A 288358-nucleotide genomic window follows, 5' to 3' on the forward strand; every position below is an offset into this window, starting at 1 on the left:
AACTGTCCAGTTGAAAAGCTGCAAAACAGTCAATCTCCTTTTTATTACAACCACTGACATTTTCATGAAATATTTTTTTTCCCCACAAGATAAGTATTACCGGTTATGTTTTGAAGTCAGATGGACTACACGAAAATCTACAACATCCTGTTCGGATGTAATGTGCTAAATATCAGCTATCCACTGCCAGTATGGAAATGCTTGTGTGTCACTGAATTTTGAAATTCGATTTGAAATGTTTGGTCTAGCCCAACATCAATAAGGTGGCTGGTTGCGTTTTAAACACCGTACATCACGGTGGTTGAAAAAGTGCCTCGTGTGTCCATCTGACACAAAGTACTCATGCATATTCCCTCAATAAGCTATTGTGTTCATTGTAAAGGGAGCCATAACATTCAATACTATACCTTTGGCACAAAGAATTCTCCAAATAACTGCAAGTGAGAAAAGCCCCTTTAAAAGCCCCTAGGTAGAGGCCTAGGATGTCTTTGCATCTGCAAGGGATAAGGTGCATAACCAATTCTGGTAGGCAAGTTCAGATGGTATGCATGACATTGTCAAGATTATTCAAGGACTCGAGTTATCGCTCCATTTCAGAGCCGAAGAGAAAAAGAAAACCCTGGTCATGTGCATGATTTCTCAAGTTTTGAGTGAAACCAAACATTCTGACTAAAAAAAAAACTCAATGTTTATGCTAGAAAGAACTTGTCAAACCTTAATTGAAACTATGTACAATATAAGCAGAATTGGTGCAGTGGTAGAGGGCATGTATTCGAAACCCAACACAGTCATGGTTTTCCACCAAGGGCCATTGCTTAGAATAAAGCCAATTCGGACAGATCACTGACCCCCAGACATGGATAATGTTTTTCGAACGCTCTGTGGAGGCTCCCAGGAATCGCTGTCATCCGTGTCCTCATCATCGTCACCTTCTTCATCTCCCAAGGCAGAAGGTCCCTGCTCCTCAATTGCCGTCTCGTTTTCACCCAGTGACTCGTCCTCTTCCTCATCTTGTTCCTCGTTTCCCGTTTTATCTTCAAATGGGTTGGTACCCATTTCCTCCTTTCGACGAATCTCAGCAAACCACTCTCTCACCTGCTCGTAGCTCATGTTAGACTTGGCGACAAGTTCATCCAAGTCCTGTTCGTTCAGAAACTTGTGCTTCAAATAATATTCCTTCAGAATATCGCGTCCAGACTTAAACCTGATAGGTAAATTCTTCTCCGATCCCGTGGGCTTCTTCACTTTTCGATTACGCGTTCTCCCCCAACCGCGATTCCGAATCCTCCGTTTTCTGTTTTTGTTGCCATTTGTTCCTCCCACATTTCCACTTTGATAGTAAAAATACCACTTCAAGTTGCCGTTCTTCCAGGCGTAGCGTGTATCGCCAAACCAGTTGACGATGTAGGAGCGAGGTAGCCTGCTCTCCTCAGCCAGCTGGTCGTATTCTTCTGCCGAGGGCCACTGGGTCCGAACGAACGCAGTTTTTAGAACATGAAGCTGCTCCGGAGTTTTTTTAGTAACCTTCTCTTTGCTTACCCTCTTCCCACCAGGTGGCGTTTGGCTCCCCTTCTTCTGGGAGGATTCACCTTCTGCTTTTGACTCTGAGGAATCAGGCACAGGGGCTTTTCTCTTTTCTGTGAACCAGGCGTCAATCTCTCGTCTGGTAAGCTTGGTCTCGGCTCTTAGTCGGCTGAGCTCTTCGTCGGTTGGTGTGTCACATTTCTGAAAGCTTTCCTCTAGAACCACCAACTGCTCCGGTGTCTTCTCTTTAAACTTCTGCAGAGTAAAGTCGGGGAAGGGGTTCCAGGTCTTGGCGCGCGTCTCCTTCTCTTTTACGGGCGATGGTGTTGGAGACTGTGGCGTTTCGTCACTGGAGTCGATAACAATGGTGGTGCTACTACTACCCCTGGGATTGTCGTTCTGGAGGGTGGTGTGGCTGTTCTTAGAATTACGCTGGTTGTATCGGGTGTCACTGAACCACTTTTTAATCTCGCCTTTGGTGAGGTTGGTCAACTTCATTAGCCTAGCTATCTCAGCATCAGTAGCAAACTGATTCTTCAGATAGCTTGCTTTCAATTCAGCCAGCTGCTCCTTGGATTTCTTAGGGCGCATGCCAAAGTGATCGGCACTGAGTGCAGAGTTCTCCTGAGGGGTCAGTGATGGCGGCTGAACCGTAGTAGCTCTCTTAGTTTCACTGAGACCTGGGCTTATTTGATTGGTTGCGATCTTGGGAGTCTGGCTTTGATTGGGCATTCCGGCTACTGTCAGCGTTATTGGGGTGCTCACTGGGAGGCTGTTGGCTGTTCCGACCTGTGTCAGAACCAGACCTGGTTGCCCCACAATCTGGCAGGTTTGAAGAATAGACTGCAGGCCATTAGTAGAAGAAAGATGATGGGCTGGGATGACAGTGATGGTCTGGGGAACTGTGTGGACTGTGCCATTAAATTGCTTCCTCCTGGCTTCCTCGACCTCTTCTGGGGTCCAGCTAACGCCGTGCTTCAAGCGCTGAGCTGAAAACCAGATCTTTATCTGCTCCTCGCTGAACTTGGTCTGGGCTGCAAGTCCCATTATCTCAGACACCGACGGGTAGGGGAACTTCTTGTAAATGTTGATCAGGACTGGATTGGAGTCCATGGCAGCATTATAAGTGGGAATACTGCTTACTGGAATTAGAAGTTGAGCTTGAGCGTTCTGCTGGGCCTGCAAGGCAGAAAGCACCTGGGCCAAGCCGGCCGGAAGAACCGTCGCAGAGTTCATAACCAGCTTCTTCTGATCTGCTACCACAGGGTTTGAAATATTGACGAGAACGCTGGGCTTTATGGACTCCGTGAGCAATGGGCTCATGTGTTCTGCTGCCATGGAAGAGCCCATCACTGATGCTTCCAATGGCTCCAGATCCATCTCACTTTCGGCCATCGTCTCGCTTTCACTTGTGCCTTTTAGAGACATAGCTATTCTCTTGGGTTCAGATTTGCTTTTCATTTTCATTATGGGAGTCTTGCTGATTGGGATTCCAGTAACTGAGGGGTCATCACTATCCTCCATCTCTGTCTGCACAAAACCACCTTCAGTGGTAAGGTCAGAAATGGGCTGCTCTAGTGACGTTTGACCTGAGCGTTTTCCTGAAGAATGACAGTCCTCGCTCGAGAAATGGCTCCCCTCATATTCTGTAAGCACAGTGAGGGGATCATTTTGATTAGAGTCAGTATAAGTGTATGACAGGAAAGAACAGATGCTTCACATAATTATAACAGCACTCTTGAATTGTTAAATAAGTTTTTTTTTGTCCTAACCAACAGTGATATGTGCAACAGGAGGTTGCTATATATTTTTTTTGCTTTGTGATAGGTCTCCCCACCCACAGTGTAAATCTCATTGATCCAAAATCACACTCAACATAGCTGTATATTAACCACCAATAAGGTTTTGATTTTGCAGCATTTGAGCTTTCAATATGAACATAAAAATTACTTGCACTTGGTATGGACAGAGCGCTTTGCTGAAAGGACATAAAAAAAAACTGCCTTGAGAAGTGAACTTCACCTGTCTCTGTTTCCATGGGAACCACTGCTCCCTCTGTAGGACCGTCTGCCATACTCTCGGCTCCTTCGTTCCCTTCCAGGGCCTCCATATCTGGATCTTGCTCTACAACATCTGACGGAAGCACCATGCAGGGGGTCGTGGACTTCCTTCTGCTCGACATTGTGCTTGTGAGTGTGAAAAATATGAGCTAGCCAGAACCTCCAGGAGGTTGAATTTATATGCTAAATGTTAGTCCCATTCCAAGATTTGAACTCAGCATCCTGAACGATACAGAGAAACAAAAACATAGACAAGACACTGGTTATAATGTAAACACAGGACAGTTGACAGCATGATCAACATTCAATGATGCATGCATTTACACGCTAGATCAAATTACTGCACAAGTGTTGTATCTTCTGCTGCACCCCACTATTCAAGCCATTTGTATGACTTTACAAAATATTGACAATTTTATTACAAATGCAAAAAAAGATAAATATACAATTCTTTACATGCTAATCCAACACTGCATAATCTACGTACTGTAGAACTTTACAATAAGTATGTTAACACTAGATCAAACATGTAAATGTGAAGTTGTAAACCGTTATCTATTATCTAACATTTTATATCTATCTATAGCCCTTTAGATTTAGTGCCACTGCAGACTATGTAGTAACCTACAGCTGTCTGATATCTTTCTTTTTTGGGGGCTAAATATGAAGCTTACTTTCAGGCCTGGTTTCACAGACAGGGCTTAGATTATGACAAATATTTTTGGTTAATTTATATAACAATAGATTGTTAACATTAAAAGTTGTGTGTGTGTGTATATATTAACATTAGTCGATGCATCAATAACCCATCATTGACTAAAAATTAACAGTACAGTATTCAAAATATTTACTAAGATGAATAACCATTGTTAAAATCTATCCAACATTTAGAGTCACCACTCACCACCAGTATGATAGGCATCATAACTGAGCATGACAAAATTGTGTTTAATCTTCCCTTGCAAACACTGTGGCAGTACCATACCAAGGTACAAGTGCAAATTTCCATGGTAGCATGTTTACCAAATTGCAAATTTTACCAATTAGCAGCACCATAATATATCAAAGTATTATGGTGTTTCCAAATATCAGAACTGTACCATGATTCATTGTATATGCCTGTAACCCAAGGTTATTAAAATTACTATGGTATTACCATATTACAAAGTGTATAAAATCAAGATAATACCATGATACTTTGTTAGTGAGGGAGCTTCAAGGATGTACTGGAACTCACCGGCAGCGGGTTTTAGTGTGATATCGGGGATCTGGGAGCGAGTATGCTTCGGCTCGGCTGCAGGAAGAGCGGAGGCGAGGCGGACCGAGACCCGCCGCGGGTAGAGGGGGAAAACCCTGGATGGACCAGACAGATGCTACGCTGATCGGATGCTTCTCTCCCTGTTTCAGCCCTTCTATTATTTTGCCGGGCACGCTACGAGGGTGTTTTATTGCTCTCTCAGTAAACACAATAATCATCTGCGCTCATTTTAATGGCAGTTTTCAATGATCATCAGGCGTCACTGCTGTCAGTGCTATACGTCGTGACATCATCGCCAGGCGACTCCTCGCCGTCACGTACAATCGTAAATAAAACACGTTTGCACGTAAATTCGGTCAAGACACCCACAAATGACTTTATAGGATCAAATTGCACATTCTTGTTGACTTTAAACCTCTCTATAAACTAAAACCCGAGTACTGACTATAGAAACGTACTATCTCCAAACCGTCCAATCAGAGTTAACGTGCGGTCACGTGGCCCTAATACATATCTTTCCTATTAGCACGATTTTGATTTCATCAGAACCAGAAGAGCAGAAACCACACGAGATTACAACACCCAACTACTTGCAGTACTTCAGGGAAAATAGTAGATCATATATTTGTACCATTATAAAGTCATGTTTGGTATGAAAACTAAAAGCGAGACAATGAGACTTGTGATAAAGGCTTTATTATGCACTCAAAATGCCCAAAAACAAAGTCAAGACTAAAAGAATAAACAAAATATAATTTATAGACCAGTAACTTCTTGTAAGAAATATATTGTGGTTTGTTTATTAAGAAAACTAGGAAAACTCCTCAACTTCTTTTGACATCTCCTGGAAAAGAAAATACATATTAAGTAGGCGTATAAAGTAATAAGAAAAATGTAATCACTCAAATAGTTTTAATCTACTGCATAATCAACAGAATAGTAAATGAATAAGGCTGCAGGATGTGTTTCTGTATTATCACAACATACCTGTATAAGTGCAGTCTTGTCATAATCTTCCCTGTGTCTATAAATGCTCTGACACAACAGAGCATAAAGTTTCTCCAGTTGGTTGACCTCATATCCCTCTGTCATGTCCACGACTCTCTGTAAAAGTTCCTGAATTGGGAACGAAATCAAAACAGAGTCTAAAAACACCCTTCCAATGTAAAAGTCGAGGTAGCATGCACACTACAAGGTCATCGATTACACTTATTGTAATGGTTTCTGCAGTTAGATAAAGATATGTGGCATACTTTCAGTTTGTTGTGGTCCACGATAAGAGGCAGGGTCTTCTGCTCCAGGATCTTCATGGCAGCATCCACACTGATGAGACTCTGCTGTTCAGCCTGGTTCTTAAAACCTCTTGTCATCCGCCTCAGTCTGAACTCTGAAAAACCCATGCAAACTCAATGTTCATACACACACACACACCACAACTGTTAGAATATGCTCAATGGTTTTGTGATTAACTAACCCATTCCACTGCTGTCCTCTACAATTGGCTCTGTCCTCTTAGGTTCAGTGTTCTCTGGTGCTTGGACATCATTTTGCACATTTGTGACATTATTCTGGACCGTCTCAACACTCACAACTTCATCCACTGTAGAGGTTGTATTGTCAATGTCACATCTCTCAGAGATGTTATTCTGCACCACCTCAGTGGATTCTGGGAGTCCATCCGCACGAGCACACTCATCAGCCTCCATTGACTCACATTCAACATCTTTCATCTTCTCTGGATCTTCACTCTCAGGCAGTTTTACATCATCCTCTTCTTCATCCTCCTCTCCATCCCCTGATTCTGCCGTGTTAGGATTGTCTTTTGAGTTCAAATGCGAGCAAGACTTCTTTTTGCGGATGAAGCCGTTTTTCCATCGACCTTTCCTCTTCTTTTTCATCTGTGAAGCTGTGAATAAACACAAAATATTTCACCTGCAGCCTGCATAGAAGAAAGCCTAGCAAGTAGTGGTAAATATTTAAAAAATAAGCTACTGCTAAAAATGTAATTAATAATATCAAACAATATTGACAAGAAAGACAAAACCACTTTCTTGGTCCTTATTACGGGCTCTTTAAATGAATTACTGGACATTTATTTATTTAGTATGCATTTAGTATTGCAATAAGGCATTTAGCATTCAAGTATGCTGTTGAATCATACACTGATTCTGCTGTCTAAATTTCTAACAAGTACATTCACAGTGAACATTCAAATCTGCGTTCAAATCTAACCCAGAGAGCAGCTGTCATATAGGGGACGATAAGACACGATTAACCGGTAGAAATTTGTCAGTATTTGTCGGCAGAGATTTTGGACTATTGTCTCTACCGTGGTTCGTGTTGTCAAAAGTGAAATTTAAAAAATGTGACGATACTAGCATTTCCCCCTGGGATTTTGAGCGCTGTTGAACAGATTCTTAAACACCTCTGATTCACAGAGCACTTACACAGATACACATGGGAGCATTTGAAAGCATGCAGGCTATCAGTGGATATATTAGGAATCTACTAATAGATGCCTGCTTTCATTCAGAATCATGGGAGAATAGTGATCTCTATTTAACAAAAAAAAAAATTTTTTTTTTTAAATTTAACCAGATCAATTGTGCAGCTCTAGATGAGTAATAAGAGACTCTACAGCACTGATGTGAGGAATTAAATCACTGTCAGTCACCTGTATTAATTCCTGTTTGACGTGATGCAATCACTGCTGGTGCTGGCACAGGAGTAGCATCTTTACTGGGTGTTGGATCACTCATCTTCTGCTCGACTGTAGCGGACATCTTTGGCAGCACGTGATAGTAGGCAGGAGTGAACCGTGATGAGGTGGAGCCTAAAAATAAAATATTATAAAATGTAAGTGATGCTAGTCTCACTCCAATCCAAATATGATACCACACTAAAAATCAATGGAGCATCACTGAAACCTCGTTTGATGCGAGACTCCCTGATCTCAAGACAGGTCTTCTCAAAGTCCTCATCTAATTCATCTCTGATTATGGCCTGTACCGTGTCCTTGAGAGCACAGGCACGGTGTCTGATGAGCCGATCTATTACAAACACAAACATCATAGAAATTGCATGCTACAGAAATCACGCAAGTGTCATGCAAATTTGCAAAACAATCTTGGAAAATCATAAAGGATAGTTCCAACTATGAAATTTAATTAGGTATGCTTTTGAAGTATAAGCCAAAGCTGACAATCCCTTGACCACACATTCATTCATTGTGCCAAGCTGAATGGAAATGGTGTTCAACCTACATCCTATTCAGTGGATGTTACCAATGTTCAGTACACATATATACATAGAAAATATAAAAACATTACAATTCCCAGCCTACCTGAGGGGTCTCTGTCTGGATTGTACTCAAGGGCATTCTGCCAAATCAGATCCACATCATGCAGGTAAGCTGCCACCGTTTCATACTTGTGCAGATCAATTTGGGAGAGAACTGTGGACAAGTCCATGGGCTGTTTGATGACTGTAGTGTAATCAGGAACCTTTCCCAAATGAAAACCACATGACTTCAGTGAGGACAACACTGGTTCAGCAATATATCAACAGCTAGAGAGAGTTGATTAAGAAGAACTTCGGGACTGAAAACTATCTTACCTCCTCGATGTCCACAGGCTTTGTAAAAGCCTTGAAGCGTTTGTCCTGAGCCAGTCGGTTGGTGACATCTCGCAGGAAGAGGCGTAGTTCCCTGAGCGTGCTCTCTTCCTGCTCTTCTAACTTCTGCATCTCCTGCTCAGACAGCTGGCGGGGAGGTGGCGGAGGGGCCACCGGTAACACCTCTAGAGCCTGGAGGACTGAGGAGGAGAGAGTTATCAGAGGTGTGCATGAAAACACTCCACTAAGAATGTGAAAAACACCACAAAAAAACTCACCTGCTTCTCGCTTAGATGCTGGGGCTTTAGCAGCTTGATTTAAAATAAGATCCTCAAAAAATGTGTGTCTCTCCTCCCAAGAAGGAAGCGGAACATTGAACACCTCGCCATACTCAACATGAAAAAGGTCCTGCACCTTTAAACAGGTAAACAAGAAAAACTGTCACACAATATCATTACAGAAGATAAAATGTATCACAAATTATATTTCATTTAGTCTTTAGGCCAAACAAGCCCTGATACTGGTTTATTCAGTTCATGTGGTACCTCAGGATAGAGCGCTTGGTGAGGAAAGCTGCATGTGGCGAGAAGGAGGCAGGGGCAGAATGAAGGGATGTCCTGCAGAAGACTGATGAATGTAGCCTTCAACGTAGAGCTCACGGTGTCCCACCATCGCTGGATGTGTGGAATATACAGAATACTGGGTGTGGTTCTCCTCGCCTCACTGAAAACCTAATGTATAATATAAGGTTGATAGTCATTTAAGAAAACAAGTTTATCAGGGTATCTTGAGCTTTTGTATAAATTCAGTGTGTTCACCTGGGCACAAGCCTCCTCTGCGGTGGCTGAACTGACCCCATACAACACAGCAATATCGAGTGTATAAACGGTGAACTTCTCCAGGGCGTGAAGAATAGCAGGAGCCAAGTGTGAAGTCTGACCAGAACCTGATGTCCCACAAAGTAGCAGTCTGGGTCTGAATGAGGTGGGCTGCTGCAGGGCAGTCCTGTAATACAGGTAATGAAAGAAATAAAAACTTAAATTATACCATAGGCTGAATACTATGCAATTACACTGATGACAAGTTAAAATGTAGTTACTAGACATGTTTTGGTGCTCTGTTCAAAATACTTGAGTGACCTCTCAAGACAACATAAGTATTTATATTTTTGACAAGTTGCATCCTGTTTTTAAACAAATCTGTAATTACACAACACTTTATTTTATTTCATAAGGCTTTCCTGTGAACTTTTATCCGTATATAGTGGATGAAACTACATTTAAACAGTTCAGTCAAGAAAAGGGTAATTGTGTACATGACAGACCTCATTTGACTAACATTTATCCCTTAAACTGGATATCAGGAAATTATATATATATATGGGAAGCACAAGAAACATTTTTCTTAATTTCTAACCTGTTCAGATGAAGAGCAGATGGAACAGGCCCAGTGTTCTTCTGGCCTTTATTACTACAGCACACAGAGGACCCCTCATCTTCACTCAGCAGTAGATCCTCTAATATGTCAGACACACCCCCTAAAATAAAAAATATTTACTCGCATTGATGGCATGATTAAGAATTTCAAAATACAAACTGCATTTACATTTTCTGAAGAAAAAAAAAGGGTGAGTGGCATCTGCCCCGTGCAAATGTGACATAATGTAATGTAATTTATAGTTTGAGTTCTACGATGTTATGCAAATACTAAGGTCTTCTTATTGCTTTGTAGAAGGGAGATAAAAATAGCAAGCTACCTTTACCAGCATCTCTTTTCTTCTTGAGGCCCTGCTCTACATGAGGAAAGAGTTTCTGCAGCATCTCCATGGCATTATTGAGAGCAGAGCTCAGCAGAGGTTCAATAATAGGGGTGAGTGCTTTAGCTGGAGATGCCACCGCCCTCTGTGAAGCCGGAACGATCTTCCTCATGGCTGAAAGGAAGTCCCGGCCACTCACACTGATGGACTCCACATCCAGCAGGAGCTTTTGGGAGGAAGCATATATTTGGGGGTAGCGCCTGCGTAGTGCACAAAGAGCTGCTTCTGCGCACACGGCTTTGATGTCTGCACCACAGTAACCTAGGAGCACAGGGAGCCATATTTTTGACTTCTGGTATATAAAAAAAAAATCAAGGATGACAGTGCAGTTCACTCTAATAAAGCACTGCACACTTGGACAGGTCGAGACATTCTGAGGTCTCTCTAAATGCCAGAATGGGCTATATGCACGCATAAATTCCGCATTTGACGCAAGGATGCTCGTCCATTTCCGGTTGTGGAGATTAAAGCGGAGGAAAACCGAGGAAAACGGGATTATGGCAGAGTCTTCAAAATTTACTGTCCTCCTGTCTTTGAAACGAAACATAGATACGTTTAGATGTAATTTTATATATAGTTATGTTTATTTAATATAATTTTAAAAAGAAGCATAAACACAACGAGGGGTGTCTGTTTTATCTGTTTTTGTGACTAACGTTTCTTTATTATAACCATGGAGTATAAAATTCAATATAAATTCTCAGTATTGCATTGGACTCTATGATCGGCGGAAGTTATCGAGCATCCTTAATCCTTCACCGGAAATTAGGGCTGCAACTAACGATTATTTTGATAATCGATTAATCGGACGATTATTTTTTTCGATTAATCGATTAATCGGATAAAAAATTTATTTCATTTTTTTTTTTTTTATAACTAAAAAAAACCCTAAAAACCACACTCTTTTGTGTGTTAAACAATCTTCTTAATACAGACAACTTCATTATATAGAAAAACAAATAAAACAAATATATATGACTATAACCTATGACAAAAAAGCTATTGTAAACTAGATTAGTGGATAACTCACAAAAACTTAGCCTAGAAAAATCACAAGTGCACAATAATTTTATAAAATCTGAACATTTAGTGAAAAAAACATTCCTTAGTGGGGAAAAAATAAGAGACAATAAGTGTAGCACTATCTCTGGTAAAACGTTACACATTGCTCTTTGTATTGTTGTTATACATTCATGAAAAACATCGTAAAAATCAGATGCACAGCTGTTTAGTGAGGAAGCAATATTGACTGTGTATTATACAGTATCTTTGCAATAGTTTATTTAGCCTTTTCTTTTAACAGTTTTAAATTTCATTTAGGCTACTGTGCACGTGAAGAACAATTATAGTGCGCCGAGTCTACTCTAGTGTTGTGATCTAACAGACACTCAGTAGAAAGTGATTAAGTTACAGCAATAAAAGTCTAGCAAGATAGTCATTATATTACGAAACCATAGACCTTTATCTACGGATCAATTATAATAATAACATTGAATCATCTTGGAAAGAGTTTCATCATGTTAACTGTTGTAACGTGACGCGCTGTTTGAAGACCGAATAGAGAATGACTGACAGCCGCAGTGGAGGGAAAAGCTTACGTTAACTTGAATTTAATGACTTAAATATACATTTCTATCTCACATTATACTAGCCTACAGTATGGCTTCATAAAGTATACACGATTAACGTAGGTCACCTATTTTGGTTTCAAAACGGCGAATTTGCCGAAAGGTGAATGATTTTCGTGTATGCTGCATATTGATAGCGGTTTCCTGATGCCCGCAAATTAGTTCAAACTCACGGAATCAAGAATGCGCATGCGAGACAGAAGATAATGTGCTCCAAACCGTCCGTGTTGCGCACAGACCGGCGAGGGAGAGAGACTGCGTGTGTGCCTCATGAAGCGCACGTAAGAAGCGCATGTAAGAAGCGCATGTAGCATGTAAACAATCCCCGTGACGTAATCAGACCAACTAATCGATAATGACATTCGGTGACAACGATTTTCATAATCGATTATAATCGATTTTATCGATTAGTTGTTGCAGCCCTACCGGAAATACCGCCGTGCATAGAGCCCATTGAAAGAACTAAAGAAGAGTGAGAGTACTAGAACACTGCTACCCAAAACCCAAACACAGCAATACCCAGGTCCTGGGGGTGTTGGAAAGCTACAGCATCTGTTTTAGCACTGAGCAAGCTGAGACAAAGGTAAGCTATTATATGAGATGCGCTCAACAGGAGGTTTACAAAGTAAAACATGAGATACTCTTACCAACACACTTGTCAGCCAACTCTTCAAGAAACACATCAGACAGCTGTGGGTCCCACTGCCTGGTATGGATCTTTAAAATATCTTTGCGAGCCTACAAAGAAGCAACAACGTCTCATGGGTTATCCCTAGGGTTGGGTATCGAGAATCGATTGGAACCGGGACTAACTTTTCGTTTTTCCCGGAATTGTTCAAAAGTAAAAATTTCGATTCCTAGTTTCGATATTCACAGTCTGCCGAGCGGAAGAAGAAACCGCTGAACAACACCAACGAAGAAGCGTCTACCGGAAGTGTTGGCATAACCGCGCGAGTCGAACATGAGTAGCTTACGTCGGCGGTCCAAAGTGTGGCTTCACTTTTCTAAGAATAACGAAATCTCGGCAAAATGCAAAATTTGTGACAAAAGGAGTATTTGTGACAGAAGGAGTATTTCCTTCAGAAATTATTATTTTCTTCCGAAAGACCGTTGGTTAGCAAGGTTAGCTAAACTTTTTTGACCCTGCCTCTTAAAAGAATCGGAATTGAGAATCGTTAGGAACCGGAATCGAAACAAGGAATCGGAATCAGAATCGTTCAAATTCAAACGATACCCAACCCTAGTTATCCCAAACAAAACACTCACTGCAGTCGAAAAAAAAAACCACTGAATAAGTTATTGTACAATAGAGCTCCCCACCTCTCTGTCTGGTAGGCTGAAGAGAAACTCTCTGTCGAATCGCCCGGGCCGTCTGAGCGCTGGATCGATGGAGTCCAGGCGGTTAGTGGCTCCAATAACAACCACCTCACCACGGCTGTCCAGCCCGTCCATGAGAGCCAACAGGGTGGACACGATGGAGCTTTAGACAACATAAACACAAAAAAACGTTTCTAAATTTACAAATGAACAGTAAAAAGCACCTTTAAACAAGAAATATACATACACACACGCATACATATATACACACAGAAACGCAGACTAACACACCTGTGTATCTGGTCTTGCCGGCTTGACCGAACAGGTGCGATACCATCAATTTCATCAAAAAAAATAATCGATGGACGCATCTGGTATGCCTGGTAAATAAATGGCAAAGTTCCTTTAAATCATGCAGAGAAAAAATTAGGCATCAATGAATGACCATTTTTTAAAATAAAATGCGGGAAACCTGGTCAAACAGGAGGCGGAGCTGTCTCTCAGACTCGCCCACCCATTTGCTGAGGCAGTCTGCCCCTTTCCTCATGAAGAACGACACCTTCTTCTCGCCTTGACTGCACTCATTTGCCAGGGCTCGAGCAACCAGAGTCTTTCCTGTGCCAGGAGGGCCGTAGAACAGACAGCCTCTGGAAAAATATCAGTCATTCAACATGCGTTCTGCCAAAGGTGATATTCAACATTACCTCTCATTTTTGAAATCTGTTCTTTAGTCATCCAAATAGGCAGTTTAATATGAATATTTGTCAATATCACTTTTCAAACCTTGGAGGCTGAATCTTGAACCTCTCAAAGACTTCAGGGTAGAGTAAAGGAAACACAACCATCTCCTTCAATGCGGAGATGTGTTTGCCCAAACCCCCAATGCTGTCAAAGCGCACCTACACATGAAAACCCAACAGTCATATAAAGGTCTTTACAATTGTTGTAATTCAATTCAAACGGCAAGCACATACCGTTTGATCAATCTGCATTGGGTCAACATCTGCGAGACTCGCTCCAATTTTAATCCTATCCTTATGGATTCCCAACAAATCCTCTTTCCGTAGATTCATAGGGAGGCATCTACAAGCAAAATGTGATTACATGTTTAGTTTAATAATTGCATTAAAATATTTAAAGACTACAAAATCTAAATAATAATAATATCTAAGAAAAAACTCTTACAGAGCAACAACAGATATAGCTTATTTATTGTGTGCACAAGTACAGAGCCGTTTGATTGGTCATGTCTGCTCTGCAAGACTTTGAACCCAGATGTTTTAAGCATAGCACCTCTATAAGCGAGAGCTCTTTACCTGTTTATTGACCTGCTACGACTCTTACTTCTCCGTCTCTCAAATTTCTCTTCATCAGATGATGATGACGATGATGTTGAGTCACTACTGTGTATGGCATGTCTTCTCCTAAGATGAAGACAAAAGAACAGAAAGATTGTATTTTAGACTATCGTAAAACATTCAAATCAACGAAAAGTCTAAACTTGAATAAAATTCTCCACCACCTCCTATACCCAAACACCTCTTTCCGAAACGAACTCATTTAAATGTGCACAGAACATATTTGTAATTTTTATAGCGTGACGTATTGTAAAGTGCTATTTGTTACCTTCACTTTGAAAGCCCCTTAATTAATTAATAAATCCACATGCAGATCTAGTGAGGCTGTATGAATGATTGGCTTACCCATCACCCTCACTCCTGCCTGGACTACAGCACGAGAAACACAAAGATGAGTGGAACTGAAATTACAACATGGACAGCGCAAAGGGGTGTGCATTTTGATAAGACTGTAATACTCCACTACTTGAGATGGGATGTTGGGTGATAAAGCAAGTTCCGTCTGCACTATTTTTCCAATTGTTGTTTTATTAATACAAAGTCTTTGGCAATTGCACTGTGGCTTGCTGTTCCTTCAGCATCTGGCTCACATCTGCCTCGTTTTTTTTAAGACAGGGTGTCAAACATAGCACGTCTTCAAATAAGAATCAAGACCCTGTCAAGCCAAGATAAACTGATAATGTTGAAAAAAAATTGAAGAGAAACTGAGGACTAGTACCGACCTGGTGCTCCTCCTGTTGTTGTACAAGCTCCTGGGACTTGAGGAACTAAATGGATATCTTCGTCTAACTGGCGTGGAGTGACGTTTAAAAAAAATGCTCTGCTTTTTTGGCTCTGCAATAAAAAAAAAATATTTAGAAAAAGGAAAATACTAAAAGGCATGAAAGGCAGAGAAAAAGATGATTTAAATCAGGGATGTGTATATCTGATCTATAGTCAGTGCATGGTCTCTTTAATGAACTATTACACAAACCTTTAAGAGGCGCCTGGTAACGCACAACAGCTTTTCTTTGTCGGAACTCGTAGCGCTTTCCATTCTCTTCTTCGTCTTCATCATCATCATCATCATCACCCTCATCATTTTCTTCTTCCTCTTCCTCACCTTCTCCATCTTCCTCTTGATCACTGTATTCTGGGAAATAAATACAGGTTCAGACCAACCAACATACTAAACAAAAAAACAATAATATTTTGTGGTACATATGCTCTTAATTATACTACACCAAACATTTGTACCTTGATCACATGCCAAATCAACAGGGCAGTGATTAGACTTATTCAACTCCCATAAACCTGTTACACCAGTGTTAAAATTAGCTTCATCATTTGTTAAAAACAAATTGTTGTTGTACGCATCTTCATTTAGACAAGAGAAATATACATATTGTTTTATAATTTGAAACCTAATAAACCTGTGTAACATTTTTCTTGTCTTTCAATCCTTATTTTATAAAAATGTGTGGTAATGAGTGTCCAAATAAATGTTGGAGCTAACGCAAATGTTTTAGTTGTTTCACGCAAAGGTGCATATGATTCATGAATTCCTGATCTACAATCATCACCATTCTCCTGGTTGTCTGAACTCTCCTCCTGTCCTCTGACTGAAGGTTTTGTGACCATCTTCCTCTTTGTTCCAGAGTAAATGATCAAATTCTAAAAAAGGAACACAAAAACAGTGAGTTAAGTCCTGGCTGATCACAGAAGTACAGGAGTCATCAGTGATGAAGATCATGTTGACGCACCTCCTCCTCACTGTCTCTGCTCCTCAATCTCCGACGCATCTTCTGCATGTCATCCATCTTCTGAAGCACAGCCTCTGCAGTGCTAAAACAGACCAAAACAGCCACTGAGACCCAAGAACCACAGAAATATCCACACACAAAGCCAGTTGCACATCTGAGTCTAAATATAAAGGTCCAATGTGAAACTGGTTTGTGTGAATTTACGTTAGACTTCTGATCCTCAAAATGGGAAATTCATAAAATGTTATTTAACTTAGTCATTGTCCTTATAATCCGAAATATAACTGTTTTCTATGTAAGCGCATACTTTGTGATGAGCCTGTCATAGAGGACCGACTGGTTCCTGGTGTCAAGCTTATATCTTGTGATTCTTGAGCTACGCCTCACAGCGCTGTCTTCTTCTCGCCTTTGATTTCGAGCACGCAGGCTTCGAGAAGTAGGAGTTGATTCCACCTCATCTGAAAAAAGTAATGGATTCATATTTAGCAAGCAGCAAACCAAGAGAACTGCACTGCTGTCTGACGTTTATTAAATACTCTGACGTTCCCACCTGTGTGCTCATCTGCCGATCGCTCCCCATCTGCCTGAAATCTTGGAGATTTCCTATGAATAATTAATAAATGAAACAATATACAAGTTAACAAATGGTGTCCAAGTGCATTCAGTATCTAAGATGATTTTTTGATCAAACAATTGAAGAATCAGAAATTAAAACATCACACATACCTTAAATTCCTCACACTTTTCTCATCTTTTGGAGGGGATTTTGGAGGAGATGTGCTGTTTTGTCCATTCATATCAGCAAAGGTGACTACATGTCTTCCTCTTTGAGTTCTGCCCCTCATGCCGTTTTCCTCCTTTACAGACAAAAACCCCTGAAATAAATATATTCAATGTATGTATCATAGCAGTGTCCATCAGAATGACATGCTATATAGAACTATTTTTAAAAGCATTTTCTGTCATCTAACGTTATGTACTGACAGAAGCTCATATTATCATGATTGCATTATATATTTGTAATCGTCAGAAGTGTCACACCACATATAACGTTATTTAGAGGTGATATCATATGTGTAACGTTAAGCTATGGATGTATATTTTTCATTGCGGCAAAACTTCATTGACCAATAAAACGGAATTATGATTTTGACTTGTCAACTAACTTAACGTTACCCCTTCACATTTATCCTCCTGCACCTTGTAAATTATTACTTGTGTAACGTTATATTTGAGGTAACATTGATCATCTGTTTTTGTTTTGGAACTGTTAACAAGTCGCGCGCTCTGCAGTTCATTCAGGCGTCTCGCGCTCAATTTAAGCGCCAACTTTGTTTTGATAGAGCAAGATATTTACTGTAGGTAAACAAACACATTACTGACATATTTGTACTAGTAAAGAATGGTTATTAACTCACATTGGCCGGACTGTCCTCTGCGCTCGTTAAACTGTCATCATGGGCCTTTTTTAGCCGAGCGGACTTTCTCTGAGGCGGGTTCAACGACAGAAACTCCGAGCTCGAGTCCATTTCACCGTTCCTACGTAACATCACCATCTTTAACGAGCCTTAACAGACCCCCAGACCATTCACTGTCAGCTCACTTTAAGCTGTGTTTGTCAAGATTTTAATAGGCCGAGCGCTTTGAACTAGAACACATCGTTTTGAAAAAGCACTAGCAGCTAGTCCTCCTTGATTTCTGGCGCCACAAACGTCACTTACTGTCGAATGACTCTCAACGCAAACACGAATGTGCTAGCGAGACAGAAACTAGGGCTGTTTATGCGAATGACCGCCCAACCAAATCCCTGGTTTCAAATCTAACGCGTTATTCAAATAGATATGATGAAATTATAGGAGAGAAATTGCTGGGCCTTTCGATGATAAAACATTTGAGGGATTTATCTGTTCAAGTAATACGATTTTGCGTAGGAATACTGTTAGGAAGGTGTACCGACTCATTTTTGGCGCGCCATAAGTGACGCAAGGGTTCAAGATTCTGATTGGCTGACGCAAGCCAAACCCCGTCGTAAGCTTGTTTACTAGGCGACAGTCGAGGACGGATAGCAGATACTTGGGGCCATATTCTAACTTTTATTTCATTGCAAAGTTATGATATAAACCAAAGTATATCTTCGGGTTTTTGCCTTTTGCACAAATCTAAAACATTCCACAGTAGTACAAATGGAAACAGACAACAGGATTTCAAAAGACTTGTTTATTTTTTTCCTTCCATGACAAAGAAAGCAAAACTTTCACTTATTTCAATGTTTTAGATTGCTCAAACTAACAAGTAAGTACTAATGAAGTTGGACTGATGAAGACAAGACAATCAGTGCTCAATCTACAGCAACTTGTAAAAGTGATTTTAAACAATGGCAGCCAGGTAGTCTTTCACCTCCGCTGGGGTCAGTCGCCTAAATCCTGCTTCATTGCAGATTCCCACCTCAATGTTGTCTTCTGTCATTTGACCTTCAAAGCTTTCCTGTAACAAAAGTAGTCATAGATAACTTTGATGTTTGACATTTTAGGACATTTAATTTAGGGCATTGGCAAGTAAAGCGTCATGCTATGCGACGTGCAGTTTCAGTCAGTATAGTTTTATTTAATGCCATGTCAGCATCTGTGGCTTTCTTCATGGCAAAAACTGAATTACAAAAATACAAGAGTGACATATACACAATAAAAACAGCAATTAATATTAATTTTTTTAACATCACAAGATTTTTAACATTAACATCACAAGATTTTTAACATTAACATATTATACGAATTCGAAAACCTTTTCTGGTAAAATCTAAACAGGTCCTTTAAAATTCTTTACCTAATATGGTGTTACTGGTCAAAAAATTGAATCCATTATTTGGCAATAATAGCCATATTTTGGCAAAAAAAGACTTTTTTTTGTAAGAAGATTGTTAAAAACTAAAAAGGGTGGAAATAACATACAAAAAAAGGCACAAAAAATATCTTTTTTGGAGGGAGTTATGCCCTCTGTGAGCAAAGTCAATAAGTTTTAGTCTAATGCCAGAACATTAGCATTTTAGAGTAGTTATAAAGTTGAACAGACATAGGTTGGTTGTCAATTATTACCTTAAGAGTCAGAATAGCAGTGTGAATCGCATCTTCCAGTTCCAGATCCTCATTGTATCTGAAAATGAATCAAATGAGAGGCTGTGCTTAGAAAGACTAAAAAGCTCTTAGACTTGAAGCATGCATGTTCATTTTGTACCTTTTTTCAAGGAATGTTTTCCCATTCACATAGTTCTTCCCCATCGCTGTGGCTTTCCATGCAAAGTATGCTCCCTAAAACAGATCAAAGTCCATCTTATTTTGCTAATATACAGTACATAAAGAGCTTACATTTTTAACAGATCATTTATTTCAGTTTAAACTAGATTACAGTAATAGAATAAGTATAATTATAACACCAAAGTGTATAGCATACTGAGGGGTCAGACTGGAAAAGGTATGGGCGGTCTTCATCCCAGCCAGCAATCAGGAGTGACACCCCAAAAGGCCGAACTCCTCTGTGTCGAAACAAAAAAGCTTCAAGTTATGCCATTGTCACTTTGATAAATGCACGTCAAGCATCTTCTCAAAATATTGTTTTACAACACTCAACTTCCAGAATAATTGTAACAGCTCGACTGCATCACACGTACCCTGATTGTGTGTATTCCTGCATAACAGAGGCCACCCTCTGAACAAGCTGGCCTGTAGGAATCGGCTCCTGGTAGACCAGGAAGTACTGCTGAGCCAGCTTTCGTGCCCTTCGCACCATAACCCTGCATATATGATTAAAGTCAGCATGAAATCAAAATGAACATATGGAATATTGCAGCCTTTTTTTTTTAAATAAATGATTAATCAGTGCACATCACTTTTTTCTTCTTGTGACCTCATAATCTTAAATGAAAATAAATTTCCCTTCCTTTTGCAGCAACATCTCTTCTCTGATGTCATGTTTTCTGGAGCCAGGGTGGGACACATGAAAACCACAACAATCCAATCAATTCTGGACATAATCAAGTCCCGCCCTACTTTTTTTCTTGTTTCACTCAGATATGTGTCACAATAGGGAAGAAAAGACTATCGCAACTTCTGTTTCACGCCAACTTAATAAATTTTAACAACAAAAATCTCATTGAGCTTCATGTGCTACCTGTTAGGGATCATTATTATATAGCGTTAGGTCACACAGGCTCCAAATCCATACCTGTAGTCCGGACCCATGCCACTGTAGACCATACCGATGTGTTTGGTTATGGGCTCTACTTTGTGAACACTTTGCTCATCGTACAGTATAGATTTCTGCTTCTTTTCTGTAGCCAGAACAACACCGTTTGAGGCTGTTAAAGAGAAATGAGGATGAAATGAAAGTGAAAATTCAGTGAAAGTGTTTTTCTGTCAAGAAGACAATAATTGATAAGCACATGATGAAACCAAGTTTTCTCCACCTTATTCCTGACGACCTTACTGCGTTTTGAATTATGGGTGGCACTTCTGGTTTCGTTTACTTCCATTAAAAATGGCTAAAACAAATCGTTTCAAATCATAAGGTTGCCCTACAAATAAAGCTGTCAGTTAGACTGGATGAGCTGTCTTAATTTTCCTTCATGATTTATTTTCAGACAACATGAGAATAACGTTATATTTGGTATGTTAACATGACATGTTATAATAAGAATATCTATGGCGAGAGCTCATTTCAGTCGCTGCTTTATTTTCCTCATGATGATTTTTATTTTTTCCTTTGCAATCCGCTGTAAAAGTATGACAACATATACGGCACATTTGTGGTCTGTTCTCCCGAATTTAATTTACGATATTCCATTAAATAATTCACTGGAATGCACAAAGAATCTCTTGTTATTCTCCTCAAATCCTCATATGTCTCTTTCCAGGTTTGTTTTCACAAGTAAATGCAATTTATAATCTGTCAAAATGACGGAAATCACTTTGATATAGTCATGTAATGCTGAAGTTAATGAGCATTTTTGATTAAGGTTTGTTATTACAATACAGACATTTGCCTACTACAGTGATATTTTACCAAAGACTCACGCTTTTGGGGCTATTTTTGGTCTGTTGAAAGGACCTTGTTGACTCTTTTATACTTTTAAATTTCATTTTAATGTTCGATGGTTGAAGGGTGAGTCGATTAATGTCATCTCATTGTGACACTTTTGTAAATGTATTGCGTTCATAGAGCATTGTTTAGAGCTTACTGGAAGAAATTAGCCAAAATTCGCGCAAAGAATCATGGGACGTAGGAATAAGGTGGATAAACAACACAAATTTAATTTTTTTTTTTTTTACCTTTTATTCCAACCGAAGGAGCACCAGCTGCTACAGCTGCCAGAGCATACTCAATCTGGACCAACTTCCCTGAAGGGCTGAAAGCACAAAAATAAGATTGTAAATGGTCAGCAAAATGATAAACTACACTGGACTTTAGGTAAAACATGCAATGATAAAGATGAGGCTGATTGACTAGGATATACTTTTCTTTTTTTTCATATTCCTTTAATCAAAACTAAACTTGTAATGTACACAAATATGATGTTTTTTTTTTTTGTATTGTATTGTTACTAACCAAAATATGGTATGTCAAAATATCCAAATGAGGCACAATTCTTTTAAATATGCAGATTTGCATATTACATACAAATGCTATAGTCCTTATTATATTATAATAACTAAGAAAACCATTAACTGATTTTTGTAAACTGCAGGCTTACTAATGTGCATTAAAAAGGACATATAAATGTATAACAGGGGCAGTTTCCAGTGATACACTGAAAGTGAAAGTAAAATCAGCATGATCTATCACAAAGACAAAACTGAGCCCTAGTCTGTCTTTTAAATACTCCCGAGAGTGTTGTATTTGTTGATCTGGGAAGCATTATTGTGTATAGTTTACTCTATGCATGAACGTTGATGCTCATGAATGAAAGAAGCACCCATCACAAACACAGTGACTCTGCATCAGCGCTTAGATAATGAATTAACACCTTTAATTGACAAAACGCTCTCAATAAACCTCGAGATTTGCGATTCGCTAAAAACACACATTCGTTTAATATGATGAATGCATTGAATATGATAAAATCGCGATTTTAATTACCTGAAAGTGGTGAGGGAGAAACTGTAGCCTCTGTCTGCCATGGCTGTGTGACTGTTGGGGAAGTGACGACACACGCTTACTTGATCTGATTGGTTGAAAAAGGTACAAGGGTATGTTTGTGAATTGTGGGTATTGTAGGCAGCTTAAAGATTAGTTTCAAATATAATTTTGGCCGTCACATTTTGTTTACCACTGAGTAATAATTGAAATATGTATTCGTTTTTAGAACATTTTCCGCTCTCACCCGCTCAGAATGAAGCAGAGTTTTTGTATCGTTGTACTACAAATCCCAGAATGCACGGATGCAGAATAACGCGCAGGCGCAGTGGGTATTTTTTTAGCTTTGACCGTGAGGATGTTTAGTCTGTACATGTTGGGTTAAACTGAAATAAAATACCGAACACAATGTCATTGACCGGTTTACTTCAGTTTGTTGGTCGTTCTCTGCAGCGTCTGGAACTTAGTTTATCACAAGCGGCGGGATTTGACCGCTTCGGTGAGTGCATTTAACGTTACTGTAATGAACGTGTCATGTGTGACACTCTGCTCCTCTCATATCACTGTACATACATGTAACGTTATATACTGAAGCTTAACTTAAGACCATTTAGCAGTTTGTTTTTCTTTTATTGGTGTTGTATCAAGGTCTTAAGGAGACACATGGCACATCTGTTGTGTTTTTAAGGGAAGGATACTACAGATTAATCAGAACATTACTGTGTTTAAAATATACATCTTTTTTCTTAATATATATCGTATTTATTAAAATTATTTTACAAATTAATTAAGCATCTTTATTAAAGAATATATGTATTTCTGTTCATGTTCAGCTTTTTTGTTGTAATGTTTTTTGATAATTTTTTTTCACATATATATTTTTTTATATTTATATCACCTTAAGTCAAATATAAGCCCATATCTTCCTTTTATAAATAATAAATGGACAGACATTTGGGTAAGGTATATTTGAAATGTTACCATACCCAAATCTCTGTCCATTTGTTAAAAATAATGTTAAAAAGCATGTGTTCAAAATAATTTGAGGAACTCCGTTTGTTTATTTTATTAATCTGTCAATCACATCTTCAGGTCCAGCTCTGGCGGTAAATGGTCCCGGGATTCTTCCTCAGTCCCATCACAGCAGTGATGATGAAAACGCCCAGCCCAGTTTCTTGGACAGTATCTTTTGGATGGCCGCCCCTAAAAAGAGACGAACCATTGAAGTAAATCGCTGCAGAAGACGAGATCCAAGGAAACTTATAAAAGTCCAGGTAAGAACTCATTGATTCCCACTAGACTAGAGCATGGTACAAATTAAAAGAGCTTTGTAGTAAACAGATGTCTGTTTAGATAAAAGAGCAACCTATCCTATTTTTTCCTTCTCTCCCAGTACAACATTGAGCCGTGTTCAGAGTGTGGCAACATGAAACTGAAGCATACTCTGTGTGGATTCTGCTATGAAAAGGTCAGGAAGGAGACGGCACTGATACGGAAGCAAATGTCCATCATGGAAGGCGGACCTCTCAACACTCCTGCTGTAGAGTCTGTTGTTTTGTATGAAAATGAAACGCCCTCTGATGCAGATAAAGACAAGAGAATAGTAGAACGCAACAGGAAACGTCCATATTGGTTTAACATGTAAATGAAATGAAATAAATACTTTTGTTAAATAAAGATCACAGTTTCAGTTTCATTTGTGAATGATTTTGTGATTATGCTTAGTTCAATCAATTTTATTCTTCAGCTTATATAGCACATTTAATAGCACTGTTGTTCCCCAAAGTGCTTCACAGTTATAACAAAAATAATGAAACATACACACTTTTTAGATGTACCCTGTACAACTGTATTGTGAGATCAGTGTAAAGAGAAAGAAAACTAAATAAAAAATAACTTATTACTACAATGTACAATATCCTTATCTAAAAGGTAAGTTTTCAACTGGGACTTAAACATTTCTGTTGTTGGAGTTTGCTGGATATGAAGGGAAAGACTGCTCCACAGCTTGGGAGTCACAACTTAAAAAGCTCAGTCACCCTTTGACTTCTTTTTAGAATAAGGGAAAACAAAAATTATTTTCATCAAATCGTATCAAAACAAAACACCATTGTTAATTTCCACAAAAAAAAAAAAAAACGTTTTGTACATGTCCAATCAACTATGTTGCTAACACAAAAATCGTAAGTATTTCTTACATAAATAAAAAAAGCTTTATTACGCATAACAAACTTTCTGCTAAGAGATCTCAGTGTAATAAGGTTTTTGAGTTTTTTGTAGACGAAACTGTTCTGCACATCCCCTGCGCAGTTGCGAACATCTAGAATCTGAAATACGTACCTCTCCGGACTATACCAATATGTTGCTACATTTTAGGGGTGTTCAAAATCCAATTCAGTTGTATTTCTGTATTTTTTGTAAATAAAGATGGACCTATGAACATTTTATAATACATATACAATTAATTAATTATTTTAAAGATGACTTATTTTGTATACTATGCGTTTAATATGTATATTTTAATAATAAACGTATTCAACTCCCTTATGAAATAATACATGTATGTTTGATGTTTTTAATGGACTATTGCATAATCGTTTAGGCTGCCTAGATCTGGAAGCACTTTATGAAAAAAAAACTTTAGATTGTTTAAGGTAAGCAAAGGAAACATGTTCACGAGAGTAAAATGTGAACATATCTATTGTGCAATCTGTTGTTAACTGCCGGAGAAATGCACGCATAATCTTTTTTTCAGGGTTGCAGCTTTAGCAGTGTTGTGTTGTTTACTCTTTATTAGTAACATAATTTGATGTATGCAGTGCAGTAGTTTGATTGATGTGTGGCAGATACACGAAACTGTGACAAAGCACCTTACTTTACTACTTTCTGATCAGAGTTTCTCCATGAACGACCTGAACGATCCTCCTAGATGGAATATTAGACCAGAGCCAGCCGGAAATGACGGGGGCAGGTGGAATTATGCCCTCCTCGTGCCCATGATCGGGCTGGCAGCATTTCGTAAGGGGTCTTTACATACTTTTCAAAGTCATTCACCCTCACAAATGTCTTGAATGTACATTATACTGGATTATCCACTTTATAGGTTGTATCTGTAATGAAATCTGGGGTTTTGAGTGGGTTGTAAAAGAAATCCATTAAGTAAATTCTACAGCTTTTCACGTATTACCTTTTTAGTGTATCATGTAATAATTATATTGTATCAGGTTTTTAACTAACAATTTAAAATTCACAGTCTTTTTCTTTTTGGAAGCAAACCAAACATTGATGACTCATCTTTCACTTAATGGCATATCACAATTTTCATCCAACTTTCACGTTAATTTTGAATACATTTTATTTACAAACTACTATGTTATAGTATACTATAGCGTTTATTTATTTTCAGTTTTAATAATTTTGTCATGTTTTGTCAGCGTTTAAGTACAAAAATAGCTCAAACTAAAACATAAGGCTAAACAGAAATATATATATATATAGTGTGTGATAATACATTAATATATATATATATATATATATATATATATATATATATATATATATATAATATTATTTAATTTTTTTCGGTTTAGCCTTATAAGTTTTACTTTTGAGCGATTTTTGTACTTAAAACTTATTTTAGTTAGCTGCCATGGCAACATTTCTTATTTTTGAGTTATCAACTCGTATTTATATTTTTTATAATAGCAATAATAATGATGAACATAAAATGACAACTTACCATAACAGTGCTATATAAATAAACTTGCCTTGTCTAAATGAATTATGGTTTAGTAGTAATAAATGTGGTTGAAAATAAGTTGAGAATCAAGCTATTTTATCTCTTTCTACATCATTCATTATATTACTAAAATCAAAGTTTAAAATAAAGGAAATATAGAGTTTCCAAAATATTCTAAAAAAAAAAAACTGATTTTTTCTTTTCTTTTTGATTGATAAACAAAAGGGACATATTATTGATCCACTGTACGATAAATAGCTAGAAATCCCCCCATAAAAAAAGTCTGGTTTACAATTTAAACCTTTTTAATAGTTTCAGTTTACAATAAAACTGATGCATACTGATATATGTCATTTTTGTAGATTTTAGATTTAGAGCATTTTATCATATGGTTGTCAAAAGTCATATTCGGTTTAAATTGTTTTGGTCACAGTATATTAAAATCTCTGTGGGTGTATTTTCAACTAGGTTGGATATGGACTCGAGAATCACAGAGCCAGATCCGAGATGTGAAGAACAAGTACGATTGCGACATGGCAGCCATCAGCAGAGACCTGGAGCTGAAGTACATGGAGACACTGAGGGAAAACCGGCGGACGGCAGCACACCTGGAGGTGGAGCTTGAGAAAGAACGCCACCGTGTGCAGGGCTTCAAGACAGCCCTGATCTCTCAGTCTCAGCAGCTCATGGAGGAACGGAAGCAGCTTCAGCAGGAACGGCGGGATCTGGATGTGGAGAAGAAGCGCCTGCTAGAGTCTGGCGTGGCCGGGGTGGCGCTGCGGACAGCCCTGCAGCGAGAGGAGGACTGGCAGAGCAGGGCTCAGGCTCTGCTACAGGAACTGGAGGTTCAGCTAGTGGAGAGGCAGGACGCTTTCTGCAGCATCCTCACGCCGCGGGAACATCGTCTGGAGATGGAGAAGAACCTGCTGCTGAAGGTGGCTAAAAACCCGGCGGGTGCCGAGCTGAACCTAGAGGACGATCTCAGGGACATTTTTAAGAACGACAGACACTGTGGAGATTTACTGAACATGGATAAGCGCAGGAATGGGAATTTGATGTGGCTGTATCTCAGGTACTGGCAGCTGCAGGTCACCCTGCAGAAACACAAGAGGGCAGAGGAGATGCTCAAAGGAGCATCGCCATCCTCCAGCAGACCTTGATGCAGGACAGTTGATCTTTATGAAAAGAAACAAGTACGATTTTGTTTCCGTAAATGTTTCGTCATGAGTATTTATCAGCTATTTATGCCAAACTTTTTCAGGAAACCCGCTGAGTCCTTGACAATCGTATCATAACATGAATTGTTTTTGTTTTCTCTCTCCTTTTTTGATCAAGTAGAACGCAGAAGAATCAAATAGAATTACTTATGAACTTCAGAGGATTAATTCATTCTCAATCTAAAGATGTTTCATATCTAATATGTACCACAAAAATAAAAAATACCGACAATATATGTTTTCTGAAAATAAATATATTACAGTTTATCGACTCGAGGTTTCTTTTTTTATTGTGAGCCATGCTTTCATAAGCACATATAAACGAAATGTACAGTCAAGAAAGCATGTATTCATTGCATTTATTTCCAAGAACTACTAACTGTTTTGAATAGATGTTGATGTCCATCAGAGATGTCTCTTCCGCAGTTCATTGTAAACCTGCTGAGAAAGAGCAACAGCTCATTCATATAATCATATACAAATTAAATTACATTTCATTTAGACTTGTGAAGTGTTGACATTTTGTTCAGGATCAAGATCTTTAATGTTTTCCCAGTTTGTTTATCCTTTTTTTGCGAAACTATTTAGCATAATCAATTAAACAAATTTAGATGCTTAAGCCACATTTTGAAAATATATAAATGTTACTGCATTACATATCACACATATATTGTACACTTGAAACAAGTAATTTCACAATTAAAAGTTTCAAATGATAAAACTGATATGATTCAATGGCATAATATTCATACATTTTGGGGTGGTTTCACAGACAGGGACTAAACTAGGATTAGGCCTTAATTCAGGTAGGGCATTTGAATAGCTTTTATAAAAATACCCTGAAAAAAAATCATTACTGTAATGAAACGATTAGTCGACATTGTCGACACTAAAAAATGGTCGATAAATATCGTTGTTGTCGAGTAGTCGTTTGATCTAACGTTTGTATTGTAAGGGCGTGCAATATCGCGATTTGACCGCTACGGCGCTGTGGCGCTAGAGCCCTTCACAAATGCATTTGACCCCTTTTCTGATTCAGTTCTAAGAAAAGCAGTGGGCCTATTGAACAATGCTTAGAGAGCATTTGTATGTGATTTGAGTTGGACTGAAATCTGAAAACTTAAAAGAGAATGACCTGTTTAGTTGGCTCACAGTTCATTAAAACAACTATTTCAAAACCTGAACTGATTTTCTTTTTTCAGTTTATAGCAAGAATATATATGACTCAATGTTTTAACTAATTGAAAAAGCTGAATAACCATTTCACACTTACTGATTAGCCGGCTAAATAATCGTTAGATTAATCGATTATCAAAATAATTGTATGTTGCAGCCCTAATCTTGAGACAAAACAATGCCACTGACATTTAATTAGTTGTTTTCACTTCAAACAGCTCAAACAGTCTTGCGCTATCTTAAGCCTTGTCTGTGAAAATGACTTTTTGTGGCCTCTGTATCTTCCTTCCTTAAGGTTTCTCAATATTTGTGAGCATATGGGGTTAAAAGGCTTTGGAGTTAAAGTGTGATTGAGGTCACCCACCATACTTGTCATCGTATCCGTGTCCATGATGGCGGACAGCTTTCATCAGCTCATCACTCTCGTCGCTGGAAGCGAAGAGCGTCTCGTGGTGGAGAGATGAGGCTGGACGCTCTAAAGTCTGGACTCCTGGGTTGGATTACCAGTGGTTTATGTTCGGTAATGAACGAGACCTCTCTCTTCTGAACTCCATTTAAACAAGTCTCAGTGTCCATGGCGGGCAACGGCTCGCGGGTCAAGTCAGGCTGTCTGGCATCTCTGGGCACAAATAGTGGTATTGGGAGAATGTTTCTGTAAGGTAAACGATATTCCAGCATCGGCTCCCCTTCTCTCCCCATGCGAATCCTCTGGTTTGGGTATCGTCGCACCATGAAATGAACCACCTGCTTACTTTCGTAGCTCTCTTTTCTCATCGAGTCCTTCTCAACAAGTGTCATCCTGTGAAGGAGGACTTGTGAAAGTTAATAAGTGCGTGGTAAGTAAATTCTCAACAAACTCAACTCCACACTTTACAATCGTACAAAGTTCCTTTCAACATTCACTTTTGTTAAAAAAAAGTCTTTCGAAGCTGCAATAACATTCTGTGAGGGGAAAATGCAGGCTATGAGAGAATTAAATGAATAACAACCAAATTTTGGTTTGTTATTCACAGAAATCTTTCAATATGTACTGTAGCATGAGTGAATATGACTTTTATGATGATTTTTTATTTATTTTTTTGTCCTGAATGACAGTCCTGGCTACTATTAACTGCTGATAACAGCATGCAGGGTTTGAACAACAAGGGCAATATATAAAGATTTGGAATTTTTGGGTGAAGCATACCTTAAAACACATGTAAAATCTGCAAAGACAATAACACATACTTGTATTCTGGTCTGGTCTCCATCAGTAGGTCTAACCAGGTGGCCTCAAACGATTCTCTGGCAATCACATCAGTCTCCTGGAAATCACTGAAGGAGTTCAGCAGATATGACCTAGGCGTCCGGCTCAGACAATGCATCTCATTCAGTGAGCTGTCAAAACAAACAAGCCAAGATATGAACGGTATCAGTCAAATCTTCTTATGAAGGCTGCTACTTCCCTCCTGAGTGTTTCTGTGTCTTATAAATAGGGGTTGTTACTATTTTTACACCCTGCCATCATGGCCACGGTAGTCTCCTCAGATTGTAGTTTGACGGGGTGGTAAAATGACTAATCCCACGACCATTTAACTGAAATGCAAGACTCATATCTTCACCGGGAGGTCAACAGTGCCAAACGTCCCGTCTGAGCTCAGATTTCCTGTCGTATGTGCGTCAATACATGGTTATTGCTGATTGCAACAAAACTATGGCGGCTGCAAGGTAAAACAAGGAATTGCATGTTGGTGCCAATGGCGCTTTTTTTAAAGTTATATTCTTTTGTATGCAATATTATAAAAGTATCCCTGATATTCTGAAAAAGTAAAAATAGAATAAGGTGCAGATATTTCGGACATTCATCTGATGTCAGAGCGTCCTTGTTGTCTGTCTCGGTTGTCAGCACCTGTGCCAAAGTCGCAAGGCATTATTATGTCACACTGTGGCATTCAGAGCAACATGTCATCCTCACACACCCATCTGCTAGATTCTTGTATTGTAGGTGAGACGTGCAGTCCATCACTCAGCAGTGTGAACAATCATTTCTAGAGTTAGCCTACTGATGAAAGAGGATTTGAGGATTCCTGCGGGACGATGTTAAATCTGGCCTCAACGTGCATCAACCTGTTATATAAATGTTCAGGGCCACCGCCATGAGGGGGCAGATCTGATTTTTGAACCCTCAATTTCTTTTTCAATTAAATCTTTAAATGCCTTTTTCTCAAAATGAGTTTTTTTGGTCATTCTCCAGTACAAATATCTGAGCCTATGTAGCAACTATGTACACCAAACTTTCCAATTATAATAAATAATATATGTTAATGAATACTTCCTGGCCTGATTTATGTGAAATTTTAATCAAAAAATATTTGGACAGAATATTTTGATTTCCTAGGTAATGAAAGCATATATCCTGAAAAAAAAATTTTTTCATCTTGTGTGTAAACAAAATAAAAAAATAATTTTGCATCTGGCTTTATCATATGTTCAGATCTATCTAGCGAAAATATACGCAAAATCGTGCATATTTAATGAGATGATGTCTACTTTGCATAATAATAAATATACAAATTTAAAAAACGAAAAATACATTTTTTTATATACATGTGTAAGTAATCAACTGAGGAAGTTTCATGGTGATATCTATTATTAAAAAAAACGCTATTCACCTGTAGTGTCTTATCAAAGTCTGTTAGAATCATCAACAATTTATTATGTCAGGTATTTATCATCAGTTCAAAGATAATCACTACAAAACATCAAATGTTCTGGAATAAAGAGAAGACGAACCAGTCATTATGGAAATACGAAGCTGAGTGTCTCGCGGACTCCCAGCCTCAAGGGCTCATCTGAAGTAACTTAGACCCCACCTGGTATTAAAATGTAAATGGGGTCTTAGCCTACAGAAAAGGGCCACGAACCCTTTGCTGCAACTTCCTTCACACGAAAACATTATGCTAACAATGGACATTTGCATTTTTTGAGCAGCCCAACAAGACCATTTGCCTGAACGCTTCACACCCCTCTGTGTGCAAGATATTTCTAAACTCTTAAGAATTGTATTACCTTTTGGTTTACTTCTTTGGGAATGTTAATAGGTCATTTGTCCACTCGTCTCGAGGAGTGGTCGTTCCTCAACTAGTTTTTCCAGTTACATCTTGTTTAAGTATAATTCCAAAAGTAGCCACCGGGGGGTGACACCTACATTCTATAGAAATGTTTTATGCGTTCTCCTTTAACAAATTAATAGATTTAGTAGACGCCCCCTACTGGAGAAACTAAAAACGTCCATAAGCACGTACAACTCGTACTACTATCAAACAATATCAAATACACTTAAGTATTACACCAAATCCACATCGATGCCAGGATCTTTATTCCATAACATGTTAAATACATTCCATTATAGTATGTCTCCTAATGTTAAAACTCTAAATATTCTATATAGTCGATATCAATTAATTAAAACACATTAAAATGAACAATTTTATGCATTAAACTTGGCATCTTCTGTGAAATTTCATGTTATTTTATCTTTTAATAGACTACATCTTTAGCCACTACAGTTTTTGGTGATCAGCTGGGCAATGGTGGTATTGGTGTGGTGTGAAGGGAGACGTGTGAACGATGACCTTAAAGGGTTAGTTCACCCAAAAATGAAAATTAAGTAATTAATTACTCACCCCCATGCTGTACCAACCCCGTAAGACCTTCGTTCGTCTTCGGAACACAAATGAAGATATTTTTGATTAAATTTGAGAGCTGTATAACTACCACATTTGCTGGGACTGCCTCTCTTGACGGCCCAGAAAGTCAATGAAGAAAATGTTTAAATATCCCAAGTGACTACCGTGGCTCAACTATATGTTTATCAAGCGACGCGAATACTTTTTGTGCGAAAAAACAAACAAAAATAACGAGTTTATTCGACTATTTCTTTTCTTCCTTGTAGGCCAGAAACGAGACTTCCTTAGATTTCCACGACGCATGCGCGAGAATTGCGATCTGAAGTAGTGTAAGTTGGTGTAAGCAGATCGCAATTCTCGCGCATGCGTCGTGGAAATCTAAGGAAGTCTCGTTTAGTTGGTAGTTGGTGGTAGGGTTTAGTTGGTACTTGATAATCTGTTGTTTAAAAATAAACAACAGATTATCAAGCTAGCAAATGTTTTCCCTGTGTTATCGTCATCTTTTACTCTGAGTCCTTGGAGTGCAATGTCTTTTAATTTGTTTTCTCATTACTCAGTCTCGGACTCGGTCTCAAGACCATATTTTAATGGTCTCGGTCTTGTCATGGACTCGTGTGCATTTTGACTCGGAATTGACTCATACTCGAACATATTAGGACTCAGACGTATTCCCGAGTCCACTCAAGTCCCATTCAAAATATGTCATGATTATTACTGTATGTTAATATATCTTTAAATTGTTGTTTGATTGAAACGTCCAATGATTGCTGACTTTCTTGTGCGCAACTGCGCATGACTTGAGAGACTATAAAGTTCATGGACCACGGTGCACAGCACAAATGCAACAGGACCCAGGTCAGATGTGATGTGGAGCCTCTAGCTCAACTATGTATCGAAAATGTCTGCCTTATCATCCATTATTCAGTTTGCATATAAGAGCCACACAGAATTTGTGTGCAGTAATTTTATGTGAAAGAGCATTTACTGATTGTAATAATTGTAAGTCATACTTATAATGAAATCATCTTTACACAACTATGGCCTTTTTACCATTACAGTGTACATGATTATATAGGTATATTTGGTTTACTGTTTTAAGTATGGTGCCAATTTTATTGTTACCACCAAATATTTTACATATTCTTGAAGATGTCTTTAAGTCTGGTTTGAGACCCAACCTTAGGCTATCCAACCTCTCTGGTCTCGGTCTCGACTCGGATTCGAGTGAGTTGGTCTCGACTACAACACTGGTTCCAGCCACAGCTTTCCTGGTATCACAGCCCCCCATTTCATCCACCCTGCTGTCGAGATCCATTTTGTTTATTCTGGGTGTCCATCCAGCCAGTAAAAGCAAATCTGTAATATATATATATATATATATATATGAAATTAATGTTTACATTTCATCATTTTGGACACTCTTTAACAGGCAAGTAAATTCGAGAAACAGTAAGTATTTTAATAGAATAGTTTAATACTAAGTGCCTTTTGACTGTACCTCATTGTGATGGAACCATGAGATCTCATACATTAACTTGTTACGATGTAAACCATCGAGAATAGTAAATCGTACATCTAGAAGCCTGCCTTTGCAGTGATCTCTTATTTTTTTCCAGAGCTTTACAGTGTTCAGGTGGTTTAGCTGCTGACATACCACAGCCCACAGGACAAAGAAGAGAGTTTGAATGCGTTTAATTCTCTCTATTCACTAAAATGACTGGTATAGAATAATCCGCATCTAGACCACATTTCTGCTGGTTCCTCCCTGACTTGACAGAGGCATTAGGCAATTACATGCAGGTTTAGAGGACTGCAATGCTGCAAATATCCTTTTAAAGCCTGGAGTGGAATGTTGACAGTTTGCCGAGAAATGCCAGCGATGCATTGAACGCAAGGTGCAGCATCAGATTTCTGTGGCCAGAGCCAAGCCAAAGCACTCGCCTGCCCTGAACGCTAGTTTCCCCTGTAACGGGACCCTGTGGAAACTGCAGCAGCTATACCTGCACATCATGATGGATGAGAAATGCCCCTCAAACACAAAGACACTCACACAGATCATATAGGTTTATATTGAGCTAGAGTATACTGCATCGAAAAGAGCATAGATGAGCAGAGAAAAGTCATGATGGCTCATAATTTTGTGACCTCATTTTATCTTTTAGAACTTGAAGTGGGATCTGAGGGTAAGTATTGGAAATTGAATTGGTTGTAATGGAACATTATTGATATATGAATGCTAAGCCCCATGACCCACGATCCACATTATGCCACAGATGATGTCGAGAGCATGTTTCTTGTTATCAGTCATCTGTTTACTTCACTGAAAGCGTACAAGGAGGAAACAGCTTTCTTATTTCAGAGTTTGAACATGTTGAGGTTGTAGACTAACTGACACCAGAACAGTGTGTCCCCTGGGTAGTCATTTGATTTTGACACAAGAGGATACTGCTGCACATGGTTGTTTATTATGACAGTAAAATTACTACATTAAATTAACAGAATATTAACTGATACAACTTTTAATAGAGATAAAAGGAAAAAATAGCAATATGTGAGGTATATACACACGTCTGCTAAAAAAAACACTAAATGAAAGCAGTGAATGTGTGAGACTCTCCTACTGATATCATATTTTGGTTCTATTGCAAATTCATGAATGGGAACATCATCAACCAGCTTAAACCAACATAAACCAGCTGGACACTAACTAACCATACAAGTCATACACAATAATAAAAGACAGCAAGACATGATACCAAGTGCCATATATACACTAAAATAAAATACAGCAAGACATGATACCAAAAAAACTACAAAGATGCGTTTCATGAATCTATGCCCTATTGTAAAGATGATTGAAGTGAATTTTTACATCCCTGTTTGGTTTCAAATTCACTTTGACAAGAGTAAAGAATGATGATAGAAATGAAACCCCAGCTGCTATACTGTCATAGACATTATTTTCTATTATTTATAGGCAACGATATAGTGTGAATTAATATGATTATAAATGATACTATATACTGTTATATTACTTATATACATTGTTGGGTGTAACTAATTACTAAGTAATTAGTTACTGTAATTTAATTCCATTTCCCTTGAAAATGTAAAGTAAGGGATTACTCTTTATTCATCTGTAATTTAGTTACAGTTACTTCTGATGTAACTGAGGTCAATACTGCGTATAGATCAATCCGATCTCACAGCGATTCGTATGCATTTTGTGAGGTGTAAATCGTAGGCTATATACGACCGCACTTGTACAAATTCGTATGAATTAGCTATTGTAAAATATGTATGAAAAAAGTGTGAAATGTCATGAGATCAGACATAAAACAATAGTGGGTTTAACATCAAAATGTATCGTCTGATGTTTTTATAATGTAACCTTCTCCAATTTGGTCAGTTTAAGGATAATTCATGCAATTGTATAGTATTTATTTGCAAGAATTAAAACAGATCATGTCTATCCTTGTATTATTCAGCTGGTTGAGATTGATATGGGATTTTGAAAGTAATGGCAATTAAAAGTAATTAAATACTTTTTAGAGAGATTAGTACGGTAATCTAATTACACTGTTGAAGAAGTAATTAGTAACTAGTAATTAATTACTTTATTAGAGTAACTTACCCAACACTGCTTATAATACTGTTATATTACTGTTATACTGTAATATTAATTTCTCCAATTAGGCCTATGTATATTAATTATCATACAAATAATGATAACATTTATAAATAACTTGCCGTTGTAATCAAATTGTAAATACAAATATATATTATTTTACTTTTTATAGTCCAAGCTCAATTTAAGGATAGTCCAAGACTCATCTGTGATTGAAAGAGTTAACGTTTGCCAGTGGGAGGAGAAAACAGGAAGTGGCCCCAAACCCTTTAAACCCGTCCAGTAACTTCACACAAACACAAACCCTTGTGGAGAATAACACCGCTTCATAATCGAGGTGAATGAGCTGGGATGTAAACCAGACTGACTGACTGTCCATCACCCAGGAATCTTCAGCATTTTCATCATCAGATGCGCGTGTTATAATCACTGCGGTGGAGGAACCGCAGCACACAGACTCCAGTCATGAGTACAGTAAACAGTGAGGTGAGTTTATTACCGAGTCTCAAAACCTATTGTTCCCCACCCACCTACTGTAGTCGCGTTCCAATTGTGAGGTGTCTGTTATGCCCAAACAAGGGGTCAGTCAGTCAGGCAGCACACTAGGCTTTGAGGCACTACCTGAGCTATGTGTAAGTTTTAAGCTGATTTGTCTTGCAGTGCGTTTGCGTGAAAGTTAAGAATGTTAAAGGTGTCTTATGCTCGACAGTAACCGCTCTAGAGCTACAATAACACTGAATTTATTGACATAATAGTTATGTTTATTATTAACGCGGAAGCCGTTGTGCTGACGTCACAACCGTGTACTGCATAGCCTACTGCGCAGTTTATGCTGCTTATTAAAAAACAACAATACACACAATATGCTACAATAAAGTTTTAATTCTCAGGTTTAGAAAGTAATTTTCTACAGTCAGATATTGTGCTAAAGTTTCCATAATTTATTCATTAAATTAATCAAGAGGATGTTCTGGGTGTTCACAGTCGAAATTCTGGTTTGTCCCATCGTAACGAAGGATGTCTATCATACCCCACCTTCGAATACTCCTAACGTTACTTCTCTAGCTACTAAATAGAAATAAAAACGTAATAAGAAGTAGCCTAGGCTATGTTGAATTTGCAGTAGCACTACTTGTAATAGCCTACTGTAGGGGAAATGTACATAGATTACAATTAATGTTATATCCAATGCACACTTACACGAACTATCCCATAAGGCCAAGGTAGAGGAGAAATAGGCTGCGTCTGAAAGCTTAGGCAGCTGACTTCGCTTGGCTGCACTAGAAAGTTCCTCAGAAAACTAATTTCAGACAGACTTTGGAGGCAGCGTAATGCTTTAATGATCGACTACAAATAAAAGAGAGGGCTTTGGTGATGACTAAGCGAATAATTAATTACTTCAATCAATAGTAATTTCACACTAGAAATGACATCAACAGTGGAAACCGTTGGTCAAAAACATACATTTACACACAAACTGACCTCCAACCACAACTTTCAGATGCCATCTTTATTTTTCAAGCTCAACTGTCACAGAATGGAACGCACGGGATTGTGGGATGTCAAAGGCAGTGAAGGATACATCTATGTTGCCTACAAAAATCAATCAGATGAAGTTATTTCAGGAGACAGAAAGTGAATCTAACACTGAATTTGGGCATCGCACCCGTGAATGACAGTGTTGTAGTAACTGATGCCATAGATCTTATGACAATGACAACATGGATGTAGTAACCTACGTCCAAATTGCATTCATAGTACACACACATGCATACTATATAGAACATACTTCCTAATTAAGTTCCTCTTTAAATGTTGTACCTTCTCAGTATTCATTTTGGGACACCGCTTGTATGAATCCCAGTTAATGGATACAGAAAAGATGCATATTGTGCAGTGTATGTATAAATGCAGTATACAGCATTTCTAGTTTATTGCTGGAATCTTTGGCCTGAGTGTTTCAGTGCTTACATTATTCTGCAAAAATGTTGCAACTATGATAAAAGTTTCTTAACTATGAAACTGTGATAAAAGAGGTATGAACTATGAGAAACTGTGATTAAAGAGAATTAAATAGGGGAATTTAAATAACATGTTCTGTATTACTTCGACTAGTAAGTAAAGTCTAAAAAGAAGAAGAACAACAAAATAAGCATTAAATAGTTATGAGCAGCGCAGTAATATTTTCGGTTCCTCAACTGGCGAGATTTGACTTCATCATGTTTTTAATAATCATTGATGGGAACAGCCATGTGATTCACTTCCCTGTTTTCAAAACCAAAGGATATGTAAATCATTTTCAGTGCTGGGGTAATGCTAGGGATTTACTCAGTGACCCACTTTATGAGGTGTGACCAAGTGTGTTTTTGGGCTGATCAATAGTGATCCAGGACGTTGTCATAATCATATTCTTGCCAAACATTGATTCAGAACATTTCCTAATCATTTCTATTAATTCTTGTTCTGTCACAAGGGGGGTAAAAGTGTAAAAGGTGAAAAACAGTGCAAACTCACTGGTGAAAAGAAAATGACACGGCAGGAAAAAAAATACTGCAAGTGTCAGCGCACGTCACACGTGTCCCGCCGATCAATACCGACTGCAGAGACAGCGGACATTTAGGGCAGTGATGTTATCCTCATTGATCGTGTGACAGAGGAGACATAAATGTAAAGAGCACAAATGTGCCGTGGATAAACGTCACCATTCTTTCCACCTCACGCTTTCCTACTGTTCTCTATTTTTCTGACCTGTCTAGGCAGGCGGGGCCCTCTAATCTAGCTTGATCCTGGATTATGTTGTTATGACTTTTTCCCGTTTGAGATGTGGTCGTCCATGCGGGACGGGAATATTGACTAGAAGAATCCATAAAGCAGTGAGATCATACTGGGTGGAATCTAGATCTCTCCTGCTTCTTCCGGACCAACTTGTTTGGCGTCACACCGACAGGGCAGGTCGAGCAGGTTTTGAGTTGGTTTACACAACACAAATGAGATTAGGCAGTCGGCTAAATAGTCTTTGACTAAGAGTGGGTTTTTAAATGCTTCTGTCTTGCGTTTAATTCTATTGCAAATGATGATTTTTACATTTCACTTTTTCTTTCCATTGTTGCTCAATTGCAGTACGTATTCTGCGTGCAGCGGAAACCGTCTGCCTCAGCTGTGTTTGTTCCTCTCTTGTTTTCTTCAGAAGCATGGAGGATGCCACTTCTGTATTTCTGAAGTTTAAGGGCTAAACAACAACAGAAGGCAGGCATGGAGGCCAAAAGCACCATGATCCACTGCAAACTCTGCCTGACCGACTGCCCTGAACTGGAGACCAGCACACTGCAGTCCTGTAGCTGTGTGTTTTGTGTGCAGGTAAGAGCATTGCTGAATTAATCTAACTTTAAAACTATTTCATGCCACAGAATAGGTAGTTGTCTTTACATACATTACGCAAGTACTAGTTTTATAAGGAAATGATGTATCTCGCAATAAGCGGGAGGTTCTCTCTAGCTGTGTTCTGGGTTATTAGCACAAGGTGGTCGTAAGAGGGATAAATACAATAAACAAAGCACAATAGTGTTCAGTCTCGCAGAGCGGGGGATGTTTTCTTTCACATGCCGTTTAAGATTAGCCAAGACTAGCCTGTTCCTCTGAAACAAATTTTGTGGGTCCAACTTTCAAATCCTTTGACTTTTTGTGGTTTAAAGCTGAAGTGTGCATTTTATTCAGTGTTTTCTCCTAACTTTTCTGCAAATACTGTTAATACTCTATCAAAATTGTTTCATTCTGAACATGGATCATTCTGACCAGGTTTATTATAGTTATAACTAAAACTACAAAAAAAAAACCTTAAAAAAACAAAACAAAAAAAAAAACTTAAAGATGAAATAAAGTAAAATAACTAGTGCTGGGCAACGATTAATTTCACCCAAAAATAAAAGTTTGTGTTTACATAATACATGTGTGTGTGTCCTGCATATAATTACTTTGTATATATAAATATGTATATTTATAGAAAATGTATATTATTTATAAATATTAATATTTTATATAAAAATAACAAATTTTTCTTAAATATATACATGCATGTGTGTGTAATTATATATACAAAATAATCATACGCAGTACACACACACGTATTATGTAAACACAAACTTTTATTTTGGATGCGATTAATCATTTCCCAGCACTAAAAATAACGTATTTTAAAGTCCCCCCGTAGTCAATAATCTTTGACCAAAATGACAAAAAAAAAAAAAATTCCTGTGAAAAATCTGCAAAAAAAAAAAAAAAAATGTCTTCATGCCTTGAAGATTAGCTTCAATGCAACTCTACACCCTTGGTTCATTTAATATACGCAGAACCATGAATATTCTAATTTATTCCCGCCTCCACTCACTTACGCCTGCTCAGAGATTCACTAGAGGTAACCGCTACACAACAGTATCGCTAAACGTCGAACACATAACGGTAATTAATATGATTAGTCTTTTGCTTGACTACTTTATTAAATAGCTAATAATGTGTTGCTAATGTTACACAAACCATGTTCCCATTCGCAATCTCAGAGTCAGACAGCTGCCTTCTAACAATTATTGATATTTGTATTGTTTTATAATTGAATTTTTTGCCATGAAAATAGCTTTGATTGCTGACGTGGCAGTAAATAAACATAATCTGAATCTAACAATTATCAGAAACACTTTGAACAACTCAGAACATCAGTGGAGAAAGGCATATAGCTATATTGCTAAATCTGCCCGGTTTTCATATCAACATAAAAATATACCAAGACAGCCTGGCTTCTCGAGACTCCCCTGCTAGTTCGCTGCTAATGATATTCTTTATCCCGCTAAAAAGCGCGGATGACGTGTGATGTGATGCCTGCTAAAGCCGGACCGGATGCAATGATTGGACAAACATTTTATGGTCCTTTGCCTTCCACAGACTATATATACATATAAATAATACATTTAGTCCACTTAACTTTGTGCTTGCTATCAGGATGTGATGAGACTTTCAGCCAGTATAGCTAGCAAAAAATGCTAGCTAGAAGCAAAAAATGTTTCAGGAACAAATTGCCTACCCTGCCTTTAAAAGAGTAGTTCACTTTTTAAAAAAACTTTTGCTGATAATTTACTCACCCTCATGTCATCCAAAATATCCATGTCTTTCTTTCTTCAGTCAAAAAGAAATTAAGGTTTTTGACGAAAACATTCCAGGATTTTTCTCCATATAATAGACTTCAATGGGAACCAAACGGTTCAAGGTCCAAAACACTTTCAGTGCAAACTGCAAACTGTTCAAAGGGCTTTAAACGATTCCAGACGATGAATAAAGGTCTTATCAAGCAAAACGATCTCTCATTTAAAAAAAAATAAAGTTTAAGTTTTATAAGCTCAAATGGTCGCCTTGCTCTGTTCTGTGATGCGCGTTCGTGACTCTACTGTTCGAACTCATTCATCAAAATGAGCAAATCTTTTTTCGAGTCATTTGGTTCATTCAACAAACGAAATGAACGAATTGACTCAGAAAAATATTTTCCTTGTGCCAGAAATTACTGATTCTGGCACAGAAAAATTGCTAAAATGTTGCGGAACAAGACTATCTGTCCAAATAAAAGATGACACAGGGAGTTTTTGAAAACAATCTGTGTGTATAATATATATTTTTTCTATTTGTTAAATAATATTTGGTGCCACTTATAATAATGTACGTGATTTGTATAATGTATGATAATGACCTCTTAGTAACCATAGAGAAGTCACACTCTCATGTCTTTGCAGTGTTTAAGACAGTATGTCCAGCTGGCTATTCGGGGAGGCGCAGGTAGTGCCATCACCTGCCCTGATCCGGCCTGCAAGAACACTGGATCTCTGCTGGACTCTGAGGTACTTCTATCTGTCTCACTCTCTCCTTCTGTCTCAGTCAACAACAGTTTCCAGTTCTGCAGATCACGCTAAAAATATTGACTGCGCAAATGCTGCTGTTTACACTGACAACAGGAATCTTTCCTCTACCTAGCATCTATTTTAAGCATCACAATAACTATTGTTCATACTTCGGGTGAAGGGTCTGTTCAAATCAAAACCCCCAAGTACTAAACTTCAGGGTAGTTTAAAGTTCAGGGATAGTTATGAATGATTCCTCAACTCATATATTGAGAAGGTGTTCTGTTATATTTCTAAGCAATTTCACAATTTTGGAGGAGAATTTACACTACCATTCAAAAGTTTAAGATTTTAAAAAAAATGCATTTGAAAGTCACTTATTATTTCTTTGATAAAAAAATACATTAAAACAATAAAATTGTAAAATTATTATTATCATTTTATTAAAAATGGTTTCTGGTTATATATTTTAAAATGTAATTAATTCTTGTTTTCTGTTTTTTTTTTGCGAAATTTTTTGAGTGCTGCTCAAGAAACATTTCTTATTTCTTTCGTTGTTGAAAACAGTTATACAGTGCTACTTAATATTTTTTCCTCAGTATATTTAAATGAATAGAAATATACATAGCACGAACAGCATTTATTTGAAATTGAATATAACATAAGTCTATCCTTTTTGATAAATTTAATGCAACCTTGCTGAATAAAAGTAATTTCTTTTACAAAAAAAAATATCTTACAGACCTGAAAAAACTGAAAGGAAATGTAAATGAACTGAGACTAGGGAGTTGGCTCATTTGACTATACCCTAGCAACCACCCAGAACACCCTAGCAACCATATAGCAATCAGTTAACAATGATCGGCAAGACTTTAGCAACTGCATAACAATGCCATTACAACCACCAACAACGTATCTATTAAATTAAAATAGATCAAAAAGTGAAGGAATAAATATGTCTGGGCTTGTTTAGCCTACATTTTCGTTTTGCTTTCGGTAACCACAGCATTAGTCTCAAGAACACAATGGCTTTATTTATCATGTTTCCGCAAATCCCAGTATTATTTTTCTCCTCATGACCCTAACCAATCTGCTCTGTGAACTTAAGCATCATAAATCAAAGTACAGTGAATCAGCAGTGGTCTATCATTAAACTGGCCTCTGGAAAACCTATATATATATTTTTTTTAACTCAAATTAGTATTCCTTTAATTATTTAGTATGTAGAGGTGTGATAAGCAGGATCATGTATCTATGTCTGGTTTTATTGTATATTATCACTTATATAAGACCTGATTTGCAAACATGATGTGCTATTCACATGCAGTTAGCTAGCTCAAACATGACATGTTCCAACATCACCTGAATATAAATGCATACCTTTCTTTGCACAGCTCACCTCTTTTGCCCCCAGCGATCAGGTCGAGCTCTATCGGCGGCTCCAATTTGAAAGAGGTACGTGCTTATGTATGTATGCACGTACAGTATGTGCCTCTTCCCATAATCCCTCTTGAAGGGTAGCGTTACTGTAACCATCACTGGCAGGAACAAGCCGTTCTAGATAAGTGTTAGAGAACGAGAAAGGCATTATAGACATATTATTTATGTCAGTCCGTGGTTATTGCTGGTTTTAGTTTTATTTTGTTTTTATTTTCTACTTTAAAATATAACAAATGAAAATTGACCAAAATTGAGTTATGACCAAATTCAGATCTACCTGTCCTGTGACAACCGGCCTTTGCTCAGATTCAGAGAAGTGAAGGATGCATCTTTGCTGCCTTTCAAAAAATAACCAGATGAAGGCATCTTATGTGAGATATTACATTGAATTCAGACATGACTTGATAGCTTGTTACCTCAGGGTACGTTTACATGACGTTTGTTCTTTTGTTTTTTTTCGCATACAGGTGACAACATTGTCAAATGATCACACGGTGCTGTATTATTCATGCCAGGCCAGTAGCTGGCGATGTCACTAAAGAAACAGTTCTCGCCTATAGACTGAACACGTAATACGCATGCGCTTTTCACAAATTCACGCTTTTGTCGTGAGACGATAACGTTATAGTTTTCAAAAACTTGCACTTCGTACCCCGTTTGCATTTTCAGGCCCCCAAAACACAGCTGTCGAGTAAATTAATGGCCAAAAAGCATATGTTTATTTAGTTTCGTTGAAAACGGTGTCATGTAAACGCCCCTCAGACTCTCCTGTCTGCAAAGGTTTCTTTGGGTTTCGAACACAAAAATGAGCTTATGGTAACTAGTTGTCTATTTTACAAATCAGAAGAGTCACGATTTTCTGTTTTATCATATAGTTCTAGTAAGAGAATGCCACTGCTTCTCTGAGTCTTGGTTCATGTTGCTGGTTTGTGACTGCCAGGCTCCAGATCAGCGTTTATAGAAGATCCGTAAACAATGAGCTTATTCAGACAGCAGTTTCTTCATCTGAACCGCTTCAAACATGCTAGCCATCGTCTAGACAGTCCGTCATGTCGGACAGAATGTGTGAAAGTAAACTGTGACATTAGTATTCGCAGAGACGGCAAGAAAGTAAACCTTAGTAAAAATTATCAATGAGGAAGTGAATTTTGCAAGCAAGTACAATGTCACGTTTTTTCCTCACTCTTTCTTCCGGTCTCTTTCAGGAGTTCAGTTGGACCCCAGTAAGGCTTGGTGCCCCGTGCTGGACTGCCAGGCCGTGTGCAGTGTGACGCCCGGTAGCGAAGGCAAACCGGTTCCTGTGCCCTGCCCCGTGTGCCATGCCGTCTTCTGCTGTGGCTGCAGAAGCCCCTGGACGGACGCTTATTCCTGCTCCCAGGACCAGCCACTGATGACATCATCAGCAGAAAGGTCAGTGGGACCCACACCAACTAACAAGTGCTTATGATTCATAACACGGCCTTGAGTTTGACATAAACATGCTCTGCCTGTGGTCTCTGCAGTGGAGTGAGCAGCGCTGATACTGATGCGATGATTAAACAGTGTCCTGTGTGTGGCGTCTACATAGAGCGCAATCAAGGCTGTGCTCAGATGCTCTGCAAGAGCTGCAAACACACCTTCTGCTGGTACTGCCTACAGAATCTCGACGTAGGTTTACTAATCTTCTGCCATCCATGACAATAGAAATTCCAAAAGTACCATGATTTCTACCATGGTTTATCTATAACAGTGCCACATTAATGTGTGTGTGTTTGTGTATGTATATATATATATATATATATATATATATATATATATATAAAATGGTACCTTGATTATACTTTGATTAATTAGAAACTGTTACTATTGTAAAACTTTTTACTTTTTTTTGCTCATGTTACTATGGTACCTTGTTTTGTTGGACACTAAGATGGTGTATGAAATAATAATAATAATAATAATAATTGTATTATTTTCATTTGAACTATAATCCATTTTTATTAAATATTTTAAAAACCTAATTTAAAATACTAGTAATAATGGTTATTATTATAAAAATATAATACACTTTGTATTATTAAAAAAATACATTATATATATATATATATATATATATATATATATATATATCTCATCATAAAACGATCTATAGTTAATTATAATAATTAAACAATTTCAATTATTGTAGTATTCCTTTTAAATTATAATTATTAATAATAATTATTACTATTATTAAAATTTAATACATTTACTATTATTAAAAGTGAATATAGAAAATAATGATAAAATAAAATTATGTATTGTTAATAATAATAATAATTTTATTATTTGAATTATAAATCAAATATTTTTATAAAATATTTAATTAAATAATTTTTAATATAAAAATAATAATAATAAATTATTTAAATTACATTTTAATGTAATTATTTCAGTAACAATAATAATAAATATTTATTTGTTTCTTTCCTCTTTTTTTGTTCTGTCATGTATCATTTGTAAGCACGTTTGGATAAAAGCATCTGCTGAATGAATTAATATAAAGTCTCTATGGTTACAGGGCGATATATTCCTGAGACATTATGATAAAGGACCGTGCCGAAACAAGCTGGGACACTCCAGAGCTTCCGTCATGTGGAACAGGACACAGGTGAGCTGGAATACCATTAGCATTGATGTTTTTTTCATTATGTCTGACGTTTACCAATTTCCAAATTACTTTGAGTACTAATTTTAGATAGCAACTTTCGGTTGACACGTTTTTATCAGCAAGATCAGACATTACTATTATGTAATTAGATGAGAACTACTCACAAGCGGTAAGACTCTGGCTGAGTTTCCCTTTAGAGTTCATGTTGCTGTGATGTATTCAGGTGGTCGGTATACTGGTGGGCGTCAGCATCATCGTGCTAGTGACGTCACCGCTGCTGCTGCTGGCCTCTCCCTGCATCCTGTGCTGTGTGTGCAAACCCTGCCAGGCCAAGAAGAACACCAAAAAGAAGAAGAGGAGAGATAAGAAGCCATCAGATTCCACTGCATAGGAGAACTCTTCATAACCAATTAACATGTGTAGCATCTTCCACGTGCCAATCCCTAGTCTTTCTAACCAGGTGCACAAGTGCCTCATTCTCAGTGCCTGGTAAATTCAGTGGATTTATTATGCCTTCAGGTGCATTATAACATGTTTATTGAGTGAACAACATCCGCAAAGGAATGACCCTTTCTCCACTAAGCCAAAATATTTGTTCATGTTTGCTATGAGGTTACATTTAAAAAAAAAGTAATGGACTGTAGCATTGGGTTAAACGCTTTGTTTCCATGTAGTGTTCCAGGCCCCGCTGTTTTTCTTCTGTACTATAATATGTAAATACTCTATTTATGAGTCTGGGTACTGTTCTGTGTTCTTTTTATATTTGATTTTTCTGCATCAGATATTTTATAACTTAATTACAATAAACTAAACACCTTAACTGAGCAGTGAAAGTGACCTGTTTATTGTTCATTGGGGTTAGAGAAAACATAACATTTCACATTACACACAGTCATATTAAACAATAGAGGGCTACTTTACTATATTTTTACATTTATTTTAGTACAGTTAAATGATTTTTAGATTCAAAATCAGTAGTCTCAGGGGCTCATGATACTTACATCTGGTTTGCGTGTCTGCTCTAATGAAACTATTTACTGAACATCATGAAAAAGGAAGCATTTCTCACACACAAGTTGGTGTAATATACTGTATTTCATTAGCTGGGGAAATTTACTATACAGTTCCGGCTTGAAAGTGAGTCATAGTCAATGTTCCTGGTTGTTTAAACCAGCAGGCCTACCAGTTTACTAAACTTATTTAAATAAGGAAACATAAAACAAGATGGAAACAAAACCAAAGTACCATGGTAATTTATAGACATAATCCAATGGTAGTTACAAATTCATTATACAAGATGTAAACAACACTGGTCTAGAAACACTTCCTGTTTCAGTTTGTAACTGTTTTCTTTATTTCACATGTAAAGAAAACATCTTAAAGATGTTTGTTTAACTTTTTGATTCAGTTTTATATGTTCTGTTGGTTGTATTTTATCCCAGCTTTTATGTAGTGTTAAAAAACTGAAACAGGAAGTGCTTCTGGACCAGTGTTGTTTACATCTTGAAAAATGGTCTATAGGCCTAAGTGAAATGGAAGTCTTTTAAACTACAAAGAATTATATGTAATATCATGACTGTACCAAGGTATACTGCCACAGTACTTCTTTTTAAAGGTTTTGAAATCTAGTTTAATTTTTCTCTGCGTTAGCTTAAAACAAGAATAGTCGAGGAATTGCGACGAAGACAACAAATCATGAGTCAGAAATGCTACCACAGATTTGGAACATCTGTGCAGAGTTAAGAGAGAGCGACACCGTGTGGTTAAAGCAGGAATTGTGTAATTGCAAATTAGAAACAAACCAATGTCTCCAAAACAACAATTATTCAAAGTATGTGAGTTAGAACCACAGGCTTTAAAGAAGGGCATTCAAAAAAAAAAAAAAAAAAAAAAAAACACGGGTTAAACTAAATAGTACCCAACTACACTTTTAATGAAGCCACATGGTCATTATGAAAAAATAAAGATGCAGTCATCCAAAAACTATCATAATTGACATGGCTATTTTTTAATGTTTTCACTGTCAAAAGCAAAATAGATAGGCTACACAATGAAATGCATCCCTAAAACTGTTCTAATGCACACTTATTATCCAAATAATCAAATGCAGAAAATGTGAGGCTGGTGTGTGTGTGTTTGTGTGAGAAATACAAATAATTTCTGATATGCAGATTCTTTTGAGCAGCTGCTGGCTTCCAATAATTCAGTGTGTCAGTGAATCGTGATTGTGAGAGTATCTTTTTGACTACACACTCGACTGTGAAGAGACCTATTCAAACACATAGACAACACAGCTGTCCAGCTTCTCACATAATTGCAGTTATTAGATGGGGGTGGAACTGTCATGTGGAAGGATTTTCATATAAATACTGTTTACTTAAAGGGATAGTTCACCATAAAATTATATCCTACATATAAACATTGATCAGCGAACATGAAAAGAAGCTCAACCGAATCTGCTTACAACGTGCAAGAATAAACCTCATTGGTTCTTGCGGATGCTCAATCGTGATAAGCAACACGAGAATGAACCTCATTGGTTCTCACATGTCAAGAGAACATGCTTGAGCTTCTGTTTACCACAACTGATGTGTGAGTGGATGAATGTTTATATGTGAATAAAAGCCTAAATTCAATCTGTTCGTCATAAAGCGACCGAGTCTCTTCAGAAAATTTGGACTAAACCGCTCAATTCAAATGGAGTAGGCCTAGTTTTACGATCTCTTTATGAACTTTTTGAAGCGGGAAAGTGTCAGTTGGTTGTCATGGTTGTCAATGGAGGGACAGAAAGCTCTCATATTTCATCAAAAAGATCTTCATTTGTGTTCCGAAGATGAACGAAAGTCTGCGACATCAGTGTGAGGTAAGTAATGAAAGGGAGTAATTAAATTTCACAATGAAAACAGATTTTTTATTTAGGGTGAGCTAACTTAATCCTTTAAGTTTTCATTTCATGAAGAATTATATTTGCCTAAAGAAAATGAAGCCTATATAATTTAAGGCCTATTTATTTATTTTTAATCCCGGGACATTATTTCAAGATAGTTTGTCATCCAACTTTATGCATCCCGTTTTTATGGTGTGAGGACAAGGTTTTTTTGTCATCGTGACATCATAATGACATCATGCCACACTCTCTCAATTTACATATATAGCCTTTATTAGACATCATCATGAGTTCATTTCAGTTGTCTGGTCTCCCTAGCTCAGTGCACGCTATTGAGCAGATTACTTCAAACAAAAGTGTCTATCTGCATTATCTTTATATGTGCATATGCTTGTACTCGCTGCATCAATTTAATGCATTCATTTGAGTTCATCAAGCAAAACAAAGTAACAATGTTTTGAGCCTGAAATTATGAAAGTATTATTTACTTAATGTCATTTCTGAACCAATCAACTTGTGATTGTAAATCTCTGCTATTTAGTTTAATATATATATATATATATATATATATATATATATATATATATATATATATATATCATCAAAATATCATCAATATCATATAAAAATGGCATTGCACTTATTAAGAGGTCTCTCGATTATTTATTCTCCCCAATTTATACAACGGGCAAATTTAGGACTACATTAAATGACGCTCTTTTCTCGTAACATCTGCCAAACACAACCTCTCCGTGACATCACATCATACTTCAGTCCATTCGCCAACCAGCAGCCTGGATTGGCCAATGGCCAGATAGCGTGAGCTCTGCTCACCGAAGACTCGCAGCTGATTGGCTCACTATAAACAGAGGAGGCGGGACGCAGCAGTCTACAAACTGCAAGAGAATCCGCACCCTCATTATCATAAATTATTCAGTATCTCCTAGAAGCTTCGCATCAGCCCGAGTGCACCTGGACATTACACTTAAATTGTTATTTATGATTATTTATAAGAAGAGGGATTTGCTTAAATTAACTTAAATAACTTATTCTGAAAATAGATACTATTTCCCCCCACGTTTTTCGCATGGAATAATAACTCGGAGTCTATTTTCACATGTGCTGTTCTTTTAATACTTCATTGACATTTTTGAACGCCATAAAGCAGTCTTATTATTTTTGTTTCTTATATTTGAAGTGATTTTCGACATGTGGACCTTTCTTGGCATTGCAAGTTTTACTTATATTTATAAGAAATGCGACGCCCTGGTGAGTTACGCGCCCAGAGAGCTGATGGTGGCCGCGGTGCTGTGCGTGTCGGTGGGTCTGATATTCACGTGTCTCGGGCTCCGCGGACAGACACTCAAAGCGCCTCAATTTCTCCAGATACCTTTCAAACTCTTGTCTACATTCTCCCTGACCAGAAAACTCTTCTCCACGTCTAGTACAGACAGCTGTAGTCGAACTTCTAAAAAGGTGAGATATTGTGTTTTTGATCATTACTATACTTTGTGTCTGTTTTCATTGCTCTCAATATCCACTAATAAAGAGATTGTTTCAAAGAATTTAATCGAATTTTGCGATAATAATTTAAATAGTTTATTCGTTCAGGGTTAACGTTAGTTCAGCCAAATTGAAAATTCTGTCTTAATTTTCTCACCCTCAAGTTCCAATCCAAACACATAATAAGATATTCGGATGAATGTCGGTAACCAAATAGTTGATGGAGTAAATGGGGTCCAGTCCAGCAACTGTTTGGTTACCAACATTCTTCGAAATATCTTCTTTTGTGTTCAGAAGAAGAAAGAAACTCATACAGGTTTGGAACAATTTGAGGGTGAGTGAAGCATGACAATATATTGGTATTTTTACAATATGTATAGGTGTATATATATATATATATATATATATATATATATATATATATATATATATATAAATAATATTAAATGAAACAATTAAATATAAATTATTTTTAGAACACTGCGAATGCTACCATGAAAACAATACATACATTATTATATTGAAAATGATATATATATATATATATATATATATATTAGTTAATAAATATATTTAAATAAAATAAATAAATATTGATATTCTTATAATAAAGACTTTTTGTTGCTTGACACTCAACTTAACTAGAGAGATGTAAAGCGAAGGAGAGCGACTGACAGTCAGTGTGATCAGGCAGAGGATCCCGAGGTCATCATAGTGGGTGCTGGTGTTCTGGGATCAGCCATGGCCGCCGTCCTGGCCCGAGATGGCCGGAGGGTCACAGTGGTGGAGAGGGACATGAAAGAACCAGATCGGATAGTGGGAGAACTTCTGCAGCCGGGAGGATATCGGGCACTCAAGGAACTCGACCTGGAGGGTACAGCATCACTGTTAATGTCTTTCTATCAAAAAGCATGCTTGTTTAAATCTCTTTATATTTTTGTTGGTTTTTAAATCTCTAATAAATAGTAGAGAGTAAATAGAAATGATCATGTTTTTATAGGCTAAATATGCAATATACAAATTCACATTTGTAGCTTTGTATTTCATTTAATTAATAATGATTTTCATAAACTCACAGTTTGTTACTTTGTGTTTGTCTTCTCTCAGGTACTGTTGAGGGTCTGGATGCACATGTGGTGAATGGATATGTAATCCACGACCTGGAGAGCAGGACGGAGGTGGAGATCCCATATCCACAGCTAGAGAACAGCATTCAGGGTGGACGGGCCTTCCACCATGGACGCTTTATCATGGGACTGCGTCGAGCTGCCCTCGCTGAGCCCAAGTAAATACCTGATGCCGTTTGTACTATCCATTTATGACTATAATGACTGACACCTGATGGTGCATATCATGCTTATCATTACTTGTCTTATATAGAAGAATTATTCTAATTTGAAAATGTTTTAAAGAGGTGTTTGAAACCAATATACAAAACCACTGTGTGGGAAAACACACATTTGCATAATGTGATTTTTGACTTTAGACCTCATATATGGTGAGATTATACAGTACTTGTCGGTCAGTCAAGGTTCTTTATAGAGTGCAACAGCTCCCACTTGTGGCGTTGGTAATGAAAGTCTTTTTCCATTCATTTATCCCATAGGGATTTCAAAAAATCTTTGTTAAAGCAGTATAAGCCATGAACCAAGCCAATCAACTATGAGGTGAATAAAAACATTACAAACTTTGATTTGAAGCAAAAAAAGTATTGGAACATCAGACAAAAATACAAAGGTACAAGACTGTGAACTTAACGGCTTTAGTGAGGGAAGAACTACAATCCCATGAAGCACTGCGAACAGCAAATTATGCATATACAAATTATGCACATATATTCAAATATTTAGGGATACTGACTCGATTAGACATTTGCAGTGCTTCATGGGAGTAGGTGGAGTTAATGAGGTCTGATTGATGGAATTTTCTGTACAGCTTCATGAGTAATGTAGATTTTCACTACAGATGATGCTGTTAAACACGATTTTTGCAAAGATAAGCTGAAATAACGTGGGACAACGGCTTCAACAGAAGCAAATAACATCGTAGCTGTCTTCAAAGGTTTGACATTGAAAATGAATTTCCCTATGGAGAAATTTAATGGAGTTTTACCTTTGGAACTTGATATGTAAACTCTATTGGCATCTATGGATCTATTAAGAACCTTTAACATCCATATCCATAACATCCATCCCACAAATGGTGCTTTATAGTGGAAAAGGGTTGTTTAGATGATTTAAATGTTCTTCACTTCTTCAGGAGTTGAATTTTGTAAAAAGTCTTAGTAAGGGCTTTTGTTTCTTTTCACCCAATGATTTAGAGACTGATGGGTTTAATATCATGTCATATTTGCATAGTGTGAAGTTCGTGGAGGGAACGGTGACAAGCCTGGAGGAAGATGATGCGTGTGTGACAGGAATTCAGTACAGGGAGAAAGACTCTGGGATGATCAAGGTAATGGCACACTGATACTCGGTTGAAATATTTGTACGTAATATTGATTAATGGATCACAGATATTTAGATTTGCTCTGGCAATCATCCACAGGAGGTCAAATACTTCTGTAAGCCACACTTTTATTCACATGGCCAGTGTTGGGGGTAACGCACTTTAGTAAAAGTAACAGATTACTTTTTTCCAAGTAACGAGCAAAGTAATGCATGACTTTTAAATTTACTACAAAATAATTTATATTTTCAAATTTGCATTTCCTTCAGCCTGAAGCTTATTCTCTTCACTTTTGTAAGGAAGGACTTTCCTAAGACTGAATTTAGAAATTCGAAACTGCAGTAAAACAATGAAAACTCACTAATCTGTAAAAGGGACAGAGGGCACCACACAACTGGCCCAACCCGATATCTTCCCCCCATGTTGTGGTTCTTGACTCTGCACAATATCTTCTCTCCTCCAGCGCTCATTCAGGCATTCAAATCTCACAAACCTCCTGCCTCCAGCTGTGTTATGCAAGGGCAAAATAAATACTTCTGGCGCGAATGGTAAAATTGTTTCATTCCTGCAGCAGCAGAACAGGCAGAACAAGAAAACAACGCCTGTTCTTCTGTTGTGGGAGATGCCCCAATAAAGATTTGGGTGATAGGTGTTTATTGTTCTTTGCTTGCGAATCTAAGGTTTTCCCTTTTTCATGTTTGGTATCATTTTAAGTGTCTCAGTGCGATTGGTAAAATGGTCTTAATTTCATTACAGTTATTGGAAATAGGAGAAAGATTGAGAACTTAGGAGAATCCAGTTCTCCTCCAAGGGTGATGTCTTTTCAAGATATCTCCCCTCTCCCCCGAGACCAGGTGTTACCCCCTGGGGTATAGGAATGGACCCAAAACAAACTCTGAAAGCTATTGGTACAACCCTTTTGTTCTGGTCTGGCTATTTAAGGCTAGGCAACAGAGCAGTCTTCGGGAACCTGTAACCAGGAAAACCCCCATACAGTGCTGTGTCAGTGTTTTCCCAGTGGAAAGCACTCACACACTACTGTGTGTCTCTGTCAGGAATGCATTGCTTACTTTCAGAATCATCTTTGAGTAATTGATGTCATGTATTTACTGTTAATTGCTTGGGTAATTGGCATGATACATTTTTCCTGACAAATAAATGTTACATCTTGATTTACTCTGGAGTATTCTGACGTCATTATTTTAGTAAATTATAGGAGGCTGGTGCTACCGCAAATCTTGCAGGATAGGTCAAACTAAAGGCGCAGATGTAAATGGAGCAGTAGGCACGTCCTTCTGAAGACCTTTTGATTTCTGTCTATCACTGATTTAGCAAGTTGTATGGAAGTGGCTAAAATAAACTACATTCTTTGTACGTGTGAGCAGTAGGCAACCGACTTAAGAAGTATTAGTTAACCCTGCACCCTCTGACTAAATACAGAACTGACAAGGTTTGTGTCTGTGAGAAACACGATCCGGCCGACGTGATCTCTGTGCGGTATCGGGTCCATAATGAACGAATAATTGAAAGTGTAAAAAACACAGACAAATCAAAGATCTAAATTAAATTATAATCAATAGTTATGGTTATTTTCTAATGAGAAACACAATCTAAACTTGATCATAAGTAAAAATTGGAGTCAGATTAAGCGTAGAGCTAAAGCAATATTGAAACTAAATTATAATAAATTAAGTGAACTTCACTGGAGCGCTGAAAAGACATACACGCATTATCCCTTCGCCCAGCCATTGGATTCCGTCTTTGGGCCAATGGGTGGACCTTACACTTTTGCTGGGAAAGAGCCTTTACATTTTCCAAAAATAAAACATTTTTGTAATTAAAAACAAACAAGCAAGCCTAGCCCATTTTTTTTTTCCCCTCACTGCAATCTTACTCTTTCCCTCAGGAGATCCGTGCTCCCCTGACTGTGGTCGCTGACGGCTGTTTCTCCAAGTTCCGTAAGAATCTAATTTCTGGGAAAGTTAAAGTATCGTCTCATTTTGTTGGATGCATAATGAAGGTAAACATAAGGGCGACAGTTGCAGTCTTCTGTTAAAAAATCCCAAGCAACACAATGATTCAGTGTGCGGTTATGTTCTCTTCCAGGACTCACCTCAGTACAAGCCCAATCATGCAGAGCTGGTTCTAGCTGATCCCAGTCCGGTGTTGATCTACCAGATCTCCTCCAATGAGACTCGGGTTCTGGTGGATATCAGAGGAGAGATGCCCCGAGACCTTAAGCAGTACATGACAGAAAAAATCTACCCACAACTACCAGGTATCGGACTTAGACTTTAAAAAATCCTCATTGCTAAAATGAGTACTTTTTATACTGATGGATTTCTAAAATACTTCTTATTTCAGTCGTATTTCTATATACAATTCACAACAATAGCCTGGCTAATGCCAGACCACATGTCATTGAGAATGAGACGTGGTCTGGCAAACCATACAGTCATTTTCTCGTATTTGAGGCGTGGCTTATGAATGCCCAGAGCCGTATTATTGGGTGCTACGAATGTCTATCAAATACGCCTGTACGTAGCTCATAGTCAGTCGGTTCAATGATAACAGGTGACGTATGTAGAGCGACACGAGAAGATGATGGGTCGGAGATTTATGTACACACAAAGGCTGTATCAAAAAGTAACTTCGCGTCCACTGCCAAGATGGATCCATAGATATAAACAAACTGCTTCGGTGTGTCGCATATACGTCATCATCGTCTTGTTGCTCCCTCCCTGTTCTGTGATTGGTTCCCTATCTCAGGCAAAAATTTGGTTCATGGTGTCCAGGCTGCCTAGCGGCATGAATAAAAATCGCGCTTCGGCAAGGCAGCATGGGGAAAGCCAGGCTAGCACAACAACACAATTGAAACATTACGACAAAATGCTAACAAATGTGTGCATTTTGCTTACACAGAGCATTTAAAGGAGCCATTCATGGTGGCATTGCAGAATGATCGTTTGAGAACAATGCCAGCCAGCTTCCTGCCACCCTCACCAGTCAATAAACCAGGTAAGCCATAAGGAATGACTTTCTATCTATAGACCATTTCACAAGATGTAAACAACACTGGTCCAGAAACACTTCCTGTTTCAGTTTGTAACCGTTTTCTTTATTTCACATGTAAAGAAAACATCTTAAAGATGTTTGTTTAACTTTTTGATTCAGTTTTAAATGTTCTGTTGGTTGTATTTTATCCCAGCTTTTATGTAGTGTTAAAAAACTGAAACAGGAAGTGCTTCTGGACCAGTGTTGTTTACTTGTGAAATGGTCTATAATGTATATTAACACACACACACTTCAAATGTTTGGAATAATTAATTACATTCTTTTTTTTTTTTTTTTAAAGAAGTCTATTATGCTCACCAAGGATGCATTTGTATGATCAAAAATACAGTAATATCGTGAAATTATATTGCAATTTAAAATAGCTGTTTTCACTTGAAAATATTATAAAATGTAATTTATACCTATGATGCAAAGTTGAATTTTCAGCAGCAATTACTTGTGTTGCGTGTCATACTGAAATGCATATTTGCTAAAAAACGGTTTCCATAAAAGTATAAAAATGCAGCTTTGGCGAGCATTAAACTGGTAGCGTGTGTCATGAAAACCCTAAAATGTAGATGTTACATTAAACTTCAGTAGGCCTTTTGAATCTTTAATTCAATTCAGGATTGGATTTCATAACAATTTTTGCATCCATAGAGTGAAATTGTGCAGTTTAATGTGTAAAACTGTGTGTTGAGTGATGACCCACCTGTCCTCCATTAGGGGTTCTGCTCTTAGGAGACGCGTATAACATGCGTCATCCTCTGACCGGTGGCGGGATGAGCGTTGTGCTGAATGACGTCCGCATCTGGAGAGACCTGCTAAAGAACATCCCTGATCTCTATGACAATACAGCTGTGCTCCAGGTAACCGCTAACATCAGATCCCTTTCTGGTGCCAGGCATTGCTGCTTGTCACTGCAAATCATATCAAGACAAGAACGTTTAACATCAGCTTTGTTGCGAAACTTAGCGAGTTGACTACATACTGTGAGCTCCAAGATAACTTCTTATTGATTAACCGAATTTACAATTTTACCTGATATGTGTGTCTTTTATGTATTGATGCTAATTGGATTACACTGTAAAAAAAAAAAACAAACAAACTATTTTCATGATACATCACAGCTTTTTTTTTCTTTTGTCAAATCAACTTAGATAATTGAATGTGGTTCAGATAACATAATATTTTTGAGTGATCTCCTTTATTGTATTGACTCAAATTTTTAAGGCAACCAGGTAACTTATTTTAAGTTAAACCAACATTTTTTTGCAGTGTAGGTAATGCCTTTGTAGGCAGGTTTTAGAACAGATGGTATTGGATAAATGCTTAAATGCAGCTGAGATCATGATGGAACTGAGAAATGAGACTGTTTTTGTTGTCAGGCAAAGAAGAAATTTCACTGGGAGCGGAAATCATCTCACTCGTTTGTAGTGAACGTCTTGGCTCAAGCACTGTATGAGCTGTTTGCTGCGACCGACAGTAAGTGACGAAACCAAACACATTCTTAAATCTACATTTTTTCACATTTTCAAAAAACAGTCTCCTTTTAAAGGTAATTCGTTATCGCGTTACTCCCTACAAAACTTAGTTACTTTTTGCGGAAAGTAATGTGTTGCGTTACTTTTTCTCACCTGATTGAGACTCGCTCTTTCCAAGCCTTTCAGGTGTTTTTTTTTTCATTGAAAAGCAACATGTTGACACATTTAGAATAGTATAATATTTTAAGAATAGTCTAATATTTTAAGCATTTAGAATATTTCCTGACCCCTAGAGCTACGTATGACATGCAAAAGATCTCTCAACATTACAGCTTATATTGACTGATGTACAACTCTTTATATTGAAAGTTGAAAGAAATGTGTTTTGTGTACTTTTGGTCAATTCTGGCTCACATGTGAATGGAGAAGAGAGAGAATTTTAATGCAACCTTACAGTAAAACCCTATTCTGGACAAATGTGGGCAAAATAGTTTTGATTTATTTTCAAAAAATACTTCACTTGATCTGAGCGGTACAAGACTTGGCTACTTTTCCTAAGTTTGCCTCCTGAACACACAATTTTTTTTTTGACTCAATTCTACAATGTTAAGTGGGTGAAAAAAAAACCCCTCAAGCTTGTATTTGGGTAAAATATGGGCACCCATAGAAATGAATGGGAAAAACTAATTTAGAGCATTCTAAAATAAGCCAAAATAAGACACCAGGTGACAGCAAAGTTACTTCATCTTCATCTTTAGGTTTTAGCTCTAAGAACTTATTGGAATGATATTTTAATATAGCTAAAATAAATAAATAAATAAAACTACATAGTAATTAATTTACATATAAATTATTTACATAGAAATATGTTACTTTTTGAAGTAAATAAATTCAAAAACACCCCCAAAATAAAAAAAAACACCATAAATGGATAGACAAAACTTTATCGAAGACAGTGATATAACATTTATAATAAATAGGAATTAGGATCACACCTGAGTCCTCCGTGACCACATTTGTCCACAATTACAGGGTTGAGGGCTATAAAGTGAATACGGTTTGAGGGCTACAAAAAATGTTCAAGCTAAGTTAAAACTAAAAAGTAATGTGCATTACTTTGAAAAAAGTAACTAAAATAATGTGTGTGATTGTGTGATAATTTGTAATGTGTAAATTTATAAAGTAATCCATTACTTGTTACATCAAGAAAAGTAATCTGATTACATAATCCAAGTTACTTAATGCATGTAAAACTTCTGTTTATTTTCAGATTCACTGCATCAGTTGAGAAAAGCCTGTTTCCACTATTTCAAACTTGGCGGAGAATGTATCAACGGACCGATCGGCCTTCTGTCAGTGTAAGTATTTACAAAACAATCTGCCCCTGAAAAGCCATCCTGACCACTAAACTGAAAACATCAGTGTGGTCCTCAAATCAGATCTCTTTCACTGGTTCTTGCATGCACATTGTTGTCACACCACTAATCTCTTTCCCCCCCTTAGATTGTCACCGAAACCCTTGACTCTAATCTGTCACTTTTTCGCGGTGGCCCTGTACGCCATTTACTTCAGCTTCAAATCTGAATCCTGGCTAACAATTCCACGAGCGCTGGTCAATAGTGGAGCCATCCTGTACAGAGCCTGTACCGTGATGTTTCCTCTCATTTACTCAGAGTTACAGTACCTGGTTTACTAGGAAGGAACTTTCAAACTGAAAAAGAAACTGATTTTTAATTTCTCCTGCCATTGAAAGGGACACATCTGCCACTGGTGGCTACATCCAAGTGCCTCATTTTCATTTGGAAAAAAAGGGATTCCTGTCAGAAGACTGCAAAAGGAACAAGCCTCAGATGAGGAAATACGCATTGTTAATAGACTTATATTTTCATAATGAAATTTGCCTTGAACCCTGCAATTAAATGTGGAAAAATCCTGTGCTTTATTTTAAAGTCAATATTGCTGAGTGCAAAATTAATTGATTAAACCACTAGGCTACTTGACTTTTAAAACTGTGTAAATGTTTTCCTTGTTTTCAAAATACTAAAGACAATCAATGGGATTGCATCTCATTTGTGGTTAAAGCACCCGTTTTCCTCGATTCAGTGCTTTTTCAGATTTTTTTCACAATTTTGCACGTCTTGATTTTCACATGGTACTCTCATTATCATTTTTGCCTTCCTCTGTTGTATAAAAAGTTTTCAGGTCAACATGTAGTGCTGTCTATCTCTTTAAATTTGCAGTAAATATGGCATTCTATTCAAAGTAAAATCATGTGTATATTTTCTGAAAGAGAACAAGAGCTTTAATGTGAAGATTGAATTAGTTTCTAATGTGAACTACTTCAACCATGAGTGTGTGGTTATGACGGTGTTACATTTGTGTTCATAATATTTCTGGCTTTGTGTATTATAAGACTGGAATACCCAGAGACATTTGTGAACCTGGTTTAAAGGCCTGTTTTTAATATCTCTCATTCTTTTATAATTAGATGGAGGTTTGTGGTATAAATTACCATAGCAACATTAAGCAATTTACAATATATCCACCAGGTGGCTCTCTTGCACCAGCAGGATGAAAAAAACGTCACTCGGACCCTGTAAACAAAATAAAATATACAAAAAAGAAAAGAAACATACAGACTACAGCCGTATATATTCAGAGTTGTCAATAATCCCCAAGCACTTTCATCTCACAGCATTACAGGCCCTGCTGTCATAGTGGTCAGGACACCTGCTCAACATCACGAGTTTGTCATTAGTGTGAACGAAGATGAATATATTTACTGAAACAGCAGCAGACTAGATATAAACAAGCACAGCCAGAACTCCCACCTCAGCAGCTTCACAAAATTACCCTTCCCTACAAGCACCGACTCTTCCTTTTGGACGCCTGTCAATCACCCTGTCATTGTACCTCATAACCAATAACGCTACTTATATCAAGTTTTGTGACGTCGTTTGATTTGAATTCTCGTCGCATTTAGTTTGTGCGGTTCAAAATGTGGCAATAAATTTCGCTATTACCATCTGAAAGCTTTATGGAGCTGCTGTCAAAGTTTAAAAGTGGTAATAAAAACCGCAACAAGAGCAAACAAAAATCAACAACCGTATTGTGACGGTCACACGTAATCATCATCATCATCACTATTATAATCAGCACATTATAATACATTCTTGGTCTAACAAGTCTAAGTATTTTTTCAACATAAATAAAACAAAAATTTAAATAATCTACGAAGAAATATTTTTTTGCTGACGTCATGAATCCCGCATAATTTTTTCAGCCACTCCCCTTAAACCACGACCCACAAATTGCTACTGCTTTTCACGAAGAAATAAGACAGATTACAAAAGTGAAATTATATTTCATGTTGACAGACTTCCCTTCTGAACCAAATTAAGCAGATTTTTGGCTGTATGAACCATGAATTTTCCACTTGCACAAAAATGCTGTGGTGATACTATTGTAAAGATATAATTTTGGATGATAATATCATGGTGCTTTGACATACACCATGAATGATTAACATATCCATATAACAAGACATTAGCACAGAATTACTTTCCAAAAATACAGTGGAAATAGAATAAGTCAGCATTACAAAATATCATGTAATTGCTTATTCAGTGTTGAAGAGCTCAAAGAAAGACCAAAGAAAATAAAAACCATAAAACCAGACCTGATTCTGTCCCAGGTTACAACAATTTATTAGTATTCATTGTTCTTTATACACCACTGTAACATTATATTCCGGTGAAGTAGATGAAGGATTTGCTTGCACTTTGAAAGGACGTTTGTGCTCCTCTCGTTGTGTGCACAGTCAATCTAGACACCGGAAAGAAAAAAAAAAAAAAACCTGACAAAAACCAAACAATAAACTCCAGGACAGGACACGAGAGAAGAAGAGAGTCCGTCAGATTCGACCCTGTGCTCGACCGCTGAGACGCCCGTCCGGGGCTTTTCCTCTCCACAGTAGCAGCAAGCTCTTTATAAACGATTAATTTACTCTATAATCTAAAAGACAAACAAAAATATATACTGTACTGCTACTGCTAATGAGGCCTGAAGAACCTGGCTTGAAACTAGATTAATAAAGTGCGAGAAGCAACCCACCAATCCACACACTGTATATTCATTTATATATATATATTTATATATAGGAACAAATCTACTATTTTAACATTAATTTACAGGGTAATATACATTATATTAGTAACAGCTGAGATATCAGCACAAAAAAAGATCACTGTCACACTTAACAGCAATATATATATCATTATATATATATATATTTATATTATATATATATATTAATTTATGTATATATATAATCATATACATAAATATAGAATTGTCATTATATTCATGAAAAACAATTAAACCACGTCTCAGGCTTTTCAAATGATACCCAGAGAAGCAATTAATCCGTCAAGACGTAAAAGGTCTCTTAGAAAGAGAAACAGGGAAAACAAAAGTGCCCCGTTCGGATTATTTGAGGTCACAGGACAGGAATTTGCATATTCCACAAATCTATTGCGACACATTTCTGCCTACGAACAGTAAAAGTCGGCCCTTCCGAAGCGGAGGGGTCGGTGTTAGCCACACTCACACGTAAAACCCACTGAACAGAACATTACGACTATGGGGTTTCCGATTATGTGCTTCGACAAAGTGTGCTATGATAGTGAACGACAGAAAGACTACGAGTTTCACGACACTTGAATATTTCGCCTCGAAAGAAACTACGGATGTGTTCTCGTCTTCTCGTGGACGCCACCGCGATCCAAAAAAATGCATATTCTTCCTCTGAGAGCAAGAGAATGTGTTTTCAGTTGTTTCCGTAGTTGTCCCTCCCCCCATCGATCCCCGTGTTGCAGTAGTGACATCCTATCGGCTAACATCATCTTTTGAACGTTCTCCGGCCGCTTCAGCTCAGGTAAATTGGACTATGGCAGTTCTCGGGCAGCCCAAACCCGTGCCGCCGCCACCACCATCGTTTTCATCTCCCGTCATCTCCACTCGATGTTAAAGGTGCTCACGGGGGTCCCTTGTCACATCCTCCCGTTCGTTATTGACGCTGCACACGGCTTGAACAAAACACATATACTAAACAGCACAAAGAAGAGCTCTGTATTAAATGCAGGAGTAACATACGACAAGCGCAGTAACAGTAGCGTCCGTTTCGGGCTTCCTGGGAGCCGCGGTGATGTGCAGTAAGGTTTGGGATCTGCCTGGTGTCCAATTCCTCTTTCCAACTAACAACACAAATGTACCTCCCTGTATGCTGCTACTCGAACGACCAGATCTCAATATCCTGCACGAAGAAATCCTCCTTCATGGAGAGCATGGGATTCCCGAAGGTTTTGCATGAATGACTCCTGCCGTGATAAAGATCCCCGTCCAACCAAAGCCCGAACTCACCACTGAAAAAAAAAAAAAAAAAAAACATTCTCAGATAAAACCTTCATGTAAATGGACATGGAGGGAATCATTAAAAAAATAAAAAAATAAAAAAAATAAAAAAATCAAGGACTGTACAAAAACATACTCTACACGAGACAAGTCCTTCTAGCTACGCAAGTTATTATAAAGTGCAGAAGGTAAGGAGTGTGACATTTTTGTTACAACTATAAACTTTGATAACGAAAAATCTATATTATTATTATTTATTATTATAATACTCTGTTTAATGATTTTTAAAAGATTACTGACCTTCCTCCACCAAAGGCTAAAGAGTCCATGTCTCCTTTAATGAAGAACAGATTATCACCAGTCCATTTGTACGCCTGCCAGTGAGAGAAACAGCATTTAGAACAAGAAAACACAGTTGGTCACTCTTGTTCATGAAAATGAATGGATAACCTGAGCACAAACCTCAAACTCTGGATAGAAGGTGAACAGGAAAGTCTCCCCTGTGCCGTAGAAACCCTCGCTGACTTTGAAGGGTTGGGAGGCCAAAGCCCCAAACATCTACAAGAGCACAGAGGCTAGATTAGATTAGGAAACCACTCAACCAAAATCTTTACGATGCTTCTGGTCACATGACATACGAGAACCAATAGGCTTAAAAAATATTATGTTAAGGTCTGAGACTGCCACTTGTGAGAGATAAAGAGAAGAGTCTGACCTGTCCGTCACTGTCTCTGATAACCATTAGCATGGGCGATTCCTGATCCTGCATCGTCCGGTACAGTGTTTTAATGCTCATGCCATGTTTAGATGTGCTGAAGGTCAGATTCCAGTGGTAACCGATGGTTCTGGGTGGGAGATGTTTTGCCAACTGCATGAAAAACAGGAAATAAGATTAAAAAAAATCAACTATTTTAATACATGATGACATGGAGGCAAAGAACCACTGCTGATCAGGGTTATTTTTGTTAACTAAAACTATTTTGTTCATAGAAATAAAGCTGAAATAAAGTAAAAAATAAATACAAGATGAAAAACTTAAGCTAAATGAAAATTTTTTAATAAGATAAGTTGAAGCACTAAATTTACTAACTGGAAATAATAATAAAAAAACTAACACTAAAATAAAATAAATTAAACATAAATAAGTAATAAAAATGACAAGCATTAATAAAAACAATTAGAGTTTATAAATAATAATAAAATAATACTGGACACCAAGCTGTGAATGATTCCGCTTACACGTGGTCATTTGCTAACATGGACAAGTGAAAACATTGATGTTTGCAGAATTTGACAATGGATAAAAGTTAAAACTACTGATTTTTTGTTTTGTTTAGTAAAGTTTGTTTCTACAGGTAATTGGATCTAGAAAAGTAAAATAAAGTACCACGGTAAGATTATATTTATTTGAATAAATAATCAGTTACTTCAAAAACAGCAACGCTACGCCGTTTTTGAGTTTCAGTAGCGAAGGCAGCTATTTTACTGATCAACGGGGCAGCACCGACAACATGTTTCTGTGCTCCTGAATGATCCTGTTCTTTTTTAAATAGTTTCTGCTGTAATCTGTAAGTAAAAATAAAATGATAAAAAAAGAAAAGGTGGAAAACAGGAGAGAACACGAATGGCAAACACAGCAACATCAAGATGTAGAACGAAAAAGAAAAAAAAAATATGTGCAGGATCATAGAAGAACCTGTGAAACATTATGAACCCAATTACAGTAGCACTGACCTTTTCACACCAGTAGACACAGAGAAGCTGAACACCATATTATATAAAAACATATAGAGTCAGATGAAACAAAAAGAGCTTTTTGGTAGTTTAACCTTAATATGGGTTTGGTTTATACTGGGATACGTGGAAAATGAAATACTCTGCTGTATCTTTAATGCTGTGGGCCTAACTTTCTGCCAGAGGTCCTGGACATCTTGTTCAGATACATGGCATCATGGATTCAATCAAATACCAACAGATTAAAAAAAAAATCAGACCTGACAACCTCTGCTAGAAACCTTATAATGGGCCATGTTTGGATCATCTAAGAGGACAGTGATCCGAAAACAATCATCAAAATCAAAACAAAAATGGGTCACTGAGCACAAAACCAAGCATCTACAATGGCCATCCAAGTCCCTGATCTGAACCCTATAGAAAATGAGTGTGATGAACTGAAGAGAGGAACAACATAGATCTGTGAATCTGAAGGATCTGGAGAGATTCGGTATGGAGGAATGGTCTCTGATCTCTTGTCAGGTGTTCTCCGAAAGCAGGCATTATATGAGAAAACTCAGAGCTGTTATCTTGGAAAAACGAGGTTGCAACAAGTATTTACAGTAATAAAAGGGGGCACATAATTGTTCCCAATGTGTTTTGGGGGAACACATTTATTTCATGTGATTTCAATTATTTACTTCAATGAAAGGTTCGATTTTTGCATTTTTTAAAAATAAAATATCAAAAGGATAAACAATGCAGATTTATTTTTTTACAGCCATCTTTGATCATATTTACCAAGGGGGCAAATAATTCTGACCAACACTGTTTATGTGTGTACATAAATATATATATAGAAACACATATATGGTGGGCGCCTGGGTGGCAGGTGTTTCCTCAACACATGTTTGTGTCCAGCTCTGTGTCCTCCGGCGGCTCCAGGCTTTCCCAGAGCTCGGAGAGCATTGAATTACTCTGCGTAATGACACAAGTTTATTTGATTTACCAACAAAATGGTCTACGTCTGAATAATGGGGTCTGTGAGAGGCCACCTCAGGTGATCCATTCACAGAGCGCTGATGCATTTGAAAGTCAGGCAGCCGCAGGGCGCAATGACTTAAACCTCATAACAGAACACAAAACCGCTGAAGCTTCACAACAAAACACATTGTAAATGGCACAGTGAGATCAGATCAAAGGATCAGGCTGTCATGTACGAATATTACCTAAACGTCCCGACAACTTCAACATTTATTAAACAACAGTCAAAAAGTGTCTGAACACAATCATGCTTTATTTCTGGAAGAAAGTTGAACAAGACATGATTGTTGTAACAGCAATAAAAAATGACTTAAATTTTGTTCCGTTTCAGTGTTATTTTTTAATTATTAAAAGTTGTAATTTATACTATTAAAGTATTTATTCATATTTTGAAACAGCTTTTATTTAAATTTTTGTTTAAAGTTTAGCAAATTTGTAATGTGCTACTGTCATTTTATTTTGTTTATAACTATTTCTATACACCTTTAACTTATTTAAACTTAAACTCTTAGTAAGTTGCCAAAGCAAAATCAAATACGTATGGCTTCAGAAAGTCATATGTATAAGGACGGAATCATTTTCTGAACTCACTCAACAATTCATTTCCTTGTTGAATGATTCATTTAAAAAGAACCAACTCGAATCATTTGTCTATGAATCAGACTACACTGTACGCTTCTCTGCATGCATCCAGCAAAAGCATTAAAAAGGCATTATTTTGTGCCACCCATTCTATCTCATCACATACAATTTTGACAGCAAGCAAGAAAAAAATATTTCTTTTGGCACTCTAGCGGCATTAATCTTAAATCATATTTTAAAACAGAATTTTGTCCACATCCGTGGAAGAATACCGAGTACTTTGTCCAAGTATTTGTTTTTAAAAGACCATTTTATGGTGAACCAGTAGTATTATGGACTAGTAATATGTATTATTTCTATGGTGTTTTTAATTTCATTCACTGTCAGAATTTTTTTTTAATCTTCAGCTTAGATACGCTGTAAAGATACGCACTTTGTACATCATCTACCCCCAAAGTCCCATTTACACCGCACCAACAGACGGCAACAGATACTTTGTCGGATTTATCGGATAAGTGTGTTACCCCTGTCGGAGTCTGTTGGAGCTTGTTTCCACCGATTGAACATGGTGAATCAGAATTAAAATGTCTGAGAAGTGACATCATGGCATGCTGTAATCTGGTGACTGTCTGCATTGGTCTAATATTAGTATTAGTAGTTTTTCTTAAATGAAAAATAGTAAGCATGAACATTCTGCTAATTTATTTTTCCTATTCCATGAAAGAAAGAAAATCATTTAGGTTTTAATGACAAGAGTGTGAGTAATCATTTTTGGCTCAAGAACCATCTCCTTCATTTAACCAATCGTTCTTATGCCCTTGGCCATAACATGACAAGTGAATAAAATACATCTGTCTGTTAACATGTCTGAGACCATCCTCCGCTCGAGGATCAATAACCGGTGTACAGCAGGGAGGGACGTCTATTTTCGGACCAGTGGATCGATGAAAAACTGTGCGCTGTGCGCTTACCTTCTCAATCTGGTCAGCATCCAGAAGGTCACTGGGTTCGTTCAGGTTGGGCTTGAAAGTCTCCGGCTCCAGACTGGCGGAGAAGGACGACGTGCCATGTGTGGAGTTCACGTCCTCTTTTGTGGTGATCTAAAGACAGAAGACACCATTGGCAAACCGTCTAGTGCTTAATGCCACATAAATCTGAGACTATAATAAGTCATGACTCTAGATCTTCCCTTAAATTTACCCTCGCGGTAGGGATTTGGTATTCAAAACATGTGTGGACGTAAAGCTGCATAGAATTAACATGCAAATTCAACCTGTGCAGGAGTTGAGTTGACTATCTATGGTGGAATTAACCTAAGGGGACACACTAACCTGAGACAACAAATCTAATCTCACTGGAAAGGTTTTGGCGAGGAAATATGGGATATGGTTTTCATATAAAGCGGTTCTCAACCAGTGGAAATTGTCAATTTCTTTATTCAGCCTGTTATTATAATAAATCAGGCATACTGTTGTGCCTATAGCTGAGCATAAGGAGTCCTAAAGCTCAAACAGTATGCATGGTGCTAGCAACGCAGAGGTCATGGGTTCGATTCCCAGGAAACACATGAACTGATAAAATGTATACTTTAAATGCAAGTACAGTTTACTTCACTTTTATAAGAAATATGTGCACTGTGTTGCATCACCACTTGATATTCAATATAAAATCTGGTTCCTGAAGAATAACCAGTTGAAAAGCTAAAGTCTGCGACTAGTGGTGTTATTTTACAATAGTGCCACAGACAAACAGTTAACATTCCCTCTAGTGGCCTGAACACTCAGGTTACGCCGGCCGTGCTTCAATTACATCAATTGTTTACAACAAATGATTGAGCAGCAGTCAGTGCAGGTCTTGACCCAAACACCCTTCTGAACCTCAGAACATGGACATACGATCCACTTTCTCTAGCACAGCTTCCAGAAAATTCTTCATTTCAACCAGTTTAGGTGTTCTAATGGGATGCAACTGCTTGGTATCTCCAAAAATGGAATGTAGCAGATCAGCAATGACATAAAACCGCTAATTTACGCATCTCATAATTAGCCTAGATAATTCCAAATAATTCAATTTTTTATGTGGCCCTCAAACCGTATTCACTTTATAGCCCTTAATCCTGTAATTGTGGACAAATGTGGGCACAGAGGACTCAGGTGTGATCCTAATTTTTATTTATTATAAATGTTATATCACTGTCTTCTATAAAGTTTTGTCTATCCATTTGTGGTGTTTTTTTTATTTTGGGGGTATTTTTGAATTTATTTACTTCAAAAAGTACCATATTTTCTATGTAAATTATGCTTATTTTTATGTTTTATTTATTTTAACTATATTAAAATATCATTCCAATAAGTTCTTAGAGCTAAAACCTAAAGATGAAGTGACTTTGCTGTCACCTGATGTCTTATTTTGGCTTATTTTAGAATGCTCTAAATTACAGTTTTTCCCATTCATTTCTATGGGTGCCCATTTTTGACCCAAATACAAGATTAAGGAGGTTTTTTTCCCATCCATTGTAGAATTGAGTCAAAAAAAAAAAAAAATGGTGTGTTCAGGAGGCAAACTTAGGAAAAGTTACCAAGTCTTGTAGCACTCAGATCATGAAGTATTTTTTTTTTTAAAATAAATCAAAACTATTTTGCCCACATTTGTCCAGAATACGGTTTTAGGGTTAATTTGTGAGTTCTAAAGGAGAAAACTTTCATTAACCATATTTATTTTATTTTACAGGGACATGAAGATCTAATTTGTGCATTGAAGAAAATCTAACATATAGTGCTTTGGTATATAAAAAAAAAAAACATTTCAGGAAATTTCTGCACAAACATTGTTTTGGTCACAGGCTCAAACTGGCCATCCACAGCAAGACAAGTACAATCTACAAAACCTACAACTACATCTGCAGGGTTCTACTGATTTTGTGCACCTGGAGGCGTTTGCATAGGGAGCGCAGATCTTCACTGTTTAACGCATCGATCCGGCAGTGGTACTCAGTCCATGAGACTACCTGCTCCAGAGACGGGGACACAACCACACCGCTGAGCAGGACAACAGGATGAGGCCAAAATATGGACAAGAATGTGCAGATTGGAACTCTTTTAACACAAGATGTTGACTATTAAAGTTTGAAAACTGCGGTCAAGAATGATCATCTTATATGGTATATGGAAGAGATGAGTGTAAGATTGAAAGTCTATATCATGTCTATATGTTAAACTAAAGCACAAATGTGAGCAGACAACACAGAGAGTGTTTTGCATGATTGTGTGAACTGTTTTGCAAGAAGCTCTGCGCAGTGCGGACAGATATGAAAATCATATTCATAACAGCTAACATAAGCCATAGCAGAGCCACATAGAAATAACAAACACCCAATGTCCCCACTGAAACTAAATAATCTGTCATTATTTAACTCAGCCTCATTCTTAAAGTCAGATGTTGCATACTTGATTAGAAAGCTCTAAAATTACACAGCTTGTTCTATAGACCATACCACTTGAATAAAGACTTGCACGTCTAAGCAAGAATACCACCTTACGGTGACCTTGAAATTTTATGGCATGTGTTATCTTCAATAAATGTCAAATCTGACCTGTCACATAATTTAACATTGTTGGTTGCCACACCTATTAACTATGCGACACATTCAATGACATATACAACATGAAAGAATAGTTCACCAGAAGCAAGGTCAAACCTTTGTCATTTACCAATGCTCAGGTAATTTGAGGAATACCCCAGCCAATATCCTAATCCAGTATTGAGAAAGTGAATGGGGACTGGGGATGTCAAGCTCCAAAATGGTAAAAAAGGCAATACATGTTTTATAAAAGTACTCTAATAAATGGAAAACAATACAAAAGTCTTCTGAAGCCATACTTTTACGCATTTAATTGAAGTAGTTAACTGGAACATCAAATTATTGAGTTGAAAGCGCACAAATCAGACTAATCAGGTTTTTTGTTTTGTGAATTGGAACAACCGATTCATTGAAAAGATCCGACTCACAAGAACGTTTGACTAGACCAGTGGTTCTGAAACCTTTTAGAGCGGTGTACCCCCTTTGGCATTTAACATCCTTCAGCGTACACCCTCTCTTTGACTAACTTAATTATTAATATAATAAATAAAGCAGTAAATTAAACAAAATTAATAATTTAAATCAAATGAAACCATCAACAAAAGCCATCTTTGCACTGCACAGTGGCACAAGCTAATGTATTAACACTGCTTAATCGTGCTCAGAGGTGGATTGAATGCAATTACGATGGCATAAATAATGTTATGAGATATAAAAAATGTTCAAAACAGAAATATGAAATTATGATAAAAATGAAGTGATGCTTTTAAATATTAAACTAAAATCGCCAAGAGGTGGCGGCAAGTCCCCGTCTTGATTAAGTCATTGAGTCAATCGTTCATTCAGTAACTAAAAAGTGGCTGTATTTATGAATGGGTCATTGAATCATTGACAAACGAAACATTGTTGTATATGCTGCTTGAAGACCCAATTTTTTCTGAGGCTTTCGTTGGAACTATTATTTTGTTGCAAAATAAAGCAAACAAATGCTGCATGCATCCTTCGAAGGGCACACTGCTGCGCGACAAAGGCTGTCCCAATTCCCCTTCAAATGTGTCCTCCGTTTCCAGCGAAACGAAGGATGGATACAACAGATGGATGCCTTGCGCGCCATTAACGACAGGATTTATTTGAGAGAAATTGACGAATTACACTTTTAATATTGCTAACGCATACAGAAGCTCAACCGAACAAGAATGACGCGCAAGAACAAACGTCTTCTGTTAACTCGAATGTGCTACGTAACCAACGAGGTTCATTCTTTTATGTTAAAGTACATTTGAGCTTAAATAAATCGGGTCTCTTCAGAAAGTTTACTAAATCACTCAATACATATGAATGTTTTACGATCTCTTTAGCGTCAACGTTTCAGTTGTATATGCTATCTATGGAGGGACAGAAAGCTCTCAGATTTATTAAAAAAAAAATCTTCATTTGTGTTCTGAAGATGAACTAAAGTCTTAAGGGTTTGGAACAACATGAGGGTGAGTAATTAATGAAAGGATTTTTATTTTTGGGTGAATTATCTCTTTAAAGTCCAGTCCATATTCACCTTCCTTATGTAGAAAAGAGCAACGAGGTCGTTCACTTTAAATTCCTCTGTCGTGTTTTACGGAAGTCGTCATACTGGTTTGGAATATGGAATGTCTTGACAGAGAGTAAAGGCAGTTTTTTTTTTTTTTTTTTTTTGGTGAACTATCCCTTTAAAGTCCTGCAACACGCTGACTTGCTGTGATAATCGACAGTAAAAGAGAAATGATCAAGCCAGTAGTCATTCTACTCCAAGACGGTAAATAAAAGTTTTAGCCGATAAGTTGCCACTTTACAAACCTCAATAATGTACAAGGAGGAAGGTAAACTAGAGCATTCATAAAAAATGCATCTCGTCTCAGGTGAGACATTCACTGATTCTCTCTCTCACACATACGCACACACAAGCTCCAGCATCACAGATGAAAGAGCAGTAACAGCAGCAGACAACCACATATCACTTGTAAGTTATACTGTTTGACTTTAAACGCAGCAACACAAACCAATGAAGACAGCCCGCGTCAATCAACTCAGCCAGACATATTAACATATACGCTAATAATTCAACAGACCGCTCACACATTACTCTTCAGTAAACGCATTCACACAACACACTTGTGTTTACATACATAAGTGTACTTCGGAGTCAGTGGTTTTCCTTCCATCACCCGCTTAGAGAACACGGTATCACTATCGGTCACATTCAGCCTTCCTTCGGTCGACGGGCAACTTGCCATATTCAGAAATATACACAACGACAATATAATGACGGACACCTCTGGGAGCCAATGATATCGCGCGAAATGACCAAACTCGGTCTCTGATTGGCTCTGGTAAAATACGTTCCGCCTCGTGTACGGAAGACACGTTAGTGCATTTAAAGGGACAACCGCACCTCCCTAAACGTGACTATTTTAATTTTAATTTTTTTATTTTAAATAATGTTTGAGAAGAGTAAAATGATAAATGATCCAAGGAGAGATCCAAACGGACATTATGGAAAATATTTAGTCAGTCGTTGAGGACTCGTTCAGAGTTAAATCTGTATCTAGACTGTATTTAGCCTGTATTTAGTCCCCTTATCGTTAAACCAATAAACTGCTTTTTGAGCAGAATAACTGCAACACTCCGGCCACGTTTCAAATGTCACTTACCATGAACACTACTGTAAATAACCTAATGAATTGCCGCCAACATAGAAAGCATTTTTTTAAGTGCTTTAATTTAGTAGGCCTACATGATTTAACCTAAGAGTAACCAGGGAAATTGTAAAATGTAAACATTTTACTACTAACCATGCATTAGAAACATGCACGTGTCAAAGATTATAATATTTACACTGAGAAGTAGTACATATGACATGAGAAGTAGGAGGATTACAACCGCCAGCAGCAAATTTAACACTTAAAAATGATACTAATCCACTCGCTATTTATCAAATAAGAGTGCACCTCAAAGTAATAATATAACTGCTTTCTTGAATACTTTTACTATTAAATGATTCTAATTCTTTTAGCTGTAAGGAATAATGTTTAAAGCAAATCATGACTAATAGTCAACGTGCTGGTAATTTTCATGCAGAAAATGTATACAGTATATTGTAGTATGTATATCAGCACATCAGAGTTGGAAAAAGCTGGAAAGTATGCACTTAGAAACAGACACAGCATTTGAGCAGAAATAGATTCCACAAGTACTAGCAAAACCTGATGATCCATGTTATCCCAGATTGATCTTAGTGCATCCTCTGGAAATAATGTACATTATATAATTGAATGCCCCCAACTTGCTAAAGTTTAACTGCTGAACAATGTTTAAACTAACAGTCATCACCATTTTAGACTGCAGAGGAAAATACGGGCCATACAAAATATCTCACAAAAAAAACAAACAACTGTACTTAAAGTGTCATTGATCTAGGTTGTTAAATGTTACAACTGACCCCTGAGTATCCCATCACAATATACGGTTGAGTTCATGACTCACACCACGCCACCCCTGTGGCCATGATCAGAGAAAGTTAATTTTATTTATTCATATCAAAAGATCATGTGGCTTTGCAAAGATCCTCCAGTTCTAGAATAACAGATCAGTCTATTTTGTTCCCTACATCATTAATTTAAAGTCAAATTTAAATGCTGTCGTGGTCATAGTATCGGTTTCTCAGTGCCACCGATTAGTTTCAATATGCCAACCGGAACACAATGACATGCAGGGAAATCTCAGGCGGTAATGTTTCCTATTATTCAATCAGTAAAACATCCAAACTGAGCTGGACCACCACACCACGCATAATACACGAGGAAACAACACTTGCACCTGTAGGCATGATTTGCTTGTATTTCATTCTAGTCAGGTTAAACCATGCCTTTTAATCATGACTGAGGGATTCATGCATGCATAAACTGCATACATGTTCCTCTTTCTTGAAAAATAAAATAAAACAATAATAACAAAACAATTGCACACTCATGCAAAACACTAGCTGCAAGCTCACAGTGAACAATGCATCTTGGTTTCACAAGAAACGTATCGACCAAGGGCAAAACAACCCAGTCTGTGAAACATTCAGCAAGATTGAAAACAGGAGCTCTGACAACAAAGTATGACTGGTGCATGAAGGTGTATTAAGTGCGGTGAACACAATAAAGACACTTCCAGACACCTGGAACATAGAAACAAACAATAAAGGCACAAAGACAGGTGCAAATACAATAAAGAGAATCAAATATAGTGCATATCAACATAAATAACACAGACATAGGCATAAATCACAGATATAATATCAATCCAAACATTGGAGCTGGACGGGCCATACTGTACCTCCCACTCCTTGGTTGAACTTTCTACAGTTTGCTGCTCCTCGTTTGCCTCGGACTCCTCGATTTTCTTTACCACGATGAAGCCAGGATCACGGCTGATGATTCCTAGCCCATCCCCAAAAACATCAGGGCTCCACTGGATGAAGAAAACGTACAGGTGGTCTGACCTAGAGAAAAAACAGCAAATACATTGTTAAAAATGATACTACACGTCACTTATTAATTGTGCCCTGATTTTAGGGAAAAATCAGAGGAATTCTGTGGAATGGATTTAGAAGGTATAAAATATGTTAAAGGTGCAGTAAGTGATTACTGAGAAACGCTGTAGATAACACACTCTTAGAAAAAAGGGTTCATTGGGGTTCTATATGAAGCATAGGGTTCTTTACTCAACTCCAAAGAACCTTGTATGCTAAAAAAGGTTCTATAATGACAAGAAAGAACCATTTTGGCACAAATGCTCTTTATAGGCTATTATTCATTCATATATTACATTATTCTGCAACATTTTGTAGTTGTTATTAAAATATTGTTTATTAAACTGTTAACATATTTTAATCATGCTGATTTTGAGGAGAAAAACTGAAATGGCACTCTTCGTGTGATATTGATTAACTACATAAAATGATATAAATATATAAATTTTCTAACCCCCATATCTTGAATTTTGTGATCATGCACATGCATTCATAAATACATTTTAGGGTCTTGATGTTTGTCAATAATATGAAATATTTAATCCGGAAAGGACAAAACAAATGAAAATGAATGAACCCAAAATGTTCCATTTAGAACCTTTTTCCTGGTTACAAAGAACCTTAAAGGGTTCTTATTATTGAAGCCTTAGAAAGGGTTCAGTATAGAACCTTTTAGGGGTTCCAAATACGTAGCGCTGATAGAACCTTTTAAGGTTCTATATAGAACTTTTTCTTCTAAGAGTGGCACCACTCCCAAAATAACACGTTATGCAACACAGGCAACGGCCAGGTGAATAAATCAGCTGTGATTCGACAACAACATACCTCGCATATCTTGGTTCTGTGAAAAACAGCAGAAACCAACGTTACTCATGTATCAAGCAGAAACAAAGAAAGTTCTGTGTCAGTTTTCATGTCTCTCCAGCACTGTAAAGCTTTTCCAATCTTAACAAGGGTCCTATTGCATGACCATAACCCATCTTCCAATTATATTTCCAATTATAGGTTGGCACACCTGACAACCTGTCGCGGCACAGGCACAGTGGTTGGAAAACACTGATCTAAAAAATATTCACAAAATTAATTGTTTAAGTGCTGATTTACATTTTCAACAGCAGTTTTCTTACAAATCACTTGGTGAACCTTTAAACTACATTCTTACTGGTAGGATACAGAATAATCCAAATATTGAAATGTGTTCCCCTTTTATTTATTAAGGAGTTTCGGGACAAAAATATGTTTTTACAAGATAATAGTGGACATACTGTGAATCTTTATTTCACCCTTCTCTTCATGTATTGCATTAATATATTTGCTAAAATCAGGTATCTATAATAATAATACACTACCATTCAAAAGTTTGTGCTCTTATGTTTAACGATTTAACCAAAAATACTGTAAAAAGTTAAACGTAACAATGTAAAATATTTGTACAATTTAAAATAACTTTTTTACTCCAGTCTTCACTGTCACATGATCCTTCAGAAATCATTCTAATATGATGATTTGCTGCTCAAGGAACATTTCTTATTTCCAGTGTTCTTTTAAGAATAGAAAGTCTAAAAGAACAACATTTATTTGAATAAGAAATCTTTTGTAACATCTTTACTGGCACTTCTGATCAGCGATTCATATGTTTTTATATTTCTTTGCTGAATAAAAGTACTGCTTTCTTTTAAGAAAAACTTTTGAATGGTAGTGCATGTTTGCTTTTGTTTTTTTAAATAGGCAAAGCCGTGGAAAACTCGCTGTGACTTGCATCAGGATGAGGCAGGCGGCTGACAAGTGGCGTGAGCTTCAAAGCCTCGTCTCTCGGCCCCTGCTCTCACACTATTGTCATGATACTTTACACTGATCATCCGGGTCGCCACCCAACTAGGTCACGTAGCCGAGTCCGGCCACAACAACAGAAAGCAGTTTGGCTTTGCAGTGCTTCAGGAGTACAGACCCTGTTCAATACTACACCACACAACATGCAGACTGTCAACGCTAATCTATTCTGACTCTCTCAATCGGATTTAGCCCAGAAAGTGTTTCCTAAAAAATATCTGTGACTCATCAGTGATAAGACAGAATAAGTTCCAGTGGGATGAAGAACACTGAGCGCTTGTGTTGAAATCACACGATAGGAAGAAATGAGACAAAGAGAGTGCTGTTTCAGTACTAGAGAGCTAATCGTATAAAAAGACCGAGTGAAATTTACATCATTTATCATGTAAAATAATAGCGAATTCTTGCAAAATGACTTCAACCGAATTATGCTGTTTTTTAATAGAGAAACATAAACAGGTCACATTTAGGTCACTCATAATAATGATAATAATAGCAGTAAAAATAATGATAACATGAACTAACAATGAACACTTATACAGCATTTATTAATCTTGATAATGTTAATCTTAGATGTATCTGTAAATATTAGTTAATGCTCTGAACAAATGCTGTAAAAACACATTTCTCATTGTTAGGTCATGTTATTTAATGCATTAACTGAGACCTTATTGTAAAGTGTTACCCACAGAAAGAAATATTTAAATGAAAATATTTATCTTTTTTTGCTGTACGATCTAATATAAAAATAAATAAATAAATAAATAAGAATTTGTTGACAGGGTAATTGCAGTCTCTGCAAGAAAAATAGATATCCTTCAGCAAATTTCACATTAAAAATCACAGAAAAAAATCAAACAAAAATTGTTGGTCACTTTACACGTCAGTCAAATGGCTCCTTCTTGTCTAAGTGGGTGTAATATGTTGTGTTGCCACAGTTACTTTGAAAAAGTAACTTAGTTACTTTACAGATTACGTGATTAAAAAAGTAACTTGGTTACTTTACAGATTACTTGATTTTAAACGTAACTTAGTTACTTTACAAGTTACATTCAGAAGCTGCTGAAAACACCCCTTTTTAACAGTAGTCAACAATGTATCTCCTGACATTAAGTTAACTTAAAAATTAATTCCTGAAAAATATATATGTTTTTAGTTTTTATAAAAAAAGAAAAATAATGACAGTCTTTCTTGACCTGACTCGCAATCACTTCAGTAGTGAACGTGCCAGAGAGAAATGCACATTTCATATGGATTACATAAGCAGAGACTTGCCAAGAGTTTTTTTCATAACTTCATCAAAATGAACAAATCTTTTTCCGAGTCATTTGGTTCATTCAACGAACGAAACGAACTAATTGAAAAAAAGATTTGTTCATTTCGATGAACGAGTTCGAACAGGAGAGTCACGAACGCGCTTCACAGAACAGAGCAAGGCGAGCTTTTGAGCTTATAAAATTGTAATTTTATAAAAAAAACTTTGGAATTTATTTTTTAAATGAGCGATCGTTTCGCTTGATAAGACCCTTATTCGTCATCTGGAATCGTTTAAAGCCCTTTGAACAGTTTGCAATGAAACTGTCTTTTGGACCTTGAAACGTTTGGTTCCCACTGAAGTCCATTATATGGAGAAAAACGCTGGAATGTTTTCATCAAAAACCTTAATTTCTTTTCGACTGAAGAAAGAAAGACATGGACATCTCGGATGACATGGGGGTGAGTAAATTATCAGCAAAAGTTTTTTTTAAAAGTTAACTACTCGTTTAAATGCATTTTCTGAGAATTTACATTTCACGTTTTTTACTTCAAATGTCACGTCCACGCTGGAATTGCCCAATTTTAAAGAATTTATCCTCAACTAGATTTCGTGGTGTAGGTCTACGTATTTTATAATGTTAACTTAAAATAATACTAATAGTAATTTAAAGATGTGGTAAGCATTGGATCTGTATGGGAAGGATAACTCTGGGAGTTGGAAGGGGTGTGTCACACACATTTCTGTTTCATATCACATGTCAGATATCATTTCTACTGAAGAAAATGACAAAAATAGTAACGCTCAGTAACTTGGATAAGTAACTTTAATCGGATTACTGGTTTGGAAATAGTAACTGTATCGCATTAAGTAACGCATTACCGGCATCACTGGAAATATGGACCAGATTTTATATACAATAATGGACACAAGCTATGCAGGACTAAAGCTTGAGTCCACATGTCCGACTCACCTCTCTTGGGGAACGGCAAACCAGTACTCATGCTTGCGGTCGCGCTGTGCGTACTGCTGCATTGAGGCGCTGGCGTTGGACACAAACGTCTTCTTCATGGCCTTGCCCACTCGCAGACACAGAAACTTGTGAGACTTCTGCCTCTCCTTGGACAACATGGGGCCTGAAACAGAGAAACAAACATCTACTATAATATAAAGAAATAACTGCAACTGAGAAGCTGCTTGCAAAAACTACTGATACAAGACTTAGTTTAAATGGCAGCCTATAAAATCCACAGTAATACATCAATCATCAAGGACATGAAGCACAGTTTTCAATAGTGACTGAAATAAACACAGTGCCACAAATGAACTAAACCCTGCCAGGGGATCAGATCCAATGCTGAATCAAATCTTTTGTTAATGACTGATTAGAAGGTCAACGCAGCGGGAGATGTAGAAAGGAACACCTTACACCAGTCAAAGCCATTTACACAGCCAATGCAACATTAATCTACTTACACTGCAGCACACAGTGGGAGGGCAATCATTTTCAATGGGCTCATTTGGTGTGTAATTCAGATGACTTTTTTAAAGTCGGACCTGAGCAATAACCCCTTGTGATTTGTCAGAATGGTTCGATGATTCACAAAGGGACATTCGCTGGGACAGGAGTCAAAAAGTTCAATCCCACGCCAATAGGCTGATTAGTATTGCTGTTGAAAAAGCGTAATATTGTTTAAAAAGTATATTTTAGTCTTTTTAAGAAGTTTAAGAGGTCATAATAATTTTGAAGTTCCAGCAGTGTCAGATTGGTTACGACAGATCCAGAGTGACTCTAGGTAGTAACAGAGGACTACTACAAGGAAGTTAACGCTTGTCAATGGAGCGAGGCTAGACTCTCTGTGAAATGTGTGTGGTACCAGGCTAATAAAAAAGTACCCCATGTAGAAAATGAAATACTCTGCTGTATCTTTAATGCTGTGGGCCTAATTTTTGCCAGAGGTCCTGGAAATCTTGTTCAGATACATGGCATCATGGCTTCGATCAAATAGATAAAACCTGACATAAAACCTGACAACCTCTGCTAGAAACCTTATAATGGGCCATTTTTGGATCATCTAAGAGGACAGTGATCCGAAAACAATCATCAAACTCAACACAAAAATGGGTCACTGAGCACAAAACCAAGCATCTGCAATGGCCACCCCATTCCCTGACCTGAACCCTATAGAAAATGAGTGTGTTGAACTGAAGAGGAGAACAACATGGATCTGTGAATCTGAAGGATCTGGAGAGATTCGGTATGGAGGAATGGTCTTTTGTCAGGTGGTCTCCAAAGAGAAGACTCAGAGCTGTTATCTTGGAAAAATGAGGTTGCAAAAAGTATATAATAAAAGGGGGCAAATAATTGTTCCCAATGTGTTTTGGAGAAAAAAAAAAATGTATTTCAAGTGACCTCCCCAAAACATAGTGCACAAGTCATATGGACTACTTTTACAGATTGATAATATATAAAACAGGTCAAATTTAAAAAAAAGTAAAATGTGAAAATTTTCACACATTAATAATATTGCATCTATACACTACTTCATCCGAACTACCTCATGGTTACTGGACTTTCTTAACAACGAATATGCATTGTTGACATGTTCATCTTATTATTGTTAGTCACGTGTTTTTCCGATGTCAGTAAGCCAAGCCATACAGTACGTTTTCAACTTTTTCTATCCCACAAGATAGGAAACGGCTTGATTTGATTTCTCATGATATCACGCCTTTAACACTCCTGAGCTCACTCTAAAAGCCGGATCAGCCGTTAGAGTAGAATAACTATCAGTAGATGACTCATACTCTGGGATGGAAAGCATCCTGGGGTATACAAAGAGCTCAGCACGTCTAGAGCTGAAAAGCATGGATGAATAATGATAAAAATATACAAGTGGGAGTCTAAAAATGAACATTTCATTATCTGCTTTCCATTATAAGACTATGGAGCCTAGTGGACATACTGCTCGGCCCTGAATAATAGCGCTCTGGCATCTCATGTGTATATCATACCATTGTATCAATTGCACCTGTACCACTCTATCCTCTAAATACCACTGAATATGAACATGATAACCATTCACAACCTTGGTATAGGGTTATAAGTTCAGTATAACACAATGCAAATTGTTTTGTTTTCCTATTAAAAAAAAACATCTATGGATATAGTTTACATTAAACAGAATTTCTTGTATTTTTAGTTTAGAGGGGAAAGTTTTCCCTCATTTTGCCTTTTTTTTCCCTTCCTGCATTGTTAATTTATTATTTTCATTTTAAGCATAAAACTTAAAAAAAAAAACAAGTCGTAACATTTTGTTATTTCGCTTTTGCTGTGAACGCATCTTGTTCTAAGCTTTCATTTATCATTTGTTATACACTACCTTTCAAAAGTAAGTAAGGATTTTTTAGAAAGAAATTAATTTAAAAAATGCTGTAGTTTTGACGCTTTCTATTAATTAATTTCCACAAAAATATTAAGCAGCACAACTGTTTTCAACATCAAATCAGCATCAAATCAGCATGATAAAATGATTTCTGAAGGATCATGTGACACTGAAGACTGGAGTAAATTCAGCTTTGCATTACAGGAATAAATTACATTTTAAAATATGTTCACAAAGAAAACAATTATTTTAAATTGTTAAAATATTTCTGTATTTTTCATCAAATAAATGCAGCTATGGTGAGCCTAAGAGACTAATGCATTAAATTAAAAAAGTATATTAAAAAAAGTATATAAATATTTTTAAAAAATCATACACGACCCCAAACTTTTGAATGGTAGTGTATTTTGTTTAGATATATTTAGTCGCCTCAGGCAATAAATAAACAAAAAACTAGTTCTGCCAACATTAATCACATTATTTGTAGATAATACATTAATATTTTCAGCTATCTTTTTAAGGAAAGAACTGCCTGTTGTTTCTGATGCTAGTGTGCACGTGCAGTTGTCAGTTCTGATGGGCTTTAGTTTATCTCGCCGTCAGACAGAGGGCTGCTGGCTCAGTCGTGTCAAGAGATCAAAGCAGCGTGTAAAAGCCGCGGTAAATTGTCCCCGCGCTCCCTCAGGTGATAACAGGTGAGCCACTTTTCATTTCCCAGCACTCTCTCGTCTTGCCATCAACAAAGCCATACAACACAAGGTTATCAGCACTTCCCAGCATGCCCCATCCCAGACACCAAGACAGAAGCTTACATTGATAGTAAAATGTAAGAACGCAGTACTATAATGTCAATACCGCTTACAATGAGACTAAATGTGCACGCTGGCTAGAGAAAGAACTTAGAGAAAATTTTAGGCAATTTTATATATATATATATATGTATATATATATATAAAATGTATCAAAATCATATATATATATATATAATCCTATAATATATATATATATATATATATATATATATTGTATTAAAATAAAGAAAATGCCAAGATACATTAAATAAACTATATATAATTAGAAAAAATATATAATTAAAATATATTGTATATCTTAATTAATTTAAGTAATTTAAAAATAAAAACTAAAAAATGTATGTATTCTATATAAAATTACTTTATATATATTTAATTTATTCAATATTACACACTCTGTCTCATATATATATATATATATATATATATATATGTGTGTGTATTTTTAATAACATATTATTAAATTAATGATTAATTAATTAAGTACCAAAAAAACAACAACATAAAAACAAATTCTTTCACATATTTCATCACAGATTGTTGGCAGAAAGATTGGAGGACATGTTCTCATACCCTCAGCAGAGCTCAGTCTCTGGCTACCCATAGGTTGCTGCACATTCTCTTTCTGGGCCTGCTGGACGTTCTCTCGCTGTTCCTTGGCTTGTTGCATAGTGTGACTCTTCCACATCTTCCTCAGCTCCTCAACGTCCGTCTCTGAATCTCGAGTACCATCTCTGGTCAGTTTAGCCCCATCGGGGCTGCTTTCCTGTCCCGTGGCCTCGTCTGCTTCAGGGGCCGAGCTCTGAGAACCTGAGGAGGTCTGGCAGTGGGGTGGTTGCTGGTGGTCCTTGCTGGTGGGTGCGCTTGGCTGTTTGGAGCTCATTGAGGTGTTGGGCTGGGCAGTGTTGTTGGCTGGTTCTTCCTCCTCTGTATGACTGCGGTCAGCTGTTGGAGGTTCCAGGAGGAGGGTCTGCACGGATTGAGACGAGGCTCCCGATGACTTGTCCTCCTGCTGGAGCTCCTCTGTGGACTGCCGCTCCTCTCGGATGGGTGAGAGCTCTGACTCGGTGAAGACGTCCTCTGAGAAGGAGCCCTCGGTGCTACGGGGGGCAGTGCTGGCGCTGTCGTAACCCTCCCGCAGACGCTGATCCGTTTGATAACAACTTCTAGAAAACATGGCTTCAAGATCCCTGTGGTACAAACAGAAACAATGAGATGCATCTTCTAAAACTAGTATTCTAATTAAACAGTAGTAGTAGGAATTATTGTTTTTCTTAAAGGGATAGTTCACTTTGAAATTAATTTTTGATTCCTAGCTTATCTCAAGGGCATCCAAGATGTGGGTGTCTTAGTTTCCGCAGTATTTTTAATTTTGATATTTTTAGGTCAAACCGTTCTTGTCTGTCAGTCATATAATGGAGGTCTATGGTCACCACCTCAAAGAGTATGCACAGAGAAGTCCAAATTAAACATGATTTAATGACTCGTAAATGCAAGTACACATTGATGGCCTAAGACACGAAACGAGCGGTTTGTGTGAGAAAACGAACAGTATTTATATCATTTTTACCTCTTGTAACCACAGCCACATCCAAATGATCTGAGGGCGCAGGCAAGCGGCAAAAGTGATCTCTCGCACGTGTACGTCACTCATTGTTTACACAGAGATTTCAGATCTAAACATATTAGATGTACAGGAAATAGCAATGGAAGACGATTTTGATATCAACAGACAACGTTGCAAATGCGTGAGAGATCACTTCAGGCGCTTGCGCAGACCAAAGTGCCCAAGCCCTCAGATCACTTGGACGTGGCTGTGGTTACAAGAGGTCAAAACCATATAAATACTGTTCGTTTTCTCACACAAACCACTCGTTTGGGGTCTTAGGCCATCAATGTGTACTTACATTTACGAGTCATTGAATCATGTTTAATTTGGACTTCTCTGTGCATGCTCTTTGAGGTGGTGACCATAGACCTGCATTATATGACTGTCAGACAAGAACGGTTTAACAAAAAAAAAAAAAATCAAAACTGAAAATACTGCGGAAACAAAAGACACCTACATCTTGGATGCCCATGAGGTAAGCTAAAACATACCAAACATGTATTTCAAAGTGAACTAGCCCTTTAATTTTCTTTACATTATTATTATTCAGAATCTTCAAGAATTTGAATTAAAAACGTGTACTATAAAAACTGTTAACTGTGAAAAACTTGATAACATAATACAAAACTCTACTTCTGAACAACACAAGTAGAATTATGATCTTCAGTTGGTTTTGTACTACAGTAAAATATGTGACTAAGGAAACTTTTGATGCTCTTATTCACTGTTTCCAACCACTCGGACGCTTCTATATTAAGTCTAAAACGCACAGACGTCTTATCATGATATGTAATTTTAGATGTGGATTCTGCAGTAAAGCAACAGCCTGAAGCATCTGAAAGACAAGTGCACAATGACGTGTGTCTGTCTGGATGGTGCTTTAGTAAAAAGCACATGGGAGGTGGATGGCACTACATCATCAAAATCATTTGGAGCAATTAATACACGTGAATGCCAGCATAAAAGTGCACAAATGAAAAGTAGGTTTCTCTGTCTGTACATCTGCACGATCAAAGGCGCCTGGGCTTCAGATCCACTACTGAAACCCTGCAGTGAACCTGACTGATGAACCAACGAACACCGCTCTGAGCTGAATAAAACACATCATCATTCATAAACCAACAGAGGATATAAATATCTGGGGGTGGAAACGCTGCTAAAATCATTAACTTCTTATTACAAATCAAAATGGGTGAGTAATTCAGATGTAGGCGACTGAATTCACGCTTCATTAACCTTAGAGTAAAAATCCATTTCCTGTATAATAAAGCTGAACGCTGGATATCTAAAACAATCGTACAGCAGCGTGGTTCCTCAGACAAAATACTGATTTGTCACATGAGAGATCTTTAATCTAGATAAGACATCTGAAGATGAATCCAATTAATAACGAGTAATGCCGCTGCAATTTTCTCTTTTCATAATCTTTCTTAATCAAAACCATGACTCTGGTGGCTCAAGTCATTTTTATAATGTTATTTTTTTGGCCTTTGTGCTACTTATAGAAGAGTAAGGACAAGAACTTGGGCCATGTCCACACTAATACGTTTTCATTTGAAAACTATTTTTCCCTCTGGTTTGGCCTTCCATCCACACTGAGGCTGGATGTTCACACGGAAACGATTCTGAAGGGAAAACGCAAAAGTGGCGTTGCGTTATCACTTTTTGGGTGGGAAATCCGTGTGCATATGGTGACGCAAAAGTGTGTGAAATTCAATGCAGTATGAAAAATGCCTTTTATTTCTAAATTATGACAATTTTTGACGTAAAAATCATACTAACATTATAAGGGCACCCCAGGAAACATTGTAAAGTAATAGAAAAATCCAGTTCATGACGCCTTTAATCTGCTGAGGTGTGTGCCGTGCTGTGACAGTATGAAGTGAGAGGTCTTACGGGGGTACGGAGTCACGGATCTTGCTGTCGGTGATCTCTCTGTAGACGGCAGCAGACTGAACCTCGTCAAGTGGACACATGATCCCGTACTCCTCACAGCCTCTCTCCAGAACCAGAGGGTCCGTCCGGTGAGGGTCAAACATGATGTTGTTGGGTGTCACCAGCAACACCCCACTAACAACTCCCTGTGACAGAGGCAGTTACACATCAACACACATTATATATATATATATATATATATATTATAATGTTTTATATATTTTTGGGGGGGTTATATATGTGATGGAATAGAACTTGTATATATAACCCCCCCAAAAATATTTTTTTATAAAACATAATAATTATAAATAATAAAACGTAAATATATTTGATTATATATACAAAGTATATATATATATTTATTTTATTTATTTTTTTGGTTTTTGTAAAACACAATGTTTTTGAAAGAGGTTTCTTTTGCTCACCAATACTGCATTTATCTGAGCAAAAAGAGTAACAGCAATATTTTGAAAAAAAATTACGATTTCAAATAATGTTTTATTTTTATATATTTGAAAATGTAATCAGAAATCATTCTAATATGCTGATTTGGTGCTAAAGAAACATTTCTTATTATCAATGTTGAAAACAGTGCATAATACATTTATGGAACCCACAATAATTTTTTTTTTGGATAAAAAGAAAGTTCAAATGAATTTATTTGAAATAAAAATATCTTGCAACATTATCAATGTTGTTATGGTCACATCAATTTCATGTGTCCTTGTTTAATAAAAGTTATATATATATATATATATATATATATGTATAAAGAAAGAGAGAGAGATATATAATATATACATATACAGTACACACACATTTTATTAAATAGACGACGTCAGAGTAAGTGAGTTCATTCAGTAACGGATCCATCAGACTGATTTATCAGATCTGGGCTGTGTTTCCCAAATGCATTGTAAGCCTGAGTAGATCGTAGAGTCCTTTGGTGCAGCTGGTTTACAATCAATGTAGGCTCACGATGCTTTTGGGAAATGCAGGCCTGAATTGCTCTTTTTGAATGATTCATGAAAAGAATTGGATCATAAGAGTCCCTTGTTTGTGAACCAGACCACATTGATCACACTGCAGAACAACTGTTTAGTAAATTCAGTCTATAAGTGCTGGGGTGAATGTGAGGACAGGACATTTTTGACAGTCCCGAGGTGATTTTCTCTCACACTAACATCATTACACTCGTCAGACATAAAGATTTGCTAAGGAGAACAGATCAGTGCAGGAGACAGTAGCTCAACTCCTAACTCCATAAGCAAAACTTGGAGTTTTTTGTTTCCCAGAGGACAGAAGAAAAGCAGTGGTCTTATTAATGAATAACCTGAGGCAAAAAAGTTAAGATTGTGCAATCTTGGAGACGTTGCCAATTAGAAAAGTCGAGCGCAGACCCACCTTGCCATCCGTGATGTACTTGCAGTTGATTTTGAGGAACTTCTCAGTCAGCGCCTCTTCTTCCTCCGAGGTGGAGGAAACCACACGGGAGGACCGCAGTGCAGAGAAGGCTGGAGGGGCAGGAGCATCAGAGCGAGGTGGACAATTGGAGTCCTGAGAGACAGAAACGAGACACATTACAGCGAGAGCGAAAAAAAAACAGCAGCCACTCACTCGCATAACAAAAAATGACTGGAAATAGTAACAAATGCCTGTCATGACTCATGAAACTCTAGATGGCGCAGGCTGACCGGTCTGCTTCCAATCACATCAGGCTCTATAGGGCACAGCTGATTGGTTCCTGCCGTATCAGTAGCCAATGAGCTTGCTGTTCAACCTTCAAATACTGGTCAGCCTTTCCTGTAAGAGTTGCAGCGTGCTTTCAGAAACCCTTCCACTTCCCCAGCTCCACCTGTAAAGATCTACTCTGGGTAATTCATGTATGCTATATTGCACAGCATGTCTTATTTGCTCACAGCAGCGTGACGTGTATGTATTGGCAAAAGCAAGTCCGTACGAAGCAGCAATAACAGCAGCAGTAGTGCAGCAGATCTATCCGGCGAAGACCAAACATATCAACGTTGTCATATCCATTTCCATGTCGAAAACTCTATACTGTACTGTATATATGCTAAAATATCAATCATAACAGCTATTGTTACTGCAGTCAAATATAACTTTATATAGGATCAACTAAATTTGACAATAGTGCTGGTTTATGCCACACTTTTATTGTGTAAATATAGTAATTTGGTGGAAACTATGACAGTAGGAAAGAAAAATTCCAAATTCCAGTCTTCCTTAAAGATATAAATTGAAATAAATGCAGAGTAGATCTACTTTTGTCTCCGGTTTCTCGTAATTTTGTCCAAATATGAGAGTAATCTCACATGTCTCCTCAAGAGTTTCAAAGGGGATCTCAATGTCTTAAACTGCCCTCAGATTTTGTAGAGATCTCAATTTGAACTTGAATGTTTCTCATTAAATTCTTCTTAGACCAAATGATCTGGCTCTATTTAACCCTATGTCTGTACTCTTACTTTGTCAAAAATCTTTTTTAAATAAAAAAAAAATATTAAGCAGCACGACTATTTTCAATATAGATAATAATAAGAAATGTTCCTTGAGCATCAAATCAGCATATTAGAATGATTTCTGAAGGATCATGTGACACTGAAGACTGGAGTAATGATGCTGAAAATTCAGCTTTGCATTACAGGAATACATTACTATATAGTCAAAGAGAAAATGGTTGTTTTAAATTGTAATAATATTTTACAATCAAACTGTTACTTCTAGATTTTTGATCAAATAAATCCTGTCTGGGTGAGCGTGAGACCAAACTTTTTTGAACGAATTACGAACTGCAATGCATTAAATCATACTGATCTCAAACTGGTCTCATTCTGGGCTCTTATTGGTCTCATACTGGATTGAACCTAAAACCGGAAGCGTGTGTGTGTGTGTGTGTGTGTGTGAATAGGCATGAATAGTCAGAGCCGACAGCGGGAGCAGAGAGTGGGCGCTGGGTCTCCTGGAAACACAACCTCCTGCCCACAGCTGTCTGCTTTCCTCGGACACACACACACACACACACACACTGACTCTTCATCTCTCCTGCTCTCACTCTCTATAAGGCAGTAAATGTGTTTACAATAGAGATTCTGTCACAGCACAGTATACATTTTGTGTGAAAATCTCACTAAAATCACAGACGCTCACCATTGATGTGCATCTCAATTATAGTAATTCAAGGCAGAGGATACTTGAGTAGAATACCGATATTTTAACACGATAATTAGTGTCCATATCCATAGTGTCTTTTATCCATACTTTAACATCTATCTATCTATCTATCTATCTATCTATCTATCTATCTATCTATCTATCTATCTATCTATCTATCTATCTATCTATCTATCTATCTATCTATCTATCTATCTATCTATCTATCTATCTATCTAAACACATACACACTATTCAAAAGTTTGGGGTCAGTAAGAGTTTTTAAAGAAATACTTTTATTCAGCAAGGTTGCATTAAATTGATCAAAAGAGTAATGTTCATAATTCATTATAATATCACAAAAGATGTCTAATTCAAATAAACATCATTTGAAAATTCTATGCATCAAAGAATCCTAAAAAAAACAACACAACTGTTTTTTTTTTTTTACATAGATTTTTATTTTTTGCAGTTTTTTGTCTTTATTATGAGAGGACAGTTACTTGACAGAAAGCAAAGTTGGAGAGAAAGAGGGGGATGAGTTTAGGAAAGGTCCACGAGCCGGGATTTGAACTCGGTTATATGTCGCGTTATATGTCGGCGTGCTGCCCACAAGGCTAGGCACCGACCGTAGCACTTTTATTACATTGATAATAATAATAAAAAATTCTTGAGCACCAACTCAGCATATTAGATTGATTTCTGAAGGCTCATGTGATTGAAGAAGACTGGAGTAATGATGCTGAAAATTAATTTAAAATTGTAATATTTCACCAAACTGATGTTTTATTGTACCGACCCCAAACTTTTGAATGGAAATGGGCGTAAATTCATCCCTTTCTGCCGCCGCCACTGCTCATAATCAAGCACAATGTCTGCGTCAGAACGCTATGAATAATAAAGACAACATTTTATTCACACATTCAACACATTTGCAATTAATATTTATAATCCAAACCTCTCGTTCTCACACAATCTTCCATGACAAGCACAGCGGCCTCTGTTCCCGCCCTCTGGCCTCAACATCGCACATCCCGCGTGCCGTGACAGTCCGGCCCACCCATCAGATCCCACAATAAGCAACCAGAGTCAAAACATGCCTTCATGAAACCATGTTCACTTTTAACACTCTCCGCCTATGCCAAACACAGTCTCTCCTTTTCTGGCAGCACAGGAAGAAGGCGTTTGTCTCGCTCAGCGCCGGAAGGAAAGATCCACCGGTGTAACGTGCACTGAAACACAAATAGCTTAGTGTATTTCCAGAGCTCTGACGCCGGCTTGCTGTTTATAGATCGGTTCATTATCAAAGCTGTTATTAACCACCGGAATACAAAAGGGCATCTTAATGTTCCCGGGAAAATGTTGATTAGGAACTTAGGAAAAGTTTAAAAGAACAAACAACACCTTCCTGCAGGCTGTAGAGCTTTACTCAGGATTTAAGGAAGGATAAAAAGATCGGTGTCTCTGTGCTAGGGATCTGCAAATCTATTTATATATATATATTTTTAATTGACTATTCGGTCCTAAAAGTTGACGAAATTCACTTCTAGCAAAACATTCTGTCAAGGTGTTTTGGAAAAATATGCATCGTGCCAAGAAATTACAAGTTTACAAATAAAAATTAATAAAATATAAATAAAAAAAGAAAGATACACACATTTTTTACTATACAAACAAAAATGGTTATATTAAAATAAATAAAAAACAGATAAATACAAAAAAAAAAAAATTATATACAAATTAAAAAATGACAAGACTCTACACAAGTCCTTTTTACAAACAAAAAATATTCTAGTAGCTCACACAATTCAGTGTGAAATCAGATTAAACCAAACTGACTTCAAATGATTCAGAGATTGAGATCAATTGCAGGGCAACCAAAAACAGAAGACATTTATAGCACTTATTCGTACCAGTATCGGCCAATAACGTCTTTCAGTCTCAACTGATTGACTCAGGTTGTCAATTCATAAACAACAACATTATTCAGCAATCGATACGACTCAATTACTCTGGCACAAGGACGGCATACAGGCCAACACAGACGGGTTCATGCGCACAGTGACTTTCTGCAAAGACAAAAAATCTAGTCTATGGGTCGAGAAACATGCATTCAGTGCTTCTTGAAGAACATCTCATGAGTTTTACCAAAGCACATCAAAGACACCGTGGGAGAGAGACCAACAGTGTCCTCTGGCTGGGTGACGTTACTATCCGACATAGAGGAGGAAAAAAGTCTGTCTTCATGTCCTCTAGACCATCTGGAGCTTACGCTGGGCTGGTTTCACACGGCCTCAGTGAATCCAGCCTGAGGGAGACCAGTGGCTTGATTTAGAACCTAAGCCTGGAAAAAGGGCACTAACCCTGTTTGCAGGGCTCCGCATGTGGGTGGTTGACATCCATGTGATCATTAGATCACCACCGGACTGATTTCAACTTCACACACACACACATTTCAACAGCTCATGTTAATGACTGTAAAGGCTAACACAGAGAATGCACCACACCAGCTGACTCCAATATTAACGGAGATCAACAACAGCACTTTTAATTAACTGTCATCTGTGGATTTGTTTATATGCAGAGGTTTGACATGAAATATTAGAACAACAACCTGCAGCTCCATCTGGTGACCAGAAACAGGTTCTGCAGGGGAAAAGTCAAAAGCACCTGACAGATATCACTGAAATAGGTGTCTCCATTCCCCTTGGAGCCGTTCACATCCTTAGATTCAGAAACTATTAGTTTCTATGGCAACGCTCAAGATCCCAAAATGGATCCATATGTGGCTTTGTTGTTATTGAAAGCCAAATATTTCATCACTACCTTAATTTGATCTAAACAAAGAAAGTGCACCAAGTTACACTGGATATAGTGAAACGGCAACCAGTAAAATGTCGAGGTACACTCCCATTCAAACGCTTGGGGTTGGAAAGATGTTTTAAACGTTTTGAAAGAAGTCTCTAATGCTCACCAAGACTGTATTTATTTGATCAAAAATATAGAAAATAAATTATGTGAACATTTTTGAAATATTATTACAACTTCAAATATCTGTTTTCTATTTGCATATATTTTAAAGGGGTGGTTGATTATGATTTAACTTTTCTAACTTTAGTTAGTGTGTTACTAAAGTTGCTGTTTGAGCATAAACAACATCTGCAAAGTTACGACGCTCAAAGTTCAAACCAGCAAAGGAAGATATTTTCTTTTACAGAAATCAGGACTACAACAAACGGCTGGTAGAGACTACAAGCAGCTCATTTGCATTTAAAGGGACACACACAGAACACACGTTTTTGCTCACCCTCAAAAAGGGACGATTTTAACATGCTATAATAAATGATCTGTGGGGTATTTTGAGCTAAAACTTCACATACACACTCTGGGGACATCAGAGACTAATTTTACATCTTGTAAAAAAAAATTTTTTTTTTATTATATTTTTTATCATTATACCACCCCTTTAAAATAAATTATATATACACACTGATTCCAAAGTTTTGAATCGTATACATGACTCCACAAAGGTCAAATAAGAGTTTCTTTCATGATAAAGTTTTCTTGTAACTCCAAGATAACATGCAGTGCTAACTTAACATAACCTTGTAATCTCTGTTGATCTGCAGAGTTTCATGCTGTTATTGACCGAAGAAAAGCATCACAGGAGTTTCTGGGCATAAAATCAGACCAGTAACACTGAGACAAAGTGACCTTACCATGTGTCAGCCAACACCACTGGTAATTAACACTGGCCATCTCTATCTCACACACACACACACACACACACACTCGTTTTCTTGTGAAACAGACTAAATTTAGCATACAGCAGGAAGGGAGGGTGAGATCAGGATGATACGAGACAAAAACTCCTCAGAAGCCTCAATTCAAAGTCACCAGATTTAATAGACGGAGTCAGAGCTGCATGTATTGTCAGACTTTTGATTATCGGTACACAGTAGTGTTGGGCGATACGCTTAATTGTATTGTTATTAGTGTCATTAAAATGTTTGTTATTGTATTGTTATTAGTGTCATTAAAATGTTTTGTTAATGTGCTGGCTATGGACAAATTAAAATGCTTATAAGCAACAATGTTTCTTAATTTAAATTAGGGCTGCAACTAACGATTATTTTGATAATCGATTAATCGGACGATTATTTTTTCGATTAATCGATTAATCGGATAAAAATGTATTTAATTTTTTTGTTTATTATAACTAAATAAAACCCTAAAAACCACACTCTTTTGTATGTTAAACAATCTACTTAATACAGACAACTTCATTATAAAGAAAAACAACAAATAAAAAAAATATATATGACCATAACCTATGACAAAAATGCTATTGTAAACTAGATTAGTGGATAACTCAGAAAAACTTAGCCTAGACATATCACAAGTGCACAATAATTTTATAAAATCTGAACATTTAGTGAAAAAAACATTGCTTAGTGGGGAACAAATAAGAGACAATAAGTGTAGCACTAACTATGGTAAAACGTTACACATTGCTCTTTGTATTGTTGTTATACATTCATGAAAAACATCGTAAAAATCAGATGCACAGCTGTTTTAAATGTAAAGCACAGCTGTTTAGTGAGGAAGCAAAATATAATAGATAGGACAGAACAAGAAAGGCTATTAATAAGCTTTCATTGCGCAAAAGTATTATGACATGATCATGAAAGAGCTGCACAAAGTGCTTATGCGCATCGCGAGCGCTGAATGATGAAGCAACACGGAGTCACAGGGCGGCGCGCAGCTCTTCAGTGTTCGCCGCATTAAAGTTAAAAGCACCAAGGAAAGAGAAAGACATATTGACTGTGTATTATACAGTATCTTTGCAATAGTTTATTAAGCCTCTTCTTTTAACAGTTTTAAATTTCAGTTAGGCTACTGTGCACGTGAAGAACAATTATACTGCGCCGACTCTACTAGTGTTGTGATCTAACAGACACTCAGTAGAAAGTGAAAAGTTACAGCAATAAAAGTCTAGCAAGATAGTCATTATATTACGAAACCATAGAGCTTTATCTACGGATCAATTATAATAATAACATTGAATCATCTTGGAAAGAGTTTCATCATGTTAACTGTTGTAACCGAACGCGACGCGCTGTTTGAACACCGAATAGAGAATGACTGACAGCCGCAGTGGAGGGAAAAGCTTAGGTTAACTTTAATTTAATTACTTAAATATACATTTCTATCTCACATTATACTATAGTGTGGTTTCATAAAGTATACACGATTAACGTAGGTCACCTATTTTGGTTTCAAAACGGCGAATTTGCCGAAAGGTGAATGATTTTCGTGTATACTGCATATTGATAGCGGTTTCCTGATGCCCGCAGATTAGTTCAAACTCACGGAATCAAGAGCGCGCATGCGAGACAGAAGATAATGTGCTCCAAACCGTCCGTGTCTGGTCTAGTCTACTCTAGGTGGAATAGATACCAAGTACCAAGACTTTCTACAGCCAATAAATTCACAGACATGCTGCTGCTGCACATGTAACATCCATGAATTAACTTAAACCCCCAATAGCAGATCTATACAGGTGGAGCTGGGGAAGTTGGAGGGTTTCTAGAAGCATGTTGTAGACTGCCAACAGCAACACTACCAGTATTGGAATGTTGAGCCGCAGCTTATTGGCCGCTGGCAGAACAGCAACCAATCAGCTGCTCCATGTGGATAATAATGTGATTGCTATCAGAGAATGTCTAATTGAAGAGAATTGGCACTGGCTGGTTACTTCCGGGTTCTGGACTGGCTGCAGTAACGCGACTCTGTCCATGCGGGGGCGCTCGCGGTCGAGTGCAGAATGAATGGGAGTCAATGGGGTTTCACCCCCAGAAATCCACTTTTCTCAGGATGTAATTTTTTGTCAAGTAATTTGAAAGTTGCATTCAAAAGGGAGGGCTAGGAGAATACACTCAGCTGAAAATTGCATTTTTAAGTTCACTTATCTGCTATAAAAATCCATTCAAAAATGTGATGACGTCACACAATAGCAGAATGCTAGCGTGTTCCGGCCAACAACGGCCTAACCTGTAAGACATCGAAAGGACATAAGTACTCGTTCATTCGACTTTTGGCCTAAAATCTATATTGAACTTGCGGAATCAACAATAAAATCTATGTTGATTTAACGAATAGCAGGTGAAAGAGACACATTTAGCCGTTTAGCCCCATAGACTCCCATTCATTCTGCACTCGCGATCACCTCCAGTGGAATTCTAATGGAACTGCAACCAAGATGATACACAATGGGGCTAATAGGAAGTGCCAAGGCTCTCCGTTGGACGGGCTCTGATGCTATCAAATGAGTTAAGGACCGATCAGCTTCCGCCATATGGTTTCATGCCAGAACTAATTAATATAAACAAATGTGACCACAGTATTTACATATTCATACATTAATTACAATAATTAAAACATAAATACATTTAGTATTCAAATATTCCTCAAACTACCATGGTAGTACCTGGTATTTATTTACTGGTAAATATAACTATTGATTAATGACACACTACAGCAGCAGTAGAGGTGAGAGAATCCATGTACTTCCCCAAGCAAATAAACTGCACCCTGTGGTCAGCGTTCACTATTGCTTTTAATTACACAAACATGCCAGTGCATCCGCTTTATTAATTAATACAAGCTCAGTCTGTAGCACTGCAATAATGGCTTTGTAATGAAAATATTGCTACAGCCTGGGAAAAGAGCCATTTGCTTTACTGAAGTGCTTTCTTTACACTACTGAATCAAACTGCACCTGGCTGACCCTGCTGTGTCTCTGGAGGACTCAGTGTAGTGTGCAGGGAAAAAACTCTATGGCTGAGGAGGACAATGAGCACGGGTGCCTAATTTAACTTACATGCAAGTAGGGGTTGCAATTTTCAGCATTGCCACAAGGGGCGCTCTAGCAAACATTAGCATAAACTGTCTTCTTCTACAGTCAGTTTTCTCTTTCAGGTCACATATGTCAGGGCTAAGCAACAGTTTGAAGACAATCGCTCTGAGCAAAGTAGCTGAAGTCAATTGCTGCGTCCCAATTCGCTTACTTATACTACGCCCTAAAAGTATGTACTCTTTTTGTGAGGAGTGTGTAGCAAAAGAGTAGGCAAGCTTTGGGACATACTATCACGTCATCTTTAACGGACAGCTCTGTCGCGTGCTGCGCTCATCCTGTCACCGTAAACTGCCCTGTCAATCATCTTGTCACAGTTAATCCTCCATTCTATCTAATTTTATTTCCTACCGTTTCGGAGAGCACGTTCATCTGCCAGTTGTGGGTCTTTCATGCTCTCCTCGTGTGTTTGCAATTTGAATATAATGATGCATTTAAAACGTAATGGCTAAACTTGTCTTTACAAAAGTTCACAATGCTGCCTCAAATGCAATATAATGTGGACAACATTGAATAAATTCATTTCGTCAGGTTAGATACTGATAATTAATCACTCAAAGCTGTTTATCTAAACCTCTCTACACAACCGCGGGGACTCGCGTGTCCTCCGTATCGACTACGTGTCTGTAGTTTTTTAACACTTTTTTACTCGTGTTTGTAGTTCTAACCGAATCCTCGTCCGACGCGCAATGGTTTGTGGGCAATATCAGCCGTTAGAGTGTGCATCGATCTACACTTCGGATTCTGACCGGAAAAAGTAGACCATCCGGGTATCTTTGAAACACTAATTTCAACATACTACGATTTGGGACGTACTAATTCTATTTTCGAATACTATTTAGGACGGATAGTATGCGAATTGGGACGCAGGGAATGTGTTTATACTTAGCTACCTGGTTAATTATTAATAACAAATCCGTTTGACATTTGAAGGTAAATCTTTTGCCCACTTGAGTACTCAGCATATAGCATATACTTAATAACAATAATATATATATATATATATATATATATATATATAAACTTTTGAAGCTAGTAATTTTTTATAAATTCAGCATTTTTTTTCTTATAGACTGTAAACATCTTTTTATGTAAAATATCTTATTCAGGCATTTTGCAGATTCCCCAGGCCGCATGTAAACTTTTGACCACAACTTTATACAGTAGTGGCTTAAAAGTGATGTCCCTGGCCTAGAAAAATTAACATCTTTACCTTTTATTCAAATATTAATTAAGAGTTTGTTAAAGATTTTGTAAGCATATTGTGTAGTTGTACTTGGAGTAAAGTATTTTATTTGAATTCTTATTTTATTTTATTGTGAAAACGCAAATGAAACATGCCAAATTTTGCTGATTTAATTTTAGCAAGGCTGTAATAATAAAAATAAATATGAACACATGCAAAAACAAGAGAGAACCAACAAAATATTAATAAATGATTATGTTGTAGTCAATGTACGCTTTTTCCTGTGAGCTTTGTTTTTAAATGCAGTGTTTTTTGCACCGTAACATAAAACACGTAACCTTTTTTTGCCAAAAAAATTAAGTGATTTGTTCATCCCTTATATTTGTATCGTAACCAAAAAATTGATAAGCTCCATTACCCAGTTCTATACATCAAACCAGAAATGGCTTATTTCTCAGGGATTTAGATGAAGTGCTTCTAAGAATGAGGTCAAGTCAACACAGCTCATGGCAGGTATTTGATTACAGAGGGTGTGTAAATATCACGTCTGACGGTGAAAAACCATAGCCTTGAGCCACGTGATCAAAAGCAAATTTACAAAAGCCAATCTATTTGTGTCGTATAAATATTTTATGTATCAATCTGTCCTTCGTTGGTAACTAATATTAGATCGACACTGGCATATTTGGAAATAATTAAAGTTGAAGCATGTAAAAACAGAATTGCAAACATTATGAATGTTTTCAAAAGGTTTTCCTGAACACTTCTTCCATCTGACATTGAGTGTTTTGATAGCATCAGAGAGCCACAATATTTACATTTTTAAAGGATTCATCCTATGAATGTCTTCTAGTTGTCTGCATATTAAACTGGGATACAAGGAAGTATTTTAACAATTACATTCAACATGTTGTTGACATTGAGTTATCGAACATCAATAATTCCAGCTCCTTTTCGTCTTGACAAACACATGGATACCTCGACTACCCAATAGAGAGCTTTTCTGCAAGACTGGCATTCTTCCTATCAGCTGATGAAAAACAAAGCACAGCATTTCCTTACTAACAATAAACAGCAGCATTTCCTGGTGTCACCTCATGATTTCACTGTTCCATTAAGGCCCTCTCACATGATTCCTGTAAACCAGAAAGCTTAAGATAACAAAAGCACACAGAGCTTCAATTCTGAAAAATTGTTCAAAAAATTCCAAGAGAGTCTTCAGTATGAACGCAAGCCATGCTCAGGGTGTGAGGGTCCTTCAACAGCGCAGGACAATGTGAGCGGAGTGGAGCGGCAACAATTTCCCCTCCACGCTCCAAGCATTATATAATCACTCCGCTCCAGCTCCGCTCCGGGTTCACCATTTACCGCTCCCGCTCCACTCCTCGCTCACTGATATCAGAAACACCGCTCCGTGTTCGCTCCCCAAGGAAATTCCAAATAAAGTATTTAAGTATGCTTTAAAATCTCACAAAATGTCTCCTCATCATAATAGATACATAGGCATAGTAAATAAAAAAAAAAAACAACGTTAGGAGAATAGTTGCAATGTTGTTTATTGGATTTGGATAGTGTGCAAACTTTTCCTATGACATATGCTTATTACAGGTTATCAGCATTATAAATTAAATATCATTGCTGCTTTTTGCAGAGCACATTTTGTTTGGAAAGAAGAAAATAACTACGTTTTCATCAGTTATTTATCTACGGGTCGCTACATTTCTCACAGATTCATGCTCATTTAAAATCAAATACTGACAGATAGCCGACTGTATGATTACATTTGTTTGAATGCAATGCATTAGTGAGAAAGCGATTGCGTTGGTGAGTGTTACCTGTTTAAAATGTGCTTTCACCCCACCCGATCCAGCGCCCCATCTCATGAAAGTGCGTAGGCTATCTATATTTTATTTCTCGTGGGCATATACGATACGCACTTAATGGCCAGAACGCACTTCACACCCATACTAACCAAGGGGTTTAGTGTGCGTCATTTGCACGCACAAACAATTTTTTGGCATATAATAGCTAATAGGCACGAGAAATAAAATGTGTGCTATAGATTCGCACTTTCATGAGATCGTGCCCGCTCATATTCAGTACAGGCTTGATAACTATAACCTCCCGCAGCCACTCATGTCCATCGGCGTCATCATAACCCTCACATTTTTTTCTGATTTGAGTGATCCATCTGTATCATGCTAGCGTAATGTGTTGAACACGTGAATCCTTACTAAAAATGCAGTTCTATAATGAGCCGTTGGCATGAATTGTCCTTGTGATAGAGCGGTAGTGGAGCGCGCTCGGAGCGAGGGAAAACCACGACGCTCCGACTTTTAAAAAATCCGCTCCGCGCTCCATTCAAAATCATGCCGCTCCACTCCTCGCTCCGCTCCCACTCCACTCCGCTCACATACTCTGGCGCAGGTTAAATGATGAGGCTTGTGTGGTGTGAAGAAGGAAATGTCACATACCCCGGTCACTTTCTCCAGGTCAGCTTCAGAGGAGGTGGGAGAGAGTGGGCTGCTGGGACTGAAGGAGGGAGAGCTGCCCGCACTGGACGCGTACTCCGGATCAGGAACATACAGGACCTGCAAACACAACCGCAGCGTAACACTTTATAAACACCAGCCAGTGACTGCATGCATGGATGAACAATCAATACGCACATACAGGCTGGTCAACTTATGTAAATGAGGACATACTGTATCATAGAGCTCTAGTGTTTTGTAAGAAGATAATAATAATGTACAACTAACCTGAAAATAAAACCGTTTGCATTTTTATACTTTATTTTTTTTAAAATATGCTACGGTTACATCAGAATAATTGTATGGATGGAAGCTAAATATTGCTACGTTTGTAAAATTTGATTTAAAATTTAAAATTTCATATTAAATAAATGCAATAATGGCATCACCATGGAAGCTGGTCACAGAACAAAAAATAAAAAGGTAATTGCGACTTTTTTCTCTCACAATTGTGTAATATTAAGTCGCAATTGCGAGTTGTAAAGTCAGTGCATTCAGAATTGCATGTTTATATATCGTAATTCGGACTTTATAACACGCAATTTGAAGATATAAAGTCAGAATTGTAAGATATAAACTTGCAATTCTGAGGAAAAACGTCATTCTTTTTTTTTTGCTTAGAATTGGACTTTATATTATACAATTGCGAGTTTATATTTCAGAATTCGGAGAAAAGATGTCAGAATTGTGAGAGAGAAAGTCTCAATTGCGTGATATAAAAGTCAGAATTGCATGTTTATTTCTCGCAATTCTGACTTTATAACACGCAACTGCAAGTTGTTTTGAATACTGTACATCACAAACAGTCTACATTTTGAAATTGACATTTTTTTAAACACTTTCCAAAATATTTAAAAAATATATTTATTTAATATATAAATTATAGAATATAAATATAATTACATTTTATATTATTAAGTTAAGTTCATCCTATCTTAAGTGGTCTCTCTCCTTTATTTTTTAAAATGTATTACGGTTACATCAGAATAATGTTATGCTGATATTGCTACGTTTGTAAAATTTGAAGCTGAAATTTAACAAATCTGTTTGGAATCTGACATATTAAATAAATGCATTAATGGCATCACCATGGAAGCTAGTTTCCACTACAGAAAAAAAATTAAAAAGGTAATTGCGACTTTTTTATCTCACAATTGTGTGACAAAGTTGCAATTGTGAGTTGTAAAGTCAGTGCATTCAGAATTGCATGTTTATATATCGCAATTCGGACTTTATAACACGCAATTTGAAGATTTAAAATCAGAATTGTAAGATATAAACTTGCAATTCTGAGGAAAAACATCATTCTTTTTTGTGTGCATCACAAACAGTGTACATTTTGAAGTTGGAAAAAAATGTATATATCCAAAATATATATAAAAAATATTTATTTAATATATAAATTATAGAATATTTAGAATATAAATATAATTACATTTTATATTATTAGGTTCTTTAAGTTCATCCTATCTTATGGTCTCCCTCCAGGTGCCCCTCAGATTTCTGAACACCAAACAGGACTCCACTCGAGTTAGTTTGGGGGCGGTAGAGTCCGAGTGGAGGGGCTGTTCAGCAGTCCGAAACACCGGGGAGGACTACGCTAATGGAAGGAGCCGCAGAGTTTGGTCACGTGATCCGTGCTGAGAGCCCTCCAGCTGTACTGTGTCAGGCGGCGGTCGCCATCTCCAGCGCCCGAGTCTATCTATTACCCTCTCATTACTGTGCCCAGCACCACGTGAATATCAACCATCAGAGCTTGAGCTTCAGCTCTGCTTAACATGTACTTGAGAGGAGATGATGAAGCAACACTAGTGCTGTTTAGCAAGAGATCTTTCAGAACTGCTCATGCACTGACTGGAAGAGAGAAGTCATTAATCACTGCATCTATCTGAGAGATATCATCTGGTTAAATGTCATATCGGCCAATAATTGATATGCTGTTGCGCTATATTAAACAGTGAAAGATTGATTCTTTGTCTAGCACTAGACAGAGATCTAATGGTAAGAGAGTGAAGCGTTGTAATGAGTGTCTGCAGATGAATTCAGTTAAGAGTGTGTGATTTTTGTGACCTTATAGCCTGTATGTAATAGGATTTACAACCTTTTCTACTTTTGTAATGTGAAATTTCAGAGCAAAACAAGATATTTAAAGAATAAAAGCTAAAAGTTGGGTTTTAACTATAGGGATTACAACATTAGCTTTCCTAAAGAAAATATAAAACCCCATTTTACTGCAGAAAGGCAGGTATTTACATATTTACAAGTGAAATACGATATTAAACATGTTAAAATACATACCTGACCGGGAACCACATTTCTGGAGAAGAGTTTGTTGAGCTGAACAAGTTCATTGGGAGTGGTGTCAAACTTCAGCGAAATGCTGTTTAGAGTGTCCCGCGACTCCACCTGCACAACAAATGTACAAAAACACGTAAAACAAGGAAAAAGGAGAAGAGAAAAACATTTCTTTGGGTTCCTTTAGGTCTACATAAGGTGGATGTCCTACGCTACCGTTCAAACGTTAGGGGTTGGTATTGTCTCTTATGTAAAACAATATTTTCTATTTGAATATATTTAACAAGTGCTGTGATGAAAAGGTGCATTCTTACTCTAGCATAATTACTCTAGTCTTTAGTGTCACATGATCCTGATTTGCTGTATTTATTATTATCAGTTAGAGGTCGACCGATTAATCGGTTTTGCCAATTAATCGGCACCGATAGTTGATTGGTGGAACTATCGTTATCGGCAAAAATCCGCATCCATCATAAACAAACTCCAAACAGCTCCAGGTGGTTAATAAAGGCCTTCTGAAGCAAAACGATGAGTTTGTGTAATATTTAAAACTTTCTAAAGTAAAATAACTGGCTTCTGGCCAAACGAACATATGGATTCCACTTAAGTGTAAAGAGCAACTTATGCGAATAATGTGACATACTGCTGATATTTATGCTACGCCATAACGCACTTCGCTACTTCTGACGTCACAAGTTTCGTAAGTTGCACATTAGGGGCAAGTAGACTGCGTATGGCCGGAAGCTAGAGTTTTACTTGAGAAAGGTTTAAATGTGAATATTTTTCTTACACAATCTCATCGTTTTGCTTCAGAAGGCCTTTATTAACCCCCTGGAGCCGTTTGGAGTTCGTTTATGATGCACGTTTTTCAGCTTTAATCTGTTGGTTGCAATCTACTGCCATATTTTTTTTTTTATAACTACGATTATATAACTGTATTCATCTGAAAGAAGAAAGCCAGTCGCCTCTGTTTGGGAAAAAGACACACGCATGCAGTAAAAGTCATCAAAACGGTCTAGACAAACTCAACATTTCCCAGGCATGGGCAGCACAAGTTTCCTTCTGAGAGGCAGGAACTGTGAATAATCAAATGAAAGTCAAATGCATTCTTGTTTAAAAAAATAGGATGCATTAAAGATATAAATATGAATCAACAATATATCTATATCGTCATATATTTTTTTTATAACTCCGATTATATAACTGTATTCATCTGAAAGAAGAAAGTCATATAGGGGGTGAGAAAATCATGGGCTAATTTTCATTTTTAAAGTGAACAAATCCTTTAAATGCATCTTGGCTGAATTAAAGTATTCATTATCTTTCCTTCAAAACTAAGAAAACATACTGACCGCAAACCTTTGAAGGGTAGTGTGAAACTTTTAGTAATTTCTAGTCCAATTTGATCCGATTCTGAATGATCCAGTTTGGATCACTCCACATTATGCACATGTCCAACCATCAACTATGAGTGAGAGATGATGAATGATAACTTTACTCTAAACACCTACTACTACTATAGAATGTTAGCCAGCAGTCCACTATCCAGTAAAATAATAATACATAAATAAAAATTGAGGTCAAGGTCAGTGAATAGCAAGCAAAAAAAGACAAAGAAAAAATGTTTCCGTTTGACATTGAAACAAAGTGAGAGGACAAAACCATAGCAGCAAGAGAAACACATTCTTCCCCTTTTGCACATATTGTGTAGAACTTCTCAATTCTACAGAGCACTAGCATGCTAAATATCTCTCACTCGCCATATATCCAGATTGCATTCCTCTAAACATCTGAGCTTAGAACAGTCAGATGACCATTACATTGTTGATTATATCTTAATGTATATGACGACTATACATAGTTCTGAGACGGTCTGTCTGCTACAGTATATCAGGCGAGAAGGACAGTGAGATGATTCAGATCAAGGAGACACAACACAACACACTACAGAACGTGTCCTGCAGGGAAATGTATATTGAAGCTATACATTAAAAAAAGAAAAGCCATTCAAGTTTGGAACAACTTGAGGGTGAGCAATGGAAGAATTTGTCGGTAAACTGTCCCTTTAACCACTTCCTAATAAAAAAAGACCATGCACACAATGTTTTGCCTCATATTAAATCACATGCCACATTTTTTCCCAGACTCTTGCAGCATGAGTGCTGTGTTTTTGCGAAACCCCATTAAGTTAAAAGTAGTTCCAACTTTGAAAAACATGCCTCAAGATCCTTTGAATGTGTTCTGTGTGCACAGGCCGTAAGAGGACAATCCAAAAAAGCAAACAAACACAAAACATCAATAAATAAACTTGCATTTTTAGAAGTGAACTGGTTTACGTCATCCCCCAGTCTCCCCCAACATCAAAAACGCCAAAAAGAGTCAGCATATCCAATGGCATTTCTACTCTGAATCAGACTTCCGTGAGTTGTTTTTCTAAGAGAATGAAAGAACCCCCCCACGAATTTGCATAGAAGTTTTCTGGTGGTCTCCAGATGGGAAAGCCAGTAGTCGATATTCCCAATGCCCCAGCGCTAGCGGCGTCCTTTCATCCCGTCTGTCTGGCACAGAACATTGATTCCCTGCAAGAGGCATTTGAGACCGGCTCTTCCGCGGGTTATATATTTGTAGCTCCTGGACGCTTTGTTTCAGAGCAAACACAACCTGCCTTCACTGGACACTAATGCCTCTGTTAGATGGCGAATTTATGATTTGCTCCGAAGTCTAGACGTGCTCTATCCTTCGTGTTTTCTCTTCTCCTAATTCAATAGCAGGGAGTCCCGCTGAGGTCTGGCGTCCTCTTTCTAAATGGCAGCCGTGGATAAAAATATCACTTAATATCCAACACAAGCAGTGCCAGCGGAGATGTCAACCATTGCCAGTCGCCTCTGTTTGGGAAAAAGACACACGCATGCAGTAAAAGTCATCAAAACGGTCTAGACAAACTCAACATTTCCCAGACATGGGCAGCACAAGTTTCCTTCTGAGAGGCAGGAACTGTGAATAGATCAAATGAAAGTCAAATGCATTCTTGTTTAAAAAAAATAGGATGCATTAAAGATATAAATATGAATCAACAATATATCTATATCGTCTGGTGTCGTTTAAAGCCCATTGAAGCTGCACTGAAACTCTCATTTGGACCTTGAACCGTTTGGTTTCCATTGAAGTCCATTATATGGACAAAATCCTGGAATGTTTTCATCAAAAACCTTCATTTCTTTTCGACTGAAGAAAGAAAGACATGGACATCTTGGATGACATGGGGGTGAGTAAATTATCAACAAAAGTTTTTTTTAAAAGTGAACTACTCCCTTAAGACTAGTTATGTCTAGGGTCGGTTCCAGACTACTACACCACCCTACAGCTGGGAGCAACTCCCACAAGTTCTCACACGCGTCTCATCATCAGCAGTCATATTCAAGCCCAAACTCAAAAAACATCATTTGTGTGTATTATTTAATTACTATAGTAATTTATTTTTACGGCATTATTTCTCTCCTAATTTCACTGATTTGTATATCTTCTATTGTAGCTCAGTTTACAACTGTTTAAAATGGCTTTATAACAATAGATAACAGTTGTATATAAATATATTTATGTATGTGTGTGTATGTTTTTTTTTTATGTTTTTCTTTAAAGTAAAAAGAATTTGCATTATGGATTATTTTCATGACAGTTAAGGTCACATCTGTCAGGAGTGAGTGGTGTAGAGACGTGCACAACAGAGTTTATAAAAAAATCTTTTTTCTAATTCCCAGACTAAAACACAGGTGATCATTGGAGATTATAGTTAGCATAACCACTAAACATTGACGACACCAAACAAAGGAACTGAGAAAACTTGATACAGAACAGAAAGACTTAACAAACGAAGAAACTAACTAGGAAATCAGGCAGGAAAAACGGGAACACAAAACCAAAACAGGCTACACGTGACAGCATTTCCAGGTCAAAAATATATTTGTATTATTAATTATTTTGAATAAGTTATTATTATTTTGAATAAGTTATCTTATTGTTATTGTATGCACAAAGTAGTACACATCAACAAAATGGAGTTTGCAGCTCTAAAAAAGACGCATAAAACAATAAGTAATAAGAAATAACTAGTAGAATAAAATAGATTTTTTTAAATATAATATTATAATATATATATATATATATATATATATATATATATATATATATATATATATACACACACACACACGCGTTTCATCGTACAATTTTTTTTTTTTTTTTTGCATTGGGCATTAATTTAATGACAATTAAAGACATATTTCCGGGTCATCGAATTTAAAAACAAAACAAACAAATAAATATGATGTACAACTTCAATACAATTTAAATCATACGTTGATCTTTTTTTTTTTTTTGCATTTTGTTAATAATAAATGACAAAAATAGTTACAATGCAAAACATTTCTATTGGTCCTAAAATCAGCTTTGTTTTCATTCTGCAAAATACAACTTTATTTATATTTGGGATTAAAAAACAAAAACCCATACATGTTTCACAGAACATGCAGCTCATCAAACTGGAAATGACGTTCCAACAAACGGTGCAATCAGGCAGAATGTCAAATCAGACGAGCTCCATAATGCGTAGGACATCACGGCTGCCGTGGCATGAGAGTTGCCATAGTGACGCTGTCATTGCTACCCTCATGGCACACGCTGGCTAACTGCGTCGATGATCACTTAAAGAACTCATTTCATCTCAGCAGTCTTGGCAAGATGTTGACATTCTCCATTTTACAGGAAGTACAAGAGACAGTGCTTGTACATATGATAATCAATAATCATTCAGTACTACAGTAAAAATCAAAAACCCATCTGAAACTACTGTACCAGCTCGAGCTAGGCTATATTTAATATTCCAACAGCCTGTTCTGGAAAAGGTCAGCAGGAGGTCAAGGGGCAACTGGTGAGCCTGGTTACACACACTCCCTGCATGAAGCTCTTCACATTCACCCCAAAACTCTCCAAAGGAGCTTCATGTATAGTCAGTAAGTGTATGGGCTCTATGCACGGCGGTATTTCCAGTGAGGGTTTAAGGATGCTCGACAACTTCCGCCGATTGTAGAGTCCAATGCAATACCGAGAATATATACTGAATTTTATACTCCATGGTTATACTAAAGAAACGTTAGTCACAAAACAGACAAAACAGACACCCCTCGTTGTGTTTATGCTTCTTTTTAAAATTATATTGAATAAACATAACTATATATAAAATTACATCTAAACGTATGAAATAGAGCCCGACCGATAAAGGATTTTGAAGGCCGAATGGGTTTCAAAATCCGATATTCCGATATATCGGCCGATATTTTATTTATTTATTAATTTATTTTTTTAAACTGGACATGAGTCACAAATTTTGTCATGCTTATTTGAGTTAAGAGGATTGATGGGGATGTTCTTTTAATTGCTATTCAAGGAATGTATGTATCGTGACCAACTCAACGAGTGTTGCCAACAGGAACGGTGTAGAGTGCCCTCTGGTGGACAAACTATACAACTCCAACACTCATGACATGGTTCAAGCGTGTTTCGTCCGTTTTTATTTTATTTTTGAAATATTCATTTATCGGCCATTATAACTGCCAATACCGATAGTTTGGAAAATGCCTAATATCGGCCGATAATATCGGTCTGCCGATATATCGGTCGGGCTCTAGTATGAAAGTTTCGTTTCAAAGACGGGAGGACAGTAAATTTTGAAGACACTGCCATAATCCCGTTTTTCTCGGTTTTCCTCCGCTTTAATCTCCCCAACCGGAAACTGTAGTGCATCCTTGCGTCAAATGCGGGACTTATGCGTGCATATAGCCTATTGCTGTGCTCCGCTGATGTTAAATACAAATCAATTCAATTATAAATTTGCACAGAAAATCTATTGATTTTGTGCACTTGTCTCATCATGCATAATGAGACTATAAGCTTTAATCACCAGCGACACAACTTCCGACTGCCGAATCAGACTATAGTAGGAATCAACAGATTTAGGAGAATCAATGCAGATGCTGAATCCTCAGTGTTTTTTCTCCAATGAGATCTCAATGTCTCTCACCCTTTCCTGTCCAGCTGATTTAATTGCCCACAGACCAGACAATGGTCAGGGCTCACTGACCTGCGGTGTGTTATTAGTGACTGAGCAGATGGGCTACAATAGTTTAAACTCTCCTTCAAACCCTCTTGAGGTCAAAACTGCTTCTTGAGAAAACAGCAATGCAGACATTCACCTGTAGCAGGAGGCAAGACTGTCACAATTATGGAGACGGTTTCATTGATCTTACAGGGATAGTTCACCCAAAAATGTAAGTTAAAATCAAAGTAAAAATATGTTTTTGCTTCTTTTTACATTTTTTCCCCCATTCAATGAAAGTCAAGCGGGTTCAAAACACCATTTTATGGCATGTTAACCCCCACCAACAACCACAAACAGCCTCATGACACGCTGTTTATGAACGGTGACAAATTCCCCAATCCCCGCAGTCATCTTGCACACTTTTCATGCTCTGCGGAGGAAAACAAAGGCCCTGCCAATCACTTCTCGGCCGACAAAGACAGATCTTCAGTGTGTGTCGGGGGAGACGGGTGTCAGACACCTGCCCAGATCCAAGGGGAGAAAAGAACTGTCTGGAAACAGAACCGTGTCAGCAGCAGCAGCAGAAACCCTGTCACCGATGAGCAGAGCACGTCAACTACACCAGCATCTGATTCCACGGCTGCCTGATGCCAGATGATGCCCAACTAAATCGGATGCCCATTTTCCACTCATAGGGTGCCGATTAGGGCTGGGCAAAAAAATCGATTTTTCGATTAATCGTTTTTTAAAATGTGGTCGATTCAAAATCGATTCTCAACGGCCACGAATCGATTTTTTTCCATATAAAGGGCTCGTGGACGCAGTGCTGCATCTTCTCGTCTCTCTGCACTAGGCAAGCACTAAGCGCTGCAGCTGTCGATACACACACGCGTTTAGGAGTCGGGACACGACGGAATATTCACTTGCACAATCGGGCCAGCATTGCATCGTGACCTATGATCGTAACTAACATTTATCATTTATTTGCTCAAGCAATGTTAAACCATCCCGTGCTCGCGCACTCTCAGAGATTTCTTTCACTGCGTGCACAGTAACGTTACAGCCTAAATCCGCCTCACAAACAGCTCGCCAGAAACAAAAGTTTTATCCCTGGATTATATCACTTTAACAGTTAAAACACGCAACATTATGTCAAAACTCTGGTCTTGGTGAGTAACCTCGTAAAGACAGTCGGTAATGTCTTAAATTAGCATTAAACGCGTGTGACAGAAAGTTAATGAAACAGTAATGGATTCGCACACTAGTTCTTAAAGTGAACGCAGCCATTTGTGTCAGTCATTAATTCTGTTGTCATAACAACAGAATTTAGTATTAATTGTAAGCAATCAGAATTAATAGCCTTTGTATTTAATTCAGTCTGGACTAAAAAGACTATCCAGTGTTATTTTACATTGGATTACTTTATTCAGTTTCTGTAGTATATCTGACATACCCAAAAAAACTACCCCAAAATGTCTCTTAATTTTTGTCTTTATTCTATTGTATTTATTTGTGCTACTTTTTTCAATTTAATTCAAAGATTGAAATCAAGCATCCATACATAAACTCTTAACAAAAAAAAAAATACATTAACATTTAGGTAAGATCAATGTAAAAAATGTCTAAATATTTATATATTTAGTTATCTTAAACATAAAATAACATGATACTGTTTGATCAAGCTGTGTGACTGTTCTGTGCGACTGTGCGACTCTTTTTTTGCATATTGCATCAAAATCCTGTCTAGTCTTTGTATTTAGTGTACCTTTTATATATAGGTTTATGGCTCTTAATTTTATTGTATTAATTAACCACTAGTAAACTTATGTCCACTGTTCTTTTTTATAAATTATAAATATAGGATTTTTATTACATCTTCATTATAGTTGAATCGAGAATCAAATCAGGAATCGAGAATCGAAAATCGAATCGAGAATCGAAATCGAATCAAACTGAGAGCTTGCGAATCGAAATCGAATCGAAATTGAAATGTGAATCGATACCCAGCCCTAGTGCCGATGCCTGACCAGTCAGTCTAAAACTAATTAATAATATGAACTGGCTTTTTAAATTTTATTATATTGTTGTCTGAGATCAACTTATGACGTTTGCTTGGTTTTTACATTCCAAAACATCAAAATGAATAAGCAATAGGCTATTTTCTACCCTAGTTTTGAGCCTAGCTCAAAAACGCTCGGTTTTTATGGGCATCTCGCACTGAAGACTTGGAAGTAAACAGTTTTGCATATTATAATGAGTTTCAACTCACTCGTCGGTGCACGTGGGGGAAATTGTTTTGAAAACGTCCAATGTTGTAAAATGGCAACCGGAATGATTCGCCCATACATGTTCGACCCAGAGTCCGTGTGTGGCACCATTCCTGTCAGATCCAATATAGACGGCACAGCACCGTTCTTTACTCTTAATCGGTCTGCAAATCCCGTCTTGTTTACAAAACAATCCTCAGTGAAATGAAGCGAACAGACGACGATATTTTACCCTCATCAGCTGGAACGTCATTAAAAATAAAGTTTAATCATGCAGTCCTATTGGAATCCAGAGGAAGCTTATGCCGCGACTGTCTTCTTCCACAACCAGGCGCTGCACAATATTCTGTATTGCTCGGTAGCTCGACCCGGTTTGTCATCACGAGGTAGGCGTATGTTCTTTAGCTATGCCTGTAATGCGTGAATCAGTGGGGGCGGGGCTAAACCGGCCGTGTTGAAGGAGGCGTCAATCTTCTTCTGCGGGGGTGGTGTTTTATCCTCTTTGACGTCATAGTTCCCCACTTTGAAAAACGAGTCGTTTGCTGAGCTGGTGTCAATAAAAGCTTTTATTGGACTAACAAGGACGTTTTCAGTTCTGAAACTTACAGGATATTCTTATAATATGATGACCTCTCAGATGTCAAAAGCTCAGATGTCAAAATATATATATATATATATATATATACTTACTGACCCTTTCTGAATGGTTGTGCATATTTGAATAATATCAAACAATATGTAATAATACATATTATAATTAAATGTAGTTGACAATTAAAATAAATATACAAAAATACGCTTAATTAAATTATTTTGGATTAGGGATGGGTCACACTGCTTCACTATTCTACAGATCATCCAACTACCAACTAATCGAATACTTTACTTTAATGGAATGATCAATCGATTCTTTCCTGTAGCTCAAGTGTTGGCGCTTGCAACGCCAAGGTCATGGGTCCGATTCCCAGGGAACGCAAGAACTGATAAGATTGTAAAAATGTGTACCTTGAAATGCAATGTAAGTCGCTTTGGATAAAAGCATCTGCCAAATGAATGTAAAATGCTAATGAATGGCCAAGTTAAGGGTACCCTGACTAGTTGCCTTAACACATCTTTACTTTGGATGTTAAAATATGTTTTCAAAACTTGTAAACAAAGACAGTAATCAAGTCAATTTGTCTAAGTTAGTGGAAACATGGGTTATTTCTGATCAGAATCCCCGGCCGAGCACCGTTTTTGGTGGAAAAGGGGATATGATTCTGATCTTCTGGCTGAATGACAGCTGTAGCTGCCAGCAGTTTCTTCTCCACTTCCAGGCAGAACTCCAGAGCTCGGCTCAACCCACACGCTCCTCTGTTACTAGGGAGAGAGACGAGAAGCGCTCTGCCCGCAGCTGGAATTTGAGGGTCATTTCAAGAACACAACAATCTGTTAAGATAGACAATCGAAGCTCACACAATCTCTCTCACACAGCGCACGCACACACGCTAAATCAATAGAAATGCAAACGCAGAAAGGAAGGTCATTCACCAATACTCTGCTGGAATGCATGTTGAGGACATTCTCATGCAGACCAGTGAAAATAAACAGGCTGATGTAAACATTGGCACCCTAGTCTCCATACTAAACGCTGATCAAAACACGCTCGGGCTCAGATCATCCCTGTGGACGCGCACAAACTCTCACAGAAATCTCTCCGGCACATGTGGAAAAAATCCTCAGAGTAAACAGAGCTGGGACGAGCTCCGCGAGATACGACCCTACAAAACACAAAAGCACATGCACAGAAATAACGAGGAAAGAGCTTGATGTTCTCACTTACGGAATACTCGATGGTGCCCTTCGGTCTCTGGAACGACATCCGCCTTCCATCCTTCTTCTCCGGCGTCTTCTTCTGCCCGGTATCTGAAAGCAAGCGAGGGAAGGTTCTCATTATGTTCATGTTCCGCTCTCCCCTCAGCTTGACACAAACTGCCGAGCTCTCAGCCTCGACCGACGGCTCATCCGTCAACAGCGAGTGTGATCGAGCGACTCTGGTGAGCCAGAGAACGCAGCGTCTCTCTCTCTCTCTCTCTCTCTCTCTCTCTGTCTACCCCTCCTTTCCCCGCTGTCTCTCTCGCTCACTTTCTCGTTCAGCACAATGACAGCCGATGTGTCTTCACCTTGCAATGCCTCCTGCTGCTGCAAACACCGTAACAGACAGAGACCACCCTGACCTCTATGAGAGAGAGAGGCCACCCGACACTATCACATTTGTGTTGTGCTGTGAATCTGTGAGTCTTTGAAGCGAATTTGAATGCTTATGCACAGCTAATTGAGATCATTTACGTATGGCACTGATTAAATGCAAATCAATACTTTAATTATTTCAATAAATAACTTCAATTAAGCTGGGATTTCAAATGGCACACTCTGGTGAAACTTTTTAGAGTAATAGTTGCGAGAACTATTAGATATGTTGGGAAACTACTTAACACACGTTAACCTATGCACTTCTATTCAAATGTTTGGGATTGGTAAGATGTAATGTTTCTGAAAGTCTCTTCTAAGGCTAACACAGTAATATTCTGAAATGTTATTACAATTTAAAATAACTGTTTTCTAAAATGTCATTTATTGCTGTGATTTAGGGCTCTCAAACGATTAATTGTGATTAATCGCATCCAAAATAAAAGTTTGTGTTTACATAATATATGTGGATGCACTGTGTATAATTATTTTGTATATATATATATATATATATATATATATATATATATAAATAAATATATAAATATACACACATGCTTGAGTATATTTAAGAAATATTTTCATGTATATACTGTATATAGATTTATATATAATTTATATTATATATAAATATCAATATTTTATATATAATATTTTTTTCTTAAATATACACGCATGTGTGTGTATTTATATATATATATATATATATATATATATATATATATATACAAAAAATTATACACAGTGCACCCAAATATATTATGTAAACACAAACTTTTATTTTGGATGCGATTAATCGTTTGACAGCCCTACTGTGATTGCAATCATTACTCCAGTCTTCAGTGTCACATGATCCTTCAGAAATCATTCTAATTTGCTGCTCAAGAAACATTTATTATTATTACCAATATGGATTTTTGTAAACTAATACATTTTTCAGGATTCTTTGCTCAACAGCATTTATTTGAAACAGATTTTTTTTGTATCATTATAAATGTCTTGTCTGGTGATAAATTTAATGCAGCCTTACTAAATAAAATAACTAATTTTCTTAAAACAAATCTTACTGACCCCAAACCTAAGATCACGTTAGCATAGATTAACATACTCTTCCTTCCTTAAAATGAGGATTCAGAGGTCTAGACCTCCTTGATCTAAAGCAACAATTCAAATCATACAACATTTATGTAATAAAAATAAATTATTAATTAGTAAATAATTGTATTCACCAAAACGTATACATAGTTGTATTCCACAGTTTGTTTGTGGCAATGTTACAGTTTTCCACAGTAAAACACGTAACATTCCTCAAATTGCGACTTCTAATAAACAACATCATCTGGACCTTTTCAAAAGCACGATGGGTGACAAGAAAATAATCGCACAGCATTTACTCCAAATTGCAGCTTGCATTCATCCAACAATGGCAACCCTAGTACCCATGTTACTTTAAGAAATAATGGTAACACTTTATTTTAAGGTGACTGCTACAAACTATATAAAAAAGTAATTAATGAATATATATATATATATATATATATATATATATATATATATGTGGAAAAAAAAATATATATATATATGAAAATATGTAGCCAAAACATATATATTATATATATATATATATGTTTTGGCTACATGTTTTTCAGTGTTAGTATGCAGTCTCATGGGTGTGTGTCTCTGTGTGTAGTTTTCAAAGTTAACACAGCAGTGTTGGCAAGTCCCCCACATGTTCACTTTGCTTGAGGCGGTCGGTCCGTCTACAGAATCAGTCGACTAACAGGTTCTGCACTTGTGACAGTGTGACAGAGAGACTCTCGGCTGTGCAGCCATGAATCATAGTCTTCCTGCTATTTCTGTGCTCACACCAAAGAGACGGCAGCGAAAGAAACCAGGCCAGCGCAAGCGCCGATACGAGCGCTGGTCTTTTATCCAGCGCTTTCACGCCTCTGTTTGAGACTATAACCTGACAAACAGTGACAGTGGCTGATCTCTCTTTATTTACAGTATGTCGCCTCATAAATAGAGTTTTTCAGAAACACATAGTCATGAACTCTTGATATCTATAAAGCTGCTCTAAATTGATTCAAATTATTATTTTGAGATTTCCACATGCAAAGACAAACTACTATATAGCAAACACTACTATTATTATTGCCCTTCATTAGGCTATAGGAATTTGGGATGAGATGGGGGAACTGAAATTCTGCTATTTTCTTTCCTGTGTTAAATGGGTCATATAATGGTACATGCACTTTTGTACTGAAATGTGTGTTGGCAGTGCCTGTACACACAACCATCATATAATCCATATCCATATAATCCATCCAGTGTTTTTGTTTTTATATCCTTATATGTTTTTCCGTTTAAAATCGAGCCGTTCGATCGTGTGACATCACACGGTGCAGCAATGAATATAAATGGGAAATAAACCCGGGAAATAAGGGTCTTATCTAACGAAACGATTGGTCATTTTCTAAAAAATAAATAAAAATATTATATACTTTAACCACAAATGCCTGTCTTATACCATCTCTGAGCTTTGAAGCTACATTTCTCGACTGGGATCATGTCGAGCCTTTGAAGCTACATGGAGACTGACATTTGAACCTTCAAACCGTTGGTTGCCATTGAAGTCCATTATATGGAGAAAAATCCTGGAATATTTTCCTCAAAAACCTACTTTCTTTTCGACTGAAGAAAGAAAAACACGGACATCTTGGATGTTATGGGGGTTATTAGTAAATTATCAGGAAATTTTTATTTGAAAAAGGTTAATGCTCGATAAAAACAAAAAATCTTTGTTCATTTAAATCTAAAATATGTACACGAATTCATTCTAGATTTGAGGACCGTTATTAAATGAAGGAATTGGGGTTTAATTAATATCAGAATATTTACTACACCTCCCAATAATAAATAACAAAAATATGCTAATGTCTACAGTATGTATTCCAGAACAACAGCATTGACCAAGGCATGAGTCAGAGACTCAGTGAGCAAACACACAGCAGAGATAAGTTCCATGAAAAGCGGCAAAATTGTATGGAATTGAACCCTCACATGTGTGTATCGCCTGAAACAGGCTTTTCACACGCTGAGATAAGAGCTCCCATCGAAACAAAACAAAGAGTCCAATGTGTGTCTGAAAGAAAGACACCAAATCCATCATCTCTGCGGTTCTGGAACATTCTGTGTGCAGCCAGTGTCCATCCAGCATCAACAATATGACAAATATCTTTAATAAATATTCATTTGTTATCAGTGTTTGACACATTGGGTCGGTTCTAAAACGTAAGCTGCATTGCTGCAGCATCCTAGCACAAATGAAACCTTATAAGTCACTAATTTGGAATTAAATTTGATAAGCATTGATGTTGTCTTGTAATGTTGCATATGTGTTGGCTCACGGATTATCTAGCATTATAACCTGTTAACTGTCACCCCCCCTTTTTTGAATAGACATGAAAATGCACATTTCAAACTTAAATGGTTGTAATTCAAGAATGCTTTGGAATATAGACATATGATTGGTCTCGTTTTAAAGAAGACATTTGGCAGATTTTTGTAGAAGTGAAATAAATTAAGAAAGTGAAACAGAAAAAAAAGTTATAGAAGTTTGAGTTTATGGAAATGTACAATGTAAAAATATTAATTATTCATATTTTACATAAAATATATATTTTCAAAACCTGGTCTACTCTAAAACTGCAGAAAAATCAAAGCCAAAAATCTGAACAAGTTGTGTTTCAAATTTTAGGTTGATATCTCAAAAAATGAGCTTTCAGTGAGATTTTGTTTGGGCGCAGTACCAAACTTTTACACTAGGGCACAATCAGACTCCATTACTGCCCATATAAGGGCGCCTGCATTTCCATTCGTGTTTTGAGTGATATGAACCATTATTTTCACAATTTTCATACAATTTCTGAAGTAGAGATCCTATTCAGAAGTAGCATGGGAAGTTTGGCAGATTTTGATATGAATTGAACCTCTAAGAAACACATACAAAGAACATGCATGTAAGTCATAGCTAGCTGCCACGTCACAAATGGTAAATTTATTATTTTTTTCTTGATATTTCAAACTTTTCAGACCTTTTTTTTCCAAAATAATTGAATGGATTCTATCTTTTGAACTTTTGGCATGAAAAAAAACTGAGGTATCTACCATTTTTTCATGATTTTTCATGTTTACTGCTATTTTAAAATAAAGGTCTGAACACGCCTTATGAGTATGAAAATATTCTTGTTTTATATTGATAAATTATGGCTCCTCTGTAATATATTTTGAAAATCAGTCACCAAATATGGAAACTAGAGATTGTAAGCTTTCAAATGATATATAGTTTGTCAATATTATTTAAGGTATTTACTAAGATATTATTGTTTTAAAAATATAGTGGCAAACGTCCCACCTGTGGGACGGTGACAGTTAAGTGGTAATATAAAGGCCACTGCTAAAAAGAACTAATGTCCAATGGTGGTCACATAACAAAGGTGGGAAATATGTTACAAGGCCACATGCTGTTCGCTTTTTCCTTTCAGTGGAAAAAGAAAATAATATTATTCATCAGATACATTTGTAACATTTTTCTTATTTTTTTCTCATGCACAAAACACACACACGCGTGCGTAAATCAGTCTTGTGATTTTAACAAACAAAGCTCTAATGGTCTGCAGCTGTTATACAATCAGCATTAACCCATGTTGACGATCAGTTATTGACGCATGTAAACTTGTACCATTTAACCATGGAGATGTGATAAAACACAATGGCTACCTAGGACTGATTTTTGTACATGTACAGAAGGCCTTAACATAGAATCACAACATGGCTCATAATGATCTAATTATAATAGTACATTTAATCATTTTGAATTTTATTTTGGTCACACTGTCCAATTCTCACTATTAACTATTAACTATATGACTTTTGCCTCAAACTCATAATTACTGCTTATTAATGGGTAGGATTAAGGGATGTTGGATATGGTCATGCAGAATAAAGCATTAAAGTGCTTTATAAGTATTAATAAACAGCCAATATTCTAGTATCATGCATGCTAATAACTAATAATCAACTAGTTAATAGTAATAATTGTATCCTTACCTTTACTTTAAAAATGTATTTAACAATGTTTAACACAACATAATGCAAATTAAAATATTATTTAAATTAGATTTCATATTTTTGAAAGATGTCAATATTTGTTTCAAAGGAAGCATTAATACACTCTAAAAAATGCTGGGTTGTTTTAACCCAATTTTGGGTCAAATATGGACAAACCTGAAATGTTGGGTTAAAAATGTAATGTAAAAATTTAACCCAACGGCTGGGTTAGTCCATATTTGACCCAAAGTTGGGTTAAAACAACCCAGCATTTTTTAGAGTGTATGCTAAAAAGTGACAATAAAAACTTACAATGTTACAAAACAATTCTCAAATAATTGCTGTTCTTTTGAATTTTCTATTAATCAAAAAATCCTGAAAAAATTTTTTTTATGTCGGTTTACATGAAAATATGAATTCATGTCTGCGAGGTATTAAACGGTGCATGCTGAGTTACGTACCAACATTTAACATAGAGTTATGGATCGTAAGTTTTAATAACCCTACATATGAGTAAAAATAATAATGATAGCATTAGCAAACAGCACTTAAAAAACGAATAAAGCTGCTATAAAACCGACACTGCAATCACAGATACATAAAATGCCCTTTTTATGTATTTGTTGTGTGTTCTTTATTTGAGTATTGTTGTCACACAAGGACGCAGAACGCATGAGACCAACTTCAGCGTGACAGAGAAAACAACCAGGCTTGTGTTAGCGGCAGCTGCAACAGCCCGCCGGATGTTATTCTTAGACCGCTCTCATTTACTGCTCAGAATGGTGCTGGAAACAAGTGCCCCATCATAATAAGCAGGTGGCACACACACATACACACAAAATGTGCTGGAATGAGATGACTATGGCTGTGGGGAGACAATGAACAAACAATCTGATTCACTATTCCAACATCAGTCTTAAAATAATAGTTCACCCAAAAATGGGCAGTCTGCATTCTATTATTTACTCACTGTCATGTCATTACAAATCTATGCAGTTACTTTTTCCAAACAAAAATAAATAAAACGGCACTTTGGAAGGATATGAGGATGCGAGTAAAATGGCAGTATTTGTATTTTTGAGTGATATTCCTTATGCGTCGACAGACTTGTACCAAACAAAGCATCCTTACCGATAAAGAGACAAACAAACATAAACATATAAATAAATACAATGGTGTGACAGCGTTCACTGCAGAGGATGACTCGACTTGACATCCAGATACAGAACGAACACAGATTCTGGAAACTGTCGACTCCAGGCATGAAAGAGCTCTTTTGTGAATAGCTACCGGCAACTGTCACACTGTCCAGCCTATTATAAACTATTTGACATGTTTTTCTGACTGTAAAGTATAGCCTACATCCATAACTAGCATCATGTTTAATGATTTTGCTCATATGACTGTATGTAACTGTCAGTCTCCAAGACGCCCCACGAAGCTCATGCATCTTAATAATATAAGTGTCCGTAACAGTGGCTGTGTCGTGTATTTACACACTCTAAACAATGCTGGGTTGTTTCAACCCAAATTTGGGTCAAATATGGACAAACCCAAATGTTGGGTTAAAAATGTAATTAAAAAATTTACAGTTGAAACTAGTGAAAGTTGAAGATGGGTTCAAATTTTAAATTACATTTTTAACCCAACATTTGGGTTTGTCTATATTTGACCCAAATTTGGGTTAAAACAACCCAGCATCGTTTAAACACACTATATAATCACAGGATTAGTCTAATCTGATTTCTGACTAATGCTAATGAAAACATCTGTGCAGCGTTAAGCAAGAAAATAAACTTTTGTGCAAAGGGACGATACTTTCTCATGACTGTGAGGAAAAGTTGAAATGCTTTTTATGCCATTGCTGTCTTCATTGAACAAATAGATTATTATTTTCTTTCCTTTAAAGGATTCATTCGATTTATTTGCAGGAAAAATAACCACCATTACTGTTAACATTGAGATTCTGTGTGTGCATTATTTGTAATCCTATTCATATTGAATTAATCTTAAAAACTAATGATTATAAAATTAAAAAGTTGATACAAAATGTTTAGGCCTGTATAAAAGGTACATACAATACATTTAATTACGTTTACTATATATATATATATTATATATATATATATATAAAATATTTACATACCTCCCTTTACATGCTACATACATGCTACATTTACATGCTAAATAAACACTGTCTAGTTAGACAATTAACTTCTTTTTTCATGTCTTTTTACCTTAATGTCTCATGTCTTTTTAAAATTTAAAAGTTGATACAAAATGTTTAGGCCTGTATACATACTGTACATTTAATTATGTTTACTAAATAAATAAATAAAGATGCAAAAGCCTCTAAATGCCATTTGAAATTTTCTTCTTTAATGATGATTTTTATCAAATTTGTATATTTAAGTTTAGTAATTTCACTTAAATTACAATTAATAGGTAATTATCATTGCCATTTAAGTGAAATTACTGAACTTAAATATACAAGTTTGATAAAAATCATCATTAAAGAAGAAAATTTCAAATGGCATTTAGAGGCTTTTGCATCTGAACTCTTCATATATATATATACCTCCCCTTACATGCTAAATAAACACTGTCTAATAAGACAATTTCCTTCTTTTTTCATGTCTTTTTACCTAGAGCAAAAAGTACAGAATTTTGGGTGTAATGACTAAATGTAGCTAGCCGGTCATGTGTTCCTGTTAGTTGTGATGTCATAAGATGTTCCTGAATCAGCTGTTATTGCAGATTAGTTTTAATGCTAGAATAAGTTAGTGTCTGTAGGTATCAGGCTGTTTTAGTTCAAAAATACTATAAAAATCCTGTTTCATCATATGACCCCTTTAGCACAGGGAGAAATAACAGCCATGGGAAAAACATGGCAAAGTTGCTCACTGAACCGAACAGCTTAAACACCCCGGCAGTCACGGCCCAGACTGTCACAGTAGCTGGTGTGTGTGTGTTTGCTAGATCTGCAGTTTGAATGCTGTGTCAGGGGAGATGCTGAACTTGGCATGGCCTGCTCCTTTCCCTCATTAACACACACCCCAGGTCAATTAATCAAACCCCGATACTGTCAGTGGCTCTGTGTGTGTCACCCGCACCAGAGCCTCTCATTAGCACTCACTCCAGGGTGACTAATCGCAGCAAGATCCTTCCATCCACTCGGTTATTGCTTTAGTGAGCACTATTTAGTTTGCAAATCAAATAAAGCAGTGGCTAAAGTCTGCCTCTACTCTGTTGTCGCAAGTTCAACTCTGCTCTTAAATATGAGCGTCTGAAGATCACACCACGGTTTGGTAGGTTGAATAATGAATTGAACAACGAGATTAGTTGAGAGAATAATTAAAGTATTCTGTCAAGGAAGATAATACTACAACTTCAGAGAACAGGCAATGGCTTTGGTTGAACCACTTAGCACAGTATAATACAGTATCTACTACATAGTATTTAAAAAATAGTACATAATCAGCATACAATGATGTTCTGCATTGTTTGGCTTCAGTTGAGCTAATGGCATTAAGTTATCTTGTTTTTAATAATAAGTTTGTGTAACATGGAACAAAAAAAGTCATGTGCTTTTTAAATAATTTGTAAATGGATTACTTATTTGTTTATTTATCTTATTTGCACATTAATCAACATTTAAATGTATGTAAATGTACAAGAGCCAAAAGGCAAATTTCACCAGTCCATTTGCAGTTGCAAAAACCTTATAACCTTACAAATAACCTAACCTTAATAGGAAATGTTTTCACACAAATACTGTTTTTATTTGCCAAAAATATTTGGCAGGCTGCAGGAAACGTAACTCTTGTGTAACATTAAATCTGTGGCTAATTTACTAACTTATGTCAGGAAGTCTTTTATCCTCTGGGATAAAAAAAAAATCTGTATACTTCGACACTGGAGAAAAAATTATGGATTTAAATATGTTCACTTCAAATTTCAGTAGAGAGGAGTACTATTTTTCCTATTTTAACCCAAAATACGGTGTTATGTGCATTAATGAGTACACACAATGTAATGTATCTATGCGTCAATGCAGTTGCCTTTGGAAGCTTCAGTTCCCAATTTACTGGTGTAGTCTAAAAGAAAAAAAGTTTTTTTAACGCTATTTGAGTCACTAAGCCAATTGGTTTAATTTCGGTTATATACTATCATAGTACATATAATGTACTATTATCATACTTCCAATTTACAGTGTGCTGAAGAATATATATATAGTTCGCTACACTATAAAATGGTAGTATGGTAGTACATTATTTGAAGCAATCATTGTGTTCCAGATTTTCTTTTGGGAGGTATGATGCATGATTTCTTAGACATGGCCTATATGACACACAAGGCTCAAATTTATCGGCATGACTAAAGAGCGCATTGGGATGAGATGTGACGTCTAGCTCAACACTTCCCTTCAGCAGAGATGCTTTAACCATTCTTCATCTAACGGCATGTGGCAGCCTTAGTGCTAAATCCATATCCACCATCGAGAAAGCAGGACCAATAATGCAGGTCAAGGGAAAAAAGACCCTGGCGTTGAAAGATCAGCTGCTGTGCTGCAGGTAAACAGCTCTCTCTGCCCTTGACGCACACTGGGCCTGGATGCTTAGTCAGAATTTAAAAGGTTATTAAATAGAGGGAAAAGTTTGATACGTTGAGCGTCCACCATCCCTGCTACTTTAGCGTTTAGTCTAGACGAGAGCAAAATAAACACCACTAGGGCCGCAACGCTTTCGAGCAATCAATGAAGTTCATAGAGTCAATGCTAATGTTTCATTTTCCTTTTGATTTGCATGCAAGATCCAAATAATATAAAACATAATAAAAAAAAAGATGTAACTTTCATTTGTTATTGATTCATTATTATTATTAATGTATTATATACAATATATATCAATTATATAATTTATATAATTATAATTAACGTTTATATATATATATATATAAACATTCATTTAAATTTACATAAGTAAATTAAAATATATAAATAAATTGATATGTAATGTATATAATACATTAATAAATACAATGAATGATATATATATAAATAAAATAAACTCAAAATAAAATAAAAAGAGCTTTTTGTGTGCTATGTATATGTATAAGTATATATACTTATACATACATACATACATACATACATATATATATATATATATATATATATATATATATATGGTCTGTTTGAAAGGTCTGTTGATTAACGCACTGCTTTCATACTGTATATGAATAGTATAAAACTATTAAAAATAATTAAAAAAGGCTAAAAGACATCCTACTGACTAGCCTATTCATTAAAAATATATAGCATGATATAAAATACTCATTTCACTCAATACAATTTTGAGAGCACTCTAGCCCTACTGAGGTATTTCGACAGGTAGTTTGACAGATAAAGCGCTTGGCCAGGAGGACATGAACAGTCATGCCATGGTAGCTTCAGTTCTACCTGCTTTGGCATCCAATTATGACCTCTTGGGTTGGCACAGCATATACTGCCTAACGCACCAAGGAATTAGTCTTAACTCAGTAATGAAAACACACCCACACACCCCATTCATCTTTGGGAGTGATCTAGAGAAAAGCAGGACGAGTCTTGTGCCTCCCACGTCCTTCTAAAGCCAGTGCAGATGTATGCTAATGGACTCCCTGTGCTTCCAGCATGGCATCAGTGCGTCCCACTCATCCTTTAGACCAGTTCCTCTCTCGTAATGAGGGGCCAGAGGCGCATCAGAAAACGGTGCCATTATTTCATTGTTTTGGAACTGGAGCCTGAAATTCCAACTCTGAGCATTTGGGGTACTTATCTAATTAAAAATGAAAATATATGCATAAAACCCATATTTGACCCATAGTTGGGTTAAAACAACCCAGCATTTTTAGAGTGCATACAATTTTTAAAAGAAGTCTCGTGCTCATCGTACATGAGGACTATCGTACATTTCATCTCATACAACCCAGAAGCGCTGCGCAGTTACACTACGTGAACTCACTCAGAGGTTTAACAAAATTTACTCATTCAGAGACACAATATAAGGAGTTCCCACAGTTTTTGTCCAAGCATGCCGCACAAGCCCCGAAAAGTGAAGCCAAAACATCTCGATCGCCCCCCCGGTGGCCGGTCCTAGTATAGGTAATAAACTCCGCCTCTCCATGTTATTCAATGGTAGGAGACCGACTAAACAATTAAATTACACTTCAAATATAGTTTTTCCAAATATGGTTTCTATCATTTACAGACGTTTTTATCATTTTTTCGGGATCTTCGGAGAACTGAGGAGATTGGAGCTTTAAATTGAATAGGCCTAAAAAAAAAAAAAGTTTGGTTCCGGTTGGTTGTCAGTTGAGGTCATGGGTCGGTAGGGAATTTTTTTTTTTTTTTTTTTTTTTTTTCAGTGGCAGCAAGGGATGGGTAGGAAATTCAAGGGATAGTTCACAAAATTATTTTTTATATGTTTTAGCTTACCTCAAGGGATATGTAGGTGTTTTTGTTTCTGCAGTATTTTCAATTTTGATATTTTTTGGTCAAAACTAAAAATATCAAAGTGAACTATCCCCTCAAGCCTTTTCACGTGCTTGTCCTCCAGACAAGTAAGTAAATCTGTCAATCACTTGTCTGAGTAAAAAGTTGCTTGTCCGGATTTTTTAAATTTATTTATTTTTTATTCTGAAGCAATATTCTCATCAGTGTTCAATCAGCTTTGATATTTAAAAAGGCATATTGTAATATCTGCACCTTTAAGAGCATCTCCTCCACCAATATTATTAAATGCCCTATAGTGTCTTATTATTCTAAATAATTGAATTTATTGATCAAATTTAGGAATTTAAAATGAAAGATGAAGCATACTGTTACCCTAGGTAGGGCTGATCAAATTAAATCATTTACAATGAAAAATTACAATTTCATAAAATAATGTTATGAAATTGATTTAAATGTGCAAATAAGAAATATTGGAAAGAATTATACTAGGCTACTTATAAACATAACACTAAACTGCCAATAGGTGGCGGCAGGCGGCCGTATTAACGAGTGAGTTATTGATTCATTAATTCAAACGATTCGTTCAAACGGTTGATTCATTCAAGAATAAGACAGATGTTGATCTTTATGAATGGGTCATTGAATCTTTGACTCAACCGATTCGTTCAAAATGCTGAATCATTCAGTAATGAAAACAGGATGAGTTCCTGTGAGATGCGTCGTTGTTCTGCTGTGACTTTTCTTTGGAACTATTTTCGCTGCTGAAATGGAACAAAAACACCCAATATTGCTTATAAACAGTAAGTGACTTAATCTTAACTGTTTATTGAACTGTTGTAGGAAATCAATGTCACTTTTTCAATCGTGATGGTATTCAGGAAAAATAATTGAGGCTGCTTAGTGCTTAACATATGTTAAAATATAAAAACTCCACATTTAGATTTTTTATAGGCAGAGTATGTTGTTAACTGTGTGTGTGTGTGTGTTCCGCTCATGTGTGTAGATTTCTCTGCGCGAGCGTCAACAGCGCAAATTTACCCTCAGTAATACAGTAGCTGCTGCCTGCTACATTTATTATCCACAATCGATCGCAACTTGCAATAAATTTAATAAAATCAGAATCATTCTCTCGGTTTAGTGATTCCCTAGTTATTTTTTGTTTGTTATTGATTATCTAATCAGGCTACTTGTCCGTTGGGGCGAGTAAAATTCTCTTTTACTTGTCCTTCAAAAATCCATTTGTCCCGGAAAAGCGGACAAGTTAGACGGGCTCTAGAGATACGAACCGCGGCAGGTTAGAGTGTTTTGGATTGCATAAAATAATGAAAGAAACGAACAAATACATGGCGAAAGAAGTGATAGACAGCAGAAGATGGAAAAAAATTGTATTTGTGTATTTATTTAATTTTTATTATTTCTTCCCCAAGCTCATAAAATAATTTTGGGTCGCACATAAATTGACAGGGTCGGTCGGAAACCGGAAACAAACAATTTTTTTTTTTACGCCATATCTAAATTTCTATAATAAATATTAAAAAAGTGTAGGAGCGTGTTCATGCGATTTGATTCAGCGAAAGTGAGGGCGGGGCCTTGATTTTGCGCCTTTACTTACTGTTCACAACTACGCATGCCTGGTCCAGAAATCGCTTCTGCGCAGACTCAAGCTCCAAGATGTCAGCGCCATATCGGGACACTGGCGGCTTCACTTTTGACCGATGGAAGAGATCTAAGGGGCGTTGTCCATCTTTTTTTACAGTCTATGTTTTTAAACAAATGGATTTACATTGATGTATCAATTGTATCATGATTATATATATATATATATATATATATATATATATATTTTAAATCAATGAAAATTAATCAATCTTTATGTTTTTTTTCCCAAATACCTTTGTCTTTGATCTGTGAATTTTGGCAATATTTTACAATAAGGTCTCATTTGTTAACGCATAACTAACCTGGCCTAACATTGAGCAATATATTTTTACAGCATGTATTAACCTGTTAATGCAACTGTTGAAAAAAAATTATGTTCATGCAAGTTCAAAGTGAAATAACTAAATGTTAAATACAAATTTTGATGTTGAAAATGTATTAGTAAATTTTAAGATCAACAACAAGGTTAATAAATATGTATTGTTAATTGTTAGTTCATGTTAACTAAGACAAGCATATTCACAAGACAAGACAAATTTAAAATTGGTTTATATGACCAAAGGAGCCCTGAATATATCAGAGTCTGAGCAAACAACACCAGGACAACAATGAAGCAATAAACTTAAAATTACAATAGTAAATGCATCTACGTGTATTGCAAGGTCGGGGACTCTTCCTCGCTAAAGTTCAACAGTCAAATCTAATGCAAAACAGCAGGGCAGCTGACATGTAAAACAGTGCGAGTTACTGCAGCCATGTTGAGCTGTCAATGTTTACAGGCGCACACCAACTGCGTTTCAACCAGTTTGTAAAACTTTTGAGAAGAACACAAAACTAATACCTGCAGAGTGTGTTTCAGGCGCGTTCTCCATTGGCGTTTCGACATCAGAATAGTCTTTAAACTGAACTTCTCTCAGAGCTTCGGTAACAGGCCAGATTTTACCAGCGATTGCGTCTCTGAACGACTGAATATAATCCATATTTAGATATTCTCCAAAACATTTAAAACATTAAAAAAGCGATAAAAACAACGCAATAACGCCGAGCTATCTGCCCAGAGCTGACAGTGAAAACATGAGAGCAGAATGAGGAACTGAAACTGACAGCAGCTGCCTGACTGCTCAACTTTTCGCCGTTATGAGCGCGAGCAACGTGACGCGACGCAACCAGAACGCTCATCCTCCACTGCGAGTGATGGAATGCTGACGTAAACAAAGACTTTGATTGGTCGACCGGCTGCGACGTCAGGGTTTTAAGCGCGATAGACGCGTCGCGTCGGTAGAACGAAACAACATTTATTTGAAAAAAATATCGCACAGTTTTAAGGTAATACCAAATTCGTGGTTTGAGTTTACGACCCCACTCTAAAAAAAAAAAAAAAAAAAAAAAAAAAGGTTAAAAAAAAAATTTGTAAACCCAACGAATATTTTACCCTAACGTCGTGGGATGAAATAAACCAGCATTTTTAGAGTGTTTTGTTTATTGGCTAGTTTTACGAAAATTTTTGTGTTGGATAAATTGGTCCTAAACAACAAACACCTACGGTAAAAACACATTTGGCCTGGTAATAGGCTATTTAATATGGTCTTTAAAGTTACTTGTTGTAGTACCATGTAAAATAAACTGAAAAATAAATCTTATTTGAATAGAAATAATTGAGTATCAAACTACAAAACTAATATATTTTTGTGAGGTTTAAATTTGTATTTATTTAAATTACTTTAAATGGTTTTTTGCAGCAGTAAATTGTGAAAAATGTTGTGTCTTAACCCTACTTAAAACAATTTATTCCCAGTCCCAGATGATCATGGCATGCTGTATGATTTTACAATGCCTCAGGCACACTTTTGACCTGTTACAACGCATGACACTCTGCTATCACATGATCGCCTATATCTCAGCATGCCAAAATAACAGTAAATCTTGAATTCAGAGGGGGTAAATTAGGCAAACATGCTGTAATTATGCAGAGAGTCACAATTATATTTTAACTTAATGAAAACAGCTTGCAGGAAAACGGATTAGTATCTCCACCTCCCCAACAACATCTATGCAGCTCATCTGATGATATGAGAGCCACTGCTAATTGCAAAGATTGTTCAGTGTCTTTTTAATTCATCAAGTTAATTACATCCCAAAGGGTGACAAATGAAATGTGCCTCTCAGGCCAAATTTACACAGATCCCAAAATCCCCCAAAAAAGGACATGAGTGAAACTCCATCTGCTGGTCAGCCATAATGTTGCACACTGCTAGATTTGTGCCACGTTTAGCCCAAATGAGTTAGCAAAGATGACATGCATAAAAAACTCTGCTGCAAAAGACATCATGAGTAACACTGAAGCCAGAAATGTATGACACCAAGCCAAAATAACTGTGATTAGAGGAAACCATCTGACGACTGAAACTTCCTCATCATCCTGACCTGGTGTTTTATCATTCCTCTAAATAATTGGTCAGTTGTGGAGTAATTCACTCTATCAGTGTTATATTAGTACCATGTGTTAAAGGAGTAGTTCACTGTTTAAAAAACTTTTGCTGATAATTTACTCAACCCCTTGTCATCCAAGATGTCCATGTCTTTCTTTCTTCAGTAGAAAAGAAATTAAGGTTTTCGATGAAAACATTCCAGGATGTTCTCCATATAATGGACTTCAATGGGGACCAAATGCTTCAAGGTCCAAATGAGAGTTTCAGTGCAGCTTCAAAGGGCTTTAAACGACACCAGACGATGAATAAGAGTCTTATCTAGCGAAACGATCGAACATTTAATAAATAAATAACAAAGTTTAACTTTTATAAGCACAAATGCTCGCCTTGCTCTGTTCTGTGATGAGCGTTCGTGACTCTCCTGTTCGAACTCGTTCAGCAAAATGAACAAATCTTTTTTCAAGTCATGACTCGAAGGGTCCTAGATAAGACCCTTATTCATCATCTGGTGTCATTTTAAGCCCTTTGAAGCTGCACTGAAACTCTCATTTGGACCTTGAACCGTTTGGTTCCCATTGAAATCCATTATATGGAGAAAATCCTGGAATGTTTTCATCAAAAACATTGATTTCTTTTCGACTGAAGAAAGAATGACATGGACATCTCAACACAGTCTCATGAAGATGCGTATCTATACCACGAGTGTCATTTCTCGTGGCATTTATACGCCAAAAGTGTTTTTTTCGTGTATATGGTACGCACTAAAAAACCCTGGGTTAGGTATAGGGGGGAGGGGGGTGGGGAGTTCGTGCGTATTATACGCAAAAAAGTGCGTATCATATGTACGCGAAAATCGCGTGCCATATACACGCAAAAACTGTTTTTGGCGTATAAATGCCACGAGAAATGACATTCGTGCCATAGATACGAACTTTCATGAGATCGGGCTGGACATCTTGGATGACATGGGGGTGAGTAAATTATCAGCAAACGTTTTTTGAAAAGTGAACAACTCCTTTAGTATTTTAAACTAGCGTTTAATTTTTATATTTTCATTTTAGTTTAGCAATGTGCTTGAGTCATTTTTTTAGTTCAATTTATTTAGATTTTAGTTTTAGCCATGTTAGTACTTCAGCTTCAACTTAGTTACCAAAGCAAAGGCCATTTTATTTCAATTACTGAAAAAAGGTTAACAGTTTTAGTGAACAATAACACTTCCCAAAATGAAAATTCTCTATTTACTCAACCTTGTGTCATTACAATCGGTTACTTTTTCTCCTGTGGATCTCAAAAAGAGAAATTTAGAATGTTATTCCATGAGAAATAATCTAAATTTCTTTGTTTCTCACACAAAGCTGTTGTATGGCTTCAAAACACAAGCTCAATTTGTATACTGTATATATATATATATATATATAATATTTATATTCCAGTGAAAATATGATGTTTCATTTGTTGGTGAACAATCCCTTTAAGGGCACACAGAAGCTAAAAAAAAGAGCCCTTGTTATGCTGTAATTGCTTGGCAGTTCAAAAACCAGCATGTCATTAAATTATTTCTTATATAATAAGAGGTTCTGCTGGACTCAACTCAGATACAGAAACATCCTATTGATTCGATGTTCTCCGCAAGCTCAGCTGTAATTAAAGAATGGTTTAATTTGATCGGCCTTATGAAAGATCTATCGTTCTCATTTCACAGACGAGAAATAAAATAAGCCCTATTAGTTGAGGGAGATTAAAACAGGGCTTCCCTCCCATCCAATATTCCTCTCAGTGTTCATTGGACGCCTTCTTCTATTTCAATTTCCAGAATGGAAGAGAGTCTGGGGAAATAATAAGGAGCACACTGAATTAGTTCAGTTGTTCTCCATTAGATATTTATAGTGATTCAAAAAACGTTCCAAAGAGAATAAGGCAGGATTTTTCCTTGTGCATGGATCCATCCCGCCTTGTTTCAAAAGCTCAGGCTGCGGTGTTGTGGGAAATATTTTCTTGGCACATTTTAGCAGTACCAATTGAGCATCGTTTAAACACCAAAGCCTACCTGAGTATTGCTTCTGATCATACTTCCAGAATAAATCACCATGTCACAATCTCATACTAATTTCTTGAACAATGAGTTCATTATCCTCAAATGGCCTCAGTCACCAGATCTCTGCAATATAGCAGCTTTGGGATGGTGGAATTGGAGATTGGCATCGTGGATGAGCAGCCGACAAATTTGCAGCAACAGTGTATCATGTCAACATGGACCCGAATCTCTATAGGAATGTTTTCAGCATCTCGTTGTTTTTATGCCACAAAGAATTAAGGCATTTCTGAAGGCAAAAGAGGGTCTAACCCGGTTTAAAGTGTGAGTGTACACGCACATACACATCATTATCATCACTGCAACCAATAACAATGCAGTCAACAAGGGTCTAAAATGAACACCCAGCGCACCAAATGCAAGAAAAATGGCCTCTGAGTAAATGGAGATACTTGCCAATCTGCCAGTAAATTCATACGGAACTGTAAGGCTTAAATTAAATTATAAGAACAGTCTGATCCTCACTGATGTAAGAGACTTGCAAAGACATACAAACATTTAAGACTCAAACATCTTCAAACTCCTTTTGTCAGGGAGCTTTCTATGGTCCTCTATGGCAGTGTTTCCCAACCCTGTTCCTGGCGGCACACCAACACTGCGTGTATTCTTTGTCTCCCTTATCAAACACACCTGATTCAACCCATCAGCTAATAATCAGGTGGGATAATGAGCTGATGGGTTGAATCGGGTGTGTTTGATTAGGGAGACAAAGAAAACACGCAGTGTTGGTGTGCCGCCAGGAACAGGGTTGGGAAACACTGCTCTATGGTATACATCCTACTCATTTACAGTAGGTCTATGGGAACAGGATTCACATACAATTTGTTCCAGGCCCTGTGAATTAAAGGGATAGTTCACTTTGAAATAAATTTTTGGTATGTTTTAGCTTACCTCAAATGCATCCAAGATGTAGGCGTCTTTGTTTCCGCAGTATTTTCAATTTTGATATTTTTAGGTCAAACCGTTCTTGTCTGTCAGTCATATAATGGAGGTCTATGGTCACCACCTCAAAAAGCATGCACAGAGAAGTCCAAATTAAACATGATTTAATGACTCGTAAATGTAAGTACACATTGATGGCCTAAGACACGAAACGAGCGGTTTGTGTGAGAAAACGAACAGTATTTATATCGTTTTTACCTCTTGTAACCACAGCCACGTATTTTCCACATAAACCCATCAAAATAAAAATATGAAGCACACAACGTTTCTACCTCGTAACATAGTTAGGATTTCCTGTGAGATCAGGTTGGAAGAGATGATATAGATTAAAAAAGTACCTGAAAATCTATTTTTGCATGTAGTCGAGATGGATCTCATTACCAGAACTGCCATCTCTACATTGAATGTGTCAACAGACTCACACACACAGATGAACATCTGCACATTACCCTTAGCCTCACAGTTTACAGGCCCAATTAGACAGACACAAATGGAGCAAAAACACAGTCCGGCTGGGCAGATGCAGTTAATAGAGAAGGCAGTGAAGCTCTACTGCTGTAATGAATGAGCACTAAATACAATCAGTTTACGGCAGACAGACTGTCTCCCGTACAACAGCTGTATTTGTGATAAAAGACCAAAGTGAAATGTTATTTATTATGACACAAAATGTGAAGCAGAAGAAGGAATTGTATAGAGATTGTGAATGTGGAGATGAAATACAGCATATGGATGGATGACATTCAATGCCTGAAAACATTTCTCATTACTTTCTGTGGGAATTTTTTGGATGGTAATTTGCTTTCTCCTTTCCCAGTGCAGCTCCTTGGGGAATATGAAAGCACTGTGTTAGATATCATTAAAATATGTCTCAGTTTTTAAACTTTTTTGACATTGTACAAAATTGTTCAATTTTAACTGTTTAAGTTAACAGTTTAAGTTTTATAAGCTCAAATGCTCACCTTGCTCTGTTCTTTGAGACTCTCCTGTGACTCGTTTGTGAAACAATTCATTCGTTGAATGAACCAAATGACTCGGAAAAAGATTCGTTAATTTTGATGAATGAGTTCGAACAGGAGAGTCACAGACGTGCGTCAAAAAACAGAGCAAGGCGACCATTTGAGCTTATAAAACTTAAACTTTGTTATTTATTTTTTAAATGAGTGATCGTTTCACTTGATAAGACCCTTATTCATCATCTGGAATTGCTTAAATCCCTTTAAACAGTTTGCAGTTTGTGCTGAAAGTGTCTTTTGGACCTTGAACCGTTTGGTTCCCAATGAAGTCCGTTATATGGAGAAAAACCCTGGAATGTTTTCATCAAAAACCTTAATTTCTTTTCGACTGAAGAAAGAATGACATGGATATCTTGGATCACATGGGGGTGAGTAAATTATCAGTAAAAGTTTTTTTCAAAAGTGAACTACTCCTTTAAGATTTGTTATGAATACGGGCCCTGAAAAATAGGCTGTTTTTTGAGCAATAATGCCATGGCCTACAGTTTGTTGCTGCAATCCCACACTTCAGCTGAGGCGCAGCATTCAGGTAGATTGTGCTACTGGTCAGGTGTACCATTGCCTCAAACGCCTCTCTCAGACGACAGCACCTTCTAACAGATGATTATGCTTTCTAAACTGCACAGAAAAACGAGTGAATATTCACAAGACAAACGCAAATGACTCAGTCTGTCCTTGAATGGCATTAGTAGAATATCACGAGGATCAATCATTTCACTAAAGACACAATGCATTACGTTCCATCAACTGAGGCATTAAAGGCATTTTGAAAATGTGCAGTCATGAGAGGCATCAGTCAGATCTTTTGTCAGAAGTGTTTTTAATGAGGCTATTTGAACTTTTCTGCTCAATTAGTCTCAGCGGTTGCTTAGCCATTGCAGTGAGATTCAGGGACTGCAATTACACACTGCATTCATCAAACACAAGTGACTGCATAGACGCACACGGCAACCAATCAACTGCTAAACTCATCACAGCAACCAATCATCTGGTAAACTGTCATTACAGCAACCAATTGCTGGACTCAGCCAATTATCTGCTAGATCACGGTTTCTCAAACTTTTTGGGGCTATTTCTAGGCATGTTGCATCTGAAATAGAAACTGACAAAAAAAAAAAAAATCATGCAGAAACCTTTGCAAACTATCGTTATTTTTGCAGTTCTGATTTGGTTGATGAAGAAATTAATACTTTTAGTTGACAATTGACAGAAAATTTTTTTTTCCAAAAGCTGTCACTGGGGCTGTACCTTTTCAAAAGGTACACTTTTGTACCTAAAGGGTGCATATTGGCACCTTAATGGTATATTTTAGCACCTAAATTGTAAATAATAGCACCGTCCTAAAATGTACATATTAACACCTAAATGTACATAATAGCACCTAAAATATACACATTAGCACCTAAAATATTCATATTAGCACCTAAAACGTACATAATAGCACCTAAAATGTACATATTAGCACCTAAATGTACATAATAGCACCTAAAATGTACATATTAACGCCTAAATGTATATAATAGCACCTACAATGTACACAATAGCACCTCAAATGTACATATTAGCACCTGAAATGTACATATTAGCACCTAAATGTACATAATAGCACCTAAAATGTACATATTAACGCCTAAATGTACATATTAGCACCTAAACTATACACATTAGCACCTAAAATATTCATATTAGCACCTAAAACGTACATAAAATGTATATATAGGCACCTAAATGTACATATTAACACCTAAATGTAAATAATAGCACCTAAAATGTACATATTAGCACCTACAATGTATACATTAGCACCTAAAATGTACATTTTAACGCTTAAATGTACATAATAGCACCTAAAATATACACATTAGCACCTAAAATATTCATTTTAGCACCTAAAACGTACAGCACCTAAATGTACATAATAGCACCTAAAATGTACATAATAGCACCTACAATGTACACATTAGCACCTAAAATCTACATATTAGCACCTAAAATGGAAAAAGTTTACCTTCTGAAAAGGTACAGCCCCAGTGACAGCTTTTGTACCTTTTTTTTCTGAGAGTGAAGGATGCATAAAATTGATCAAATGTTTCAGTAAAGACTTTTAGATTGTTACAAAAAAAAACCTATTTCAAATAAATGCTGTTCTTTTGAACTTTCTATTCATCTATTCTTATTCCTCAAAGAATAAGGCAAAAAAAAAATGTATTGAGGTTTCCAAAAAGGTTGACATGATTTGAATCGCATTGAATTTTAAAAATCAGATTCAGTTCACGGAAATCTCCCACATCCCCACTCTATCTCTGGTGACCCCACATGAGGTTGTGACCCAAGGATGAGAACCTCATCATGTGAATTGTGAACGTATCATTACTAGACTCTACTGGAAAATGAAGGAATCACTGGCAGTCCCATGCATTCAGTCCTGTACACAAAGGGACGGCAGGCAGCTTTAACTGCAGACACTTCCTGATGGTATTTGTGAAGGAAAAATCCCTGCACAACGAAAACTGCATCAGGAAGACAAAGCTATTTTTAGCGGATAATCCTCTTGTCATACTGAATTGTGTTCATTTTGGCATCAGCATTTTTTCCATCCTGCTCTGTTTTTTTCTGTAGCTGATATGGTTATGTCACATCTGTCCTGGTTACAGAGCACAAAGGGTTTAGCTTCAAAATCCAAAGGAGGCATTAGAATTGTGGGACACCTGAACAAACAACCAACCCCCTGGGAAAAAGCATCGTGATTCTGAAAAGTGGGATTCTTGGCTCATCAATCTGGAAACTGAATACGCAGTTATTATGCTAATACATGAAATCTTGATTTGAAAATGTTCTCCATCTCTTACTTGCTCTTCCTGAAGATATACAGGAGAGCCGAGACCTTTACTTATAACACACGACTGCACTGATCGGATCCACATCACAGCCTAAGCCGGGCATACACTTTAGGATTGTTGCTGTTGTAGGGGCTTGCAGGCGATTTTTTGTGTCTCTCTGGATGTTTGTATGGTCGAGGGTCGCACTGTGGGAGAGGAATTATGAGCCAAGCTGGGAACGTTACGAGCATCTCCGGTCCCGTTAATTTTTTAACATGTATGGGTGGGCGAGTTCGGACACTCGGGAGGCTGTGAGCCATTGCACACGTTACGAGTCAGTTAACCTGATAATAGTGTCAAAGCATCTGGTACACGGCACCGCACGACTGCACGGCGAGCCGCCAGCGGCAATCGCATGAGCTTTTGTGCTAAACATGGACACTGGAGCTTTCAGTGTTGCTATAGCTTCAGATAGAAAAAAGAAAGAAAATAAAAAAAAGACTAGTGACAAATGATTTGGTGAAAAGCAGATAACAGCACAGCCATTCCTTTCAACAAAACAACAAGAGAGTGTGTGTGTATGCACACGCTGTAGGGTTGTAGCCACTTGGCTATAATAATATTCTGTAATATATGATGTGGTTTTATATGATTTGGCAATAGGGGACAGCATATATACTGGTCAAAATTGGGCCGAGTCCACGCTAGGGAGGTGCTCATAAAGCCAAGTTCACACCCCTTTTTAAGCCCGATTTAAAGGGCACCTATTATGCCCCTTTTTACAAGATGTACCGTAATATTGGTCTAGGGTGTCCACAGAATGTATTTGTGAAGTTTCAGCACAAAATACCCCAGAGTTAATTCATTATAACCATTTTAAAATGTCATTTTTGGGGCCTGTTTTAAAAAGTCCTGTTTTGGTGTATACAACCTTAAATGCAAATGAGCTGCATATACCCGCCCTGCCTTTGGATGAGGGCGTAACTTGATACCTATGGCAGTCGGTAAGCAGAAGGGCTGAGAGAGTGAGAGACCCGCTGTTTTGGATGTCATTCAGCTGTACATGTTTGAATCGGAATATTTAAATAGTCTCTGATCAGACCCAGATGACGAAGCGATTCCGGCAGAATAAACACAAATGAGAATGGACCGGTACGTCTCATGGTTATTTGATACATTTATGTTTAAAGAGTTGTAGTTAGTGGTATTTCTTTTTCTTAAATGTCCCCAGTACTAGCATTATACGCTAAACAGTTTTTAGAAATAAAACTCTTTGCATTCGATTATCCTGAAAACAAATCTCAGAGAACGATTGACTAGGTACTGATGTTTTATTAGACCAAAGGTTCATTTTGCGCCGGAGTTCTCCTTTAAGGTACTCGTCTCGGCTCGTAATTCCTCTCACACAATGCGAGCCGTGACCATACGAGCATCAAAGATTTTTCCGGAGATAAAAAATTCTGGGAGTCGGACTGATTGACCAGTGTTCCCTATTGGCAAATCATACACAACCACATCACTAGCAACACCAGCAACATTGAAAGCTCCAGTCTCTGTGTTTATCACGAAAGCTCAGATGATTGCCGTGTACCAGCTGCTTTAAATCGGTTATGTTAACCGAGTCGTAACGTGTGCAATGGCTCACAACCTCTCGAGTGTCTTAACTCACACAGTGTACACCCACCTTAACAGCCCACTGCATGGGGTCTGCTTTAGTGTGCAGCTTTAGAGGACTAAGGCCTACACACACATATGGTAAAATGGCAAAATGTATAATAGCCTATACAAAGGGGCAAGAAAATACATTTCCAATCATAAAATACATTTTAGATAAATGCAAAATATATCTAAAACAAATATGGTAACACTTTACAATAAGGTTCATTTATTAAACATTAGTTCATGTATTAACTAACAGTACATTTGTTAGTGTTTTTGTTAAACTTTGTTAATGTTACAAATCCAGCTGTTCATTGTTTGTTCATGTTAGTTCACAGTGCATTAACTAATGTTAACAAGATTTTAATAAAGTATTAGTAAATGTTGAAATTAACATTAACAAAGATTAACACATGCTTTAGAAGTATTGTTCATTCTTAGTTAAATGTTAACTAATGTAGTTAACTAATTAACCTTATTGTAAAGAGTTACCACAAATATTATTACACACACACACACACACACACATACATACATACATACATACATACATACATACATATATATATATATATATATATAGCATATAGTTTGGGCCTTTTTTGTATATTTTAAAATATATTTTGTACAATAATGAAATTTCAAATTTCAATGAAAAGTCCAAAAATATATTAGGAAATATAAGTAACAAAAATGTATTTGTCAACTGTTTCAAATACATAATATATAGGAAAATACTGGAAATAAAAAATATCCAAACATACATAGGGAAATAAGTAACTAAAAACTTATCGAAAATATATTCATGTTAATATATTTTAAAATCCAAATTTGGAATATTTTTTGGCTATATTTTGAAATATACCATATGTAAAAATTATAGCTAAAATAATCTGTTTGAAAATGTGAGCTCAGTAGCGAAACAGAAAGAAAGAACTGTCGGAAATGCACTAGCATCCTTATCTGGCCAATTTATTAAAACAATAAAGCCTGAGCTTCACTCAGTTTTGGGGTCAAGTAATAACCCAGCAGGATGTTGTGGGAGAAACACAGAGATCAGGCTCATGTAAACAAAACACGTTCAATCTTATGCTAACCGCTGTGTCAATATCTTCTCCTGAACTCTGCAGGGGGAATTAATTGCTTTCCCTTTCAGAAGGACATGCTCATATTTTTCATCATTATGTTAAGCGCTGGTGCATGAATTCTAATGGCCTAACGCCTGTCTCCTTTCATTCCTGCGCTGATTAAGAGAAAAGAAACGGACAAGTGCTTGTGATAAAGAGGATGGAGGTGGATGTTGCTCTCACTTCTCAGGGTGGCAGAGGGTAATCAAGACTATGAGGCTACAATCACAAAGATGTGCCAGTGTGATTGGCACTGTGAGCAGAGAAACATCTAAAGATCCCTCTCATTTCAGGACACCATATCATGACCCTTCAGCTGATTTGGTCTAGAAGTTTTTCCACTGCTTTAAAACACTCATATTATGAAAAAATATTGTTCTCTTTTGAAACACAAGCAACATATTTAGCTTTAGCATAATGATGCATCATCTAATATATTATTAAATTAAATGCATTTAATAAATGTATAATAAATGCTAGAAAAGGGTGCCATTGTCCCCCAGTGATAGATGATGTCAACTTATAACAATCATCATCTGATAAAATATTGTAGTAATCAAAACATTTATGTAAAGTCTATATAAATGACTGCATTTTTGTCTGTTTAGTTTGGCATTTGCTTTAATAATTGAATAATGACAGACAAAGAGCATAGGAAACACATCTGAATAATAATAATAATAATATTATTCAATGAATTACACATACAGTAGGTCTATATTTTTACCTGATGTAGCAAAATTGCAAAAAACACACAGAAAGATGCAGGTTAAATTATTCCACTACTTTCTAATGAATAATGAAATAATAAATTCAGATTACGGTCCAATTCTCAATAAACTCTAAACAACGCTGGGTTGTTTTAACCCAAATTTGGACAAAATATGGACAAACAAATGTTGGGTTAAAATGTCATTTCAAATTTGAACCCAACTTCAACTTTCACTTTCAACTGTACATTTTTAATTACATTTTTAACCCAACATTTGGGTTTGTCCATGTTTGATCAAAATTTGGGTTGAAACAACCTAGCATTAGGGTGTTTTAACTACAACTTTTGTTTCAATAAACTGCTTATTAATAGTTAGTTGGGTAGTTTTTAAGTTTAGGTAGAATTAAGGGATGTAGAATATGGTCATGCAGAAAAAAGGCATTAATATGTGCTTTATAGGCACTAATAAACAGCCAATATCCTATCACTGTAAAAAAATATTGTTGGTTTAACTTAAAAAAGTAAGTAACCTGGTTGCCTTAAAATTTTAAGTTCATTGAACTGGAAAAAGTGAGTTAATAGAATGAAGGAGAATGATTTAATCATCAGAAACTCAAAATTATATGTTATCTGATCTAAATAAATTATTTAAGTTGATTTGACAAAAGAAACAATGTTGTGATTACTACACTGTAAAAAAAAATTGTTGGTTTAACTTAAAAAAGTAAGTAACCCGGGTTGCCTTAAAATTTTAAGTTGATTGAACTGGAAAAGGTGAGTTAATACAATGAAGGAGAATAATTTAATCATCAGAAACTAATCTCAACTAAATAAATTATTATAAAGTTGATTTGACAAAAGAAAATGTTGTGATAACAAATCTTGAAAATATTTTTTACAGAATGCTAAGCAGCAACTAGTTAGTGAGAATTGGACCCTAAACTAAAGTGTTGCGTTACCATAAATTCTTATAAAAAAAAAATTCTAACAGGGGCTTGAAAACCAAATGGTCTGACTTTTCACCTCTAAATAAAACAATAAAAGCAACCACACACCTTTAAATAAATTAATAATGTTCACAAAGGAATTCATATATCACTATTATCCAAATGAAAATATGCAGACAAGTTTTTTTTCTAACCAGCCAAAGACTATATCAAGCAAAGAGTGTTCGATATGATTTAGTATAACAGTGGAAAATGATCATAAAACGTTTCTTAGTGCCTTGAATAACATTATGAATGGACTCGAGCCACAGATGCACTCAACACTGAAACCAAACATAATTTATGATGTATTTGAGCAGAGTCTTGGGGTGGCGACAAGGAGCGGATTTCAGGCTTTAAGCTTATGTTTGGAAATAATGATGAAAAGGTAAGAAAAACAATAATCTAGGAACTTGAGTTCACACAAGTACAGAAATGTGTCTGACGTGACCCTGTAAATGCACAAGGAAACTAAAACAAACATCAGCCTTTATGAGGACTAGGAGAACTTATTTTACACAGCAAGGGGTTCAATCGATAGGAGGGCAAAACCACAGGGAAAACTGCTTGCCCCTCAATTAAAATCCCTTTAATCAATAATAATCAATAGAAATCCATCCCTGGCACAATACACATGAGCCGAGTTTGGAGGAGCAATAGGAGAACTCAGACTCTGATAGATAAATTGCTCAAATCAAGAGAGGGAGGGCTCTGTGGGGATGGAGAGAGAGAGAGAGGCGTAATTATACAGCACTGGTTATAAATCCAGCGGCACCAATCTTTCCGAGGGGAATGCAGCAGTAAATTCCACCCCACGGCCTAATCCATGAATCTCTGTGCCTTTCGTCTGAGAGGTACTGTGACTGCCAATCTAGTTAGACATGGAGAGCGTTGAGAGCCGGGGCAGCAACTAACAAAAAGTATGATGCTATTAACTTAACTAGTGTTTTCCAAACTGAGCACTTTTTCCAATACCGACCCAGTTAAGCAAATTGAGGGAATAATCAAACACGCTATGCTAAAGTGTCCACTCTATCTTTCAAACGAAGCACTGGGAAAGTTTGATTCGTTTTAGCGATTCAGTTCATTCAGGTGATTTATTTGAGTGAACTTGCTCAATTCGACTTTTCACCAAGTCATTATACAGCAAGCACACTATCCATTTTAATACATATTAAAATGTTATTTATTCCTGTGATGGCAAAACTGAATTTTCATAACTCCAGTTGTCAGTGTCACATAATCCTTCACAAATCATTCTAATGGGGTGATTAAGAAACATTTCTTTTTATTAGCAATGTTGAAAACAGTTGCGGCGCTCAATATTTTTGTGAAAACTGATTGTTTTTCCCCCCAGAATTCTTTGATGAATACCAAAGATAGTTCAAAAGAACAACATTTATTTATAATAGATATCTTTTGCAACATTATAAATGTATTTACTGTCAACTTTTGATCAAATTAATGTGTCGCTGCTGAACTAAAGTATTAATTTCTAAAAAAATATGACATAAGGGAATGATGGCGTCCTCTACATTTCCTCTGTTTGACCATTAATGCATGTCTGAGCTGTCAGTTCCACCCTCTTGCTTTAATGCTTATCTTAACCTTTCTGCAACTGTGATGTAGCTCATATCACATGACATTAAAAGGACACCATCATATAATTCTGCCCATTCTGTGTCAGTTATTGACCATATGTCAAGCATTTGTCGCCACTTTGTACTTAAACTCCGCTTTAAAGGAGTAGTTCACTTTAAAAAAAAAAAACCTTTGCTGATAATTTACTCACCCCCATGTCATCCAAGATGTCCATGTCTTTCTTTCTTAAGTCAAAAAGAAATTAAGGTTTTTGATGAAAACATCCCAGGATTTTTCTCCATATAATGGACTTCAATGGGAACCAAAAGGTTCAAGGTCCAAAAGACAGTTTTATTGCAAACTGCAAACTGTTCAAAGGGCTTTAAACGATTCCAGATGATGAATAAGGGTCTTATCAATCGAAACGATCGCTCATTTAAAAAAAAAAAAAAAAGTTTCCGGTTTATAAGCTCAAACGCTCGCCTTGCTCTGTTCTGTGATGCGCGTTCGTGACTCTCCTGTTCAAACTCGTTTATCAAAATGAACGAATCTTTTATCCGAGTAAATCCGTTCATTTTGTTCGTTGAATGAACCAAATGACTTGAAAAAGATTCATTCATTTTGATAAACGAGTTTGAACAGGAGAATCACGAATGAGCATCACAGAACAGAGCAAGGCGAGCGTTTGAGCTTATAAAACCTAAAGTGTTTTTTTATTTTTAATTAAACGATCGTTTCGCTTGATAAGACCCTTATTCATCGTCTGGAATCGTTTAAAGCTCTTTGAACAGTTTGCACTGAAACGGTCTTTTGGACCTTGAACCGTTTGGTTCCCAGTGAAGTCCTTTATATGGAGAAAAATGCTGGAATGTTTTCATCAAAAACCTTAATTTCTTTTCGACTGAAGAAAGAAAGACATGGATATCTTGGATGGCATGGGGGTGAGTAAATTATCAGCAAAAGTTGTTTTTTTTTAAATGTACTCCTTTAAATCACAGAATCTTTCCGCTCTCTCTTTTCAAAGACCAACTCAAACAAACTATATATATATTTACAATAATAAACACCTCAGCAAATCTGTTGTGAAGGGAAGGTTAGGGCAAACAATTAACCTTTAACCGAAATGCTGTGTTTTTCTGGGAAGCAGTTAATGCACACTGTGACTAGACATACATTTCAATCTGTATTCATCAACAAAAAGGATGCAGTAACTCTCCCATTCAATTCACACACACACACTCACATTTATTTGTATAGTGCTTTTTACGATATATATATCATTTCAAAGCAGCTTTACAGAAAATGTGTGTGTCATTACAATTTAGAGATCTATCAGAGGTAACTGTACAAGTAATGTATTTCAGAAATGTACATATATAGTACAAATCACACAGTTATCAAACAATGTATAAGGGCAGAAATAACAAGCTTATTGAAGTAATAATTGCAAGTTGTGAACATAAGGATAACAATGTATAGAAAATGTAGCAATAGTGCATGTTGATTCAGAGTTTGATTCAGTATGATCTTGTCATTGACTTCTATTGTTTTTAAATTGAGTAACGAATGCTATTATATATTCTATTTGACCTATTATAACACGGCTTATGGTTTCTGATTAATTTGTTGTTTGCTATATTTCACACTGGCTGTGCGGATCTACAGCCCATTCTCACTCCCAAGGCGTCACCTAACTGACGCCTTGGGAAGCATTTGGACATGCTTCAATATCTGACGCTTTAGGCGCCCTTTAGCGTCAGTTAGATGACGCCGTAGGATCGCGTCATGTAAGTGACGCTAAAGGGCGCCTAAAACATCAAATATTGAAGCATGGTCAAAGGTGACGCCTTGCATGGGGTGAGAATGCGTTGGGATCTAATGAAACATTTGGTGCATCAGACATGTTTGCATGCTAATTTTCTGTTTACACCTGGTATCAAGATGCGTTTTGGTTTGTCTGATTGTAAAGTGTCCTTGTGCTTTGTAAAGGCGCCAAATAAATAATAAAAGTATGATTAGAATTAAAATTATCATTTTTCATTCAGAAATGTAGTATTGAAAATCACTGAACAGAAAGTTTTCTTTTTGTGCTCAAGTTTATGAGACATAACTCATAAAACAAAGCTGAATATACAACACTACCCATGGATATATCATTTTACAAGGCAAAGTTGCCTCAAACCAAACTCGGAGGTTCAGATTTACTATTTGCACCACATTAGCAAAGCAGTATTTTGCATGAAATCTTTTTCACAAAGCACTCGTAACCGATTTTATGCAGGTGCTAAATGCACTGGAATAGCACAGCGCCGTGAGCATCGTCATCCTGTTCAGCACAAACAAAGTTTATTTAAACGGGATGCTAAAAGCCACAATTTTGCGAGGAACATCATTTCCTGATTTGCATAAAAGTGAAAAGTAAATAAAAAAAAATCAGCTTGTTTTTGTTTCACAGAAGACAGATAAAAACCTGTGGACACTGACTACATTAAATAGTAAACGACCCCTAACATAAAACTATGAAATGTGACAAACAGCCTCAAATTAGCTGCAGGACTCGCCTCAGTAATCCACCGTCAGAAAGTGGTCCTGGATCCTTCTCTCTTTATATCTGATCTCTGCATGGCTGTGGACGTGAGCTAGGTTCAAGAGGTCAATCAGTTAAAACACAAAAGGTTATCGTGAACTAGGGCGGAGATAGTAATGACATCATGAAGGGCCGACTGCACCAAAGCTGACCTGAATGGAACGCGATTGATCCGAATGCAACATGGTTCACATATTTCTGCCGTTTAGCAGTCACAGGCTTGTCGATAATGTGTGTTACCCACACTGAAGCCTCCGGGGGTGTCTGTCAATCCTGTCTGCTATGGACTTCGGGCTATTTTTCTGCTCAAAAGTGGCGTCTTCATTGTGTAAACAGAAGGATGCACAGGCACTGCTGGAGATCAGGTACATTGGTCATTCTGAGCAAATAAACATTAGGACCTTACAATACGGAGTGCTAGAAACTGTCAAGTTCTCCTCTAGGCCTAACACACCAGTCATAAACTCTAAATAGGTTTGCCATTGTGGCCTTCTGCATTTTATAGCACAGGAGAGTAAATGTCACAGACGTTTTCTCCTGGATAATATATGCGTCTCATTTGCAGCCTGAGAGAAGCCTGCGGAAGCCACGCTTGAGCTCAACACTTGCTCAGTCTATTGAACTGCTGCTAATTGAATTGGAGTCGGCAGGTCGGGCGCTGATGGAGCGTGCAGGTGGAGGCTGAAGGCTGGTTACTGTAACCATCTCTGCACCGCCATCATTCCACCGAACACCCAAGCAAATCTATTTCAGTGTGTAAAAAACATGGGTAATAGCGGGACACTGCTGTGTGCAAACAAACATGATATATGAGTGTTTTTGGGATTTTCATGCTTTCATATACAACCAGTGAAAGATACCAGTCAGATATTGATGTGTTAAAATGAATTGAATATATACACATATAAATCTAAAATGTAAATATATAATAGAAATATATTTGAAAAATATTTAGAAAATAAAATAAAAATTTAAATAAAAAAAAAATATATATATATAATTTATAAAACATTATGACAAAATGAAAACATTTTAAATATTTGTATTTCTATTTATTTTAAAAACTTAATATGTACTAGGGGGAAAATAAACAAGTTTGGGTAGTGTGTGGGATTTTTTTTCTAGTTTATATTGTACTTTCATCCCATGCACTTGCGAATGACGGATAAAATGCTTATTTATATGCATTTTAAAATATGTGTATTTATTTTATAATTTGTCTGACTGTGAGTCTGACTGTGTATAATAGAAATATATTTGAAACGTATTTTGTATATGCATTAAAATAAAAAAATATATAATTTATGAAACATTATATGACAATGAAAACATTTAAAAATATTTGTATTTCTATTTATTTTGAAAACTTAATATATACTAGGGGAAAAATAAACAAGTTTGAGTAGTGTGTGGGATTTTTTTTTCTAGTTTATACACACACGCACACACACACACACACACACACACACACACACACACACACACACACACACACACACACACACACACACACACACACACACACACACACACACACACACACACACACACACACATATATATATATATATATATGAAGAGTTCAGATGCAAAAGCCTCTAAGTGCCATTTGAAATTTTCTTCTAAAATGATCATTTTTATCAAACTTGTATATTTAAGTTCAGTAATTTCACTTAAATGGCAATGAAGATTACCTATTAATTGTCATTTAAGTGAAATTACTGAACTTAAATATACAAGCTTGATAAAAATGGTCATTTTAGAAGAAAATTTCAAATGGCATTTAGAGGCTTTTGCATCTGAACTCTTCATATATATATACACATACATACATACATACATATATATATATATATATATATATAAAATATTTTATTTATATTTATATATATATATATATATATAAATAAAATATTTTATTTATATTCATATATATATATATATAAATAAAATATTTTATTTATATTTATATATATATATATATATATATATATATATATATATATATATATAATTAAAACTATAATATTATTATTATTATTATTATTATTAGATTTATACATCAAATGTTTATACATTTATATTTGTATTATATTATTTAATTAAAAAAATATATAAAAATGAATAATTGTATTTTCCGATAATAACAAAAGGTTGGTTTGGGTGGGTTATGCTTACAACAAGTGAAAAAAAAAAGTTGAGTTATTTTCACTATTTTTCAGATAGTTCTGGAATATGTGAATGCACACAGAGCCAGCAGACGACAGTACGAGGTCTGTAAGGGCAGCAGACAGTGGGTAATTAGAAACCCAGCTCCAGTTCCCAACAGCCTGACCGTTCTTCATCAGGATGACATTTGTTTGTTAGCTCATCTGTTGCTTCCCTGTAAAACAGATCTTCATCCCAGTCAGAATCTCTCCTGACCCCACAGGTCGGCACCTTCAGAATACATTTCAGCATAACAAGGCAGTGTTTCTGAGATTAGAGGAGACTGAGGAACAGGATAAACTTTCTACCTTTCCACAACCATTAATGCTGATATCAGTCTTGAGCAGTCTGACAGTTCACCCAATCACACAGACAGCAAATCATACCCAGCCTCCTAATGAGAACGGAAACACCGAGGCATTAAGCATGACGGTGCGTTAGCTCGCATGTGGAGGGAGATGCTTACATTTAACGGCTGGAGGATGACATGAAACATCGACTAAAGGGAACTCTAAGGAGAGGCTTGATCAAATCCAAGTCTCTAAAATCAATCGCTTGAAGTTTAACTGCAACTCTTCATCCTTCTTAAATGCTATAATATACTGAAGAAATTCTTGGTTAAATACACTACTATTCTAAAGTTTGGGGTTGGACAATTTTATAATGTTTTTGAAGTGTATCTGATCAAAAATATAGCCTAGAAATAAAGAGTAATATTGTAAAATATTATGACACAATTTGAATATATTTTAAAATGTAAATTATTTTTGGATTGGCTGATTTGGTGCTCCAAAACATTTCTTCTTAATATAAATGTCGAAAGCAGTTTATTTTTGTGGAAACAAATGGATTCATTGTAGATAAAACAGCATTTAGCCTATATGAAAAATAAATCTTTTGTAACATTATAAATCTTTACTGTTACTTCTAATCAATTTGAATGCATCCTTACGGAATAAAAATAATTTTTTTCTTTAGAAAAAAAACGGCAAACTTTTGAACAGTAGTATGTAACCACTTTAAATGTGCAGTTAAACCCAACTGCTGGTTATCTTTGTTTTTTTTTGTTGCTTTTTGGTGAAAACCAAGCCATGTAGCTTTTCGCAGCCATATACTGTATAATTCCGCCTTGATCTCCTCTAAACTTTACACGTATACCACCATAACCAGCACCAAAGGCTGAGGCAAGGTAATGTCATCCTAAGGACCTACAGGATAAAGATCAGATAAAGGAGGCTTATATAAGAGACTATCCAGTATCTTGTTAACAGAACTAGGTGAGTTAGGTATTAAGGCTAGAACAGGACCCTATGGGACCGTTGTGGACCAGACTCATCCTCTGCTGATTACCTGAAGCGCATTTCTCACATCACCCCAAGATCTGCACTTATTTCATTATTGCAGGCTTATGTCCACATGGACGCATTTATACCCCGCTCACCCTGACCCATTTGCAGCTAACCAAAAGCACTTATTGTGGCATGTACGCTCGCCCGCTATAAAACCACTCTCATTTAAGGAGACCGAATGGTCTGTCAGGGTCATTTCCATTTAAAAACATTAAAACACTCTTAACCATCGCTCACATCGAGCTGGAAATGACAGTATAATTTGGTGGGATACATGAGGGCAGGTTATTAAAATGTAGCGGGATATGTGGTGTGGTTTTAATGGTGGTTCTGACACAGGATGAAAAGATGCCCAGCGTGCGGCCATCAATAACACTTCTCTCTCCCGCGGTCGTCTCCACCAATTAGAGGCACTATGAGGAGGCAAACTGTGCCGTGATTTGCAGTGATTTCCAGAGGGCACGGCCTCTAAAAGACAGGCGAAAGTCAAACAATGAGAACGGCATCATCACCGATAACCTTAAAGAGTGGGAAATGACAGTAAAATATCGTTCATCATGACACGACTCTCAGGAATACTTGATTGTGATAATAATGACTCCTGAAGTCACGTATCCTTTAAAACTCATATTTGATCGCCAATGTGACATATTTAAAAGTTTTTGAATATATAAAAAAAGTTTTGCTTGAATGTAACTCTAAGTAACTTCATTTGCTTGAATGTGAACTAGAAGCCTCATTTAGTATATACGGTTCTATGAATATGCAAATTAGCCCCGCCTCCACTCGCTCACACCAGCTCAGAGATCCACTCGTTGAGGATCACACGTTGACGTGATTGGTTACTAGGTTGTGACGTCAGATTTCAAACCGCTTTTTTGAGACCGTCTTTGGTTCACTGCCGTTTGCAACGATGTTGACGCGTCTTAACGCATATTAAAAACACATATAAACAACATTAAAAGCTCGATTTTCACCACAGGGGGACTTTAAACGATAATTAACTTTAAACATAGCTGTGCCAGTTCAATGTCTCCCTTATGGCTCCAAAGTTTCTTTCTTCTCACTTAATGAAATCAAATTTCAACTCGACTCAATATTCCAATGCTCATTTATTTAAGCAGCAGGGGACAGTAAACCGATCATTATAACAAAATAAACCCTTTCAGGTTAATGCTTCACTTCTGCAATGGCATCAGTGGGATTTCTCTTGGTTTATCAACCACTTTAGGCTAAAACTACACATCTAATTGCTTTGAAAAAACACTGTGTTGCTTGAAATTAATCTGAAATAAAATAAAATATTAGATGAAAAATGTAAACTTAAAAAAACTCAAATGATAATTAGAAATGTCGCATTGAACTAAAATAAATTATAATAAATACGTTTAAGCTGAAGAACTAAAAAGACTAAAACTAAAAATAAGAATATTTAGAAATATAAACTACTAGTATAAATGACAAAAGCAAAAAAACTAAATTACTAAACCTTGATGTAAAATTGAAAATATGAAAATAAAAGCTAAAGTAAATGGTATAAATAATACTAAAATAACACTGGTTATTGTGGGGCAAGTTCTTACCACAGGAGTTTGCTCAAATCCTAAATATAGCAATACTAATAAAGATAATAGTAGCTATAGCACAACTTATGGTTTTGTAAGTTTAATGTGCATATCTATTATCCGTTTTATGCATTCGGCAAAGCAGCTTTACAAGAACGGGCAAATGAAGCAAACACAAAGCAGGTCTATTTGCTAACCCGTGTTCTGTGAGAGGCACTAAAGGACCTTCTTGGTTTAGGGAGATGTCTCTTTCAATCATCTCTTAAACTGTGCCGTCAAATCCCCAGCACAATCAAACAGGCTGAGATGAAAGGAAAGCAGTCTCCCGTTCTCTCCAAAGCCTCAGACCTCTCTTCACAATCCCTTCAAAACCAACCAAAACGCACTAGCATCTCGGACTTATGAGATGAGATGGATAAGAGAAAGCAGGTAGAGAAGGTGGAGAACTTGAAGAGAAACTATGGAGACAGACATGAAACAGAGGCGAGATGAGAGCAAAAAGAGATGGAGAATGAGAGGAGAAACTATGGAGACATAGGGAAAAGATGTGAGATATACGAGAAACAGAGGAGAATATGGAAGCTTGTTTCCGCCACTGAATATAAAAATAAAATAAATAATTGTGACTTTTTATCTCACATTTCGGACTTTTTTTCTCACAATTGCAAGTTTATCTCGCAATTCTGACTTTATTTCTCAGAATTGCGAGATAGTCAGAATTGTGTGATATAAAGTCGCAATTGCGAGTTATAAAGTCAGAATTGCGAGATAAAAAGTCAGAATTGTGTGATATAAAGTCGCAATTGCGAGTTATAAAGTCAGAATTGCGAGATATAAAGTCAGAATTGCGAGAAGTAAGCTCACAATTGTGAGGAAAAAAAGTCAGAATTGCGAGATAAAAAGTCAGAATTGTGTGATATAAAGTCGCAATTGCGAGTTATAAAGTCAGAATTGCGAGATAAAAAGTCAGAATTGTGTGACATAAAGTCGCAATTGCGAGTTATAAAGTCAGAATTGCGAGATATAAAGTCAGAATTGCGAGAAGTAAGCTCACAATTGTGAGGAAAAAAAGTCAGAATTGCGAGATAAAAAGTCAGAATTGTGTGATATAAAGTCGCAATTGCGAGTTATAAAGTCAGAATTGCGAGATAAAAAGTCAGAATTGTGTGACATAAAGTCGCAATTGCGAGTTATAAAGTCAGAATTGCGAGATATAAAGTCAGAATTGCGAGAAGTAAGCTCGCAATTGTGAGGAAAAAAAGTCAGAATTGCGAGATAAAAAGTCAGAATTGTGTGATATAAAGTCGCAATTGCGAGTTATAAAGTCAGAATCGCGAGATAAAAAGTCAGAATTGCGAGATAAAAAGTCAGAATTGTGTGATATAAAGTCACAATTGTGAGTTATAAAGTCAGAATTGCGAGATAAAAAGTCAGAATTGCGAGATAAAAAGTTAGAATTGTGTGATATAAAGTCGCAATTGCGAGTTATAAAGTCAGAATTGCGAGATAAAAAGTCAGAATTGTGTGATATAAAGTCGCAATTGCGAGTTATAAAGTCAGAATTGCGAGATAAAAAGTTAGAATTGTGTGATATAAAGTCGCAATTGCGAGTTATAAAGTCAGAATTGCGAGATAAAAAGTCAGAATTGCGAGAAGTAAGCTCGCAATTGTGAGAAAAAAAAGTCTGAATTGTGATATAAAAAGTCGCAATTACCTTTTCTATTTTTCATTCTATGGTGGAAACAAGCTTCCATAGGAGAAAGATGAGAAAGAAGAGTGCAGAAAAATAAGAAATGAGCACCGAGAGAGAGTGGAGAAAGAGATTAGATCGATGAGAGCAAAAACAGATGGAGACAAGAAAATATGAACTTATGGAGGCATGAAAAAAAGCAAGAGAGGGAGTGGAGAATGAGAGGAGATGTACATGAGATCAAGGAGAAAAAGATGAGAAGGAGAGGAAAAATAGACAACAATGTGAAACAGAGGATAGAGAGATTAGAGCAAGGAGAGAGAAGAAAGTGAGAGAGAGTTGAGAATGAGGTGAAAGAGCCGAGAACTAAAAGAGAACAAGAGGAGGCAGGTTACCAGAACTAACTTTCACTCGTCTAAAGTTTCATCTACAGTTACATCTGAGATGAAGCGCAAAATGAAACTTATGAGATGGAGTGACACACACACTTGAATACTGAAGAGATGCTCATTTACCTATGGTGTATCCTCGTTTCAGGTCACTGCACCGCGGACTACAGAACTGGGTATTGGTGGTGTTGTTTTCTTGCACCGCGGATGGGGTCGTCTTGGCAACAGGTGGTGAAGATCTGTTCAAGGACAGACTCGGGATGAGCCGTGCTGGAAAACTTTGAGAGGCGATATCCACCGACTGGGACTTCTTCACTGTAAAAAGTGAATATGGGTGTAAGTTGGATTACTAGAACTATTTGAGTCTATTTACTTCGTATTTCTGCTTTCCTAATCGTAATTGATTATTGTACACTCATTCAACTTGAACGCATAGAAATTCACAGACACTCAGATATCTCGCTTTCACCCAAAGTGTAATTTCCCTTTAAGGACCCTCGCGTCAGACGTTTTATTGCTGACGTCATGACGCATAAGCCTGTCTGGAACTTTCTGCTCGACCGCCATTTTCTTTTTCGCACTCGGATGAATAAGGTAGGTTGGAAGTTTTGTTTTTTAATTAATATACTCAAATATGCAACTTTTGGACGTTTGTTTTAGTTGTTTATGAGTTAATGAATGTTGTTTGTGAACATGAATACTAACAAAATCGCAATTAACCACATTTTTAAACGTACGTTTGCAAACTAGCATTACTGAATAGTTCTATGCAAGTTAACGTTAAACATGATGTTATCTTTAACTTAACTCGTTTGTTTTATAAAAATGTGTTCAGTTTGGATCTTGGGACTTGTGTAACAGTTATTAAATAGTTTAAAAAAGGATAACCGTCTGTGCCGCGTGAGAAATTGGAAATGCTTTGGGCGGGAAGTGCTCGGGGAGCGGGACAAAATGCTCGAATTTGAATTCCTGCAGTACAATATTTGAGTTTTATTTTTTGTCTGTTCTTTTATTTGTCTTTGAAACGTTAGCTCTGACTTATTCATCGACTTTTTTCGCCCAAAATGATGCTGAAAGTCTGTGATAAACGCCATTGGGTGCATCTCAATCAGTTCATTAAGTTAACCAGGGCACTGATCAGGGAGTCAGCCCATTAACGTTACCTGATTCCCTGATCTGTGGCCTGTGCTTAACGCTAGCTTAATTTGCCTAGCTCGAGGTGTTTCATGCAGGAAAACAAATCGGGGTTTTCTTTAAAATTATGATTTTTTTTTGTAGAAAATAGTAGTATTTCAGAACTAATTAATTACTTGACCTTGAAGTTAAATACTAATGATACAACATTTTTCTCTCCTTATGACTGAAAGCTTTTTCAAGTTTGACGATTGAGGACGACACTTTGCTATAACATTACATGGTAAGTATTTTCTATTAATTTAAGTAATTTCTAATTTCTTCTATTGATAATAGATAATATGAATTACTAATGTTGGACATGTTTGAGTAAATTCCATCTAACGTTGTCTAATGCTATTGACTTGCATTTTATCCTAATTAAGAATTTTGAACTAAAACTAAAAGAATTAAGAACTAAAATTGGCATCAAATACCCTTATGACATCCCGAATGCATGTGCCTTTTTTGATTCTCAGAAATAACTTTTTTTAGTTTATACAGTGTAAACCAATTTTGAAGCTAAAAATGATTATGATGTGACATGTATTGTGCATGTAAAAGGTGCACAAGTACTGGCTGATTTAAAGGGAATAGTTCACTTTGAAATTAATTTTTGGTGTGTTTTAGCTTACCTCAAGGCAGGGCATCCAAGATGTCTTTGTTTCCACAGTATTTTCAATTTTGATATTTTTCGGTCAAACCGTTGTCTATCAGTCATATAATGCAGGTCTATGGTCACCACCTCAAAGAGCATGCAATGCAATGGAAGATTATTTCGATATATCTAAATATGTTTAGTGAAAGGTAAAACTTCTGAAATCTCTGTGTAAACAATGAGTGACGTTGACTTGCAAGCGATCACTTCCGGCGCGTGCGCAGACCGAAGCGCCCATGCCGTCAGTTCAGTTTGACATGGCTGTGTTACACGAGGTAAAAACGATATAAATACTGTTCGTTTTCTCACACAAACCGCTTGTTTCGTTTCTTAGGCCATCAATGTGTACTTACATTTATGAGTCATTCAATCATCTTTAATTTTTGACTTATTAAAGATTCTAAAAAAACCTAAAAAAAAATTCTGTTTTGAACGGTAACGTAGACATCAGTGTTTATATCTGAATAATGATTTTTTTTATACTTCTGTGATGTATATACTTTGTCCAGTCATTAATACAACCTTTTATAGTTTTGTAAATTAAGTTTTGTTTATATTTTCTTGTCCTTTGCTATCCTTGGGGAAATCTGATTCTCCATTACAGATTACTCCGAATTTTAAAAATAAGAAAAATAATCACAAATGCTTTTTCACAGACTGAAAACATTCACACGGAAAGAAGAGTGTCCTGAAGGCCCTCATCGTTTTCCTGGGGAAAAATCCGGTAACTCTTTAAAATAATGGTCCGTAGTTAACAAGTAGCTATGCAGGAAGTAATAGGTAGCACTGCATTAACACCGAACTTAATACTATTAACTAATATGGAAGCAATATTAACTAAGCATTAAGTAATAGGTAATTTAGTACAAAGGTAGTTCCTTGGTAGGTATTTGATTATTACTAAAGAAATATATCCTCATTGAGAACTACTACTCTTGCCAGGATGGACGCATGTTCTCTGTTTATTTAAAACTTAAACATAAAATAATACTAATAAAGACAGTTTTTAAAAATAAACCTTAAATAATTAGGAAGTGATGCTGACACTCTCATGATTGGATTAGTTCACTATTATGAGCTCTATTGAATGTCAGTCACATATATCTCAGACTCCAAAGACCTATAACTTTATGTTACAGTAGCTGTCTGAGGAGGACTTCTCTTTAGGACATGAATATAAACATTGATGTTCACTTGTCAAAAACAGTTTGCATCTTTAATGAAGAAATTGGCTGCATTTATGTTACGATAAGCGCAAAACCACATCTTCCAGATTACAGTGTTTGTTAGAATATTAGTGCCTCACAGAACCTGTACAGTATGTGTCAAATATAAAATTAAATAACTTGTATCATTTGTGAAAAACCTGTTAACTCATCAATAACTACTTAAGCGTTACCTTGTCATCCCGCAGGAACTACTAGTGATGTGGCCCATTATTTTAAAGTGAAAAACATGTTAACTCCTAACTAACTACAAGCGTTACCTTGTCATCCCACAATGTTTACACAAGTTATTTAATTTTATATTTGACACATACTGTACAGGTTCTGTGAGGCACTAATATTCTAACAAACGCTGTAATCTGGAAGATGTGGTTTTGCGCTTATTGTAACATAAATGCAGCCAATTTCTTCATTAAAGATACAAATTGTTTTTGACAAGTGAACATCAATGTTTATATTCATGTCCTAAAGAGAAGTCCTCCTCAGGCAGCTACTGTAACATAGTTATAATAGTGAACTAATCCAATCATGAGAGTGTCAGCATCACTTCCTAGTTATTTAAGGTTTATTTTTTAAAAACTGTCTTTATTAGTATTATTTTATGTTTAAGTTTTAAATAAACAGAGAACATGCGTCCATCCTGGCAAGAGTAGTGGTCACAATCTCAACCTAGCTAATGTATTTGGGGGGATGTATAAACTTCATAAACTGGTTTCCACAAAGAACCCATTTGAGGCACATGCTTCTGAAATGTTATGACCATGTTAAGAGTATAAAACCCCCACAATTGTTCACTTTTTAGACATGTTACTTTTGTGATTTAGTAATTAATTGATTATTAATTCTTAGTTCGCAAGTAGTTCTCAATGAGGATATATTTCTTTAGTAACGATCAAATACCTACCAAGGAACTACCTTTGTACTAAATTACCTATTACTTACTGCTTAGTTAATATTGCTTCCATATTAGTTAATAGTATTAACTTCGGTGTTAAAGGGTTAGTTCACCCAAAAATGAAAATTCTGTCAGTATTTACTCACCCTCATGTTGTTCCAACCCCGTAAGACCTTCGTTCATCATCGGAACACAAATTAAGATATTTAAGATATTAAGATCGCTCCTGCATACAGTCCATAGGCTTCTTGAGGGACTGGCTCTTGCTGTCCTCGAAAAGTCATAAAAGACATCGTTAAAATAGTCCAAGTGACTACAGTGGCTCAATCTTAAGTTTATCAAACGACGAGAACACTTTTGTGCGCAAAAAAACAACAAAAATAACGACTTTATTTCAACTATTCGTTTATTTCTCCCTCTGCGCGAGTCAGGTTACTAGTTTAATAGCGTAAGTTTCTGTCATTGTACGTCACACGCATCACACACACATGACCAGCGTCAGCCAATAGTGAGCCTACGTGTGACGAAGCTCTACGTAATCACACTACGTTAACTGACTACAGGCTCATGGAGAAGGAAGTGAATAGTTGAAATAAAGTCGTTATTTTTGTTGTTTTTTTGAGCACAAAAGTGTTCTCGTCGTTTGATAAACCTTAGATTGAGCCCCTGTAGTCACTTGGACTATTTTAACGATGTCTTTAATGACTTTTCAGGGACAGCAAGAGCCAGTCCCTCAAGAAGCCTATGGACTGTATGCAGGAGTGATCTTAATATCTTAAATATCTTAATTTGTGTTCCGAAGATGAACGAAGGTCTTGCGGGGTTGGAACAACATGAGGTTGAGTAAATACTGACAGAATTTTCATTTTTGGGTGAACTAACCCTTTAATGCAGTACTACTTATTACTTCCTGCATAGCTACTTGTTAACTACGGACCATTATTTTAAAGTGTTAACGAAAATCCTCAAGACCTTATCAAGGAGTACCTTGTGAGTTGAAATTCTGCATGTTCTATTTAGATTTTTCAGAAAGTTTAAATTTGTGTTTTGTAGTTATGACTGCAAGATGTTTATTTATTTTTTTATTTTTTTATGTACATTTCTTTAGGATAAGCAGCGAGACGATTGGGAGGGTGAGCTGGAGCAGTTCACCATGGCGGTGTATGTTATTCGGAAGGAGGGGGGAGAACATCACGAACCACCGGCTGACATAGGTGTCGTCATCGAGGGTGTTAAAGTTTTGAATGAACTGCCTTCGTTCACATCAGCTTGTGCCTTGCTTCTCGGGATGATATACATCATCAATCTGGCTTACCCAAAACCGCTTCGTTTTACTTTCGAGGTATTCCAGAAAGTTCTCTTGCAGCTTGAACAGCGAAAGATGTCACTAAAAGTTCAAAGTCTTTTCAGTAGACAACAGTGAACTTGCAGTAATGTTTGAATGTGCATATGTCTAGTCTGTGTTTGAAAGAATGTTGGATGTTTAATTTGTTTTCTTATGTTTGTAGACTATCCATTTGTACATTCATACGTCTAGTATGAATGTGTAGTTGTTTGTTTGAATCTGATTGATTCACTTTAAATTTAGGGCATTACCTGTAAAGCTCTTCTCATACAGTATGGTTCTATTTGAAAGATTAAAGGGAAAGTTCACCCAAAAATGGTTCAAGTTGTTCCAAACCTGCATGAGTTAGTTTCTTCTGCTGGACACAAAAGAAGATTTGTTGAAGAATGTTGGTGACCTGGCAATTGAAGGCACCCATTGACTTCCTGTATCTTTGGAAGTCAACAGTCAAACAATTCAGAAGTCAACTGTCTGGTTACCAACATTCTTCAAAACATCTTCTTTTGTGTCCAGCAGAAGAAACTAACTCATGCAGGTTTGGAGCAACTTGAACCATTTTTGGGTGAACTATCCCTTTAATTGTTTTTAGGTGGCTCATTTAAAGGGTTAGTTCACCCAAAAATGAAAATTAAGTCATTAATTACTCACCCCCATGCTGTACCAACCCTGTAAGACCTTCGTTCGTCTTCGGAACACAAATGAAGATATTTTTGATTAAATTTGAGAGCTGTATAACTACCAATCAATACGATTTCCACGACGCATGCGCGAGAATTGCGATCTCCTTCAACTACTTCAGTTCAGTTCACGCGCATGCGTCGTGGAAATCGTATTGAAGTGTCATTTCAGGCCAACAAGGAAGAAAAGGAATAGTAGAATAAAGTCGTTATTTTTGTTTGTTTTTTCGCACAAAAAGTATTCTCGTCGCTTGATAAACTTATAGTTGAGCCACTGTAGTCACATGGAATATTTAAACATTTTCTTCATTGACTTTCTGGGCCATCAAGAGCCAGTTCCGGCAGTCTATGTGGTAGTTATACAGCTCTCAAATTTAATCAAAAATATCTTCATTTGTGCTCCGAAGATGAACGAAGGGGTTGGTACAGCATGGGGGTGAGTAATTAATGACTTAATTTTCATTTTTGGGTGAACTAACCCTTTAAGGGCATAACCACTATGTTTTTATATTTATTTTTATAAATATGTTGGCTTATGCAGTTTTGAGCATAATTCAGTGCAAAGGCAACTTTGCAAAAAGACTGTTAATGGAACAAGTGTGTCAGTAAATGGAATTTCATTGGCACAACAAATGTTTGTAAAAAAAAATCTCAAAGTTTGTAATATGAAAAATACCGATGGTGTATAAAATGAATTAATGTTAATAAATATTTCTCCAGCAATTTGAGTCTTCTGTGATTGACCTGAAATTAAGTTGAGTTAACTTATTTTTTTTAGGTGTTACCAATTGAAGTAATTTTTTTAAGTTGATCCAACTGTAGGAAAAATTAATAAATTTAAGTTGGAATGCAGTGAAATTAAGTCAGACTAATGTAAATAATAGGATTGAATGAACTCAAATAATTTAAGTGTGATTGACCTAGTAAAATTAAGTTGAGAAAATGTAATAATTTAAGTTGAGAGAACTTAATTTTTTTAGGTGTTACCAATTGAAGTAATTTTTTTAAGTTGATCCAACTGTTCACTTTTTACAGTGTTCTTCAGTCTGAGAGGAAACAGCACAGGAGACATGAAGAACTGATACTTCACACAGTGTTTGAACACTTCAAGACAGTCTAATTCTGAATCACTGGTAAATCGCCGAAAACAAACTGATCCGACAAACCCGATGGAGTGCGTGTTGCCGTCTGTTGGCGTGGTGTGAATTGGCCTTTATGGACTGTTGGAGAATGTGTGCGACTGCAAATGTTTTTGTGCTGCTAAAGGCATGTCATGATTAATTCCAAATTAAAAAAATGGTCTATTGTAGTATAATGTTCTTGTAAAAAAGCCAACATACTGTATGAAGGCAATGGGTGACACTGTGAAACTGCTTCTTTCTAATGGGTTATTAGAGTGTAAATGTCTGTTATTCGGTAACACAGCTTCTTCTAATTCATGTTATGATTCTAATATATTGTGCAGATTAAAAAGTGAAATGCAATATGGTGCGGTATTTGCTTTCAGGTCCACAAAGTTAACAGCAACTGTAAAGATTACGGCATTATTCAAGAGAGGCATTTTGAAATCAAACACTACGCTACTGAACAAAAAGAGTTTGATTCCTTAGCTCAGGGCAATTGTTGAATCTTTAAATTGATTTGATTTTAAAAAAGGTAGTGAACAAGGAGGAGAGGCTGGTCGCTGGAGTCAAGATCAGTTTATTTTTTGATTTTACAGTCAATCATATAACTTGGACAAATGAAAAAGCAAAACAATATTCCCAGGAATCCTGCACATAATCTTCTGGTCAATACTGAAATGCTGCCAGCATGAAGACTCTGAGGGCCTGACCAGATAAACAGCAGTTTTTTCTGCATTTATTATGTTTCTGTGGAATAGATTAAGCATGGTAAAATGAGAAGATGCTTTCAGTATCAATACAAATTCAGTAATCAAAAAAAGCAGCCCTAAAGCTTTCAATTTTATTATTTCTACTATTTGTTTTACTTTTTAGCTAAGCAGGTTATAGATTGGTCATGATAAATAAATAAACATAAAAATAAATAACTAAGATATATATATATATATATATATATATATATATATATATATATATATGTGTGTGTGTATATGTGTGTGACAATGAGAAACAGAGGATAGAAAAATAAATATAAATTAATTTATATAAAATAAAAATTATATATATATATATATATATATATATATATATATATATATATATATATATAATAAGTTATATAAATAATAATATATATAATCATGGCCAATCTATAACCTCTAAACTGCTTAACTAAAAAGTAAACCAAATAGTAGAAATAAAATAATAAAATAATATAATAGAAAAAAAACAGGAATGTTTAAAAAAAATATGCATTTATTTATTTATTTATTTCCATTTTATTGAAAGATCCCATTGAAGAAGTTATTAGAAAAAACGGGATCAAGACCAAATTTGATCTAAATTTAGATTTAAAGCTGTTTCCTGCAGAAGCACTAAAGCTCAATGTGTAAATCTCATAAGCATAGGCTATAGTATCTGCTTGTATGAGAAAACGTGAGAAAAGAGTTTTGCAGAGCATTATGAGCGAGATATTGATCCCATATGCCACAAATGATTATCATGGATTATTGTCATGCATTCAAAACAGTTTAATAATCAGTTAAAAACCCTTGCAAATCATGTAAAAACCCTTGCAAAAACCCTTTCTCTGAGATGTGTGTGGGCATGTCATTTAGACACCCGTCTACATACACAGCTCACAGCCGAGCCGACAGCACCTCTGACTGCATGTTGATGGCAGACTCCAGGTGCGATTCCCTCCCTCTCTCCCAAACCAACTCACCATTACATAATACGTGCAATCAGCCAGAGGACAAACACCGGCCGGCAAGATTACACGGTTAAGGAAGCCCAACAAAAACAACAACTAGTTGGTTAGACACCAGAGCAGGAAATCAACCAGAAAACTGAAGCCAGCTGCAAGACGTTGACCAAGGGTCTCTCAAAGAACATACATCCAACAAAACTGTCAAACGGTGAGCTGAATGTATAGCGATTAACTTTAACATTTAAAAGTGAGAAGGATGTTGACAATAAATATAATTTTGTACCAAAAAGCACTGATAATTTTTTAAAATGACTGTTTTCCAAATACTAAGTGTTATTTATTAGTATTGCATTGCTAGCTTAGCAACCAATTGTCAACATTTATTAGTCTATTACTATTATACACTCTTAGAAGAAATGGTTCTATTTAGAACCAATATGGTTCCATCCCCGCTTCATATATGGAACTCCAAAATGGTTCTATATAGAACCATTTTTTGGGGGGTAAAAGGTTCTATTGGCCAAGTATGGAACCCCAGGGTTCTATATAGAACCCAAAGGAACCCTTTTTTAAGAGTGTATAGAACCTTTTAGGGGTTCCAAATACGTAGCGCTGATAGAACCTTTTAAGTTTCTATATAGAACCTTCTCTTCTAAGAGTGTAGTTAATGCTACTATTTATATATTTACATACAGAGATAATAAATTACATAAAAATATATAATTCACCTCATTAAAAACCCATTATACAATAAAGCAACAAAATCCTTCTCTGTGTATATATATATATATATATATAGACACACACAAGCTTGTGTCTCCTCCAGCACATCCCAAAGACTCTTTATGAATTTAAGTGTTGAAATTTATGTGTCTGATGAATCTTGACATTGTCATCCTGGAATATGGCCATTATTCCTACATGGCTGTTAAAGAAATATAAAGCTACACTCCATCAATAATGGTTAGAAGACCTGTTGCCAAACATATAACATAGAAACATAATATAACTAGACTATTAATAGTCACTATTAAGCATTCGCCTATTTAAATCCACACAGCGACTTTTTTTGGCCGGGCAGTGTAGATCAATGAATCAGCTATTCAATAGATCAATAAAGAATCAACAACACTAGTTCAGTTTGTAATTTGTTCAGTCAGACGTACTGCTCATGCACCTGTAATGAGACCTTCTCCATTCCTCCATTTAGATGCTTCTGTTGTTATTGTAAATGCAAAACAGGCGTTTCTGAATTGAAAATGAAGGCCGAACGGCGAGCAGTCGCAGAGGTCCTGCTCTCGCTGTGATGCGGGGTGCGTATTAACTAGCTGGCATGGCGCCCTTTCATTCCTCCACACAGATGAGAAGCGGTGCCAATCATCACCGTGCCTTTATCTTTTATTCACAGCTCAGAAAGACAGTGAGGGGGAGAGAGGAGAGTCTGGCCAGCTTTCAGGCTTAGCAAACACCAGATGTAAACAAAGCACCAGCCTCCTTTCAAACGATAGCAACCACAGCCGCCTCACCACATGATTTCTGCTCTGATTAGGAGAGCGTTTCATGCCGAAGCTGTATTTTAACCGTCAGCACCGGCCGTCGCCGCTCCAGTGTTTATGTAAACACCATTCTCCTTCAATTAAAGGGAAGATTATGTGATTCGCAGACACTGAATCGGCACAGAACATCTGCCGTAAAACGCCGCTTACTCCTCAAGGTATCATTAGAAAATCAGTTTTCTAAGTCAGATTAATCAGAACTGGGAAACCCCCCCCCCCCCCCCCTAAGCTGCTAAGCAAAAGATGGTAGGTTAACCAAGGTCATCGGACGGCATGGTATAAGGGTAAGTATCACGAAAACATGTCTGGGTCGTACAGTCTGCTGTGTATGATTTGCAACTACATCACATTATATAACTATAAATCCCACAATATGACTTTATATCCTACAATGTTATCTGATCTCAGTGGAAATGTTTGCATTTTTATACTTTATACTTACAGAGCGCCTAAAGGGACATGGCGGTGGGAAAAAAATATGAGATGATGCTTTTGCACTCTCTCGCAAATGTTTCGCATTCCCCCGAGAAACTTTGCGTTCGCTCGCAAAACGCTTTTCAGAGGGAGGGTAAAGTTTCTTGGGGGAATGCAAAGCATTTGTGAGAGGACAAAAAAGAAATGATTTTTTTCCCTTCATATTCATATTCTTTCCCCTTTTCTCCATGCATATTTCACTTTAAAATCAAGTCTTTTTAGGAGCATTATGGATTTTGCACTGTGGATTCATTTACATGTGTATATATGTACTATATATAGTACATTATATATATATATATATATATATATATATATATATATATATATATAGTACATTATATATATATATATATATATATATATATATATATATATATATGGATTTTGCACTGTGGATTCATTTACATGTGTATATATGTACTATATATAGTACATTATATATATATATATATATATATATATATATATATATATATATATATATATATATATATACACACACACACACATATATAAAAGGGCCGTCAAATGATTAATCAATGATTAAAAATGATTAAAAAAATTGTGTTTACATAATATACTGTATGTGAATATAAAATATTTTATAAATAAATAATATTTTTTTCTTATATATATATATATATATATATATATATATATATACACACACACACACACACATATATAAAAGGGCCGTCAAATGATTAATCGCACCCAAAAAAAATTTTTGTTTACATAATATACTGTATGTGAATATAAAATATTTTATAAATAAATAATATTTTTTTCTTATATATATATATATATATATATATATATATATACACACACACACGTATATATATATATATATATATATATATATATATATATATATATATATATATATACATACATGCATGTGTGTGTATTTATATATATATATATAAAATAATTATACACAGTGCACCCACATATATTATGTAAACACAAACTTTTATTTTGGATGTGATTAATCGTGATTAATCGTTTGACAGCCCCTCGACCCCTTCGCAAATTCTGTAATAACTAATAAGGCAATTAAAATATTGTTTGGCTTTAATGAGTTTTTACTAAGAACTGCAGATAAAAATGCTTAATTGTCATGAACACAATGTCACAATGCGCACAACCTTAATGCTTAAAAAAACAGATTTTATTTGAACTATAAAAAAAAAGAAAAAGAAAATCTATCTTTCTTTTTGTTTGGGGTGATATATGATCTGTGGTCAGGCTTCATGAGATTCACCCACACCTTTTTCTCTTGGACTGTATTGTCGAACCCCTAGAACCATCCCAAATCCCCCCACTCACGGGACGCAGTGCGGATCAGCCAGAAAACAGAGTTGGAAATTGCAGAGAGATTAAATGCTTTGGCAGACGGATGATGGAGACCGTGAGTGTGGCTGCTCTTTATCGTGGCCAACAGAGTACGACAGGGACATGGTGGGAGGGGAGCAGAAGGAGATCTGTGTGTGTGTGTGTGTGTGTTACAGTACCGCCAATACTTATCTTTCAGCTAATGAGTAAAGGAGAGAGAGAGGAAGAGCTGGCATTTTGTGCTCCTCTTCCTCAGGCTCCACGCAGAGAAAGTTCCATTGCCAGACTTTTGAAGATTAGGCCTAAGCGTAGTAGTCACATGCTTTGGCAAAGGCCGCATAAACAACAGGGAATTTGAGCAAAGCCAGCACACGCTTATCTAACTCAGAAAGATGGATTTGAGCCAGGGTAAAACTCAGATCTGGTGCGTACAGGGAACCAAACATCTCAGCGTGAAGGGTTGACGTCAGCGATGTGGCCGCTCGCTGAATTACATACGACTCTCGGGTGCCATTACCATGACCGGACTTCATGCAATGAAACTCAATGAGGACATAAGAAAGACATGTCATTTGCAGGAGACAAGCAGCTCCTGTGGGTACTCTTGGCCGTTTACACATGGCACTTATGAGAGAGAGTTATGGGACACTGGCCTTGACAGTCCTCTGCTTTTCAAACAGCTGACAGCTTAATCGAGTCAGCGAAGGACAGGGATGTGATACAGAACGAACGCTACATCTGAAGAAAATCACACTCATTTTATATTAATAGAAAGATATCAATATTAATAGAAAACAGTGAGGTGAATAGTGTAGTGAAAAGCAAGAATTTGTCATGTTTCATGCAACTCATAATTTAAAGTCGTTACATTAGAGTGACGCTAGCCTTTTCAAAAGGTAGTGACGTAAAAATGTAGTAAAAAAGTTGCTAGCAACAAAAAATTCAATTAATTTAAAGATGTGATTATTAAAGGCATAGGTAATTATTAAACACTCGTTTCGTGTTTTAGGCCATCAATGTGTACTAACATTTACAAGTCATTTAATCATGTTTAATTTTGACTTCTTTGTGCATGCTCTTTGAGGTGGACCCCATAGACCTCCATTATATGACTGATAGACACGAACGGTTTGACATAAAAATATCAAAGTTGAAAAAACTGTGAAACAAAGACACCTACATCTTGGATGCACTAGAGGCAAGCTAAAACATACCAAAAATTAATTTCAAAGTGAACTATCCCTTTAAAATATATCATATTATATTAATTAAAATTTCAAAATTAAATACTTTTGACAGCATTCAAATTAAAATGATAATTTTACAATGGATAAAACTAAATGTAACAGTTTAAAAGGCTGATTAACCCAAGCTTACAGCTAAATATTTAACTATAAATAAGATTCACAATGCTTAGACGGAGATTAAAATTGAATTATTTTTTAATCTGATCCAAACGAATTTAAAATGAATCAGTTTTCATTGCTATGTACATATAAGAAAGGGGATAGTTTAGAAAAGTGCATCTGAATATTTTTAAAGGTTAGCTGTTAAACATGCGCCATACAATTGACAAGAAACATTGAACTCTGCTCACTGAAATAGATTATGTAAAGTAGTGAGTCATTGACAATTCATACACGTCTATTTGAAATGTTTATCACTGCATAATGCATCTTAACATGCTATTTAAAAAAAAAAAAAAAGACAGACAGCATGAAAACAGCCACAGTACTTCAGAAATGCATTAAGCAGTTTAAATATGACAAGATATTAAACAAACTAGTGGGAATTAAGACAAATGCAAGGACACGCACACACACACACCCTAACCCTACCCATCACATCCAAGTGCCTAACCTGAACCCTTACCCTAAACCTACCCTTAACCCTCTGGGGTCTAATTAGTTTCTGGGGTCCTTGAGATGTCCTGACATTTGTACTTTTTTCAGTTGCTTATAAACATATTAATGGCACAGGTGAAATTACACTATATTTAGCACAATCAGGGCTACCATAATATGTGAGCAACATGTATGTATACTGTATGTTTGTATTTTTGAGAGAATATTGTTTATGCGTGGTTATTGCAAAAACTAAAAATGAAAGTTTCTGAAATAAGGCCACAAAACACGTAAGAAATATGCGTCCACATTACTTTTGACATGTATATACATACATGTATAAAATCTAAATATAAATGAAAGTCAAAAACCCATTTTTAGCCATACCTGGAAACAAATCCTGGTCAAATGGGTTATATGAGCCATTTTGTAGAATTGGTTCAATGTTAGAGTTGAAAACATCTTGAAAAGAAAATTCTTTTTCCATATAAAGTATTATTTTTAAAGTAGGCCAATACATTTTATCATACATATTTCAAAATAAAGATTCATTATGATATGTGCATTGGATAACAGTTGATTAGTTGTTGTTTTTTTGACAAAACATACTATATATTTAACATATAATTATAACCTTCTCCCTAAAACAAGTTCTGACCCTCAAATAGGCCTTTATACGGGTCTCAGAAAGTGAAAACCGGACAAAATGTCCTCACTCAGTCTAAATCTCACAAAGATTGTAAGCACACACACAGCATTTACAAATGAAAATAAAAATTTCTGAACCATACTGTGGAAATTGTGTTGCATAAAGCAGGTAAAGTGATAAAGCAGCTTCCCAACAGTGCTGGGAAATAAACTGCGTCTCCACTAGAGTAAACATCTCCAGGCTTCAACAAATGTTTGGCCAGAGTTGCATTAAAATTCAACGTGCTGAGGTTTAATACCAGAGGCTACTGCCGGTTTTTATTTGGTTCATAAGTCACTATGTTCAACCTCAGGAAAACACAAATACTCTAAACAGCATGTGACCTGATAATAATTCCTAAACTTACATAGGATGATCACTTTCAATATAACATACAAGAAAGAAACATCATATTAATCAGTTTGGTCACCATCAGTGTAAACAGAAGAACTGGAGTTCATGTGAGACCAGATCAAATAAGGTTACTTCAGCTGACAATCCCTCAGTTACAAAACATACTGATGCAGAACTGTCGTCTTTCTATAAACTCACTGTCATTCTGTACAGCACTTTGCTTGCAGACTTCATTTCTGCCAACATTTTCTGATGAGACATCATTTTTTTTATCCTCCATGGCTTCTTTTCTATCAGATTTCTCAGCATCAGCTCATAAAAAAAGAGAGAGAGAGAGAGTGAACTGTGACATCTTAGGACACAGAGTCTTAGAAACTGCTGTGTAAAAGCAAGCAAACAAACAATCAAAACAGAGAATGAACCTCATTGGTTCTTGCGGAAGCTCAAAAGTGCTGTGACACAGGAATGAACCTCATTGGTTCTTATATACGTGTATATATAGGACAGGGCTCCAGACTAACTTTTTTTACTAGGAGCGCTGTTGCCCCTGACTGAAAATTTTAGGAGCGCAAGCAGAAAATGTAGGGGCACACCTTAAATCAGCTTGCAATGCAATTATTCAAATTTCCCCCAAAATAACTGTAATACTGACAAATTATTTAATAATAAATAGATTTAACATTATGATATGCTATTTTATTTTAAGTTCACATGGCTCTAGACTCAAAGTTGAGGGCAGCATCATCTCAAATGAGAACTCACAGAGAGTTCTACTAAAAAAAAAAATTCTGGTAGCACTGGTGCTGACAATAAATCACTAAGCTTAATTTAGGGTGTAGATGAAATTAACTTTAGTTAATATAATGTATAATGTCTTAATATTAATTAATAAAAGTAGTGAAAATATATGTATATGGATTGTGGAGTGAAAATAGCCAATAAACATCCTACTGTTTACAAATGGTAACTTTAGCCTATTATTATTATTATTTAAGTGTTTAAATAAGAGTTTTCCAACATCTTAAAATTTTTCGTTTTGGGACAATCTTTAAAGGATGAACAAAAAATATGTTGGTAATCACATAAAAAATAGAAAAAAAAATAAAACATTTATATATGATATTATTGAAGTGCTTGGAAAAGATGTGTAGTAGGCTACTTGTAAGCATTTGACTATTTCTTACACATTATCATATTTATGGTTAGAGTTACTGTAACTTACTACATTAACCTAAATCCATGGCTGATTTGTGGACTGAAAGCCTAGTGTTTTTCCTGGTTTCCACGTCAGCGCCGTTTGATCTAATAACAGAACTGTGCGCCGAATCGGAGTGTTTCTCACTGGATCTCGTGGTGTTGATGTTATTAATTCTGAGGCGAATTCAATGGATTTCTTCACTGGATTTCCTAGTAACAGTGTTGCGTGAGCGAGATCGGCCCGCGACTGGCAAGTTCGGGGCTTTATTTTACTGTCATTGGTTCGGATCGCTGCTGCTGCTCCACGGTCCTAATCATATATGAGTGCCGTATTTTCGTTCCACTTTCATTTTGTTTGCATTCGCTGCTAGGTAACGACTAACGAGTCAATAGATCGCTGATTGCTCAGACGCACATCAGGTTGTGATATTTGTCTCCGTCTCCTTCCCACAGACGTTTAATCGCGCTATTCTTGTCCCGGATTCATTGACGCGTCCCTTCCACGCATTACCATGCGTTTAACGTGTGGCAAATTTACTGGTCGCACATGTGCGACTGGATGTAAAATTCAGTCGCACACTCTCAAATTTTGGTCGCAAAATGCGACCATTTGGTCTAGGGGTGTAACGGTACACAAAAAACACGGTTCGGTACGTACCTCGGTTTTAAAGTCACGGTTCGGTACGTTTTCGATACAGCAAAAAGAAAGAAATGCCAGAGAAATTTCCTATTTGTTTAAAGAAAAAATATTTTTAAATAAGTGTGAGTTTTCCTAGATCTTGAAACTTTCAGGTTTATAAATAGGGGTCATCTTTGAAGGATGAACAAATAATGTTTTGGTCATCACATTAAAAATAACATTTAAATATATATTTATTTATATAATATTTGAATTTTGAAGTGCTGGAAAAAGATGTGTGAAGTACTTGAAAGCATTTCACCATTCCAGCCAAACTGGTTACAGTTAGTGTTACTATATTAAATCCATGGTGAATGTTGCTGGTCTGTGGACGTAAAGTACTAGTTCATTCACGGCACAATGTTTCTCCTGGTTTCCATGACAGCGCTGTTTGATCTAATAGAGATCTACGGTTAATAACGGAGAAATGTGAATGCATCTCACTAGATCTCGCAGCGATGTTATTACCTCAGTGGCGAATTCAAATGTTTTCTTTACCGGATCTCTTAACGCTGTGTGGTAACAGTGTTGCTTGATCGAGATCGGCTCGCGTTGCACAGATGTTGCTGGTCCGAACCGATAAACGATCCGTGAAGCACATAACGAGGAGCGCAGTTTCATTCTGCTTTCATTACCCTTGCCATTTAGATGTTGCGCAACGTTGTGTTGGTCGCGTCAGCACGAATTTTGCCGGCAAGAAAAATGGTCCAAGCAATTGTTCGGTTTGTATGCGTACCGAACCGGAAGCCTCGAACCGAAACGGTTCAATACGAATACATGTACCGTTACACCCCTAATTTGGTCGCAGTCTGGAGCCCTGTAGGACATCAGTAACACACTACACCGAGAGGGACTCAAATCCTGCAGTGCCAGGCGTGTCCCCCTGCTTAAGCCAGTACATGTCCAGGCTCGTCTGAAGTTTGCCATAGAGCATATGGTTGATCCAGAAGAGGATTTGGAGAATATCATGTGGTCAAAATAGAACTTTGAATAGAACAAAATAGAACTGACCCAAATGTGTATACAGTATATAATATACACATATACAGTGGGGTCTTTTTTTTGCAGGAATACATAGAAATGTAACAAAATACACATACTGACAAAAGACTAAAACAAAACAAAAAAATTAAATAAGGATAGAAGATGAAAAAAAGGTAGAGAAAGTCTTGGAAAGTCACGTGTTGAGTGTTTTAAGGTATTCAGTAATTTACTGAAGAGTCAAAAAATATACAAAATTGGTGTGCACATCCCAAACACCCAAATTGGGCTCAGGTGCAGGACAACTGAATGAAGTAAACAAAAATAAAGAAGTGTGAAGTCCGCACACTGAAAAGGTACTGCTCCAAAAATGCATTAAAAAAGCAACGTTGACCCTCAGGTCTTCATTCAGTAATTTAACATCTTTTACCTTTTCTCTCCCTTTCCCCTCACTATCTTCTCTCAACCTCATTGGTTCTTGCAAATCAAGAGAACATGCTTGAGCTTCTCTTTACCACAACTGATGTATGAGTTGATGAATGTTTATATGTGAATAAAAGCCTAAATTCAATCCGTTCATCATACAAAGTGATCGTGTTTCTTCAGAAAATTTGGACTAAAAACCCGCTCAATTCATACGAAGTAGTTTTATGATCTATGAACGTTTTGATGCGTCAAAGTGCCAGTTACTGTCATTCGGCTAACGTCTCTATTGACACCGCCTTTATGTTTCCAACCAAATTGACTATAAAACAGAGAAAATTACGCACACAGTAGAGTAGATGCAAAAACTTTATGATTCTCGCTGGGATTTAACGATTCGTGAGGCGTTTACCACCATGTGCGGGTGGAGTTGGACAATTGAGCTGTTATTAGAGCGCCTCTGTAGCAACAACAAGCAGAGGTGCTGCTATTCATTTCACAACATACATCAATATTACTGAAACATGGCCGGCAGACAAGAACTGATAACTCAGAGGAGTTATGAAGACCCCGAAGGAATATGTCTGTTTCATTACTGAGCTAAATGTGATGCCGAAACAGACTTTGCTGAATCAGTGCACATCTCTCAAGCTGCGTGTCACACACACACACACACAGTTCCTGAGGCCTTGAGTTAACCGCAGTCTCTCAATAACTCTCCAGTTGCTAGCCACACTCATGCTCTCCTGCTCTCTCATTGGTGGAGACGGTGAGCCGAGAGCAAATATGATTGGAGGAGAACATTGATGATTTCAGCAAGAAAATGAACTGAATTACAACACGGAGGAGAAAGAATGAGAGGAAAGAAGAAGTGGTTGGACTGTGTCCCATGTGTTGTTGTGAAGTGAGAGCGCCGTGATTCTGTCGGGCCACAGCAGAATCAGGTCGGATTCATTTGTTTTAAAAGACACTGCAATGAGTCGGAGGTCAGCGGAACAACTCTCACTTCAAATCACTGACCTTGAGATCTCATTAACAACACACACACACACACACACACGCACGCAAAGAACAAGGGATAGATTTAGCTCTGTGATCTGACACTCATGATAAATACATTTCAACAGAATAAATAAAAATCAATCAAGCACTTACCTATAAAGATCACAATTTCTAAAAATATTTTTTCATCATCATTTTTTTGGAGGATAACCCCTTGAGATGCAACATCTCATTTTCGAGGGGGTCCTCAAGATAACACCAAACATTTACAGACATACTAAAGCTCTTCCACACAACCAACACCCCAAACTGTCCCAACTCTGTCCAAAGCATATCACATAAACAATATACTATGACATTAAGATAGCCTATATTACAGGAGAAACCCATAATTGACGAAACCACAAAAACAAACAAATATAACCTACATATACATACAAATACTAAAATACATACCTATATACACATATGCACACAAACACATGTACACATCCCCGCACACATGCTCTCATGCACATATATTTCTAAGGGCATTAATGAAAAAAATGAGAAGAAAAAAAAAAGTGCATTAGTGAAGGAAAAAACAAAAAACAAACAAAATAAATAAATAAATAAAGCAAATTAAAACACAACATATACTAGGAAAACATATACATTGGTCACAAGATTGCAAGTAAGTTAAAAGGGCTGACTTAAAGAGTAAGGTAAGCTGTTCCAATCAGAGGGGGCTTTGAATTTGAAAGCACGTCTTCCAATTTCTTTAGATATATTTGGGACAGAAAAAAAAGAGATCATCAAGGTGTCTCAGGCCATAAGTTGACCTATATAGAACTAAATGTTGCTTCAAATAAAAAGGATAATTAAAAAATATACATTTATAAACAAATTAAAACCAGTGTAGCTGACGTCTAGCCTTTGGTGATAAAAGATTCAATTGTTGGTACATATGACAATGATGGGTTAGAAACGGACATCTCAACACAAATCGACAGAGACAATACAAAATCATCTCAACACAAATCGATGGAAACCAAAATGTTAATGTTTGACTACAAAGTTTAAATTCATTTCTTCATTCAATTATATTAAAATTTCTTACATTTTTATAATGATACAAAAGATTTCTATTTCAATTAATTGCTGAACGTTCTATTCAAAGAATCCTGAAAAAAGCATCATGGTTATTACCACAAAAATACAGCATTTTCACTATAATCTCCAAAAGCAAACTTTTGTACATCAACCAATATCTAGCACTACTTCATGTGTTGATAGGGGTCATCTAACTAATGTGCAGTGGCCAGTTCTACCCTCACAAGACATCTGCTGCTGCTGGCAGGGACCAGTGGACAGAAACGGGGCACATCTGTGCAGACTTCCACCACCGGCACTAGGCGACAAGGTCACGGGGGAGCACGTGTTTATGAAGCATTTGCCGCTTAAAAGCTGTGAGCTACGGGCAACATGAGGAGTTCAAAACAGATAGACAGCATGGCCTTTAATGGCTCATATGGGTGGACTCTTGGTTCAGATGGTGGTCTGGGCTCCTGGCGCTTTTTCCTGGGGCGATCCGTGGATTTTCACACGTTCCACTCCAACGCCTCCCATCTACCACTCAGTCTGCGCTGGCACAGGGCAGCTGGCATGAAAAAGTCACCCTCACATCCCATCAGCCGCCACATAGAGTCAGCAGGCATCATGCTGGCATGACTATGCACAATCTGGACTGGGAGCAATCAAGATTGCGAGAAATGGAAAGGAAAACTGGACTAGTTCTTGTAATACCAAAAAAAAAAAAAAAAATGGATTTAAAACATTGTTCACCATGGATTTATTGAACAGAGACTGTTGTTGAACAGAGACTCTTGATTTGCAGAATCAGAACGGTGCAGCTCAGCAGAAGCAGCATTAAGATTCAGTTCAATAGTTCATTCCTTCAAAACTGCAGAGAAGGCCGATGTTTGACCTGAGCCGTGATCCACAAATCCATTTGAAATTCCCGTCATGTTCGGGCTCAGGTGGGACATCTGTTTGCTTCCAGAAAGTGAGCCAGGATAAAACCATCCAAGCATACGGCACCGGAGAGGAAAGTGCTGCAGATGACTGCCTCATATTAATTAGTTTCAGAATTGTTTGTATAGAAATGTCTGTGATAATTTTAGGAGGTAATTGTGATAGTATGGTACATTGCCACAATGAGCTTGAGATTGAAACCTCTCATTCTGGGGGGGGGGGGGGGGGGCACATCTCTATTCAAGTCCTGATCATAGCGAAACTCTCTAAGAACAGACATCAGTCCTGAGAAACAGCCTTGAGCGTTTATTTCGATGAGGTGACAAAGGAACTATGGAAGATTCATTTGAAGGAATTGTTGCTGATGGTTCTGGACTTTCATGGTACTGCGGTCCATTGTCTACTCCTTTAAATTACTCCCTATTTGAACACGTCACATTGTGTGACAGTTGCAATCGTGCACTTCTGCCGAAGAGAGAAGAAATTATGAACATTGTTCTGCTTTGAAAGCTTATGATTATCAGAAATAACAGGCCACTGAATGAGAGAGAGTGAGCAGCACTCAGGTAGAATGAATGACTTTCTGAATCAGTCTTTTATTTCCATTCTCCTGCCTGCAGTCTGATCATCTCAACCACTAGGTGCAGAAGTTTCATAGGCCCAAACTCTTAACGTCACGTTCACAGTCCTCAACTTTTGGTTTTCAACTAATCTGATCCTATATTGTATGCAATACATACAACCGCTCAGTGCAATACATATAATACACAGTATGTTGTGTAAATCTATCCATCCAACCATCTCTATCCTAATGGTGCGTTCACACCGGACACGAATAGCGTGTCAGGCGCGAATGATTTCAATGTTAAGTCAATGCAAAGATGCTTTACGCACGAATGAGGCGTTGAGCACGGCGCGGAAGATGCAAATACACCTCATTCGTGCGTCAATTTCATGCAAATGGCGCGAACTGAGCGCCTGGCGCAATTAAGCGCATTACATGCAAATTATTTAGTTAGTGCTATTTGTGCATTCACGCATTAGACGGGAATTTTTTTTCATACATTTCACGAATTTTTCGGGTCTGCTGCCCGAGTTGAAAAATTTGAACTTTGCCGTCAATTCGCGCCGCGTAAACCAATCAGGAGCCTGCTGCTTGCTCACATGGTTAAGGATCTGGATGCTTCAATAAATTATTTTGTAATATGACTAAATGCCTGGTGTGGTTGTAATGCACAACAAAGCCAATATTTTATCACTCAAATTTTTTTCAATATACGAGACATGTTCATTTTATATTGAATGTTATTTATTCCATATCTAGATTATATGAAATATTTTTATGATGTAAAGACACCAACATATGTGCATAAGTTCGTGTCTGGACGTGAGAGAGAATAACTTTTGGAGGCTGGCTCTACTTATCATCAAAACATGACAGATTAGATGGATGAGGGCGAGGGTGATCCTCGCTCCGATGCGGGACAACAGGTCATCAAACTGGGCGCGGGACAGGCGGAAGTACCGCTGACAGCGGCCGTCATCCAGCGCAGCTCCTGGAGCGAGCAAATGGTGGAACTCGCCAAACAGTTCGCCTCTGAAGGGTCCGGTGGACAATACAGAGAGGTGACTCTCTCGATGAATGCTCGGTCGACATAAAAAAGATGGCCGCCAACAAGTTTCACTCTTGACGCGCAAGTTAACACAAAGTGGTCAAGCGTCAAACTAGACGCGGTAGACGTGAATTCGCGTCCGGTGTGAACACACAGTAATGAAAATGTCTGTCTTCCCACTGTCTTCCTCCATCTGGACACAACAGATGGTGGATGAACACAAGATGGGGACGTTAACAAGCGGTCATCTTCTCGATATCACTGTCTAAGTTGAAGTCCAAAGCTATGTCAATATTCAAAGTCCATTTCACTTTTCAATCCAAAATCAATCCAATCCATCCATCCAGTTATATTGGATAATGGCTAAAGACATGTTTTGGTGTGCGGACACATTCCAGACAGCAGCTCTAAGGGGCTTTTTTTCTGTCATATATTTGGCTCTGTCCTGTCTTTCTTAAGCCACTGGTAAACATCCGACCACATGGCTGACCAGCCAAAGCAGTAAGAGGTTTATCTCATCAGTCGACGTGCGAGATGAATCCAGTAGCAACACCCGTGTGGGCTAGGCGAGCAGCACAGACAAAGGATTACATAGTTGCCATTATTTTTGATTTACAAACTAATGCGACATCTCTGGGTTTATCTTCGATTTATTGTGGGTGTCTATACTGGCCTGCAAGTGTCAGAGATTACGGCAGTATACAGTAGCAGTATTAGCCACAACATTTGGACTGTTTGTCAAGGTGATGACTTTTAAAGACAATGTCTTGCTGTGTGTCCTCAAAGTCATTGCGTGTCTAATTGTATATCATGCTGTTGGTCTGACAGTTGCCTAGTGGTCTGCCATTGTACATTCGCAGGACTGTCAATCACTAAATCACGACACAAACCCTGATATAAAGCGATACACAAGCGATAAACAAGCCTCCAATAAAGTATTGGAAGAAACACTGAGAAAACATGAACGTCTAAATCAAAACGCATTTATTTATTTTTACACATTTTTGTCTCAATTATAGCAAATCTTAAACATCAGGAGACTGAAGTGATCCTTAAATGGATAGTTTACTGAAAAATGAAATGAAAATTCTGCCATCATTTACCTCAAGCTGTTTCAAACCTAAATGAATATATTTCTTTTGCTGAAAGATGTTTTGCAGAATGTCGACTGTCTGGTTTCCATCATTCTGCAAAATATCTTTTGTGGGCAGCAGAAGAAATATATTAATTTAGGTTTGAAACAACTTTCATTTTAAGTCTATTCCAAAGCACAATCTGGATTTCTCAAGTTTAATTTTAAAGATATGTCTGAGCCATATTAAAAGGCTGAAGGAACAAGAGAAGGAACAGTAGTTTCTCAGAAAAAAAGTTCTTTATCTTAAAGTGTTTTATGAACACACAAAGATTAAACTGTAGGCGTCTACAAAATGTCTGAATGCTGAGTATAATCTTTGGTTCCCCTGCTTTAGTTTCATACTAATAAACAGATCCCACCTCATTACATAAATACAAGCGCAAGCCTGTGAAAATTACAATGGCGGCTAAATACTTTATGAGAGGTTCTCTCCAGAGAGAAAGCAATCTCCTAAGTGAACCACAAATGAAATGCTGAGCAACATTTTTAAATTTGACAGACACTGAGCCTGCAACATGATCACACTGCACACAGATTCTTAAATGGAAAAATTTCCCACTGTTTGTTTATGCATGCTGCATTGCAGCACACTGGCGTTGCACCTTCATGAAACACACCGCTTCCATGCAGACAGTTGACAGGGCAGCACGGCTGTTACACTCTCAACCTTTTCTGCAGTGAGTAACACACACACACACTTAATAAATACATGCATTCACATGCACATGCTTTACATGCATTCAGATTAGTGGAGTTAGCTGGCAAATGAGATAAACTCCCAGCAATCAAATAAATCACTACTACTGTCACTGGTGTGGTGTGGGTTGAAGGACTCCAAATCAAAAGGCTCCAATTGCAACAATTTACTACTATGAAATAACAGGCAGGTACAAACAGGTAGATTGAGGCCCTGTTTACACGAGAACGCTCGCGGGTGAAAACGTAAAAATATTTTATCGGATGTGCCTTTCGTTAACACGGTGACGGCATTTTTGAGGCTTAAAAACGCAAAAAAGTGAAACCACCCTCCAGAGTGGAAATCTTAAAAACGCTCCACCGCCGCGTTCCCGTGTAAACGGTAAGAACGCAAAAGTCTGCTTGACAGTGAAGGTTGTACGCAGGCGCGAGGACTTGCAGTTGTTGTAGTATGCACTCCTAGCCGCCTGAAGTGCATACTACATTGAATTTCACACACTTTTGCGTTACCATTTGCACGCGGATTTCCCACACAAAACGCTCGTAAAACGCAGAATAAAAAGTGATGACGCAACGCCACTTTTGCGTTTTTCTCTTCAGAATCGTTTCCGTGTAAAGCCTGAGGGAACTAAACACAGATACTGATGAACATAAACCAGGTGACACAGATGAAGGTAATTAACAAGACACATGTGATGAAGATGGACTAATGACGGTTGGCATGGTAACAGATGAGTGGCAGGAAAACAAAAGACGTGACTTAATACTGAAAACAGAAGATCAAAACAGACACAAACGTGACAACTACGAATTTACCTGACAAAACTAAATTAGCAAATGTATTTTTACTTTGGATTATAAATGCTGAAATAAAATGTTTAAAGACAGTATTAACTGTGCAAATCATAAATGCTGGTTGTCAAGTCATGTTTGCTGGTCTTTAGATACTAATACGTTGTTAATAAAGTTACAAATTTAATTTAAAACTTAAATATAAATATCCAATTAACAAACATAATTTTCCCCAAGCATGCATGTGCTCTGCTCTGTCTACTCTGATTGGCCAAATGGCCTATATATATGTATATATATATACTGTATATATATATATAGCTTACACACACACACAGAGTATATAAACTCATACAGTGATGTTTGAATTGGGAGAAAATGAAAAGCGATTTGTTATTCAAATTCTAAATAAATTACACAGATAGTAAGCAACACAGCAGTAATAAACCGGTCCTATAATCACTGAAGCCGTCACTCATATTTAGGGCCCAAGCCCTGAAAGGGCGAAGGCCCTATTGTTTTCCTTGCGATTATTTTTCTTCTCTATTATTATAATAATTATTATTTTACTACCTTTTGGGCACTTTTGGGGCCCTTAACGTGCTCGAAAACTCTTGAAACTTTGCACACGGGTCAGAACCCGCGGCCATCAGAGCCGGGCTGAAGCTGGTACCTGGGCGTGGCAGGGGGGCTCGTCAGCGCCCCCTGGAACGGGGTCCGAACACTCGGTCCATAACTCAAACACGCTTGCATGTAATAATATGAAACTCGGTACACATGTTGATCTCATCGTTTCATCTATACCTCGCGCTCTTACTTTTTACCCCAGCCCAACAGGAAGTCGGCTATTGAGGTTTGTTTGTAAAACGCTCGCAATGGTATTTGAAATACTCCTCCTAGAGCTTTGATCCACATTCGACGAAACTCGGTCAGCGTGAAGTCAAGACATTGAGGATGAAAGTTTGCGAGGGGATTTTTGATATCTCAAACGGTTTGTCCGTGGCGAGGAAACGAAATCATGGCGAGAAACGTGAAACAGGAAGTGTGTTATAACTTCAGCATACATTAACTGATCTTGATGAGACTTCAGCAGTGTGCTCGCTGTAAGAGGACGATCACATGGATGTGACTATTGTGAGTAAAAGTTATAGCGCCACCAACTGGCAGCAGGAAGTGTGTCACTTTCAAAATGCTTTGAAATCACCCTTTTATTTTTACCCGATTTGCTTCAAACTTCATCTGTATAATGTAAACATACGGCAGATGTAGACCTGTGAATGGATTCTTGATATCTTTGAAACTGTTGCCGTGGCGACGCATCAAACTTTGCCCTTCTTTTAGGATGCTTTTAGGATGCTTTTGAGACCCTTAGCATGCTTCAAATTGCATGAAACTCGACAGACACATCACATTTATTAGCCAGTAGACATGTGCAAAGTTGCAGAAAGGGGCGTGGTGAGGGCTCAGTAGCGCCACCTTTTGACAAAAGTGGGGTGGTTAGTTTTAACTAGAGTTACAAAAATTGGTATGTATATTGTACTCCTCGAGCCGGACAACTTTCTAATTGACACTTATTAGCTAGGACCCACAGAAACTCAGATATTTTTGTTTGAATATGGCCACTCTGAGCCTTTGGCTGGCTGGCTGGCTGTCTGTGTGTGTGTGTGTGTGCAGGGGGAGGGGGCTTAACCATTTCACTGCTGTGTGTATGACCTGCATAAAGAAAATACATTTCTCAAGCCTGGTATTTTTTAAATAAGTTTTTATTTTTATTTTTTATAAGTAAAGGCATATAACTAGTTTAATTGTAGTGAATTGACAATAGTTTTATATAATTAGTTTATTAATCAGATTAACTTGGTCAATAAACTTGGTCTGAAAATTTGGTCCATAAATCAAACACACTTGCATGTAATAATATGAAACTTGGTACACATATAGATCTCATCGTTTCATATATACTTCACACTCTTACTTTTTACCCCAGCCCAACAGGAAGTTGGCTATTTAGGGTTGTGTTTAAAACACATGCAATGTAATTTAAATTATTGCTCCTAGAGCACTGAACCAAATTCGACGAAACTCGATCAGCGTGAAGTCAAGACATTAAGGATGAAAAAGTGCCACGGGATTTTTGATATCTCGAACGGTTTGGCCGTGGCGAGGAAACGAAATTATGGCGAGAAACATGGAACAGGATGTGTGTTATAACTTCAGCATACATTAACTGATCTTGATGAAACTTCAGCAGTGTTTTCGCTGTAAGAGACCGATCACATGGATGTGACTATTGTGAGTCAAAGTTATAGCGCCACCAACTGGCAGCAGGAAGTGTGTCACTTTCAAAATGCCGTGGCAACGAAACAAACTTTAACATTATTTTTTGATGCTTTTGGGACTCTTAGCTTGCTTGAAATTGCTTGAAACTCAACAGATACATCACATTTATTAGCCAATAGACATGTGCAACTATGGCAAAAGATTAAAGTAATGTCAAAAAAGTAAACACTAAAAGCCTCATATCTTCTAAAAATGTAATTATACATCATTTGTTTCTAAATTAAATTATACAAATATTATAACTTCCCCAATTTTTCCTTTTTTTTCATTTAAGAATTGTGTTTACGTTCAAAAACAGCCAGAATTGTTGTAAAATTCATAAAAAAATAATAATCTGAGTCATACGTAGTGCTATACTGCCCTCTTGTGTTCAATATCAGGTAGGCCTATTGTGTATATTCCCACCGGTTAATCAACGTGTGACTCCGCTGGGACTTGGGAGCTTTTAAATCGCTTACTTAAAACCGAAAGTCAAAATACGGATGTCCGCACAAGACATTAATGGTGTGGAGTAGAGCGAGCATTTTAAATAAATTCCTATTAAGTAGGATTGAACTAAACAGAAAGAATGTTCACTCTGTTCTGCTGGTTCCTCGCTGGTGGATCATATGATTACTTTGTCATAATCTATGACAAAAATGCTATTATAAACCATATTAATAATAGATAATACACATTGCTCTTATTTTTGAAAAATACATTCATGAAAAACAAGATAACAAAAATCATTAAAAAAAAATATAGCCATGGCTGCTATAAAGCAACATATAATTGAAAGGCAATTAATAATCTGTCATTACGTCACTGCATTATGATATTACGGCTCCAATACGGTGCAGCACAAAGCACTTATGTGCATCCCGAGCGGAGAATGATGTGCTTGAAGCCACATGAAGTTACAGCGCATTGAGTCCGTATTGAAAAGTTCAAAGCACAAAGGAAATACATATTTATGAACAGTGTATTATACATTATCTATCTATGCAATAGTTTATTGAGCCTTTTCTTTTAAAGGTTTTAAATTTCAGTTACTGTGTGCGTGAAGAACAATTATAGTGCTCTGACTCTAGTGTTGTGATCTAACCGACAGCGTCCGACACCCGGTAGAAAGTAACACGATTAAGTTACAGCAATAAAGTCCAGCAAGAAAAAGTTTCTTCATTCGAAAATATAGACCTTTAGACCTTTATCTTAAAGATCCAGTATAATAGGATTAACATTGAATCATTGAAGATCGTTTCATCATTGACTGTAACCGAATGTGACGTGCTGTTTGAATGCTGAATGGAGAATGACTGACAGGCGCAGAGAGGGAAAAGTTTGTGTTCTTGAATTTAATGACTTAAATATTAATTTCTATATCACATAATAGCTTCAGAACACTAATAATACAGTACACAAAAACTTTATGGTACTTTAGAAAGTTTTTGTGCCTTTGTGCCTAACAGAATAGTATATGCACAATATAGAATTTGAATCAGCCTCGTCAAAGATGGCAGTGTCAGAGCCGATACCGATCCTGAGTATCTAATCGGCGCACTTCTTTTCAACAGTCAAATTGAAATTGAAATTGCTTGAAACTCAACAGATACATCACATTTATTAGCCAGTAGACGTGCAAAGTTTCAGAAACGGGCAATGTGCAAGGACTAAATAGCGCCACCTTTTGACAAAAGTGGGGTTGTTAGTTTTATCTACAGTTACAAAAATCGGTATATACATTGTACTCCTCAAGCCGGACAACTTTCTAATACATAGTCATTAGCTCGGACCAAGAGGAAGTCAGATATTTTGGTTTGAATATGGTGAGCCTCTCTCTGAGCCTACGTCCCTGTATGGCAAGCCCTTTTAACATTTAAAAGCTAAGTTTGCCTGTCCGGAATTAACATTGTAGATATCAACAACGTCTTTCTGTCTATTCGTAATTACATTTTGGATAGTTTGTATTATCATTTAAGACATCTGTAACATAATTGTGACTAGTCGAAATGACAGAGTATGGCAAGCCGTTTTAACATTTAATCATAAAAGGGCCAAAGCCTTCGGCACCGCTACCCGGGTGCCTTTAGGTAACTAAAGGAACCGGGGTTGCGGTGCCACCGGCTTGGGCCCGCCATCGCTGCTCGCAGCTATATTTTTTCTTTAGTATTATTATTTTACTACCTTTTTGGCACTTTTGGAGCCCTTAACATGCTCAAAAACTCTTGAAACTTTGCACACGGGTCAGAACCCGCGGCCATCAGAGCCGGGCTGAAGCTGGTACCTGGGCGTGGCAGGGGGGCTCGTCAGCGCCCCCTGGAACGGGGTCCGAACACTCGGTCCATAACTCAAACACGCTTGCATGTAATAATATGAAACTCGGTACACATGTTGATCTCATCGTTTCATCTATACCTCGCGCTCTTACTTTTTACCCCAGCCCAACAGGAAGTCGGCTATTGAGGTTTGTTTGTAAAACGCTCGCAATGGTATTTGAAATACTCCTCCTAGAGCTTTGATCCAAATTCGACGAAACTCGGTCAGTGTGAAGTCAAGACATTGAGGATGAAAGTTTGCGAGGGGATTTTTGATATCTCGAACGGTTTGTCCGTGGCGAGGAAATGAAATCATGGCGAGAAACGTGAAACAGGAAGTGTGTTATAACTTCAGCATACATTAACTGATCTTGATGAAACTTCAGCAGTGTGTTCGCTGTAAGAGGACGATCACATGGATGTGACTATTGTGAGTCAAAGTTATAGCGCCACCAACTGGCAGCAGGAAGTGTGTCACTTTCAAAATGCTTTGAAATCACCCTCTTATTTTTACCCGATTTGCTTCAAACTTAATCTGTATAATGTAAATACATGGCAGATGAAGACCTGTGAATGGATTCTTGATATCTTTGATACTGTTGCCGTGGCAACGCATCAAACTTTAAAATTCTTTTTTTTTGATGATTTTGAGACTCTTAGCGGCTTTTGGGGCCCTTAACGGGTTTGAAAACTCTTGAAACTTTGCACACAGGTCAGATCCCACAGCCATCAGAGCCGGGCTGAAGATGGTACCTGGGTGTGGCAGGGGGGCTAGACAGCGCCCCCTGGAACGGGGTCCGAACACTTGGTCCATAAATCAAACACGCTTGAATGTAATAATATGAAACTCGGTACACATGTTGATCTCATCGTTTCATCTATACCTCACACTCTTACTTTTTACCCCAGCCCAACAGGAAGTCGGCTATTGAGGTTTGTTTGTAAAACGCTCGCAATGGAATGTGCAATACTCCTCCTAGAGAATTCAAACACACGGCACGAAACTCGGTCAGCATGAAGTCAAGGCATTGAGGATGAAAGTTTGCGAGGGGATTTTTGATATCTCAAACGGTTTGGCCGTGGCGAGGAAACGAAATTATGGCGAGAAACGTGAAACAGGAAGTGTGTTATAACTTCAGCATACATTAACATATCTTGATGAAACTTCATCAGTGTGTTCGCTGTAAGAGGACGATCACATGGATGTGACTATTTCGAGTCAAAAGTATAGCGCCACCAACTGGCAGCAGGAAGTCTGTCACTTTCAAAATGCTTTGAAATCAACCTCTTATTTTTACCCAATTTGCTTCAAACTTCATCTGTATAATGTAAATACATGGCAGATGAAGACCTGAGAATGGATTCTTGATATCTTTGATACTGTTGCCGTGGCAACGCATCAAACTTTAAAATTCTTTTTTTTGATGATTTTGAGACTCTTAATGGCTTTTGAGGCCCTTAACAGGTTTGAAAACTCTTGAAACTTTGCACACAGGTCATATCCCACAGCCATCAGGCCCGGGCTGAAGATGGTACCTAGGCGTGGCAGGGGGGCTAGACAGCGCCCCCTGGAACGGGGTCCGAAAACTTGGTCCATAAATCAAACACGCTTGCATGTAATAATATGAATGAAAAACTTCATCTGTATAATGTAAACAGATGAAAAACTTCATCTGTATAATGATGAAAAACAGATGAAAAACTTCATCTGTATAATGTAAACATACGGTAGATGTAGACCTGTGAATGGATTCTTGATATCTTTTAAACTATTGCCGTGGCAAAGCTTCAAACTTTGAAATTATTTTAGGATGCTTTTGAGACTCTTAGCATGCTTGAAATTGCATGAAACTCAACAGACACATCACATTTATTAGCCAGTAGACATGTGCAAAGTTTCAGAAACGGGCATGGTGCAGGGACTAAATAGCGCCACCTTTTGACAAAAGTGGGGTTGTTATTTTTATCTACAGTTACAAAAATCATTATATACATTGTACTCCTCAAGCCAGACAACTTTTTTTAATTCATAGTCATTAGCTCAGACCAAGAGGAAGTCAGATATTTTGGTTTGAATATGGTGAGACTCTCTCTTAGCCTACGTCCGTGTATGGCAAGCCCCTTTAACATTTAAAAGCTAAGTTTGCCTATCCGGAAATTAACATTGTAGATATCAACAATGTCTTTCTGTCTAGTCGTAATTACATTTTGGATAGTTTGTATTATCATTTAAGATATCTGTAACATAATTGTGACTAGTCAAAATGACAGACTATGGCAAGCCGTTTTAACATTTAATCATGAAAGGGCCAAAGCCTTCGGCACCGCCACCCCGGTGCCTTTAGGTAACTAAAGGAGCCGGGGTTGCGGTGCCACCGGCTTGGGCCCGCCATCGCTGCTCGCAGCTATATTACAGTTTGATTCCTGCAGTTCTCTTACAAATGCTCCCATTATAATCAACAAACCCGGCTAAACTGCACAATAAATCTCTTATTTACACCATGTATACGCCTTGTTGATTATAATGAGTTTTCTAGTTTTGTTACATCACGGTGTGCATAGGTGTTGAACTTTGCACAGAGCATGACATCTAGTGAATCCCAAATATTACCGCTGATGCATTTTATTTTGGGGCCTAAAGGCTTTTTTAGTGATGTTTATTCAGTAATTTTATGCTCCCATGAACAAATGAGAAGCTTAAAACATGCATTAGGCAACATTAATCTAACTTATTAGCAGCGGTTTGCCATACTGATGAGCATTTTATAGATTAATTTAAACATCTCTGATTTGCCAATATTTAGTGCTTCTCCACTGCACATATTTTATGAACTCCATGATGTAACAGTGTGTGTCTGAAACCAAATATATAATTGTAAATTTAGCCTAGGCCAGACGCTAAATAGTTCTGATGAGCTTTAGATGCACTGAAAGGGAGAGACGCTGGGATAAACGGGTGGATGGATGAATGAATTGAAAGATAAAAGCTGGAGGAGGACAAGGGGTTGGCTTTCATCAGCCGGGATAACTGGGACACTGCGGTTAAAACTCTGTAAATCCACTTTTTCTGATCAAGTGGGATTATCGTGGCCATCGCTCGGCTTACAGTGTGTCCTGGAGTGCTCACTTCACTTCAAACCTCACAGAGCCTAGAAACACAACCTAATAAGAGCATCTGCTTGCAAACATCTCATGTAAATGTTGCTCTTTTCTGCTATGCCTCACTTTAACCTGTCCTCCTCATAGCATCTGCTAGCACGACAACATGCTAGGGTGGTTGCCAGGGCGTTGCCATGGTGTACTCGGGTCAGTTGCATAAACTGCTCAGACTAGTCTTTCAAGTTAGTCATCAACTTTTACATAAAAACATAGATCGGTGTAATTTGATACGAAAAAGTAAGACTGATTACCCCGAACTAACTGCTTGATGGTCATATACTCCTTAAGACACAATCTTAACAGAATGGCTATGTCCCACATCAAAAATTCACCCCCATGTTTCCGTAGAAATAGACAGGGAGAACATATCTCAGCAGGACTGGTTTTTACATTATTTGAGGAAGACAAGAGACTGGTCAATATACTGGCTTTAATAATTAAAGGCACTATAACTGAACATTAAAGCAACTTCTGATCATCCTAAAAAGCTTTGCCAGCATGAATAGATTACATTGTAAATTAAATTATTTTACATTGTAATATTTTTTCAAAATATGTCTATCTACTGTATTTTTGATTAGAGACTTCTTTTATCAAAAACCTTAAAAAACAACTTGCTGACCTCAAATTTTGTACGGTAAAATAACATTTACATCTACTCTCCTCCAAGTTGTGCAATGCATGCTGGGAATTAGAAATCTACTGCCCCGGTTTAAATTTATGCAGCAAAAAGTACCAACATTAATGCATTAAGCAAACTTCCATTTAACAAATTTCAAGCAGACTGAACCCATTGAAATTAATCTGACAGCATGTTCAGGAAGCAAGCAGCAAAAATCATTGTTTGAATGCACTTTAAAAAAATGCAATGTTCGATGTCTTGACAATTTAAACAGAAAAAAGATACATTACAATGCATAACAATAGTCCAAAAAATCTTATTAAATTTTACCTGACAGATGAAAGACATTTGAGTATCAAATATCAGACAAAACAAATCAATTAATTGGCACTACAGTGTACTAAACTGGGAAAGTGATGGCAAATAAACTAGCTCTGTGTTTTGAAGAACTCGCAGGTAAATCCCATTCAGCAGACATACGGTTTTCCAAAGAGAGACTTATTTCGTGTCGCCTTATTTTCTTGCTATTGATTAACTGACTGACTTGAATTAAATGCCTATTGATTGAACGCAAATTCGCCATTTAAGGACGATTTCCAGAGAAACGCAGATAAAAGCTACAATCAATTTAGGGAAAAACACTGCTCTTTGATCACCAAAATCCCACATTAACCTCCATTCAGAATGTGTTTTCCAATAACAGGTGTTTGTAGTGTTTTTAGTTATCGGCGTGCATTTCTCACGACATCTACTTTCACGAGCATTTGAGCATCATAATTTGCAGTTTGTGTACATACCGTGGTGTGTGTAGCACAGGCTCCATTGATGGTGTGCTTCCAGAGCTGATCTGAAGACTGACGCGCTGCTGAGGTTAAGCTAAGGCAGAACCGAGATCATGTGACCAACCTTAAAGAGAGTAGGCCACCGGGCTAATGTATTTAACGCATAGATCCAAATGACCAATGATGCAGAAAGAGCAAGTGCCAGATAAAAAGCTTGAGCCACACAAGAGGATTTACTCGTCTGGCACTGCGAAGCAAGGCTAAACAAAACAGGAGTAAGAGATATTGACAACACGAAGAGGCAATTGGAATGAACGACTGAAATATTACCTATGAGGACTAACACTAACAATTACTCTGTTCTTCAGCAAGTTCAAGTTTTCAATCTTGCTGTAGCATTTTCCCTGTCACTGTTTCCCTGTCATAAATGCCACCGCACAATACACCCATTCTTGCCGCTGATGGCTAAACACCTGAGGTTAACAGTGACCCAGAAAAAATAATCACTTCAGGTGCTCACAAATACCCCCGACAGCATACCTACACATTAGAGATAGACTTTGAAACAATGGAGCTAAAAACCTATAAGAATGAAAAACAAATCAGTGTTTTTCCAACAGTAGATTTCAGTTTATGATAGTTAAAGCTATCCAAGCGGAAAGAAGAACTTGTGTTATTGTACAGGCCAAAATCTCCATTTTAATGGGTATACAGACGTTATGTGTTTAAAACTTGTCATGTTAGGCAATTTTTGAAATTTGTCATCTCAGTGCTCATTACAAAAAAAAGTGACTCTAAAGCTTAAAAAAGTGTGCCAGATTCATGGAAAGCAGCCTGTGTGAAGCTCTACAGATATATCTGAATAATAAATGTGTCGTTCGGGCACATCTGTATTCTGTCCTGTTTGCAGTGGGTGGTGTGGGATGATATTTCTAGACTGAGGTTGAAAAATAGACTCTGAGACGGCTTACCAACCGTGGTAGAGAATACTAATAATGTAGGCTTATATTTATGGCAGGGTGCTGTCTGTGGTCTGGAGCCAAAAATAAACCACACCAGAGTGAAGCAGGGATAATAAAAAAACACAACACAATTCAACTGGGACTCAAAACTAATAGTGTCAAGCCAATTACAATAATGAAAACAACACAGAGGCAGGACATAACTTCATTTTTTACCTAAAAGAGAGTGGTAATGCAATATAGAGCCATGACAACACGTACTTCTATTATGAATTATCATCTGGAATTTAATAACGGTCTTAATCGTGAGAGTTAAGACAGAAATGCTTAAGTTTAGTATGTAAACATGATAATTCGTTTAATTCGTAAATGTAAATGAATTCAAACTGTTTGTTTCAATTAATCGATTCAAATTGATTCAATGATTTCACTGATTCAATTGTTTGTTTACTAAATCACTAAAACGTATGCCTGGATGTGTCCATACAACACATTCTCACCCCAAGGCGTCACCTTTGACCATGCTTCAATATTTGACGTTTTAGGCGCCCTTTAGCGTCACTTACATGACGCGATCCTACGGCGTCATCTAACTGACACTAAAGGAAAGCGTCAGTTAGAGGACGCGGTTAGGTTTAGGTGTGGGGTGGGGGTAGGGTACACGCGATCCTAGGGCGTCATCTAACTGACGCTAAAGGGCGCCTAAAGCGTCAAATATTGAAGCATGGTCAAATGCTCCCCAAGGCGTCAGTTAGGTGACGCCTTGGGAGTGAGAATGGGCTGGTCCATATTGTATTTTACATATTTAAAGACAAACATATTTTTTCTCAAAAAAATGGCAGTAAAAACGTTTTTAATGAAGATTTTAAACGTTCTATTTATCAAAAAATCATGAAAAAAGATTGTAGTATTGTTTCCACAAAAATTAAGCAACCATTTTCAACATTAGCAATAATACATGTTTCTTGAGCAGCATATCAGCTGGGATCATGTGACACTGAAGACTGGAGTAACGATGCTGAAAATTCAGCTTCACATAACAGGAATAAATTACATTTTAAAATATTTTCAGAAAGAAAACAGTTCTGTTTTCAATATTACTGTGTTTTTACTGTATTTTGATGAAATAAATGCAGTCTTGGTGAGCATACAGTATGATAGTTAAATATATATATATATATATATATATATATATATATATATATATATATGAAGAGTTCAGATGCAAAAGCCTCTAAATGCCATTTGAAATTTTCTTCTTGAATGATGATTTTTATCAAACTTGTATATTTAAGTTCAGTGATCTCACTTAAATGGCAATGATGATTACCAATTAATTGTCATTTAAGTGAAATTACTGAACTTAAATATACAAGTTTGATAAAAATCATCATTCAAGAAGAAAATTTCAAATGGCATTTAGAGGCTTTTGCATCTGAACTCTTCATATATAATTCTTTTTTGATATCAAGTAAGTCTGAAAATATCATATCAATATCATCAAAAAAGGCTGAAATATATATATATATATATATATATATATATATATATATATCAGATATAAAAGAGATATTGGTAACACTTTACTTGAAGGGGTGTGCATAAGACTAACATATATTTGCATTCAAAATGTCATTATTGAGTGAAAGACACTTAATGACAGTTGTCATAAACATGCATAAACCCTATACTTCATACGTCATGTCATGATTATGAGGGGTGTCTTATGCACACCCCTTCAAGTAAAGTGTTACCGAGATATATTAAAAGCATAAATTAGGATAAATAAGGCACAATGATGTAGAGTAAAAAAATGTATATGATGAATAGACCTGATTTTTTGTTTTACACCATGTGTTAGTTACAAAGTGTCTGTGGTTTGTCCTCCGGCAGACAGCCAACCAACCTCTTTCAAGCTCCCAGTGTGAGTAGATTACATTTTCACAGGCGGTAAATTGAAATTTGGTCTTTTCTTGCCCTCACCATGAGGCTGTGTATTGCTGTCCTCTCCTATCCCGTGTCCAGGTGACATACGGCTGGAGCTAAAGCGGACCGGGTCTTATTAAAAACGACTGGGGACCAGCAGGGGGTGAAAAACAGGCTTAGATAAAGGACAAAAACAAGCAAGCATGCAAAGAGGGGGTGAAGGTCTACAAATGCTCCAAAAACCCAGATAAGAAGTGATTTGTTAATGATTCCATTTTCATGGCATTAAGGTCTATCAGTGGTTTTTGAACGCATCTTTCTGCATTATGTTGCCTGAAAAACGTATTGCTCAGTGGTTGCTTTTCCTAAGCTCAGGAGACTTATATAATCTCTCTTTGTTGTATCAGTAGATGTTTCTCCTAATATTTCTCATGCAGGAGAAATAAAAATAGACACAAATGAGACGGGAGAAGGCTGAAACGATGTTTCTATTGAGCCAGACTTGCGATATGCATCATTAGCAATCAAGAGTAATAATCACACCTTGCTTTCACGTCATTTTGAATGTTTCATGAGGCTAGAGATAAACGTGTGTGCTGTAGGTGCTAAATTATTTCTCACACATCAAAAACCATCTCGGCCACTGCAACTGACCCAGATGGAGGGTTTGGAGGTTTTTAGCCTTAAGGCGGGTGGGGACAGTGAGCTAGATTTAAAAAAAAAAAAGACCGATCTCTCTTTCTCCGTTCACTTTCAATCTCCATCTCTCCCTTTCTGAACAACAGCATGCTAAGATGCAGCTCAGCATGAATCTGGCTCAGAAATCTCTTCACACAGCTGACATTAAAGACAGCTTATGCCCAGCGGCAATACAAGGGACATGGTTCACATCCTCGAGACATCTATAAGAAATGTGCATCTCCATATATCAGTGATGACAGAGCCTGTGAGGAGAGGTGTAGCAGACTCCCATGATACTATACACCACAATCACGTGAAGCTCTCATGAAGACATCACATTTACGGAGACAAAGCCGTGGATCTTCATTAGCGGGAATCACTGAACTGTCAGCAGCTAAATAATAGTCTGAGGACGCCAATGGGTTATTATACAAAGCATTTTAGGGAGCTGAAAGCAGGAGAGATTGTTTTGGGAGAACATGTTGAAGATGTGTTTAGTAATGATGGAACTCAAGAGGCTAATGAATTAAAGGGATACTCCACTTTTTTTGGAAATAGGCTCATTTTACAACTCCCCCAGAGTTAAACAGTTGGGTTTTACCGTTTTCAAACATATTCAGCCGATTTTTTGATATTTAGAAGAATATAAGTAACCCGACCGTTTCTGGTCTCATTGACTTACATGGTAGGAAAAAAATATACTAGGAACTTAATGAGACCAGAAACTGTCTGGTTACTGATATTCTTCTAAATATCAGAAAAGCGTCTGAATGCATTTGAAAACGGTAAAACTCAACTGTTTAACTCTGGGGGAGTGGTAAAATGAGCCTATTTCCAAAAAAAGTGGAGTATCCCTTTAAGTATTCTTGACTTCAGCCCTTTGACTAATGTCAGCCATCCAACCCAAAACATTTCTTATAAATAGTAAAAACAGCCTTTCTGGTTTTTACTTTTGTAACAGTGGAATAGCTATAAATTGTGAATACTACAAATAAACCGTGGTACACATTAGGGCTGTCAAATGATTAATCGCGATTAATCGCATCCAAAATAAAAGTTTGTGTTTACATAATATATGTGTGTGCACTGTGTATGTGCTACAACATTTCTCTCTGAAACGGTAGGAAATTAAATTGAATTGAATGAGGAGAATTTGAACTCTGTTTAAACTGCCCTGTCAATCATCTTGTCAGTGACTGTCAGTTGTCCGTTAAAGACATAATTATGACTTAGCTTGTCCCAAAGCTTGCCTACTCTTCTGCTACACACTCAAATGTATGTGCTTTTTCCTCACAAAAACAATATAGAATTTTAGAGTATAACGATACACGGCAGGTGTGTCCAATCCTCTTTCCAAAGGTCAGATGGGCAAATGCATTGGTTACTTGTGAAGCCCACCAATAACTGAAATGTTTACTACGACCAACAATACAGTATCCTGACAAACTACAGTGATAAAAGAATAAATAAATAAATAAATTCACAGTCAGTGTGAAAGGCCCTTAACTTATTCTTCCTTTGGGCAGTTCTTGGCCAATTCTGCGGTCCAGAGGATGCTCTACAGCGCTGAATGACCTTTCATGATAATTACAGCAACTCCGCCGTCCTCAGGCTCCTCAACCTAAAATATGTATTATGTAACCCAGCGATGGCAAAGGCACACTTTGATTTAAAGCATCAGACATGTCCTCGGACAAGGACAAGCAGTTGGCTGTGAGATTTCTATAAACATGGACAACGTCCAGATCACACACACTGATCAGCTGCCAAATGGCTGTATTGTTGGTCATAGTAAGCTGGTTGTGGTAAACCTGATCACAAACGGGATGAATTGTTAGCATGGCTCAAACAGCCAAAAATGGAGGAAGATGCTCTTTTTAGGTAGAGATTGTGTAGCAATGTAGGAGGCCATGCTAACCAGCCAAAATACAGTCAACATTTGAAGTGGATCAAAAAATATGTCCTAAGACAAGAACGGGTATTGTTCAAAAGTCAAGTATAACTTATATCAACTTTTAACTATATGTTTAGCGTTTAGATGTAGAAGCTGACATCAAATATGTCACAAAAACGGGTGTTGGGACTTCACTTTCACTACATGATGTATCCAAGTAGAATGAGTCAAAATGTCCCCAAATTCAACATGTAGGAACAAAAATGTATTTTGTGTTACAGTTAAGCAATATCCCACAAGCATATTCATATTCATTTGACCAAAAACGCTGATTCATTCAGCACTGTGTTTGCAACTCTTGCAAATGTGATATTCATTTAACAACAGTTAAATAAACAAGTTAATATTATAGAAACAATATTGTCAATATTCACTCTTTTTCACCAACGAAAGTAGTTTCAAACAAAGCCGCAACAGAAGAGTTGCACTGAGAAACACAGTGGTGTTTTGTTCCTGAATGAATCAGCGTTTTTGGTCAAATCAATCATTCAATTGCTTCAAGGGATCATGAACTGGCTTTTTAAATTTTTTTTTATATTGTGTCTGAGGTTTTTACATTAAAAACATCAAAATGAATAAGTAATAGGCTATTTTCTACCCTAGTTTTGAGCCTTGCTCAATAACGCTTGATTTTTATGGGCGTCTCGCATTGAAGACTTGGAAGTAAACGCCCACTGCTGTGAGTGGATAACAGTTTTGCATATTATAATGAGTTTTAACTCACTGGCTTAAGCCCCGAATACAAATTTTCAGTTCTGAAACTTATTCTTATAATATGATGACCTCTTAGATGTCAAAAGGTCAAGGAAAATTTGATTTCTCAGATCATCACCCCTTTAATTCCTGAACAAATCGGAATGAATGAATGACAGGCCTAAACCAGTCAAGGCACCTGCACAAAAACACACAAAGAAAACATTTGTCTAATTATCGTAATCGACCAAATCTTAGAAAACATCCAGATGCTAATTTTTCTTAATATCGCACACCCCAGCGACCGGGCCTCTAACTTAACCAATGGTGAGAGTTTGGGGCGGGACTTACGATATTGAAACTTGAAACAACAACTTGAAAGATCTCTGAATCAACAAAGCTACATAATTGTTTGTTCCCATCTACCGAGGCACACAGCAGTTATAGACTAAAAATACATGGCGCAGCTGGCGGGGAAGTCTCGGCGAGTCCCTATAATGAGCTCTGTCACATCAGCATGGCACAACAGCGCCTGTGGTTGTCTCATGTCACTTTCCATTCGCCACAGCAGCCACTGAGAGCTTCAGTGAACCACCAGAAAGTAAGGACAGCTCCGCCATCTCTCGCCTATTCTGGGTTCACTGATTCCTCGGCCTGCCTCGAGGCCTGAAAGCCTTACTGAGCTGAAGGTGAAACAGAACAGTATTTATTAAGCTTCGGTGGATGCCCAGACATCTACCTAGAGCGTAAAAGACTGCGGAATAATCGATGTAATCGTATCAAGCTGTGCGAATCATTCTTCTCATCATTTCTAATGGTTGTCTGCATCAATCTTCACTTATATAACGCTTATGCAAGCAGTGCTTACAATACTAGAGCCAGTGTTGTGTTTGGATGCTACAGCCAGCAACAGGGCTCTTTTTATTTGATCATTATTTTATGGACTTTGCCTTTAAAAGGATAGTCCACTCAAAAACAAAAATGTCAAAAGATGTCCTCCTTTACTAACACTCCTGTAGCTCCAAGCCTGCGTGTACTTTGTATTGTGGAACATAAGAAAACTGAGAACCAAACAACATTGGAGCCCATTGATTTCTGTTGAATGGGCAAAAAATATATATATTTTCTCGGTTCCAGAGAAAATATAAAAGCACATGAAAAACATGGAATAAAGGCTAAATAAAATAATGTGGACGTGTGCTCATACTGTAAGTATTCATCCGTTGAAGTGTCAGAAAGAGCCATTGGTAACACTTTACAGTAAAGTTTCATTTGTTAACATTAGTCAATGACATGAACTAACAATGAGCCAGTATTTATAAATCTTTTTTAATGTTAGTTAAAGCTACACTGTGTAACTCTTTTAGTTTATTCTTAGCTAAAAACACTTCGTTCTCTCAAAAATACATGTGCTCATTAATGTATAGTTACTTCGTTCAAGTAATAAAGTATTCTCGTGAGTGTATAATATGCCATTGAAAATACATACGGGTAAGGGGTTCTAATGTCGGTCGCCATGTTGCCCCTCCATCTTGAAAGTACATTAGCCAAAGAGGGACATACCCGTTAATTCAAGCTTCGCATTTCGCGTTTACGTTTCAGTTAACACTCACGGACGAGGTCAAACTGGAAGCCATGTTAATCTTGGACTACATTGGCCACCGTAGGAGTTAAAACGAAATTGGAATTGAGAGGAACAGAAACTAATATTCACTGGATGCATTAATCTAGGATGCAGAAATCTAGGATGCATTAAACATTCGCCACATATTCTCCAATCTAAATGCCAGAGAACACGTCCAACGTATTACATAAGAGACAATTAACTACCAGCCGCGTCCCTGAAGGAGTACCAGTGAGTTAAGAAACAAAGCGGTTCGATTTTCAACTCATCTCTTGGCATTTCATTCTTCCCTAATCTAGGAGTCATTTTCTCATCTTTTAAAAGCAGTCGGTGCTGACCTTGGTTTAGAATACATACAAGAGAAGCGGACTGTCTATGGGCTGTTATTAAACCACCGCTGGTTAAGATCAAAATTATCAGTGACATTAAAGAATGAAAGAAACTCAGAGCCTATTAAAAGGGCAGCACAAGCATTTAGTGCAGGTGATAAGTGCTATCTATAACTGAGACTTTCTGATTAAAACAATCTATGAGCGCAGGTGGCTTTATTGGCTTTATCCCGGTCTCCTCTTTATCAGCTGGTGTGTGGTGGGAGTTCTGGCGCAATATGGCCGCCATCGCATCATCCAGGTGGATGCTGCACATTCGTGGTTGAGGAGATTCCCCCTTTTATGTAAAGCGATTTGAGTACCCAGAAAAGCGCTATATAAATGTAACAAATTATTATTGGTCCTAAACGGAGTTCTTTTTCACTGCTTATTGTCAAATACACACAAAATACCGTCAAAATGCTGGTCGTGGAGAGAATTCACAAACACAGTGAGTTGTGTTTTAAGTGAACGTAAACAGTTGAGAAAGAAAACACAGTGTAACAGCCAGGCTTAAAGTGACAGCAGCCTAAAATACCATTCCCTGGTGACAAATTATCAGATAACATAAAAAATATCTATATGGCAGTTTTTCCCCATGGTCTATGTCAAAATTGTGGGCAGTGAAAATAATAACTTTGGGAAACCATGCAAAAGCCATAGAGGCTGGTGAGCGAAAAAGTTAAAAGTCAAGCCCTGTCCCTTACACAGTCACATTAAGGGAATATTCTGAATTGAGTTGTGATTGGTCGATCACTTTGAGCGTGTTTTGGAAATTTTAGGCCCTTTACTATACCGCAAGTTAACACACTACTTACACAACTCAACAAGTCTTGTCCTTTTTTTTTGCATATGTATTCCATGGGTGGAAATTATTTAGATGAGAAATAATTTGATGTTTTTGTTCCCGAAAGGTAAAAAAAAAAAAAAAAAAAAAAAGGCATTTCATGGAGTTCAGAAACAGTGCTTGCCGATATAAATAACTCCCTTTGATGTAACTACATTTTACATGCTCAAAAAGCAAAATTACACACCAAAGAAAGTTGAAAATGTAAGAAAAAAAAAAAAAAACATAATAGGACCCCTTTAATTCAGCCACTGTATTCTTCAAACAAGCTCAATGAGGTTGATTTACCTGCAGCTGTGTTGTACCAGACAGAAAATAACAAATATAAATGTTTTATAGTCATAGCAGTGGGCATCTCTGTCAGGAATCATTGAGAGCTGCTTCAGTGCAGAAGGAGGACATCGCAGGGTTTCATGAGGACAAATCGTTCCTGACATGTGCCATGGACACGAGGACATTTCGAGTGTATAAAAATGTACAATATGTGACATGATCACGATCTGACTTATTAAAGAGGTCATATCATGAGGATCACATTTTCACATGTTTAATATCATGAAATCAAAATAGAAAATTCTTGTTTTTTTATGGAATATTGGAGTATTTATTAGAAATTATTTATCTGCATCTTTTTTTTTAATTCATGTGCCTCGTAATCTAGTTAGCCACTTTCAGTGGTATATCTTCTCTTCTCTGATGATGTGTTTAATGCCGTGAGGGCAGGACAACATTTCACGAATAGCAAACCACAACCATTCAATCAATTCCCAATGGACAAAATCAAGTCCTACATTACATTTTTTCTTGTTCGAGAAGCAGCTTCACTCGGATATGCGTCACAAATTAGGGGTGGTGATGGTGCAGTGGATAAGACACATGCCTTTGGTGTGAGAGACCCGGGTTCAAAACCACTGCGAGACACCAATGTGTCCCTGAGCAAGACACTTAACCCCTAGTTGCGACCTCTGACATATATAGCAATTGTAAGTCACTTTGGATAAAAGCGTCAGCAAAATGAATAAATGTAAATGTACAATAGGGATCACAGGACTATCGCAACTTTAAATATAAACTATGGCTGTGCAAAAATTAATCGCGATTAATCGCATCCAAAATAAAAGTCTGTGTTTACATAATACATTTGTGTGTGCTGTATATAATTATTTTGTATATATATATAAATACACACACATGCATGTATATATTTAAGAAAATGTGTTATTCATATATAAAATATTTATATAATATAGATTATATATATATATATATATACAGAATTTAAGCGTAAATAATTCTTAAATATATACATGCATGCATAGGTATTTTTATTTACAAAATAATTCTATACAGCACACACAAATATATTATGTAAACAGACTTTTATTTTGGATGCGATTAATTGCAATTAATTTTTGCACAGCCCTAATATAAACATGCCAACTAAAAATAAAAAAAGGTAATTGTACTAAAAACATTAACTTTCAGAACTGAAAACTCCAAAAACAGATTCCACAACGGTATTTCCACAACTTTCTTTTTTTGTGAATCTGTCAGAATTTAAAGCTGCAGTCCGTAACTTTTTTTGGAATAAAAATTATCCAAAATAAATTTAAGCAAGTACATAACCACCCAGTGTTCAAAACTCTCTGCTTGCCTTAACTCGATTCAAAACAGTAAGCTTGTAATAATGTTTTTAATTCCAGTGGTACTGGTGGATTTCCGCAGGAGATTCGAGCATGTCTTTGCGTCATTACGTCACATGAAGTCTCGGCTTGTAGCTATATTGTGTGAGAGGATGTTGGAGGTGGAGATTTATAGCCTTTTCTCACAGAACTTGATAGAATTAAACTTATTAATTTGATAGCAGGTCCAGAAAGGTTCAAACGACAATCACCAGATTCACCCGTTGTAAAATGCAAGACTTCAGACTTCGGAGTGGCTACAGAAAAAAAAAAAGAGACCACTGGGCCCATGCGTAGACAAGGATAAATATTGCATTAAATGTAGTCATGCAATGCTGATGTTGTTAACATTAACAATTTGAGAACAAAGTATAATTTGCACGGTTTGACATGATATAAGGTATCGTTAGATTTTTATCAGCACGATGTTTTTTTCCCCTTAGTTGGTCATAAAAAAGTGGATGTTACTTGTTCAGATTACATTTTCCAGTGAAAATTCATTTGTTCATACTTCCAAAAAGTCGAATCTGTGATTGCTAATGACAGCATCAACACCGACGCTGTGACATTCGTCTCAAAACATTGGATCAATCCGCGCAGTGAAGTGCCGTGCCGTGGCACAACCCACGTAAAGTTGATGATTCCCCGAATAAATGCAATTACAGATTTCGAACAGAGATACAGAAAAACTGTGGAAAAATCTGTAATAAAGCTTGCAAAGAAGCTGGTTAAAATGGATAGGGCAATTATACTGAACTTGATATTAAACCTGCAGCCTGTGTGTGAGTGCAGAAAAAGAACAGGCTCAGCCTGTTGAAATGCACAGCAGCAAAAAAACTCATCCTATTTAATTTTAAGGGTGAGAAAGAGGCTGAAAAAAATTATGACTCAATAATGAGAAAAAAACTTTATAAGTGGACCCTTGGGTGGCAGGGTATGACCCATTTAACTCCAAATACAGCACTTTTTTAAGATACAATTACTTGTGGGCTTTTTAGCTTATAGTTGTAAATCATGCTTCCTAATCCATATGCAAGTGAAAGGCTGTGCATTTCCCAAGGCTTATTAGAAGTGTTGTGAAAACAGTGTGTTTGTTCACAGGATCTGAGGTATGGGTTCAGACACAGAAAAACGAAGCAGGCGCTCTGGTCTCATGCAGAGGCTCCTGGGGTAACAGGAACCGACCTGCCGTCTCTGCTGCTCACACACACACCTGACAGATACTCCTCATCCTCTATCTACAGCTGGAGGGATGCTCAGAGAAACATGTCGCTTTCTATTCAAAGGATCCTGATAAAATTATGTTTCAAGGTTTCCACAAAAATATGAAGCAGCACAACTGTTTTCAACATTGATAACAATAAGAAATGTTTCTTGAGCGACAAATCAGCATATTAAAATGCAACGGCTGTAAAATAAGTAAGTAATGATGCTGAAAGTTCAGCTTTGCGGCACAGGAATAAATAACTTTTTAAAATACATTTCTAAGCATAAGAGACTAATTTTAAAAACTGTTACGACCCCAAACTTTTAATTGGTTGATTATAAATGATCTAAATCAACCAATTACATGGCAGTTGCTTCAATGCAAGGAATTTGTGAAGCCACAACACGCACAACCTTGAGGCGGATGGGCTACAACAGCAGAAGACCTCACCAGTTACCACTCATCTCCACTACAAAAAGTAAGAGGCTACAATTTGCAAGAGCTCGCCAAAATTGGACAGTTGAAGACTGGAAAAATGTTGCCTGGTCTGATGTGTTTCGATTTCTGTTGAGACATTCAGATGGTAGAGGCGTAAACAGAATGAGAACATGGATCCATCATGCCTTGTTACCACTGTGCAGGCTGGTGGTGGTGGTGTAATGGTGTGGGGGATGTTTTCTTGGCACACTTTAGGCCCCTTAGTGACAATTGGGCATTATTTAAATGCCACGGCCTACCTGAGCATTGTTTCTGACCATGTCCATCCCTTTATGGCCACCATGTACCCATCCTCTGATGGCTACTTCCAGCAGGATAATGCACCACGTCACAAAGCTTGAATCATTTCAAATTGGTTTCTTGAACATGACAATGAGTTCACTGTACTAAAATGGCCCCCACAGTCACCAGATCTCAACCCAATAGAGCATCTTTGGGATGTGGTAGAACTCCAAGATGATATCCTATCAATATGGGCCAACATTTCTAAAGAATGCTTTCAGCACCTTGTTGAATCAATGCCACGTAGAATTAAGGCAGTTCTGGTGAAAGGGGGTCAAACACCGTATTAGTATGGTGTTCCTAATAATCCTTTAGATACAGACTGCTACACACACAAACGTTTTTTTTTGTTTTTTTTTAATTTATATATATTTTTTTCACTTTATTTCAAGGTATACAGTATAATAATAGGTTCTGATCTAATTTCCTTTTTGTCTGTCCTAAAACGGCTGCGTCAGAGAGCCCAGCAAAACACAAATGACGTCACTTATTCAAATAAATGCGCAGTGGAGGATCACTGCCTTGCTCCGATGTGAAGTGGCAGCGGCAGAACATTTCATCTTCACATTCTTTCATCGTCAGCAAATGTTTGTGTGTGAGAGAAATGCAGTGGGAGTTCAATTCTGTGGCAGGGTTAGGTCATTTAAAGACTTGTAATCAAAGGTCTAGTGTAAAATCTGACATGATTTGATAATAAAAGTATAAAGGGGGAGAAAAACTGCTGACGCAAGCTCTGAACAGACACATTTCATGTCTGACGAAAATATATAGGCCTCTATATACAAAATAATAATACGACTCACATGACCGATGTATTCTGCTGAAACTGTGGCTGAAAACACATTTACACAGACGCACACAGAAAAAAAAACCTTGCACAATTCTACAACTCTCTTATTATAGGAATAGTTTACTCAGAAATAAATGTTTTGTCATTATTTAGTCACTCTTGGAATATAGAGTTTCCACAGGGGGAAAAAAAACACAGCGAAGGAACAACATGAGGGTAAGTAAATAAAGACAGAATAAACGACCTGCTGGTTCGAGTTGGAAATTAAATTAGACAATAAATCGGCTCATATGAAGTGTTAATGTGAGGACGCAGGGCTTCTTGGCAAACCTATTTCAATACTCAGTGCATGATCATGGCAGCTTACTATCACCGCCTGCCACAACACCCGCTGCCATACTGTCCAATCAGCAGCCAGAATTCAAAAACAACATTCTGTTCTTGCAAAACATCAATAAAAAGCTGACGCTGGTGGACGATGACACAATTTTTTCTAGACACAAACTTAGTTGTATTATTTTCACTGTGAAGCTGCTTTGATACAATCTGTATTGTAAAAAGTGCTATAAAAATAAAGGTGACTTGAAGGATGAGAATTGTGTTAAATCCTGCCAGAGAAAACAAAAGGATCGTATTTGATAAAATCTAAAAGATAAGTCAAGTCACCTTTATTTATAAGTCAAGGCACCTTTATTTATTGTGGTATTCTTTAAAGTAAGTTCTCAGATTTGACACATGAGGTCAATCTGAAACACAAGCTGCACACACACACAATCAAGACTTAGTGATTTAAACTGTGAATTAAAAACACTTAAATATGCAAATATTGCAATAAAATACCCAAACACATCACAGAGATATGGAATAGCGATAAATTACAATCAGAAATGGAAAATAGTGTTTTGGAATAACCTCCGGCAGTGATCAGAGTATCTTTGAAGTTAAAGTCGCAGACTAAAAAAATAATCCCATAAAAATTGAGCTTCATATAATGGGGTATAAAAATCGCTTCAGTTTTTGGCTGTGAAAAAAAAAAAAAACCAACAACCGTATCGTAGCACTGAAACAGAGATGGAGGGAAGCTGGAGTCCTTAATAGACTGTGAACAGCATCTTGGAAAATGGAGATGGTATAACGCAAATGGCCACATAAAACGGTCCTCCTAAATGAATTCAACTCACCATATAAAGAGTTTGAGTCAACAGCTCTGGTACAAAACCTAGTGGGCTTTCTTGCTGCCTACAAAGGCATCTTAACTGAAGTCACAACAAACAGCACTGCTCATGACTCAATTCATTTCAATAGAGTTGAACAAAATAACTCTTCTTCATCTTTCAGACTTAAATATCCATAATGTGCTGATATCATAGCGTATTATAGCGTATCATTCCTGCAGGTCACACAGAGTATAATTTACATATAACCAATATGATTTTTTTTAATTCAAATTTGGTTTGTCCCTGAGCTTATTTTTAGGGGAATTTATTCAACGGCTCTTGTATAGCCATATTGTATGGAAGCATATTTTTTTTACTTTTTTCCCCTCACAATTGCGAGTTTCTCACAATTTAGACTTTTTTTTTCCAGAATTGCTAGTTCATATATCACAATTCTGAGTTTACATCTTGCAATTCTTTATACCTGCCCTACACTGTAAAAAAAAAATATTTTCATGACTTGTAATCACAACATTTTTTCTTTTGTCAAATTAACTTAAATAATTTATGTAGTTCAGATAACATAATATTTTGTGTTTCAGATGATTAAATTAATCTTCATTGTATTAACTCAATTTTTCCATTTCAATGAACTTAAAATTAAGGCAACCAGGTTACTTAATTTTTCAAGTTGAACCAACAATATTTTTTTACAGTGTTGACACCATAGCATAAAAACACAGTACTTACAAAATTGTTTTAAAACAATATTTTTCAATATTGTATTGATAATATTATTTCATTCATGCACTCTAAATAATGCTGGGTTGTTTCAACCCAAGTTTGGGTCAAATATGGACAAACCCAGCCATTGGGTCACATTTTTTTAATTACATTTTTAACCAAACGTTTGGGTTTGTCCATATTTGACCCACAGTTGGGTTAAAACAACCCAGCATTTCTAGAGTGTACATAAATTAATTACAGCTGTAATTACATGCAGGTATTTTTAAAATATAAGTACAATGTAAAAACATGCATGTACACAATAAGTCCATTGTATCAAATTATTAATTTAAATGCAAGTACATAGTAGTTAAAGCCACTTAAAATAAAGTGTATTTCTCAATTCAGGATTTATGTTGAATTGCATATCAATTTCCAATCCATTTTGATTACGCTGTTTTAGCCATGGTTTTAACATAAACTAATAAACTTGATGAACAAAGTTAATTATTAACTATTTGCACATATGTTTTTTTAAATTTGAATATTTTCAAAATGCATGCACTAAAATTTTAAATTACATTTTAAAACCCAACATTTGGGTTTGTCCATATTTCACCCAAATTTGGGTTGAAACAACCCAGCATTTTTTAGAGTGTATATTCACAGAATTTGTTGCAAACCATGCAAGAATACAGATGCTATCCCGCCTTGAAAGTTGGAGAAAAGAATGTATCTGAGGAGGCGGCGTAATGAAGTCTAACTTTTGGGACAGTGTTTGTGCCACGGGTGGCAATGAGTCACTCATGAAAATGCATTTTTATTTAAATTTTTCAAAGTAGCCACTTTACTAAATAAATCAGCCAATCAGAATTTCCCTATTTCTGCTCAACCCATGATGACTTTGAAATTATAGCAGCCCTCCCTCCTCTAATATCTCCAGAGCTTTAAATAAATGTACTGTGGTCTAAGAGATTTTAATATAGGTCAGGGAATTGCAGGGGGAGCTGCGTTCATTCTACAGTGTTTAAAAATCCACCGCTCTGCCCTAAAGATGTAAATGCTCTTGTGTTTGCCAGTTAACTGTTTCATGTAAAAAGCACTTCTGCTACTACTGATAAAAACTATTATATAACTAACACAAATAAAAAGTTTGAAATCATAAACGATTTATTGGATGGAAACGGTGGTATTTTATTTTATTTTTTTACACAAATGCAGACTGTCTGATTCTTATTTTCAGTTCAGGCTTCTTTTCCATCACAAACAACGGTTTTATTAAAAGTTGGTGTACGAAAGGTAATGCAAAAAGAACTCAAGTGTGTCAGTGAAGAGCATGCTTGATTTGATATACATGATTTGTAAAGATGAAACAAAAATCAAGGTAAATCAGTTGTGCACTGAATATTTTTAATGTATGGGCGTCATTTGCAATCAAGCTAAAATCGTTAAATTAGGCAAAAAGTGTGCCAGAGGTATGGAAATACGCAGGTAGGACATCCTATCGTTGCATTTGGACCGAGTGTAATGATTGGCCGAACATTTTTTGGTCCTAAAACTTCCACAGAAGATTTACATGTTTTTATATTCTATTATTGATTGCTATTATAAGGATGTGAAGATAGTTTCAACCAGTATAACAGAAAGCATTTATTCTTTAAAAAAAATTGCTTACACTACCTTTAATGAAAATATTAAATTAAATGTATTTATTTAGCATATACTATAACATGCTGGCTGAAATTTCAAGACAGAAGAGTCTGCCATATTATTAAAAAAATTAATTCCATAACTGTTACTGCCAAGTAAAGAATGCTTTTAAAGCAAACACATAATTTGAGATGTGGTAGAATACAAATTGTTGTGAAAATGTTCATTTTCAAAACAATTTAAATAAACTAGCAAGAGTATCCACAAGTTTCCGAGGGGCGCTCCTGTAAAAAATAAAGTGGGTGAAACTTCCGGTGACGCGGCGGAAGTAGCATTCCAATGGTATTTTGTGTGTTAGTTAGCGAAGAGGCTAGCTGTTTTTCGGAGAATTATTTTACTATTTAAAGACGCAAATCTTTATGAGAGATGTCGTTACGGAGCTCAGGGACAACATGTGCTGCTCGCGGTTGTATGTATAACCGGACTAAACTAATTTAGTGGCTTAAACGGGATTGTTTTGAACATAAGCTGAAAACGAAATCAGAGTGATTCTGCCAGAGCCCGTCTCTGATCCTGCCAACGACTGTAGTTTCCATCACCTCCCAAAAGACGACGAATCTTCCTGTGTACATTTGTTTAAATTCTTAATGTTCTATAAACTATCAGCATGTGTTTGGCTGTTTTCTACACCTAAACTCAGGATCAAAGCCTGTGTTGACAGAATACCAAATGTGCCAGTTAATGTATTCAAGTAGCACATTCATTTATAATTTTGAATAAACTCCAAAGCACAATGACTAAGTGTGTATTTTTTATTTTAATTGTTTGTCAGCTTACACAACTGTCTGTCACCATGCCTTGATGAGTATTGATTATTAATAATGTTATTATAATACTCCCAATCAACTACTGCGGAGGGTAAAGGTACTGTTATTTCACCCTTTTTAATTTCGTTGAGGTTGTGTTCCCACATCGTTAGCTAGTTTGGATCGCTATAACTTGAATGACTGTCAACTGTTGAATGAACGAGTGTCAAGCATGTCAAATCGCGCTTTGTTTACTTCCAACCGGAAGTCGCGCCCACTTTTGACGCAAGGCCTCATGGGGCGTAGGAAACTTGTGGATAAAAGTGTGTTTTAAGAGTTTTTTTTTAATCATTAGTGCATACATCTATCGCCACAGCAACTAGAAACAGCCGATGACTCAACGTGCGTCAGCAAGGACCCTATGTTGAGAAGACACACTGCACACACACGACACGACAGAAGTAAACATCTTAAACAAACAGTTCAGACAAACACTTTCAGCTGCCAGTGGTGTCGTCAGTCAATAAAATCAAGAGCTGAAGGATGAACGTTCAAGTTAGGCTGCTTAGATAAGACAAGACAAAAACATCCATCGTTGGACATCATGTCTGATGCGTCATCTCTGAGCTGTCTGATTCTGTGCATATTATTCATTGTGGGGAATGTGCATGCAGCCATCAGTCAAATCAAATAAAAACAGAATTTGACTCCTTTTTTTCATTCATGCGTATAATGTATGCATGTTCTATGATACTAATTTAAATAGACTACAACCTGACAATCGTTATTATTTTGGATTTGATCCAACTGCAAATCACCCGACTACTTATCGGCCATGAAAGTGTATAATTATTTTTTGGTTTCTATGAAAAAATTCTGAATTTTGAATTCCCTTTTTACATGAGAGAGCAAAGATCACTCTCTGAGTTACGGTGCAATGCACAAGAACCTACATGCGTCACAAAAATGTGAAGAGACATTGTGATTTTCTTTTCGTATTTTTATTTTGGTGGCTTTATGTAAACAATCTGTGCCACAGCTACAGGAAAGAAAAAAAAAACGAAAGAAAGACACGTCTCTCACAATTCAACTTAAAATAATCTAATGTGGCTATTCCCAATAATAAGGCTTTATTGTATTTACTTGTCAAAGTCAATTTTTACTTGCATGCGTCTCTTGCAGAGTATGAATTGTGAACCATGAAGTCCAAAATCAGCTCCCGATGATTGCACGTCCCTCCTGTAATCCGAAAAAACGGCCTACTCAGAATAACTCAGACCCCTCCCCTTTATGCTAATGAACCTTCCCTCGCTGAATCAAAACACCCTCAGGAAAGGGGATCAAACAGTAATCGGTTGAGCTCTCCACACATCTCTGCGATTTCATCTCAGAACTCCAAAGCATTCCCAATGTCAGTCAGCATCTCTGTAGGTCATTCTGACTTGATTAGATCATTGTGCCTTTGATGAGGACTGAATATCACTTTATGATATTTCTTGATTATTTGCATATGCGGAAGACGGTTATCTCTTGAAGTCAGCGCCCTCTTTGGCAAGGTTAGGGAGTTTGTGTCACGAGAGGGTGACACTACTACCTTATGATGTCATTCAGCCTGACAATACGACATCCTCCTGTTTAAGACAGCATCACACCGTTCGCTGTAGCTCGAGTCCAACTCATTGATTCTTCTTTAATATCGAGAGAGTTCTCACTGACAGCAATTACAACCTTGTATGTGACAGCTCAGTCTCTGCATCCTAAGGAGACTCATCGGAGCCTATCTCTTTCCGTGCGCAGGAATCACACATAAATGCAAAACTAAATTAAGTTATAATGTGATTTGTCTCAAAACAGACCTGAAGAGTGAACCTTCTTTCCATTACACAAAGTCAGATGCTGGATTTTAAGTGACACCGTAGCTATAGGGAGGTCAAGATAATTGCAGCGACTGCAATGTGACGAATGCCCGGGGCATAGGCGGAAGGGTTTAGCTCTTACTGCCCGAGCCAATTTTGAAACGCAAACATTGGTAAGTCTAATTAGAGGAAGCCTTATCTGCCGCCCAGAGCGCATACGCATTACTGCAACATCAAAGAAAGCTACAGCTCGTTTTTCACGAGAAGACTGATGGCAGGGCAACATTTAATGAGCTGCTCCGACTGTAATGCATTTAATAAACAATCCCAGCGATGAAGGATTCAATTTAGCCGCGTTCCCGTTACAGTTTAACAAGCGCATGTAAACATGAGCCATTACATTTCTGATGAGAACCCAAACCCAAACAATAAAAGAGCTCCATACTGGATGTAGATTGGTTCAAAACAATATGCTCATGCGCTGTACCCTTAATAGCGTCGGGTTGTCATTTAAATATTAGGGTCATTAGCCAGGTTTCAACATATTCTTTTAATGAAAATCATGGGATGCATACTGCATAAAAAGTGAGAACAAGGAATGTGATGGAAAATAATTTATGCAACTTTGCCCCGTCGAAGGAGGCGGAAAGAAACACGCGCCATTTAGTTGTTAGAGCTGTTAAAAATGGAAATTTTCTCTTATTTGAAGTTGGCATGAAATGAAAACTCCCCCTATCTATTTTCTAATTGCATGTTGTTGGTCTTGCAAACAATTCAACCATGCATGTTTCATGCTTCAACAGTCACTTTTTATGGAAATTACATTTATGCAAATTTCAACAAAAACAACAAACCTACTATTGGATATTGGAATATAAAGCAATGGGAATGTGAAAACATTCGGACCAGAAAATGGCAACAGGCTTCCACCATGTATCGAAGGAAATAAGTAAATAGGTAAAAGATGGAATTATGCACAATATGCACCAAAAATAAGGTCAGAATTATTTGCCTTGGTAAATATATGATCAATATATGATCTAAGATGTCCAGGACCTCTGGCAGAAAATTAGGCCCACCGTATTAAAGATGGAGATGGTCAGATGAAACAAAAACAAAAAAAGCAAACACTGGGGCACACAGGGATGAAAATGTGGAAAATGAAATACTCTGCTGTATCTTTAATGCTGTGGGCCTAATTTTCAGCCAGAGGTCCTGGACATCTTGTTCAGATACATGGCATCATGGATTCGATCAAATAGATAAAACAGATCTAAACTCTAAACCTGACAACCTCTGCTAGAAACCTTATAATGGGCCATGTTTGGATCATCTAAGAGGACAGTGATCATCAAAATCAACACTGAGCACAAAACCAAGCATCTGCAATGGCCGTCCCAGTCCCTGACCTGAACCCTATAGAAAATGAGTGTTGAAGAGGAGAACAACATGGATCTGTGAATCTGAAAGATCTGGAGAGATTCGGTATGGAGGAATGGTCACTGATCTCTTGTCAGGTGTTCTCCGAAATCATCAGGCATTATAGGAGAAAACTCAGAACTGTTATCTTGGAACAATGAGGTTGCAAAAAAGTATTTAATAAAAGGGGGCAAATAATTGTTCCCAACATGTTTGGGAGAAAACATGCAGAAAAACAAAGAAATTGTGACAAATGTATGGGTAAACCTTACAATCCTTCATTCAGAAAGTGGCAGCAAAAATGTAACAATCTCAAGTAAGTGCATTTTCATTAACCTATGAGTGATTTATAATGTCCCTAAGAGGTCATGATTAAATGAAGCGAATAAATCTAGCCCTCAAATTCATTGTCAAATGATCACAAAAACAAACAACAAACCACTGTGTCCACAACAACCACTCTGACCTTTTGGTGCTGAACATGTTGGCAGACGATGTCTCTGACTCAGAGGTTTCCTTCTGGGACAAACCTGAGAAAGCAACCAGAGACAGAAAGTATATTAAGAGCAGAAATGTGAATGTGACCTGAGCCCAAAACATTCTAAAACACGGATTATATCCCCAAAAACCGCATTCAAGCTTTACATCTGCTAAAATAGAAAAATGCTTAATTCCCACAATTGTTTCACCTTTCAACAGATAAGGATAAAGAACAAACTGGTTGATTAATGTCTGACTGAAGCAAGCAAGCAATAAGGTACGTGAGGCTGTGCTGTATCGTGAATAAGTAACGGCTGAAGGGCGTTATTAGGCACAAAGCGAAGTGTTACTCAGCCGTTACTTATTCACAATACAGCACTTGCCTCGAGTACTTTATTGCTTTTATAAAACGGTTTACACATAATAAAAATATGTATTAGTGCAACTTTTATGAAGTAAAATCACTAAAAGACTTCCTTCTGCTAGAAAAAAATAGTCCCTGACCATGAACAGCAACAACGTTCCACTTCCAAGTTCCAATGAGTAATATGCATGAAAGCTCAAATAAAAAGTGCATAGGAACTGCAGTGTTGCACTCTAAAAAATGAAATGTTGGGTTGTTTCAACCCAAATTTGGGTCAAATATGGACAAACCCAAATGTTGGTTTAAAAATGTAATAAAAAAAAGTTGAAGTTGGGATAAAATTTTCAATTAAAATTTTAACCCAACATTTGGGTTTGTCCATATTTGACCCAAATTTGGGTTAAAACAACCCAGAATTGTTTAGAGTGTGCACAATGATAAATAGAACCGTTGGATGAAGCGGTCATAGCCGTGTTTTATCGTGAATAAATCACAGCTATTGACCAATCAGAATCAAGGATTGGAACTATCCGTTTTATAAGTTGAGTTCAATGATGTACTCGATCTAAAGACTAAAAGTTTGCAGTCATCTTTATCTGTTAATTGGGGTAAATTGAGTGTTTTGTCAACACTGAAAGCTGTTACAGATGTAATCCTACGAATACTGTTCAGTATACTGCCTCATTTTTTTTTAAACAGTGTATGCAGTATTTAAATATAAATATTAGAAAAAATAGCATGCTACATTGTCACAAAATGGTATAGGACATTTAATTCTACAAGTGATGCTGGCTGAATTAGTTTTGATTAGTTTTTATACTTCTGCCATATATTTATATGACAAGCATATAGTTTGCTAGTACACTATTCTGAATATAACACTTGTTCTTCGGTACACTGGAAATGAAAGGTCAATTTGAGAGCGGTGCATTGTGGGACACACATTATTTACAACAGAATCAGTTTGAGTAGTATGCTATGCTATTGTAAATATTGCCCGAAACCACCTTTTTATCTCTGACAAATGACAGACCAGAAGTCATTCATTTTCAACGGAGAGTAGTATGGGAGCTGGATAGATTTCAGATAGTATGCAGATTTATATATTTGAATTTCATATATAAAGGAAGCTAAAGTCTATTACTCTGTAAAAATGCAAACAAAAAGATGTGCTTCCTCCATGTTTCCCATTATCTCTAGACTTTATAATAATAATAAAAAAAGTTCCAAAATGTCATTTTAAAAGGTTTTCATATGGATTTCTGTGGATAAAAGTGGCTTGCACATCTACAGAGCAGGAAAAGCATCATCTTTTAAACTATACACCTGAAAAGATGCTACACAGGAGTACATGCATAAGTGATGTCTCCTGCAGGCTATGGGTACTCTTTAACACAAAGGTTACGGCTCTGACGGTAAAGGTCATCAAATATGCCCAAGACCTTAAACTCGGAAATGTGTCATATTGAGGGGGAGTGACTGCTCTGCTTCAGCGTGATAAAAACAGCTTTTAAAAAAACACATTTGTGGCTGTGACAGAGAAAGAAAGAAAGAGAATATGAGGAAGACATTAAAAAAAAAAACTAAATCAAGGTATACATGAAGTCAAACCCTTCAAAGATCTTTCTGGCCAATGGTGGAAAAGTTCAGTTCAACTTTTTTTGTAGCTAAGATTTCAAGATATACGTGTCTTTACAAAAATAAACCTACCATAAGAAATACACTTGGAAGAGTTGATAAGTGCAGAAGTTAATGTTCTGGGAGCAGACAGAGAAAAAGTACATGAATTTGCTCTTTGGCTTCCGGGCACCTGCTCATCTCCGACTCCTCGACTAGAAGCGAGTTTTCATGAGTTCTCCTTCATTACAAGTACAGTCCTCAAGGTCATGTGTCATGACATTTCATACCAGTATATTTCTAAATATGACCTGAAAACCATCTCAGAGGGTTCAGGAAGTCAGACAAACAGAGACCAATTCAGCAATGGTAAAACGCAAAAATGAAAAAAAATTGTAAACGGTTCATAAATTCATTAGTATGTGAGCCTTGCCATTTTATGACGCTTTTCCATTACCGACTCGACTCGCTTTTCGCCTCGTTTTCCATTGCAGACAGTACCGCCACAAATAGCACCCGGTCGTTCAGGTGTGCTAATATACATTTCAGGTGCTAATATGTACATTTCAGGTGCTAATATGTACATTTTAGGTGCTAATATATACATTTCAGGTGTTCATATGTACATTTTAGGTGCTAATATGTACATTTCAGGTATTAATATGTACATTTTGGGTGCTAATATGTACATTTCAGGTGTTAATATGTACATTTTGGGTGCTAATATGTACATTTCAGGTGTTCATATGTACATTTTGGGTAGTAATATGTACATTTCAGGTGTTCATATGTACATTTTGGGTAGTAATATGTACATTTCAGGTGTTCATATGTACATTTTATGTGCTAAGATGTACATTTCAGGTGCTAATATATGTACATTTCAGGTTTCATATGTACATCATTTTAGGTGCTAAGATGTACATTTTAGGTGCTAATATGTACCAGTAAGGTACCAATATGCAGCCTTTAGGTACAAAAGTGTATCTTTTGAAAAGGTACAGCCCCAGTGACAGCTTTTACTTTCTGAGAGCGTAGCTTGCTATTGCTAGCCTCCCCAAAAATTGCCTACCCTACTTTTAAATTTTATAGTACTTTATAGTATGTGTGTGCAGTTGTGTCAGTGCTTTGTTGATTTATTCCTTCTAATGTCGAAGTCCCCAGTCACACAAAACGGTCTATTTTAAGATCCCTGTGTTGTGGAGTACTGAAATGTCACTGATGAATAGCAGTGAATCATGGGATTTTCTCCTGTTCGGTATTCCACTCCGACTTTCGCACTCTGATCTTCACTTGCCGGTTTAATCAAGTCTATTTTTAACCCAACACATCTGAGACACGTGTGGGAGGAGATGTGAAAAGAACAGACAGGGCATGTTTAAGACAGAAGAAATGTAATCATGAAAGCTGTGGTACCTGCAGCAGGTATTTAAAAAAAAAAAAAAATCTGTGTGTTCAGCGTTTCATGTCATAAACCCAGAGCGCAACGCAGCAACGGAAGCAGAGGTCTGAGCTGAGGGAAACATGGCATGTTCAGAAGGTCATTTCATTTGACTGTATTTCCTCTTCTCGGTAGTGAGTCATCCCTCTGGTCTCAGCGTTCTACAGATTTAGAGTGATTTCATCAAAAGCCTTTTATCGCTCCAAAATAAAGTGGCACGGACTGTGTGTGTGGTTTCAAAGGGCAGCGGCAAGCTTGTTGAGGAAACTAAACGCTGTTGACACTGAAATATAAGGCGCAGTGAACACTAAATATACTCAGGGTAAACACCCTGATTGGTCAAGACTCCTAATTTACACAACGAATCACAGACTAGTGCATGAATTACACGATTACTCTCCTCCCTGACCTCTGTTCTTATACAAACTGACACACAAAGCAACACAAGAGTTCTTGACAACATCAACAAACACAATGAAGGATGGCTTATGGTCATTTTCTTGTATAGAACAAGAAAAACAATATGGATGAGACAGCCACTGGGGAGACGGCATACGCTCACTGGCACTTTGATGGCTTGTCTTTTGCGTCCTGCTTCCTGTTGGGAATTGTGGTCTGTATTAAGTGTAAAAATGTTTGATGTGATTTCCCCCTCCCCTCAAGATAACACTTCTCAAACTGTGGTATGACCAAAGATTCACTGCGTATTAAAAAAACTAAATAGAATAAATAAATAAATGAATGAATAAATAATTAAATAAATAAAAAAAACATTTTGATGTTTTTAAAGTCTCTTATGCTTACCAAGGTTACATTTACGGTATTTGATAAAAAATACAGTAAGAACTAAAATATTGTGAAATAGTATAGTGTAAAAAAATATTGTTGATTTAACTTAAAAAAAATTAAGTAACCTGGCTGCCTTAAAATTTTAAGTTCATTGAAATGGAAAAAGTGAGTTCATACCATGATTGATTTAATCATCAGAAACTCAAAATAATATGTTATAATATCGGAAGTAAATCGATTATTTAAGTTGATTTGACAAAAGAAAAATATTTTCATGAAAATATTTTTTTACAGTGAAAAGGAAATCATTTATAAGCCAAATTGCTACTCAAGAAACATTGCTTATTATCAATGTTAAAAACAGTTGTGCTGCTTAAAAATTTGTGGAAACTGTCATACATTTTGTTCAGGAATCTTTGTACATGTGTATATATATATATATATATATATATATAAATAAATATACACAAACATACATATATATATATATATATATATTGTGTATATATAGATATGTAATATGTATATTTATTGTGTATATACAGATATGTAATACGTATATATATATATATATATATAGCCTATATATATACACACACACACACACACACACACACACACACACAAACACACGTGTGTAATATGTATGTGTAATATATAAATAATATATATATATATATATATATATATATAAATGAAGAGTTCAGATGCAAAAGCCTCTAAGTGCCATTTGAAATTTTCTTCTAAAATGATCATTTTTATCAAGCTTGTATATTTAAGTTCAATAATTTCACTTAAATGGCACTGAAGATTACTTATTAATTGCCATTTAAGTGCCATTACTGAACTTAAATATACAAGCTTGATAAAAATGACCATTCTAGAAGAAAATTTCAAATGGCATTTAGAGGCTTTTGCATCTGAACTCTTCATATATATATATATATATATATATATATATCCTTAAAAGAACATTACGGTGCAACCAAACAGAAACTACGCAATGAAGCGAACAGTAAACAGGAGAGACTGAAATAGCAGGAAAATCCAGAGTGAACTTTGAGCAGATTTAAATGCTTTTGGGAAATTGCGGTCAATCAACTTTGCACACATACTCTGGTCGTTTATCTGCATGATAGAGTTGCAGAAGAACAAAAAGAAGTCATATTTGCATATTAATTTCAGGTTTTAGACTGGGGAGGAAGTTTAGTGTTCCTGTATGTTTAAACTATTATCTGAAAAATATCTTGCAAATATTATTCATCTTGTCATGAAATCAGATGATAGTTCTATAGTAGTTTTGATACAATAACTATTGTGCAAAGCGATATAAAATTAATTAATTTTAAGATTTTGGTAATACAGCCCACAATGGTATTTACAGGTCTGTCTAAAACCATGGAGCTGTTTGCCATCCTAAAACATGTGCTTAGATGGAACAAAGATGTAGAATATTACAAAGCAAATTCTGACTCATCCTCATAGTGTTCCCACAAATCACCCGCACAAAAACAAACAAATCATCCGTGCTGGTTTGCCTTTCTCTGGTCTTAATCACTGTGTGGCTTCAGCGAGGTGATCTATACAAATGTAGATCAGTGCTGGTGACTCATTCTCCACCGCGCTTGCGTCATCCTAATTCTGATTCTCGTCATACCTGATTCTTACAGCAACTCTGTAAAGCTGACAGCATCTCCAGGGACAAACAGGGGTCAAATGAAGCCTGCAGAAAACATGCCGTAATTATGGAAATTCCCCTCGCAATTGCTGGAGATGTGCAAACAGCCCTAAATTCATTCCAGAGGTTCAGTTCTCATCACAGGTCGCTGTTTCCACTGCCTGCCATCTAATCGATAAATCAAACCACAGGGGGGTGATTTGCTCATGCAGATTAGCAAATAAAGACCTTCATAAACACTGATGATTTTACAAACATTTGGAGTGTGTTCTTCTGTTCATCACCTAAAAGACTCTTTTTTTCAAGACCTGGTAGTTGCAGAAAATGCCTCGAACTAAATAATGGCTAAGCTTAAAAATTATGTTTTTTTTTACATTTAACTGCGTACAGCATAATCTACATGTCAACAACATGTCAACAACCTGTCACTCATATCCATCCAATCAAACCATCCAATCAAACAAAATCAAGTCCCACCCTACTTTTTTTTTTCGAGAAGCCATTTCGCTTAGATATACATCACAATCGGGAAGTTCTGTTTGAATGCCAACTTGAAACTTGATGGCCCAGAAAGTCATTTGCAATGAAAAAAAAAAAAAACGACTTTATTTGACTATTCCTTTTCTTCCTTGTGAGCTTGAGACGAGTGTTCAAGAGATTTCCACGACGCATGCGCGAGAACTACGTTATTTTTCTACTACTTCTTGTTCAGTTCTCGCACATGCGTCGTGGAAATCTCTTGAACTCTCGTCTCACGCCCACAAGGAAGAAAAGGAATAGTCAAATAAAGTCGTTATTTTTTTTTTCATTGCAAATGACTTTCTGGGCCGTCAAGTTTCAAGTTGGCATTCAAACAGAACTTCCCGATTGTGATGTATATCTAAGCGAAATGGCTTCTCGAAAAAAAAAAAAAGTAGGGTGGGACTTGATTTTGTTTGATTGGATGGTTGTGGTTTGATTGGATGGATATGAGTGACCGGTTGTCCCACCCCCCACATCATCAGAGAAGAGATGTCACTGTAAGTGGGATGGGTTATTTTAATTAAAGATTACCAGTGCACAAATAAAAAAAAAAAATAAAAAAGATGTGCATGCATAATTTATTTAACAAATACTGCAATATTCCATGAATATAAGAATTGTCAATTTTGATCTCATGGGGACTTTTAAAATGTTGTCTATTGGTGTCATGTGGGTGTGTACTTTATATAACTAATACAGAGCAGGCGTGTCCAAACTTGGTCCTGGACCTGGAGGGCCTGCAGAGTTTAACTTCTATTAACTTGCCTCAATACACCTGCCTAGAAATTTCTAGTATGCCTAGTAAGAATTGGTTCAGCTGCATTTAATTGAGGTTGGAGCTAAACTTTGCAGGACAGTGGCCATCCAGGAGCAGGACTGGACACCCCTGGACTAGAGATAATTCTCCTCCCCAAACTGAACTTATGATGACCAAATTCGTTCTCACATGCACGTAGCTATACGCTAATATGTAAACCAACAACTTAAAAGAAAAGCTTAAAGGACAACTCCGGCGCAAAATAAACCTTTGGTCTAATTACACATTGTTACCTAGTAGTCAACCGTTATCTGAGATTTGTTTTCATGATTGCCGAATGTAAATACAAATATTTTTATCTCTAAAAACAGTTTAGCCTATAATGCTAGTATAATGCTAGTATATAGGGCATAGAGTAATGAGTAAAAAAAAAAAAAAAAAAAATTCGCTTGTTATTACCACTAAAAAGGCTCAAAATAGCCCCACAGTAACACGACAGCATAACAAGAGTCCCTACATTCAAACCGAAGCATTGAGAACTGTGTCAGTGTCCATACAGTTTAATAAGCAGATATTTTATACACACAGAAAAATTTTGTGAATACAGGAAGAAGCCATCTTGGAAAAATAGTCTCTACCAGTCGATCTACGAACGCCGATCCAAGTGCGCTGGTGAGATGTGAATAAGGTGATAATGTGAGCGCGAACAGTAGGCTACGTGTACATATTGAAGACAAGTAAATGGTTCGTGTTTGTGTTTCTTCTGGAAACAACAGACCATATGAGATTCTGCACAGTTCAGCGCACTTGGATCGGCGTTCGTAGATCGACTGGTAGAGACTATTTTTCAAAGATGGCTTCTTCCTGTATTCGCGAAGTTGACGGTGTGTATAAAATATCTTCTTATTAAACTGTATGGGCCCTGACAAAGTTCTCAATGCTTCGGTTTGAATGTAGGGACCCTTATTATGCTGTCGTGTTGGTGTGGGGCTATTTTGAGCCTTGTTAGTGGTAATAACAAGCGATTTTTATTTGTCATTACTCTATGCCCCATATACTAGCATTATACTAGCATTATAGGCTAAACTGTTCTTAGAGATAAAACGATTTACATTCGGCAATCATGAAAACAAATCTCAGATAACGGTTGACTAGGTAACAATGTGTAATTAGACCAACGGTTCATTTTGCGCCGGAGTTGTCCTTTAAGAGTTTACACAGACAGTGGTTGGGGAGACGTGGGCAGCAGTTTGATTTTTCAATAAAAAACAGTGTAACTAGCTTCAGTCTTTTAGTTTGTGCTTGGCTTGAGGAATACAAAAAATATAAAAGGTTGACATCACAGAAAAAAACCTTGTAAAAATCACATTATTTTTCAGTTTGAGGTCAGAATGGAAATGCTCTATTTCAATCAGTTGCACGTCCGCATGGTTATTCAGTAAGTGAAGAGTTGAAGCGAAAGTTGTGTGGGTCGTGATATCGGAGACACACTGGGATTGATATCTGCTCAGAATATTCATTACAAGACCCTGCCACCCTTGAGCAGATACACTTGTTATAATTATTAAACTGACTAGACACAGAGCTGTGGGATTTCCCATGATGCAGTTACCTTAAACGTGGTTGAGTTCGATTGTAAAATAACCTGGAATATTCCAGAAAAACAACAGTTTCTATATGACTGATTATCGCTGGATTAACACAGGCAATAATTCTGCATTTGAGGAATATATTCTGTATTAAAGGAAAAATTCATTTTGGTCAGTTACTGTATAGCATCAGAAAGCATCTTCCCATTCAAATGTAGCCTACCTTCACCCCAATGATCGCTTAACCTCATTTAATATGGTGCGTGATAGTAACAAATGTTATATTTTTACTCACTAAGATGCAGAAACACCTGCTAGGCTTACGTTGTTTGATGCATCACTGTAAATGCATTTCCCAAACTTTTTTTCACAAAAACTGATGGATGAGTACAATATTTTGATCTCATGCCATGCCACGGATGCTGAAAAAAGAATATTAAAGCTTCTTGAACTGCAATGCATTTGGGATTCATCCACAACTTTTCGTAATATCAGCTCCAGTAAATATATTATCAGATCTATATAACATAAACAGTGCTTTAACCTTGCAGAAATGTGATATGTGCTTCATTCCCTACAATTTACATGCCGAACACAGACCTGATTGTTTGAGCTCCTGGCAAGGTGGGACTTGTCAGTCCAACTCTGGATTTATACTGCTGAGTCATTACACAAAATGATATTATGTTGACAGAGACAAATGCCTCAGGAGGCAGCGCTCTAAAATGACTTTGTTCCAAGGTAAATTTAATCTCGAGAGCTGGACACATTTCAGTACAACAGAGCACAGATTCAGTCCTATAAGAGCAATTCATTCCTGCTTTGGTATCTATCATGTTCATGTGGAATTTGCCAGTTGTTTGTCAGGTTTATCACAATGACTATCAAAATGCATCCGTTTGGTCACGCAGAGATGAAGCACAACCAAAACCATGTTCTTTCGCAAAATGCAAGTACAGTAGTTTTGTTTTTTAAAAACTAGAGAACAAAAAGTAGTGTACCTTGGATAGGTATGTTAGTGTTCAATATTCGGGATATATGTTGAGATTTAAACTAGTTTCTGTTTTGTTTTGGGTTTTTTGGGGGGTGGAGGTTGCCATTGTGGTGAACGGGATCGTGGATGGGTCAAAGAACATAACAGAAAACATGCATGAATGCTTGTGCTATTGCTAGCTAGTTTTGCTAACAGCTAAAGATTTGAATTAAAGTTTATGATTTTAGTTTTTTTATGCAACTTGGGATTTCGCTACATAAAGTATTTGAGTGGATTAACATATTCTCTTTTAATTGGTTTATTCCTTGAATGGTTTCAGTTAGCTTAACTTGTTGGGTTTTGCAGGGAAACATTAAAACAGTAGATGAGACTAAATGCCTCTACAATTGGGAAAGGAAGCTGGTCAAAATGAGTCACTCATCTCTCAAACGCTGTCATGATGTGGACTGTTTTACATGTAAAACATGCAACATGAGTAACACATGACAGCCCAGGTTGCAGCCAGGGGTCAGTCACTGTGTTACTAGGGCTTAAGAGAAAATCCCTCTCTAATCTACAGCCGACACTTCACTTCTGTTTACAATGTGGATTCAAAGCTTTCACTGGACCTCTAGCACCATTAACTGATCATCAGAACTATTAAATATTATGCAATGTGAAAACTGTGTGTTAATAGCTGTTCAAATGGTAAGCTAATGACTTAGTATTCAAGAGATCCTCTCATTTCCAAAACCACTCTTATGACACAAAATCCATTTTCAAACATCATTACAGGCCAGTGAACTACATTACTTGATGTCAAAGTATTTTATTTCAATTATTAATACATTTATTTATTGAATATTGTTGCAGATGTTACATAAAAGCGACATTCATATGTTTGATTTGAACACAGTTAAATGAGTGGTTCGCTTTAAAAAAAAACCCACTTATGCTGATAATTTACTCACCCCCATGTAATACAAGATATCCATGTCTTTCTTTCTTCAGTCGAAAAGAAATTAAGGTTTTTGATGAAAACATTTCAGGATTTCTCTCCATATAATGAACTTCAATGGGAACCAAGCGGTTCAAGGTCCAAAAGACAGTTTCAGTGCAGCTTCAAAAGGCTTTAAACGACACCAGACGATGAATAAGTGTCTTATCAAGCGAAACGGACACTCATTTAAAAAAAAAAAAAAACAAGTTTAAGTTTTATAAGTTCAAATGGTCGCCTTGCTCTGTTAGGGTGTGATTCACGTTAGTGACTCTCCTATTTGAACTCGTTCATCAAAATGAACAATTCTTTTCCTGGGTTAACTCATTCATTTCATTCGTTGAATGAACCAAATGATACGAAAAAAGATTTGTTCATTTTGATAAACAAATTCGAACAGGAGAGTCACGAACGCGCATCACAGAAGAAAAGATCAAGGCAACCATTTGAGCTTATAAAACTTAAACTTTTTTTTTTTTTAATGAGCGATTGTTTTGCTTGATAAGACCCTTATTCATCGTCTGGAATCATTTAAAGCCCTTTGAACAGTCTTTGACCTTGAACTGTTTGGTTCCAATTGAAGTCCATTATATGGAGAAAAATCCTGGAATGTTTTCATCAAAAACCTTAATTTCTTTTCGACTGAAAAAAGAATGACATGGACATCTTGGATTACACGGGGGTGAGTAAACTATCAGCAGGTTTTTTTGTTTGTTTTGTTTTTAAATGTGAACAACTCCTTTAAGGCTTCACATCATGTTCAATAACTAATAAATGTAACGAATGCATGCTATCTAATGGCTTATTGCTTTAGGTTTTAGAAAGACATCAAACCTGCACAAGAATACACAATGCAAACAAACAAGTACAGTGACCACACAAATGTTTACTACATTATCACTAACAAACTGATTGGGATTAGTTTAGACATTTTACCCTTGTGAAAAAGAAGAATACCTAATACATCTTGTTGAGTCAACAACCATCTTTAAAGTCTTGATATATACGCTTTTTCCATCTTCCCCATAAATCATTGACTAGTTTGTGTAAGCGCACTATTAATTCATAAATGAAGTGTGGCTCTACGATACATCACAATAGACTGAAAAGCTCCAACCAGGACTCCGACCGGCTTCTTTGGATTTAGGATTTACACTGTTACGCAAGAGCATGAGCTGACTATAATGCCTCAGACACAGAGAAAAAAAAACAAACAAACAAAAAAACACAAACATACTGATTCTGTTCCAAAACCTCGTGAGCTGACTGTACGCAGGCGGAATTTTAAGTCCGAAAGGTAGGTAGCTCGATTGATTATGCTACTTTATTTTAGCCAAATTGTGAAAGGCAGCATTTTATGCATCTTTCATAAGATTGATAATCATAGTGCATTGCAGCAAGCTCTTTGAAATAAGAGTTGCATCTGAAAACTTAGGCAGCTGCTTTAGCACAGACTTAAACGTTGATTTACAGCAAAATAGAGCAAGCTTTGGTAAACTAATGCCTTGTTCACACTACATGATTTTAAAACGGTGCGGTTCACACTAGAGGAGATAATGCAACAGGAGATAACGCACTACACAAGCTGACAACAACTCGGTCAGTCACCCAACGATTCTATCTTGTCTACACACCACTTTTTGTCACGAAAAGTCACGCGACAAGAACCAGAAATGACGCGAAACAGCACGTGCGTCAATACCCAGCGAAAAAAAGAACGGCAGACAGAAACTAGTGCTTCAAACTAAACTGTTTGGGCCATAGATATGTATATAAAGGCTAGATGTGTCGTCAGTGTTGCTGGCCAATGGAGGTCGTCGTCTGCACCTGGCGGCCATCTTGTCTCAGGCAGCTCACTTACTCGTAACATTGTGGTAATGGTACATGTACTATTTAAATAACCATAACTTGCTCAATTTTCTACCGATTTTCAAACGGTTTGGTTTGTTGTAAACGTCACAGATGTAGCTATGACACTGCATACTTCTGAATAAAAAGTGTATAAATAAATAATCATCCAGATAATTATAGCCACATTTGTAAGAAACCAAACCGTTTGTAAATCCGTCAAGATTTCAACGAGATAAGAGTATTTGTGTTCATGCTGACCACTCATCTTACAGCAGCTTGTCTGTGACAAGATGGCCGTCGGTGATGACGATAGAAACTCCGCCGTAGCACATCTAGCCTTTATATACATATCTATTGTTTGGGCGATGATTTGCTCAGAAAAAAATGCAAAAAAAGAAAAATTAAGATTTACCCAGTGACCTTAACCCATGCCTTGCTCTGATTGGCTGGAGCTCATGACATCACTGAGGTTGAGTCGCGTGACAGCTCTGGATATCTAGCATGCTAGATATTTTTCTGGGCTCGGCGATGCGTCTGCGAGCGTCTTTGATGCATTGTTGGCTCTTTCATAGTAACAGATTGGCAAGCGTTCATCGTCCGCTAATCCCCCGCGATTTGCACGCGATAACACCCTGACCTGTCGGCGAGCTCAACGATTTTCAAATCGGGCTTAAATCTGGCTTAAACTTGGCTTAAGCAAATATTTCATTACAACAGTACTAATTGCTCACTTGAAATGAAATCAGAAGTGGAAAACGTTGGGTCAAAAACATACATTTACACATAAACTGACCACTAACTTTCAGACGCCATCTTTATTTCTTAGCTCAACTGTCACAGAATAGAACACACAGGATTGTGGGATATCTAAGGTGGTGAAGGATACATCTATGCTACCTTCTAAAGTAAGGTGAAGCTAACGTTGGAATCGGATGTGCCTTGATGCCTTCATCCCTTGGAATGCATCCTCACAAGGCAGTATTTTTAAGCTTTCGGACGCAGCCAATGTATCCAAGAGGGCGGAGTGAGAGAATTTTTTCTTGTTGGAACACAGCCATAGCTATAACTAAAAATCTTTTCTTTTTACCCATGCATGTATGAATGTTTATATTATTTAAGTGCTGTAAATGAGTGATTTGTCAAAACTGAAGTGAAACCCTTATTGTGAATGCATCTGAGAGAGACAAGCTGTCATGTTCAGTCTGTCAGAGAGAATGGAGATGAATTTTAATTTCACTAAGAGATGTGGAAAGGTCCACTGCGCAGTTAGAGAAATAGAAACTAAATGGCATGCAAGGACATGAAGACAATTATCACAAATGAATATGAATTTCAAGCTTTTTATGCTTTGAGTCGACATTGTTTTTTATTTAATTGGTAACACTTTACTTGAAGGGGTGTGCAGCATAATATTGATATCTTCAGAACCATGACATGTCATGAATACGAAGTAGGGTTTATGCATGTTTATGACAACTGTCATTAAGTGTCTTGCCATAATGGCTTCATGACAGCCAATGTCAAAACCAACCGCATGACAGTTTAATGTAATGGTAACCAATAAAGCTAGGTGGTTTCTTAAAGTTCACCCAAAAATGAAAATTCTGTCAGTATTTACTCACCCTCATGTTGTTCCAAACCTCTATGTGTTTATTTGTTATGCTGAACACAAAGGACGATATTTGGAAGAATGTTTTAATCAAACAGATCTCAATCCCCATTGACTACCTTAGTAGGAAAAAAATACATATTATGGGAGTCAATAGGGATTGAGATCTGTTGTCAAAAGCGTCAGTATATGACGCCTTACATTTTAAAATCAATTCAAATTGAAAGTAGCAATTTTAAATTGTAATAAAAAGTAATACCTTTCAAAAATCTTTCAAAAATCCTCAAATTCCTAATTACTCCTTATTAATAGTTAGTAAGGTAGTTGGTAGGATTAAGTGATGCAGAATATGGTCAAGCAAAATAAGGCATTAATATGTGAATTAGAAGTACCAATAAACAGCCAATATAGTAATATGCACTAGATAATAGTGAGAATTGGCCCCTAATTTAAAGTGCAACCATAAATCGTTTTGTTACTAATATTGTGGGAGAACATAATATCAAAGTGGTCTATAAAATCGGATAAATAATATCGCTAAATCGGATAAAAGTCTTATGTCAAATACAAAAGGGAAACAGTGTTTTCTAGGAAATCTCAAAATTGATCTTCCAGACAGAGCAAATGCCTTGAACCATTGCAGCAACTGTCATTTTAGTGTCACGGGTAAAGGAAACAGTTGTCAAGATTTATACCTTTAAATTTTGCTGTAAAAAGAGCACCTTTGATTGCTGTTCAACTCCAAGGCCACTTATAAGAGTGAAATATATTATCTGAAAAATGACTGTCAGAGTGTCTATGTTCTGAGGAATAAAGCCAAGTATAAATTCATTGTAGAGAAATCAAATCCTGGTGGGCTTGCGTTTCTCTGAATATTTAATCTGAACTCGTATGTCAAAGAATATTTAATGGTAGGCTACCGCTTAATATTCACAGGATACACTTTGCATTGATTTCACTAAAGAGCGCTCTCTCAGCAATCAGTGAACAATGCGTCTGGTTTAATTTCATAATGCAACACTAGGACACAGTGCATAACTGGCTAATTGGGCAAATTAGTCATTAGAAAAGATTTATTCCAAATTTGAAGAATATTTTTTTCTTCAATGACTGCTTCAGAACATAATGTATTTTCTATTTCAGAGTTTTCACTGCACTTAATGTTTTATACATGCAAGACAAATTTAAACACCCCACTCAGGACAGCTTGTTCAATATTTAGTCTATGATGACAAAAAAAAAAAAAAAAAAAAAAAAAAACAGATTCAAGTTCTCAGGCTGCCTTTTGATTCTCTCAGAAACTCAAACGTTTTCTGGAAGCAAATCTACGACAGAGAGCTCCCCCTAGAGTACGAGGTGAATTACATACAAGCCCTTTAACTCAATAAAAAACGGTTTCTCATATTTAAGGCTATTCAAAATATTTCTATCCGATCTCAGCAGGAAAAACATTCAGCAATGACGTGTGCATTACAATGGGTTTAAAAGACATTTTAAAATATTTGCACATTTGAAGATCATTTTTAAGAAATTCTTTAAAAAATTAATCTAAAAAAAAAAAAAAAGATCCATAAAAACAGAGCAATTCTATTCTCAACAAGGGTTGAGTGAGTCAGCGCTCATCTCTGATCACAGAGCCGCTCTCAGGAAAATCATTCCTAGAACGAAGACATTAATATTTGAAGTGAACTAGTCTTATATTATTTTTTAATTGCCTATGAAGATGTTCTGTTTCTGTGAGATCTGTGATATTAATTGTTTTGTAGCATAAATCAAGAGTAGAATCATTCAAAACATCACATCAAGAAAAATAATATATACAGGGAATTATTGTCAAACATAGGCTACTAATACATTTAAAGGAGAATACCTTTACAAAAGGGGTAAAAGAGATTGAACGAATAGTAATAATAATATCAGTTTCATATATCAGTTAAAAATACATTATTAAAAAGAAAAAAAAGCTTTAAACTATAGCCTTGATTTACTAACTCTAAAAAGGCATTTTTATTTACTTATTAGTAAACTTAAATTATGTTTGTCATTTGACTCTGAGTTGCAACAGTAAAACTTAGATAAAAAACAATCCCAAACATTAGACAGCGACTCCTGTGTGTGTTCAGTATCTGAACACCCTGTAAACTCACAACACCCATCAGTCTCTCTCTATAAATGCCTGTCTAACCACTTACATAAAAATATATAAATATCAGCAAGCATGGACTCTCGTATAATCCAGGTGTTCAAAGACTTCCCATGTCACAGCATGCAGGTGATGCACTGTCTTTCCCTAAACATGCAAGAGACAGAGAAGAGAAAAATGACGGGACTCACTCTTTAAAACTGAAGCTCTGTCCAGGACCCAGGTCTCTCGTGCACGGATGTTTGAGATGAGTTTGTGCAGCCAGTCACACGTGCATCTGTGCGCAGGATGAGACACACTCGCACAGTAATCCGACCTTCTAAATACAGACCGAACCACTGAGGAGGGGGGAGAAATGGATCATACCAAATCAGTTATGTCACACACGGGGAATAAAAAAAAAAAAAAAAATCCAACCAGCCAGTTTCCTGTATAAGAAAAAAATAATGCAAATATTATTGTATTCTATAAACAAATATAGGAGAAAAAAAAAAATATATATATATATACTTTATAATTTTATATATTTATATGTCAATTTTATATATGTCAAATGTTAATTTATATATGTCAATATATACATTTATATAATATGTCAAATGTAAAATTATATGTCCTAAATTTGTTTGGTCCCCATTAGGATAAGAGCTTGTAAATGAAATGTGATGATGTTTTTTGAAAATCTAAAAATGCAGAAATTTTAGGGGATAGAATATACAGTTTTAACAGTATAAAAAACATTATGTATATGGAATGTCCCCATAAAACATTAAAACCCAACAGTCTGTCTACACAGTAAAAAAAAATATTGTTGGTTTAATTAAATATTGTTAGGTAAGTAACCTGGTTGCATTACAATTTTAAGTGGATTGAAATGGAAAAAGTGAGTTAATACAATGAAGGAGATTGATTTAATCAGTAGAAACTCAAAATAATAAGTTATCTGAACTACATAAATTATTTAAGTTGATTTGACAAAAATCTTGAAAATATATTTTTTTACAGTGATAATCTATAGAAATTTGTCTATCTATATAACACAGTTATCTATTTTGTACACTGAAAAACTGCAGCTTTCAAGTTGAATGGAGCTACTTATCAACACGGTTGGTTTCATGGTTTTTCACCTTTCCTGACATGAATATGGCAGTTAGACGCTTTATATAATGTTTTAATGCAGTAATATAATCTGTTCTATGCTGGCCTTGTTCGATCCACTCGCTGTTCAGATCTGGAATTGAAGAGAAGATGAAACCATGTTAAACTGATAAGTGTCTAAAATTGAATTTCAGATCTTAAGTCAGAAGTTCAGATCTCTGTTTTTTAAGGTCAAAATTGGTTGCATTCATATGTTGATTCTGAGAGAAGTTTCATAAATGAATGTTTACATCGTTTTGAAATAAAATGAAAGCAACAGATAATTGTTTTTTAATTTAAGCTAAATCAAATACATGTTTAATTGCTAAACACAAATCATGAGCCTATCAACTGCAATATGAGATTTAATTCAAGTTTGCTCTTCTCATTTTTAAATGTCTTTCTTTCTCTTTCGTTATCAGCTGTTTGAAGTCAAAGACCGGGTTTTCCCAGCAGAAATAAGAGCTGTTACCATACTGATTGATGGCACAGTCCCACCACAAGAGGTGGAAATCGATGGGCGCTGCGTGGATAGCAAGAGAGCTGTGACGGATTGATGCCTCTGATGCCTTCCCATGAACACCCTGGTGGGCTCTCATAAATAAGTCAAAGAGTCAGTGGGTAGCCAGAGAGAGATTTGAACCAGCAATGAATTGTCTTAGTGTCCTCCACACACTCTATACATGGGAAGATATTTGAAGATAGCTGCTTGTAAACACTCATTTTGGGCACTATACACTCTTAAAAGAGAAGGATATAACCTTTAACCTGTTAGGGATTATTTTTACAGATATAACTAATATGCCCCTTTTCACAAGATGTAATATATAACACAGTCTCATCCCAAATCGTCATATAACTGACGTTTTGGGACGTATTTTGACCATACGTCAATATCCGCCTTTTTAGGGCCCCCTTAAACGTCGGTAGATGGCGATCCCGGGCCGTCATACAACTGACGCTTTACCTTTAACGTCAGTTAGGTGACGGGTTAGGTTTAGGGTTAAGTTTAGGTATGGGGTAGAGTTAGGATCCCATAACCTCATCTACCGACGTTTAAGGGGGCCCTAAAAAGGCGAATATTGACGTATGGTCAAAAGACGTCCCAAAACGTCAGTTATATGACGATTTGGGATGAGACCGGGTTGTAATATAAGTCTCTGGTCTCCCCAGAATATGTCTGTGAAGTTTCAGCTCAAAAAATACAGATCATTTATTATAACTTGTCAAACAGTAAGTGTGTGCAAAATCATGCCGTGTTGTGTGTCCCTTTAAATGCAAATCAGCTGCAGCTACTATACCTATTATATTATATGAGAATACTGATAATTTTCTCATGCAAACTGCTCGCTTCGTGTCTTAGGCCATCAATGTGTACTTACATTTACGAGTCATTGAATCATGTTTAATCTGGACTTCTCTGTGCATGCACTTTGAGGTGGACCCCATAGACCTCCTACATCAGGAGAAACAAAGACACCTACATCATGGATGTTCTTGAGGTAAGCTATAACATACCAAAAATGTATTTCAAAGTGAACTATCCTTTTAACAGTCAAGAGTCTTAGAAATAAATGAGGGTTTTCACAGCCATAGTGGCTTCCCCAAAGAATTGGGCAATGACTTACAGTTTTTAAAAGAACCATTTTTGTGTGTGTGTGAAGAATAGTTTCCACTACTCTTGTGTGCAGGGGCAAGTTAAAGGTTCTTCATGGAACAAGAGGTTTTGTAATAAAGATCTACAGTCCGTGTCCCGTTTTATCTATACATGCACTGTTGCCTGCGAGGTCGTCATGATCTGTTAAGACCGACAGCAGAACAGCAGGGTTGAGAAGGCAGCAACAGGAACCGATGACCTTCAGCAGAGACCATCTTAGATGCTAGTGCCCCTTTTCACATGTCTGTCAGATACTGAGACAGTCACATGATCATCATATCCACATATTTGTGAAGAAAGCAAGAAAAGGCGCTATTTGCATGAAAAAGGGCAACATGCAGTATTCACAAATGTCAGGATTCTCATGAATAATGGCTTGCTAAGAGAAAACCTACATTTCCTAGTCCTTGCTTATTGTTATGAAGCACACAAGAGCTATTTTTCCTCCATTTATCACATTGCCTACTTTGTTTTCTGAAGCAGAAACAACAATTTAGTCCCTGAGGTGAATTTTGACAAGCTATTCTCACCTACATACGTGTTACATCTATTATCAAAACGAGTCTAGGAAGCTAAAGGTTTGTTTAGATGTGAATTTTGAAGCTGTAATTCAAATTATGGGCTTACCATTTACATGACAAGGTGCTGGAGTCTTTGAGAGTTACTATAAAACAAGATGTCAGCAGCATAGTCCAGAGAATCCACCCATTCCCTTTCAAAAGACTGCATTTTGAACTTAAACAATCAGGAATATGAAGGAGCCGGATATGTAAATGAGGGGGCCCTTTCAGAAAGGATCCAAATGATGTCGCTTCCTGTCTTGAGTGTCACATTTTTAGGTAATGCTACATCTGGAAAAAAATCATGCAATAAGAGCATTCATGCAATTAAAATGAATGAATAATTAAAAAAAAAAAATCTTACTGCAACAAATCAAATATACATTTCCACACTATTCTGAAGATCTGAGGTGTAAAATATCCCCATTTTAATGGGGGCTTACAGACCCTCTTATAGATATTTTTCTTGGTATCTGATACCAGTATGAATGAATCCTAACTCATTTTTTTGATTAACCTGGAAAACATCATTTAACAATAACTCTTGCATGAATAAATGAATAAATTCTTATTCCGCGTTTGTGAAATTCAAGTAGGCTAGTGAACGATTCAGATCACATCTGATAAACGATTTAAAAGAGAAATGATGGAGGGCTTTGAAGTTTTTCATTACATTTGAAGAGAATATTTGAGACGACGGAGTCTATATTGAGCTGAAAAGCCCCCGAGCCGTCGGATATGGACATGTTGAGGGCAAAATGAATTGGCAGGAAATCAGGTGGAGGAGATACGAGCACCGGCCGTTTGCTTCCAGGCCAACGATGCCCATCGGAGATACGACTCTCTCACTACCGTTTCCTGTGAACCCGGCATATCTGATCAACAGATACCACAAATGTGAAATGGGTTTTCATGAACGCTTTTGTTATCTCAATTACAGCTACATCTCACACGGCTGCTGGGAAACGTGTGCTGAAATTCAGTTCTGGCTTCAGATTAGGCTGTTACTGAGAATAAATCTATCTCTTCTGCATGTCTTTCTTGGGGCCTTTCAGTGCTGGAGTTTAAGAATAAGAATGTTTTGGGGGAAAATGGAGTCAAGAGATGTGGAAAATAAGGCCATGCTTGTCTGAGGTAATTGCTACATAATTTTGCATATGAGTTTGTTGAGAGCAAAATCTATTCATCAGCAGAGCTTCCTGCTGGGAGAAATAGTGTGTCTCTGGGAAAAGTAGGGAAGAAAGAAAAATGGCTAAAGACACAGCTCTTCTATTTTGCTGTCAGAAGGTCACAGACTGCATGAATGAAACAATATGCATAGAAAATTATTTAAGAATAAGCCCCACATACACATTTGGAATAATTCATGTTTTTGAAATATTTCCGAGAGAAGTTTTTATGCTCACCAAGGCTACATTTACTTAATCAAAAACACAGTAAAACCAGCTAAATATTTTTACAATTTAAAATAAATGTATTAGGCTATATTAAAATATTTGAATGGATTTATTTACTGCAACGGCAAAGTGAAATTCTCAGCATCATTAGTCTTCAGTGTCACACGATCCTTCAGAAATCAATCTAATGTTACAAAAGATTTTTATTTCAAAATGCTATTCTTTTGAACTTTCTATTCAGCAACGATTCCTGAAAAAAAAGTATCATGTTTACCTCAAAAATATTAAGCCAACAACATTTCAACATTGATAATAACAGTCATTGTTGCATTAGCAAAAGATCAAATTAAGCTCCGAAGCATAAATGATTTCTGAAGGATTTCTGAAAGATCATGTGACACTGAAGACTTGAGTAAAGATGCTGAGAATAAAGCTTTAGAAATCAATTTCTTTATTTATGTTCATATCAGTTTATATTTTTATCAATTGCATTAATGTATTTTTATACTGTATTTATGATTAAATAAATAATGCAGCCTTGGAAACTTCTTTCAAAAGCATGAAATTACAAATTTTTGACTAGCAGTGCACAAGGTGCATAAATGTAGGCTTTTGTATTGCAACCAAAAGAAATGATACAAAGCTTTAAAGATACACTAGTTTATTCTTAGCTAAAAACACATAGTTCTTTCAAAAATATACTGCATGTGCTCATTAATGTATATTTACTTCGTTCAAGCAATAAAGTAATTCTTGTGAGTGTATAATATGCCATTGAAAATACATACGGGTAAGGGGTTCTAATGTCGGTCGCCATGTTGCCCCTCCATCTTGAAAGTACATTAGCCAAATGTACTCATGGACGAGGTCGAACTGGAAGCCATGTTAATCTTGGACTACATTGGCCACCGTAGGAGTTAAAACGAAATCGGAATTGAGAGGAACAGAAACTAACATTCACTGGATGGTCATATACCTTTTCACCACTAGATGGGGGTAAAAATCACACAGTGTAGCTTTAATTAGAGTTCTTCTCTATTCTCTATACTTCCACAATACAAACAATACAATTTTCCAGCTGATTACATAATGGCTTTAGCCTCTGGATATTAATGGTCAGATTCTGTTCTGTCTTCTGTACGGTTTGATTTTAATTAGATCAGTCGTCCCGAAGTTTAATTAGGCCAGACAGAAACAGCTGAAGGAGGTTGAGTTCACGACAGCCTCTGGAAACATGGGCCTCAACACCCCTGTTCAAAAATACTACACCCACCACGCTACCTGACAGTCCTGTCAATAACTGCCATTTATCATCCATATCTGCCTGCTTTCATTACTGCAATGAATCTAATGCAGCTCTGCAGGATCGGACCTCCTTCATCCCTTTACTGTGAGCTTCTCCAAAGCTTCGGTTTGTGTTTAAAGGGTTGGTTCAGAAAGCTTGGCCTAAATGCCAAGGTCAAGGTCAAACACAAACACATGGATAAACATATCTCTTAATCTAATATGATCATGGTTCACGTGACACATATCAGCACATTTTAGAAATTAATTCTCAGAAGACTTTTAAAATAATCATTGTGCATATGACGAGATGGTCCTCACTGCAGAACATGAAATCCACAGGGAGGAGTCGGATTCAGATCCAACTCCTCCCACCTTACATATACCTAAACCTACCCAGCTCCACCCCTCAGATCTGGATCCGACTCCGCCCCCTGGATCTCGTGTACTGCTATGAGGTTTTTTTCAGAAAGCATATATTGCTTTTACTTTTTGCTGTTGTGCAATGTACCCTAAATTATTGAATGACTCTCATGCATTTATTACCTTTAAAATCATGTGCTGATTGAACGTGCATGATGCTTCTGACATAACTGTCGATTTGAGACAGAGCGTGATGATTGACACTCCTTCTGCTGTGTTTGACGGCAGTGGTATCGTCCTGTGATTGCTGTGAATGACAGACAGAGAGCCACAGTTGCGATCACATGACAGTCCACCTGCTGTCTGAGGCACAGCGTGAAGTCTTACATTTCCTGGAACTTGATGTCGTTGTTGTTTTATTTTCCTCTGGGTTCCTGCAGAGAAGAGCCTTTGACATCTACATTTGTTCAGTTTAGCATGGCCTACCTCATCTAAGGAAACAAACTCTGACACAAACTGAGGTTGCTCAGAGGCTTCAGAGTCTGTTCAATATGGATGCTGGACTCTGGCATAAACCTGAAGTGAGAGCATGCATAAAATCATAATTTACATACATTACATCTGCGACAGAAGCTTTGCCCTTAGAATGACTACCAGCACTGTATACATAATTAAACTCTGAACCTATACAGGGGCTGAAAAGGGTCAGTATCCTGTGGCGTATGTTAAATGCACTCACACTCATGTTGCAGAGCTGGCTGACCTTTATGATGACCTTTATCTCTGCTGCCACATTAAATATTATCTTATAGTGCAGCTCTGCCACAACTGATCTTGTGTGTCCTTCTGCTAGTGTGACATAAAATGTGGTTTAAGATGGTTATTGTGTAAATGGATTAAGTCAGATAATGTCACACAGCACCTCTTACAGGACAGATGTTACATTGCAAGACTTATTTCATTCTGTCAAATTTTTTTTTTTCTATATCACTTTTGCTCTAGCTTGTTGGCATTATGTAGCCTACTACAAATATTTTTATTGTATGAATATTGTTATTGAATATTCAAACCATTTTATATAATTGCTTTTGATGTTCCTCATTTGTGAATCAAATGTCTGTTAAATTAATAAATGCATTTTTTAAGTGTAACAATAGCCAATAAGTGAAACGGTTTTTATTTGTTTTATATCTACATTATAATCAAAACTCTCAGTATATGTTACACAAAACATACGGTCCTATACGTTTTAACGAAACGCGTTTGGTTCCTCATGGGCCCCCGTCGATGCGGAAGTGTTTTCCTTGCCGTATTTGACGCTCATTCATTCAAATATAATATCATCTGTTATCTTTCATATGAGTGAAAAACTATCGGAATATGTTGCGCAGAAAGGCAAACGGACGAGAAGATGCGGACAGTGTCAAACCTGATAAAAAGAAGGTGATGAATCACCATGAACGGTGCCATGTTTCTGTAACTTTACTTTGCTGGTGTATTTTGAAGTAACTACCGCAGTGTTGCAAATCAAAAATCATGGTATTACTATCTGATATCATCTTATTGTACCATTTGTTTCGTAAATAGGCTGCTTTGTATGATTTTTTAGTGTATTAGTATCAGCATAAAATAAGTAGTTGAAGTTACTCTGCCACCACTTCATGTAATGTGAACTGCCCACCCACAGATATCAGAGGACTCTGGAGTTCCTGATGTGACTGTCTCTCAGAGGAGCTGCTGGGCTGTTGTGTTCTTCTGGATGAAGGTTCTGCTCTTCATCATCTTCATTCCAGCTTTCCTGAACTACGCCTCACTGCAGAGAGAGGGACAGGCACTGTCACCCACAGGTGAGACCTCCTCGTCTCTTCAGGAAGACTTAAGGATCGTGCAGTTTGGTAACTAATGTTTTCATTGTTTTAATATTTCTTTCTATTTGCAGGTGCCCAGCTGATTGATATCGGCCTCGGCCAAAAGATCCATCTGTTTTGCAAAGGGTATGGAAGACCAGTTGGTAGGTTAAATAAATATTTCATCTAAAAATGAAAGATTTAATATTTATATTGTCAGTTGTGCACAGTGAAAGTGATGTTTCATTTGTGTTTCAGTTGTTCTTGATGCTCCAGCAGGAATGTCTTCAGATATTTGGTACCATGTGCAAGAGAGTCTTTCATTATCAACAAAGGTCAGTTTAAACTATGACAACATGAGTACTGGACAGACGTTCGAAAACTTAAAATAAAAATTCATGTTCATAAATGATTATGTTTTTTTTAACAACACAGTGTATTAAGAACATTCATTTAGAATTTATTTTCAATAACTACAAATTTTCCCGTTTAACCATTCTTTCAAAAAGTACACATAGTATCATTGGTCTTGGCTTTTTCAGAGTAAACTGAGTCCATGAATCAGACATTGGGCCTCATTCAATAATAATAATTGCTTGGATTGTTTTGTATTTGTATGCACAGGAGAACTTATCAAAAAAAAAAGTTTGCTATTTCAGTAGTTTCTAAAAAAATTGTAATAAATTTTAGTACGAAAGTTATTGGAGTATCATGATTTGTTTGTGAGAGTGTTCATACAGTTTTCAAATTCTTATGTGAATGAGACCTAAAGACTCTTGTGTATGAATCGCCAATCGATTTGACTGATTCAATAATTAAGTAATTCATATACAATCTCTTTCATTAACAAGATGATAAGAGAAAGCCTTTCACTGGTCTCATGTACAACATTAAATAAACAAGGCAGGACCAGAGTTTTCATTGATTTGAGTCCAAAGAGACCATAAAGGCCATAAAGACATTATTGATTTTTCTTCATCTCCCGCAAAGTTAAACGATTTCAGCTTTCAATGCATGTGCTCCTGTATTACTCTAGCAAGGTAAGGCAGTGAGGTGACGTGCTGTCATTTCTCATCACAAAACTACAGTTGTGGAGTGCTAGAGATTCCTGCTGATAAGCCTGCATTACAGCGACTGCATTACAAACATTTGCAATGCTTGATGATGAAGATGAACTGATGATTTTGATGGCGAAATTATGTGACTGTAAAATTTGCAGTGATTTTAAATGCACCCTTTATTTGTAGATTTCCTAAAGAATTTATCAATGATGGTTTTTTTTTTTTGAGTGACAGTTAAGGTTTCTCCTGCTCTCGTTTTTATGACACTTGAAGATCTGTGATCTGTTTCGCAGGTGTGCACCTATGACAGAGTCGGTCTGGGTTTTAGCCGAAGAACTCTTCAGAATGAAACTACAGGCACCGAGAAAGTGTGGGGAATATCAACCACTGGAAGGTATTAAAGTGTCTTAGTCTGAAGATATTCAACATTGTTGGTGTAACAGCACTATATTGTTTTCAAATAACTTCATTGGCATTTAAATTTAATAAGATGAATTATAGCTCATGGGAAACTATTTGTTTCTCCACCGTGGTTCATTGACCTCTATAAAATGTTTATTCTGTAACAGTGGTCAAATATTGACACCTGAGCCTTATACTTGAGCCCTATACTTTTCAAATTATTTATATATATTATATATAAATATATTTATAATATAATATAATTATTTATAATATAATAAAATCCTTCAGAAATCATTCTAATATGCTGATTTGCTGCTCAAGAAACATTAGTTATTATTATAAATGTTGAAAACTGTTATGCTGAGTAGAAAGTCGAAAAGAACAGCATTAATTTGAAGTATAAATCTTTTGTAACATTATAAATGTCTTTACTCACACTTTTATTCAGCTATGATACATTAAATAGATCAAAAGTATACTTTTTTTTTTAAAAAGGACGGTAATGTACCTATCCACAATGTATAAATATTGTATGGTTATATTGTGCTGTAAATCTGAAAACAAAGAAACATACCGGGTATCTGTGCGTCTCCTTTCCTTGACAATGACCTGCTATACTATTCAATCAACGCTGTAGGAGAGAGGTCTTTGCTCTTGTCCTCTGGCAACAAGACGTCCTGCCTTTAGGTTTTTTCATCTTACATCTGGAATCACTCTTATTGTGTTGTTGACATTGTAACATGTCGCAATTCTTCATGCATTAAAGTAATGTGTAGAGAGAGGACGAGAGTTGGTTATAAACGTTTTTTTTTCTCTTCTGTTTGGGCTCTAGAAGCAGGCGGACGCCAAGTTTTAGGGCAAGATATCAATTTGATTAAAATTCAATAAACTGGGAGCAAAAATGTTTTGATGATCGTCCATTTTGTTCTTTATTGAAACTTTTTCATTTGGAACCTGATTTGATTGGCTGTTGAAGGACAGCCAATAGTAAATACTAAGTTTCCTTTAGTGAGAAGGACGTGTTTTGTTCTTGTACTTATTGACTTATGCATACTACCATACTTAACATTTTCATAATGAGTAACACTTTTCAAATTAATTTGAACTTAACACCAAAAATGTGTACTTAATGATTAGATGTAGCCCAAAACAAACATGAAATAAATTTGTGATCATTTGATTGAAAAAATAATCTTTGCACAAACAAAACTGCAAAAAACTCAGCAATAATACAGAAATAATATTTGCTATGGTTATTATAATTATAATTGTTATAATAACAACAAATAAATTAATTAATAATTGTTGTTCGTTATTATTGCTATAATCATAATTAATAATAATAATTATTATTATTATTATTATTACTATTGTCATCCAAAAACAGAAATAAAACAAATATTAAATATTAGATCTGTATATTGTTTATCAGACGATTAAACATAAAAGTAACGTGGACTTATTGCGATCTGAAAATGTCGGTCAGTCTCTAGTTTTTCTCGTCCAATTTCATACCAAAGACTCACGGCAGTAAGTCATTCGGCGCTCAATGAATCTTCATGGCCTTTTAGTTAATGAGGATGTCAGAAATAAAACCCATTAGTGTCTCATGGTACACAGTGCTTATTAGTTTAGTGTGTCAGCCTCTGGTTTGAGGTCAGTTTGTCCTTGACGTAACATCACTGACCGCTTTAAAATCTTAGCAGGAGTCTGGGACAGTGGGCGTCCCGTCTGGAGGTGAACGGACATGTGTGTCATAATGTGCCCTGGTGATTAATGAACTGTCAGATGAGTCATGTCTAGACAAACCTGTGCTCATTCCTGACCTGCATCTCTCCTTGTTTATCCTTCAGGATGGTGGATGACCTTCATAGATTGGTCAAGGCTGCAGATATAGCCACACCCTTCATTCTGATTGGCTCTGAGCTGGGCACACTCAATGGCAGGTTCTACAGCCACATCCATGACACGTAAGTCACATCGTTCTGTTTGGAAACAATCAGTCAGTTATATCTGAACATGTTTGTTACCACTGCAGAATGAATATTCAGCATGTAGAATACATTTGCTGTTTAGGGTTTTTCTTCCAGGCATTTATACCTACCATGACCAAAAGGTCCATTAGCGCAGAATGGGGCCGACCTTTCGGCACACTCTCACTAGACTCTCCACCCTCCATCTGACAGATTTAACGTTTCATCTGGTCAGATGTTCGGCTTTAAAACCCATAGATTCAGCGTTGTCAGCCCTGTAGCGCCAAATGACTGAAAATAGTGTCCCTGCTGCGGCTCTGAGCCCATTCATCTCACTCGATAGACACTGTTCATTTCTCCTCACGGTGTGTGTGAGGTCTCATCTGAGCTCTTGAAACATCTTCACATCTTCTGTGTGGTCTTTTTGCTCTCTCTCTGTTTCTTCAGGCAAGTGTCTGACCTGGTGCTGATCGATCCGATCCCAGAGGATGTCTTTGAAGAAGAAAAGTGGAAGCAGTTTTGGTGAGTCATCAGCCTAGAGAGACAGAGAGAGAGAGAGTGTGTGAGGCACAAATACCAGCTCCATCCTAATTATGAGAGCCAGAGGCAGATATAAATGTGAAGTGTGTGGTTTTTTTTGGATGTTAAAATACTTTCTCTTACTTTAAGCGATTCAGAGGTTGATTTTCCTGAAAAGTGTTCATTTTGATTGATTGATTGATTGAGAACTTTATTGAACAACAACAATCAACATGAAGTGTTCAAAAGGATAAAAACACAAGAAACCCCAAAGGCTTTTGTCCGTCAGGATTTTCATCCTGATAAGCAATACACAATGAAAACAATCATTATTTTAGCAATTAAGTTTGGCTATGCAAGTGGCACATAAATTACACACTTCACCTTTGATTTGCTTTTTACGGGACAATAATGAATGGATCAAGTCATACCTGTATACTAAGGGCGTTTTCAGACCCGAAAGTCCACACCAAGGTCTGAAAAATAAAGGTCATGTTTTGATGCATTTTAACCATTCGGTAAGTTTTGGTTTGGTTTCACATTGCAATTATGTGAGCGCTCTAAAGAACTTTACATGACATACTTGCGTCCGGTCTTCATCATCTATGTGGGCTGCATCTTGATATTGACTGGTTTGTAAACGAACATGCGTCTGACGTCAGTGTGTTGTCAATTCGGTGGGTAACTTTGACAAGAATAAAAAAAATAGACTCATATCGTTGCCACTATACTGTTATTATTACGGCATTACTACCTGCAGCACCAACTATACTATGAGGCTAGTACAAAATCACCAAATGAACGTCCTCATTGTGCAAAAATGTTATCGTTGACGGCTGGAAAGGAGGAGAAGATTGCAAGTAATCCTGTGAGAACCATCGGAACGTCCTGTAAAAGGTCTGGAAGTCTGAACCATACAGAAAATGCTTTCACACTAGAAACAAACCAAACCTTTGTTCAGTTTGATCCGGACCGAGACTACCTCTTTTCGTCTGACCAAATTTCATCTGTTTGGTCCAGACCTTGGTCCGGGGAGGTTTCACACCTGTAATTTTAATTCAGATCAAACTGAAAAGTCCGAAAATCGGGACTAAACAAGGTAGGATACACAAATAATATCTGATATGATATTTTATTCTAAAATTCGAAGAGTCTAAAATGATACTATCAGACCGCATATTTTATATATAATATTAATATTTCATTAAATACTATTAAATCCAGAAAAAAATCAATGAAAATATATTGTATTCTAAATGTCATTGTATTTTAGTGTATATATATAATGATTATTATGTAATCACATTTGCATTCCAATAAAAATATACAATCTTAATTATTAATATATTTAAATTTTAACTAATTTATCAACTTGTGATTTTTCTTATGATTTTTTTCAGTATATATGGGAAATATTAATTATTAATTATAATTACAATACTAGTTAATACTAATTATATTATTAATAAATTAGAATTTCTTAGTATTTAGTCCTGAGCTGACATAAACTCCATAAATTTGTGCAAAACCTGAAAATTAATGTTATTGCTGCGCATATTTGGAATATTCTAAAATTTTTTCTAAATTGTACATTGAATCTTAACCTAAAACTCATGTTATTTGTGCAGCTTTTTTGTCTTCATCATATTTTTCTGTAAATACTAAATTCTCCCAGTTATTGAAGCAAATGAAACCAAAAAAGATTTAAACTGAATCATTGTAAGAGCAAATATTTGCTCCCGTACTGTTTACGTTTACTGTGTCTTTTGTCAGAGCTTGACTGCACTTTCTCTGTTTAGTAGTCTTAAAAAAATCAGAGCTGCTCATAATATACAGCCCACATTAGCACCATTAAATATTTACACAGCCACGTACAGCTCCAATTGCATGGGTATTTAAGCTAGTTGCAGTTTATGTCTGTAGTTAAGCATGGTAAAGCTATTGAATTTCAGTGGAAGTCAGTAAAAAGTCACATTTCCTGGCCTTGTTCTACCTGCGATTGGAGTCATTTAGCAAGGATATGATCGCAGTTCCCTAGAGATCCCTTCAGCACGGCTCTCCTTCCTTCTCAGAATATCCCATTTCATAAACTCCTACCTCTATTATTTATTGCCATTATGTGACTCAAATGAGTTCAGCTAGATAAGAAATGAATATGTCCGGATTGACTCATTTGTACATGACTGGACGTGAAGCAGCACCATTTATCTGGGAAATGCGCGCAATTACGCTTTGATTAATAGATGCTCAACCTATTGAGTAAAATTTCCTATTGGACCTTGTATTATAATTTGGAACTGATCTTAATGGGAATTTTCTTCTGTAAGTAAGTAAGTAAGTAAAATTGATTTATTTAGTCACAAAGCGCTTTACAATAGACAACAATGGATAAAAATAAAATAAAACAGATAAAATTTATTTATATATAAAGTACAGAGATTACCCAAAAGCTAACCTGAACAGTCGATGAAGAGCAGATTTGTTAAGTGAAAAGAAAAGTGAGTTACAATAATCAATACAGGGAAAAATGAAGGCATGAATGAGCATCTCCAGCTCTGAGTGAGATACCACAGACCTCAATTTACTTAAATTACGGAAGTGGAAAAAACAGGATTTGGTCAGTGATTTGATGTGGGTTTCAAAGGATAGGTATTTATCAAGGTTCCTGTTACTCATTAGATTAACAAGTATTTAAGTTGACTTTAATTGGAACAAATTAGTTGAGTTAGAAAATAAGGTAACTTATCGCATTCAACTCAACTTTTTTACAGTGAAGATAAATAGATACTATATATTTGTTTTATTTATTATTATTATCCATTGCTTCCATTTGGAAAGCAAATAATATTACTGGTTGCATATTATGATTTAAATTCTGTACATTTTCCTATAGGCAAGCATTAATTTCTATCTCCATTTCCTGTCTACACATTCGTTTTATGTTACGATACTAACGGTCTCCAGGGTGTGTCAAAATCAGCCATTAATTTTTTGAGCATTGAGAGGCCATTACATGAGGCGTAAACTCAAACTAAATAGACTCTTTGTTTTGCTGACTGGAGTGGCTCCGTATTCTTTTGAATCTTTTTAATTGGGTCACAAGTCTACGTAATTGCTGTCTTCATCCCTTTCAATAAGCCTCGTGTGGCGACTAAGAGATAAACTGCCGGTGTCCAATAGGGAGAGCCGCCGCACCTGAGGATGACAGCGGAGACGGTATCAGCGTCTTCCCCGTGCCAGCAGGATTTTCACATCAAAAGGGCGTCTCATTAACACTGCCTCACTCTGAAATGAGTTCTGTTATATCTGAAAAAAAAAGAAAAGTTACTTCCTATCACTGGAGAACAAGAGTGTCCCCGCTCTCATCGGGTCTGAACTCAGATGTGTGGTCGGGGACTTGCTCAGAATTTGTCAGATCATGAAAATCATCAGAGTCACACAAGTCATACTGAAAAATTAGTTTAAAATGAATTTGGCAACCATTTAGGTGGTCAACTAATTGGGATACCAGCTAGTAGACCATCTTGAACCAGCTACCATTGCAAAACACTCGTTTGAGCTGGGTTTGCTTGTCATATCAGAATATGTTTGATTGGGAACAGATGGTCTTTTTCTTTAGATTTTTTTTGTTGTTGCTGTGGTGAAAAAAAAACAGCTGAATTAAGTTCCTGTGAGGTTTACACAGTGCAGACTGTGTTTTTGCTTTTGAAGGAACAGAAGCAGCTGTCAGAAAACCCCACGCTGGCATTTACAAGTAAACATGTCAGAATTGTCAACTTTTAAAGTCTCTCTCTCTCGGATTTCCCCCAAGATCTTAGATGCATCCCATCTATCAAACTGCAAAATAAAGCTCATCAAAATTTCTGTGGCTGATGCTCCAGTAGAACAATCTGGACAATGTTAAAGCTACACGGTGTAACTCTTTTAGTTTATTCTTAGCTAAAAACATTTAGTTCTTTCAAAAATATATGTGCTCATTAATGTATATTTACTTCGTTCAAGTATGAAGTATTCTCGTGAGAGTATAATATGCCATTGAAAATACATACGGGTAAGGGGTTTTAATGTCGGTCGCCATGTTGCCCCTCCATCTTGAAAATACATTAGCCAAAGAGGGACATACCCGTTAATTCAAGCTTCGCCTTTCGCGTTTACGTTTCAGTTAACACTCATGGACGAGGCCGAACTGGAAGCCATGTTAATCTTGGACTACATTGGCCACCGTAGGAGTTAAAACGAAATCGGATTTGAGAGGAACATAAACTAATATTCCCTGGATGGTCATATACCTTTTCACCGCTAGATGGGGGTAAAAATCAATCACACAGTGTAGCTTTAATTTTTCTACACCCCCACACATTGGGTCTTAAAGATTTATGGGGACTTTCCATAGACAATGCTTTTTATTCTGTACAAACTATATATTCTATCCCATAACCCTAAACCTGCCCATCACAGAAAACATTCTGCATTTTTACATTTCTAAAAAATACAAGATTCTGGTATTGGCACCCTTTGTCCCCATAACGTAGGGTTTCTTTTTCATGTAGGGACTAGTAAACTAGGCTGGCTGATCAATTGCACCATTTCATTGGAAAAGGTGTATCTGGGGATGTTTTAATATTCAAAGCTCTTGATTATTGGCTATACTTGGTATACAGCTTCCTGTCCGGAAAAAGCAGCTCTTATACTGTTTAATCACTTTAAAACAGTGGACTGGGTGAATCGAGGGCGTTTGCAGAGACAAAGTGACTGGAAAACATTCACAGATATTAATGGAAATGAAGACCGTTGATCTCATGTTATTCATCTCCTGGTTGTTTTGGACAGTGTAATCTAGTGGGAATGCCTACTTGCAACAAACCAGCATAACAGCTTGCCAACATCCAGTGATTAAACCATTGTTGGTGTGAACTCACTTTTAGAAGGGCAGCTGTACGAGACCCTGCAAAGCTGAGCAGGCCGTGACAGGTCTGAGGCGCAAGATGATTGATGAAGACTTCACAGTCAGACTCCTTCGTCACAGACACCTCTGAAAGACAAAAGTCAATGGCAGTCAATGCTGTCAATCATCAGTAATGAAGTAAGGACACATTATAGTGCTGTGTTTACAGCCGTTCCTGTTCACTCAGTCTAACACAGTGAGACACGACTGCCCCCTACTGGCCGCACTCAGAATAACCTCACCGGTATATGGCTGCTCAACTGTAGTTGTTATCCAGATATTTTGTATTTTCTCTGAAACAGCTTATTATATATATAGATATACGCACATATATAAAATCATGAGTATATATATATATATATATATAATTTTTCATTTATATTTCTTTTTTTTGTAAGAGGAAACATTATTTCAACCTAACAGCTATAATGTTATCAAGGAGATTCAAAATATTTAATTCAGTAATTAAAAGTAAAATTCTAGTTAAAGTCAGTATGTTTTTAGGACAAACCATTTTGAATATCTTTTATAGATGATGATAACAATACAGAGCATTAAACAACAATAATCACCATCACGTTTTTGACTAACTTTTTAATACAAGAAAAGGGCGTCATGCAAGCATTTTTGAGTGATGAAGACAACAGGCTAATTGAATTGAGTCATGAGTTGATTTCTTGAAATGGACAGTTTGAACTGACAAACTTTTCGTCTCTAACCTAATTTCTTTGTCTGAAGTTTACATTAAGATGTTATTAGAGCATCTGTCGAAACCATTCTGATACTTGTAAGTCAAGAGACAAGGAAGAATCAAGTTGCTCACTGACAGTATAGTCATGGTCTTTATATTCATGAGGCCTTCTTCTCTTTCTATACTGACACTAAATACTTCGAACACAAACAGTAATATAAAAATCACTGAAAGAATCAGCTCAAGTTTATTTCTGATCTTTAAGCTAGTTTAACATGGTCTCTGAAATGGTCTTCCAAGCCACAGGCCAGCAAATGAGATTCACCTGGTTTAAGATGTTTTTATTTTTCATCAGAGGAAATACACCCCAAACTTAGTTATAACTTAGTCTTTTAAGGATGGTGTTTTTAAACAAATCCATTTGTCAAACCAATGCCAAATGTTCAGGATTGTCTTCGCAAATTTATTTGGTGATGGTAGTGATTTACAGTATAATAACACTTACTATCATAGATATTAATCTTTTTTGGTTGTAAAAAGCTTTTGCGATGTAGAAATGTCTATTTCAGACAAATCAAACTGTGAAATTCAATATATGAACAGAAGGAAATATTTTGGATTATTCCTTCCTGTCATATCGGTTTGAATCAAGCAAAGGTAAATTTGTCATAACCTTCTCTCCTTGGTCTTGGGCCGTCCATCTGGGCAGCTCAAGTGGTCGTGCTGGACATAATTTGCCATGCAAATTCAGATGGCTCTTATCAAGCACAGTGTGTGTGTGTCAAAAAGAGAGAAACATTCATACAGACTCATGTGTTGGTTCTTACAAAAGAAACAGACTCCATTCAGCCTGCACTAATCCAGATGGGAAGTCAAAGAGCAGAAAGTCCACGGCACCAAAGTCATTTCATCACTTTTTTTATTCATTTAGATAGTTTTCTGTCATGCTTAAGGAGGGGGGAAGGAGAGAGAGAGAGAGAGAGCGGAAAATGACCAACATTGGTGAGGCGTTTTGCTTGACACGACTTCCTCACTCCGTCTGCCTTCCGTTATCTGTTTAATTCATCCTCCTATCTGGCTGTCTTTACCCTAGCAAAATTTCCCTTTGACACGCATGCCTTCCCGCGCATAATCCAGACCTACCGGGCAGAATTAGCACTGGAGGAATTGATAGAATGACGAAATGGAGAGAATAGGACAGGTGAAAATAAAATGTCAGAGCCAACGGACTGATTTGACTCCGAATCAAATTGTCAGGCTCGATACGGGCCGTGTTGGGGGAATGCTGACAGATGAAAAGTGTCAGGGAAGAACGGTTTGAAGAAAGAGGGGTAAAATGACATGGGAAAGAATATTTAAATAGATGAGCTCAAACTCTCCGTCTTTAACTTTCGATGCTAAACTTTTGATGGAAGGTCGAGCGGTTGGATGTGTCAGTATGACTTCCTGAGCTCTGCACTGTTTATTACATCATTATTAGCCTATTATTTGAACAAACCCCTACGCTTAGAATTAAACTGAGGAGCATTATCATACTGCAGTGTTTCCTAAACAATCATTTAGGGGCCACATGACTTTTGGTTGGATGACATGCACAAATTAGTTGGACATAACCGAATGGTTCAGTCTGGGAGTCAATTGGGAACTCAGTAACAGTTCTGAATGATTCAATTTGGTTGAATGGTTGAATTTTTTGTGTAATAGCTAATATTTTGATTATAGGTACATGTTAAGTGTTATCTACACAAATGACTTTTTGCTCCCAAGTTTTGTGGTATTTAAAAATGTTATTTTGATTCTTAAATCAATGACTTAGGCTACAGTGTTTTTATTAGTTATAATTTTCTTTTATATAGATTTTGATGACAATGCCTATTATTTGAAGAGGTTTATTAATAAGGGTGTCATAAAATAACCAAAAAAAGTGAGTTTGAGTCTGTTTTGTGAAGCATTTTGACTGACTCGTTGAAAATAAACGATTCATAAAAGTCCGTTTTTGTGATTTAGGACCACCTCTTGCATTTTGTTCCTTGCTCGTTGTTTAAATGAAATGATAGCTGATAAAAATGGATATTGACATGCACAAAACTTTCCCTAAAGCTTAATTTAGCTTCATCAACTACGTACTAACAAAGCCCAAAGCAAATAGCTTAGGACATGCTAGCAATGTGTAAGATCATGCTAGCAACATGCTAATCATGCTAACAAAGTGCTAAACAGGCTACAATTGAAAGCTCTAATTTCACCGTTCCTTGCTCATTGTTCAAAATGAAAAGATATCCGATAAGACACGCGTTGAAACTTTAGTAAATTTTTTATTCTATTTTTGTCGAATTTTGTTATTTTTAGTCACAGTCTTGCTTTTGAACATGAATGATACCATGTCGGTCTTCTTGAGGAAAAAAAAATAATTCTATTATTTTTCTAAGCAACAGACTGACTAGATTTACTCCTGACGGCAGGCGATAATACATACAAAAATATTTCATATAAGAGGAGGAACCTGAGCCATGTCAAGAGACCAGAATAGACTCATTTTGACTTGACCAAGTCAGAAACCACCCACAATACTATAGCAGCTCCCTAGCAAACCATCCAGCAATACTCTAGCATGTGTGTGTGTTTTGTGATGCGTCTAAATATTCTTCACGAGAGTGTTGATCAGTGTTTCTGTGTCATTGATTCATTCTTCATAAATGAGCTGTCATTGTGAAGCATTCGACTGCACAGCGAGGAGTCATTTAGTCCTTCATGCGCTGGTAATGACCGCTCAATTAATGCAGTTCATCACAGGAGACTCCTGTCACTGATTCACACGCCACCGCTGCGGCTCAGGGTCCAATGTTCTGCGCTTTATCATCCTCACTGTGACCCAGAAGTAAACAAACTGTCTTTGTGCTTAATTTCAATATTGGGTCTTTTTGGGATGGGTCAAAGTTCTGAAGGCCAGTAAGTGAATTGTAATCAGATCAAATCTTCTGTTTGTGTATGTTGACAGGTACTCTCACCTGGTCCCATCCCTGCAGATGATGCAGTTCTCCGCAGCCGCAGGTTTGAGTCGTCTGCTCATAATTCTGGGCATGTTGAAGCCACTCATTCAGGGGGATGGTGTCTCAGAGGAAATCCTTCAGTTACAGGTCAGTCCACAGGGTCCATCTGAGCCGAGATGGTCCTCACTGCAGAACATGAAATCCACGGGGAGGGGTCGGATCCACATCCAACTCTTCCCACCTTACATATACCTAAACCAACTCAGCTCCACCCCCTGATCCCTAACCCCACCCCTAAACCTACCCATCTCCAATCCCTGATCCCTAAACCCACCCCTAAACCTATCTAACTCCACTCCTTGATCCCTAAACCCACCCCTAAACCTACCCAACTCCACTCCTCAGATCTGGATCCGACTCCACCCCCTGGATCTCGTGTACTACAATGAGGTGCTACTGCCTGAGTAAACAAACAACTAACAACAAAGGTTATGATGCCACTGCCACTGATTCCCAACCAAATAACTTTAGGGCATTTCAACAAGCTCCAAAGAGTAATATAATAGTTGAACCTATTAAAAGAAATGAACTAGCCTATAAGAAATACAATAGTAGCCGTCAGTAGATTCATTGATTTGTTTGTTGTTTTTTGCTTAACTAATTTTGCTTTGACTTGTTGCACATAAATAAAGAGAAATTAAAACTTACAAAAATACACAATAGATTCAAATAATTGATTCATTTCATGATTTTGTTTTCTGAAATAACTACTTTTTGTTTAATTGTTAAACCTATAAAAATAAATTTCAACTTAAAATAAAAATACTAATAACAATTACAATAAACTGTATCATAAAGCGCCATTAAAAGCAGATTGTCAAAGCGATGTACACCAAATAAACAGTACATACATAAAACAATACATTAATAAAAACCCAAGTAATACATTAAAGAGCTAAAGTCAACAAGCAAATTTCTGGATTTCCTCACCCCAAAAGTTCTGAAATAACTACTTTTGGTTTTACCTGTTAAACCTTGAAAAAAAAAATCTACATAATATGCTGCCAATACATAAAAATAATTAATTATGATTCATTTCATGATTTTTCTCATATATGTTCTGAAATAACAATGAAAAGAAATTACAACTTAAAATGAAAATACATATTAAATGTCAAAAGATTTAAATAATTAATTATTAGATCTTAAATAACTACTTTTGGTTTCCTTGTTAAACCTATAAAAATATATTATACGTATTAGTTGTCAAAATATAGCCAGCCGAACCACAACATTTTTTGAATAGAATATGAGTATGACGAAGTCAGGCTAGTGCTAGTCAAAATATTGACGTAATGAATTGATTGAATTCATGGTTTTCGAATCTTGTTGAAACTATAAAACGAAATTACAACTTAATTTTTCAACAAACTTTTTGTTATGTTGATAATGAACGTAGATTCTTACTGAGGGGGCTGCGAGACTAAAAACATCATTCAACAACATGGCCACTTGGTGGTGCTGTTGCTTAAATTACAGTCGTATCTATGAGCTAGTTGACACGCAACGCAGGGCAGGATTTCAGGAGAACAAGAGAATCAGTAATGATCAGTTGTCTAATATGAACAACTTTCCCTGACTGACTGTGTGAATGTGAGAGTCTGCAGACAGAGACTGACGCGGATGCTTTGTGAAACGTCTTCAGACAGGGTTTCTCAGGCCACGAGGCAAAACAGCCGCGTGCAGTCAATGTACGACGCCGCTTTCTTCGCTCCAGTTCCACCCAATTTCATGCACGTTAACATGCGGCCACGAATATGCAAAACATTTATTGGAATTTTGAATGGCCCCTCTTCCCCCTAAAAAGCTACAGATTCCCATTTACGACATGAATCAAAGGTTGACCCGAGGAACGGAGAGGTGATTTAGAGGAATGTTTTGAGCTTGAAATAATTAATGCACAACGGGACGGTGGTGAGGACTAGGGTACGTTTTCCCCCTTTATTTCATGCTCATCCTTCCTCTCTATCTGCATAAAAACAGACAGTGTTTTTAAGACCTCCGTCTCATTTGTCCGGGAAAGATTAGAAGCATAAAAAGAAAGCAATATGTTTCTTTGTAACGGTAGATTTCAACAAAACAAAACAAAATAAACAAGCTTTAAATATCTGCATGTTTGCTAGAGACAACAACAACTTTGCTTATGTTGTTGGCATAGCCTACATGCAGTGGGCTGGTTAAAGCATAATGGTTCAGCGTCACGTTTTTTAACGTTATAAATGTATAAATGAAAGTTAGATGCATGTTAATTACGTATATTTACTACATTTGCAAACTTCAGAAACGTCAACAGCTGCTGTTTTGCATGGAAGTCAATTGAGAATTTGCACATTTGCAGTGACGTTCATTTTTTACAACTCGTTTGTTACGAAAACTTGCTGTTTTATATGAGAGGTCACAGGAATTGTGTGTGTTAGGATTTATTTCACAGCACATCCCACTATGTCTATAGGCCTATTAGTTTTCAACAGTTTCTGACCGTCATAAATTTCTGAGAGCTCATAAATATTCAAACTGCACTTTAATTATTTAATATTTTTATAATGATCTTATTAATAAATGTTCAAACCATGGTTTGTATTTATTGAAAGAAATGTTCAGTCCAGCCATAAATTATACACTACTGTTCAACAGCCGTGAAGTGTCTTATGCTTAGAAACACTAATTTTTAAAGTGTTTTCTTATTTTTAATTTTTTTTTATTTTTAAAAAATAAACTCTAAAATGTGATCTATTCCTGTGATCACGTCAGTCAATAGTGTAACATGATCCTTCAGGAATCATTTTGATTTACTGCTCAAGAAATGTATTATTTTTTCATGATTCTTTCATGAATATAATGTTTAAAAGAACAGCATTTATTTATTAAATTATTAATGCCTTTACTAACAGTGGTCAATTTAACATGTCCTTGTATAAATAATCATTTATTTATTTTTCATTTTATTTCAAAAACTTTCCTCCCAATTTAAAAAAAAAATATTTTCTCTTTTACTACATCAATTTAAATTAAGCTACAGTGTGACAAATGATCTTAACTAATAAAATTGCATGCATAATAATTATAAAAATGGCGAAATCTGGTGTAATATGTCACACAGCAGGTCATGTTACCTTCAGGTCCATGTGTTCAAAATATTTCATGCCAGGCCAGTTTCAGGTCTTGCTGTTGCCCACAGTGACTGATCAACGGATGTGATGCGACAACTACAAATCATTGTTTAGAGAAACAAAAGAAAAGGTTTTGTCAATGCTTACACTGCATTCACATAAGACTTCTTTACACAAGAACACAGACAATCAAATAGCAATTAGCGGTTACATGGTGCTTTCATGTTTAACATAGAGGAATTGTGGCCCTTGAAATGCTTGTCGACATTTAATTTGACTGCTCTGCCTCTCAGAATGGAGGATTGTTCTTCATGAGAGGGTCTGCTCCCCTCATGCTATTGACTCAAGTGTTGACTTGACGTTTTCAAGTGAGTCTGTCCGAGGTCACCAAGAGAATTTTACATTTGCATGCCTATTATAATGATCAAAGAGTAACAATGAAATATTGAACCATCTAAAACATCCCTGGCATAATATATGTCTAGGTAAATGGATTTGTCTTAGCTATTAAGTGAGATCTGAAATTTTGAATTTTTATTTTGGCTGACTTATGTGTGAATGTTTGAAAAAATAGTTTTTTCTCCCGTCAGAAATATCTCCTGTGTAACCCTGCCCACCAGAGTGCTGCAGTAGATGAGCATTTCTTTCTCAACGAGAGCGCATCTCAAGTCCGGTAAGACTTTTGCCCCCATTTTACAAGATGTAAATTAAGTCAGAGGTGTCCCCACAATGTGTCTGAGAAGTTTCAGCTCAAAATACCTCACAGGAGATTTTTTTGTGTGGAAGCAAACACTCTTTCTCATGTGATGCAAATGCAAATGAGCTGCTGCTTCCCGCCCCCTTTTCCAGAAGAGGGCTGTGCCTTTACAGCTCGTGCCTTGGATACTCAGACAAAAACAAAACCATTTCCAAAGAATGCGTTTTTGCATTCCACTGTGCTGCTTTTCCATTATTTTCTATGTACTGTAAGCGCTTTAGTTTTTTTTAAATCCCATTCGAGGCACACAACACGTCTAAAAACGCAAGACACGGGCAGTGGAAAATGCAATGTGTCGAGACATGATTTTTAAAGGTTAAACTTCTTTTAACTTGAGGCTGCGTTTATAGAACGGTGTTCCCTGCCCGAAAAACTGTAAAAGATGCGAGATGTGTGCGTAACGGTCTTTCTAGCTAGCCTGTAGAAAAGCGATGGAAAAGTAGCGCTATGAAATGGAAAAACGCATTCTGTGTTTATAGATACAGCCAACAACAGAATATTTAAAGGAGTAGTTCACTTTAAAAAAAAAAAAACAACTTTTGCTGATAATTTACTCACCCCCATGTCATCCAAGATGTCCACGTCTTTCTTTCTTCAGTCGAAAAGAAAGTAAGGTTTTTGATGAAAACATTCCAGGATTTTCTCCATATAATGGACTTCAATGGGAACCAAACGGTTCAAGGTCCAAATGAGAGTTTCAGTGCAGCTTCAAAGGGCTTTAAACGACACCAGACGATGAATAAGGGTCTTATCTAGGACCCTTCGAGTCACAACGCGAAAAAAGATTCGTTCATTTTGATGAACGAGTTTGAATAGGAGAGCCACAAACGCTCATCACAGAACAGAGCAAGGCGACCATTTGTGCTTATAAAACTTAAACGTTTTTATTTATTTTTTAAATGACAGTTCGTTTTACTAGATAAGACCCTTATTCATCGTCTGGTGTCGTTTAAATCCCTTTGAAGCTGCACTGAAACTCTCATTTGGACCTTGAATTATTATTATTAACAAGATCAACAATAAATTCATAAAGTGCATTGTTATTATTAACAATTACTCAAGTCAAATGTAAACATTCAGTATAGGTATAACAAAGAAAGAAAAAGAACCATCTTAATAGTGATTTCTAGTCTAGGCGCGCAGTGGCATAATTTACGATGTCCTTGACTTTTTAGGGAGATCTCCAGATATAAGCCTCTCTCTAGCAAGACATCTGTGCATGTGATCACTGGGGAATCGTTTGATGATCGGCTTCCTTCAGATCTCAACCAAGTGAGTGTCAGTCCCACTTTCTACCTTCACTTCTGAGCTATAGTTAGTTTTAATCAGAGGCAAATCCTATGCTGAACGTCTCATTAACTGTCATCTCTCCACGTCAGGTGGTTGCTGAACTTCAGAGCAAGTTTTTGGAGCGCTCTTATCCAAGTGCCAATCACATTCAAATTCGTGGGGCGGATCGTCATATGATCTACAAAAATCCATCCTCGGTTATCAAACATTTGCATAAGCTTGTGTCACTCAGACAGTCCAACCAACAGAGACAGTGAGATGCTTCAGAAAATGCAGCGTCTCCAAAAACAACAGTTCAATAACACTAACAGTTACATCCCTGCAGCTGTACATGTCTTCTGTGATGCAAGTAGCCAAATAACAGCATCATATTTCTGCTTACAAAGGAAACCGAAATCTGTGTAGTTTGTTTGCTTAGGGATTGTACTTTTTTTTTTTGTTGAACTGCTGAAGACAAACTGCCTCTGTGCTCTTTTTTTTTTGAGTCAATGTCGTATTTCACTTTAAAGGGATACTCTACTTTTTTTGGAAATAGGCTAATTTTACCACTCCCCCAGAGTTAAACAGTTGAGTTTAACCGTTTTCGAATCCATTCAGCCAATTTTCTGATATTTAGAAGAATATCAGTAACCAGACAGTTTCTGGTCTCATTGACTTCCATAGTATATTTTTTTCCTACTATAGAAGTCAATGAGACCAGAAACTGTCTGTTTACTGATATTCTTCTAAATATCAGAAAATCAGCTGAATACATTCGAAAACAGTAAAACTCAACTGTTTAACTCAGGGGGAGTGGTAAAATGAGCCTATTTCCAAAAAAACAAAATGGAGTATCCCTTTAAAAATCTAAGTACTGTTTTAGCATCAAAATGTCACATTAATGCCACACAACCCCCCTTTTTTATGAAAAATGTTTCCGTTAGACATTCCGAAAGACGACAATAAAGTGGTGTGTTTATCCTGAGGATTGAAGTTTAATTGACACCACATCAAAATAAAAATTTCCAACAGATCTGGAATTTTATTCCATCCATATACATGCATAGCAACAACATTTTTAAGAAATATTTTTCTTACATAAGGACATTGGAATGATCATTTTTACAGTATTCCCTTGTCTCGTCCCACCCATCAATCACCACCATTGATAAACCTGCTTTTGTACAATTTCATTTTTTTTTTCCAGGAGTAAGAAATAGCTGCTTTTCTCCCTTTATAATACTGCTTTCCGTAATGTTCCCGCCCTCCTTTTTTCTTGTTTTTTTTTTTTACAAAGTATTGCGCCGAGAGCAAATTTTTAAAAAGGGAGAACAAAGGGAGTGTTTCAGCAAACAGAAATACAAGTACTATACAAGAATGCTGCCCTCCTCATTTAAACATCCACTTCTGAGTCGAAGAAAAGACACAGACAAACAGCAACATGTATATGCAAAGCCATGTGTACAGTATATGCCAAAACACGAGCTGCAGCGTTTTGCCTGGTTAACCCTCCAAACAGTTTTAAGGCTGTAGTCAAGAGAATCATACTGCAAGTGACATTTTGACATATACAAAAAACTGTACCAGCAAATAAGAATACACAAGTGCTCCAGTAGCTATTGTTGGGTCTAAAACGCATTTCAGTTTTGTATCCCGTGCCTATTGTCTCCTTGAACCTAACATACATTGTAAACAATATGTCTGCTACACAAGAATGACTATACATTAACATTACAAACAACTCTGATATAAACTTTCTTTGAATTTAAATTAAGAGCACTACTCCTATTAATACTGATTGTAAAATAAATAAAATGTGAAAGTGGCACCAATATTACACTTGGATTTTTTTTTTTCATCATTTTGCATTAAGTCTTCAAATAACGAAAAAAGAAGCTTCTCTTGATTGTCCACAAGCAGTATATAAAACTGCATGATGCACTAATTCAGACACGACCGTGTACCCAAAATAAGAGGGGAGAACAAGGGAAGAAGAGCATAATTTCATTTCACGTGCTCAGCGGCATGTGACGAGCAGTAAAACTTCTTGTGAGTGATAAAGTTTGACAAGTTATTGAACTGGATGTCACAGAGGCGGCAGTACTTCCCACTGCCTGCTGCCGGCGCTGAACCGTTTATGCCTTTTCCGGCAGGTGCGGACTCTTCCATGGGGGATTTAGAAGTGGGAGATACATTCTCGTTTGGGTCGGGAGGGTTCTCGGCTCCCCACGTGGGAGATGTTTGTTCCACTGGCGATGAGACGTTGTGAGGCTGATTCTCCTGCTGGGGAGTTGTTGGTGTCTGGCGATCCTCTTTATGACCACCGTTGACAATCACCATGCCCCTGTTTTTGGGCAGCAGGGGCAGTGGCTCCTTGCTGGGATGGGCACAGCCATTGGCCGCAGGCGGTTCTGTTCCAGTCTCTCCTGCGCCATTGCTGCTTTGCTCCTGTTCGGCTGCCTCACCCTGCATTGCGAGACTCCCCGCCATGTAGTCGCCGCTCTTGATCCCGAAATATGGCGAAATTGGCTCTGTACCCTTCACCTTCTTTATTGCTCCTGGATAGAGACAGTGAGGCAAAAACATGTTCTTGTTCTCATCTTTCGAGGCCATGAGCTGTGCATCACCAAAAGCTTTCAGATCCGGTGCCGGCCCGAGGTGTGGTGGGAACATGCCTCCGTTTTGCACCATTAACTTGTTGCCACCGTTCTTCTCGCATTTCACAGAACTCTTGTCATAGATGTCATCTGAATTATTGGCTTCGCTCTTAATGCCCTGGAACATCGCCTGCTCCAGATTGCAGATCTCACCATGCTGAGCAGCTGTGACGGGGCAAAAGTTCTGTTTATGTGCTAGGTAATTCTCCACTTTGTTAAAACTGATCTTGCAGACTGTACATTCGTGATAGTCCAGCAGTCTTTTAGGCGAGTTACACGACTTGTCAGGAAGAGGCGAGCACTTTTTGCTGAGATCTATTGGAGCATCGAGTTCCTGTGGGTCTGCAATAGTGTTACCTTTGGGGGCGAGGATGGGCTTGGAGACAGCTAGAGAAGCATCTAAGTGTTTCGGGACGAGGCCCGGAAAAATGTCACACCGGGGATGGAAGCGGTCGGCCAGACTTTCTACCGTCTCTTGGGATGTACAGGGATTTCCTAGATTAGGCAAACCCATGAATCCCGGCTGCCCCATGGGCTGCCGTTGCTCTTGGTCAGGTAGACACATCTCGTACATCTTCCTCCGCTTGCGCGTTCTCATGGTCCGCTGCATGGCAGGCACCTTCGCGGACATGCGTTTCATGGGTGGGTCGTGGCGAGTGGCGCAATAGTACTGCTTGTGAACCATGAACGTTTCATGCCGGCTGAAGGTGATGTTGCATGCTTCACAGGTGGTCTTGTTTGGGTCATTGTCACTTTCCACCAAAGATGTGCTAGGACTCTTCACCTCAGGCTGTTTCCCACCAAGCCTTTCCTCAACTCCTGTCGGTGTAGTAACCTTCTTTACTTGCCCAGCGAGGTCTTTTTCAGGCACTTTCCCACCAGCGTTCATTATATCCAAAACAGACGAATTCAAGCAAGCTGTCGTCACCAGATGACTGTCGGTCTCTGACGGAAGGCATCCGGGGAGCATGCCGACTGAAGTGTGGCCACTGTTTGGACTTATGGCATCGGAAACCTTGTCTGGAACACTAGAGAAATCCGGGGACTTTGCCATGTGCTGCCAGCGACTATTGCAGTAGTGCTTCTTATGAACTAAGTAATTGTCTAGATTATTGAAGGTGATGTTGCATTCAAAGCAGGTCGCTCCTTTGGGCATCAGAGGACTGTAGATGACAGGAGGGTAGCTGTTTCCTCCATGGCGTAGCCTGCGATGCACAAGCTCTGACATTTTTGCTAGAATCTCAGATGCTTGTGGTACCACAGAAATGTCCTGGGAGAACGCAAACTGCGACAGAAACGGACCCATGGGAAAGGTTGGGCCCATGTTGTGCTGGACAGGAGAGGAGGCTAGTCGTGGACTAGAGGGTTCTGATTTGATTCTGGTGTAAGAGAAACTAGCCTTGCTGCCTGGGTGACTCTCCCCCTTCTGCAATCCGAGGGTAGGTTTTTTCTCAGGTCTTTCAAGTTCTCCATCAGGACTGTTGGCCTTGTTGGGTGTGCTTTTGGGACTTTGCATGACTATATCCTTCCTGCCTGACACTTCTGCTCTTGCCGCCTGCAGACTTTCCTCTCCTCCTCTTGGGGAGTTTTCGCTGTCACTCTCCCTGTGAATCTTCCCAGAGTGTCCATGTAAGTCTTGATGCTGCAGCAGTTCCCTATGGTTCTGGAAGCTGATGTGGCAGTGATTGCATCTGAAGGCTGCCTGTGACAGGTGTGAAAGGATGTGGTGCTGGAATGTAAGGAGTGAATCTGCTGTGAAGTTGCAGATTGTGCATTTCAAGCTGGTGCCAGGGGGAAGAGACTCCTCCATTTTGACACCTATGAGAAAGAAAAAAGACAGTTGTTTTTTTTTTTTGCCAGTCTAGCATTTCCACTAATTTTACATTGTCTCTGTGACTATTTTGTAAACATGCTGTGAAACTAATAGTATAATATTGTAAAGACTCAAGGGCGGATCTGACTATGGGGAATTTGCATATCATAATTCATAATTATTCAAACAGGTTTGTATCAGATCAGTCTTACATGTTAATACATCTCCCGTTATTTTACCTGCATGCATGCATGTTTATCTTAGTAATTAACCACAATTTGACTGCAATTAGCTACACAGATCACATTTTACAAACAGGTAAAATTTAATTAGCTCAATTGTCAGAATAGTATTTTTGGGGATTATATAATATGAAATTGTTTATATAATTTATCATCTTTCTCATTAACGTTCGGCTGCTGATTTGCTCTTTTTGTGACTGCTAAATGAGTACAAAATAGCAATGGGTGATGAGTAAGCTAAATAAAAATTTCAAAAGTTATCTATGCAATCTTTAAGTACATTGATTGTGAGAAATAAAAAATGTAAATGGACATGTCCTGTAATTATGATAACAGAATACCGTGTACTCACTATGTGAGCTCAAGTGCATCTCCAGAGCACGAGGGCTGCTGAAGCTCTTGTTGCATTGTGGGAAAGGGCAGATACTGGGAGTTTGGTGGGAATTGGCATCTGTCTCTTCTGGGACATTATCTGGTTCCCTCTGCCGCCCGCTGCAGTAATACATCAGGTGGGCCTGAAGGTTCCTCTCACTCCTGTACCATATCCCACATGCTTTACAGGGGAAGATGTCCTCTGAAACACAGATACAAGCATGTCAACTATATTTATTTGTTTATTGTTATATAACATTATGTTTTTATTGTTTGTTTAATGTCATTCAACATATAATTATTGCCAATTGCATTTATTAAGGAAATTCTCATCATTTGGCTATGGAATTGTATTTCTTTTTCCTTTTCATGTGTTCTTTGGAAGTGGAACTGGAATGGTGGAATTAAGCAATTCCTTAATCCCATCCCTATAGGGGATATACTCTATCAAAAGGGGCATTGGGAGTATTTGGGATGGCTGTATGTCAGTTCATATTTACGGGTGATGGAAGAAGATGGAGAAGTTACTCGAATAGTCTAATAAAATGCTTTTAAATAACAATTCTGCTGTGATGTTGCATGGCAACAGAGATGATTCCAGTAGGCTTGTGCCCTTTCCTCAAGGGCAAATGAAAACACTGCACCATCTGCTAGCAGCATCTTCTGTGTCAAGCTGAACTCTAGACCTCACTGATAAAAGTCAACAAACAAAGTATTTGCAAATGGCTTGAATTTTGCAATTACAAGGTTGGTCAGAGTCCAGACATGTTTACTGTACCCCTAAACGGAAGGGCAGAACATCTTGTTCCTCCAGTAGAGGTTAATCTCTGAATAACTACAACCGCATACTCTGTTTTCAGTGTAGTATGTGCATGTGTAACACGTTCTGAACTGGCTCAAATAATTGGTTGGAGTGCTTAACGGCGCAGCTGCCGGAACAGGTGAAACCCCATATGCAGCATTATTGAGGCCAAGTTTTATGGCAAGACCAAACCCTACAGCTTTATTGTACAAGTACGTTGACAGTTATTAGTCTTGATTCGCCGCATACATGTTTATGATGCCTGTGGACAGGTATTGAGTTTGTGTAAACAGAAGGAGTTGACTGTACGTACTGTTGACTATAGCTGTGGGTAATATGGAGGCCATGGCAGCTTGCTGGGGCAGGAGCTGGATGGTGTCCAGGAGGCGTGCTGGGTACATGCCCTCACCGAGAGACATGTGATTGACCGCCTGCAATCGAGAGTCAAAGTCCACTGCGAATGCCACCAGCTCCTCGCCTTCCATCATGTTCTTGGTAGTGGTGCACCACAACTGACCACCTGTGTGACAGAGAATAATAGACGCATCATTACTGCTGCATTTAGCCAATTCAGTTTAAAATGTATGCAAATGTTTTTCATGTAAAAGTACTTGTTATGATACATTTATATTAAAGCTACACTGTGTGATTTTTACCCCCATCTAGCGGTGAAAAGATGAATATTAGTTTCTGTTCCTCTCAATTCCGATTTCGTTTTAACTCCTACGGTGGCCAATGTGGTCCAAGATTAACATGGCTTCCAGTTCGACCTCGTCCATGAGCGTTAACTCAAACGTAAACGCGAAAGGCGAAGCTTGAATTAACGGGTTTGTCCCTCTTTGGCTAATGTACTTTCAAGATGGAGGGGCAACATGGCGACCGACATTAGAACCCCTTACCCGTATGTATTTTCAATGGCATATTATACACTCACGAGAATACTTTATTACTTGAACGAAGTAAATATACATTAATGAGCACATATATTTTTGAAAGAACTGTGTTTTTAGCTAAGAATAAACTAAAAGAGTTACACAGTGTAGCTTTAAGATTTTAGCTAAACATTTTGTCACAAAATTCATTGTTAAATCCACTTAGACTTGTAAAATGGAAGACAACTTAATAATTTTGTGTTGGGACTACATTAATCATTTTTGTTGATATAACTACACTCTTAGAAAAAAGGGTTCGATATATATTTAGCATAGGATTCTTTACTCAACTCCAAAGGACATTTAATGCTAAAAAAGGTCCTATAATGAGAAGAAAGAACCCTTTTGGCACAAAGGTTCTTTAAAGGCTATTATTCGTTCATATTACATTATTCTGCAACATTTTGTAGTATGTAATTAAATTATTGTTTAATAAACTGTTTTAACTTAATATCACAGATTTTAATCATGATGATTTTGGAGGATAAAAACTGAAATGACACTCTTCATCTGATATTGATCAATTAAATTTTTTAACCCTCATATCTTGAATTTTGTGATCATTCACATGCATTCCATTTTAGGGGTTCCAAATATGTAGCGCTTTAGAACCTTTTAAGGTTCTATATAGAACCTTTCCTTCTAAGAGTGTACCTGGGCAGTGGGTCTGTAGTTCCCTGCATGCTTCGCATGGGACTGAATTAGGAAAGTAAATTTTGAAATTAAGTGTTCTGTAGATTTTTTAGAAAAGAGAAAGACTTGTTAGAGTTTAATGTTCAGTTATGTTTCTGCAAATGCCAGTTCTGAGACCAGCCTCTTCTTACTTGCTATAATTATAAACAAAACTCTCTATAGCATATTAACATATAGGTTCCTGTCACACATAACTTTTGCTAGTTAGTAAGACTTAAATTTATTAAGTTGGTGTAACAAAATAAACGCTTTACTTTTGAACTTTCACGGTTCCCAGGTTGACATTGATAATATTAAGAAATGTTTCATGAGCAGCAATCAGCATCTGGAGGATCATGTGACACTGCTGAAATTCAAAAATAAATAAACACTGGGTAAAAATGGAGAGTTTCTGGGGAGGTACAATCTGTCCAACTAATGGAAGACAGGGATTGGGTTAAAAAAAAAAAAAAATCACTCTTTTGGGTGGTGATGTTACACACTTTAGCTTTAATTAATCATGTTGCTTCAGAGGGATGGTATATCTTTAAGGTCTACTGCACATCTAACATTTGGAGTTCAGATCAAACATTCTGCTTGATCATTTTAAATATACTCAGAGTAGACAGGAAAAGAAAAGCAGGGAGGGATAGATGGAAGTCAGTGGAAGGGTTTAAGCTCAGATAGCATTTATCTTCACACACGGAAGGATTTCAGCCACACTTCATTTGCCATTCAAGAGATTAAAGTTTTAAAAATGACTATTTACTAAAAAATCTGGCTTCCGAGATAACAACAAACTATGATACGCAGATGCTAAATGGCAGAATTAGGACATTGTTTCAGTAGGGAAGCTGGACAATTAATTAAAGCTCTCTGTTAGCTCTCAAACACACTGACTGACGGAGCTTCAGAGGGGAAGATGAGCTGTGCTTTCAGACCAGCTGTAATGAGAGAAAAACAGAAAGGCCAATTTCTGAATTTAAGGAAATTTACAATAGGCAAACATTAACGTTGAGAAACAGACTACCTACCTAACTAGTTGACTAATAAAAACAAGTAGTCGTGCAAAAGCTAATCAGCATTTTTGGGTGTAACGCATTCAGATTACTTTTCAAATATGCAACGCAAGTTACTTTGTTTTGCTATTTATTGACTGACGGCACTCCTGTCCTCATGTTGAGAGAAATCATAAGCAGAGAGGCGTTGCGAGCGCTGTGTAAACATGGTTATTGTAGTTCTACATTAAATGTGAGCATGCACATCTCACCAACACAAAAACAGATTTAGTATTCCTCAAAATGAATAAATCCAAACTCATAATATGATGCAAACCTGCAATTATTAAATATGTTAAATATACTTGATCTCACTGCAGACCTTCGATGAGTCATTTTCAACTGAAGCAGTTAGTTACTTTTTTATTGTAATGCATTACTTTTAAAAAGTAACTTTCCCCAACGCTAATCCGTACAAATTTTCACAAGTTGGAATCTTATGTCAGACTGTTGACAGTCAAATCAAAGAGGTGCTCAAAAATGAAAGATATCATACAATCAGATCAGATTTATAAAAAGAAATGAAGTTAGAGAATAAAATGGATTTCTTTCTAACACAGGCACCGACTGCGAAAGCGTCAGTGTGTTAAAAAAATGCGCGACTGCTGCCAGAGAGAGCAGCTTATCAACGTGTGGATCTGCAGCGGAGAGACACGCTCTTCAGACGGGTCCTCTTCATCAGCGGGATCCTGTCACACACCACACACTGCCTGGAGAGGCTCTCTCGTTCCTTATCTCCTAATTAAAATAACAAAAACTACCGTCGCCATCAGCGCAGATCAAAACTGTCACCTGCAACAGCAGGAGGGCGCAGGTCACCTCTGCCTGCTCAATACTGCTGGAAGTTGCATGAAGAACTCATTACTTGCACTAGAAAAGAAGCCAGAATGTGATGCAGGGTGCCACAACCGCTGCGGCATTGTGGGATGGCCAGTTTCAACATCTCACAGCGAATCACTGACAAACTTCGACTGCCCAGAAATAAGGTGTAATAAGAATCAGAAAGATATACGGTAAGTGTTGCAGTCATGTCCTTCTCCGATGAAGATGTTTTTGAGGCTGCAAGTTTATGATTTATTTCACTGATTTTGCTTCAGGTTCTAGAACAACTCCAATTACCAAAAAACATATAATAAAAGTGTTATTTTAGTTATTAATTAAATAATTTTAAGTTGTATTTTTTTTTAAAACATTTTAAAATAATATTTTTCATTTTTATATATTCAGTTTTGATATCAGTTCAAGTAATTTTAAGTTTTACTTATTTATTTTAGTTTATGTATCTTTTAGTTTTAGTAATTTAGCGCTTTTAGTAATTAAGCTTAATTTTATTTTTAGTTCTTCAACTGAAACTGATTTGATTTCAAGATGCCAACATTTAATTTTTTTGCAAAGTTTTTCCATATATATATATTTTTTTTTCTATGAGTGAAAACTAGTTAATTTATTTTTATTTTTATTTTTAGTAAATAAAAATACTGTATCATACAAAACTAGAAATATGCTTCAAAACCATTAATATTAATAATTAATAATAGTATACCACGAATTGCATAGACAGAACAAATGCTAAATTATCATAATGGCAAAAATAAATAAATCAAATATAGTTCCTAAATTCTGAAGATATCATTTGATTCAAAATACTTTACACTGGATGACCTTTGACTTCAACATCAAAAGATAAGGGAAATATTTTCTCCTCCCAATTAAAAGCTGTTATGCCTATTTATTCAGCTATTACTACATGATTAAATGGTACATAATTATAATTATACATTCAATTATTAGCATTTAGCACCCCCCCTCCCCAACTGTGACCCTACCAGAATAATATACCTACAACCTGTTAAAAAAAACACACACTTCTGCCCGTTATCATCAAGCTTTGCATTTTTAATCCAATTTTGTGAAAAATTATGTTACTTCCAGTTCTTCCATCACACTCAAATTGAGCACTAAGCTTTGATGGATACAGCTTCTCTGTTGTACTTGATATTTTTGGCAAATGCAGTAGAAAATTGCACAATGCCAACTTACTAAAGCAGCAACAGTAAAAGTAGTATTCTAGTTTTCCATGTCAAACAAAACCTAACTCCATCATGCAGTGCGCTCGAACCCTTCGCAGGTACACTATGAGAGATCAGGCCAGCGTTCTCGACCTCAACTCAAGGTGCTCGCAGGGTCAAAAAGTCAAACTTAAAGAACAACCACAGTTCAGATGGAGACTTCCTGTGCGTCCATTGTAAGTTCACACACTGAAACGCACAGGCCGATGGCCAGCCCTAAAGTGAGAGACACGGGACCCTTGGTGAAAAGCGTAGCCGGCGCGCTGTGAGCTGTCTGAAGGCAGCAGAAGGCCTTTGTGCCGTGGCCAACGCAGTCGCAATGAAGCCTATTGTTTCCATCCTCCTGCAGCGCACCTGATAAAAGAATAAAGAACTATGACATATTCCAAAAACAATGGAGGAATTAAGGACACACAATACGCCAGCTGCTTCATTAAAACAATCAAAACCCGGTATCCTGTACATAGTCCAGATAACTTAAAAAAAAAAGGCTCTTTTCACACAGTCTCGCAGTATAGACTCGTCCTCGCTGCCCAAACTCCCCCCTCGTTCGCACTAATGACGCTTTTAAACACTTACTTAAAGATGTTCACATAAAGGAATTACAGGGGGGGTTCAGAATTATGCAATTACACGTGTAAGTCCACGCCGCTCTAATCAAACACACCAGGATGAGCCGTCGTCTGAAAGCCTCAAAGGCACCCAATGCAGGGCACGAGCACTTTGAATGATCACTTTAAAAGATCGACCATGTTGTAAGAGCACAAAACGAGCCTTTCTAGCGCTCGTTTGCCGTCTCTTTCCGTCGTTTTGTGGCAAAAGCCGACAGAAGGGTTTGCTAATGAACTGGCCGGAGGACAGCTACTCAAATGTTTGCATGTGTAAACAGTAGAAGACTTTAATAGTTTGCTGTAAAATGCATAGTTAAACATATCTGTGTTTGTTTCTCCCATCTGTCCAGACAAAAAGCTGCATCGGAGGCCGTGACGGAAGCGCGGAGCACAAACCTCAGCGCTACGCCAAAAAATGACGCTGCCAAAAAACAAATCTGGGGCAAAGGAAGGCAAATGCATCCTTTATATTTTGTGTCAATAATGCTGTATTTGATGTGTAAATGGTGTCTTCGTTCCAGAAAGATCAGGCGGCTTTTACCTTCAGACCTTCAGGATTTAAAAATTCATTCACTACATGCAAAGCCTGAGCAAATACAAAATATTCCACTAGCTCCTTTTCTGTTAATATCTCTGCATAAGGAACAACATAATTATGACTTTCTGTTCCTCTGTTTCTTTCCATTAGAAAAAAACAGTAAGAGAGCAGTTCTTAAATGGAGGGTTGTAACCTGATTAGAAAGCAGGGAGAAAAAAAAATGAAACAATGTTAAATGGCAAAAAAAATAAAATAATTGTGCATAGGCTTATCAGCTGTTAAAAGGAGATGAAATGAATGCACTAAGTTATTAAAAAATAATAATAATCTAATACCGACAAACAGCAACAAAAGACCCACAACATTTCTTGATGCATGTTCTTGGTCGGCAATTCACCAATGCAGTTATTTTACAATCCAATAAATTCCCAAATGGATCAAATAAATCTTTCTAGTTGTGTTTCATTTGGAAATACATCAGATAATGGAAGTAAAATGGGTTGCATTTCATGCTGACTGGGTTCAGGCTGAACTAAGTAGAGAGAGAGATGATCTTAGGCAGTGTTTGCGAACACTAGTTTTGAATCACATGTGAATGCACATGCTGGGTTGTTTTAACCCAAATTTGGGTAGAATATGGACAAACCCAAATGTTGGGTTAAAAATGTCATTTCAAATTTGAACCCAACTTCAACTTTCACTTTCAACTGTACATTTTTTTCATTTTGCATTTTGTCCATATTTGACCCAAATTTGGGTTGAAACAACCCAGCATTTTTTAGAGCGTACAGTTTGAACCTCAGTAATAATAAGACCAAAAACACAACAAACCAATACAGCAAGTCTGTTACTTACAAGCCATCACATTGATATGATTCTGTCAACAATTACAGTGTATGGCCATAAGGGGGCACTGTTCACATACTGTACAGATCTGACCTACAGTATCAAAACTCTCTCTGCTCATCCCAACACCACACAAGACCAAACACACACACAGCTACTTGGCCCTTCCTTGTTCCTCTTAAAAGCGAGTTCGCTCATTTTGTAAGCATTTCAACTATTTCACCGTCTTGCATTATTTTCGGAAAGCAGGAAAATTATTCAACACATGAGCACATTCTTTGTGGAAGAGTCAAAGAAAATACAATGACAGTTGTCATCATATAAAAAGTAGTGTGATAGTTTAGTAATTCCTCAGTATCAGTCAGAAAAGTAAAATACGTTCTCAATGTTACATTTGCGCAATATTCCAATACTCAAAACACTTCCAATCAGATGCAGAAATGCATAATACTGAATGATTTATAAGTCCAAAATTTGATGTTTATTTAATGATTAAAAGCTAGTTTTGACAAATCCCTTTAGAAGTACTTTTCATTTGCAGAGTCGAAAAGCTTTAATTTAGTGTTTAGAGCAACAGCTGTGATGCGAATTAGCATTATAAAAACACATCCGCTCATCAGTTTAACGCCAAACTCTGTTTACACATCACATGAATGTTAAAAAAGCATTTATGGATGAAAAGCAAGCATCCCGCAGTGGAAAATGAGTATATATTTGGCTTGAAATTACACATTTGTTTTGTGCGTGCTTTTAATTATGAAAAAAATAAAAATAGAATTTGATCTCCTTTTTATCATCAGCTCGCTCGACGTGAAAAAAAAAAAAAACGGATTTGAAATACTCCAGGGTAAATGAGAGTGTTGAGCAAACAGATCAGCGTTCACTTCGTCAGGTTTCCGCGTAATGGTTGCGGCTAGTCGACATGTGTTTACTGCGACCCCCGCTGGGAGGGACACACACACGCCACCCGTCTTGACCATCAGCGTTAATGGGACGTCACGGCTTCGTGGCAGCGGGGAGCGGTAGTGTTGAGTTGAGCGGCAGACCCCCAGCTGTGGTCGGTGGCCCGCTTCCCCTTCCCAGCATGCTCCACGCTGGGGAGCAGGTGAACGGCCGGGATCCAGCGGGACCGCTCTCTTCCAACATGGCTCTGTCCCCGTGCCACATGGGCCCGTGGACGCTTGCCCTCATGCAAATGCACGGCCTGAAAAAAAATGGCTCCTTCTCCTCATTGGAAACCTCGACTGGCAATGACGTCTTTTCGTGGGAGATTGAGCCAGATTGATGCACCTGTCAACCATTTTGGAAGATGAAGGATCGCTGTGACATGGACGGATCGCCTGACAAAGATGTCTCACAGTGGAAATGCATTCTGGGAAAAAGGGCCGTTTAAGGATAAGGCGTGTCATTTTTTTATAATATTAGTAAACATTTGAGATTGTGTTTGTGTGAACAATGGTGGACGGGAGTAGAGTTTGAAGGCGAATTATTGTTTTGTTTTCTAACGGTGCAGAACGACATCATCTACAATCTTACAGTGTATAAAAACATGTTTCAAAGTTGTAAACAAAAGATTACATCCAGTACTCGTTGCTTCCCAATTTGCCGATTCCAAAAATAGTGCCTGTTTTGCTCTACCACGTCATACTTTCTCTCTTATGCGGCTTTTGTAGCATTTTTGCTTTCGACGACCATCTGTGAGGTTTAAGAAGTCTTGTATTATCCCTTAATCACCAGAAAAACTGCCACAAACATATTATTCCTCTGTTCCTCTGAACCAATTCACATCTATTTGGATGGTGATGGCGCAGTGGATAAGACACATGCCTTTGGTGTGAGAGACCCGGGTTCAAATTCACTGTGAGACACCAATGTGTCCCTGAGCAAGACACCAGCCCGTTCTCATCCCAAGGCGTCACCTAACTGACGCTTTTGACCATGCGTCAACATCCGACACACATGGCACCCTTTAGCGTCAATATGAGATGCGCCTCCTAGTGGTCTAACCCTAACCCAGACCTCATCTAACTGACGCTAAAGGTTGCCATGTGCGTCAGATTTAGACGCATGGTCAAAATGCGTCGCTTTTTGACGTTAGATGACGCCCTAGGATGAGCGTCATCTAACTGAAGCTAAAGGTTGCCATGTGCATCGGATTTAGACGCAAAAGTGTTAGGATGAGAATGCATTGAAGACACAGTTGCTCCAGAGGCGTGCGACCTCTGACATACATAGCAATTGTAAGTCGATTTGGATAAAAGCATCAGCTAAATGAATAAAAGAAAAGTGGAAGAAAGTAAAGAACTATTTGTTCAATTCTCAGACAATTTTCACATGCATGACATTATTTTATGCCTAATCCTTGCAAGGTAAGAATCAAGGCCAGCGACAGAAGAAAATGCAAACATCACTCAGATGTTTCAATACATCCAAACAACGACAAAAAATGACAGATTTTGTGTGAAAATGGTTATTTATAAACTTGAGTTGGATTAAGTCCTTTGCAGATTGTAAGTTAAAAGATATATTTTGAATACTGAAAAATTTTGGATCGGTAAGATTTTTAAAAGTCTTTAAAAGTCATTTTTAAAAGAAGTCTCTTGTGCTGACCAAGGCTGCATTTATTTTAATCAAAATACAAAAACAAACAGTTATTTTAAATTGACAAAACATTGAACAATAGTACTGTTTTTTTTTTTTGTGAATTTTTATTCTAATAAATGGAGGCTCGGTGAGCAGAAGAGACTTCTTTCAAAAACCTTGTTGGTGTACACAATTTGAAAAACAAAGGCCGTTTGACAGGTTTTTTAACTCAACATCATCAAATTGGATAACATTAGGCCTTTTTTTTGCAAATTATTATTATTATTATTATTTTTTTTTCAAGATGCAGGACTATATTATTGAAGTACCTTTTACAAGAAAACACCATTTCATTCTTTTTTACTTTTCAGTGTTGTTCCTCTGTAAAAATGTACAATAATTTTCTGCCCGAAAAATGCTTGTTCACCAAATTGTTTCCAGTGTACCTGAGAAAGCCGAACTGCTTGCACCGTAACCCTTCTGTAATTCCACATATTGTGCAAAGCGCGAGCTAATTACGTCCTCCGTCGCTTCGAGCATCTGAAATAAACATTCGGCGGCTAAAGGATCTAATTGCGTTTGTCGGCTGGTGCGGAGGGAGGACACTGCTGCCCTTGCACAGTGCCATGCTGTCGTCCTGGCACGGCCTGTCCACTGCCCCAGGTACTGCCATGCGGCCATCTGGAGCTGACATCTGTCTCTCTATTGATCATAAGGGTTTAGCACTTGATCAAACAGACTGCGACAGGAAATTGCTCTTTTCCCCACAGTAAAGGTGGGCGGCAGGCACGAGGGTAATAGAGTGGAACAGATTCGCTGGGTCTCACCGCAGCACACACCAGCCCTGGCATCCACAGCAAACATGGAACGGGCACTGGTGGGAACGCCGTGCCAGGACGTGCCCACTTCAGCTGGTGTGCGTTTGCGACAAGACGGTGATCCCAGGAGAAGGAATAACACAGTAAAGGGACTGTTTTAAAATGAAAATCCTTCCCGCTGATGTCTACGGCATCATTAAAACTTCTCCATGTGCGTTGAAAGGCTTTCACTTCGCAGCACACTTTTGGAAAATGCCACAAAAATGGCAAAAGAGTTTGGAAAGGTGTCAAAAACAAAACCCAAATATATCCCAAAAATATTTACAGGGATAAATGTGGCAGATGGGGACCGCTCTGCTTTTTTTTTTTTTTCAGAAGCAAACACACTCTGCGGTTCAGGATATGCTGAATACAGGAACATTTTAATGAGCGCAAAACATCTGCTAAACTCCTCGTGCTAGTCCAGTGCACCACTTCTGCACAAGACTCAACGTTTCTTTATATTTATACAGATTTCATCTTTTTAGCAGCACAAAACACAACAATTATTATGTTATTAGAACAAATTGTCATATAAAGAGGCTCCAAAAGTATTTGGACATGCTTAAAAACAGCTGAATCATTGCATTATATGACGACATATCAAACCAAACATTGTTAGTACTGGGTAATATAAGGTAGTTTAAGGTTAGGTTTAGGGATATGTTCAGGGTTAGTACCTAGTTAGTTGTAATTGCTATAATAAGTGAAAAGTATTTACATGTGGAACAGGACTGTAAAATAAAACGCTACTAGAAGGAGGGAGAAGACATTAAGCAAAACACTTTGCAAAGAAAGTTAGTCAGGCTTTAAATGATTGATTGTTGATCAAAATGAAAACAATCGTTAAAATTTTACAGGCAGTCAATGTAAAAAACATGAGTGATGAATTCATGCCAAAAGGACAAAAATTTGTAGCAGTGCTTCAGTTCAGTGTAAATCATATAATAATAAACACACTTTCTACAGTACATGTGCTGAGGTCGCATTTCCGCCAGCCAATCGCAGTCGTGTCACTATGACATTTTGTTTGTGCATGTAATTCGGTTCATGTTAAGTTTGTGATTCGCCCCTCCTCTTCCCGGCCCTTCTTTTCTCCTTCCCGCCGCTGATTAAACCTGCGACCGTCCCCCGTCTCGCATTTCCATTCAATCTCAGGGCACCGAAAGCCAGATGCACAAGGTGCTTCACTTTTGCAGCTTCGCAGAGAGAGAGAGAGAGAGAGAGAGAGAGAGAGAGAGAGAGAGAGAGAGAGAGAGAGAGAGAGAGAGAGAGAGAGAGAGAGAGAGAGTCCTGTAGCCCAAGGAAGAACAAGTTGAAAGTGCGAAGGAGGAGAAAAAAAAAATATGACCAGGGGACGTGATAAAAAATTATCAGCGAGTGTGTTTTCCTGTTTGGTTTTAATCTACATTTAATTAAATTCTTATCTGCTGTGTGCTTATGGCTGCATTTGAATGGCACGACTGCATTCATTATGAATGGTAAAATTGAACTTGGCGCATTGTGTGTGGCCTAATAAAGCAACAAGGCTCACTGCGGTGCATGCAGGAGAAATCAAGTCAATTAAGACACTCTTTAAATTACCACTGTATCAAAACAAGGAGCGCCACATGCTCTAATAGAATACTGACAGCCAGAATGCAAACAGTTACTGTGTTTAATATACAGGTACATCAGCCCGTCGCAGGAGCCTGTCCCGTCCTGAGGGCCCAGATTTACTGGCCCAAGAGGGACTGAAATAGGGTCATTACATAGTGAGGTCAAATGAAATATATTTGTATACAATACTAAACTAACAAGATGTTAAAAGACTTCTCCTGTGCCTGCTTAATAACTATAAGTAGGGAATTTGTCGACTGATTCCTCGAGAAAACACTGTGACAGTCAAATCATTGCTGGTTTTGTTTGAGCATCCCGACTAGCAACATGTCTCAACCAGTAGGGTGAGTTTAAGGCGGGACTATGAGCTTGTTTGACCAATGACACACATGAAATCTGCTTATAAACAATGAATATTTTTTGCAATACCATTTAGTGCCACTAACGCAGCCCGTTCTCATCCCAAGGCGTCATATACAACGCTTTTGCCAAAGCGTAGACATCCAACGTACATGGCACCCTTTAGCGTCATTATGAGACGCAGATATATATGGGCCAGAAGGCGCCTCCTTGTGGTCTAACCCTAACCCAGACCTAAACCTAATATACTTGTGCGCGTTATATTGACGCTAAAGGCTGCCATGTGTGTTGGATGTCTACGCTTCGGCAAAAGCGTATATGACGCCTTGGGATGAGAATGCGTTGACTATGGCACTCCGATTTTTAGAAGAGATCTCGAAATCTTTTTTTTTATTCAGCAAGGATGCATCAATTTGATCAAAAGTGACAATAAAGACATTTGTAATGTTATTTTGAACTCTATATATTTATCAAAGAATCCTGAAAAAAATAGTCATGGTTTCATTAAAAAATATGAAGCAGCACAACTGTTTTCAACATTGATAATAATGAAGAAAAGTTTCCTGAGCAGCAAATCGGCATTATTAAAATGATTTCTGAAGGATCATGTGACACTGAAGACTGGAGTAATGATGCTGAAAACTCAGCTTTGCATTCACAAGAATAAACAACATTTTAAAATATATTCAAATAGAAAACAGCTCTTTTAAATTGTAATAATAATTAACAATATATTTGTTTTTACTGTATTTTTTGGTCAAATAAATGCTTGGTGAGCATAAGAGACTTCTTTCAAAAACATTGAAAAAAATCTTCAGTGTATTATGGTAGGCTCCGCTAAGAAATAAAAATCCCAAATGGGATCTTTAATATCTTTATTGTTTCTTCCAGTCAGCAATTGAGACTTCGGACGTCTTGTTTCTAACATTTGTATTCTGAGAAAAAAAGGCCAAATGTCCCAAATTGAGCTCAGTTTTGCCAAAACACTAACAATCAAGAGTCAGATCCCAATGTCAACTCAAACATTTCTCTTGGTACCTGCATTAATCTTACAGTTCTACACTTTTCTTATACTGTATGTCAACAACTATTTCTTCATATTAATGTTTCTCCGAAGGAATTTTAGGAGAAAAGGTGATATGAAGGCTGATGCACAACTGAGAATTCATTTATATCCCCCGAGTTATGAAAAGAGCCGAGGAAAATAAGAAAAACTAAATATCAATGATGGGCCAATAAGTATGTTTACAGACGTGGTTATGCATTGAAAAGGTTGCAGTGATATCCACTAATGCCTTTGACGAAGAGCAGGATTTGCAGGATTCCATACGGCAGAGAGCAATTCATCAGAGGAAGGACAGAATGAGTGTGTGACAACGCAGACGCTACAGTCACACCTGCCAAAATCCTTAAATTCAGATCAGGCCTTTGCATGTGTGAGAGAGAGAGATGAATGGCCGTGGTGTGTTGCAGAGGGATCGCAACAGATAATCGCGTCTCTCTCGAGCGGCGGAGAGCTCAGATCTGCTCTTTTAAAATAATGTCGAGGGAGTAAAGTGTCTGCAAAAGCCCCTGCGTGCGGGTTATCTTGGGCATTCTGTGTTTGCCGTTTAAATCTTAACGGGACACGAGCAGGTGCGGAGAGCAAATACATCTGGAGTGGATAGGAACTGGAGTGGAAATGTTGTAGCAGAGGAGGGAAAGATTAGCTGTCGCATTGGGCCTACGGAGATGAAAGTCTCTTGCCATGGCTTTTATTCCCTCCACATAAAGGAGGAGAGAAAACGGGGGCGGAAAGAAAGAAAAAAAAAGATGAAATGGGCAGCACACCTTGTACAACTCAGTTTTATGATGTCCACCATCACGCTCTCTGCACAAACGTCACTGATCGTGAGCTGGATTTTCTCATAGTGTTGGGGAGTTCACACTGAGGATAACAACTACAACGGTAAATATATAGTTTGTAAAATCCTTGATAATATAAAACAATAGCAGAGTCCACAATAATAGCACAGAGAAAGGATTCACTTTTAGAACAATAAGCAGATGAGCGATAAAAACATTGAGAGTCAATCAGAATCCTGCTTTAAAGAGGTCATGAACTGGCTTTTTAAATTTTATCATATTGTTGTCCGAGGTCAACTTATGACGTTCACTTGGTTTTTGCATTCAAAATCATCAAAACGAATAAGTAATAGGCTATTTTCTACCCTAGTTTTGAGCCTAGCTGTAAAACGCTCGGTTTTTATGGGCGTCTCGCACTGAAGACTTGGAAGTAAAGTAAACGCCCACTGCCCACTAAATACTAAAATATACTAATTAATAATAATGTAATAAAACTGTTATAATAATGATAATAATATTAGGCACAAAACAATACATTTTCATCATGAAATCTGGTGCGGACAAATTATTTTATTAAATATTTGACATTTTCATTGTGTTTTGTAATAAAATCAGATAGCCTGTGACACTTCTATATAGTTGTAATATTTATATAATGAAACATGTATTACTAATACTAATATATATAAAGTAATTAACTACCGTATTTCTTCTTCTACTACACATTTGGGGGTCACATGCACTGTATATTCATGCGACAGTAGCTTCAACATTGTTAGCAGCTTGTATATTTGCATACTTAAAATCACGAGAAGCTTAGTTAGCTTGGCTAGCAGTGGTAAACGCAACACCAGTCTTGCAGATACACTGCCATCATCCAACCACAATTCAAAAGAACTTTATTTATGCTGCCATTTAAATATGACTAGGGTCAAATACATAAATCTCCCAGGCTCTTTAATGACAGTGGATTGTAGATTGCTCTTTTGTTTATCTTTTAAACGAACACGAACACACACACACACGTGCAACGTGCCAGTCTGTGGCGGGTTGCGTTTGATATGCTGTCTGAATGATTCATTTAGCTCACGGTTTCAATTGTCTCTGTAATTGACCGCCGGCACCGGCACGTGACATCGTCACCCGTACGTTATCTTCGCGGTGGCCCCGTTTGGGCGGCGTTGAACAGCGGGTCTGTGAACTTCTCACGCTTGATGGCAGAGACTGAAAATGAACCCAACTTCTCATTATCATCATAAAGCATTTCTTCAGTGACAGTGTGACACCTGCAACCTTCATTTGCACATGCTAAAACAATGCAAAATGGCCAGTGTTTTTATTTTTGCAGCTAATGTATGCATTACATACAGAATATTCATTTTTGAGCATCAAACCCATGTCTGGGATTTGACTGCTAGACTTATGGGTAGTAATCATATTATACTCTTAGAAGCTGACATGTCCTGCAACGTGTCATGCCATACTATAACTAAAACCAACAACATTTTGTTTCTGCTGTGGTTGTCGTGGACAATTTTTTTAACGTTTTTAAAAAATGTTTTTATTATTGTTTAATAACAATCTTTATACAAAGTTTTCAGAAACATATTATTTATTAATATAGCATAGGGTTAAAATTGGTTACATTTTCATTTGATTGCATTTTAAAACATTAATTAAATTGTTAGTTTTTAATGCATTCATTTGATTATCACTGTTTTTGATAATATATTTGTATTAAATCATAAAAAAATTATTTTCATAGGACTTTTATTCTTAAAAATTGTTAAAAACTATTAATGATAAAAATAAATTGTTAATCTAATAAATAATTCATTAAATGTAATTGATTAGAGAAGTTTTAGATTTTTAGAAATAGAATAAACAAAACTAACAAATGGTTTCAAGTTTTCATTCATTTAACGGTCATTTTCACTGATGATAATATTAATGATTGATTGTTGAATACTGTATACCGTGAAACCATGAGATTTTCTGAGACGGTCAAACTGTGAAAATATCATACAGTTACAACCCTAATATAGAATTGTTATGCATTTTATTAGACAGCAGAAGTATCTACATTGAACTAGTGATGATGATGGGTTTCTATAATTTGTTCACTATTTAATATCAACTTTAAGGAATTGGAGCCCAAGCTACATTTAATTAAGTACACTTACAAAAAAATATATTCTAAGAGATTGCTAAACTATTCAAATATACACATTTTAACCTAAAATCATGATGTTGATTAAAAGTTAAAAAAGTGCCAATCACAAATATATGAAGAGTTCAGATGCAAAAGCCTCTAAATGCCATTTGAAATTTTCTTCTAAAATGACCATTTTTATCAAGCTTGTATATTTAAGTTCAGTAATTTCACTTAAATGACAATTAATAGGTAATCTTCATTGCCTTTGAGCTGTTAATAAATTTACGGTCATTTTAGGTGTACATTTCAGACTTGTACAAAATCTAGTTGACCAGTCAATCAGGTGTTCCCAGAATGATCTAGGCCCCGTCCACACTACTGCGTTTTCGTTTAAAAACGGAGACCTTTTGCTACGTTTGCACCTCCCATCCACACTAAAACGGGAAAAACGAAGACCTAAAACGGAGAAGTTTAGAAACGCTGCAGCTGCGTTTTGCGTTTTGAAACTCCGGAGGGCGTTTTAGTGTGGACGAGACAAAACGGAGGAGTTTACAAACGATGACGCAGAAGCTCACGCTCGGCTCTATGATTGGGTGTCATCAGTCATGACGTATCCTTCCCTGATTCGCCAACCACCGTTTACACCGGCGCGCGCATGCCCAGTGTTGGTGAATGGTCACGTGATCTCACGTGATCTGCGTTTTCAGTCGTTTTAATGTGGACGGAGATCAATTCTAATACGCAGACAAAACGCTGGTGTGGACGGAGATCGTATTCGTTTTAATTCTCCGTTTTTAAACGAAAACGCAGTAGTGTGGACGGGGCCCTAGTCTGCAATTATTTGGGCACAGTGTATAAAACACACAAACAAACAAACAAACAAAGAAACAAACAAAGAAACTAACAAAAACCGTTCAAAAGTCTCTTTTGTCTGCTTTTGTCTTGTAGTTCGCTTGGCCTTATAAGACGCCCCAACTCCTGGCAAATCCGGCACTCGGAATACATTTAGTTCTTCTAATTTTAATTTAAATATGGATATTTGTGGACAGCCACTGGTGCGGGAAACACACTGCCGTCATTCCCAGACTCTTTCTTTGGCTGGCTGAGCTAAGCAGGTTTAGAAGGACACTCTCCAATGAGACGAGCCGGAGACTTTGGCAGGAGCGTCACAGCAGTCCAGTTATCCTCTGAGAAACTCTCAGGGGCCGCTGTGATGCGTGCGGCCTGGATTTATCGATCGGTTCCACCGACTACAGAGCATCAGTGCGTCAACCCCGAATCCGGGACCGTGGTTTGAGTCCGGACGCCCCCACACCTCATTAACGGCCCTTTGACAGGCCACGGCACTAATGCGGCCTTAATCTGCTCCAAATCACTCTAAATGTCAAGCTTGGGCAAGGGACTTCTGGCTCAATGCACCAAGCGCTTAGCGGACGCCACGCTCGCCCCGAAGCCTTGCCGTCGCCGCCACCACCACCACGGAAAAAAACCCCTCCGAGCCCCTGAACTGAACTCATTTCTGCTTTCAACTTTTTGTTTCAGTGCAGCATTAACATGCACTTTTAAACAACATCTCTAGCTGAAGGAGAGAAAGGGAGAGAGAGAGAGAGACTAGGACTGTTTATTAATAATCGAGTTGTGGAATGTTATCAGTCCGCACACAATCCGACCAATAGTTTGCCCTGATGGTAGCTGGGTTCCTCATTAGCCGAACATATTTAATCCAGAAGTTTCTTATCAAATGTCACACCTGCATCTCCAAATGGCATTTCCACATTCAGTGGCATGTATTTGGGAGATGACGCTCCAAGGTGCTTTACGGAGATTAAGCGGCAGAGAGAGTGAGAGCTTATTTTATCATTTAGCGGGTCTGGAATGAATCCAAGGAGTTTTTGTCTTGTTGTTGTAATTAGAAAGCCTTTTAAGTGATAACGGCTGCATAGGAATATGAATATGGAGCGATCAGGCCTGTTCTTTTCTCTTTTTCCACCCTCCCCCATCGTATTTTCTTTTTTTTCTCCCTCCTTTTCAATTGTTGAATGCAGTTTTTGTTGTATGCTGTAGCAAGGATTAACTCTGGCTTCTGAAGTTTAATGAAAGACTTGAAAGTAGGCAAACGCCCCATTGGGGAACTCACTCACTTTTGCCTCTTTTCCACTCCTGACACTTTTCTCCACAAAAAAAAAAAAAAAAAAAAAAAAAAAATCAAAAGGACAGCCGTGACCGGAACGCTCTCTCTGTGGCCTCATGCTAATACAATAAATCACTCTCTCCTGTGCCGATGAACCAGGACACTTTAGGAGGACGTCGGTTTACCTATAAGATGCCATTGGTAATGTCACACACCATAACCACAGATGAGGGTAATATGTTACATAATCAGATAACTTTTTTGGAAGTATTGCATAACTTCCCATTTACACCATAGCTGCGTTTGAAAATAAATCATATAAATATTTAGTATTTTTCATGGCTTGACATTCACTTTTTTGATTTTCCAAAGTTACAAGCCACTCAGCATTTTCATGAGACACAATTTTGACATTGATGCCATGGGGAAAAACTGCCATATAGATATTTTTAATACTATATCATTATTTGGCAGCAGGTATATTAGGCTGCTGTCACTTAAAGACCTGATGCATGGATCCATTATGAACTGTTTACGTTCATTTAAAACATAACTGTCTGCGTTTATGTGAATACTTGCCTAGACAGGCATTTTGACAGTATTTTGTGTGTATTTGAGTGTATAAGCAGCGAAAAAGAACTGTTTAGTACTGAGATGCGGCTTTCTATGCGCATAATTTGAGTGCGAGTACAAAATCTGCAGGAATTAATAAGATTATGTGCAATACATGCAATCCCACACCGAAATTCAAGCCCTGTAACACTAACAATATTCATACAAAGCAAATGAAACGAGTGAATGGAGGTGGGTTTGTGTGTCAAGTCGCTGTCAGAGAGATGAGAGAATGAGAAAGTCCAGCTGTTATCATGTACCTCCTCTGCAGAAAATGAGTATTGGAAGCGTATCAGATATTTCAGTATCAATATATGTCAAAAATCAATAGTTTTGACAACACTACATTGCATTAAGTTTGTTATTTCCAATGCCTTTTTAAAAAACTACAATTGAGAAATGTATATATTATATATAAAATTCAACCCGCTATAGTAGAAGTGACTGAGTTACACGGCACTATATCTATATATATTTACACCCCAATATCCACTCACCTAAAGAAATATTAGGTAGAGGAGAATGGGCCGACTGATTCAAGTTGATAGAAGAGCAACTGCATTTGTGAATCCATAACACACACAACTTTGAGGCGGATGGGCTACAACAGCAGAAGACCCCACGGGGTACCACTCATCTTCACTACAAATAGGACAAAGAGGCTACAATTTGAAAGAGCTCACCAAAATTGGACAGTTGAAGACTGGAAAAATGTTGCCTGGTCTGATGAGTCTCGATTCAGAGACATTGAGACATTCAGATGGTAGAGTCAGAATTTGGCGTAAACAGAATGAGAACATGGATCCATCATGCCTTGTTACCACTGTGCAGGCTGGTGGTGGTGGTGTAATGGTGTGGGGGATGTTTTCTTGGCACACTTTAGGCCCCTCAGTGCCAATTGGACATCGGTTAAATGCCACGGCCTACCTGAGCATTGTTTCTGACCATGTCCACCCCTTTATGGCCACCATGTACCCATTCTCTGATGGCTACTTCCAGCAGGATAATGCACCATGTCACAAAGCTCGAATCATTTTTAAATTGTTCTCTTGAACAGGACAATGAGTTCACTGTACTAAAATGGTCCCCACAGTCACCAGATCTCAACCCAATAAAGCATCTTTGGGATGTGGTGGAACGGGAGCTTCGTGCGCTGGATGTTTTTAAGATTTAAGAAATGCAAATCTTATTTGGACAATACTGTCATTTCATTACTAGCATGAAAACAGAAGTCTGCGACAAAACCACAGCTTGAGCAGAAAAAAAACTACGACTGCACTTAAAGTGCACACAGAGGCAAGAAATGCTTCACTCTGAACTCTACACTGATACTAATTTCTCAAGGTCTCACCGACATTATCTAACGAGAAAGAGAGAGAGAGAGAGATACAGAAGGGAAGTCGGCGCTCGGTCCCTGGTGTGCATCCAGTAAAGCTGCTCACCATCAGCCCAGAGATAAGTGCAAAACTGAGAGGTATTGATCCAGTAATAGCAGCTGATGCTTTGACGCCCGACACCTTAACCCCGTAGACATAATGTCACAGCCTCTTATCCCAGCCTCTTAACACCAGCAGCCTATCTCCCCTCGCCTGTCAGACCCCCGTAATACGCTTCTCAAAGCTCGCCCTAAATCACCCAAATCATCGCACCTTCACACATTATTTACTTTCCATCTATAACGGAGTGCGGGAGGGTGGAGAGAGAGCGAGCGGCACAAAGTGATTTACAGTTCAAGTAAAAAAAGGTTACGCCTGTTTTTCCTTTATTTATCCCCAAAGACCTACAACATCTGTCAAGGCGACTGTATTCTCTCAGCTCCTATCATTGTGTGGAGCCCCATGCCGCAATTATAGAGGAACCGAAGGCTGATTGTGTGAGACTACGCCGCATGACAAATACAGCGGCGAGGGTGGGGGGACGGCGGAGCGTCCTCGATGGCGCAGCGGCTTAGACGCTCTCATTAACGCAGAGCTCGACGCTCTAATACAGTTGGATAGGTGTGAATAATACCTAATGCCACCTAATTACTCCAGCGCTAATATGCGGTGCGCTCCGCAACAGTGACACCTCTAAAGCAAAGGCAGTATCTGGAGAGAAATCGTGCGCCTTTGAGTCACCCAAGGGTGAGCATGATAATTAACTGAGTAAAGAGATTTTTTCTTTCATTTTTAGGAGGGGAGAAAGAGAAACAATTGCTGAAGATAAACAAACCAAATACCTGCGCATTGTTGCAAAGTATTGAAAGCGGAGTTCAAATATGGGGAGTCAAAATGAGAGTCTTGGGGGCACATTTGTGCCAGCACAAAACCTTCTTTTGTCTTTTAAAAGGATTTTAAAAAGGTCAGGATTTACTAAAGAGACACAGTGAAAAAATGTATAGGCGTGGACAGGATTATTTTTGTGGCTCACCCTATTGGATATGCATTTGTAGGAGTTTCCATTTCACGCAAAATTTATGGGAGGAAAGTATTTGAATTAATCATGCAAGGTGATTGACTATGGCTTGCACTTGTCAATTTAAAGAGATAGTGCCACTGTAGTCACAGTTGGACTACTTTAACAATGTCTTTACTAACTTTCTGGGTCAGCAGATGCAATTACCTAGAAGCTTATGAAGGAGTGATCCAGCTCTCAGATTTCATCAAAAATATCTTAATTTGTGTTTTGAAGATGAACGAAAGTCTTACGGGGTTGGAACAACATGAGGGTGAGTAATACTGATAGAATTTTCATTTTTGGGTGAACTAACCCTTTAACAGTATTTAACATCCGAAAAAAAGTATGTGCCTTTAAACACTCACAACCAGATGAGATGTTGCAGCAAACACCAAAAGGGACATAAAACCAGGGTTTAAGCAGATGCTACACTAGAAATGCTAGAAGAAAAAAGGTTCTATCAGCGCTACATATTTGGAACCTCTAGGTTCTATACAGAACCCTTTTTAAGGGTTCAATAATAAGAACCCTTTAGGGTTCTTTGTAACCATGAAAAAGGTTCTATATGGAACCTTTTGGGTTCATTGATTATCATTTGTTTTGTCCTTTCCAGATTAAACATTTCATATTATTGACAAACATCAAGACCCTAAAATGTATTTATGAATGCATGTGAATGATCACAAAATTCAAGATATGGGGGCTAGAAAATGTTTATATTTTTATCTTTTTATGTAGTTAATCAATATCACACGAAGAGTGCCATTTCAATTTTTCTCCTTCAAAAATCCGCATGATTAAAATGTGATATTAAGTTACTACAACCTTTTAATAAACAATAATTTAATTACATACTACAAAATGTTGCAGAATAATGTAATATATGAATGAATAATAGCCTATAAAGAACCTTTGTGCCAAAAGGGTTCTTTCTTTTCATTATAGAACCTTTTTTTTAGAATAAAAGGTTCTTTGGAGTTGAGTAAAGAACCCCATACTTCATATGTAAAACCCCAAATGAACCCTTTTTTCTAAGAGTGTAATTTGCACTACTTTTGGAAGATTGCGATTGGGTTAATTGTACGCTTCTTCAGCAGATCACGCGCAAAATGTTCCACTCCCATCTGTGCTTTTTTGGAATTGCACTCACGCTAATTTGCCTTGTTTAATAAATCTGGCCCTTGATTTTCTCACTGCAACATATTTGAACTGAATGAGACTGGATGGATGATGTTCCTCACACAAAGCTGTCATATTGCATCAAAACAAAGACTACAGAAATTAGTTTTTCTCTTTATATAACACGAACAAAATGGAAGATGAACATCCCAAATATCTTTGTACTGTTGTTGACGCTCACCTGAATACTAAACACTACCGTTTACCTTTCAGCTTTATGTTTTTGTTGTTGTTGTTGAGGAACTGTCAAAGGGTAGATAGTGCCTTTGCTAAAGGATATTGCCAAACGCTGACATTATATGCAAATGTTGTTTATGATCTGGCAGGCGGTACAGATCCTGTCTTGGTCGAGACTGTGCAGCCCACGGCAACTTCCCAAAGCCACGCCGCTGAATCAGGCCTCTAATGAGATCTCAAGGGCTGCAGTTAGAGCGCCACTTTGTGCCGCAGCAGTCGAGACGTACAGCAACAACTCCGAGGCCTCCATATGTTGCCCAGGAGGCTGAGAAACTAACCCAGTGTTTCAGACAGTACAACTGAACACACTCTCTGAGCTCAGACACACAGCGAAGAAGGTGATGGAACATCAAGAGTCGAGTGCAACTTTATTTACGTCCCTTTAGGTGTTTGCAGCAACATCTCATCTGGCTGTGAGTGTTGAAAGGCCAATGCTAACATACAGAACAATCCATTTGCAGTTATCGAGAGTGCTGGTGGTCGAGGAAGCCCAGAAAAATGGAAGAATACACCCACATGCAAACACTTTTTTTTTAACACATAAATGACCTCGACATATAAAAACGGATTTGGAGGAACATTGAGATTAAAGATTACTACGGACAAACCCTATACCTCGGTCACAGAATTTGATCTTTAAATATCTCCTTTAAATGAGCCATGTCCTCTGCCCCTTTAATAAAAACTGTTACGCAAAGCTTCCTCGAGCCCCGTCTGCTTTTGACCCTCAAAAGCACAGAAGAAGTCGGCACGGCTCATTAACGAAACCCTTTTTTCGACGTATTGTCTTATCCTGCCAATGAAGATCTCCATCTCACAGTGGAGGAATGAATGGGAGAGATTAAGATCAGGCATATGCCATTAGCCTCAAATGAAGTGCTTCACGCTGAGGAGATAAGAGGCAGATGTGGCGAGATAGCACGGCAGAGAGGGGAAATGGCAAAGAAAGTGTGAAAATTGGGCTTACACATCATGAAACACTATTATTACTAAATTAGCCGCATGTTTTCCCACCCATCGTGACAAAAAGGGAAGGAAAAAAAAAAAAGAGCAACAGTGAAAGGACAGTGTTTTTGGAGCAATCGAACACAGACCTATGAGACGTTTGAGCTTAGTTTTGTTAAAGGGATAGTTCACATAATGAAAATTCTGTCATCATTTACTCACCCTCATGTTGTTCCAAACCCATATGACTTTCTTGCTTCTGTGAAACACAAAATGTGAAGTTTTAAGAAGATTTTTAAGAACATATCAATTGTTTTTAATATAAAGAGAGTGAATGAGGACTTTAGTGCCAATTATCCAAAATGATAAAAAGAAGCATTATACAACTAGTCCAAACTATTTTGCGGGTTGCTCATTAAAACTCCATCCTAGCAAATTTATGGGAAATGTCTGATTTGTGAACGGATCATTCAGAATGAGTTGGACCCTTTCAATAAATGATACGATTGAATTCACAAAACCTGAGAGATTCATTCAAGAATCAGACCGGTCCAGTTCTTGACTCACAATGTTTAACAGCTCACTGATTATTAGTGAAGAATAATGACTTAAATATGGTCGGTCTGTCACACAAAGCTATGAGTATAATATTGACTATAATATAGCGCACAAGTCACAAGGTCCATTTAATGATGCTTCTGGTGCAGGTGAATCCTTTTTAAAGCCTGAAAGATTCAGTCTCAATTCATTGCAATTGCATCGGAAAAAACAACTAATACCTTATTTAAAATGTCTCATTGCATGTTCCACAGAAGAAAAAAAGGTCATTTGATTTTTTTTTAGTGAACCATTCCTTTAAAATGTTTAATTGTGCACTAAATAAGGACAGGATGGCGCTCTACAATAAGAGAGAATAAACTAAAAATAAAAAGATACTTAAGACACCATTTGAGGTTTCTCAGATTGGTCTGAACCCTCTGGAGAATCTCTAGTCCGGCCATCACGATTCATGCATTGAATGTGAGAGGTCTGGTTTGGCCTTGAGGAGATGAATTGAATGTAACGCTACTAGAATTCTTTTGTGTCCATCAGAAAAATGAGTGTATGGGCCATTCATATGTATATTGAACTATTCGTCCTGTGATTGCACTAGTTTAGCTCTTGTAAAAGGGGTGCAGAGTGTGTAAGGAACAGCCATGAGGGAATAAGTTTGGCATGGAGAGAGAGAAAGGGGGAAGAAAGCTGGCAGGCAGGTTGAGGCCACGCCAGTGCCGCTCGCGCCATGCGGTGAGGCTGAGACGGTGAGTGCCAGCAAACGTGGCGTGAAGAGGAAAGATCAAACAACACGGCTTGCAGATCTCCACCAATCTGCTCCGTATTATTCCATCAGCCAAAGAGCATCCGAGCACGCAGCCAGCGGCCACACGGAGGAAACCAGACACAATCTAAATACCATGGCATAGTAATGAGTCTCAATACCTTGGATTTTCCATGATACCATCACTTTTGAAGAGTTGGAACCCACTATATTTGAAAGGCAAGAAAGATGAAGTCAAAATGAAATGCAGTTCGCAAACATGACACATTTGCAGATTTGATTTGAAATGACATGCACCAATGCACAATAAGACCAATAATGTAATATAAAATGATCACTATTGCCTGTGATGACATTTATTCCACCAGGGCTGATATTTGTGCTCTGCGGCGACCCCTATAGGTTCCACCGCGATCCAATCCACGCCGATCCCGTCCAGAAAGAACACTCCAGATTTGCGTGCGCTGAAAGCAGCAGACGGTACACAGGCTCGGCCATCTCCTCCACCAGGACAGATGGTGAAATGATACAATATGCTTTCCAAGAAACCACAGCGCATTCTGAGCGCGGCAGTGATGGTGCTGATGGTACTGAGTGGTTTGGTGTGTCCGTGGCTGATGAGCAAGATCAGAGCCAAACCCCATTGCTGGTGATTGATTTCAGAGCTCTTTCTCTCTCTCTCTCTCTGTGTGTGTGTATAATATTTTGGCTCAGCACCTCAAACTACTGCTGATCTAGGAACTGACTACCTCAGTGAACAAAGGAGAGAAAAGGACAAAGAGAAAGACTAAAACTGAGATCTTCATAGAATAGTCAAGATGCAATCCCATTGTAAAGAGAAATACTCAAAATAAACAATTGTTTCTCCTATACAGCAGTCTGATGAAAATGTATTAACTGAGACCTGATGTCTCCTGCTTCTTAGATGTATCTCTTAAAAAAAGATTCATATCACTTCTCTGGAGTTTCAGAAGAGATCTTAAAGGAGTTGTTCACTTTAAAAAAAAAAAACTTTTGCTGATAATTTACTCACCCCCATGTCATCCAAGATACTTCTGTCATTCTTTTTGATGAAAACATTCCAGGATTTTTGTCCATATAATGGACTTCAATGGGACCCACACGGTTCAAGGTCCTAAAGACAGTTTCAGTGCAAACGTTTAACAAAATGAACAAATCTTTTTTTTCGTCTCATATGGTTCATTCAACGAACGAAATGAACGAATTGACTCGGAAAACGATTCGTTCGTTTCAATGAACGAATTTGAACAGGAGAGTCACGAATGCGAATCACAGAACAGAGCAAAGCGAGCATTTAAGCTTATAAAACTTACACTTTGTTATTTTATTTTTTTTTTAAATGAGCGATCGTTTCGCTTGATGTTCATCGTCTGGAATCATTTAAAGCCCTTTGAACAGTTTGCAGTTTGCACTGAAACTGTCTTCTGGACATTGAACCGTTTGGTTCCCATTGAAGTCCATTATATAGAGAAAATCCTAGAATGTTTTCATCAAAAACCTTAATTTCTTTTCGACTGAAGAAAGAAAGACATGGACATGGAGGGTAAATTTAGAAATTAGTAAATTATCAGCAAAAGTTTTTTTTTTTTTTTAAAGTGAACTACACCTTTAATGTCTAAAACTTTTCTCAGATTTGCCAAGATGCCTAAGTCTACAATTAAAAGTCAGATCTCAAAGAATTGGATTCTTTCTGTATTGTATGTCAACAAATGTCTCATTTGTGCTTATTTTATTTCTCCTAAGGAATAGGAGAAAAAAAAAAAAATCTGAGACCAAGTTGATACTTAAAAATGAAAAGACTGAGAACACAAGAAAGCTGAGCTATGAAACAGCATCTTCTTAACAATTGATTTTTCCACAATGTAAATCCTTAGAAAAGAAAAATCAAAAGAGAAAACTACTTTAGAGTTCTTTTTTATGTCTCCTATGAAATGTTATGAGAAACAACTAAGACAAAGTTGATTCTTTAATGAAAATGTTCATCTTTCATGATGTATTTTTTATGTCCAAGACACAAATCATGCATTAATATTAGAACATCTTGCATTTCATATCTAAAAAAAAAAAAAAAAAAAATCATGAAATACAGAAAACCACTGGCTCAGAAATCCATGAATCCAAGGGAAATAAAATAAAGACGCAGCCAAAGAGAATGTGAGACATTTTGAAAGGGTTAATGGGATGGTCACATGCTGTAAAATAATATCTCACTAGAACGCCCAGGACCAATGAGGAGCCGGGCAGCGGCCCCCAGGTCCCCCGGCGAGGGGCTCCGTCTCCATCTTTTGTGGCCCTGTTCAAGCAATTAAGCCCGGCTCGGTGTTTTCTAAGGGGGATGTCAAGTGAGAAAAGTCATTTTGTGGCACTGCACTCCTCAGTTACGGTCATGCTCAGTACCAGTGCAAATTAAAACTCTCCCGCCAGCGCTATGTAAATACGGTCGTGGACCGCGCTGCGCTTTAATGAGCCATAATATGAAAGAGCAGTATAAAACTGACAGAAAATAACCGGACGCATGACAGGTGACAGGTGCTACAAACTTTTTCAAGGCAGAGGGGGAGGGAGAGAGCTGGGAAGAATGTGATATTCAGGAATATTCTAGCAAAGTTCAGGTCCTCTGGGATCGAGATGGAAACTGCTGGAGGCGCTTCTGAAGGCGGAAAGAGAAGGTGGAGGAAAGAATAAGATAGCTTTTCCTCCCATTTGAAACATTTTGAGGCACTACAGTCGCCGTGTTAAAGGGATAGTTCATCTCAAAATGAAATGCGGTCGCTATTTTCTCTCTCATGTTGCTCCAAACCTGTTTATTTACAGTGTTTTTCAACTGCTTGGACACAAAATCCTTCCTTGTCACACAATTTCTGAAACCTGCTGACACTCAAACACCAGAACCACACACCAAATCTGCAAAACCATACACTAATTCTCGGCCTTCGACTCACTTCTTACAAGATGTAAGATGTACAAGATGTAACAAAAGAAAATCAAAATGCCACACTAATTCATCAGTGCCTCACACGATCTCCTCACATGTGCAAACACTCATTGCTTTACTTAACACCAACCAATCATGGCTTTAGAATAGGCCTACAAACAGGCCAAAAGATCAAGCTTTTGTTGTGCTTAACGGTAAAATTACACTATAAAAGCAGTCCATATAATCCATTTGCTATATACGATTTCTAAAGCCATTCAATCATTTTATCTAATACATATAGGTCTGTTTATCAGATAAACTGATCGAATGGCTTTAGAAATCGGAAATAGCAAATGGGTTATATGGACTGCTTTTATAGTTCTTTTATGGTTTAAGGTTAGCCTAATTACCCCAGCAGAAGCTCTTAAATGCTATTCACATTCACCTTTGTTCAAATTCACAAATTACATATTGATGCATCTCAAGAATCATAGCATTAAACACACACACATACATAAAAAAAAAAAAAAAAACATTGATAGGCTTGGTCTCGCAACCCGACCAATTCAAATATGTAAGATTTAAGATCTGATAGTTTTACAGTCAATAACATCCAATTTCCTCATGCAAAGCCATTGTATAGAAATGGCCAACATTTCTAAAGAATGCGTTCAGCACCTTGTTGAATCAATGCCACGTAGAATTAAGGCAGTTGTGAAGGTGGAAGGGTTCAAACACAGTATTAGTATGGTGTTCCTAATAATCCTTAAGGTGAATGCATAATGCTGTTCATTTGACTATTCTTAAAAACATACCAGCATATGGGTTCAGAACAACACAAGCAAATAATGACAGAGTGTTGATTGCTGGGTGAACTCTTCTTTTAAAACATGTACATAATATTTCTCCAGTCCTCAGAAAAGCTGTGCTAAAAACCTTACATGGATTACCTATCACTAAATCTGCTTTGCATGCACAACGGGGGCGGCCGAGTGGAAATGAAGCCTCTCTGCTCGAGATGGAGTCTACTGACAGAATCTGCATCCGTGCCCGCCGATTAATCCGAGACATCCCACCCGATCCACCCGTCATTCACAATGTCACAGAATCCATAATCAAGATTTAACAGGAGTCAGCGCTCGGATCAGCGGGCAGAGAGTTAGTGAGAGAGAGAGAGAGAGATATTCACAGCAGACAGCAGGTCAGTGTGATATTCATGGACAGAGAATGGCATAATTTCAGCCCAGCTCTACAGGTGGCCTTCAAAAGGACTGTAGAAAATTATGCTGAGCGTCACTATAGAGGGAAACACTCGGGTTCTGGAAGTAAAAACTACATTCGTTTTTCTTCATAGGGAAATTGATTTTGAACTATAATTTATAAGACAGCCTTACTGTGAGCTACAAAGTTGTTAAATGGTGGTATTTGCTTCTGTTGAAGCCCTTAGCATTATTTCAGCCTATTTTTAAAATAATCGTGCTTAACAGCTGAATTCTTGGTGAAAAAATACATTAAGTGCCAAAATAGCTCTTTAGCTCCGCCCACTCCCAAGAGTCCCACTTATGCGAATAACATAATCGAGCCGATCTCCCTATTCTCTCGAAATACTTACATATTTGTATATATATATATACACGCACATTTTGCAATAAACGTATATTGTTTTATATAATCAACATTTGTAATTTGTTTTTTTATTTGATTATGCTTTTCGCAAAGTTTGTAGGCCTAGTTCTTTCCCTCACTAAAGCCATTTAAGTGTACTTTTGTCTTTTTGTCCCATTTTCAAAACTTTTTTTTGCTTCAAATCAAAGTTTGTAGTTGTGATTCACCTTGTAGCTCATTGGCTTGGTTCATTTAACTCTTTAATGAAGACTTTAATATACAGTATATATAATTGGAAAAGTACTATTGTACTATTTTATCAGACTGAAATGTACTGGTTCTCCTAGAGCTATGAACACTGTTTTTTTTAATGACATTATTAGATAGACTAAATAGGAAATTTGAGTTCTTTTAGTCATTTCTAAAACAAACTCAAACCATCTAGACCAGAGATTTGCAGAGACACACTGTAAAGTTATGTGAATGATAACTGCACTGAAACACTGGAGTGAATCCCCTTAAAGCAGTGGTTCTCAATGCTGATCTGATCAATAATGAATTCCCCAAAAGAAAAAAAGGATTTTGGAATTTGTCATCTGAACCACTCAAAACCATGTTAAACCTATTCCCAGAAGTAACTGGGGAGTTATGAAGGTATTCCAGAGTGGTAGAATAGTGCTATTGTCATCTAATCTGATGACTTTACTAGAGAGAGAGCGAACAGTGTGAGCAGTGGTTGAGCATGTTAAATCCAGCTTAAATTAAGATTCGGCACATCGGTTTGCTCTCTGTTAAACCTCTGGCCTGTTGCTAAAAAGACTATAAGAAGATGAATACTGTCAATTATTAGGCACAAGGAGACATAAAATATGGCATTATTTTATCATAATATTTATGTTAGTTTACTATAGTATAATATTTGAAATACAAATATAATAAAATATAAAGATTATGATAAATATGACATAAGCTGCCATTAAAAACTGGGGTTTGTCATATTTTGATGTTTTCGAAATAAGCGTCTTCATATGCTCACTAAATTGCGGTAAAAAACGTATACTGTAAAATATTATAACAAATTATTACAATTTTTTTTAATAATGTAATTCACTCCTTTGATAATGAAGCTAAAGTTTTTTTAGCTTTGAATTTTTTTTAACAATTATTCATTCCAGTGTTACATGATCCTGCTGAATGAATTTGAAGTATTCCTTATCATCACAGTTGAAAACAGTTGAATATAGAAAGTTGAAAAGAACAGCATATATCTGAAATGGAAATATTTTGTAAAACAAACATTTTTAGTCACTTTTGATCAATTGAATGTGTTCTTGCATAAAAACAATATTTCTTAATAAAGTAAAAAATACTGACCCCAAACCTTTCGAAATGCAGTGTACTTATTAATCTAATGATTTATAAAAAAAAAATGCACAAACTGATTATCCATGTTAACAAACATTCATGGGTTTTTTTTTAGGACGAAAGTGATACCAAACAGTTTGACATACCATAAAAAACAATTAAAAAATACTTTTTACACACAAACCATGACATCAACAACAAAAGATTCAGGAAGTGTTCCTTCTCCCTTTAAAACGTTAATTTACCCTATTCCTTCTGTCCTCTTAATTATCACATTTAGTTGCATTAGCAGTGTCGGACCTGTGAGCCATTTTCGGGTCAATCATGGCCCACCAGATACTCATAAACATGAAAGCACGCATGACACCAGTCAACTATCAATGCAAAAGTATCGAGTGCATCATGAAGTGGTGGCGTTCAATCTCTGTATCTGTCCTCACCGCAGAGCGCAGCGGCTGATCAGAAAACCCCTGTTTTACAAGGGACACATCTTGTCGCAACAACTTTGCCTGACCTTGTGCGAGTCTGAATAACACTGTAAAATTGATTCAGCTCGCCGCAATAAAAGAGCCTTCGCATTATCTGCATTCTACCTCTAATTAATATAAGCAGTGGCGGGCAGGCCATTATTTACGACCGAAGCTGTACGGGGCGGCCACCGCAATAATAATCTGCTCTATATTTTTATTGATGTGTTGATGAATGGCTTTATTTCACACAAAACAGCCATGGAATGTCGAAGCATGCAGATTACACAAGCTCGGCCCCTGCCTTTCCTGAGCCCTCTATCTGTGTGTGTTTATATCACCGTTAGCCGGACGGCCTCTAATTACACAGCTATGGTCAGTTGAAGTACCGCGGTCACACATCCTCGCTCATTTACTTACTCTGCACACGCTCCAAATGTTTTAAAATTGCTTTTTAGATTTACATGCGTCATGTCAACCCGATCTCACGACCAAGTCGTGTGAATTAAAAAGTGGCTAATTCGTAACAATTCATACGACCTCACTCGTACGAATGAATACGATTTTGCTAAATCGTACATATTTTACGAATTGGCCAATTCGTATGAATTCGTACGAATGACCTACCCCTGACCCCGCCCTTAAACCTAACCATCACGTGGGTTTAGACAAATCATACGAATTAGTACGAGTGAGGTCGTACGAATTAGACACTTTTTAATCATGCGTCAAATTCGTACGAATTGGTCGTGAGATAGTGTTGGTCATTTTGATAGCCATTGGAAAATGAAGTTGCTCTTTCATAGAAGAGGAGACATGATGATCATCTCATTCATGCAAATAGTTGACATTCAGTAAGACTACAGAGCAATATGATTCATGTGGATGGTATGGATTTTGAATCTGGTCTGATGAGAAAGACTTCAGACGTTTGACTGCAGATGTTAGTATCAGACATTATTGAAATGCCTAAAGATTTGTGTGAGTTTTTCTTAAGCAGAATCCTTAAAAAGTCTCCATGTATTCTCATTGCATTGTAGGAGCAACAACTGACTTATTATAAAAGATCTCATTTGGGATTTTTCTTACCTACAACACACTCAAATGCCAATTTATGATTCAAATGATATTGTTGACCTATTTAGAAACCACCTGAGATTACCAAGGTTATTTTTTCAGGAGAAACATCTGAACTTTAAAGAGAAGTCTCCATCTGCACTCCATTCAATTTAATCACGGTCTAGGAAAACTATTTAGATATTAAAAAGATAATATGTGGTCTTTTTCTTCACAAGATATACTCAAATGCCAAACTATCATTTGAATGACCTTATTAGAAACTCTAGAGACGCATGTGAGATTACAAATGAGTCAGAATTTGGCGTAAACAGAATGAGAACATGGATCCATCATGCCTTGTTACCACTGTGCAGGCTGGTGGTGGTGGTGTAATGGGGTTTTCTAGGCACACTTTAGGCCACTTTGTGCCAATTCGGCATCGTTTAAGTCTTTTGCAGAGAAAGACCATAACCAAATATCAATGCATCACTCAATTATGTTTCACAAGTTCACACTTGCATATAATCAGCTACAGTAAAGGTTATGCGTGTTTGGCGCGCTATCCGAGGGGAAGGTGCCGAGCTCAGAATTTGGAGGTTGGGATAGAAATGAGTTAGAAGTGATGAGATGGGGTGGTGGAGGGATGCTGGAAAACTGTCATGGAACAGAGGTTATATAGCCTTATCTCATAATTGTGTTGATTAACTGAACGCACTCCTCCCGTTGTTAATTGGGTTAATTATCTGCACGTGCTCCTCCCGAACTTTAACAAAACATCATTTCTTGTGTTGATTACGAGACATGTGTCTGAAACCCTGGAGGAAACGTGAAGTCTCCACTCGCCCTCCATCTAATCTCTTCGCTCTCTAGGAGAAACAATTGAGATATTGAAGAGATCTTCTTTGTGCTTTTTCTATCCTATGGGCACATTGAAGTTTTGGCAGCAAGTTTGAATCTCCAAGTGCTTTTATGAAACATCTGAAGCGCTAGATTTGTGCTATCTTTCATAATTAGGAGGAAGTGCAGCTAAAAGGCGTCCTGCGTCAGATAATTGTGGTCCATCCTTCCTAATTTTGCGAAAGCGTGAACCAAAAAAAACATCAGTATTTATCTGGTTATTATTCAGCTCACAAATCCTTGATTATTTTCCAATCCTTTCCTCTGATAGGAGGCATCTCTTTTTGCTTGCCTCTCTCTCTCTCTCTCTCTCGTCTTTCGACCAGCCGGCCTGCCTTCTCAATCGCCTGTTTTGTTTCCGCCTTTAATGAACAGTTGGATTCTTTTATTTCTCTACAAGTGC

The 288358-nt window shown here is 37.1% G+C and overlaps 11 protein-coding genes and 3 long non-coding RNA genes across 30 annotated transcripts in view; 7 read left to right on the forward strand and 7 right to left on the reverse strand.

Moving 5' to 3' along the window:
- Nucleotides 1-703: 703 nt before the first annotated feature.
- zhx1 (zinc fingers and homeoboxes 1) lies at nucleotides 704-4962 on the reverse strand. The gene is made up of 3 exons (XM_039650711.2): nucleotides 4822-4962; nucleotides 3547-3806; nucleotides 704-3170 (listed from the first exon to the last, which is right to left on the reverse strand). Exons 2-3 carry the CDS (start codon nucleotides 3704-3706, stop codon nucleotides 841-843), a joined length of 2490 nt encoding a protein of 829 aa, XP_039506645.2. The 5' UTR covers nucleotides 3707-3806; nucleotides 4822-4962; the 3' UTR covers nucleotides 704-840.
- A 558-nt stretch (nucleotides 4963-5520) lies between these two features.
- Nucleotides 5521-18011, reverse strand: atad2 (ATPase family AAA domain containing 2). 5 transcript variants are annotated; one of them, XM_089117930.1, is made up of 29 exons: nucleotides 17734-18011; nucleotides 17042-17172; nucleotides 16866-16918; nucleotides 16623-16773; nucleotides 16316-16397; nucleotides 16136-16226; nucleotides 15547-15705; nucleotides 15296-15407; nucleotides 14919-14942; nucleotides 14532-14639; nucleotides 14190-14298; nucleotides 13999-14114; nucleotides 13688-13862; nucleotides 13507-13595; nucleotides 13219-13378; nucleotides 12546-12636; nucleotides 10217-10531; nucleotides 9871-9991; nucleotides 9273-9459; nucleotides 9000-9185; nucleotides 8733-8868; nucleotides 8458-8654; nucleotides 8186-8345; nucleotides 7770-7892; nucleotides 7517-7675; nucleotides 6317-6748; nucleotides 6096-6229; nucleotides 5830-5958; nucleotides 5521-5686 (listed from the first exon to the last, which is right to left on the reverse strand). In XM_089117930.1, exons 1-29 carry the CDS (start codon nucleotides 17869-17871, stop codon nucleotides 5654-5656), a joined length of 4101 nt encoding a protein of 1366 aa, XP_088974056.1. In that variant the 5' UTR covers nucleotides 17872-18011; the 3' UTR covers nucleotides 5521-5653. The 5 variants fall into 5 exon arrangements, with proteins under 5 accessions (XP_088974056.1, XP_039506620.2, XP_039506619.2 ...); XM_039650686.2 differs by having other exon boundaries at nucleotides 10211-10531; XM_039650685.2 differs by having other exon boundaries at nucleotides 17042-17190.
- A 506-nt stretch (nucleotides 18012-18517) lies between these two features.
- psma2a (proteasome 20S subunit alpha 2a) lies at nucleotides 18518-22547 on the reverse strand. Its single transcript, XM_039650659.2, has 8 exons — nucleotides 22445-22547; nucleotides 21637-21713; nucleotides 20534-20666; nucleotides 19980-20102; nucleotides 19763-19844; nucleotides 19547-19620; nucleotides 19408-19465; nucleotides 18518-18799 (listed from the first exon to the last, which is right to left on the reverse strand). Exons 1-8 carry the CDS (start codon nucleotides 22483-22485, stop codon nucleotides 18683-18685), a joined length of 705 nt encoding a protein of 234 aa, XP_039506593.2. The 5' UTR covers nucleotides 22486-22547; the 3' UTR covers nucleotides 18518-18682.
- Nucleotides 22548-22759: 212 nt separating this feature from the next.
- mrpl32 (mitochondrial ribosomal protein L32) lies at nucleotides 22760-24137 on the forward strand. The gene is made up of 3 exons (XM_039650660.2): nucleotides 22760-22940; nucleotides 23534-23715; nucleotides 23835-24137. The coding sequence occupies exons 1-3, from the start codon at nucleotides 22850-22852 to the stop codon at nucleotides 24084-24086; spliced, it is 525 nt and encodes a 174-aa protein (XP_039506594.1). The 5' UTR covers nucleotides 22760-22849; the 3' UTR covers nucleotides 24087-24137.
- An 850-nt stretch (nucleotides 24138-24987) lies between these two features.
- Nucleotides 24988-27662, forward strand: ccdc127a (coiled-coil domain containing 127a). The gene is made up of 3 exons (XM_039650658.2): nucleotides 24988-25095; nucleotides 25336-25459; nucleotides 26649-27662. The coding sequence occupies exons 2-3, from the start codon at nucleotides 25345-25347 to the stop codon at nucleotides 27338-27340; spliced, it is 807 nt and encodes a 268-aa protein (XP_039506592.1). The 5' UTR covers nucleotides 24988-25095; nucleotides 25336-25344; the 3' UTR covers nucleotides 27341-27662.
- On the reverse strand, nucleotides 26473-31728 carry LOC120462158 (telethonin). 3 transcript variants are annotated; one of them, XM_039650662.2, is made up of 4 exons: nucleotides 31622-31728; nucleotides 29801-29950; nucleotides 28938-29372; nucleotides 26473-27835 (listed from the first exon to the last, which is right to left on the reverse strand). In XM_039650662.2, the coding sequence occupies exons 2-3, from the start codon at nucleotides 29935-29937 to the stop codon at nucleotides 28991-28993; spliced, it is 519 nt and encodes a 172-aa protein (XP_039506596.2). In that variant the 5' UTR covers nucleotides 29938-29950; nucleotides 31622-31728; the 3' UTR covers nucleotides 26473-27835; nucleotides 28938-28990. The 3 variants fall into 3 exon arrangements, with proteins under 3 accessions (XP_039506596.2, XP_039506598.2, XP_039506595.2); XM_039650664.2 differs by having other exon boundaries at nucleotides 26473-27838; XM_039650661.2 differs by lacking the exon at nucleotides 31622-31728 and having other exon boundaries at nucleotides 29801-30356.
- Nucleotides 31729-36111: 4383 nt separating this feature from the next.
- Nucleotides 36112-46638, forward strand: rnf144b (ring finger protein 144B). 4 transcript variants are annotated; one of them, XM_089117932.1, is made up of 8 exons: nucleotides 36112-36355; nucleotides 39060-39226; nucleotides 41641-41745; nucleotides 43140-43200; nucleotides 44391-44595; nucleotides 44688-44832; nucleotides 45725-45814; nucleotides 46038-46638. In XM_089117932.1, exons 2-8 carry the CDS (start codon nucleotides 39122-39124, stop codon nucleotides 46203-46205), a joined length of 879 nt encoding a protein of 292 aa, XP_088974058.1. In that variant the 5' UTR covers nucleotides 36112-36355; nucleotides 39060-39121; the 3' UTR covers nucleotides 46206-46638. The 4 variants fall into 4 exon arrangements, with proteins under 4 accessions (XP_088974058.1, XP_088974057.1, XP_088974060.1 ...); XM_089117931.1 differs by having other exon boundaries at nucleotides 36113-36355; nucleotides 39057-39226; XM_089117934.1 differs by lacking the exon at nucleotides 36112-36355 and adding an exon at nucleotides 38039-38821 and having other exon boundaries at nucleotides 39057-39226.
- A 2981-nt stretch (nucleotides 46639-49619) lies between these two features.
- sqlea (squalene epoxidase a) lies at nucleotides 49620-59397 on the forward strand. Of its 2 annotated transcripts, none has more exons than XM_039650890.2 (11): nucleotides 49620-50177; nucleotides 50850-51078; nucleotides 51312-51489; nucleotides 52562-52658; nucleotides 54559-54672; nucleotides 54759-54930; nucleotides 55575-55670; nucleotides 56433-56575; nucleotides 57095-57191; nucleotides 58461-58548; nucleotides 58694-59397. In XM_039650890.2, the coding sequence occupies exons 1-11, from the start codon at nucleotides 49911-49913 to the stop codon at nucleotides 58884-58886; spliced, it is 1674 nt and encodes a 557-aa protein (XP_039506824.2). In that variant the 5' UTR covers nucleotides 49620-49910; the 3' UTR covers nucleotides 58887-59397. The 2 variants fall into 2 exon arrangements, with proteins under 2 accessions (XP_039506824.2, XP_088974063.1); XM_089117937.1 differs by having other exon boundaries at nucleotides 50895-51078.
- A 1476-nt stretch (nucleotides 59398-60873) lies between these two features.
- Nucleotides 60874-150310, reverse strand: oxr1a (oxidation resistance 1a). 3 transcript variants are annotated; one of them, XM_039650885.2, is made up of 15 exons: nucleotides 150128-150310; nucleotides 111177-111259; nucleotides 100997-101104; nucleotides 98642-98758; nucleotides 86302-86454; nucleotides 84859-85043; nucleotides 81927-82543; nucleotides 78129-78291; nucleotides 73875-74040; nucleotides 68868-68948; nucleotides 66913-67041; nucleotides 63318-63470; nucleotides 63065-63160; nucleotides 62903-62976; nucleotides 60874-62613 (listed from the first exon to the last, which is right to left on the reverse strand). In XM_039650885.2, exons 2-15 carry the CDS (start codon nucleotides 111213-111215, stop codon nucleotides 62478-62480), a joined length of 2217 nt encoding a protein of 738 aa, XP_039506819.2. In that variant the 5' UTR covers nucleotides 111216-111259; nucleotides 150128-150310; the 3' UTR covers nucleotides 60874-62477. The 3 variants fall into 3 exon arrangements, with proteins under 3 accessions (XP_039506819.2, XP_039506821.2, XP_088974061.1); XM_039650887.2 differs by lacking the exon at nucleotides 150128-150310 and adding an exon at nucleotides 125692-126023; XM_089117935.1 differs by lacking the exons at nucleotides 68868-68948; nucleotides 150128-150310 and adding an exon at nucleotides 125692-126023.
- A 194-nt stretch (nucleotides 150311-150504) lies between these two features.
- LOC120483320 (uncharacterized) lies at nucleotides 150505-152579 on the forward strand. Its single transcript, XR_005623585.2, has 3 exons — nucleotides 150505-150595; nucleotides 151369-151418; nucleotides 152489-152579. It is a non-coding gene; the product is annotated as an uncharacterized LOC120483320 (long non-coding RNA).
- Nucleotides 152580-154804: 2225 nt separating this feature from the next.
- Nucleotides 154805-155261, forward strand: LOC120483321 (uncharacterized). The gene is made up of 2 exons (XR_005623586.2): nucleotides 154805-154943; nucleotides 155062-155261. It is a non-coding gene; the product is annotated as an uncharacterized LOC120483321 (long non-coding RNA).
- A 2399-nt stretch (nucleotides 155262-157660) lies between these two features.
- LOC148977044 (uncharacterized) lies at nucleotides 157661-223122 on the reverse strand. The gene is made up of 3 exons (XR_016145783.1): nucleotides 222922-223122; nucleotides 206387-206450; nucleotides 157661-157846 (listed from the first exon to the last, which is right to left on the reverse strand). It is a non-coding gene; the product is annotated as an uncharacterized LOC148977044 (long non-coding RNA).
- A 7284-nt stretch (nucleotides 223123-230406) lies between these two features.
- Nucleotides 230407-249276, forward strand: LOC120462131 (uncharacterized). Of its 2 annotated transcripts, none has more exons than XM_089117938.1 (11): nucleotides 230407-230571; nucleotides 230816-230975; nucleotides 231068-231139; nucleotides 231234-231310; nucleotides 232330-232430; nucleotides 234295-234411; nucleotides 234862-234936; nucleotides 243568-243706; nucleotides 247320-247402; nucleotides 248662-248764; nucleotides 248866-249276. In XM_089117938.1, the coding sequence occupies exons 1-11, from the start codon at nucleotides 230509-230511 to the stop codon at nucleotides 249031-249033; spliced, it is 1158 nt and encodes a 385-aa protein (XP_088974064.1). In that variant the 5' UTR covers nucleotides 230407-230508; the 3' UTR covers nucleotides 249034-249276. The 2 variants fall into 2 exon arrangements, with proteins under 2 accessions (XP_088974064.1, XP_039506564.2); XM_039650630.2 differs by having other exon boundaries at nucleotides 248662-248758.
- A 450-nt stretch (nucleotides 249277-249726) lies between these two features.
- zfpm2a (zinc finger protein, FOG family member 2a) overlaps nucleotides 249727-288358 on the reverse strand; it is a 176582-nt gene continuing 137950 nt past the window's right edge. For 3 of the 4 annotated variants that reach the window (XM_039650840.2, XM_089117939.1, XM_089117940.1), the window contains 3 exons: nucleotides 254955-255161; nucleotides 253820-254041; nucleotides 249727-253230 (listed from right to left, as the gene is read on the reverse strand). In XM_039650840.2, coding sequence (XP_039506774.1) covers nucleotides 250760-253230; nucleotides 253820-254041; nucleotides 254955-255161 — 2900 coding nt within the window. In that variant the 3' untranslated portion in view covers nucleotides 249727-250759. Of the gene's footprint in view, nucleotides 253231-253819; nucleotides 254042-254954; nucleotides 255162-278528; nucleotides 278566-288358 lie in introns of all 4 variants that reach the window. The other variant, XM_089117941.1, reaches the window with a different exon arrangement.

This window comes from Pimephales promelas, chromosome 12 (genome assembly GCF_988280905.1).
Source record: "Pimephales promelas chromosome 12, fPimPro1.hap1.1, whole genome shotgun sequence".
In the NCBI taxonomy this organism is placed as follows: domain Eukaryota; kingdom Metazoa; phylum Chordata; class Actinopteri; order Cypriniformes; family Leuciscidae; genus Pimephales; species Pimephales promelas.

Bases quoted from the DNA above. Each gene is read 5' to 3' on its own strand.
- zhx1 (XM_039650711.2), bottom strand. From the start codon at position 3,706: ATGTCGAGCAGAAGGAAGTCCACGACCCCCTGCATGGTGCTTCCGTCA. The intron at 3,171-3,546 runs GTGAAGTTCACT...CTGTGCTTACAG, and splicing joins TCCCATGGAAACAGAGACAG to AATATGAGGGGAGCCATTTC.
- sqlea (XM_039650890.2), top strand. From the start codon at position 49,911: ATGTGGACCTTTCTTGGCATTGCAAGTTTTACTTATATTTATAAGAAA. The intron at 52,659-54,558 runs GTAATGGCACAC...TCTTTCCCTCAG, and splicing joins AAGACTCTGGGATGATCAAG to GAGATCCGTGCTCCCCTGAC. The intron at 54,931-55,574 runs GTATCGGACTTA...TTGCTTACACAG, and splicing joins AATCTACCCACAACTACCAG to AGCATTTAAAGGAGCCATTC.
- rnf144b (XM_089117932.1), top strand. From the start codon at position 39,122: ATGGAGGCCAAAAGCACCATGATCCACTGCAAACTCTGCCTGACCGAC. The intron at 44,596-44,687 runs GTCAGTGGGACC...TGGTCTCTGCAG, and splicing joins ATGACATCATCAGCAGAAAG to TGGAGTGAGCAGCGCTGATA. The intron at 44,833-45,724 runs GTAGGTTTACTA...CTATGGTTACAG, and splicing joins ACTGCCTACAGAATCTCGAC to GGCGATATATTCCTGAGACA.
- mrpl32 (XM_039650660.2), top strand. From the start codon at position 22,850: ATGTCATTGACCGGTTTACTTCAGTTTGTTGGTCGTTCTCTGCAGCGT. The intron at 22,941-23,533 runs GTGAGTGCATTT...TCACATCTTCAG, and splicing joins GGCGGGATTTGACCGCTTCG to GTCCAGCTCTGGCGGTAAAT. The intron at 23,716-23,834 runs GTAAGAACTCAT...CTTCTCTCCCAG, and splicing joins GGAAACTTATAAAAGTCCAG to TACAACATTGAGCCGTGTTC.
- LOC120462131 (XM_089117938.1), top strand. From the start codon at position 230,509: ATGTTGCGCAGAAAGGCAAACGGACGAGAAGATGCGGACAGTGTCAAA. The intron at 230,976-231,067 runs GTGAGACCTCCT...TTCTATTTGCAG, and splicing joins ACAGGCACTGTCACCCACAG to GTGCCCAGCTGATTGATATC. The intron at 247,403-248,661 runs GTAAGACTTTTG...TTGACTTTTTAG, and splicing joins GAGAGCGCATCTCAAGTCCG to GGAGATCTCCAGATATAAGC.
- ccdc127a (XM_039650658.2), top strand. From the start codon at position 25,345: ATGAACGACCTGAACGATCCTCCTAGATGGAATATTAGACCAGAGCCA. The intron at 25,460-26,648 runs GTAAGGGGTCTT...ATTTTCAACTAG, and splicing joins GATCGGGCTGGCAGCATTTC to GTTGGATATGGACTCGAGAA.
- psma2a (XM_039650659.2), bottom strand. From the start codon at position 22,485: ATGGCAGACAGAGGCTACAGTTTCTCCCTCACCACTTTCAG. The intron at 19,621-19,762 runs GTATGCTATACA...GATCTGTTTTAG, and splicing joins TTTTCCAGTCTGACCCCTCA to GGAGCATACTTTGCATGGAA. The intron at 19,466-19,546 runs GTACAAAATGAA...ATTCATTTTCAG, and splicing joins AAAACATTCCTTGAAAAAAG to ATACAATGAGGATCTGGAAC.
- LOC120462158 (XM_039650662.2), bottom strand. From the start codon at position 29,937: ATGCATTGTCTGAGCCGGACGCCTAGGTCATATCTGCTGAACTCCTTC. The intron at 29,373-29,800 runs GTATGTGTTATT...CCTCCTTCACAG, and splicing joins GAGACCAGACCAGAATACAA to GATGACACTTGTTGAGAAGG.
- atad2 (XM_039650684.2), bottom strand. From the start codon at position 17,871: ATGGTGATGTTACGTAGGAACGGTGAAATGGACTCGAGCTCGGAGTTT. The intron at 14,943-15,295 runs GTCGGTACTAGT...CTCGTGCTGTAG, and splicing joins AACAACAGGAGGAGCACCAG to TCCAGGCAGGAGTGAGGGTG. The intron at 9,460-9,870 runs GTTAGAAATTAA...CCTGTATTACAG, and splicing joins TCTGCTCTTCATCTGAACAG to GACTGCCCTGCAGCAGCCCA.
- oxr1a (XM_039650887.2), bottom strand. From the start codon at position 125,830: ATGGATTATATTCAGTCGTTCAGAGACGCAATCGCTGGTAAAATCTGG. The intron at 82,544-84,858 runs GTAAGACCTCTC...TTTGTACCACAG, and splicing joins ATCCGTGACTCCGTACCCCC to GGATCTTGAAGCCATGTTTT. The intron at 78,292-81,926 runs GTATGAGAACAT...TCTCTGTTTCAG, and splicing joins GAGACTGAGCTCTGCTGAGG to GCCCCATGTTGTCCAAGGAG.